Source organism: Schistocerca americana, chromosome 8 (assembly GCF_021461395.2).
Source record: "Schistocerca americana isolate TAMUIC-IGC-003095 chromosome 8, iqSchAmer2.1, whole genome shotgun sequence".
Classification (NCBI taxonomy): domain Eukaryota; kingdom Metazoa; phylum Arthropoda; class Insecta; order Orthoptera; family Acrididae; genus Schistocerca; species Schistocerca americana.
The window spans coordinates 301,675,800-301,964,157 of record NC_060126.1 but is presented as its reverse complement, the minus strand read 5'-3'; the positions used below and the strand labels follow the sequence as shown (position 1 = coordinate 301,964,157).

At 41.8% G+C, this 288,358-nt stretch overlaps 1 protein-coding gene across 1 annotated transcript; it reads left to right on the top strand.

Annotated features, from left to right (window-relative positions):
- The first annotated feature begins 61,862 nt into the window (after positions 1-61,862).
- Positions 61,863-183,000, top strand: LOC124545783. Its single transcript, XM_047124729.1, has 4 exons — positions 61,863-61,967; positions 151,365-151,506; positions 169,289-169,593; positions 179,319-183,000. Exons 1-4 carry the CDS (start codon positions 61,863-61,865, stop codon positions 182,733-182,735), a joined length of 3,969 nt encoding a protein of 1,322 aa, XP_046980685.1. The 3' UTR covers positions 182,736-183,000.
- Positions 183,001-288,358: the final 105,358 nt, after the last annotated feature.

Below are 288,358 nucleotides of genomic sequence, written 5' to 3'. Positions count from 1 at the left end.
GCCAACAGTGGACTACATGTCATGTGGCAGAAGTAATCAGGTGGTTTTTTTTTTTTTCTCAGTGAGTAAAATTTACGTCAAAAGGCTAGCTCTACCGTGAAAATTTCAAAGAATTTTACGACGACGTTGTCCTAACATAAGTAGGGGCTTGAAGTGTCGGTTTTTCCTTCTTCCATATTTAATTTCACAACGAATACAGTATAGAGTGCCTTTTCGGAACTCTCAGTTCTTCGTACAATGTTGGAACGTAGCAAAAACACGACTGTCAATAGGTTTTTGTCGGAATTTCAACAGCCAAATGAAGAGTGGTAATTCGACAAATGGTGTATAAAATTGACCAATGTCAGGTCTGCATTCGAAAAAAAGGAAAAGAAAAAAACTTGAAAGTAATGACTGCAAATTAAGAAAAATTTCCTTAACATTTGAGAAACAGCTGTAGGCAGAAGAGTCTAAAATTACTATATTCGAATGTTTATTTTGTGCGTGAAATTTACACACGTTTTACACCTAACTCTTAATAAGGCTTTATTTACATCAGATGTTATATTTATGACATTCTGTGAACATAAGACGCTAGGAAGGCAAAAGAAGCGTCCACATTTTTATCCTTTCAAGGCCCAACTCTTTTGTGCGTAAAAACTTACTTAGTTGTCTGATTCATCTGTAAAAATGGTTTCCTTAGAATCAAATACCAAATTCAGGACACTTCAAGAACAGAAGACGATAGGGAAATAAATGATGTGTCAATAAGATAACGCCTTATGCACAAACCTTGGAAATTAAAATAAAATCTGCCTCTTGCTGGAGGCCGCTTCCCTTTTGGGACACATGTTCGTGCATCGGCTTGTGGCGGTCCAGTCTCGCTGTTGATGTACGTTGGTTCCTGAAGGCTTTTATCGTCGTTGATAATCGCCCAGAACAGGAAATGTCACTTCAACGGTGCTGGATGTTACAGTTTGATGACCGTCTGTCCTCGTGTGGTATGTGGTGAACATGAGTTAGCAAGGCTTCTCGAGCTGTGTCAGACACACTTCGCGAATGGCTTCACTGACGCCCAGCCAGCAGATGTGATCACCGGGCAATAATAACCTGCTTCTTGCTGTAATCTCACCTCTGTACTAAAATCAATAAACGACTGTTGTAAACAGAAGCCTGCAAAGAGGTCCCAGCCACCAATTCTACTGTCTATGCCCCGGTGGGGAAGTGGCACCTTGTGCCGATCTACGAACAGCCTAATACTTCCCCGCCCTGGGGTCGCTTCCCTACCCCAACTGTGTGTTGTCAGACGTATCCGCAGCATCTATTGCTGTCATCCAGTGAGAGGACGCTCCTCTTGCTATCTCTGGGTACAGCTTCGGCAGTACAAGTGAGATAGGTGGACTTTCCATGTTTGAGACTTCCTCCATTCTTGGTCACATCAATGGTAGGAAGACTTCATATGCCAAGAAACCTGAAGATGCGATTTATGGAACTGGAAGGACCTGCGCAACATAGGTTCTTAATAGGGGCTCATGTGTTGGTAGCGAGTCCTGTCCTCTTCTTTAAGAAGAATCTGAATGACCCACGTTATAGATAATGTGGAGTATGCGACAATGAAGTGGCATTATTGTTATCAACGTAGCTTAGTTTCTGTACTGGAGCAAGACATTTTCGAGATCATATGGAAGTTTTGTGCTATCATGGATATAGATTTCTTGATTCAGCAAAATGCAGAGATTGATCTTCTATTGCAACTTTGAAACTCGCTGGGACATCTTCCTGACGGGCAGAGACCACTGCAAATGATAATCGGGCTCAAGGTTCTCCTAACATGAAGGTGAAACTGCTTAAAATGCGTACACAATCGTTAAGGCTAGGTTCGCACGGTAAAGTGCCAAAAGGCACAGAAAACTACTCTGGTTAAGGGAGGTTACTGATCTACTGAGTGGTGTATTGCAGGTTACAGAGCCATTAGGACCAAATGATGACTTGCATAGGTCGTACTGGTTCATAGGCAGGAGTGTAGTACAAATGCAGGAAATGAATGGCGTATACATGGTCCTAGTCAGTGTGGATAAATATTGCACCAACAAAATGGTTTGGCAGAGGGGTTGTTTTTATCCAATTTGGAAGTCAGGGATGAGGACGATTTAGCTAGGTCAAGTGCAGACTTTTGCCATGAGCAAACTTTCAGTGCATCTGTAGGACTTGAGAAAGTATAGCATTTGAAAGAAAAATATAGGGTAGACATATCGAAAGATCAGTCCTCCTGGACCATTATCAGGAATCCTCATGATGCAATGAAAGATCCTGATTTGGAGCACGTTTCGTCATTGTGCCAATAAAATCATTGGACAGAACGAGGATATACAGATTGTGTTGAGACTATCTATACTTAAATGCCAGACCTGTGGCATATGTGTATCTGACACTGATTATCAAAGAACCATTCGACAAGCTGGGTCAACGATAGGTTTTTTCAACAACAGATCAGAAAAGTAAGAAGTAGTGCCAGAGGATTAGCCAAAGACCAGCTTTCCTGTCCCAAGGGGGTATTACCAATATTAGTGGCTATCTTTTGGACTTAAGAATGCACCACCCACATCTGACTGATTACCAGAGAGTGTTGAAAGGATTGAAACTGCGCCACTGTATGGTCTGTTTAGACGAAATCATCGTTTTCTATAAGGATCTGAAGGAGCAGACACACCAGCTCGAAACCATGTTTAAGAATACTGTTCGGCACACTTAACATTCAGTACTGAAAAGTGTTACTTTGCATTGGACACCGCTGCAGACTGCCAGCAATTTAAAAGGCAACCATAGTTCATTAAGCACGATGGGATAATGTATAATATGATAAGGTTTGGACCACATACAATGGTAGCAGCAGCACTGAAGGAAGAAGTAGTAAAAGAGGCTCACAATGACATGTTAATGGGACATGGAGGACAACAGACAATGGATTGTAAAATAGCAGAACGGATTTGGTGGAGGACACGAAGGTAGGACATCCACTAGCATGTGAAGAATTGTGTGACATGAATACTGCCTAAAAACTATTGAAGGCATTTCAAATGGTGGGACTGGACATTTTAGGTCTGTTTGACTGGACACCAATGGGTAACCGCTACCTGTTAAGACCACTTTTCTCAACATTCTGCAATGATTTCCGCCCAAAATCAACAAGAGAGTACTCTAGCGCATTCAATGTTAAGTGTGGTATAACTAGCACAATAATTATGGACAAAGAAATCAACTTAATGTCTGAATTAATTAAACAATTTTATCATATATTACGAATCTGCAAGCGAAGAACCAGCCCTTGTCGTCCTCAGGCAAATGGGAGAACCGAGCATGTTTACCATAAGCTCAGTGAAATATTAAGTTATTACGCTAATTGCCACTAAAACGTCTGAAACATTTATCTACACTGTGGCCCAAATAACTAACAAGGGCATGACAGTTACTGAACATAAGACAGGTAAAAATAAGTAAACAGTATGACATTTTGCAAAAACACCACAAGATGTACGGAAGTGGGTGAAAAAAAAGGCAATAGCTGAAGTCCTCAAGCAACATGAAAGAACGGGGCAACGTAATGCTTTATTATCTGAGTACAGGATTGGCCAACAGGTCATGCTAGCAAGTCCCTGTACACCAAAAGGCTAAATAAAGAAATATCTTACAAAGTACCAGGGCGCATACAATTTTATAGAAATAATATCGCCTGTGAAATTAAGTTGCAGTTACCAATTCGAACTTCCACTAAACACTTAGGCTGTGTTACAGCTTTTATTTTCATTGCTGTCATTCTGTTCTACAGCTGATGGTCGTCCATATTCGCAATTGCGAATATAGTTAACGTTACATGAAGTGTCAGTGCAATTACCTAAGACGAAAGCGAAAGATGGAAGGAGACACGCAGAATTTACGCGAGGTGCCATACGCCCACATCTTGTGCCATTCAGTATCTACTTTTAGAAAGTATACGTCGTGAGACATCGTATGGCTACATCATTATCTAGTTTATGGAGTTACAATTTATCAGTATAGGTTGATTTATTTCACATCAATTGTTACGATTTCTTGTAATGTGACTGGTGTACAGTATAATTCGAATACAGGCATACTGTAGTAGTGGGGCGCACTGGTTGAGGATGATAATCATTTACATACATCCTCGAGGAAGGGAAAAGGAGAGGGATACAGATTTCTTTCCCCCAGGTGGCGCTACCACTGAGAACAACGATGTGGGCTGTTATTTAATTCCGATAGTGCTAATCTCCTAGGGGGAGCAGTAGTGGATGCAACGCGGTATCTACAACTCAAAGGAGGACTGCTGTTTTCCCAGCTGAATGGTGTCATGTTAACCAATCTCTAATAGACGTTTAGGTATACTTGGAACACAGGAAAACTAAAGAATTAAGATTGGAGTTTGGAGGAGACGTTCGCTGGATTGCACCTTCAAGTCAGGTAGAAGTTAGTATTAAAGGAGATGCAAAAGGAGAACCAGCAATTCAGGCTCTCATATGAGAAGTTACAGGAGCTGTTGTGCCAAGTACAGATATAGCATCATACACACTATTGTGTGAAAAGAGGAGATTGCTAGATGCAGATGAGAAATGACTGAAAGTGGTATTCAGAACGACGGATACTGATGATATCCAGGAATTACAAAGCACACTGTAGAATGTGGATGAGGTAATGAACTGCAAAAAGGCAACTGTGGAGTGGCGTACCACACTACAGTCCTAGAGCAAGGCATCTCGAACAATACTTGGGCTGTACAGGAACTAACTTTTGAACTAACAGGATATATGTAGACACCCATGGACATAGTCAACCAAGATTTAGACACAACACAAACCTTACTAAATTACTTTATGTTAGTATTGCCACTGCAAGGCATTTGCATTTTCTAGTGAATTGCAAAGAGTGGATATGACAGCATTACTAGAGATGGAACACCACAGCGTGCATGGAGAATTGTGTCCTGCGCGCTACAGTCTAGAACCGTGCGACCGCTAAAGTCGCAGGTTCGAATCCTGCCTCGGGCATGGATGTGTGTAATGTGCTTAGGTTAGTTAGGTTTAAGTATTTGTAAGTTCTAGGAGACTGATGACCTCAGAAGTTAAGTCCCACAGTGCTCAGAGTCATTTGAACCAATTGTGTCCTGCACTGTCACCGCTAAGACATTTCCTAGCTGGCCTGTGGAAGGAGCAGGAAGAACTAACAGCAGAATTACAGTACTTAGTGAAACCTATGGAACAGAGCTTGTCATTGTTTTACCACATTCAACAGTCTAAATAAACCCAGACAGAGCTAGACTTCACTTATTCTTTCGATTCCCAGTTTTTAGTGCCAGTGAAAAGAACATGTGTATTACGATGTAACCCTATCCAGTAAAGTACGAAGCTGTGGGTGAATACTTGTAGGCGAAGACAGAATAAGTATAGTTAGTCTACAAGGAGAAAGTAAGCTACATGTTTGATGTAGACATATGAGTTCCAATTATGGCAAAGAATAAGTATTACCATAATCCAACCAAGATGGTCCAGACTGACACACAAACATGCGATTGACTGTTATTCTTAGGAATATCGGATGCAGCGGTATGTCGAAGAGGTGTTCACATGCGTACTTCCAAATGGTCCGAACGCACTGGTTGTACTTTGTGCCTACTCTGGAGGTAGTGACTGCGAACTGATACGAATAAGGTTGACAAAGGTAGTAACAAGGCTAAAATAGCAAGGTGGTGAGATATTAATTGATGTTACAACCTGTGATATGGCGAGGACTACACTTCGTTTCCCATCTACTATCATTGGTACAGCTATAATGAATCTGCAGTAGCCCTCGATTTATTGGCCGGGAATACTATTAGACGTATCGTCAGTTCGAAACCTAGTCTACTCAAATGACATCATAAAATCATACGTCATCCATTCAGTGGATGAAATGATAGCTGCACAGAAATGTATTACTTCTGAGCAAATGTACCAGCACGTGCTGCAGTAACACACTAAGCAGCACAATGGAAATATGACCATAAACGGATCGGTTTCTGTTACGGAAGTGGTTTTGACCTTGCTGCGTTTAATCCATGTCTGCCTCAAGCAGGGAGTTGCCCGATGTGGAACTACCAGTGCACCAGTTGCCGTCAGTTGCAGCTAGCTATAGAAAATGACATTTAGTAATAAGGAACAGCCAGTGGACCGTCTGGTTCATGCAAAAATTTTATTTTTGTAAGAATTTGTAAAACATATGTTACAATAATTATTTCCATGTTGCGATAATTGTGTCCAGAAACGTACACTGATCCAAATTCGCAGATCAGATTTCTTCAATGAAGGAGGATTGCTGCACAACGACTCCACTGGGAGTAATGAGTAGCCCTTGCGACTCCTAGCAAAATGACATACAAAGTGAAGGTGAGCGTCAATCTCAAGCCCAAACAGCGTTTCACACGAAAGTATATTCAGAACAAAAGAACGCTTATTCAGGAAGTCGATGAATCGGTAGAAGCGAGTCATCGCCTCTGGAGGTTAAAGTTGGGCAATACAACATGTCCCGCTAGGCTCCTACGAGTGATAACCAAACAATATTGGCAGAGAGAATGAAGAAGTCGCCACCCAATACAAGCAGAAAGAATGAGGACGCTGGGTAACATTCGAAAGGACAATGGTTCAAACTTCCATCTAGATTAAGGGTTTCTGTGACTTCCCTAAACCTTTTGTTGATTTCCAGTGCTTCCAGTAGGGTCATCTTTCCGCTTTTCTTGAGCGAATGTAAAACTACTCATTTTACTTCAATTGAATGGGTTTCTATTAAAACATTATCAGCAAAGGTCTAATCTTTTTCCTCTAATCGCCAGCTTCTGTCATGTGCATGTAGCTTAATTGCCACAGCTCTGCCTGACTGATCAGTATTCACTTTTTCACGCTGCTTGCAAGTGATTCTGTATACACCACTCTGTGACATGGGTTACAATTTGTCTTTACTATTGAATAAAAATTTTGATATGCTATTGGTATTATAAAATGCAAGTCTGTAGATGCGGGACTTTATCTCTTTCGCAAGATTATCTGAAACGTTAAAATGTTGGCAAAATATCCGGTTTTGCACCAGGCTTTGAAAATACGGACAGATTGCAGCTGGCCAGCGTGTCAGAAGAGGTGTAATTTTATGCATTTCGTTTTTTCATACAATGCTATCAATCAGCGAAAAGCTATATCCATTGCAGGAAGCGATGTGGTTGATAGTTTGTTGTCCTGTTTGAAGGGCTGATTTCGCATAATGGAACAGATATGAAGCGATGCAGCACTGAATGGAAAGTTGCATGTTTGTGCCTGTATGGGCGCTGGGAGGTTTCAGGGATTATCTTATCAGTAGAAAAACGAAATGAATAAAATTACACTACTACTGTACGCTGCCCCACAGCAGTCATTCAGTCATTAGAAAGCCTGGTGCTAAATTCCATATATTGCCAACATTTCACACAACTTTGCAGAAACGTTAATGTCTCGCAACTACAGACTTGCATCTTATAATACCAATAACGTATAAGAGTTTTTATACAACAGGAAAGGCAAACTGCAACCCTTGGCACAGAGTGGTGTACACAGAATCACTCGCAAGTCCAGTGTGAAAAAAAGTATATTCGTCAGTCAGGCAGAGCTGTGGCAATTAGGCTGTGGCGAACATGACAGAAGCTGGCGTTTAAGGGAAAATGATTCAACTTTTGCTGATAATGTTTTAGCGGAAAACCATGACTCAGTTTCAATTTTCACATTTCTTAAATTAAGTTTTAGCTACAAACAATAGATTGAAACTGTAAATTCATTTTATTTCTCATCATTTGTTAATGAGTCTCCACATAAATCTATGTTTACGCCTTTTTTAAAAATGGCTCTGAGTACTATGGGACTCAAATCTGAGGTCATCAGTCCCCTAGAACTTAGAGCTACTTAAACCTAACTAAGAACATCACACACATCTATGCACGAGGCAGGATTCGAACCTGCGACCGTAGCAGTCACGCGGTTCGGGACTGAAGTGCCCAGAACCGCGCGGTAACTGCGGCCGGCCGCCTTTTTTAGTTAATGCAGTTATTGCAATGTTTCCCTATGAAACACTCTGTCATTTTTGTATTTTTTGTACAAGTAATACCTGTGTACGTCGCACTTCATGTTTATCGGTGTTTGACATTCAGGTGCCCTCTGAAGATAGCCTTAAAAGCTGAAAGCCGGTAAGAGTCCAAATAACTATGATTTTGCGGAACATCAGGAAGAGTTTTCTTTTTCAGTACTATATGAGCTTTAATTTTTAACACAATCAGAATCTCATCACGCCGCATAGTGTCCATAACCACGCGGCGGCACAGTTTTACCCCTCCCACCTTCTCCCATCGCCGGGGAATCAAGAAAGCTTCCGCTTACTGAGATTGATACTTTAACGTGCGTTAGATGAACCATATTTTAAGGAAATATTTGACCGCAATATCTTCGTCGTCAACATTGCGGCAATATGACTGCAAACAGCCATTCTGCAGTGTGGATGGGCAGTGCTGTTGTTGTTGCAGGTAGCTGTCGACGTATTGCCGAGCGGTTGCTTTGTAGTCCACCAAGAGTAAAGAATATTTCGTCTTTCAGGGCAATCTGGATCTCTCTTTCTCTCTATGCTTGTCTGTAATGTTTCCCTCTCGATCTCGTCTTTGTTCCAAACTACTATCGCCGACAGTGCTGCAGTCAAGTGTCTGACAAATGAGTGAAAGTAACACCGTTTTGCTTTTGTTCGAAAGATTGTTTTGTTTCATAGTTTGTTGCCAAAAGGTTATCGAGTATACAGTAGCAATGGAGAAATGGACAAATTAGAAAACCATAATTTTTATAAATGCAATAGATATACCATCAGAGCTATGGGTCATCGAAAGTATTGTCCACAAAGATCGCAAAGCAGAAACGGATACTGTCGCCGGTGAGTTCGAAATCAAGCTTGACGAAGAACATAAAAAATTCCCCAAGTCTTCGAACCTATGCCAAATGCGAGCCAAAATATTTCCATAAGAGGAACTGAAGCGCAGATGGTTCTTCATCCGCATGGTGTGCTTTTGATGCCATAATTTTCGTGCTATCTGGATACGTACCTGAAGCAGGAATTGATAGTGTAAACCATATCTCTGCAGATGAACAAAAATAAAGTAAAAATAAAAATTCTTTTCTTATTTGAAGGTTTCATTAACGAAATATTTCAGTTGTTCTATAAAAACATTGCAGTACATGCTTCTAGTACATCAGGCTTCTGTATGAATAAGCAGCTGCTAAAATTCGAAATGTGATTGCAGGTCATGTAGTAACTAGCAGCCGGCCGGGGTGGCCGAGCGGTTCTAGGCGCTACAATGTGGAACCGCGCGACCCCTGCGGTCGCAGGTTCGAATCCTGCATCGGGAATGGGTGTGTGTTATTCTTAGGTTAGTTAAGTTTATGTGGTTCCAAGTTCTAGGGGACTGATGACCTAAGAAGTTAAGTCCCATAGTGCTCAGCACCATTTTTTTTGCAACTAGTATATAGTCTCTAATGTTTGTATCAGCTTTAGCAGTTCACGGAATCAGTTGCTCGGACGAGAAATCATTTTTCGACATTCTAGTAAAATTCTGAAAGAAGTACGAACCAGCATCAATTTCAGAGTTAAATTTTCTAAATCTGAATCGTTCTGCCTAGTTAAAAAAGGACGCATCCATAATGCCTGATTTCTCTTGTTTTTCTTTTTAATAACTTTATTGATCTCGGGCTTTAAAAGCAGAAGAGCCGCATTTTCTTCCAGTAGCTCTGGTTCGTACATTTTGCAAACAATTTGGTCTGGAAATCCATTGCCGCCAACACCTTCGGGTAACAGTGGCCGGTCATTGTCGTACATGGGCTGCAGTTCTTGAGCCCGCTATGTTGCCCTACAAAATTGGCTTGATATATTGTCGGCAGTGTGCAGTTTTTATGGCCCATCTAAACATACGTTGGGATACCAACCCAATTCCTCGCTCGGCTTACTGCGTGCCACCTTACCTCTACGCGGCTCTTCCTTACCTGACCAACCAGGCCACTACACAGTAACTTGTCAGCCACATCTCGCGCGTGGCTATCTTTGAACTATTTATGTTTACGCTTTCTGTTTGCAACATTACAGTAGGTGTGTTTAGGGTATTTGGGTGGCGGTCCACCAGGAGAGAGAATGTGATACAGCGGTGCACGGAAAAAGTAGATAAGGAATTAATTTTACATGGAAGACGAGATCATTAGAGATGGAAAACAATCTTGGATTCGTGAAGAATGTGGAAGCAAACTGTTCGTTCCCGTTCCAACGGAACCATCCCAGCATTGGCTATCGGAGTTTAGGGAATTCAGGTAAAATCTTAATTTGGATGACTGAAGAGGGATTTGAACCGGCGACCTCTATGTTGCGGATTCTGCTGTTAACCACTGCACCAATTCGCTCATCCACTGCTGATATTCGCTCGGTTAGATTGCATGAGATTTAGAAACTACACGGTGCATAATATCACTCGATGATCAAAAGTAGTTGTGTCGGATACTAAGCGCCATTTACGTCACAAAGCCTGGAAAGAGCACAAGTTAGAGATGAAATTCATTAAGATATAACGTTTCTTTTAACATAAAAATCTTTCCGTAAGACCTTCCAGTTTCGTATAGCACTCAGATATATGGTGTCTGTATGCGTAAAGCTTCTGCGCGAGCTGTGGAAGAATTTAATGAAAAACGAAATCCGCGCCACTGTCTCACCGCCAGCACTTACGGATACCCAAATGCATACTTCTCTTTCGTTTCTTGCGTAAACGAATTTTGTAATACTTAAGATATTTCCAACATGTCTGAAACAGAGGCGTAGCAAATTACAAAATCTTAGCAACTTACAAAGGATAATGGTGAATCATGTAACATTAATTGTATGACACATTCTTATCAAATTATCATCTATACGGACGCAAGTGTAGCAAGTAGCACCATTCACAGCATCTCAAATATATAATTTCTAAAATTATTAGCGCAGACTGACAATGGTTGTTTCATGTCGAAAAATTAATAAGCGATTTCCAGAAACGTTTTGTGGTTCAAGTATAACTCATAGCTCATTGCGATACTCTACATTGATGATTAATTAAACTAAGTCATGTAACTTTAATCCGTGAACTATTGTGAAACACCGTCTACTCTGACCACAAAATTATTGGCCATTATTAACGAACACCTACTAACCCATCGAGGAACATTTCGCTTACTCTGGAGGGTGACCGAAATGTCGTAGGTAGACGGGGAAGGTTGAAAACGTCTTAGTGTGGTGTATGAACCGAGCAGAAACTTCTTACAATACCGCTTGCGGTCGCTGTGTTAGAACAATTTATTTTTGAATACCACTTGACTAAATGTGAGATGATTTATACTATAAATGTTACTACACTCCAAGAAATATTCCTACTATTGTTAAAGGACTGCAGACAAGATCTGATACTTAGCTGAGTGCAATTCAGCGTTACTCTATATTCTACAAAGTATGTTGATCGTGCGACACAAAAATATATTCTTTTTGGCGTGAGAAAGAAACATTTACGTATTCACTAGACACACTTTTACATACACATACACATACACATACACATTCATGTATGGTGCACAGACCATATAAAACATATACAAACATAAAGGCCATCATCTTTCTATGCTTCGATGTTTTAATGAACCTAAAGTACTAAATATTTGCGGTCATCACAATAACCTGTTAACTGCATTAGGTAGCATGTATGGAAGATTAAGTTGATGAATAATCTGGAAGGACATGGAACTTTAATGTGGAAGAAGCTACAGTGCTATTAAACGCCGGCAATAGATTGAAACTTTTTTCTGTTTTTATCTGCAATGTGTTTTATCAACTTCTGGAGTATAAGATGAAATTTTATTTTCCTTTATTGATTTCACAAATTAATATCCTGTCTTCAGAAGCCTACAGAATTCGGGATATCACAAATCTTGATTATAGCACCATTGAAATTGATTATACATTTATGTAAATCGTAGGACATATACGACAGAAACTTTCTTAGTATTGGTTTAGCAAGTGTCAATAACTTCTTCATAGAAGCATAGTCCGCCCCGATAGCTGAAGGTTCAGCGTGACGGATTGCCGTCCTGCGGGCTCAGGTTTGATTCCCGGCAGGGTCGGGGATTTTCTCCGCTCAGGGACTGGGTGTTTTGTTGTCTCCGTCATCATTTCATCCCCATCCGGCGCGCAGGTCACCAAATGTGGCGTCGAATGTAATAAGTAAGACCTGCACCAAGGGGGCCAGACCTGCCCCGCAAGGGGCTTCCCCGGCCAATGACGCCAAACGCTCGTTCATTTCCATAGAAGTATAACGCCTTGATATGTTCAAAAGTCTACATTCCGTATGTGATTATTGTAAACACAGATTGACCGATAGATAATTTACAGTAACTGAATCACAAAAGTCTACCGGTCAAGCAGTTTTGCCAACAGTAAGGAACATTTATAAAAGCCTATGAAAGTATAACTAACGTATATAAAGAAGTAATACGTAATACATTTGAAACATATGGCATATAATTCTAATATATAAAAGGTATGGTTTCTTTTTCGGATTTTATAAGGGATTCTCTGCAATCTAAATAGTGTGTATTTCTTAATGCAAGTTGATCATTACAGAAATATTTTCAATGTTGAGAGGACTGTTCATGTATTTCTGATTCTTCTATGATGGTCACTTTGTATCCCTTGTCGACTACCAGTATGTGCAAAACCCCATAATAAGCAAGATTTGAGGAGGAAGAGTGCGTTTCTCGATTTTGAGATGCTCAGCAAACGTTGATTTTTATGAATTCATGCCGTCTTGGTTGAGCAAGTGCTCACGAAAGCGGCTCCTGACTGCCCTCCGTGACTGTTCTGTATAAAAGCTCGGACATACAGTGCGCCGTATTTTGTATACTCCAGATTTGAGAAGTTTGTCGGAAGGAGATTTCTTATTATGTATAAAGATCAACTTGGTGGTGAAGTACACACTGTCCTGTTTCTTAAACAAGTTAACATATACTATTACGTATCAGCTAGAAATGGAACTCTAGTGTATTTATTAACAGTAAGGCAATTTTTATTGACTTTGGAGGAATTTATGTTCTTATCAACGCGATAGATGCACTTGGTTGTCTTCTTCCAAAAATATTCTTTGAAAGGAGCTCCATTCTATGAAAAAAATAACGTTAACAAAACAAGACTGCTGATAAGAAACTACAAATTTCTTATAAATGCGAACAATATTTTATATTATAAATAAAGTAATGTACGTTGTACGAAACGGTGACCACTTATTATTAGAAAGAACAGAAACTGGTAAGATAAACGTGAAACATTGAAGCAAAGGTATGGAAAATTTTTAAAATATTTTGAACTGTAATTCTGTTATTTAATAGCATTGTAGTTTGTTTAATGTTTTTGGCAATACATACTCCCCGTGACTGACAGCTTTGACAGATTATAATGAAATTTGAGATCTCCGAAAATGGAACTATTGCTCTGAAATAAGTTTAGCTTGCATACAAGCGCTAGATACACACAGACAGCCAGTTGACGGACGTTTGTTAATAAAGTATAAACATATCTCACTTACCTTCTGATACTGCGTATCATATGTTTACGCTTAAGATGGTTCAAATAGCTCTAAGCACTATGGGACTTAACATCTGAGGTCATCAGTCCCCTAGACTTAGAACTACTTAAATCTAACTAACCTAAGGACATCACACATATCCATGCCCAAGGCAGGATTTGAACCTGCGACCGTAGCAGCAGTGCTGTTCCGGACTGAAGAGTTTAGAGCCGCTCGGCCATAGCAGCCGGCTATGTTTACGGAAGCGGTGTAGTTTGGTCTCAGGTTATGTTATAAAGAATAATAAACTCATCCACCATAGGGTACACGCACTTCCATAAAAAACAGCAGGATACTTCCGTGGACATACAAATAAGGGTTTCCAGCAATCTCATCTTTGTATGAATAACTTTACGTGGCATGACGGTAATATTTACAAATGTACTGTCTACAGTAAATTCTATCTACCAATTTCACAGACACACAAAGAGAAATTCGGTCGATATTTAATTCTTAGTTCTATGAAAATAAAAGAGTTCCAAACCTCGATAATTCGTCTTTCATTTCACTATGAAGTTACTGACGATATGAACAAACCAACTGAAGACCAACTCATTTAACAGTGTTACGGGAGATAGTCAGCAAATGTGATTTGTGTGGAAAGACTTGTTCGTTTAATGTAATAAGATAACTCTGACTCTCAGTCTCTACGATATATGTATTTAAAGCCAATTAACAATTTTTATGCTAGAATAATACACCCATCCTTAATCTCTGTAACTTCTTCTTTGTCTTTTGTAGTAGTTTTACATTTTATTGATAAGGAAAAATTTCCTTTACGCTCAGGGTGTCTCGAAGATTTTGGAAGATTTACAGCCATAAATTTTTGGAAATAATTTAACTCTTTAATAATTTTATTCCTTTGCTTTCGTAAATAAATACTTTGTTCAGAGAGTTTGGCATATAGAGAGTACTCGCGATAAATAATACCTCATAAGAATGATACCGTTTCAATAAAATTACATACTATTTTCCACTACTTTACTTTAGAAGTCGTAAAAGCAACACATCAGTTATAGATCTTCAGCGTGCCGTCAGCTAGGGATAGCGTTTTTTACTCGCAGCCACGACTATGGCATATTGTCTCTGCACAGACAACTGTCAGTTTTTAATAACGGACGAAAATAGCTTACAACGAAAAATAACGTAAGTTACGATAACGTAGGCTACGATAACTGAAATCATTATACAGATATATTTCTTTACGGCATATTTAGAGTATCTTATTCAGTACTTTATGGTGTAGTGCATGTGCGTGACGCAATAATATTTCTGTTGCTGTAATTAACGACGACAGAGCTAAAGAGAATCGGAAATGTTGTCTGAAATGGCAACAAAGGCTTATGTCAACAAATTGTGAACTTAGCTTAAATATGACTATAAAATTATCTTATAAAAGTAATTCTCCGATATGCACCGATATATGGATATGAAAGGTGGATCATATACATTACGCAAACGAATAGAATACAAGGGTTTGAAATTTGCTCAGACACAAGAACTCTGAAGATGAGACAGGTACAGTGGATACCTAGTGATGAGGTACTGACCAGAATCAAGCAGAAAACAGTTGTATGACACACCTTGATGACAGAGAGCAACAGACTGATAGGACACATCGTAAGCGACCTTGAGTTTCATAACTGCGTCATGGAAGAGTGTGCGAGGTAAAAATTGTAGAGAAACACCTAGGCTTAACAACATATAACAGGTTCAAACAGATGCAACAGCTATGCAAAAATGAAGAGAGTTGCACAATACTGATTACCAGTAAACACTTGATTCCTAAAGAATAGAAATCCCATAAACAAAAGAGTTCGAAACTTCTGATTTCTTCACATACGAGTTGCTGTATTAAATGTGTTGAGTTAAGCATGTAAATAAGAATAGATTTGAAATTATCTTTAAAGTTTGTTGGAAATTACTTGTTAAGCACGTAAGCGGATTCGACCAATCGATCACTGTGTCATGCTGATGACGCTGTCTCATACGAGTATGAGGTGTCTCTGTGTGCTTCACAGTGACCATTCAACATCTGACATCTTTCATGGCCCTTACATGCCATACCAGGTCTGTAACAACACTAAGCACAAGCAAAACCAATGCTCTCCGCTGCAGATTGAAAATCTCATTCTGAAAACACCAGTGCACTCTGGTGGCCGTCCTATCTGTCATGGAGAACTGCCATTCTAATCACTGACTCCATCGCTCATTAATTTCAGTACGCCTTGGTATTTCAGATTTACAACACAAATCAAGCGTTATTTCCCACAAAATATAATTTCATTAACTTCCACATATAATACAATCACAGTCATTATATTTTAATTTCATCAAAGTATCCTCCTTTGGATTTAACGACTGCCTCACAAACTCGAGGCATGCGGTCAATCAACTTTTGTAGGCATCGTGAATCTATATGATTCCACACATCCTTAACAATATCCCAGAGATATATCAGCTGTCAACTTCATCCCAGACCATTTCAATGGTATTACAATCGGGGCTTTGGGACGGCCATATAATTCAGCACTTTCTGTTTTTCCTTTGATGCAATGTGGTTCTTACAGTATGCTGACCGATGTTTTGGGTCATTTCCTGTTGCAAGGTGAACCCTTTCCCTATTAAGCGCAAACCACTTCGTATTGCATGAAAGTGAAGTATGCGGTGGAACTGGTTTTGATCCATTAGTCCTTCTATATTCCCAAGTTTGCCAGATCTATCTCCGACAAAACATACACAAACTGTAATAGAACCTCCACCGTGTTTAAATGTACGTAGAACACATTGCTGGGCTACCCTTTTCTGTCACAATCGGCGATCAAATATTCCCCTTCTGGTACCAACATCTCGAACTTCGATTCATCGGTGAATAGCACCTTCGTCCACTCTTCCGATGGCCAGTTGCGATGTTTTCTAGCTCATTAAAGTCTCTTCTGTTTATTTATGTGCCTTAGAATGGGTTTTCTTGCTGGTACATATTCTATCATGCCGGCTTCAGTCAGTCTCCTTTTTACTGTTGCAACACAGATTGTTGTTGTGTTCATTTCCACCAATTCTACACTAATTTGGGGGGCTGTTTTGAATCTATTTCTCTTACTGGTAATTCTGATTCATTTATCATCACTTTTAGTGGTTTTACGCGGTTGTCCTGGACGTGGTATGTCCTTATTGCTACCTGTTGTCCTCTGGCGGTGAAGGGCGTATTGCACACCCTCTATAGACGCATTACACTGTTTCGCAATCTGGCGAATAGATAAACCAGCTTGGCTAAGTGTTACAATGACAGCATATTTTTCTCTGGATATCTCCACTCGAGGAGCCGTACTAGCCACGGGCACACTTCAATGTCACGAAGGAACGGACGTGTAGGAACCACATCTTATGTATCGTAGCAATCCTTGCCGTTCGCTGCGGACATCACATCACTACAGGGAACAATACAGGTGCGCCAAATGCGGCGTCCGTTGGCAAATTGGTAAACAAACATATTAGATAGGTACTTAACGTTTATGTGCACAGCATTGTTTGTTGGATACGACTGTATTTCGATGACAACAAACAAAACTCCTCAACCGTACCCATGGTATTAGACCTTATCTAGATGTCATTTATTGTGTGTACTGAAATTAATGAGCGGTAGTGTACATATTCACCGATGGTGTGTACGTGTATTATGTTACACTGACACGTCATGGGACACCCATTGTGTCTCCTATGGGTGCCTCTTTCTTTTTGTAAGGCGTTGGAGATGGTAAACGCTTCAGATGCTTATGTAGTAAACATGCTAGCAGTATTGCTTGGTGGGAAAATTCATATTTTGGATCTTCTAAAGCGACTAGGTTCAGCAACTTTTGCAAATCAGAATAATTGCCAATTTTGAGGATACAGAAATTAGTAAGCTAACAAACTTGGCATGCTTTCACTCTATGATGTCATACGGAATAATATTTTGGAGTAACTCAACATTTAGACAAGAAGTATTTACTGCTCAAAAGAAAGTGGTTAGAATAATGTGTGGGGTTCATAGTCGTACATCTTGTAAGCATCTTTTTAAGAGATTGGGAATTCTTTCGACAGCCTCACAGTACATTTACTCACTCTCAACAACATGGACCAGTTTAAAAACAACAGTGACATTCATTATAATCATACCAGAAAACAGGACTTATACTATCCTTTACTCAACCTATCTTTTGCACAGAAAGGGGTAAAATATGCTGCTATAAAAATTTTCGACAAATTACCAGATGAAATAAAATGTCTGACAGACAGCAGTAATAGCTTCAAAAATAAATAGAAATCATATCTCCTTGACAATTCCTTCTATACCGTCGATAACTTCTTGAATAGGAATAAATAAATCTATAAATATAGTATGTGTATTTTGTGCCACTTAAGGGAATGAGGTAAATAATAGAAATATTAATCTTTAACTCTGTATTATATATATATATATATATATATATATATATATATATATATATATATATATATATATATAAAATCTTGTTTCATATGTGCATTTCTTGTGCATTTGACACGTTCCGCATCATAACGGCTACCGTACCGTGCTATTGATCAATGGAACACGCAAATACGCAACCAACTAAGTAACTAACTAACTATTTTTTAGTGTAGGATGGCAAAATTTGATAAACTGAAACCCATAACTTTCATAAAAGCTATATGGTCAAAAATTGACATAAAAAGAAAGAACAACTATAATTGTAGCTTAGAAAACGTACTGCAGATTTTAAACTGTATTAAAATCTCATCCTAATGGAAGACAGCATCGCTAACAGCCAAATTTCCTGCTACGTAACACACTCGTACAAGGAAACCCATTGACGATGCTATACCAACACGGAAGTAGCGATGTGAAAAAGTAAACTAGAAAAATATGTGTTTCGTTCAGGGGAAATTTTTATATATATTTTTTAAATGCTAAAGAAACGTTGGTGCCATTGTTTATTTATTTATTTATTGATGTTAGCAACCTTAGATTAATAAGCCCTACCTCACATCTAACCAGGCTATCGACATATTTTACGTTATAATGATAACGACATACATGTTATAGAAAGACTTAGATCTAATATAGGATATATCAGCAGTAACTATAGCATAAACAGTGAAAAACAGTCGTAGCTATGGTGTAAATTAAACACAGTTTACATTCCGCTATGAAAAGAGTTACGACAAAGAGAGATTATATTCAGGCTGATTTATACAGATTGCACGGAAGAAAGAAATCTGCATGACTGATTGAGAAACTGAAAGATAAAGTACGATGAATTGGAGACGACAAAAACACTTGCTTCACCGATTGATATACGAGTTAACTTTTATGGAAATCTTATGAGTCTGTCAACATAAAGTGCTTCGGCTTTCCCTTTATGCAACAGAACTTTCCGACAAAAACCTCAAGATGAAAATTTCTTGAGTCGATGTCTCTCTGGTGCCGCGTTTAGCACAATGTCCCGGCATCCTTCCAACGGTTTTTCTTGTAACGAAACATCATAGTTTTAACGTACGCCATTTAATTAAAATCTAAATTATTAATTCCACCTCCCGCTTCATGATGCAGCTGTTTCCGGCTCGTCAGTAGCAACCTCGCCTGAGTAATCAGAGAGCCAAATGAGATGCCGTTGGCTAAAGTGCACAATGTACGCTGCTAGACTATGGCTGCACTGATTGCACCGCGGTTGTTCGAATGGTCAGACGTCCAAACCCCTTGCTTCGAAAGCGAACTTGATTGATGGCAGCTGGTGCTGTCAAAGGCAACTAACGAGAAGCGAAGCGAAGGACCAGCACACAGTACATCTCTCGACGGTCGATGACGCGACCACGTGCCTTGTTCTAAACCTGTCGTGATTAATGAAGCAGCGCCAGTCCCTGCGTTTGCTGCTCCGTCAGAGATTAGCAAATCACGTCCAGGACGGGAGGTAATCTCAAGTGGCCTACACGTGCCGGGATGTGCTATTTGCATGGAGCAAACAATGCTGCCTTCCAACATGATGCCCCCTAGCCTCTGCGGACATTTCTGCATAAACTTCATTAGCATTGTTGCCATATTTGAGATCAGTTTTTTTTTTTTTTTTTTTGAGAAGGCGTAAAGAGATTGTAAGCAACTGGCAATTTCATCTTCTCATTAAAAAATTTAAAAAATTAATAAACGCTCCAACACTCACCAATTTAAAAATTAACCAGAGCGCTTTAGTTTCATTAGCTACATTTCATAAAAAGACAAATTTCAGTAAGATGTTTTAATCAGGAATGATCCTTAACAACATACAGCGTGACAGAATTAAGAACGTGTAGTTATAAATGTCGTAGTAACGGTATTATCTAACAATTCTTACAAAAAATATAGGTTTCTACAACCAAGAAAATTTTTTTCTGTAATACCACTGGTTACGTAAATACTTTAAAGTAACGAAAACAGTGACTATATACATTGTACTGGTTCTCAAAAAAATGTGAAAGGTGTGGAAATAAATTTTCACATTGCAAAGTACCTTTATTCTCAAGAAGCATAAAAAACTGCACTATACATTAGGGATTAACTGAACTGAACTGCACTATTTTTAACAGACTAACAAGGTATTCGAGAGAGTGGAGATTGTAATCCCTAAGCAGACGTTCTGTTTTAGATTTTCCGTGGTTGCCCTGTTTCACTTAAGCAAATACTGGGATGGTTCCTTCTATAAGGCAGCTGGCGTCTACCTCCCACATCTTTGTCAAACCAACCTGTGAGCACGTAGGTGAATTATAGTTTTTTGCTCTTAAATTTTAACACCACGACAATTCCTACATCCCTGTAATAGTGATCCACGGATCAATAAACCTACTATTACAGCTCTAATACTACTACCACTACAACCATAGGAAACATTAGTGGACTTGCACACAAACTGAGTCCAGATACATACATCTGGAACATACTAATGTGAAGTCTCCAAGTCGAGATCAGGTAGTGCATTCTTAGCACCATTATGTTTGAAACGCGTACGTTTCATATGTATTCATTACCAGCGATGGCGAGGCATGACAGAATCTCTGACCAGAGAGTTATTTATCGTTGCTAGTCTGCGCTTGACCGCGTGAGAATTCAGTAGTGTGTGGCGAGTCGGCAGAGGGAGTAGTCAGTTGCGAGTTGCACTCTGTCGGCAGTAGTAGTGTGGTGCAGTTGCGAGTTGCACTCTGTCTGCAGTAGTAGTCAGTCGAAAGTAGTGTGTGGCGAGTCGACGGTTGTACTGAGCGGCCGTCGGCATGCGTCGGCGGCGTGCTCTCCTTGCATCTCTGGTCACGATTCAGGACGAGGTATATTGTTATCGAAGGTAATGAAGCAGCATTGCGCTCAGCTAATAACATATGTTAATTGTAATTAATTTGTTCAAGAATTGCCCCAATAATAATTTTCTTATAAAGTAACTGTTTTAAATAAAAAGATTCGTTTCAAGTTAAATGATACTTCCTATGCATTCCCTCCAAGAATCAAAATTAAATATGGGCTAGCATTACACGGAGCTGTGCCGAAAAAATAAGAGCAGATGTAGATGCAGTTTTACAGAGGTAAGAATTTATCAGGTTTAATTATTTCACAGGGCCGAAGGTCAGCGCAGTTGCCCTTATAAAATTTTCAGGTTTAATTATTTCTGTTCACATGTTACATTCAGTTCATGCTTCATCATTTAATTAACATTATTGTGGGTTTTATGAGCAATGTTCATTCGTTAATGTTTGTGAAGAGTTTACATTTGGGCCATTAATATTCTTTAATTTTGCAAGGAGGTTACGCTTAGCTCATTATCATTGCCTTTTTCATTTTTGCGGGGAGGTTATACTTCCTTTCAAAATTTTGCGGGGAGGTTACACTTGGCGACATCCGGACCAGGATCGTCTTTCTTTGTGAATCTTCTGAAAAGTAGTCAGATATCTGCTCTTATTTACTTAAATATAATTATCATTTGGCGCGACGCTTTTACTAACTTTGTCAATTTTTTTTCCACAGATCATCGGCAATTTGTTGCTCTTTGTTGTAATAGTGTTTGTTGGATTTTGCATTGTCTTTGTTTCATTTGTGAATAATTGTGATTAGTGTAAAAATGCCGCGAAAAACTGTTAATAGTACATCGCGAGGTATAGTAAGTGAAATAACCGAGTTAAACAACTTGACCGATAGTACTTGCGACATGCAGTATAATGATGACAATCCTCCATTTGCAGACAATCAGTGTGTACCGACCACTAATGTTGATTTTGATCCTAGTGATGAACAGACAAATGCAATTGTGTCGTCTGTTAATCTAACGACAATTGATGACGCGGGGCGTTCTGTTGCAATGAGCGCTGCCCAGCTTAACACACCCGGTTTGCAGTATTTAAGTAATGAACAGACAAATTTGTCTAATGAAAACGAACAGTGTAATCAGAAAGCGTCGGATTTATTTAATTCCGATTTAGTGACCAACAGTATACATCCGATTAGCAAACATTTTCAAGAATCGCAGAATGACCAAATGGTTTCACAAAACGTGACAAATGCTGATACGCCATCAAACAGCACAGAAAATAGAGTAGGTAATTTTGGTTTGGATCAAATTATGGCACTATTGCTACAACGAGTTAATGAAATTAATAAAAAACAAGACGACCTTAAAGAAGATTTCAAACAACAACTAGATAACAATTCCAAACAACAGAATGAGAGGCAAGATAACAATCACAAACAACTTAGTGAACAGAACAAACACCTTAATGAAAAATTACACAACAATTCCAGACAGCTGAGTGAATAGATTAGAGCCGTTGCCGCGCAGTGTCACGATACTAAGGAACAATTACGTGTGGAAATTGAGATTTGTGCTAGAAAAAGTAGTGATGAAATTAGATCTGTTGCTCAAGAATTAAGGGGTGTGCAAACAGCTGCAACAGAAACACTTAGAGACGAAATTAGTGCAGTCGGCAAACAATGCTCTGAAAAAGCAACACAGTTACGCGACGAGTTTAAATTAATGACAGCAGAACTTTCGCGCACACTGGATGCAAAAGTAGACGCGAAATTCGACCAACAGAATAGTCAAATTGACGAACGTTTTAATCACCACCTACAAAACAGTGATACGCGTTTCCGTAAATTTATACAGGATCAGTCATGGAAACAATTACTGCACAGAGACAGGAAGACAAACGTAAATTGTTTGCGAAAGCAAAAACATACGTAGACAACAATATTGCTACAGTGTCCGACGAAATTAATACCATCAAGCAGTTGAATACAGAATTACGTGATGAAATTTCCGATCTTAAATCGAAAACAGACACACACACAGCAGATATTCAGACAGTGACAGACAGATTCGAACAATTAGAACTAACACAGAATTCAGATGTCATCAAAGCTGACGTTAAAAAATTGAACGAAACCACACGTAAATTACAAAAACAGATTCATGCTTCTGACACTAAAAACGATGATCAGGTAAAAATACTGACTGAAAAATATGATGAATTGGCCAGTCGTATTGATGTTATCGAAAGTAATGATGACAACAAATCAGACGATACTGCACCGATTTTGTTTAACCAAACACCTGAATTTCAAAATTTACAGCAGACAATCAATGAGATCGATTCGTCTAATAACCCATTACGTAGAAAATTGTCAAGTTTACAGCAAGAAGTAACTGAGATAAAAAATATTTCAGTTAATAACACGTCACAGCATACGGCGAATTCCGAACATTTCTCACACTCACACAGTCAGTATAATTTAGGTAATCTACAAAGAGTGCGTGAGTTAGATTCCGAACAGTCACAGACAAACAAATTCTCACACGAACCTGAATGTGTTCTCAAATTCAGAGACGATAACGCTGATTATAAGCCATTTGTATGTGTAAAAAAATCTAAATAATTTAATAATGACAGAGCACAGATACACGATTTGAACTGTATACGACAATTTATTTATGTACTTTCAATGGCATTGCCTGTAATAAAGAAACAACAATTAGCATGGATACAGAAATTTATTTCTGAATTTTTACCGCCATTGCCTGTAACACAAAAGCTGAAGTTTATTTGCAGCGCGTAATTGACCTCAGGGGACTCATTACGCTTTAATGAATATGTGCCGTAGCGTGCATAGGGCCCCGAGCTGTAGTAGTGCTGTTTCATCTTTAGTTTTCTGCACTGCTGCCTTCTCTTCTACTAGTCTTTATATCTATCAAAACAGCTCTTTAACTATTGCTCTACCTAGAATTAAGAAAAATGACTAAAGAAAACCCGATAAGACAAGTATTTACCGAAAGTGACAATTTTTCTTTAGACACTCCAGAAATGACAACCACGAGAACCTTAATATCAAACAAAAAGTAAAAAAAATTTTTTAATCATCAGTATGTACAGCATTTTCAGCAATCGTCAAAATTTTCCGCAGTCGCAAAGTTACTTTTAATAACAATAGAGGTTTCTCACCGCAACAGCACGAAAGCCAGCCGGTTAGCATACCTAACCAACAATGTAGTCTACAAGGTCAACCAAGCTTTAATGTTTCGCCGTGTGCACGTATAGTCTCAGCTCCAACAAATAGTAACGCACAGCAACAAGAAATAACTACGTACAGAAAACACATTATTTCAATCCCTATCGCAAATGCGCCGTATAAAAATGACTATCATGACAGACGTAAAATTAATGAGCACAATTTTCAGCGTACGTATAATAACAGTAGGTCTTATCAGCAGCGAGAACAACAGCAACAACATATTATCATGAATGAACCAGACAGTAGGTATCATCCAGAACGTAATACGTCAGGAAGAAATAACATAACAGTACAAATAGTTGAAATGCCACAGCATCCTCCTGAAAATAATAACACGCCAGATAGAATTTGACCAGATACAGTACAGGTTGCATATTCCAGTAACGCAAGCAATAATTTTGACACGCAGAATCTTGTTCACGAGAATGTTATTTGAAACACGCCTTGTTGAATGCACCACTTTTATCGCACCCTGATCTTACCAGAAATTTTTCCATTGCCACCGACAGTTCTAACACCGCTTTAGGCGTACATATTTTCCAGGAAATTGAAGAAGATGGTTCTACAGTAATTAAAAACATCGCATTTGCAAGTCGCATTCTGTCACCTACTGAACGAAATTATTCTGTTACTGAACTTGAAACTTTATGAATTGTATGGTCTTTTACGAGATGTCGGCATTTTCTTTATGGAAGACATACCACGGTTTACACAGACCACAGAGCGATACAATTTTTACTTTCGGCTAAATTTACACACGACAGATTAAGTAGATGGAAACTTTATTTACAGGAATTTAATTTTACAATAGTTCACATTCCCGGCACACAAAATGTTGTAGCAGACGCACTATCTCGTTCTCTCGGCAACAATCAGCAAGACATCGCAACCAACTTCTGCAAAGCAAATTTTAGCGTCATGTACATTCAACAAGTTGCATTTAAAAATTTCATTTCGTCGTCATTACAGGACATAGCACAAGAGCAGAATAAAGACAACGTGTGGAAAGAGATTAAACACCTCTGGCAAGATAGGAATAATGTTACGATTAGAAACCATTACACTGTACGCAATGACATTCTGTTTCGCCGCTCTCTATCCTGATAGCAACAATTGGTTATTATGCATTCCTGACGAGCTTCTTAACAAATTAATCTGGTATACTCATTTAAGTTACACACATTACGGAGCCAGAAAATGTTGTCTTATACTGAGACAGAACTGTTATTTTACGAACATGGAGAAACGTATACGACGAGTTTTAGCGTCATGTAAAATCTGCCAGAAAGCTAAGTCAGACACGACTTCACATATTCCTCCATTATATTCCATTGTACCTGTTAAATTAAAACACATGGCCGCTGTAGACATTTTTGGTCCGATTCCCAGAACTAATAGAGGTTTTTGCTACATCTTGGTCACTGTTGAACTCACTTCAAAATTTGTAACCTTCACTCCGTTACGCAAAGCTACTGCTAAAACTGTTTCGAAAGCATTTGTAAAACATTTTTTCTTTCATGTAGGGCATGTGATGAAAGTAATTTCCGACAATGGACCACAATTTCGATCTGCTATATGGACACGTATGTTACGAGCTAGAAACATTTCTCCGATATATATATCCAGGTACCATGGTTCTTCGAACCCTTGTGAACGATTAATGAAATAAATTGGTAAACTGTGTGGAATATACTGCCATAAAAGACATATTGATTGGGACACACACATACTCTCATTCCAGGATGTAATTAATTCCGTACCAAATGAATCCACTATGCTATCTCCGTCTGTTATACTGAAAAATGCTGAACCACCTAACAAATTTAAAGAATTAGTAAACTTTCCTACATCTCGTCGACTACGACACCATGAAATAATTGACATTGCGCTGAACAACATCAAACGTGCCGCAGAGCGCCGGAGAAGACAGCAAAAACAGGTTTGTATACGCCGTGACTTCCACATTGGACTGAAGATATTAGTACGTACACACTATTTATCCAACAAAATAAAAGGTAGGTGCTGTAAATTTGAACTTCTATACGCAGGTTCATATCGGATTCGCAGCATTCCTCACCCTAATGTTGTATACGTCGAAACTTTGAGAACCAGAAAATCGAAAGGAAACCATCACGTGTCGAACGTCAAACCTTTTATTGAATGAAGATACTTTATGATTTTTCACACTGTAATGCCATTTCCCAAATTTTTATGACCACTTATGGAATTATATTCGCATGAACACTTACTGATGATTGTCGTATTTTTTCTTGGCAAGTGCCCGGCAAGGTAAGGTTAGCAGGTCACTTTTCTTGTCGTTACACGTTAGACCATGCATATTTTTCCAGATGAATTTACACATTTTATGACCACTTATGCAATTATATTTATGTGACTACTTACTGATGATTATCGTATTTCTTCTTGGCAAGTGCCCGGCAAGGTAAAGTTAGCAGGTCGCTTTTCTTGTCGTTACACATCAGACCGTGCATATTTACCATCTTTTATGTATGTATGTTTGTTTTCATGTTTTGTTTGTATGCACTATGAAATAGTTAAGATATAACACACACCAGTTGACTTTGACATTTTTGCCCTATGATAGCTAAACATAGTGACTATTTTACATTTTTTGCTGCTGCACTGTGATACACTGTGTACATTTTTGCTTATGAACACTGTCCATATTTTTTTGACATATTACGTTTTCTGTCATGCTATGCTGTATGCTCAATTATGTTACTATAAACCAGTTTTTATCTAATGGGTATATGAATTAAATGCAAGACATTAATCTTTGTTCGTCATTTTCAGAGAGAAATAACGTGTAAACGAAATAAATTAAACAGAAATGGGAATTTCACCTTCGGAATGAACGAAAGAGAATGCAATACTTCGTGATGAAGAGTAAATGGATCAGAATTAACAAGCATTAACAAGAATATACTATACACATCGTAGAATAGCAGTCTTAACTACTTTTTTTCTTTCAGAATACATTGATGCAAACTGTCAGACAGAACTTCACATCTTAGTTTTAATTAGGAAATATGCTAGGAATTAGGAATAATTGTGTAATGAATAATGAAGTAATTTTTTTTGCAGATGATAATGAATGCTGATGAATAATGATGAAGAATATGCTACTATGGATAATGAAGTTTTTCTTTACAGGTGATGATAATAATGGAGTTATGATAATATGGATAATGAAGTGACGGATAATGAAGTTTTTTTCTTTACAGATGAGGATAATGTTGAAGTTTATGTACTTATGCTATGTAGTTATTTAAGTATTTGTTGCAGTTCGTTTTGACAGTATGTTTTATATCGTATGGTATGATGACTGAAAGTTTTGGAAAGGACAGCTAGAGAACACATATTTTTATACACATTTCACTACCTGTTAATTCGAAGTTCACTACTTTTCAGCATAAAATGCGTTTCTTCTTTCAGCTGAATAATCCATTTTGTATTTTTTCCAGGAGAAGCTTTTCATGATACTTACTAAACCTGTAACTTATTAAACCTGTACTAGTACTTGCATTTTTTTTTACCCAGTTGTGTCTATCATTTATAAATGTGATCACATATACTGCCTTGTTTCATAACCTTGCTACAGCTGACTCATGACGAATGACATTACACATTTTCATTTGCAGCAATAACTCAAAAGCAAACAAAGTAATTACCAGTCCCAAATAATGCTACTAGTTTAAGAGGATTCTGAAAAATACTGATCAGCTCTGAATAGTATGTCACTTCAGTAATGACTTCTTAATAATACAAAAAGAAAAATGCTTTGTAACCGGCCAATGAATGCCACTGCTTATTGTAATAAGATTACTTATGATGCCCATGATTATTAATTATGTATAAATGGTATGCCAAAAATTAACTCATTTTCAATAATGACTTCTTAATAATACAAAAAAATTATGCTTTGTAACTGGCCAATGAATGCCACTGTTTATAGTAATACGATTACCCATGATGCCAATAATTACTATATTCAGTTAATTTTATGAACATTATTCTTTAATACTACATACATGGTACAGAAATGTTCAGTAACTGGGCGATGAGTGCCACCCATTACTAGTGTAATTCTCAATCAAGACTACTATGTGACTTAATGTCCTTCATCTTCTGACCTAATTACCAGAAATTACTGCAATATCCATTTGTCCTGTCTATCCTTATGATCATGGAGCACTATATTTGGTTTTTGCACTAATTCGACGTTGGTCTACTTTACAAGAACGTGGTGTTGACACGACATGCTTTCCACCACCATGAGCGATGAAGATGCTATTATGGTCCCACTGTTTGGTGTACCTAGTGTACTACCAAAATCATAGCATGGAATATTATTACGACATTTCAGTGTCTTGGCTACGCTGATTGATACTTCTGGGAAAAGAACTTTAGATTGCCTCACTTGGTGTTGTGCTTCTGTACAAAGATTTGGACTTTCAGTGCAACAGCGTGCAACCTCAAGTGCTACAACAATGACGCAATCCTTCACTTTCCTATCCTAATTCTTGTGACATAGTAAAAAAAATCATTTTTGTTATCATGATTTGTATTTATGGCCTATACATTTTTGTGATTTGCAAATATGTTCTGAACTACAGTGCATATGCACTTTTGTCATTTGTAAACATGATTTCTACTCATTGCATATGCATTTCTGTGATTTGCTCTCAACTACAGTGCATGTGCACTTTTCCCATTTGTGAATATGTTCAGTACTCATTGTATATACATTTTATTTTTACTTAATATGTTCTGAACTACCGTGTGTGTGCACTTCTGCCATTTGTTAATATGTTTTGTACTGAACTCCAGTGAGTGTGCACTTTTGTCATTTCTGAATACGATTTGTACTCGTTGCCTATACATTTGTGATTTCCTGATATGTTCACTACTTCAGTGCATGTGCACTTTTGTCGTTTGTAAACATGATTTCTACTCATTGCATATGCTTTTTTGTGATTTGCTCTCAACCACAGTGCATGTGCACTTTTGCCATTTGTGGATATGTTCTGTACTCATTGTATATATATTTTTTGTCATTGTCTGATATGTTGTGTACTCGGTGCATGTGCACTATATTTACTTCATGTTCTACACCTATATACTTATATTTTGTGATTGTAAAGTTAGTTAGTTAAGAAAAAAATTTGTTGCTCATGGCAAGTCCAACTGACTCAACATCGCTGCCACATTTTTGCCCCCCCCCAGTGGAGGGTTATGAAACGCGTACGTTTCATATGTATTCAATACCAGCGATGGCGAGGCATGACAGAATCTCTGACCAGAGAGTTATTTATCGTTGCTAGTCTGCGCTTCACCGCGTGAGAGTTCAGTAGTGTGTGGCGAGTCGGCAGAGGGAGTAGTCAGTTGCGAGTTGCACTCTGTCGGCAGTAGTAGTGTGGTGCAGTTGCGAGTTGCAGTCTGTCTGCAGTAGTAGTCGGTCGAAAGTAGTGTGTGGCGAGTGGACGGTTGTACTGAGCGGCCGTCGGCATGCGTCGGCGGCGTGCTCTCCTTGCATCTCTGGTCACGATTCAGGACGAGGTATATTGTTATCGAAGGTAATGAAGCAGCATTGCGCTCAGCTAATAACATATGTTAATTGTAATTAATATGTTCAAGAATTGCCCCAATAATAATTTTCTTATAAAGTAACTGTTTTAAAGAGAAAGATTCATTTCAAGTTAAATAATACTTCCTACGCATTCCCTCCAAGAATCAAAATTAAATATGGGCCAGCATTACACGGAGCTGTGCTGAAAAAATAAGAGCAGATATAGATGCAGTTTTACTGAGGTAAGAATTTATCAGGTTTAATTATTTCACAGGGCCGAAGGTCAGCGCAGCTGCCCTTATAAAATTTATCAGGTTTAAATATTTCTGTTCACATGTTACATTCAGTTCATGCTTCATCATTTAATTAACATTATTGTGGGTTTTATGAGCAATGTTTGTGAAGAGTTTACATTTGGGCCATTAATATTCTTTAATTTTGCAAGGAAGTTACGGTTGGCTCATTTTTAATTATTCAGTTTTGTGGGAAGACAACATTTCACTTAACATTGACTTTCATATTCTTGCTGGGAGGTTACAATTTCACTATTATTGACTTTTAAAATTTTGCGGGGAAGTTACATGTTGAAAGGTGTAAGGTTAACTGAAAGCGGAAAGGAAATCGATTCTACGGCCAGTAATTGTGCTATGGACTAACTTTGTCCCGGCTGTCAAAACTTTGAACTCTGAATGTTTTACTGATTCTGTTGCTATGGTGAAAGGTGGCTACACTGAGCCACAACGCCAGAGATTACGCCAAAGAGTTTTATTCCGCCGCCTCCACTGGCAGTTCTTGTCGAGAAGTCGTGGTGGAGAGTGCTTGTCGAGATGTGGCTGTAGTCAGTGCTTGTTGAGAAGTAATAGTAGTGAGTCGGTGTTGAGATGTTGTAGTAGGGAGTGCTTGTTCCATGTTTTATGCAGTTTGTTTGATGGGCTAGACAGCAGATGTTCGAATGGAGATATTGTAATGATCAGAGTGCTTTTCGTCAATATATATGAAGGTAAAAAAATTCCCTTTTCTTTTTCATTATTTCAATGTCTTAAATAATGCGTCGTTACAGGTTCAGTCAACAAAGCATCTGGCTTGTGTTCTTGTATTAGAGTGTAATTCTGGTTTTCTTGCGCAATTATAGTATTTCTATTTTTTTAATTGCTTCAGTATAAATGGTATTTAAAATTTCTTGTCTTATTGAAGAAGAACCGTGCCAGATGTGTATGTTGAATCACACTTCCACACACAGAACTGTTACATTTGTGCTTTGTTTTCGTACGTTCTGTAGTTGCTGGGGACTTAATTATAGTAGTGAGTCGGTGTTGAGATGTTGTAGTAGGGAGTGCTTGTTCCATGTTTTATGCAGTTTGTTTGATGGGCTAGACAGCAGATGTTGTTCGAATGGAGATATTGTAATGATCAGAGTGCTTTTCGTCAATATATATGAAGGTAAAAAAATTCCCTTTTCTTTTTCATTATTTCAATGTCTTAAATAATGCGTCATTACAGGTTCAGTCAACAAAGCATCTGGCTTGTGTTCTTGTATTAGAGTATAATTCTGGTTTTCTTGCGCAATTATAGTATTTCTATTTTTTTAATTACTTCAGTATAAATGGTATTTAAAATTTCTTGTCTTATTGAAGAAGAACCGTGCCAGATGTGTATGTTGAATCACACTTCCACACACAGAACAGTTACGTACGTTCTATAGTTGCTGGGGACTTAATTAATTAATTGTGTTAACGGAAATTTTCTTTCATTCTTTGTTGCTATTCTATGCAGTCAGATTGCGTACTGAAACGAGTCAGGGCCAACCGTTTACGAGACTGCGTAACCGGACAGACAGCTACTAAATCAAAAAATTAAAATTATTTTCATTAATATAATTAAGCCCCCATGCAATGGTAGACGTACAAACTTCAGACAGAAGGTCCGCTTTAATAAAAATTAATCCGATCTGTGGCCATAGAAAGAATGAGATGAACAAGTCCGAAACAAATCTTCAATACCGATAAATAAGACACAAGGAAAGGAAAGTACGACTGCATTATTTGAAGTACACAAATTTATACTCGAATTACTTACAACTAACGAGCGAGTTGGCGCAGTGGCTAGCACACTGGACTCGCATTCGGGAGGACGACGGTTCAATCCCGCGTCCGGCCATCCTGATTTAGGTTTTCCGTGATTTCCCTAAATCGCTCCAGGCAAATGCCGGGATGGTTCCTGCGAAAGAGCACGGCCGACTTCCTTCCTCATCCTCCCCCAATCCGATGAAACCGATGACCTCGCTGTCTGGTCTCCCCCTCCCCCAAACAATCATACATGAGCTACATCGCACAGAAGTTACTTTCAACTAAATTCACACACGTTAAACACACCTCGCATATATGGCGCCTCAAGATAAAATATTCGAGGAAAGAAGGACAACTTACTCTAGAAACAAACTCACGAAGTTTTGTTTTTATATTACTCAGTAATAACATGAATAACAAGTGTATATAATGTACTTGGGTTGGACAAAAACAAGGAAACTCCACGAGAAGTGTATCTTTGAACACAAGTGCAGATGCTTGCTAAAACTACAGTTGCTCTCTCGCAACTGCCCCGAACGGCAGGTGTGCATTGTTCTCACTATATTTGTTGCAAGTGATAATCGTGGACAGAACAGTGTTCTGTGCAGTTGTGAGTCATTATGTGGGAGCTAAGTGAATTCTAATGTAGTCTAATTGTTCGTGCCCTTATGTTAGGTGCTTCCGTACCCAAGGCAGCCGAAGTGTTTGGCGTTTGAGGAGGCACGGTATCGAAGATTATTACTGCATCAGGAAAGCAGAAAAAGTCATCTGCTACGTAACAAAACGGACAAAAGTGCGTGTTTAGTGATCGTGACAGAGGGTCACTTGATTTTGACGAAGAAACAGGACGACAGCCGCAAAATCCAATGCAAAACTGGATGCCGCACTCGCGAATCCTGTGAGACCCAACACAACACAAAGTGTGCTCCAAAGCAGGGACCTGTATGGTGAGCTGATATTCCATAATCAATTATGAGTGATGCAAATGCCCGTAACTGGGAAACGTGGTGCCAGAGTCATAAAACCTGGACTGTCGGATAAGAAATGAAATCACGTGGTCGGATGAGTCTTGATTCACACAGTTTCCAACTTCTGGCTGAGTTTACGTCCTAAGACTGAAACACTGAGTTCGATGTTGATTTGGGCAGACATAAAATATGTGATCAAACATAGCCAGACACCCCCAAAAACATACGTCTTTCATATTAGGTGCATTGTGCTACCTTCTACTGCCAGGTGCTCCATATCAGCGGCTTCAGTAGACATTAGACATCGTGAGAGATTATAATGGGGTGCTCCGCGGAACTCTAGGACTTCGAACGTGGTCAGTTGATTGGGTGTTACTTTTGTCATACGTCTGTACGCGAGATTTCAACAATGCTAAACTGCCCCAGGTCCACTGTTTCCGATGGTATAGTGAAGTGGAAACGCGAAGAGGCACGTACAGCACAAAAGCGTACAGGCCGACCTCATCTATTGACTGACAGAGACCCCGACAGTTGAAGACGGTCGAAATGTGTAATAGGCAGACGTCTGTCCAGACCATCACACAGGAATTCCAAACTGCATCAGGATCCACTGCAGGTACTATGGCAGTTAGGCGGGAGGTGAGAAAACTTGGATTTCATGGTCGAGCGGCAGCTCATAAGCCACACATCACACTGGTAAATGCCAAACGACGCCTCGCTTGGTGTACGAAGCGTAAACATTGGACGACTGAACAGTGAAAAAACGTAGACTGGAGTAACGAATCACGCTACACAATGTGGCGATCCGATGACAGCGTGTGGGTATGGCGAATGCCCGGTGATCGTTATCTGCAAGAGTGTGTAGTATCAACAGTTAAATTCGGAGGCGGTGGTGTTATGGTGTCGTGTTTTTCGTACAGGGGGGCTGCACCCCCTGTTGTTTTGTTGGCACTATCACACCACAGTCCTACATTGATGTTTAAAGCAACTTAGTGCTTCCAACTGTTGAAGAGCAATTCGGGGACGGCGATTGCGTCTTGCAACACGATCGAGCACATGTTCATAATGCACGGCTTATGGTTGAGTGGTTACACGGCAATAACATCCCTGTAATGGACTGGTCTGCGTAGAGTCCTTACCTGAATGTGGAACATGTTTGGGATGTTTTGGAACGCCGTCTTCGTGCCAGGCCTCACCGACCGACATCGATACCTGTCCTCAGTGCAGCACTCTGTGAAGAATGGGCTGCCATTCACCAAGAACCCTTCCAGCACCTGATTGAACGTATGCCTGCGAGAGTGGAATGTGTCATCAAGGCCAACACCATACTGAATTCCAGCATTACCGATGGAGGGCGTCACGAACTTTTAAGTCATTTTTAGTCAGGTGTCCGGATACTTTTGATCACATAGTGTATTGTGGTCTTCCACGTCTCCCATCGTTGCTTTGCAAGGTCTGTTTATTGCCAAGGATTATGTGACCATCTTGGCAGACCAAGTCGATCCCGTGATACAATGTTTGTCCCTAGTGGTGATGCTCGCATCGTCCAGGGCAAGTTTTGTGGGCACGACAGTGAATGGTCGTATCCTCTTGACTATCAATGTCACCAGATCTTAATATTAGTGAGCCTTTGTAGACTACATTGGAGAGACGACTGCATGATAGCTATCCACTTCCATCAGCGTAACCTAAACGCGCGATATCTATTCATTCCGAGACAACTGGGACCTATTTTGAATGCCAACAGGTTTGCTATACCGCAATAGGTATTATAATGGACTGTGTTTTTTGTGTCTCCATACTTTTGTCCAACTACCCTCTACATGTAATGCTATTAATCGTGTTTCCAGACGCTCTATGGCGTTCTAGCTACAACTCCCAGCAATGAGTACCATTTTCCATAGTCAACTAGATGACACCTAGCCACGGACACAAATAACCAATAATTTCTACGTAATATGAAAGAGCACCTTTATTCATAAAATCTTCGTCAATCGCTATCTTGTAAGAGAAAGGGGTTGGTGTTCAACAGCCACCAAGAGTTACGCAAAGTCACGAATTCTCCAAGCATTTAATCTCCAGGAAGTTACGAGCACATCACACATTTCATCGTAATAAATTCCTAAATAGTTATGAAATACGAGGTCGAGAAACGATCAAGTAGCAGCATGTGAATTCACACAAAGGAACATGGCAAGAAAGTCCAATCAGCGTCCTGGCATGTTCGTTTACAAAATATTACCTGTACGGAAGTCATCATAATAAAACACGACAAGACAAGGGATTTATGCAATGAACGAACAAGGTAATACTGGAATTAACTAGTTGACTGAGGGTCGTGAGAGCCCTGAAAAAAACCCGCTAGCGAAAAAATTTAACTATCGATTTCAAGATCATTGTTCAGAAGATACACTCTCTGACGAAAAGATGATGCATCCAAGAGAGATGGTCAGATGACGTTGTTACTTAGTGAACGTACACATCTTTGACGGGTATGTCAAAGTTTAAGATTTGCAATTCTCCATGACGGGTAAAATGGCGACCAGAGTGCATTAGTGTTGTTCGGGTTTTGTGTTCTTACCAGACCTGGTAGGGTATCTAAGAGATGCGATCAGAGTCAGACGCTATGTGATCATTGTGAAAGACGCGGGGATGCCGCACACTCGTGTGTTGACAGCGTCCTCTGCCCGATAAAAAATTTCAAAACGGCCTCATCATGGTTGTCCGTGTGGCCAGATGGTCGAATCGTGCACATTCTGTTTTTAGGGACATTGGAATGTGACAGTGACCCGATGTTGGTCTAAATAGGAACTTGATGGGAATCATATTAGTCGTCACGGATGCGATCAAAACGTCTGACAAACAAAAGAAGAGGATCGCTGTATCGTGCGCTGAGGATCTGTTAACCCCTTCACTTCTGCGCCTGCTGTCTGAGAACAAGTAATGATCTCCTTCAGTATTCTGTGCCATCTTGCACCATTGGTCAGAGACTGGCTGGCGCCAGAGCAGCCAATTTTTGTCCCATGCGTAGGCTGCCGTTAACATCACAGCAGGGGCCTCTGCGTTCGGAGTGGTGCCGCAGCTAGGAAGCATGGACTGCTGATGAATGGCATCGCACTATGTTGAGCGATGAACCGCTCTAGCCCGGAAGATCATCGTCGGCGAGCATGGTGGCGTCCTGGAGAGAGGTTCCATTATTCCAATCTTTTGGAGAGGCGCAGTGACAATACTCCTGGCGCCACGGTTTTGCAGCCATCGGGTACGTCTTCACGTCACGGCTGCGAGTGATTGGAGGAACTTGACGGCGGAACGCCAAGGCTGTCGTGCACCTTCATTTGTTACTTTTCATGGGACAGTATCGTGACGCCATTTTTCAACGGAAAATTGCTGGTCCTCACGTTGAACATCTGTCTATCTATCTGCCTGACGCTGAGGTAGTTGTGTGGTCTGCAAGATCCCCAAATATGTCCTCGACAAAACCTGAGTGGGTCCACCTCGAACGTAAACTGTGTCCTAGCGTCAGTATCTAGAGTATCAAGAACCAGTTACATCAGCCGTGGGTTGATATGTATCAGGAGGGGATACAACGGTTTTATGACATCACTTACAGCCCAATCAGTGCCTGGATACAGGGCATACTGGACGTAACGTCCTTCTAAGAAGTGGGCGGGTACTGACGTTCTTTATGAATTTGACTCAATTTTGTGATAACTGAATCTACATCACATGGCTTCTCCATGCGTGAAGTTATACTTCTTTTCCTCTCCCCTTCTGAGTGCTTCGCCTTTTTTTTTTTTTTTTTTTTTTTCCAAGGGCTGCTATTAAATTAATGAAACTCTGAGGAGATCCCTATTGAGAAAAAGAATCCACAGCTACTTCTCATTCCCTGCGCAGGCTCAGCATGGCAAAAGCACATATTACCCTAGTATTAGAGCAGCAGCAGCAGCAGCAGCAAGGTCTATCGCAGGCAGCGTCTCCTACCCGAGTGCTTCCACGTGTGTCTCTCCAAGAGTCTGTGACAATGTGGCCCACTGTTTACCTGAGAGCCTAAGGTGAAGCACATGACCGGTGGTCACACTCTGTGATCAGTTCGACAATCATTTGCCTCACTGAAACACAGAAAAGTGACATCTTTGAAACCAGGTTACGTGTAATATATGACACATGGTTGAGGATTGGTGGAAAGCTCTTTGGACTGGTCGTATATACCAATTATGCATACGAATTGCATTAAAATAGATATGAATACTGAAATACCGTATGAAATTCTAGTTAAACACTGTTACTGACCTAGCCGCACGTAGCACGTATGTTTCAATTGGTGTATTGCTGTGTTCCTAATAAGAGGTATACACAGTGGTGCTAAAAGCATATAAGAAACTATCAGCCTCGATTGCGGTAGTGGAACCAACCTTTACCTAGTCTTCAACCCAAGTAATTTAGCCTTCTTCAGAAGATATACCTGAATCTATAATTCGTCTAAGAAGGAATGGTCTAGAAATAAAAGCTAAAAGCCTGATTAGGCGTAGTCACATTTTAAAAATGCAGTACATAAGTAATAATTCAACATCAAGACTTCACGTAAGATCTGGCGTGTCCCTCCTCTCCATGGACGCCGTGCGCTGGGCCTCGGGATCTCACGTGAAACTAAGTATGACTAGATAGAGCGAAAAAAAAAAAAAAAAAAAAAAACATGGCAGAGTAGCACTTGCAACCTGGGTCCTCAATTATCTGCCGGATGTAACCCAAATTCTGTTTTCTTCTACAGTTCTTTCCCTCTACAGCTCCCTCTAGTACCGTGGAAGCCAGTCCCTGATGTCTTAACGGATGTCCTATCATCCTGTCCCTTCTCCTTGTCAGTGTCTTACACATATTCCTTTCCTCTCCGATTCTGTGCAGAACCTCCTCATTCCTTACCTTATCATTCCACCTAATTTTAAACATTCGTCTTTAGCGCCACATCTCAAATGGTTCGATTCTCTTCTGTTCCGATCTTCCCACAGTCGATGTTTCACTACCATACAGTGCTATGCTCCAAACGTATATTCTCAGAAATTTCGTCCTCAAATTAAGGCCTATGTTTGATACTAGTAGACTTCTCTTGGCCAGGAACGCCCTTTTTGCCATTGATAGTCTGCTTTTAATGTCCTTGCTCCGTCCGTCATTGGTTATTTTACTGCCAAGGTAATAGAATTCGTTAACTTCATCTACTTCCAGACCATCAATCATGTTGTTAAGTTTCTCGCTGTTCTCATTTCTACTACTTCTCACTGCGTTCGTCTTTCTTGGATTTACTATCGGTCCATATTCTTTACTCATAAGGCTGTCCATTCCATTCAGCAAATCATGTAATTTTTCATCACTTTTACTCAGGATAGCAATGTCACCAGGGAATCATGTCATTGACTCCCATTCACCTTGAATTTTAATTCCAATCCTGAACCTTTGTTTTATTTCCATCAGCTCTTACTAACTGAAATGCGTACTCATCTCACCAGGCCACGGTTTTTCAGTGGTCTAGGGTCCAACTGATACGGTCACGAGCCCAGGACGGGCGCTGCAGGCGACGTCGTGCAGATAGCAAAGGTATTCGCGTCGATCGTCTGATGTCATAGCCCGTTAATGCCAATTTTATCGCACCGTCCTCACGGATACACATTGCTTGTCTGTTAGCACTGACAAATCTACGTAAACGCCAGTGCTGTCAGCCGTTAAGTGAAGGCCGTCGCCCACTCCGTTATCCGTGGCGAGAGTAATGCCTGAAATGTGATATTCTCGGCACACTTTTGGCACTGTGGATCATGGAATATTGAACTGCCTAATTCCGAAATGGAATGCAACTGTACGACTAGCTCCAACTACCAATCGGCGTTCAAAGTCTGTTAATACTAGTCACGCGGCCATGATCACGTAAGAAATCTTTTAACATGATTCACCTGAGTGCAGATGACAGCTTCACCAAACTACTGCCCTTTTATACCTCGTGTACGCGATGCAACCGACATCTATGTTTGTACTTGTAGCCCTCCAATGTGTTTGGTCATGTCAATGTATAAAAATCTAATGAAACGCTGTTACTGAGTCATCTGCGCATAGCAAGAATCTTTCAGTGAGTGTGTTGCTGTGTTGCTAGTCGGTGGTATATTGTTCATTTTAGTCGCAAGTATCCTTGTTGGTACTGCTGTCTTCTCAAACGTTGCTGTGTACATGCAGAATGAATCATTCACTCTGCAGCAAAGGTGTACGCTGTCATGGAACCTTCTGTCACATTAAAACAGGACCCGGATCAGGGATCTCGCTTTTCGCGTGCAGTAACATTATCTATAATATTGTCTTGGAACTCTTCCATTTGGTCCGTATTTGCATAGAAAAACAGTAATATCGGAAGTTGAGTCCGCCTTGATGCAAAAGACCTTATTATTCGTTTATTTCTTTACTATCCCAAACTAGCAAACTAGTTTCGGCGACAAATATCACCATCATCAGTGGGGTTTATTAATCTAAAACATGCAGAAAATGGCATGGTTGTACAAAGGCAGTAAAACATTGTTATATTTTAACAATTCGTCTTTTGAAATATAGTTTTCTATTGGTAATTTCCTACTACCTTATTTGTTGTATGTTACAGCATGTTTTAAGCAATTATTGGCGCTGTTTGCGACATTTTTTTCTGTTGCCGCCTTTTTACTTAGAGAACATCATGTCATCTGCAAACATGTGAGCGGCTGTTAGTAAACAAATACTAAAAAGTGAACTTCGTATGTCAGCAGTATACACTTGGGGTTGTGGTAGTGTTGTGGAAACCAATTATTTGGTGTTTACTGAGCTGTTGCTTAGCTTTTCGAGTACTCACGTTCGTTAGATGGTATTTGGCTGCTCTTATACACAGAAAAACAAAACTTTTGCACTTTGTTTCTGATCCAGATTATCACGCCATCTTGCTGTTCGCGTGTGTCGCGAGAGGCGTATCGCATGTGGCGAGAAAGGCTATGAAAAACTGTAGCGCGAATTACGACGACTTCTGTTAATTATTTATGTCTCTGTGTGTGATGGGTTCAAATGGCTCTGAGCACTATGGGACTCAACTGCCGTGGTCATAAGTCCCCTAGAACTTAGAACTACTTAAACCTAACTAACCTAAGGACATCACACACATCCATGCCCGAGGCAGGATTCGAACCTGCGACCGTAGCGGTCGTGTGGTTCCAGACTGTAGCGCCTTTAACCGCTCGGCCACTCCGGCCGGCTGTGTGTGATGGGGAAGTGGTCCTTTTCGCGTGTGTGTGCTATGTGTTCTGTGTCCTTGGTCAGTTGTATCAGAGCGGTAAAGAGTGTGTTGTTGGAGGGTGTTGTGTTTTCATTTATTACATTTTTCCCTTCGACTATAGCCTTTTGTATGTAGTAATTTTCTTGTATTGTTATTTGTCGGTATATTGTAACATACAACAAATAAGGTAGTATGAAAGTATCACTAGAAAACTATATTTCAAAAGACGAATTGTAAAAATGTAACAATGTTTTACTGCCTTTGTACAACCATGCCATTTTCTGCATGTTTTAGATTAATAAACCCCATTGATGACGGTGATATTTGTCGCCGAACCTAGTTTGGGAATAATATAGAAATAAACGAATAACAAGGAGTTTTGCATCAAGGCGGACTCAACTTCTGATATTGGTGTTTAACATTAAGAAGTTAATGACATAGGCGCGAATCACGACCCCTAAATGTGAAGTTTCAAATTATGCTGACAGAGTTGCTCGTCAAATTCCCCGCAGTGTGCTGAACGACAAAGCGGCGTCGTTCCTGGGCGGAGCCATTGCACGGTGTCGACACTTGCCAGCTGCAGGCGTGCGGCAGTGGCGCTCACCTCCCCCGTGGACAGCGCGTGTGCACATGCACCGGATGGCAAGGCGACCGCCTGAATAAAACGCAGCATGGCTAACGAGAAGCGCGACAGCCTAGCCGGAACAAACGGCGCGTCCAAATGTTTATTTTATGCAGGTGCATTAGCACATGAATTTTTACGGGCGTTGTACGTTTCGTCTCCGTTTTTGTTATTACGAGCGCGCCCCCCTTTTTTTTCTAGCGAAACGAGCGGTGGGAAACGCAGGAAAAATTGTACGTGAGATGAAGCACGCATAACGATGCGCTTTTAAATATTCGCAGGACTCTCGTATTTCAGATCTATAGTGCGAAAGTATCACACGCAAGCATACTCTGACTTACAAAACTTTTTTTTCCCATGTGTGCCGTGCAGATTTCGCCACAAGATTACATAAGGGCTGTATTAGTATGGTATGAATCTCTACGATGTAGTCGTGTTTCGTGTGGATCTCACAGCTCTTAAATTATACGCAATTCCAGCAATCAAGGGCCATATTAAAGTACGTTTGTCTTACGTCGTTCGACTTCACATCTCTAAGCAATAACTATCTACTGAAAGAAACAGAAGAAGGCTACAGTATTCTGGACAATGTTACAGAGATGACAGTTACGAGACTAAATGCATAATTTAGTAGTACGTCTGTTTAAGGGGCAATGGCTGTGGCATACAAGGTGAATCACCTGAACCTTTGACAGCAAATGTTGCGGAAATGGGAAGTGCTATTGATGTGCGGTTTTCACAGAATTGATTGATATTCAGAGGTTCATATTGTTAACCTATGCACAGATTGTTATTATAATTACAAGGTGTATTTTTTGTGCAAACATACACTTTTTAAATGAAACAATGCCTCTTGTCATTAACAAACTAAAAAAAAAAGACTTGGTTTTCTGCCCTACGGTTTTCCTCAAGACGAAATCCTCCAGATCAGTTTCCTCCTGGTGATTCGAATGGAACTATTTTAACTGCGAAATATTTACCTAAGAGGATTCCATTATCATTAAGGCGTAAGCTACAACTGTGTGCCCTGAGAAAAATAACGGCTGCTATTTCCTCTTGCTTTCAGCCATTTGTTACATAGCAAGACTATGACGGCTAAATGTCACAAGGCCAGATCATTCAATCATTATGTTGTCCATGCAACTATTGCCAAGGCTGCTTGCCCTGTTAACGTTGTACCCACGGTACGGAGGTACGTATCGTTGAGCTACGCAAGCGTCACCCCACAGCAACAAGATCAAATGTTCGTGCAAACGATGTGGCACTTGGACGGCAAATTATTAGGGGCAGAACATGTGTCTTTATTGAAAAAGGAGTACGAAGTTAAAGACACGCGACCTTTTCAACTGAACTATTTGAGCAGAGGAAAACAGAGAATCAGTCTCGAAAGCTAGATAGAGATCTCAACTCACCTACGAGAAGTGCTCAACTAACGTCTTAGCCATTTTGCAACTCCTTCATTAGCGCTACGTATCGAGTAGTTTCGGAAAACACAGCAGAAAGCTACAGAATAGCCTCGATTCCATGTTACTTCACTTCTGGTAGGCATTCGATGCAGTTGCCAAGTTAACAAATCATAAGCTTACCGACTGTCGCACCTAACTTTGTCTCTGGATGCAGAAGTTCCTAACGGATACAACTCAGCACATTCCTAACAGGACGTAATGGTCCTACTAAAAAGTAATATTGAGAGCAATCTAAAGATGTTAAATAGTGCATAAGGTTGGAAACAGTGTTGTAAGCCTGTTCGCAGATGGAGCTGTGACATTCGCGAAATCTGCGACGCCACCAAAATGTAGCGAATGCCGGTAGACTTGTGGAGGATCGACGACTGGAGCACGGACATATTTTGACTGTCAAAGGAAGTGAAGTATTATGGAAGAAAAAATTGGAAAGGTCTTTTATTGCTGCTAGGATCAGAAAGGGGTGTAGTTTTCCGTACCTACTGTTCAAGCCACACGTCGAGGTTAGTTGGCTGATTCGGGGGAGGGGACTAAACAGCGAGGTCATCGGTCCCATCGGATTTTAGGGAAAGATGCTGAGGAAAGTCGGCCGTGTGCTTTCAGAGGAACCATACCGGTATTTGCCTCAACCGATTTATGGAAACCACGAAAAACGGAAATCAGGATAGCCGGAGGCGGGTTTGAACCTTCGTCCTCCCGTATGCGAGTCGAGCGTGCTAACCACTGCGCCGTCTCGTTCGGTAAACTTGAGGAAGCAATAATGGAAATGTAAGACTGGTACAGGAGTCCGATAAAAAATTCAGGGCGGAAGTAAGTCACTGAAAAGATTCGCTGATGCTATACTCAGTGCAAGTGAGGAAGAAAATCGTGGTCTCTAGAATGGAATGAATAGTCCAATGAGCTCGCACTACGGATTTAGCGTAAACCGAAGAAAGATGAAGTAGTTAAGAGTAGCAGAAATGAGATTACCGATAAACTTAACATAAAAACTGGGTACTGAGAAGTAGAAGAAGGTACGTTCTGCTACTATGGAAGCGAAACAACACATTAAAGACGAAGTAAGATCACAATAAGCAAAGTAGCACAGCGAAAGAGAGAACTCCCGGTGAAACGAAGTGTACCTGTATCAAACTTCGGCCACTACATCAGGAATAAATTTCTGAAAATTTACATTTGTAGCACAGGATTGCAAGGAAATTATAAACTGTGTGTAAATTTGAAAAGAAGATAACCGAAGCTTTTGAGATTTGTTGCTATAGCAGGATGTTGCAAAATATATGCACTGACAAGTGAAGAAATGAGGAGGTTCTTCGAAAAGTCTACGAGCACAGGAACATGTGGAAAAAAATTGCCAATAAGAAAGGATGGGATGATAGGAGATGTGTTAAGACATCGAGGAATAACTTCTATGTTCCTAAATGGAGTCATGGAGGGTAACAGCTGTACGGGAAGACCCAGACTGTAATACAACCAACAAAGAATTCAGGATGTAAGGTGCAAGTGCTACTCTGAGATGAAGAAGTTGGCACAGGAGACGAATTCTTGGCAGGCTACATCATATCTGACAGAAGACTGATGGTCCAAAAGAAATTAAAAACAAAGTAAATCCTCTCATATATATAAATGCCCGCCAGAGTTGTGGCAGTCTGTCTTTCTTATTTCTCTCTGTGATTTGCGACTGACCATTTGGTTTATTTTCGTGTTTGGACAGGTGAAATTAGTTCCCATGAAGTACTTTATAGGTATCGGTGTCGCTACGCCAATCAAGAAGGTACAGAAGCGCATTATAAAAGAATTTCTCATTTTACGGAATATTGTACTCGCTTATTTGGTTGTGTGTGAAGTGTTGCTGGTAGACGTGGTCAGGTTCTTTAGCTCCCGTACAAAGTTCTTCAAAAAGAATTGGATGAAAGAAAACCATAAAATTTCTGACATGAATTGGATCAAATCAGATCCTTAAAGTCAAGATCACAGATTTTCTCTTCCCCCCTCCCCCTCCACTTCTCTCTCTCCCTCTCTCTCTGTTACACACACACACAACACACACACACACACACACACACACACACACACACATGCACACACACACGCTAACATCATGCAACCGACAATCTAAACCAATCAATTCATTACTTAAATAGCACAGTAGAAATAATGGGTGGCTGGTTCCTGGACTAATATAGGATCAGCAAGTCACCCAGCAACAGAATGTAACCTCCAACCTTAGGGTTCAGAACGGGGTCTGGATAATTCACCAAATTGTGAAACTCGTACGACGACCGCCTCGTTATCCGTAAAAACAGAGAGCACGTTCTGTTTAATCTATTGTGGCCCAGCCCATAGAATATAAAACCTATTCCTTAAGACTATGACGTGATGTGTATCCCATAACTATCACAAACGGGTGGCTCATCCACTGGACCAAAATGGGGGTGTGATGAGATATAAGGGTAGGTTACTGTGAGAGCGGAAAGAGGAAAACGACGAACTGTTGGTTTCAAAACCAGCAGCCTTTACTCTCCACCTACAGCTACTCTTCCTCCCATCAATGCATGAGCTTCTGGTTCAACAGCGAGTTCATACCCTGTGGAGGAATGGCACATTGCTCAACACTGCCACCCGTACAGGCCTGCTTGGCTATGTCAGCTCGCTCATTTCCACTTATTTGCCAGTGAATCATATTATGTGATGCTCCCACAACTGCCTCCGAAATAAGGTTATTCTTAAATTAATTATCCAATTTTTACTTTGTAAGAGGCGACAGACTGGTCCTGAGGAGCCACAGATGATGACGACTTCCCTGGAGTGTGTCGGCATTTCAGAAGAAAGGAAGGGAAGAACCAACCGGTTAAGACCCATAACGGTTCTGAATAACCTGTATTTTTCTGTATTTGTTCGGTCTCGATTGTAACAGGTGTTTCTTTTTATTTTTTACAAATTACCGACTAAAATACCGAAATATCAATAGGCCATAACAGCAGTGCTAAAATTTTTCGTTTTTTAAATAAACTTTCATTAAGAAAGGAGTAATTTTTATTCGTGAATGAAGTTCGGCCGCCGAGTTACAAGTCTTTTCAGTTGACGTCACAGTAAGCGGCTTGCGTGTCGATGATGATAAAATGATGATGGGGACAACATAACAGGCAGTACCCGAATGGAGAAAATCTCCAACCCGGCAGGGAGTCATACCGGGTCCCGTTACATGGCAGTCAAACGTGATAACCACTCATATAAGTGGACGGACTTCATTCGTAAAATTTGAATTGTTTTGAAATACTGCGTTATTATAGAAAACAGGACAAGCGATCAGTATTAATTTCATAAGAATGCCGACAAAAAAGATCAACGAACACATGGCATAAGAATTGGTACAGCATCGCTGAGACAATAACGTCCCTGTTGCCCTGTGTCGTCGCTTAAGGTACCTGTTTTTGTGCAGTGTGCTAGACTTTACCCCACATTGTCGGTAGGGTAGTTTCTCGCTGTCGTCACTGGGCATCCTTTGTACTGCAGAATGGAACCAACCCTAGGCTGGAAATGTTTTCCGAAGTGACGTAGCAGGGAGGTATAGTGCTTCATTTGCTTTCAAAGATTGAAAATTTATCTGCCACGTATATGAAGTAATAGAATATGTAGGAAATTATGGTGACAATAATAAATTAAAAACCAAGTTGCTACTCACCATATAGCGGAGATTCTGAGTCGCAGATAGGCAGTCGTGTGTACCAGCTGCGTTTGCGTGTGTGTGTGTGTGTGTGTGTGTGTGTGTGTGTGTGTGTGTGTGTGTCGTCTATTGTTGACGAAGGCCAACGGCCGAAAGCTTAGATTGTGAGAGTCTTTTCGTTGTGCCTATCTGCGACTCAGCATCTCCGGTATGTGGTGAGTAGCAACTTTCCTTTTCATAGTATTGTTACATTCCATCCTGGATTTCCCATTGTTTAATATGCTTTTATCTCCTTGTAGCCCTTGAAAACTGATATATTAACACGAAAAAAAGAGTTCTTCGCCCTCAGTTTTCACATTCTAGCACTGAATATTCTTAATTTCCAAATAGTGGTACGATTCCTGATTACAACATGATTTTTGAGCAGTTTCAAACAATCATGATCAACAGGAGAACGCTGGTCTTTTTGTAGTATTCAACAACTCACCACTTTTTGACCGGTGCACAAAGTTTTCTTTTATTTGCTCATGTAATTAAATATCCTGATTCTATATATTTTGAAACCTAGAGAGTCAGAATTTTTCAGTCTTTGCACGACTTCTTCTACGTTTATTACAGAAATAATATGAATAAACGATACGAAAATCGATTGTTTTATAAGCCGGTTACTTGGAGTGGTTTTAACAGTCACGTTATCTGGCGTGAATAAAAATAAAAAAAAGACACTACAAAACCGAAAACCGGTTGTTTCAGCGATAACCGCCACCCCTACCCACAAGCACTTCGCTGCGATGCAGCGCAGTGGCCCGCGGCCCGAAATGCTTCCTAGCTGGGAGAAGCGCCATCGACGGATCACCAGGTCGCAGCTGACCGCCGCTACGCGCAGTAAACATTAGATTATCGAGCACTCGCCCGCCTCTCGATTCCGCTGTATTCCCCATGATCGCTCGTCTACGCGATCCCCCCCCCCCCCCCCCCCCCCACCTCTGCACCATCAGCCCGCCGCGTTCTCGCGCATGCGTCAGCCTGCCGCCAGCGCTGGTGCCGAATTAATCTGCGGGCCTGCTGGCGACTGGTATCACGGGCGTGGTCGATATGTGCGCGGGAATGCCGTTTCTGTAATGGCTCTAGCGGTGTCGTCCGGCAAATACTGGCCACTGCTGCTGACGCCGGAAGGGCCGGCATTATTTTGATTTCATTACATTGCCAACTCATTGCACTTTACAGGCCTGTAAAACGCCACTCACTCTATCCCCACCGACCTAACTCACATGGAATTAACTGAGCTGCTTCTGCCATGCCCGTTAACTGCCTGTGATACTGAAATGCGCCTGACAGACGTCCTGTCTTTATTAGTAGCAAAAACCGATACTATCTTTTTAGCAATATCCATACAGTACTTCTAGATACATGTGTGATGACTGTAAAATGCTGTGGGGTGCTTAGGCATTTTATTTTTCCAGCTTCCTGCAGATTAACAATTCTCTTACGAAATAACCAGCTCAACTGTTTTACTCGTGACAAGTACACACTAGGCATAAGCGTAATGGGTATTGAGAAGATGACAGCACTAAGATAAAAACCAATATCGCAGGAGAGCTTCTGTTACGTTTGGAAGGTAGGAGACGAGATACTGCCAGAAGTAAAGCTGTGAGGACCGGGCGTGAGTCGTGCTTCAGTAGCTCAGATGGTAGAACACTTGCTCGCGAAAGGCAAAGGTCCCGAGTTCGAGTTTCGGACGGGCACACAGTTTTAATCTGACAGGAAGTTTCATTTCAGGGCACACTCCGCTGCAGAGTGAAAATCTCGTTCTGGAAATATCACACAGACAAGCGCGAGCTGCAAAAACTGGTCGCACATAAACCAAAATATATTTAGGTACTTGGTTTGTACGTACTAGAAGGCTGCTGGCGACTAAATATTGATCCAAACACAACCTGAATAATTTGCGTTGGATTTCTGAAATAGAAAATTCCAATACCTACGTTTATTTATTTTAGGGACGAAACATATACTGCTACAAACCTTGAGAGAAAACTGAAAATTTCGGATCGTGTCACACTACTTTCTTATCATAATCAGGGAAACTGAGACATTATCCTTGCTCAACGTCAAATAGAATAAGGCAATGGCCAACAGTGGTGAATAACATAATGGTATACTTAAGAAGAAAGCACCGAACTGTTCGTTTACGTCCAACAACAAGAAACCAATTTCGTAAGCTAACAAAGCACCACCTCTCTTGATGTTATTCAAGTATGTTATAATGAACAATCGGTTTTTAGTTTTTTTCCGCTTAAGTTAAAAAAATTGGCGTTATTGAATGAATCTTGGTTTTATAACCTGTCTGATCCATTAAATACACACTGCTTTGTCGAAAAACATGCATTGAAAGGGTTTGTGTGTGTTAACTTGCTCTATAGTAGTGCAAATACATTTTTTGTTAGCTCAGTATTCTATCCATAAGTAGCAATCAATAACACAGGTGTTATACTCATTTTATAGGCATACGAGTGATTTTGTGCGCTATAAACGGACAATTATTTGCAAAAACAGGTATAATGTCTGATGAGATGACCGCAATCACTGGTTTTTCCAATTTTATTTATAATCCGTCTTGATTGCAAAAAATGTTTATTTACATGACCGGTTTCGGTTCCTCTAGAACCATCTTCAGATCTTTCAAGGTGGGTAAGATTGTTCTAATTCCGAAGTCAATTGTCCGATCACACTCATTAATTTCGATTACAAAACGTCGCGCGGGCGGTCAGTAGCCGTTTGTCGATTATTGCCGTTCACCAAAGTTATGCTGGCTCCCGATCCTAACTTCTGTAGTCAAATGCCGGGACGTCATCTCGGTGGCTGCAGTTATTTCTGTTTCTGAAGCCTTACATTTTATTGATTATAATGAGGCGATTGACCGGGTCAGTCACTGTTTCTTCATACAGGTGTTCGAGGCGACTGGTGGCAGTCATACTGCGTGTCATGTATAATCCGATCTTTATACTAGTACTTAATCGTCTGTCATTGTGACCGCACAGTTTACTCTCCAGATTACAACCCGACGGGGCAACCGTCTCAATTACGTCGCTTAAAGATTCTGGGAGAAACGTTCTCGGTGTGATCGTACGCAGATGATGTTGTGATGTTGGTACGTTATACTGGTAACATATCCTTGCTCAAGAAATTATTTGATTCCCTTTGTTCTCTTTCTGGGGCCTGCATTAATGAACGGAAATGCCCCCTGTAGCCATTGCGGGGTATTCATCAAGTTTTCATCCCATGGGCAACGGTGGTTGGTCGCCAAGAATCGTAGGGGATTACCGTGGATCACTGCCAGATGAAAATGACTGCACTCGTTTGGCGAGAGATGACGGTTCGAATTCAAAGGGTAATTCGTGAACTCAAACGCCGTTCCCTTAGCCTTCTTCACAAAGTACGTATCTTAGATTCCTAAATTTACAGTAAACTGCATTACCTTGCGCAAACACGTTTTCTTTCTGCCCGCGATGATGTCGCGCAAATTTAAGCAATTATCCGATCGTTTCCTATGAAAAAAGACATTTATTTTGACTCCGGTACGAAGTGGTAGTGAAGCGCCGTTCCCTTGGATTGTTGGGACTTTCCGGTATCAAAGTAGATTCTTCAGTGTTGTATATACGGTGTAATGTCTTAACATGTGCTAGAGCTACTCATCCGATAACATATTTTTTTCACGTGTCTTCGACCGGCCAGTCTGGCTTCACCTGCAGATGTTGGCCAGATTAACGCCAAATTGCGGCACATAGGAGGATTTTATATGATAATGTGTTTTCTGGGAGCCGACATTTTATCGGTGACTTATCAGCAAATCTTCGCTTTCTCATTTGGCAGTACAGTCATCCCTCTCCCCGGTTGAAATGGACGTGCCATTGATATTCTGAAAAACAGTGCCGTTTCACGTTAGCCGTCCTGTCCTCCCGATGGAAATCGCCCCATCATGTTATACGGTCATTCATAATCGGATCCCGACCTACGATCGCCTCCTTCGCATTGGTCTTCGTCCGACTAATCTTTGCGACGCATGTCATCAACCTGATACGTTACCACATAAACCTGTGTCTTACGGACGAGAACAGTGGCACTGGATTCGCCAACAACTGGTTTTCCTTATCCGAGCACCTGAAGCTGCTTTCTCGCTTAAGCCTCCTCTCTGTGGGACTTTCCCGTTTACCCTCGTACGAAGACTAATGCGGTCATGTGCTCCTCTGACACTACGACCCCTTTGTAGTCGGATATGACAACGATCCCGCCCCCTGTGTTTCTCACCAATGTATGGCGAACGCGCATTGGAAATGGCACAAGCATCCACGATATCGAGATTTAATTGCGAATATGTTGCACTTTGTCTACAATCATCAAAGTATTGGACAGGCTGTTTTGTCTTCTCGTTATTTTGGAGCCTTCCTATCAATGCGCCCTTCCTAGAGAAAAAATTGTTTTCTTTTGAGACCCTGAATTGTGGAATGTGTGTATTTTCTAAAAAATAAAATAAAATAAAATAAAATAAAGTAAAACATAAAACACAATTAATACACTTATCGATATTACCTGTCATGGTCTTATCTAACTTCGTTCCCTATTTTCACTTAATGAGATTTTTGCATAAATATGATCTTTGATGTAAATCCATGTAGATGTTTTATTGATCATTTATGACAATTTATATAATTGTATTTAATCTATGGTTGTAATGTCAAAAGTAATTTTCTGTAAGAGATAAATCAAAATTTTAATTGTATTACTAATTCATACATAGGAAAAGTGGGTTTGTAATCATATTAAACTTGAATGGAAGTCTCTCCGCAACGGAACATGTTAGATGGGAATAGAAAAGTGGATCTGGTGGTCGAACTGCAAAGTTTCGGTGTGCCATGAGCCAGTAGGCGGCTACCAGGCAAAGGGTGTGCAGTTTGAGAACTGAATGAGACGAGAAGAACTGCAAGATTATATAATACAGCCTCAAATGGCGAAGTAATTTGGCTTATTATTCACGAATTACTTTGGTTATGTCTGTACTATGAAAATCTGACGGTAATAAGAGAATTTTCAGAGTCTCTTACACAGAAAGAGCCATGGATATTATTGCCGCCTTTTTTTGAATAGCACAAAAGACCGACACTACCATCACCTTCGTCTCAAATCATCAGCTGAGTACTATGTAACTGCATGGACCAGTTATATGTTTTTGTTTTCAATAATAAGTTTGTGTTCTGTAAATTTTCTGTTGAGCCACCGCCTTTTATCCCTAGTCGTCCACCTAGACAGTGTCCTATACCAAACGGTACGATTAATGCGAGTATCCTATTCAACTGAATTGAAAAAGAATTATTTTCTTTCACAAAAGTTAATAAACTTTATGTAGTTATAAAATACATAATTATTTTAGTGAGCATCAGTTTTGATATACTCCGCGTAGTTTACATAAATTCACAGTTACAGGTTTCATCAAAGTAAAATTAATAAGAGAAGATGTAAAATACTCAGTTCAAGGATTCTTCTTACTAAAATTACAGTATTTACAATTTCTTGTATTATGTAATTAACAGTATTTCCCATATTGTGTTGTGACTGGAGCGTTCAGCCTCCATCTGAGTCCACCGATAAATAAATGTGTGGATCCCCATGCTAAGAGTTGAGCCAGATTTAAATGTCTTATTACAATAACAGCAATCTAGAATAAGCAATTTGCTACAAATTTTCAAAGTTCACTACATCTGGGTATCACGTGTTCCAATTGAGCGAAATAATATTGTGAAGTTAATAATGCTCCGTGAGAAAGTAAATAATAATCAGTACAAAATATACAATTACTTCACAGCTATTTGAGTTGCAGTAATTCCCTATAATTAAAGTGACAAAAGAACCTCTTGTCCAAGTCAATAGTGCACCCAACAGTAGTAGTCATTTTCATTTACCTATAATTAACATTATCTTCTTACTGTAATGTGCAAATAGTAAGTAGTATGGAGAGCCAGTTGTTAACCTAGAAGCATAAACACTGCTCCTGTGTAGTCCAGACAAATCACTGGTAAATTACTTGCTAAATTGTGCTACTGTCATGTATCTTATCAACAAAACAGCAGTTCAGTATCAAGTAAAGTCAACGCCAGTAGTTATCTTTCTTTACGAACCATGTTATTGCTGAGTACAACTTTGCCTAGTTAGCCTGGTGACCGTTTCTTTTTACGTGATTGCAATTACACTGATTACTAATAGAACCTTGGTTCGATTCCCGTTTATCTTGCTACTACTTCCTTTCAATAGAAATCTTCAGGGAAAGAACTTCGTCCGATACCTTACCTTTACACACCGCCATGGTCACAAAACTAAAATCTTTTCACAGGAATAACATTATCGGCCTAGTACTATTTTAATAGTAGCCGGTAGTGTTATAAGGTCAGTACCATGTTACCATGTCAGGCCAGTACAATGTCAGACCAGTACCATATGACTGACCAGTACTGTGACAGTGACAGGGTGGTGGGGTGGGGAGGGTATGGGGGGGGGGGGAGGAGGGAAGAGCGGGGAGGCATCGAAGCGTAGCCTGGATTCGACCCATGTACACCCTGGCTCCACTCAGTCTGACGCAAAAAAGAAAAAAAAAAAAGATGAAAGGAGATAAAAATAAAAAAAGGGCTCAGTGATATAAGGCATGCGTACAGACTGCAGAATATTTCCGTGACCGTGGATCAGAATCCTGTTCTTTGATATATAATTTTTAGTCTACGCTCAGCTAAAAAAGTGATTAGCGTCAAGTTCCGTAAGAGCAGATTTTTGTAACACTGGTCATGTTATTTCACATACATGACAATTGAAAGATAATGTAGTGGAAAAAGACGTGTGTTGCGTGAACTATTTTGAATTGCAATGTTATTTGGCTGTTTGCTAATTGTAATCACAACAAAAAAATGTTATAACTGTCGACAAGTGAACGACAGAGAATATGGAGTTTTCATTAAATGTGTGCCTGTCGCGATTTTAGAATAATGGCTGCCAAAAAAATTAAAAAATAAAAATAAAAATAGGACAGTCGTGGGTGTTAAGGCTCTGCTTCCAAGACGGGGCACTCCACTGGCTCTGGTTTGAATCCGCCCTGCGGATTAAGGATGAGGGTCGGTGTGCCGGAGTGCCTGGGAGTGGATCTTTGGTGGTTTGCCACCTCGGTCTAAGTGAATGCTGAGCTGGTATCCATGGCTCGCCTCAGTTACACGATTCGCAAACAATTATAAAATTTTCATTCACTTTCACATGAATAATATTACACGCAGGCAGTTTATGTACTCATATTTCGTCCCGGTGAGGAGGGGGGAGGGGGAGCGGAAGGAGGTGTAACAAGGTGGCAACTGGCGACAGGAAGCGCATCCGGCCACCCCTTAAACCAACCATGCCAAATCCGTTAATAACCATGCCGACCCTGCGCCGATGCGGAACAAACGCACAAGAAGGAAAAGGACATGGATTTCATCCAATGTCCTTCCGAAGGTGAGTCCAGTGTCTTTGCTTAGCATTTGGCCTTCTCACCCAGTCTTAAATACTGAACACTAGATAAACGGAAATGACTCTTCTGGTCCTACTCAGAAAACTTCTGAACTGTGCGTACATTTGTTGGAGCATATATTACAACAATCCTTCAGTAAGGTCGTCGACAATTTCGTTCGTCAGTATTGTTAAAACGGTCTCAAGTGACACTCATGCAGGCTAGGTATATACACAACGTGCAAATAAAAAAAATTAAGTACATTATAGATGTTAAAATTCAGTTAGGAACAAAAGTTTTGGGCCGCAATCCATTTAAGAGCAAAAGACTGGCGCCTGTTTCTGTTGATAATTCCTACACCACAAATAGCACACGCTCTGGAGAAAGTCCTAAGGTAACGTGGCTGCTTGTTCACATCCAACAAAATAGATAGACTAGTTCCGGCTGAATGCAGTTCCCTTATTAACTCGATAAAGCCAACAGAGGTCGAGGTCAGAGTAATAGCAGCACTGTACTTATTTCTAAGCGACCTGCTATGAAAATAAAGTGGCACCCCAGACCACCACTTTTGATTGTCTGGCAGTTCGGCAGGCGACAGTCAATTTTGGTATCGTACCGCTGTTCAGGGGGTCACGAGACACATCTCCGGTCTGGAATCACATTGACTGGTGTAAAATTGTCTTCAGTGATGAGTCACGTTTCGAAATGAGCCTCGATGACCAACTAAGACGTGTCTGGAGACGAAACGGACCGCGGTGTGATACCAACCTGATTATCGCCCTGCCATACACCACGAGAGTCAGGAGTGATGGTCTGGGGTGTCATTTCTTTACATAGCAGTGCCCCTTTAGCTATCATCCGCGGCACCGTTTCTGCATAGCGGTGCGTCGACGATATCCTACGCCCCATTTTGTTTCCCTAAGTGGCAGGCCATCCTGAGCTTACATTTCAGGCAGATAAAGCCCACCTTATACGGAGAGAGTATTTTCTGCTTGTCTTCGCGCTCGCCAAATCCTACCTTGGCCAGTAAGGTCACTGGATCTCTCTCCAATTGAGAATGTTTGGAACATAATGGGCAGTACCCCCGAACCAGCTAGGGATTTTGACCATGTAACGGGCCAGTTAACAGAATATGGCATGATATCTCTTGGGAGGACATTCAACAACTCAGTCAGTTCCAAGCTGAATAACTATTTACCAGATGTTGGCTAAAGCGTTATTGACTTGCTCAGTTCATGATGCCCTTCCTCTTGAACAAATCATCAAATATTTTCTGAAACTGTAGTATTTGTTTATCCGTACGTGTAAATCAAATCTACCGATTTCCGTCCTATTCAGATAAATCCTACGTGGTGCGCTTTTTTTTTCTATTGGAGTGTATTAGTGTCGTCTGTGAATCTTTCCTGCTTTGACTGTTAGATATAACACAACAGCAAAGCAGTTGCGGCTTATGAAGAAATGCAAAGTTATGGAATCGTGCACGAGTAATGGAAATGTGTCTCTTTATGTCTCTTATAGGAAAATTGAATAATCCTTAGAGAAAAAATTAGCAACAGTGTGAATATCCAGTACTAAACATAGACGTAAAGCAAAGCTCAGGGTTCTGACCCCAATGGCCCAACCGGAAACGGCTGCCGGCCGTGTCATTCTTTACCAGCACCGTCACTAGATGCGGTTGGAGGAGCGTGGCGTCAGCATACCGCTCTTCTGGCCGCTGTCGGCGTTCTTGACCTTGCACCGCTATTTCTAATTCATGCAACTCAAATATCTTTGGGAATGCGGCGAATCGAACATGGATCCTCCACACAGCAACCATACACACTGAGCACTGAGCCACAGAGGCGGAAAAACACAGAAAGTAACGCTGAATGATGGAAAGAATATGTGGATGTTCTATATAAAGCAAACAAGTTGAAAACAATATCACGGAGCGGATAGATGATGTAGCGGAAGATGAAATGGTAGATATGGTATGTTAGGAGAATCTGTCAGAGTACTTGAAGACTTAGGTCAGAACTAGGCTCCTGGCATAGCCAACATTTTCTAAGAATTACTGAGATCGTTCGGAGAACCTATCATGGCAAAAGTGTTCCACGCAATATATATATATATATATATATATATATATATATATATATAGGTAGAGTATCCCGTATGAAATCATCGCGGTGAATCGAGGAAGTACAGTACATACTGACGAAACTAAAATGAGCTACAACATGGAAACTAAGCGTTTCCGGACACAAGTCCTCATAACATCTTTACTTTATTTGTGTGTGAGGAATGTTTCCTGAAAATTTGGCCGTACCTTTTTGTAACACCCTGTATATATATATATATATATATATATATATATGAACTATATGTTCTTTTGGACTTGTCTGAAAGAACAAACACCACATTGCCCCCGCCACCAGTATGAATCAAGACACAAAGGAATTAAGGATATTTAGCTGCTAGTGGGTATTGATTTTGGTCAATGTTGAAAATTTTTTTTTTCTATCTGAACACAGGTCGCCTTCTCCGTACGAGGGCGCGATTACCACTGTGCTGAGGGACTTTGATTAGGAAACTAGACAGTAAACGTAATAAGTTATTTCAACTATTTGGGCTTCAGATAACTGACGCTCGTTGAAGTAGAGATTATCCAAGATGCAGACTAGCCACAGCTATTAATGCGTTTCTGAAAACGAGCAGTTTGTTTACATCGAATACAATTATTTATTTATTTAACCTTCGGTCCACATCTTACATGGTGCCATAGTTTCAAACGTACAGTAATTTTATAATACATTTACCTAAGAAATAACAATAATTTCAGTATATATAAAAAAATCACAGTACGAAACTGCCGTTACTTAATAATTAAAATACCGTGCAAATATAAGGTGTGAACAAGTAGTATACGTCAATCATCGAGAAACCATCATGAGGAAGAACAAGTAATAGTGTCACTTATACCAAATTGTACATCGTACTTTAGAGAAATTAAACATAGACTATGAACGATATCCAGCACATATTCAAATAGCAAAGGAATTGTTAACATACATTAAAGATAATTACGTAAAATGATAACTGGTTTGTATTACTTTGTGTCAACGCCTACGAGATGTCGACTGTCGTAAAATTATGTTCAGTAGGCGTCCATAAGTTCTGTAAATTACAGGAGAGTTTTTCCAAAGTGCTCTGTAACACTAATTAATACCCTGCTATTCTAATTAGACTACCAAATCAAACAAATTACTACTGTATCTCGCAAGTACGCCTGTAACTAAAACAAACACAAATTATTGCGAATTTAATAAGTACTTCTTTATTTCATTTATGTACGGTGAAGGATTTGTGGAATGTTTTTGTGTACTCTGGGTCCGCTAGCTGACTGTGGGAGAATGAGGACCGCAGGGCAACGACCGCGGGCCAGTCGTAATATTGTTCCACGCTGAAAGACAGAGTCCAGAGAAAATCCACAATGAACACAGGCGCTGTCACAGGTGGTGTCTCACATTCCTGTAAGAGCTTCGCAGGGGGCAAGAGTCCATATTCGGTAGCCTATAAACTTACGTTCCGAGAAGCGGCGTAAAGTATGCTTTCTAAAAAGACAGGTATTAGCAGGGGGATGGGAAATACGAGGCACTCAGAGTGAGAGGAATCTGTTGGACCCAGGTGAGGCCAGCAGTAATTAATATTTAAATTTTGTTTGGGAGCCCCAGACTGGTTCGACAAAACTCTTTTTGTAGGTGCGATGAAGACTCGCGAGTGCATACATGTATCCGCTGTCATTAGCCAAAACCTGAAGCAAGTCTTATATTGGGAGAAAATTTCTGCTTTCTGCCACCTTCTAACTGAGAAATACGTATACTAGTTAATCGCATCACATTCCTAAGGAAATGAAAGATTATTGCTATTTTTTATAAATCTTTCATTGGTGGGAACACGGAGGATCTACAGCAATGGGCTAACGAGAATTTGGTGCTGAAACAACCAGCAAGATTCTGAGAAGGAGAGCAGATAGTGTCAGAGGGTGATATGTCTTCGCTTTGGGTCTGCAGAGAAAAGGGGGGGGGGGGGGGACTTCGTACTAGAGTTGATGGTAGATGACGGTGCTGAACTTATAACTCACTGCACCACTCCTCTCCACTTAAGTTTTACAACAATCGTAAGCGTAAGTCACATTTGCGTACATCGTGACGATGGGACAGCAAAGTAATTTGTCTCGAGCTGCAGCTTTGTTTTTCTGATTTAATTCACGCGGTCAGTTACTTGAACTCAACATGCGCTTAGGCAAAGGAACTGCGGCTCATTTGTACTTCTCTGGGCCTCCTTTGATTTGTTAACTACTTCATCAGTCACTGGCAGTTTGTCACCTTTAATTCGGTCACCACTGTTTAAATTCAGATGTTCAAAACCTTCCTTTGCAGGATTTTATTTTAATATTTAACATGATCTAACGGAGGCTGGTCTGTTCACTGTACAGCACACCGGGTTCAGGTCTTGTTGGTACTACAGACGTATGCTAAATGCTGAGCTGTAGTCTCACAGTAACATGTTGAAATATGATCGAAGAGTCGAATGTCACAAATACATCGTACACAAGCGTGCATAAGCAGCTCCGGGAGCCGTGAGTTTTCCTGAGGAAGACCTTGCCAGGTGACATCGCTGTAATCAACATTTGGACGTACAGGGAGTCTCTAGAAGGATGACCTCATTTTAAAACTCCGTGTTTATTGTTAAAAACATACTCAATCATGGGATGTATTGCAAAATACTCAAAAAATATTCAAATTTTAGCTGTGCTATTAAAAATACACTATGTTCCACGACGAGCAGTACGAACAACATCTGGATGGGCAGCTAAATTCGTCACAAACTTTACACGATGTATCTGTATTTACCAAAGTTGTGGCAACCGTTACTATGTTCTTCACTTCTCCTATGTTTGTAAGTAAACAGGAGATAAACACACTTCCTTTTACATATCTCCCCAAGAAAAAATCTCATGGAGTCTTATTTGGCGGTCTTGGAGGCCTGGAGTTCAGGGCAGTGTTTCGAAGTTCCTTGCACCTTATCCTTTCCGGTAGTGAGACACTAAGAAACAGGCGTGCGATGTTGTGCCACTGTGGGGGAGCTCCATCCTGTAGGATTAGGAAGTTGTGGAATAAGCCAGTTGAAGATAGCTCTCTCCATTCACTAATTTTTCCTGAAAAAAGAGAGGACCGTACATATTTTTACGAGAAATGGCACAAAAATGTTCATTTTAGATTAATCTCTTTCATTGTCAGTAACGTCATGAAGGCTCTGGAGTCCCCATACACTCAAGTTATGTCGGTTTACTGTAACGATAATATGAAACGTTCCTTTAGCAGAGGCTTGGTGAAGTCAACCCGTTTCCTTTTATCACCAAATCCGAAGAGCTTGAACTAATTGTAGTCTTTATGGTTTATAGACCAAACGGCGCCGTAATACTCGCAAGAGAGTCATATGAGGGCAGTGCCAATTCTCTGGTAGCGCAGCAAGAAGACTTTCGTGAACTCCGCTCAAACGTTTGCCGAATTCGTTCCACCATGTCATGCGAGGTCAACCTGGACTCTCATCTTTACACAGGTATATTGTCTTTTAAATTTGCCGATACCAATGAGAATGTTTTTGAGTGCAGGCAGGTAAGAGCAAAATCACCGACGAAAGCTGAATATAAATTACTGACTCACTATTTGCAAAACGCAGCACACAAACGTCTTCTGTTCGGACACCATCTTCAAATGGTTCAAATGGCTCTGAGCACTATGAGACTTAACATCTGAGGTCACCAGTCCCCTAAAACTTAGAAATACTTAAACCTAACTAACTTAAGGAAATCACACATATCCATACCCGAGGCAGGATTCGAACCTGCGACCGTAGCAGTGGCTCGGTTCCGGACTGAAGCGCCTAGAACCCCTTGGACACCGCGACTGGCTGCAAACTGTGAAGGTGCGCTGACTGACATACAACGGCAGTTTTCTGAAACTCTGGGCCACACCCATTCCTTGCCAGCACCTCCCATGTTTAGTAATTACTACCCTCAAAAATTGGGTTATTCTTTTTGAAACACCCTGTATAAGCGTTTGCACAATTTTATTTTTCCGAAATAAATTTAAATTTTCAACTTTGCTTCGGGAGAGAATACTGATACTCGTCCCAATTAGGACGGAAGATGTTAGAGATACCCAATATTACGGGCTAATGACTCTTAGAATGACCAACTTCGGATCCGATGAAAGCTTGGCTGCAGTGAGCATATTCAAATGGCTGTTAGGAGCAGTAGTTACGCAGAGATGATGTGTGCAAAGGATAGGCTGGCATACAGAGATGTATTCTTTATATCCTTTAGACTGAAACCCACAACAACAACAAAAGTTGCGAGCCGAGTTAAATCACTAAAGTAATGGCTAACAACTTGTTCCAGAGACGCTTGATCCTAGGTAGTATGTTTAAAGTGATTTTAGCCTATAGTCTCTCTGCTACTTTATTGATCGCAGATCTTTATACTGTGTACAATTATTCAACTTTCATGGTGAGGTTCATTCTCAAATCTGTCATTTTCTGTACACTAGTCACTTGTTACATTAGAATACCTTAGTACACTAAAGAGCAAAAGCCACTTGTACACCTGCTTAATACAGTGTGGGATCCCCGCAATCACACAGAAGTGCCGCAACACGACGTGCCATGGACTAGACTAATGTCTGAAGTAGTGCTGAACGGAACTGACACCATGAAACCTGCAGGGCTGTCCATAAATCCGTAAGAGTACGACGGGTGGAGATCTCTTCTGAACAGCACTTAGCAAGGCATCCCAGATATGCTAAATAATGTTCATGTCTGGGGAGTTTGGTGGCCATCGGAAGTGTTTAAGCTCAGAACAGTGTTCCAGGAGGCACTCTGTAGCAATTCTGAACGCGTGGGATGTCGTATTGTCCCGGTGGAATTGCCCAAGCCCGTCGGAATGCACAATGGACATAAGTGGATGCAGGTGACCAGACAGGATACTTTCGTATGTGTCACCTGTCAGAGTCGTATTTAAACGTTTCAGGGGTCCCATATCAGTCCAGCTGCACACGCCCCACGTCATTATGGACCATCCACTTGCCTGAACAATCCCCTGACGACATGCAGATTCCGTGGATGCATGAGGGTATCTCCATAGCCTTATACGTCCACCCACTCGATACAATTTGAAACGAACTAGTCTGACCAGGTAAATGTTTTCCAGTCATCAACAGTCCAATGTCGGTGTTTACGGGCCCAGGCGAGGCGTACAACTTTGTGTCATGCAGTCATCAAGGATACACGAGTGGGTCCTCTATTCCGAAAGCCAAAATCGATGATGTTTCATTGAATGGTTTGCACGCTATACTTGCTGACAGCGCACCACTGAAATCTGCAGCAATTTGTAAAGTGTTGGCACTTCTGTCTTTTCAGTCGTTTTGGTCCCATTCATGCAGGATCTTTTTTCTTGCCGCAGCGATGTCGGGGATTTGATGTTTTACCGGATTCCTGATATTCATGGTACACTCGTAAAATGGTCGTACGGGAAAGTCCCCACTACATCGCTACCTTAGAGATGTTGTGTTCCATCACTCGTGCCTCGACTATAGCACCAAGTTCAAACTCACTTAAATCTTGATAACCTGCCGTTGTAGCAGCAGTAACCGATGTAACAACTGCGCCAGGCACTTGTCTTATATATGCGTTGCCGACCGCAGCGCCGTATTCTATTTACATATCTCTGCAGTTGAATATGCATGCCTATACCAATTTCTTTGGCGCACCAGCGTATGCTGGTATGGGTTGTAACAAAATAGTAGCAGAGAACTTCGTCAGTTTGTGTGTTTCCCATATTATTAAATAAATTACAGACTGACGGAATTGGACCAATGATTGAAATGTAATAGTTGGTAGCATTCCAGATAAACCCTCCAGTGGCTAGTCAGGCACGAAGGAAGCGATCGTGCCAAAGGGGCATACGTAAAACGCTTTGATGGCTTAGGCGCCGGGGGTTATGGCTCTTCTGCGTTGTCCCTTAGGAGTCAACGTGGGTTGTGGTATTGTTACGATTCGTACCGGCCATAAACCGCAAGATGAGGCCATTGTTTGCCGACATAAAGCCAGCGCCCTAAAAATCGGTTCGATCCGTTTGGGGATCAATAAAGTCGTGCACTCGAGAAAGGAGGACGTCTGGTGGCTTTTCTTCCGGACACTTTTCACTGAAGAGGAGGCATCTTGCCGTCGTCTGCCCGTGGCCGATGTGCAGGACAACCGTTTCGGATGGCCACTTAAAACCTGACCCTGGCCTGTGAAGAAAGGTGATAGCAGTACGTGGTGGGGAGGCGCTTATAGCCGGCAGGAAGCTGGGAGGACCCCTCAGTCTGCGGGGTCACCTGACTCGCACACTGCGGCCGCCATGACGTCCACGAAGTTGGCGGCGTTGCTGTCGTGCCTCCTGGTGACCTCAACCTGCACAGCGAGCAACAAAACTAAGTCAAGCGCCGAGGGCAGAGATTTGAAGGTCAGTAGCATAAATATTGCACTTAAGCCAGATGCACAGTCGTAAATTTTTTATGAGATACGTATGTGGCCGGAATGATGTACCACACGAAAGCCCTTTCGGAAACTGAACGATAGTGCTGTAATAAAGACCTTCTGCGAGGAGGTCTGAGAACAAGAGGTTAAACTTAAAATATTTGTGAGAGCGAAGAATATACGGTACAACCCATTACAGTTCGTTTCACTTGCAGGAAATTAAAACTGTTCTCTTAGGTTCAAGCCCTTATGCCTTACAGTACCCTAGGATATTATACTGAAAAATAACTAACATCGCATATTATCATATTACGTCCATACGGAAACGTCAGAATATGTCAACAAAGCTATGACGGAAAAGGTGGCAAAAGTAACTCGGTGTCTGTTTAATATCGCGTCGGCCTCATTTCGCCCGGCGTAGTGCAGCAAAATGGACTCAACAAGTTGTGGCAGTCCGCTGTAGAAATACTGACAAGGGAACCTACCCATCGCACCCCCCTCAGATTTAGTTATAAGTTGGCACAGTGGATAGGCCTTGATAAACTGAACACAGATCAATTGGGAAAACAGGAAGAAGTTGTGTGGAACTGTGAAAAAATAAGCAATATATACAAACTTAGTAGTCCATGGGCGACATAGGCAATATGATGGAGACCGTCAGCTCACGAGCGCCGTGGTCTCGTGGTAGCGTGAGCAGCTGCAGAAGGAGAGGTCCATGGTTCAAGTCTTCCCTCGAGTGAAAATTTTACTTTCTTTATTTTTGCATAGTTATTATCTGTCCGTTCGTTCATTGACGTCTCTGTTCACTGTAATAAGTTTAGTGTCTGTGTTTTGCGACCGCGCCGCAAAACCGTGAGATTAGTAGACGAAAGGACGTGCCTCTCCAATGGGAACCGAAAACATTTGATCGCGAGATCATAGCTCAACCGATTCCTCCACAGGAAAACACGTCTGATATAATCTATACGACACTGGTGACGGCATGTGCATCACCTGACAGGAATATGTTGTCGACCCACCTAACTTGTACACTTGGCGAATGGGTAAAAAGATTCTTCTACCTTGCCCGATTTAGGTTTTCTTGTGAATGTGGTAATCACTCCCAAAAAAGTGATGAAAACATAAGAGTTTGTCACATAAACTGAAAATGAAAAATTAAACTTTTCACTCGATGGAAGATTTGAACCAAGGACCTTCCGTTCCGCAGCTGCTCACGTTACCACGAGACCACGGCGCTTCTGCGTTTCCAGTGTCCTTGATGTTCCCTATCTTCCCATGAACTACTCAGTTTGTATATTTTGCTTATTTTTTCACAGTTCCACACAACTTCTTCCTGTTTTCTCAATTGATCTGTGTTCAGTTTTTCAAGGCCTATCCACTGTGCCAACTTATAACTAAATCTGAGGGGGGTGCGATGGGGAGGTTCCCTTGTGAGCAATCCTGCCTCTGTAGTCCATACCTGCGAAAGAATTGCCAGTGCAGTATTTTGTGCACAAATTGAGCTCTCGTTTATGTCCCATAAATGTTCAATGGGATTCATGTCTGGCGATCTGGGTGGCCAAATCATCCGCTTTAATTGCCCAGGATGTTCTTCAGATCAATCGCGAACAATTGTGGCCCACTGATATGGCATATTCTCATCCTAATAATTCCATCGTTGTTTGAGAATATGAGGTGCATGAATTGTTGCAAATGGTCTCCAAGTACGCAGACATAGCCATTTCCAGTCAATGATCTGTTTAGTTGTGTGAGAGGACCCAGTCCATTCTACGTAAAGACATCCCACCCATTATGGAGCCACAACCAGCTTGCATAGTGCCTTGTTGACATGTTAGGTCCGTGGCTTCGTGGGGTAGGCACCACAGGCGAAACCTACCATCAGCTCTTACCAACTTAAATCGGGTTGTATCTGACGAGGTCACTGTTTTCCAATCCTCTAAGCTCCAACTAATACAGTCACGAGCCCAGGAGAGTCGTTAAAGTTAAGATCGTGTTTTTAGAAAATTTAATAGCGTCGGCCCTCTGCTCCCATAGCCCATTAACTCCGAATTTCCCTGCACTGTCCCAATGGATAGGGTCATCGTACGGCCCACATTAATTTCTGCAGTCACTTCACGCAGTGTTGCTGGTCTGTTAGCATTGAAAACTCTACGAAAACGCCGCAGCTCTCGGTCGTAATGTGGAACCCGTCGGCCACTGCGTTCTCTGTGGTGAGAAGTAATACCTGAAATGTGGACTTCTCGACACGCCCTTGTCACTGTAGATCGAGGAATACTGAAATTTCTAACGATTTCCGATATGGAATGTCTCATACGTCTAGCTTCAATTACCATTCCGTGTTCAAAGTGTCTTAACTTCTGTCGTGCGACCATAATCACGTCGGAAACCTTTTCACGTGAATCACGTCAGTACAAATGACAGCTCCGCCAGTTTACTGCCCTTTGACTCCTTGTGTACGAAATGCTATCACCGTCTATATATGCACATATCTCTATCGCATGACGCTTGTCACCTCAGTGTAGAAAACAACTAAGTGTGAAAAAATAAACATGGTGCCTGCCGCATCGAGTAATTTCTGTTTGGACCAAGTGCATGTTGTAGGTTTAACGTCTTCAGCTGCGAGAGCGCATGGGGGCAGGGACATGTTTAAATGATCATGGGTGATTAGTCTTCGCCGTGATTTTATTAATACAAAGGTGAATACCAAAACGGTTTTTTGGGAACGGACACTTTCGATTACTCTATAATCTGGACAGATATAGCCGGAGGTAGTTATTATGTGTTATGGAGTACTGTTCGTAGTATGACATGAGCCTACTTATTCTGGTTACTAGAGAGAGAGGAATTTCGTTCGCACTACCAGGATATCGACGCATTGTGCGTCCTCGATCAAATGTCTGGAGGATGTTACGAAAAAGATTGCAGCTGAAACCATAATGCAGAAGTGACGTCAGGTATACACAACAAAGTGGACTAGAAACACGGCAGATAAATCGTTTTCTTTGTGATCAATGGCTGACATTTTCACCCAAGGGGATATTAAAGTAAACGTTAACGTGTAAGTGAGGGTATGGTATGAAATTTTCAGTTTTTGCTGCAATGTGGCACCTCTGCTACCTGTATAATCCTTCTCAATAAAATTATATATGTAAGTAAAGTTGTAAAGTCATTTTACAAACACTCCGTTCTTTCCGAGGAACACAATTGAGAAAATAGAACCGGAAGTTGAAACTGAATCAGAACGATTTTATTGTCGCCAACATACATTTCATGCTAAGACTACGAAGATACAGTGGAGCAGCAAAGGAACTGATTGGTAGTGTTACGGGGTACCCTCCGCCACGCACCTTACAGTGGCTTGCGGACTATGAATGTAGGTGTTGATTTCAACAGGCTACAAGGTTTTACAGCTACTCTACGGAACGAGGTTGCTTGCCTAACAGCAAGCAGTTTCTGTTATTTGGCTCTTCATAACAGTGATTTTTCTTCCTTGCAAGGCCTCAGATGAGTAGTAGTAACACATAATACATTATCATCATTTAACCTAGTACTTCAGAACTCAGCTAACTGCTTCCTAGACCACGGTCGTCGACTATCTGCATACTGTTATCTGCAATGGACATGCTAACACATGTGTGACCTCAAGATCATATACTTTTCGGTATTGAACGGTCGGTGTTCTAAAGTTCACTATACTTGGAAAAGAAAACAACTAACCTGATAAAGGAGATCAGTTTTCGTAATGGCCTTTAAAATATACCTACTGATCCGAATTCTATTATTTATGTTAAGATACACTCCTGGAAATTGAAATAAGAACACCGTGAATTCATTGTCCCAGGAAGGGGAAACTTTATTGACACATTCCTGGGGGTCAGATACATCACATGATCACACTGACAGAACCACAGGCACATAGACACAGGCAACAGAGCATGCACAATGTCGGCACTAGTACAGTGTATATCCACCTTTCGCAGCAATGCAGGCTGCTATTCTCCCATGGAGACGATCGTAGAGATGCTGGATGTAGTCCTGTGGAACGGCTTGCCATGCCATTTCCACCTGGCGCCTCAGTTGGACCAGCGTTCGTGCTGGACGTGCAGACCGCGTGAGACGACGCTTCATCCAGTCCCAAACATGCTCAATGGGGGACAGATCCGGAGGTCTTGCTGGCCAGGGTAGTTGACTTACACCTTCTAGAGCACGTTGGGTGCCACGGGATACATGCGGACGTGCATTGTCCTGTTGGAACAGCAAGTTCCCTTGCCGGTCTAGGAATGGTAGAACGATGGGTTCGATGACGGTTTGGATGTACCGTGCACTATTCAGTGTCCCCTCGACGATCACCAGTGGTGTACGGCCAGTGTAGGAGATCGCTCCCCACACCATGATGCCGGGTGTTGGCCCTGTGTGCCTCGGTCGTATGCAGTCCTGATTGTGGCGCTCACCTGCACGGCGCCAGACACGCATACGACCATCATTGGCACCAAGGCAGAAGCGACTCTCATCGCTGAAGACGACACGTCTCCATTCGTCCCTCCATTCACGCCTGTCGCGACACCACTAGAGGCGGTCTGCACGATGTTGGGGCGTGAGCGGAAGACGGCCTAACGGTGTGCGGGACCGTAGCACAGCTTCATGGAGACGGTTGCGAATGGTCCTCGCCGATACCCCAGGAGCAACAGTGTCCCTAATTTGCTGGGAAGTGGCGGTGCGGTCCCCTACGGCACTGCGTAGGATCCTACGGTCTTGGCGTGCATCCGTGCGTCGCTGCGGTCCGGTCCCAGGTCGACGGGCACGTCCACCTTCCACCGACCACTGGCGACAACATCGATGTACTGTGGAGGCCCCACGTGTTGAGCAATTCGGCGGTACGTCCACCCGGCCTCCCGCATGCCCACTATACGCCCTCGCTCAAAGTCCGTCAACTGCACATACGGTTCACGTCCACGCTGTCGCGGCATGCTACCAGTGTTAAAGACTGCGATGGAGCTCCGTATGCCACGGCAAACTGCCTGACACTGACGGCGGCGGCGCACAAATGCTGCGCAGCTAGCGCCATTCGACGGCCAACACCGCGGTTCCTGGTGTGTCCGCTGTGCCGTGCGTGTGATCATTGCTTGTACAGCCCTCTCGCAGTGTCCGGAGCAAGTATGGTGGGTCTGACACACCGGTGTCAATGTGTTCTTTTTTCCATTTCCATGAGTGTATATTCCCTAGTTTGACGAAGTGCGTTTTACATTCATGCTAATTCAGTAACGTCAGCAGCTTTTTGCGATCTTATGCAGTTTCTTGATCTGGTTTACAGTTTCATGTCACACACACGTTACATGAAACATATTTTTTACGGAGGAGTCTTCTGATGATCGGTTACTGCTGCTACAATGGCGGGTTATCAAGATTTAAGTGAGTTTAAACGTGGTGTTATAGTCGCCTCACGAGCTATGGGACACAGCATCTCCGAGGTAGCGATGAAGTGGTGACTTTCCCGTACAGCCATTTCACGACTGTACCGTGGATATCAGTAATCCGGTAAAACATCAAATCTCCGACATCGCTGAGGCCGGAAACAGATCCTGCAAGAGCAGGAGGAACGGCGACTGAAGAGAATCGTTCAACGTGCCAGAAGTGTAACCATTCGACAAATTGCTGTAGATTTCAGTGCTGGGCTATCAACAAGTACCAGCGGTCGAACCATTCAACGAAACAACATCAATATCGGATTTCGGAGACGAGGAGCCTCTCGTGTACCGTTGACGACTGCAAACGCAAAGCAATACGCTTCATATGGTCCCGTCAACACCGACATTGGGCTGTAAATGACGGGAAACATGTTACCTGGTCGGACGAGTTCGTTTCAAATTGTATCGAGTGGGTGGACGTATACGGCTATGGAGATACCGTCACGAATCCGCGGACCCTCTATGTCAGCAGAGGTTTGTTGAAGCTGGCGGAGGACCTGTAATGGTGTGAGGTGCGTGCAGTTCGAGTGATATGGGGCCCCTGATACGTGTAGATACGACTCTGACAGATGACACGTACGTAAGCATCCTGTCTGATCACCTTCATCCATTCATATCCATTCTGCATTCCGACGGACTTGGGCAAATCCAGCAGGAGGATGGGACACCCCACACCGACAGAATTGGTACAGTGTGGCTCCAGGAACACTATTCACAGTTTAAACACTTCTGCTGGCCACAAATTCCCCAGACGTGAACATTATTGAGCATATCGGGGAAGCCTTGCAACGTGCTTTTCACAAGAGATCTCCACCCCTCGTGCTCTAAAGGTTTTACGGACAGCCCTGCAGGATTCATGGTGTCAGTTCAGTTCAGCACAACTTCAGACATTAGGTGAGTCCATGCCAAGTCGTATTGCGCCATTTCCGCGTGCTCGCGGGGGCCTTACACGATATTAGGTAGATGTACCAGCTTCTTTCGCAAAAAAATGGCTCTGAGCACTATGGGACTTAACATCTATGGTCATCAGGCCCCTAGAACTTAGAACTACTTAAACCTAACTAACCTAAGGACATCACACAACACCCAGCCATCAAGAGGCAGAGAAAATCCCTGACCCCGCCGGGAATCGAACCCGGGAACCCGTGCGTGGGAAGCGAGAACGCTACCGCACGACCACGAGTTGCGGGCTTTCTTTCGCACTTCAGTCTATGAAACATAGAAAGGAAGTGCGTATGCCATTGGACCGAGGAAGGATCAAAACTTTATGTTCGCACAGATACCAGCTGTACCATACAAATTTGAGCACCATGGGTTGCTCGAGAACTATTGGAACAGTAGTCCATTTCATTCCACATATGAACCTACAGATCCCTGTTTATTGAATCGACAGCTACAACAATTTTATTTGTCAGCTCCTTGAAGACCTGCCGGATAAGGGACAAAACTTCTTATTTCTACTCCCACAGAAACAAATAGATGGATGTAGGGTCCGGTGATGTAGGAGGCCAAAAGCATTGAACATGGTCTTGTTGTCCACCTCCTCCAATCCAAAGTTGTGTGATGGTGTTCTTAAATAACGCCGCACCTCAAGGTGAAAGTGAGATTGAGCGCCGTCATGCTTAAAAATGAAATCACTGGAATCTTTGTGAAGTTGAGAAAACAATCAGTTTTGCAACATTATGCTAGGGTTTTATTACTCGCGAAGAGTTTACCTGCACGCTGCAAAATCCTTTGCTGCGGCGACAGTGACCTCAATTGTGCGTGCACCTGCAAAAAAATGGTTCAAATGGCTCTGAGCACTATGGGACTTAACTTCTAAGGTCATAAGTCCCCTAGAACCCAGAACTAATTAAACCTAACTAACCTAAGGACATCACACACACCCATGCCCGAGGCAGGATTCGAACCTGCGACCGGAGCGCTCGCGTAGTTCCAGACTGTAGCGCCTAGAACCGCTCGGCCACCCTCGCCGGCCGTGCACCTGCAGTCGGACACAGGGTCCCATACTTGAGACTACTGCAGAATACCACCCGTCTTCAACATTGGCCCTCTACGGATAAGTTCGTGTAAAATTCTGTAAGCAGTTGGCCTTTCTTCCCTGGTCGTCTTAAGGAATGTACTGTACTGACGCCTCGCAGGTTGCCAATGTCATGACGCTCCTCTCAGAGGGGTAACAGAGGAATTTATCTGCGTTAATTTTCCTGGGAAGATAAATTTTTCACAGGGCCGAAGACTGACAGTATATCTTTCTTCTTTGTCTCACTCTCACTTCCTGTTCCAAGAAGAGGCCATTGTACAAAATTCCTCCCAATACGAGAGCCAAAGTCACATGTCGCTATGTATACTATCTGATAAAAGTATGCAGACAACTGTAAGCGGATATTAATATGGGATGTGTTCTCCCTTTGCCTTTGGGACGGTTTTAACTCTACTGGGGACACATTCAATGAGGTGTCTCTGTGTCTGTGGAAGAATGGCAGCCCATTCCTCTTCAAGAACAGAAACCAAAGCATGTTGTGATGTTGGCCGCTGGTTCTGGAGCGACGTCGATGTTACAGGTCACTCCGAAGGCGTTCCGGGGTGATGTCAGGACTCTGGACTTGACAGTCCACTTCAGGAATTATACGGGGTAACAATTATTGAATTGTATAAAATAAGATTGTCATAACTTCTGAACTGTTTTCGTTAGGATGTTCAAACTGCACGATTGGCCGCGGGGCATGATGAGAATTAGTATACGCATGCGTGGTTTGGTTTAGCGACGAGGCTCACTTTCATTTGGATGGATTCCTCAATAAGCAAAATTTGCTCATTTGCGGAACTGAGAATCCGCATTTCGCGATCGAGTAGACTCTTCTGTGACTGCGTGGTGTGGTATGTCCAGTCACGGAATAATCGGTGTGATGTTGCTTGATGGTTCGACGGCTGCCGAAGGGTATGTGAAAGTTTTGGAAGATGGTTTCCCTCCCATTATCGAAAGTGAGCCTGATTTCGGCAAGATGTGGTTCGGGCAAGACGGAGCTCGACCCCATCGAAGCAGAAGAGTGTCTAATGTTCTGGAGGAGCACTTTGTGTTACACATTATGACTCTGGGGTACCCAGATGCCACTGGTATGGGTCCCCATTGGCCGCCATGTTCTCCTTACCTGAATAAATGCGACTCCTTTTTGTAGTGCTACATTAAAGACAAGGTGTACAGCAATAATTCCAAAACCATTTCTGAGCTCAATAAGCCGTTCAGGAGTTCATCGTCAGCATCATGTTCCGACTCTTCTGTGGGTTAGGCAGAGTTTCGCTATGTGTCTGAGTTACATCGTCGCCAATGAGGGCAAGCACATCGAACACGTGATGCCTAAATCTGAATCTCTGTAGTGACGTTTACATGTAGAATAAAGTGGTGCTTGCCGTAGTTTGTAACTAATTTACGTTTTTTCTGTATTTTCATATTGTTCAATAATTGTCGCCCTGTATATTCCGCACCTCACAAATGCTGCTTTATAACAGGGTGCATTGCCGTGCTGATACAAATAATATCGCCTGCGAACGCTTCCACTATGTATGCAGTACGCAATGCTGAAAAGTGTCTTCATATCCTTCCTCATTCAGCGTTTTCTTGAGCGCAATAAGGGGACCACACTCCAACCACAAGAGGCACGCGCTCCGTAATTAACTGATTGCGGTATACATACTTTATATGGATTAGAAAACGGGAAATAAATGTAAGGCATAGGCAGGAATTATGACCTGTAGTCGCACTGGACATTGTCTCAATGCCATGACGAAGATGGAAATTTGTGCCGGACCAAGACTCGAAACCGGATTTCTCGCTTCCCATGAGTTGTTGCCTTAACCGCCTGCTTTGTTTCCTTTTTTTTTTACTTTTCTCTCAGGATGGTAGCACCCGACTAAGCCTCTTCACGTGGATAACGCGGTCACACTGTAGCGAGACACATACATGACCGTCATCATCAAGCATGGCATTATACTATATACAGAATGAATACAAAACACTGTTCCACCTACGAATTGGAGAAACCTCCCTCCCACGTAGAGTACTCGTCGTAGGCTGTAGAACTTCCATATCAATCAGTGTACTGCCATGTGCTAGCTGCGGCTCCAGCCAGCTCTGCTGGAATCGCTTCGCCCCCCCCCCCCCACCCCCACCTGTCCACGGTCCCTGATCGTCTTAGGTCATCAGTCCCCTAGAACTTAGAACTACTTAAACCTAACTAACCTAAGGACATCACGCATTTCCATGCCCGAGGCAGGATTCGAACCTGCGACCGTAGCAGTCGCGCGGTTCCGGACTGCAGTGCCTAGAACCGGACGGCCACCGCGGCCGGCGAAGAATTAGTTGAATAAATCCGTAAATAACAATGTATAGGAGATAAAAGTACAGTTGTTTAGTATTCTCCAAAACAGCACGTTTGAGCGCCAATACACGTTTTCCAGCGATTCTGGCATCTCTGACAGGCTTCCTGGGCATCTCTCATGGGCTTCCTGCAACACGTTGACAGGAATCTTCTTCAGAAATATCGTCTCGACGGCTTTCACGGCCTGTACCGTTCCAAAATGATGGCACTTTAAGCTTTCCTTCATTCGAGGAAACAGAAAGAAGTCCACCGGTGCGAGATCGGGACGGTTTGATGGCTGCGGCAGCGTTGCCACACTGTGCCTGGCCAGGAACTCTAACAATGAAGGTTGTACGAGACGGCGTGTTGTCATGATGGAGTTACCAGTTTCCACTGATCTCCTTCCTGACGCAAAGCACCCGGTGAGGGACTCTTTCAAGAACTTTCAAGTAAAACTGGGTGTTAACAGTTTGTCCCTGTGGCACAAACTCTGAGTCGACAATGCCTTTGGAATCAAAAAGAGACGATGAGCATCACCTTAAACCGAGATTTCGTCGTCCTTGAGTTCTGGGAAGCCATGGTTTGTCACTCGGCACTTTGCCTTTTCGATTTAACGACATCTCGCTGTTCAGCTCATTTTTAATCGCCTGACGTGTCACTCAAAAACAGTTACACACTACGAGTGATCCGCGCACGGCAACGGCCAGCAGGCAACTGGCTAGTAACACGGTGCGTTTCCAAGATCCCCCGCCAACTTTTCTCCACCAGTCGCAACGCTGCCACCGTCCGAGTTGGCAAGCAAAAATCACTCAACTTACATTCTGGACACATTCTGCATATCCATATCCTTTCTGAACATTTCAACTGCTTTAACTGGCTGGTGAGGTTTCAAACTCTCAATATTACGGGACTTGTCTGTAATTCATTGGAGTGATGAATTGTAGTGTGTCAGCTTCCACTAAATACCATATGAAACTTTATCCTGATGAAGGCTGAAGGAGGTGTAGTTGTTGTTGTTGTTCAGTTTTGGGTGAAAATTATCTAGTTCATTACGCAAACATGGTAAATTGTTGTAAAAATGTGTGGTAACGTCTTACGGGAGCACACTACTTAGGTCATCTTTCCCTAAGCTTACACAGTGCTCAATCTAGCATAAACTAACTTACGCTATGGACATCACACCCATGCCCGAGGGAGGACTCGAACATCCGATGGGGAGAGCCATGCGGACCGTGGCAAGGCGCCTCTGACCGCGCGGCTACCGCGCGCTGCGGTAAATTTTTGTTTCAGTAGTACCTCATACACTGTACAGGTGTGTGACGTGGAGTTTTGTACGGCTTTTGATTGGAGTAAAACCACCACTAGTTATTCTTCCAACCCTTTATCCGTTGGAGTAGGGATAGGCTGCAACCAAATATTTTCAGTCACGTCGCAAAAAGCATGCACGTTGCTGCCAAGCACGTGCAGCTGCTAGGTATAACAGTATTCCGCACTAACATTATCTTTTTTTATTGTAAAATATAGTCTAGTTGTAACGCATACTCAGTTTTAGAACTGGTGTCAGCCAAATGCCTTTAAGCATCACCTTTCTCTGCAATTCTAGAGTAAGAGAAATACATGTGATATAAAAATGGACGTGTGTGTGTGTGTGTGTGTGTGTGTGTGTGTGTGTGTGTGTGTGTGTGCGTGTGTGTTCTACAACTTCTCCTAAACCGCTGGACCGGTTTTAACCAAGGTTGGTACACATATACCTTACAGCCGGTGACAATTGCTGTGGGGGCAAGAACCGCCTACCTAACAAAGGAGTGGGAGTGAAAAAGAAGTTTACCCACGACGCTTTAATTATCTAAACATAAAACATTCAGTCTCTGTGAATGAGAGCACGTACCGACTTGTAACAAACTTTACACGTAATTCCAAACTTTTTGAAAAAAAATTTCTTTCTGTTAACGCCTCAGAAATGAAGAAAGAAAAAATATTTATCGCTTACTACATTTCTGCTGTTCATGCAATAAAAGTACCGCTTAAGCCATGACGTTACAATGTGTTTCTTGTCCAGTACTCACTGTACTCGCGACACATTTTACTTACAGTATTCAGGTATACACTATGTGATCAAAAGTAACTGGACACCCTCAAAAACATTCGTTTTTCATATTAGGTGCATTGTGCTGCCACCTAATGCCAGGTACTCCGTATCAGCGACTCGGTAGTCATGAGACATCGTGAGAGAGCAGAATGGGGCACTCTACGGAACTCACGGACTTCGAAGGTAGTCAGGTGATTGGGTGTCACTTGTGTCATATGTCTGTACGCGAGATTTCCACACTCTTAAACGTGAAGGGACACGCACAGCACAAAAGCGTGCAGGCCGACCTCATCTGTTGACTGACAGAGATCGCCGACAGTTGAAGAGGTTCGTAATGTGTAATAGGCAGACATCTATCCAGGCCAACGTACAGGACGTCCAAACTGCATCAGAATCCACTACAAGTACTATGACAACTAGGCGGGAGGTGAAAAAACTTGGATTTAATTGCTAAGCGGCAGCTGATAAGCCACACATCACGCCGGTAAATGCCAAACGACGCCTCGCTTAGTGTAAGGACCTTAAACATTGGACGACTGAGCAGTGAAAAAAAGGTTTTGTGGAGTGACAAATCGCGGTACACAATGTGGCGATCCGATGACAGGGTGTGGGTATGGCGAACGCCCCGTGAACGTCATCTGCCAGCGTGTGTAGTGTCAACAGTAAAATTCGGAGGCGGTGGTGTTATGGTGCGGTCGTGTTTTTCACGGAGGGGGCTTGCACCCCTTGTTGTTTTGCATGGCACTACTATAGCACAGGTCTACACTGATGTTTTAAGCGCCTTCTCGCCTCCCACTGTTGAAGAGCAATTCGGGGATAGCGACTGAATCCTTCTACAGGATCGAGCACCTGTTCATAATGCATGGCATGTGGTGGAGTGGTTACACGTCAATAACTTTCGGGTAAGGGACTGACCTGCACAGGGTTCTGAGCTGAATCATATAGAACATCTTCGGGATGTTTTGGAACATCGACTTCGTGCCAGGCTTCACCAAGCGAGATCGATACCTCTCCTCAGCGCAGAACGCCGTGAAGAATGGGCTGCCATTCCCCAAGAAACCTTCTAGCACCTGACTGAACGTATGCCAGCGAGAGTGGACGCTGTCATCAAGGCTAAGTGTGGGCCAACACCAAATTGAATTCCAGCATTACCGATGGAGGGGGTCACGAACTTGTAAGTTATTTTCAGCCAGGTGTCCGGATACTTTTGATCACATAGTGTACCACTGAATGAAAGTGCATAATTATGTCATTGTACGACACATAGTTCAGGAGATATGGCGTCATAAATTATGAAATGTGTGAAAAACTGTCGTGTCATGCATGGCCTTTAAATTTATTACTTCTTTGCTACTAACTCTATTCCAAGTAAATTCAGCAGACAGTATCCGCATATGCCGCTGAACGTTTTTTCTGTATTACGTCATTGTGCGACACATAGTTAAGTAGATCCGACGCCATAAACAGCGAGAGGCGTGCATGACGTTTAAATTTATTACTTCGTTGCTAGAAACTGCATTTGCAACACATTTTGCCTCAAGGATCCTCATAAACCAATGAATGTACCTACAAAACTATATCTCTGTACAGCACACAGTTCAGGAGATGTGACGCCATAAACATTTAACATAAGGCCAGGCTCTGCATGGTGCGGATGTGAACGCACCGCGATAAATAAATATACGCTAGCAATTCTATCTTTCTCCGTTAGTAAGCAATAAATAAATATATTACAGTTACATTTTGGTGCCCACTGGAATACGAGAATACGAGCGTCCCTCCTCCTCCTCCTCCTCCTCCTCCTCCTCCTCCCCCCCCCTCTCTCTCTCTCTCTTCCTCTTTTCGTCAAGGAGGTGTAGACTTATCAGTGAAACGGGTCATACTTGCATGAGGAGCAAACGACCGCCAGTACTCCATTGTGTGTTGAAATAAACAAGTTCGTCTTAGTGACGGCTATTCCACTAGCAATGAAGCAACAGCTCTGTGTAGGCAATGTACGAGGTTTTATTCTTGGTCGTTACGATAGGTTATTCGAGCGGGGAAGTACCGGTGTGTTGTTACGAAATTTCACTCCCTCCGTATTTCTCGTATCGCCTGTCACGAAATGATGTTCTTTATGATTGATCGGAGTCATTTCTTTGGGCTGTAGTGTCGCTGATACACAAACAATGACCCTCTAGAGGTAGTTATGGAGTCTTGCGACTGTTAATGTGGTCTCCGATGAGGAGTATGTGCGGGTTTCTTCCATAAATCGGAAAGCAAGATAACATTCTGGAATGCGAATGAGCTCTTTTCGATGGAAGTGGTTCATTAACCAATAGATCACGGCGTTTGTGTTTAGAATTCCTGGTAATGTTGTGTAGCGTAAAAAATGTGACAAAAACGTCTGAGAAGCCCCACGGCCTGTTGCTTCGACAGTACATGGTTCATGATTCCGATATCTTATTGTCAAACACACACACACGTGAGCGAGCACATAGGAAAACCATCATTATTTATTTCTCCATGAATAAGGAGTTGTCCAGCATGAATATGCTGTTTCCTTTGTTTCTATTGTCTGTTAGAATCTTTGATTCGAATATTTTCGTGACTGTGTGATATGCAACTTCATGTGCTTCTCGTACGCGAATGTCTCATTCTTTAACAATATTGTTTTCACAAATGCTGATGTTAGTATACAGTCTTGATCGGTAAGTAACGACAAAAGCTATAAGTGAATACACCTAATCTAATAGTGTTATTTGTGCACCTATGTGCTACAACAGCAGCGTGCAGCAACCATGAAGATATAAGAGGTGAAACAGAACTCCATCAACATACGTACACTGAATTGACAAAAGTCATTGGATATCTCCCAATATCAAGCCGGACCTCATAATGCTCGGCGTAGTGCAGCATCTCGATATGACTTGGAGTCAACCAGTCATTTGAAATCTCCTGCAAAACTATAGAGCCATGCGGTCTCTAAAGTCGTCCATTATTTCGAAAGTGGAAGTTTTTGGGGGTGGTGGTTAGTGTTTAACGTCCCGTCGACAACGAGGTCATTAGAGACGGAGCGCAAGCTCGGGTTAGGGAAGGATTGGGAAGGAAATCGGCCGTGCCCTTTCAAAGGATCCATACCGGCATTTGCCTGAAACGATTTAGGGAAATCACGGAAAACCTAAATCAGGATGGCCGGAGACGGGATTGAACCGTCGTCCTCCCGAATGCGAGTCCAGTGTGCTAACCACTGCGCCACCTCGCTCGGTAATGTGGAAGATTTTGTGCACGAACTGACCTCTCCATTACGTTCCGTAAATATTCTATGGGATTCATGTTGGGTGATCTGGGTGGCCATATCATTCGCCCGAATTGTCGAGAATGTTCTTCAAGCTAATTGCAAACGATTGTGGCCTGGTGACATGGAGCACTGCCATCCATAAAAATACCATAAAAATCTGGGTTCATGAAGCCGAACATAAGCATTTCCAGTAACGTATAGCTTCATTTGGAGCAGAGGACAAAGTCCATTGCATGTAAACACACACCACAGCATTATGGAACAATCACCAGCTTGGACAGTGCCTTGTTGGGACCTGGGGACCGTGGCTTCGTGTGGTCTGCGCCACCCTCGAACCCTACCATCGGCTCTTACCACCTGATATCGCGACTGACCTGATCAGACCATGGTTTTATAGTCATGTAGGCACGGACCGACATGGTCACGAAGCCCAGGAGGGGCGCAGTAGACGACGTCGTGCTGTTATCCAGGGAACACACGTCGGTCGTCAACTGCCATAGCCCATTAAAGCTAAATTTCGCCGCACGTTCGTTGTGGGTCCGATATTGTTATCTACGGAAATTTCACGCAGTTCTGCTTGTCAGTTACCACTGATAACTTTCCGTAAAGGCCGTTCCTCTTTGTCGTTAAGTGAAGGTCGTCGGCCACTGCGTTGTCCATGATGAGAGGTAATGCCTGAAATTTGGTATTCTCGGTACATTCTTGACACTGTGGACTCGAAATATTGAATTCCCTAACGATTTCCGAAATAGAATGTCCCATGCGTGAAGCTCTAACTACCGGTCCGCGTTAGTGTCTGTTAATTACCGTCATGTGGCAGTAATCCCTTCGGAAACCTTTTCACGTGAACCCCATGAGTGTAAATTACAGCTCCACCAATACATTGCACGCTTATATTTTGTGTACGCGATGCTACTGCCATCTGTTTATGTGCATGTCGTTATCACATGATTTCTGTCGCAGCAATTTAAGACTTTAAATTATCTAAATATCTTGTAAACACCTGTTAAAGGATATCTTGTACAAACCATGAGCTGCGTTTAAAATGTTTGATAACCAAACTGGTATTTAGGTGTGTAGATCATCGTCAGGTGTTCTACACACCTGAATATCAGTTTGGCTATTAAACATCGTCCGATGAATAACATCTACATCCATATCAGTGGCGTGCATGTCTCTTATAGATTCTTTCTGATGTTCATCTCACAGTACACAGGTTGTGGTGTATGCTACTGCTGTCAAATCTTAATCAATGACATTTCTTGTCCACATTGGACAAAACTGTGATATAATGTAAGCGTAAAACAGACATTTTATAGGATGGCTTTACCTTTTATCTTACACTTTGACCTGCATCATTGTCCAATATTAACTACGACACACCTTGTGTGTCAGATGAATTATGTGGAGTAAATGGATCGATGGGAACCATATCATTGAATAAGTAGTTACAATGAAAGCCTTTTAGGAATGTTGAAGTTGTGATATGTTTATAAATAGCTTCCACGCAATTCCAGAGAATTTAAGCAAAATAAGGAGCCACTTTGATGCAATGTTTTGTTACTCCACAAATTCATTTCTGCATAACCACTCGATCGAAACCTGACTTCGATACCTCGGACATGTATCACAGACAAGCTGCCACTGTGCACCCGCTGACAAGTTTCCGTTTGCGGGAATGTCTTTCCAGCCCCCTAGTAAAGTGAGCGTTGTTCTGCAGCAAGCCTTTCAGAACGAAGTAATCGCTATAATAAATCTGTCGATTTCTCTTCAGCCTAAAGTAGGGATGGGAAAAGCCGATTGTTAGAAGCCGATACCGGTCTTTTAGTTCTGAACAACAGGTATTTTACGGTATTTGTTTGGTATAGGTTGTTACCGGTGTTTTTTTAAATTTTTTACTATTAACCGGATAAATACCCAAACTATCAGTCTGCTATAGCAGAGGGGCCAGTGTTTTTGGTTTTGAAATAAACCCCTTTTTTTTAAAAAAAGAAAAGAGTGATTTTTATTCGAAGAATGTCAGTTGCCTTGAAATATAACGTTATTATGTAAAATGGAAAAAGCGATCAGCGCTATTTTAATAACAATCCTGACAAAAACGTGCAACACACTCATTACATGAGAATTGGTACAGCACTGCAGACACAATAATACAGCTGTCACCGTGTGGCGTGGCCAATTGGGTGTGACGCATGTACATGCATAGTGCGAGACTTGCCCTATCTGGTCTGTATGACAGTTTCTCACTGTTGTCATCGGCATTTGTTGTACTACAGGATGGCACCATCCCTAGTCTGGTAAATTTTACGGAGTACGGTATTAGTGAAGTACAATGCTCCATTTGCTTTAAAAATTAAGAACAGAAGGAGCCGCTACAAACTTTAAATACCATATAAGAAGAAAGAACTTAAAACTTAAATATTCATTCATAGTTTACAATAAAAGTAGAAACTATATGATCAGTTGCCTATGCCTACAAATCTGCTTGTAGCCCTTGAAAACTGACAAAATAACACGAAAAACAGAGTTCTCCAACCCCAGGTTTCACGCTTTAGCACTAACTATACGTAGTGCCCAGATAGTGGTAATGAGGAGGAGGAGGATATTAGTGTTTAACGTCCCGTCGACAACGAGGTCATTAGAGACGGAGCGCAAGCTCGGGTGAGGGAAGGAGGGGGAAAGAAATCGGCCGTGCCCTTTCAAAGGAACCATCCCAGCATTTGCCTGAAGCGATTTAGGGAAATCACGGAAAACCTAAATCAGGATGGCCGGAGACGGGGTTGAACCGTCGTCCTCCCGAATGCGAGTCCAGTGTGCTAACCACTGCGCCACCTCGCTCGGTAGTGATAATGAAGCTCGATTACAACGTGATGTTTCATTAAATTAGAATCAGCAGGAGATTACTGCTGATTTTTTGTAGTGTTCAACCGCTTATCGCTTTTCGAGCAAATTGGCGGACAGTGGACGGACTAAGTTTCCTTTTGTCTACTTCACTTAGTTTTTTGATACTATGTTTCTTGAAACTGAGACCGTCAACATCTTTGTTCGAGTTCTAAGTTTATAACAGAAAATAATATGAATAAAAGAACAAAAAATTGGTTATTTTACAAACCAGTTATTTTGAGCGGTTTCAACTCTTGGGTTAAACTGGCGTTGAAAAAACCGCTGTAAATGAAAACCGCTTATATCATCAATAACCGCCGTTCCTAGCCTAAAGTGGGAGATAAACGAAAATGGAATTTACCCCACTTTCCTTTTATTCGCCCTCTCACATGAGGAATACCCCTGCACAGCGCCGCAGAGCCAACACTTGGGCAGAACGTCCGTAGCATCCGGAAAAAAATGGAAGCTGTTCCCTGGAGGGGCGCAACTTTCTAACCGCGTCACAACATCGTTACCCGAAGGAGAGGGCGCTACAAAGTTTGGCCGAATAACATTTCTATGGAACCTCACATGCAGACGAGGCAAATTGCGTTTCCCATCGGGATTTGCATAAGCATGAAAATATGGATTTAAAATTCTATTAGACGCAGGAGAACAGAACACGCTGGCGGTGGAAACACGAAGTGAAACGAACAAAGGCATCCACGGGGGATAAGGAAATGCGAACGCCCACTCTATACTGCGGAATACGGGAACTTCCCATTCAACGCACTTTTTTTTCACTGGGTATTAATCTTGCGGAGCGGAACCGTAGAAAGAATTCACCCGAATTAAAGTGCTGACAAAATATTTTTATTACACTTCAGGTCACAGAAGTTTCCAAATTTGTTTCAAATAGCTCTTATTTCTGATGGAAGTGGAGTAAAATATCATGAGTGGTCTGTACTGAGCCTCTAGGTTATAACTTGATTCATGAGTTCGTTGTTTCTGGAACTGTACCTGTGAACAAGTTCGCCGTGAAGGTGTGTCTGACCCTATGTTTATGACAGAAAATACACTCCTGGAATTGGAAAAAAGAACACATTGATACCGGTGTGTCAGACCCACCATACTTGCTCCGGACACTGCGAGAGGGCTGTACAAGTAATGATCACACGCACGGCACAGCGGACACACCAGGAACCGCGGTGTTGGCCGTCGAATGGCGCTAGCTGCGCAGCATTTGTGCACCGCCGCCGTCAGTGTCAGCCAGTTTGCCGTGGCATACGGAGCTCCATCGCAGTCTTTAACACTGGTAGCATGCCGCGACAGCGTGGACGTGAACCGTATGTGCAGTTGACGGACTTTGAGCGAGGGCGTATAGTGGGCATGCGGGAGGCTGGGTGGACGTACCGCTGAATTGCTCAACACGTGGGGCGTGAGGTCTCCACAGCACATCGATGTTGTCGCCAGTGGTCGGCGGAAGGTGCACGTGCCCGTCGACCTGGGACCGGACCGGACCGCAGCGACGCACGGATGCACGCCAAGACCGTAGGATCCTACGCAGTGCCGTAGGGGACCGCACCGCCACTTCCCAGCAAATTAGGGACACTGTTGCTCCTGGGGTATCGGCGAGGACCATTCGCAACCGTCTCCATGAAGCTGGGCTACGGTCCCGCACACCGTTAGGCCGTCTTCCGCTCACGCCCCAACATCGTGCAGCCCGCCTCCAGTGGTGTCGCGACAGGCGTGAATGGAGGGACGAATGGAGACGTGTCGTCTTCAGCGATGAGAGTCGCTTCTGCCTTGGTGCCAATGATGGTCGTATGCGTGTTTGGCGCCGTGCAGGTGAGCGCCACAATCAGGAGTGCATACGACCGAGGCACACAGGGCCAACACCCGGCATCATGGTGTGGGGAGCGATCTCCTACACTGGCCGTACATCACTGGTGATCGTCGAGGGGACACTGAATAGTGCACGGTACATCCAAACCGTCATCGAACCCATCGTTCTACCATTCCTAGACCGGCAAGGGAACTTGCTGTTCCAACAGGACAATGCACGTCCGCATGTATCCCGTGCCACCCAACGTGCTCTAGAAGGTGTAAGTCAACTACCCTGGCCAGCAAGATCTCCTGATCTGTCCCCCATTGAGCATGTTTGGGACTGGATGAAGCGTCGTCTCACGCGGTCTGCACGTCCAGCACGAACGCTGGTCCAACTGAGGCGCCAGGTGGAAATGGCATGGCAAGCCGTTCCACAGGACTACATCCAGCATCTGTACGATCGTCTCCATGGGAGAATAGCAGCCTGCATTGCTGCGAAAGGTGGATATACACTGTACTAGTGCCGACATTGTGCATGCTCTGTTGCCTGTGTCTATGTGCCTGTGGTTCTGTCAGTGCGATCATGTGATGTATCTGACCCCAGGAATGTGTCAATAAAGTTTCCCCTTCCTGGGACAATGAATTCACGGTGTTCTTATTTCAATTTCCAGGAGTGTAATAGGAATAAAAAAAGAAATTCGGTTATCTTACAAGCCGGTTATTTTGAGCGGTTTCAACTCTCGGGTTAAACTGACGTTGAAAAAAACCATATAAACGAATACCTATCTTTAACAGGAAATTGTTTTCTTATCGATATTATGCGATATTTCCCACACATACTTACAGCATTTATTTCACAGTATCACCATAATGATAACAAAAACCGAACAATTTGCTCGTTTTTCCTTTTTTTTCTCCAATATTCATTTCGTACAGGTGCAGCGCCTGTCGTGTGGGTCTGTTACACCAGTGTGACGCATTACTGCCCTACGTATGCAATGTATGTTGTTTCTATCCATCGCTGCCTTTCCTTCCATCGACATCTATAGCATAGCACACGTATACCTCTATAACACTTTTCAGTGTTCATAGGCCTTCGTAAACAGTCTCGGCTCATTTGTTTCAGACTGGTGCAAAAGCGAAGCATTTCTTAACGCGTAGTCTCTGTCACACTTCAAATGATGGCATCAGGAAATAAGTCGGTACTGCACCATTCTAGGAGTAACGCGAAAAAACTGTTTACTGCCTTGCACCGGAGAGATAAGTTATTTGAATATCGTTTAGGATTAACAGCGGAGGAAATGCTCAGTACTGAGAGAAGAGATTAAAATATTTTGTGAGACTAAAATTTTTTTAGGTTCATATGGACTGAGTTTGAGAATCGTCTTCTATACGCGTATCTAACATGTTTCCTTCAGTCGTCCCAGGAACGTAGGCAGCCATAGAGATTTTCCGGCCAAGCGTATAGGTTTGTAAGTAGGTGTTTTGCACAAACAGTCGTTCTAAAAATACTGTTAATGCATCTTCTTATTGCCATGTCCGAGAAATCGCTAGTACAAATTCGCATGTCTAGAACTATTTCCCTGTCAACGAACTGCGAGCGACAGATTTGCTGCCGTAAACAGGAATGACTCACCAGAGCGTAGGGTCTACGCATATTGCTGCCGCACGACGCCAAGCAACTACAAAACGTGCCTGCGGATCTTGCCGGGATTGATTTCTTCCTGGTCAACAAGTGACGTGAGCATTTAAGTAAGGTGGCAGCTTGACAACCGTAAACAACAGATGTGCATTTGACCAGTTAGTTCATGGCTTAACAACTGGCCGGTTTCGAGCGCGAGTACTCGCGTCTGCTCAGGCACCTCCTCGGGAGCAGGTGCAAGGTCGCCGAGTAGGGAGGGAAGGGCAGGAGGGGAAATACGCGCGCACTTTTGAACAGGGCCGCAGCTTGCCTATTGAAATCGCGACGACTGTGTAACGTTTAAAGTACTACGATCATCTCTAACAGTCACTTCGCTTGTTAAGAATCATGTCAAGTCGCCGTTGTGTAACCCCAACCATGCTTTCGCAGTTGGGAGGAATTGTATCTGTTTACAGAAAAAGATGGTGTTGCAAAATGTTTAGTATGTCACAAAGCGCTGAATTATTTTAGGAAATTTAATTTGCAGCGACATTATATGTCGTACCACGCGAAAGACTACCGAAGTGGAAAATGTGATGGACCAGACCGTGCACAGGAAGTTATTAAACTTAAAAGAAAGCTATCCGATGAAGATCTGGACGACAAAGAAAAATACACTGAGGCAGCTCTCAGAGTGAATTACAAAATTGCTTTGCTTTTAGCAAAATCCCTGCGCCCCTTCACTGATGGCGATTTAATAAAAGAATGTTTGGTAGTTGCAGCGGAACATTTGTGTCCATCTCAAGTTGAACAGTTTCGGATTGTGTCACTATCTAACATGACTATTACTGCGTCGCATACAGAACATGACGCATCTCGTGGTCGTGCGGTAGCGTTCTCGCTTCCCACGCCCGGGTTCCCGGGTTCGATTCCCGGTGGGGTCAGGGATTTTCTCTGCCTCGTGATGGCTGGGTGTTGTGTGATGTCCTTAGGCTTGTTAGGTTTAAGTAGTTCTAATTTCTAGGGGACTGATGACCTAAGATGTTAAGTCCCATAGTGCTCAGAGCCATTTGAACAGAACATGGCAGACGACGTCCAGAGCAAGCTTGCAAATATCTGTAAAGATTTTATGGCTTATTCTATAGCTCTGGACGAAAGTGTTGATATCACTGGAACAGCGCAGCTTGCCATGTTTATTAGAGGTGATAAAAGAGATCTTCAGGTGAGGGAGGAGCTCCTCGATGTAGTAGCCATGAAGAACACTACAACCGGAGGTGATATTATAAGTAGTATTGAAGAAAGTGTTGAAAATACAGGATTGTCGTGGAATTCTTTAGTTTCAGTGTCTACAGACATTGCACCAGCGATGGCAGGGAAATAATCAGGTTTCGTTGCGCTGTTGAAGGAGAAAATGCAAAAACTGACCGTACCGATTGAAATATGGGGCGTTTGCTGTGTGATCCACCAGGAAAACTTATGTGCAAAGAGTATCACTCTAAAAAATGCAATGAGTGTTGTTGTTCCTACAACCAATTATATAAGGAAGCATGGGCTACAACACAGGCAATTTAAAAGCTTTCTTGAGGATGTAGAAAGCCACTGTGGCAGCCTGCCTTATTACAGCGAGGCCCGCTGGCTTAGTCGTGGCGAATTATTAAATCGATTTTTTTGCCTATTTGATGAGATAAATATGTTCATGGAAATAATTAACATGTGTGTTCCTGAATTGAAACAGCCTTCATGGGTATGTGATCTCGCATTCTTAGCAGATTTAACTAGCCATCTGAATGCTTTGAACATTCCACTACACGGTAAAGATCTGCTAATTACTCATTTCATAGATCGAATACGAGCTTTTAAAATGAAATTGACACTTTGGGTGAGTCAGCTGGAAACAGGAAATCTAGCTCATTTTCCTAAATTATCATCCATGCAAGATGTTCACAAAGACTGTGAACGTCATTCCCATAGTTTAGTTGCCCTTAAGGAAGAATTAGATCAACGCTTTCAAGATCTGACAGCACTAGACAGTGATTTTTATCTGTTCTCCTCTCCATATTCAGCGAATATTGAAGAGATTCGTCCTGAGCTGCAACTAAAATTATTGACCTGTAGTGTGACAGAGAATATAGAGACAAATTTCAGAACAAGAAAAACATTTTGGAATTCTACAGACACTTTCCTCAGGAAACTGGCGGCTACAATAATATCAATGTTCGGTTCCACGTATGTTTGTGAACAACTGTTCTCTGCAATGACATGTAACAAGACGCGACTGAGAAACGCATTGTTTGATCAAAATTTAAACTGCACGCTGCGCCTACAATGCACAAGAACAATTACTCCGAACATAGACGCAATTGTAAAGGGCAAAAAGTACAAGATAACCGAGAATCTCACACATCAGTGACACCTTTTATTGTGTAATAGTTCACAAATTAATACGAATGTAGAGGCATACACTAAGCTAATAGAATTATGTGGCACGTGTACATTCTTCTTTATTTGTTTCAATTGTCGCAGTAATAATTCGTGAGTGATATCCCTGCAGGTGGCCGTGGATTTACACTGACTGGCGGCAGCAGTTGTGTGCCGCACGTGACTCTCCCCACTCTCAGCTCTGGTCCGGTAGTGGGGTAGCGTGCTCGCGCTGCTCCGTGCTCGCGCCTTGCTGCTCACAGCTTGCTCCGCGAGCACGTATGTTGTGAAGCCCTGAGTTAGTTGTTGAGCAACCAGTGTTAAGTAGTGAGCGCGCTGCTATATAGTGACATCGTTGTTGTGTCACAAATCGCAATGGACTAACATCTCTAAATCAAACGTTCAAGACATTCTCCTCCACGTTCTGAAGAAATTTAATGTGTGTGCTAAATCCGTCCTGTACCATGACTCCCGAAGAGAAACAACAACTCAAGGGCGCCTACCTATACTTGACTGAAATTCGGAACTGGGACATTTATGTATTTATTTATTGGAAAATGTCATCAATCTACCACAAAACCACAAAGTGCAGAATGGCTTCCTTACCCTTCGCCAAGACAAATGAAGGTGTGAATGGGACAAGTGATTTGAATAACATCTCAGAGAAGGACCATTCTGACACTTTTACGTGGTTGTATGAACGTTCTGTACGTTGCACTCAAGTAAGGGCTGGTTTTGTAGAGCACCTGAGGCGTTAGAACCACCATTTTAACTTGACTCCAAGTTTTGTAAAGGAAGTCTCAAATCTTTTTGCGCTGGTGGAGTACGTAGCGATCGATCGCAGTGCAACACACACAGAAGGACAGAAAGCGAAACAATTCCCTCGTCGACCCATTACAGCAACCACTGAAAGACGATTTCGCCTATTGTAAACCGTTCGTCATAGTACGGGTGGGGCTTAACAAAAATGAAACTTTGGCCATGCCCCAAGGGATTATTATGAGAAAATTTTAAGTCAGAGAACTCATCCTATGAAGGTGCATAAATTCGGTGGTATAAGGGCCGAGAGAGACTACAGCACGTGGCGAGCAACTGTGATCGTGAAACTTCCTGGCAGATTAAAACTGTGTGCCCGACCGAGACTCAAACTCGGGACCTTTGCCTTTCACGGGCAAGTGCTCTACCAACTGAGCTACCGAAGCACGACTCACGCCTGGTACTCACAGCTTTACTTCTGCCAGTACCTCGTCTCCTACCTTCCAAACCTTACAGAAGCTCTCCTGCGAACCTTGCACAACTAGCACTCCTGAAAGAAAGGATATTGCGGAGACATGGCTTAGCCACAGCCTGGGGGATGTTTCCAGAATGAGATTTTCACTCTGCAGCGGAGTGTGCGCTGATATGAAACTTCCTGGCAGATTAAAACTGTGTGCCCGACCGAGACTCGAACTCGGGACCTTTGCCTTTCGCGGGCAAGTGCTCTACCAACTGAGCTACCGAAGTACGACTCACGCCCGGTACTCACAGCTTTACTTCTGCCAGTACCTCGTCTCCTACCTTCCAAACGTTACAGAAGCTTTCCAGCGAGCCTTGCACAACTAGCACTCCTGAAAGAAAGGAGGAGAGCTTCTGTAAAGTTTGGAAGGTAGGAGACGAGGTACTGGCAGAAGTAAAGCTATGAGTACCGGGCGTGAGTCGTGCTTCGGTAGCTCAGTTGGTAGAGCACTTGCCCGCGAAAGGCAAAGGTCCCGAGTTCGAGTCTCGGTCGGGCACACAGTTTTAATCTGCCAGGAAGTTTCATATCAGCGCACATTCCGCTGCAGAGTGAAAATCTCATTCTGGAAACATCCCCCAGGCAGTGGCTAAGCCATGTCTCCGCAATATCCTTTCTTTCAGGAGTGCTAGTTGTGCAAGGTTCGCAGGAGAGCTTCTGTAAAGTTTGGAAGGTAGGAGACGAGGTACTGGCAGAAGTAAAGCTGTGAGTACCGGGCGTGAGTCGTGCTTCGGTAGCTCAGTTGGTAGAGCACTTGACCGCGAAAGGCAAAGGTCCCGAGTTCGAGTCTCGGTCGGGCACACAGTATTAATCTGCCAGGAAGTTTCATATCAGCGCACACTCCTATGCAGAGTGAAAATCTCATTCTGGGAACTGTTATCGTTGTATTCTCCACTAGAGATTGCAGAACTCTACTGAAACTGTGATAACAGTAGAAGTCGGAAGAATGGGATGACTTCCTATAAATGATTAGAAACCCAAAAGCATGAGTTTCCTACTGTGGTCGGATAAATGCATAAATACGTTTGAAAAAGTTGGCACTATATTAATGTTAATGCTGAAAGTAAACAAACAGAATTAGGAATTATAGTTACCATTCGAAGTGGTAGGTTCCTACATCGGCACGTTTGACTCTTGTATACTCGAGTACACTCTCGATAAAAAAGATGGAGCACTCACAACTCATCGTCGGATATCAAAGTAAATTAGTACACGTACACCCCCACCAGCGGGTATGTAAATGGTTAAGTTTTCCATTCTTTGTAACAGATATGAATGCCACCAGAGTACATTAGAGCAGTTCCAGTTTAGTGTTGTTACCAGGCATGGAAGGACTTACAAAGGGTATGAACAGCGTCAGATACTGAGCGATAACATTTAAGGACACAGAGAAGCCGCATACTAAACAGTGTTATCAGCACTTGCCAGACTTGAAATCTGACCTGAGTGCAGGTCTCAATTTGGCCAGATCGTCGAATCGTGCATTTTTAACATTTGTGGGACATTTGGATGTGGTAGTTTCCCGACGGTGGACTGCCTGAGAACGTGAGAGCAGGCAGGTGCTTGAGGCGCATTACGTTGCTTCATTAGATACTGCTAAATCTAGAAGATGCCAAAACGGTGCATGCTGCACATCATCATAAGTCAGAGATATTTTCTAGTAATATTTAACATAACGATAATATGCAGGATATTGTGGACTAATTTCAACGCATTAGTATGCAATTAGAAAACTACAGTAGCGTGAAGAATGCTTAATCGTAAACAAACGGATACTGCTCGACAATACCTAACATAATTTGTCTTTTCATTTTAGTTTATGTTTTACGATATGTACTACATAACCAAAAATTTCAAACTTCTCAAAAACGTGTTCGAAAAGTAGGAGAAGAGAAGTCCATTTGGCAAGTTGGCAGTTCAAGTAAATATCCGTTCAAGGTTCATTTCCTTCTGAAATACTCGAACACGATGCTCAACGCAAGCATGCTTCTGATGATGAAACAATATTCTAGCAAAAAACTGCTATGTAAAATTGGATTCATTTCCTACGTCTTATATTTTAAATTTGCTGCTTTGAAACACATACAACGCATGCCAGTAAAAGTAATTTAGGGGTACTAATTTAATGTAGATGACGATTCAATCTGTCATGAACAAATTATGTAAAATTTTACACTGATCATAAACGTAGACAACATTTTCTATGGAGAGCGGCGACCTGATGCTATATTTAAGATGAAATGAACAGTCGAGATCGCAATAATATTTGTTTATTTACCGATTTCGGCTTATGTTATAGACATCTTCAAAATGTTTGGCCCTGCAAAGGTAGGAACAGCAAAGTTACAAACAGTACTATTACATATGGCCTTGAAATAAGATACAGAGAAGCTGTAATAAAATTACAAACAGTAGTGTTATATATGGCGTTAAAAATAGAGAAGGGTTACAACGTTTACTCCTGTGGGTGGTGCTTGCGGCTCCTAGGTTTTCTCGTGACACAGACTGATACGAAAACTTACAAAACAACAGAAGAAGCAGTGTAATCTATTGACACTGGTGTGCAAGACAAATACTTCTTTATTACTAATGTTTTTTTGATAAGCGAATAAACGGGAGAGTGGTAAATATTTGCACATCAGATATTACATAAATACACAATGTCTCTGAGCAATATGGGACTTAACTTCTGAGGTCATCAGTCCCCTAGAACTTAGAACTACTTAAACCTAACTAACCGTAGGACATCAAACTAATCTAAGGACCCATGCCCGAGGCAGGATTCGAACCTGCGACCGTAGCGGTCGCGCGGTTCCAGACTGAAGTTCCTAGAACCGCTCGGCCACACTGGCCGGCGCTGTAGGACAGTTACTTAGCATTCTCCAGCGCCGTTATTCAGACCGAATGTAGTGAAACTTCAACCACGAGAACAGCGGCTGTTGTCAAGATGCTATACTGACAGAGTGGCAACTCTGCGTGAACGTTTTCAATCCATGGACCTCTAGAGACTTGAATACATATACCCCATCGTGTCGTTAGTAACGTGATGATAACAGGCTATACAGGTCGTAGTAGCTTTAAGATTCATTAATTTTATTCTATTAATTTACAGGGATGATCAGCCATAACATTATGACCACCGACCTACTGTCGACATAAACCCATCTATGCGATAGCAGTGTCACCTGGCGACGAATGACTGCTAGTCAGACACATGCACAGTGCTCGTATCAGTGAGCGTGCTGCCCATGTGTATACAGAGGATAGCACGTGGTCTATCTGAGTTTGACAGAGGGCAGATTGTAATGGGCTGGAGACTCGGCGCGAGCATTTCGGAAACTGCACAGATTGCAGGGTGTTCGAGGAATGCTGTGGTGAGTGTCTCCAACATTTGGCGAGACAAAAGTGGAACAACGTCCAGACGGCGTGGAGTTGGGCGACCACCCCTAATTAAAGGTGTCTGAACGTCGTAGACTGGGCAGACTGGTAAAACATGACAGGCGGCGAACTGTGGTGGAACTAACATAAGAGCTGTGCAGAGTACAAGCGTCTCTGAACACACAGAGCATCGAACACTCCTAACGATGGGTCTCCGCAGCCGACAACTCATGCATGTGTCAGTTTTAACACCACGACACCGATAACTACTACTGAAATTGGCACGTGACCACGGACACTGGGTGTTGGCGCAGTGGTAGAGCTTTGCATGGTCTGATAGATCCTGATACTTTCTCCATCATGCCGATGGGAGGGCACGAATCCGTTGCCTTCCAAGGGAGCAGCCCCTTGACACCTGTACTAGGGGACGGAGACAAGCTGGTGACGGCTCCATTATTCTCTAGGGGACATCCACGAGTGCAGCGCAGCTCGTGCAAGGCACCATGACGGCCAAGGACTATCGTACACTCTTTGCAGACCGTATACACTCCTTCATGACCATCATGATTCCCGACGGCAATGGCATTTTTCAGCAAGATAATGCGCCATGTCACAAGGCCAGGAGTGTGATGGAGTGATTTGAGAAACACAGTAGCGAGTTCCAATTGATGTGCTGCCCCCAACTCGCCAGATCTGAGCCCGATCGAACACATCTGGGATGTGATTGAACGTGGCGTCAGGGCATATCGGCCTCCCCGTAATTTAGTGGAATTTGTCGAACTGTCTGCGCAGTTGTGATGCCAAATCCCTCCAGCTATGTACCACGGCCTCATTCCTTCCGTGTACGATGCCTCGCGCTGTTATCTGTGCCAAAGATGCACATACCTGCTATTATGTAGGTGGTCATGTTGTTCTGGCTGATCATTGTATAGTGTCTAATAACCAAGGCATGAAGAAGGGAAAATAATAGTGAAATCGTTTTTGAAGGAATGAAGACTGCAAGGAGGCATTCTATTTATTAGTGTTTCACTCACTTCATGTTATATGTCTAACTACACAAAACATAGCAAGAGATTTCGATTGTATACTAAGTCCACATAAAGAAACGTAATCTGGCATTTCTGTGACAAGAATCGGTCATAGTACAACTTTCGTGCATTCACTGTGCCATCTTACTCCATATCCAGAATCATTCATCTCAGAAGCCGCTATACCTATTGCTGAAATTGATACTGAAATGTGCGGTTTCCCGATTCGTTTACACTCTGCCGTTGACCGCTTTGCATGAAACATATTGAACGTTTTTACTTTTAATAGGGAAAGAAACTTACGATACGTGATGATTACGTAACAGTGGATCAGACTTCATCAAGCAGCGATTTACGTAAATTAGTCTCTACATTTATTGTAAATCTACTGTGCATGGCAGCAAATATCAACCATAATATCACTTTGTGTTCGGTGTGTAACAGCTCAGCCATACCACTGCTTTGACTTCGATGTCTACCAAGTAATGAAAATGTCTTTTCGAGAACGATCAGTTTAAAATTACATGTAGAAGTACTTCTCCCTACAATGGCACTCGAAAATGGGATCGCATCTCGTGGTCGTGCGGTAGCGTTCTCGCTTCCCACGCCCGATTCCCGGCGGGGTCAGGGATTTTCTCTGCCTCGTGATGGCTGGGTGTTGTGTGCTGTCCTTAGGTTAGTTAGGTTTAAGTAGTTCTAAGTTCTACGGGACTTACGACCATAGATGTTAAGTCCCATAGTGCTCAGAGCCATTTTTTTGAAAATGGGATCTGAGAAAAGCTGTCAAAGTTCAAAAACAGATTCCCGTGCATATATGACATACGTCTATAAGCAACCAGTCGGGAACCCGGGGAAATGACATTTTCTTTAAAAAAAAAAGACCTTGAGATGTGTGCAACTCCTGAAAACTACGCCATCTTTCTAAGAATCTTCGAGACGGATTTTATCCTTTGCTTATAAGAGACGTCATCGCACTAACTACGGTGACAACTTGAAAAAGGAATAACAGGGTGCTCCGTTTGAGGTGTCAGAAAGGTATGACGTTGTAAGTATTAAGTTAATGTATGTATCCCTTAGCAATTTTCTGTAATGTTCATGATAATGATTGGAGTTAACAATGGGTGAACATGATGCGGGAGGAAAGCCTACAGAGTTAATTTACAGCGCAAATACTAGATGTAGAAAGTTAGTGCGCTCAGTGAGTCTCGATTGTTAAGTGAAAACAGTCGTAATGCGACAAGAACGCGCTCAGTATGTCGTAAGGTATGCGAACATTTCGAGTATAATAGAGTCCCAGCGAGATATCAGACGTCAATACCACGTTATCGACCACTGGTTTTTGCGAAGAGAAAGTTCGTGTCGTCATTCATCCTGAAAATTTTGAGCTGTATGTGACCCATCAGTTACAAGAAGATGGGACACTGGATACCATTATTTGTCAACAGGACGGCGATCCTCCGCAATGGTCTCTCACATTGAGGGAACAACTAATCCAGATATTCAACGACTGCTTATGCGGCCGTTGTGGACCTCTCCAATGGCCTCCTAAAGCCCCAACCAAACGAACCAAACGCTTACAGACTTTTTTGTGCATGTGTGGGGCTACGTCATGTCAACAGCGTATGCGCAGTGACCGCTGAATCTGGCCAACCTACAGAGGCAGATTACAGCGGAATATCACTCCAGAAAGGCTGCGCGCAAGTTGGCACGCAAAAGTTTCTCCCTCTATCCCTCCTCCTGTGTATGGGTGCTTCCGCTAGCTCGCGCGCGCTCGCTTGTGGGTGTGGGTGTGTGTGTGGGTGGGTGGGTGTGTGTGCCTGTGTGTGTGTGTGTGTGTGTGTGTGTGTGTGTGTGTGTGTGTGTGTGTGTTCGTGTGTATGTTGAGTTGTTCGTATCTTCCTTTTTGGACAGCTCCATTAATGTGTTAAATAGAGTGCCATTGCGTAGTGTTGTGATCTCATTTTTATATGTTTCTATTTCAGTTGGGTGATGGTTCTGGGTTATTAGGTCTTCCGCAAAAGTACAACGTTAAGCTGTTAGTTTGTAGAGTTCTAAGGTTTCCAAACATCTTGATCCAAAGCTCCGCAATTTTGCCCTATGTATACTGACTGACAAGTGTTACATGAAAGATCACGTGCGCCTGATCTGTTGAATGTATATGTGGGTAGTTTTCTGTGTTCTGAGCTTCTTCTGTGTTATGTTGTGTGATCTCTATCCTATTTTAAGTTCCTGTTTCTTCAAAATGTTGACAATTCTCTGTATTATTTTATTATCGTAGGTGAGTACGCGCCACCTTTTTTTGTGTCTGGGTGGATGCTCTGTTGTGTTTTCCATGTGGTCATTGTCTGTGGTTTGTGTTCTTCTGTGTTGTTGTGCAGGGTCTTGTGTACATATGATCTGCTCATTCCTTCTCTGTCTGCATACTTGTTAATTTAGTTTCTTCATCTTACGCTTGTCATGACCATTTTCCACAGCTATTTGTTTTGTTATGTGTACCCCCTGTATGTATTTCACTTTGCTTATGGGTGTTCTGTTTACTCTGTGAAACTTGAATCTGAAACATGCTTGTTTGTCTGTCAGTGGATACTCTGACTGACTGTGAATGATGGTGCTGGTGGTTGTCGATTTCCTGAATATGGTGAATATATGAGCGCTCCTCACTTTTTTTATGGTGAGATCCAGAAAATATAGTGTGTAGTCTGTTTCTGTTGTGAAGTGAATTTGTCAGTGTGAATTTTTTATTTCATTGTGTAGCTGTTTTATGTATGTATGTAGTGCAAGAACAGCAAAACCACATGACGTATACACCGCTTGTTGCGTCGTTGCTGAGTATAATAATACACAGTATTTTGGATTAAAGCCTCGAGGAGGCAGTTGACACACGATAATGGAAACAAGTCTTATAAAAATTGTTCCCATTCGATTTATCGACGTCTTAAAAGTATTAGACGCCGTAAAGTGGTGCAAATGTTTGAAATATTCAGAAGGATAGATGTTCACTACAACGTAAAAGAAGTAATACACAGTATCCGCAAGAACCAAGAGGAAGCAATGAGATGGAATTTCTGAAGAGTAGTTAGAATTAATGTTGGATTCGTTTTGGTTCACTCTGTGTATGAAAGAAGCAATGAAGGAAAAGAACGAAAGGTTCAGATGTGAGATTAAGATTCTGCGGCAATGGATATCAATAATACGAGCTGCTGATGACACTGCTATCCTCTGAGAGAGTGACGAACGGAATCAACAGTATAGTACGCAAATAATATGGAGTTAGGGTAGACCAACGAAAGAAGGAAAATCAAAGCGGGAGACCACATAGCAGACGAAATGAAACAGCCTTGCTACTTAGAGGCAAAATAACGCATGATGGACGATGCAAGGACGTAAGAAGGATACTAAAGAAAGCCCTTGACAAAATATAGTTTAAAAAATAGGTTTTATTATGAGGTAAAATTGCTGGAAGTGTATAGAGGACCCTCGGAAAACCTGGCCAATAATTAACCGAAACATTTGATATGTGATTCAGAAGAATATGCTGAACATTAAGTGGACTGATAGGAAACAAGAAGCATCTCCTAAAATATCGGAGAAATGGGCTATGAGGGAAACACACATTAAAAAACAATGTGTGTGAAATCTTATGGGGCTTAACTGCTAAGGTGATCAGTCCTTAAGCTCAACCTAAATTATCCGAAGGACAGGAAACACACACACCCATGCCCGAGGGAGGACCCGAACCTCCGCCGGAACCAGTCGCACAGTACACATTAAAAGTTGTAACAGGGTCGTAGTATGTGTTTCAAGGCATTTAGGAACAATGTTCTTAGTATCGTGTGGAGTTATTATTAAGGTTGTTGAATGTGAGTGCTATGCTGAGATTAAGAGATTATCACAGCAGTGGAGATCTTGGTGAGATACATCAAACGATTCCGAACCCCAGTTAGAAATTTATGTACATAGACTGAAGCGGCGAGTGAAAATTTTTAGCAAGGCTGCGAATCAAACGCCGGTCTCCTGTTTACAAGGCACGTGCGTTACCCACTAATCCCCCTTCAAACAGCAGTTCACACAACCGCACGGATTATCCTGGAATGCCTCCCTCCTCGATCAAAATTCTCACTGCCTCCCCAATCTACTTTCAATTCCCCCTTACACACGAAGGGGTAAGGAGGAATTTAAAGTAGACTGTGGTGTGGTGGCAGTAAGAATTTGGATCGAGGAGGGAGGAGTGGCAGAGTGAATTGAGGACTTACGTGCCAAGGTGGTCACAGTCAGCCTGTGGCTGTCTAGCGGTGCTATTGTTCTAGCTACATTCCTGACATCCCATGACTCTTTCGTATTGGAAAGCCACGGTCAAGATGCAGTTTGATGCAAGGTACTCGAGACGCAAGGCCCACGAACTAGAGACGTTTTTACGAGACGTGATACACATTGTTCCGAGAGAGCTGCTGGGCATCCACTTGGCTATCTTCTTCAGCACTGTATATCTCAAGTTAAATGAGTATGAGGTCTGTGACACAACTCTCGGCCGCCCGACGGAAGGTAACTGATTCTACCACTCTGACGGAAACGTGGGTGTGGTAACATTTGAACATGCTCAACTGGGAAAACCAAATGTGGGCGAGTTTGAGCTACCATTTGAAGCTCCAGCGGATTTAGTTACATTTGCTCTTCGACCCAATGGCAGAGTCCTCGGCCATACGGCCGAAAAATGGAAGAGCTTCGAAACTTACCCCGTCCTTAACGGGGTGCGAAAGGCCCGCGTTTGGCTGCGCCGCCAGATACCTCCATATCTCACGATCGCTGATTTCCGGGCGATAATTGTTTCCGACGGTCAACCCAGGACATGATCCGGATATGGACAGGTAAGCCATGCACGTACGGAATTCTTGCAATGCCGTCTAGTGCAGACTCCTTCTGAAGGTCAGATTCGACCGTCGATAGTAACCTCCATGCCGATTACGTACGTTGCGGATGCGAGACAAGATACGCCAGCTGTCTATGACGACACTATGTTGGTTCAAGTCTTGGAGGGCCCTGCAACAGTTCCTGAGGGGCCCCCAGCTTCTTCTCGCGCCGATACCTCTATTGTCCTCTCGTCGAGCCCAGGCAGCAAGCACGCACAGCTGCAGGGACAAGACGACCTTACGGTGGAAGTTGAGGAACATTACACCGCATTCACCTCTTGCTCTCCGCCGGACTCGGAGGCGAGAAAGTGTAAACAGAAGTCTCCGAAGCGGCATAAGAAACGGCGCATAACGACCGAGGCAGTAGAACTGCTCGAGGAACCAAAGACAGTTGACGAGGTGGGTCAGCCGATGCACTGATCCTGCCGCACCGTATGGTTCGATATCTTCCGCCAATCTTGGCGAGACCGTGCACTGTGGGCATGTCGGAGATTACCGAAGCCCCGTCCCCACGGATGCCCCCGCGTCTACGTCCACCTCTCGAGATCCAGTGTTATCGACCTCCGTGGGAGTCTGGGCGCAGGAGATGGAGATGCAGGAGGCGTTCCAGATCCCTGACGACACACCGATGCCATTGGCCGCGTACAACTTGACGGCAACAGACGCCTAGGCCGGCATGATCTACCCCCACCGCTTCCTACCTCTTCGCACTGAAGACGTTCCTTACCGAAAATACTGCCCATCTGTGATACCGAGGACAGACACCGCGACTTGATGCAACAGGAATACCGCCTCACCAAGATCAATGTCACCGGAATTACTTCTTCTCTCAAAACTCGTTTGCTGCAGGATACTTTACGAGATGCGGATGTGGATGTTGCTTTCCTTCTAGAAGTCCGACCAGAACTCTGTCCCGATACCTATGGATATGAAGCACACACCCTGTTTTTCAGATGTGGGCGAAGGAGGCACGGCTATTCTGCTCAGGGAAGGAATTAGGCAACTGATGTATCCTATTTATCGTTGGCCCGTGGGGTCGCACTCACGGTCGGTACAGTTGGTCTGGTGCACATGAACGTTCCTTCCGGAGCTGATAGACGGAGAGAACGCCGCACCTTTTATACCGAAAACATCGCTAAGCTCTTCCAGGACAATGCCGACCACATGGTAGTAGCCGGAGATTTCAATTGCTTACTTAGACCGTTCCACCAGATGCCGCACTATACAACCTGCCCAGCACTTCAGGCGATTGTAAAGAAGTAGGCTTTGTTGGAGACATAGGTTATACAACACGGCGATCGACAGGAACACACCTACATTACTTGCCATCCCCCGATTCGTTTAGATAGCATGTACGTCACATGCGGCCTGAGATCACCATTTGTCGACCGTGAGATCAGCAGCGTTCAAGGACCGCCTAGCTTATGTGTGTACTCTCGCCCTCACCCACAACGCGTCCGACGCATAAGACATCCGTTGCGCCTCAGTGTGGTCCTTCTTGATGAGTTAAATTGCAGACGCGTAGTTTAGTCCACCTGGAGCAGATGCCAATGGCGTTTACCCGTCTACAGTTCCACACTTAAATGGTGGAGTGGTTTCGGTGTGTCAAACCCGCCTTGTGCCGAACATTAACCAGCTACGGACGTGACAGAGCGAGCTGGTATACCGCGACCACTGATTTCTGATATTCTGCACTCCTTGAACTGGCTGTGCCAACGCTGTCGCCGGAACGACAATCGGCAGGACACCACGTCAAAAAGGCACTCTTTCTATGTGTCACCGGGTCACGACTAGCGGGTATGTGCGTGCGGGCGAGGACAACTGATGACATCCGTGAAGAACGACCTTCTCTCCACCATATCATTCAGGACAAGAGACGACGCAAGAGGCAGCTCAAAACAGAGACAGAGACGGAGGAAGGACGACGAGCCAAAACACAAATGGATATCGTCCGAGCGTTCACACAGTGATAAACACTTCTCTGCATGTGACATTACAAAAAATCGTTCAAATCGCTCTGAACATTATGGGACTTAACTTCTGAGGTCATCAGTTCCGTAGAACTTAAAACTACTTAAACATAACTAACCTAAGGACACTACACATATCCATGCCAGAGGCAGGATTCGAACCTGTGACCGCAGTGGTCGCGCGGTCCAAGACTGTAGCACCTAGAACCGCTTGGCCACCCCGGCTGGCTGTGAGATTACAACATGGATGTTGGAGTAAAGGAAGCCCTATCCGACCGACCCGACTCTCGGAATTCACAAGATAATGCTACGCTCTTGTCGAAGGTGACTTGAAGAAGTACAAGAGACTATGTTGCACGGTTCTCCCCACAAAACTCCCGGCGCTGACAGACTTCCTCTCGAATTTTACAAATGGTTTTTTGGTCTTATGGGCCCAATGTGGGTCACTATATACCGAGAACTCCTGAACTCCGCTTTTCAAGTACCATCTGAATTCACTGAGGGCCTCTTGATTACGGGGTTCAAACCCGGTGGAGGCTGCGGCCCGCTAGATTTTCACCCATTAACATCGCTAAACACAGAATACAAACTGTTGACACGCATCCGCTGTGAGAAAATCTTACTGGCACCCTGACAGTAGCGGTGGTTCAAAATATATTGTGGCCACCGGTACCTGTTGGACGCTTGACGCCCCCGCTGTCTTATATTAGGACACAGCTATATGTTGGGAGTTATGTCGGAGACACAGAATCAGACAAAATTGTTGTAGCTGTGCTGGGAAAGTCCCTGAGCTTCAAGCGCTAATAGAAAGCACAGAAGCTGAAATCGTTATAGGTACAGAAAGCTGGCTAAAGCCTGAAATAAGTTCCGCAGAAACTTTTACGAAGTCTCAGACGGTGTTCAGGAAAGATAGATTACGCAGAATTGGTGGTGGAGTGTTTGTGTCTGTCAGTAGTGGTTTATCTTGTAGTGAAGTCGAAGTAGATACTCCGTGCGAATTGGAATGGGTGGAGGTTATACTTAACAGCCGAACTAAGTTAATAATTGGCTCCTTCTACCGACCCCCAGACTAAGATGATATAGTTGCTGAACAGTTCTGAGAAAATTTGCGTCTCGTAACAAATAAATACCCCACTCATACGGTTATAGTTGGTGGGGACTTCAACCTCCCCTCGATATGGTGGCAAAAATACTTGTTCAAAATCGGTGGTAGGCAGAAAACATCTTCCGAGATTGTCCTAAATGCTTTCTCGGAAAATTACTTCGAGCAGTTAGTCCACGAACCCACGCGAATTGTAAATGGTTGCGAAAACACACTTGACCTCTTAGCCACAAACAATCCAGAGCTGATAGAGAGCATCATGACTGATACAGGGATTAGTGATCACAAGGTCGTTGTAGCTAGGCTCAATACCGTTTCTTCCAAATCCACCGGAAACAAACGCAAAATAATTTTATTTAAAAAAGCGGATAAAGTGTCACTAGAATCCTTCCGAACTGACTATGCAAACGTAGACGAGATGTGGCACAAATTCAAAGATATAGTAGCACCAGCAATTGAGAGATTCATACCCCATAAATTGGTAAGAGATGGAACTGATCCCCCGTGGTACACAAAACAAGTCCGAACGCTGTTGCAGAGGCTAAGGATAAAGCATTCGAAGTTCAGAAGAACGTGAAATCCCGAAGATTGGCTAAAATTTACAGACGCGCGAAATTTGGCACGGACTTCAATGCTAGATGCATTTAATAGGTTCCACAACGAAACATTGTCTCGAAATTTGGTAGAAAATCCGAAGAAATTCTGGTCGTATCTAAAGTACACTAGCGGCAAGACGCAGTCAATACCTTCGCTGCGCAGTGCCGATGGTACTGTTACCGACGACTGTGCCGCTAAAGCGGAGTTATTGAACGCAGTTTTCCGAAATTCCTTCACCAGGGAAGACGAATGGAATATTCCAGAATTTGAAACACGAGCAGCTGCCACCATGAGTTTCGTAGAAGTACAGGGCTATTACAAATGATTGAAGCGATTTCATAAATTCACTGTAGCTCCATTCATTCACATATGGTAACGACACACTACAGATACGTAGAAAAACTCATAAAGTTTTGTTCCGCTGAAGCCGCACTTCAGGTTTCTGCCGCCAGAGCGCTCGAGAGGGCAGTGAGACAAAATGGCGACAGGAGCCGAGAAAGCGTATGTCGTGCTTGAAATGCACTCACATCAGTCAGTCATAACAGTGCAACGACACTTCAGGACGAAGTTCAACAAAGATCCACCAACTGCTAACTCCATTCGGCGATGGTATACGCAGTTTAAAGCTTCTGGATGCCTCTGTAAGGGGAAATCAACGGGTCGGCCTGCAGTGAGCGAAGAAACGGTTGAACGCGTGCGGGCAAGTTTCACGCGTAGCCCGCGGACGTCGACGAATAAAGAAAGCAGGGAGCTAAACGTACCACAGCCGACGGTTTGGAAACTCTTACGAAAAAGGCTAAGGCTGAAGCCTTACCGTTTACAATTGCTACAAGCCCTGACACCCGATGACAAAGTCAAACGCCCTGAATTTTCGGCACGGTTCCAACAGCTCATGGAAGAGGATGCGTTCATTGCGAAACTTGTTTCCAGTGATGAAGCAACATTTTTTCTTAATGGTGAAGTGAACAGACACAATGTGCGAATTTGGGTGGTAGAGAATCCTCACGCATTCGTGCAGCAAATTCGCAATTCACCAAAAGTTAATGTGTTTTGTGCAATCTCACGGTTTAAAGTTTACGGCCCCTTTTTCTTCTGCGAAAAAACCTTACAGGACACGTGTATCTGGACATGCTGGAAAATTGGCTCATGCCACAACTGGAGACCGACAGCGCCGACTTTATCTTTCAACAGGATGGTGCTCTACCGCACTTCCATCATGATGTTCGGCATTTCTTAAACAGGAGATTGGAAAACCGATGGATCGGTCGTGGTGGAGATCATGATCAGCAATTCATGTGATGGCCTCCACGCTCTCCTGACTTAACCCCATGGGATTTCTTTCTGTGGGGTTATGTGAAAGATTCAGTGTTTAAACCACCTCTACCAAGAAAAGTGCCAGAACTGCGAGCTCGCATCAACGATGCTTTCGAACTCATTGAAAGGGACATGCTGCGCCGAATGTGGGAGGAACTTGATTATCGGCTTGATGCCTGCCGAATCACTGAAGGGGCACATATCAAACATTTGTGAATGCCTAAAAAAACTTTTTGAGTTTTTGTATGTGTGTGCAAAGCATTGTGAAAATATCTCAAATAATAAAGTTATTGTAGAGCTGTGAAATCGCTTCAATCATTTGTAATAACCCTGTAGATACCTTAGGGGTTGCGAAGCAACTCAAATCGCTTGATACGGGCAAGTCTTCAGGTCCAGATTGTATACCGATTAGGTTCCTCTCAGATTACGCTGATACAATGGCTCCCTACTTAGCAATCATATACAGCCGCTCGCTCACCGATAGATCTGTACCTACAGATTGGAAAATTGCGCAGGTCGCACCAGTGTTTAAGAAGGGTAGTAGGAGTAATCCACCGAACTACAGACCTATATCATTGACGTCGGTTTGCAGTAGGGTTTTGGAGCATATACTGTATTCAAACATTATGAATTACCTCGAAGGGAACGATCTATTGATACGTAATCAGCATGGTTTCAGAAAACATCGTTCTTGTCCAACGCAGCTAGCTCTTTATTCGCACGAAGTATTGGCCGCTATCGACAGGGGATCTCAAGTTGATTCCGTATTTCTAGATTTCCGGAAAGCTTTTGACACCGTTCCTCACAAGCGACTTCTAATCAAGCTGCGGGCCTATGGGGCATCGTCTCAGTTGTGCGATTGGATTCGTGATTTCCTGTCAGGGAGGTCGCAGTTCGTAGTAATAGACGGCATATCATCGAGTAAAACTGAAGTGATATCAGGTGTTCCCCAGGGAAGCGTCCTGGGACCTCTGCTGTTCCTGATCTATATAAGTGACCTGGGTGACAATCTGAGCAGTTCTCTTAGGTTGTTCGCAGATGATGCTGTAATTTACCGTCTAGTAAGGTCATCCGAAGACCTGTATCAGTTGCAAAGCGATTTAGAAAAGATTGCTGTATGGTGTGGCAGGTGGCAGTTGACGCTAAATAACGAAAAGTGTGAGGTGATCCATATGAGTTCTAAAAGAAATCCGTTGGAATTCGATTACTCGATAAATAGTACAATTCTCCAGGCTGCCAAGTCAACTAAGTACCTGGGTGTAAAAATTACGAACAACTTCAGTTGGAAAGACCACATAGATAATATTGTGGGGAAGGCGAGAAAAAGGTTGCGTTTCATTGGCAGGACACTTAGAAGATGCAACAAGTCCACTAAAGAGACAGCTTACACTACACTCGTTCGTCCTCTGTTAGAATATTGCTGCGCGGTGTGGGATCCTTACCAGGTGGGATTGACGGAGGACATCGAAAGCGTGCAAAAAAGGGCAGCTCGTTTTGTATTATCACGTAATAGGGGAGAGAGTGTGGCAGATATGATACGCGAATTGGGATGGCAGTCATGAAAGCAAAGACGTTTTTCGTCGCGGCGAGATCTATTTACGAAATTTCAGTCACCAACTTTCTCTTCCGAATGCGAAAATATTTTGTTGAGCCCAACCTACATAGGTAGGAATCATCATCAAAATAAAATAAGAGAAATCAGAGCTCGAACAGAAAGGTTTAGGTATTCGTTTTTCCCGCGCGCTGTTCGGGAGTGGAATGGTAGAGATATAGTATGATTGTGGTTCGATGAACCCTCTGCCAAGCACTTAAATGTGAATTGCGGAGTAGTCATGTAGATGTAGATGCAGATGTAGATGAAAGAATTATTATATGTCCAACAATGGCTAACGACATTGTACAACGATACCATATGGTCGACTGGACCAACACCGATTCAAAGGAAGGCCTTGGCGCTTGTTTGTGACGTCACGCCAACTAAGCACGGCGAACGACAGGTCTGTTGCAGGCAGAAACGCCTGGGCGTGCTTATCACTATAAATCTCTTATTTTTGGACAAAATGTTTGGTATTGTCTTGGATTCTGCAGTTTTATTTAGATGAAAGATTTTCTTACTATCGTAAAGCTGCAAATGAAGATAATAGTTCTGTATTACTGAATCCTGTCGAAAGCAACGTAGATCAATATGAGAAGATGCTTTGCCCCATTGCAAGCTTTGGAAATTTTACATTCAAGTAACTATATTTACTTGATCCATTTGGTTATCGAAACTTACCCAAACCTCCTAACAATGTGCTCGTTTAATTTATTTATTTATTTATTTTCGTTTGACATCGTCACTGGAAATGTGAACTAATTCACATGTGTAAATGTCAAACTGTTGCCAGTCATTAGAGTAAGTCGTTTTCAACGAAAGGAATTCTAAACAGGATACCAAATAGATTCACACATCGAAAATACTGGTGAGCTTCAACTTTTTTAAACATGCAGATTAGAAAAGATAAATATTCCCCTCTTGCAACTGAAAGGAGAAACTTTATAAGATTAAAAATATGTTACTTGATAGAACAAGTATCTCTCTTTTGCCTCTTCTTCTGTCCCCCACCCCCTCTGCCAACGTGTACAATCGCAAGATACTTCATTAACATAGTCAACCAAAATACCTAAAGACGAGCACCAATATGTTCACAGTTTCTTGTAAAAGCAACCCAGTACAAACGTAATTTCCTCAGATTTACAAATAAGGTAAAGAAGCACGAATTCTGTTGCTGCTCAACCATGAAATTGTTTTTGTAAGTCAATCTTTAAAACAGGTGGAAATTTAAGTTCAGGAGTACACTATTTGTTAATAAGTGTAATGAATTGCACAATTAATTGATTGCATAAATCTCTCAGAACAATGTGTGTTGGTCAACTACCGCCAATAGTTTCACATTTTCCTGTGTCATAGAGGGAGACACCACCATTATGAGTATGCCTGCAACAGACCTGGCGTTCGCCGTGCCTAACTGACGTGACGTCACGATCAAGCGCCGAAGCCTTCCTTTGAGTCGGTGTTGACTGAACGCGGGTCTGGCGAGCCATCCACACAGCCCTTCCTGACCACTTTTGTGCGGTCGACGTTCAACCCGTTGCGCGACGGTAGACGCGGACGAACACCAATTGAGCTGTGAACCCGCATGCAGGTGCTGGAAACTGCTCCGCCAGATACTGGCTTGCCTTCTACGCTGACCCTTTGCTTCGATTGTGCCCAATGACCTCTTTCAACCAGACGCCGTCTCTTTCCCGGTGACTCAGATGAATGCGATCAGTTGGGTAAAGGGAATGATACCGTACTTTACACATAACACGACGGCGAAAAGGAAGTCCTCGATTTGTGGCAATACATGATGGACGTGTTCACGATGTTAACGCACAGAACGCAATACCGAAACGTTTCAAATGGCTCTAAGCACTATGGGACTTAACATCTGAGGTCATCTGTCCTCTAGACATAGAACTACTTAAACCTAACTAACCTAAGGACATCACACACATCCATGCCCGAGGCACGATTCGAACCTGCGACCGTAGCAGCAGCGCGGTTCCGGACTAAAGCGCCTAGAACCGCTCGGCCACAGCGGCCGGCACCGGAATTTTTTGCTAGCTCTTTGCGGTCGTCGTTCATGGACCCACCGCAAACCTCGTGTGTGCCGGGTGTGAGAAGAAGTTGAATTGCAGACGTGATGTTTCGATGACCCTCATACGGTAACAGAAACAGTCTCCGACTGTGTGCAGTGGCGTCGGACACTGCGGCGGTTGACGACTGGTGGCGACCGCCTACTACTAGCCACCCACTTCCATAAGGTGATCACAGCGGGTAAGATTGCTCTTTTTAGTTCAAAGTATCTCATAATTTTTGCCGTATGGCTACAATGTGTTGTTGAGTTTTAATTAATAGTAATAAAAAAAAAAATTGGGCACCGCGGTCGTGGGTAGTGGCCAGGCCAAGGGATTCGACCCCTGCCCCACCTTACCTCCTCCATTCTGCAGCTGACTGCGCTCCTTTAAAAAAAAAAAAAAAAAAAAAAAAAGTAGGCTGCGGCTCTCGTGCATTATCGTCGACGTTGCAGAAGTGTTCATCATAAAAAAAGATGTTAGAGTGGTAGACTGTACAAAAAGGTGGTTAAAAAAGTGGGTAACGCACCTGCCTTGTAAGCACGAGACCCGGATTTGAACCAGGCCTTGGTACAGATTTCAGCCGCCGCTTTAGTCTATATACATCAAATCATTCCATTTGCCTAATTAGAAAGTTAAAAAACCTTGAACTTTTGAGGCAATACAGTTACGTCAAAATTAATATGTTCACAATCTCTGTTGAATTGTTCTGAGATTTAAGAATCTTCGATGTTAACAGTGGTTCCGAAGGTTTTTGCTCACGAAACAGGGACTCTCATTTAGAACTATCCTCATAATGTCTGTTGTTGTTGTTGTGGTCTTCAGTCCTGAGACTGGTTTGATGCAGCTCTCCATGCTACTCTATGCTGTGTAAGCTTCTTCATCTCCCAGTACCTACTGCAACCTACATCCTTCTGAATCTGCTTAGTGTATTCATCTCTTGGTCTCCCTCTACGATTTTTACCCTCCACGCTGCCCTCCAATGCTAAATTTGTGATCCCTTGACGCCTCAAAACATGTCCTACCAACGGATCCCTTCTTCTAGTCAAGTTGTGCCACAAACTTCTCTTCTCCCCGATCCTATTCAATACCTCCTCATTAGTTACGTGATCTACCCACCTTATCTTCAGCATTCTTCTGTAGCACCACATTTAGAAAGCTTCTATTCTCTTCTTGTCCAAACTGGTTATCGTCCATGTTTCACTTCCGTACATGGCTACACTCCATACAAATACTTTCAGAAACGACTTCCTGACACTTAAATCTATACCCGATGTTAACAAATTTCTCTTCTTCAGAAACGATTTCCTTGCCATTGCCAGTCTACATTTTATATCCTCTCTACTTCGACCATCATCAGTTATTTTACTCCCTAAATAGCAAAACTCCTTTACTACTTTAAGTGTCTCATTTCCTAATCTAATCCCCTCAGCATCACCCGATTTAATTTGACTACATTCCATTATCCTCGTTTTGCTTTTGTTGATGTTCATCTTATATCCCCCTTTCAAGACACTGTCCATTCCGTTCAACTGCTCTTCCAAGTCCTTTGCTGTCTCTGACAGAATTACAATGTCATCGGCGAACCTCAAAGTTTTTATTTCTTCTCCATTGTAACAGCTAAAACAGCTTCTGACATCAAATGTATCAGTTGTGTTACTAAATGTGACACTTCTGTCACTCAATGTAACTGGGTTTTCTCTTTGGATGCTGTCAATTGTCAGGATGAGCATTCTAAAGCATTCTGCCAGGGTGAAAATATTAAATAAATTAACTTTTCTCTCTTAACAACATGTGGGCAGGGTGGGTTCTTCCTTGGCTCGGGTATGAGGTCGAATGAAACATCATTTTTACATAAGATAACTTTTATTGAAGATTTGTACAACTGTATCTTACGGGATGTTCTGGTTCGGAGAGCGGCAGCTGTGTCGTTTTGTGAAGTCTTCTGCTGCGGCGGCGGCGGCGGCGGCGGCGGCGTCTGATTACGCGTAACGGTGTGAATCTCGTGTCGCCGTCTCGCCCAGCTGACAGGAGACGCGCAGCGCGAGGTGGCCGGCTTAATTATTGCGAGCGAAGTCGTGCATCGGATGATACCTTGGGTGTGGCGTCCCAGTGTTTCTCTTCTCTAAGCGGCCGCGTGTGTTGTGCGTCGGCCAGTGGAGCTGTGCGGCGGGGGAAGGCCGGTGTCGCGGACTCGTACCACGGACTCCCGCTGGCCAGTCTTCGGCTGTCAGATCTTCATCCCAGCTCACAGGTGACTGCTGATGTGAGGCCGTCTCCTTCCCGTCCTCACGAGTCACCCGGGTATGTAAAAACCAGACTTCAAATACCTTTTAACTTCTGTCTTCTGGCGCCGCGGCTGCTGCTTGCTATTCCATTACAGCGGCGGACTTGGTGCGTCTGTGCATGATGCAGTCTCTTCTTGCATGACGGTCTTCAGCACCGAAACTGACTGAAAACTACTGCTACTCTTCTTTTCTTCCTTCGTCTCTCGTCTTCGTCTCCGTCCCCGTCTCCGTCTTCGTCCCCGTCTTCATCCGTCTTAATCTGTCGGGCCCACCGCGTCTCGCGTATTTGTTCACTTCAGTTCACTGGAGGTGAACGACTTCACGGCCATTGCCTCTTCTGTCACGTTGAAAAGCTTCTCGAAGAATCTTCTTAACGTCGGTCATTGGCTCTTGGAATGTAGGCGGGGGCTTCTGATCGCATGTGACGACTGAGAAACACGTGAGCCGGTCATTGCCTCTTCCGTCACGTTGAAAAGCTTCTCGAAGAATCTTCTTGACGTCGGTCATTGGCTCTTGGAATGTAGGCGAGGGCCTTTGCTCACATGCGACAACTGAGAAACGCGTGAGCCGGTCGGGCGATGCCCTGACGGCTGAATCGACAGCGCCCGCTTATGTGGAACTCGCTGACTTCACGGTCATTGTCTCTTCTGTTCTGCTGTTCTGCCCACTGAATGCGAGTATGTAACTCTCTAAACTAAACCAAGTTTTCCGTTTATATTCTAATTTCTAGTTCACTTTGATTTCACTAATTTATTTACTTAAGTACCACTGAACACCATGGATTTTAATACCTACTCCGAATTTTTCTTTTGTTTCCTTTACTGCTTGCTCAATATACAGATTGAATAACATCGGGGAGAGTCTACAACCCTGTCTCACTCCTTTCCCAACCACTACTTCCCTTTCATGCCCCTCGACTCTTATAACTGCCATCTGGTTTCTGTACAAATTGTAAATAGCCTTTCGCTCCCTGTATTTTACCCCTGCCACCTTCAGAATTTGAAAGAGAGTATTCCAGTTAACGTTGTCAAAAGCTTTCACTAAGTCTACAAAAGCTAGAAACGTAGGTTTGCCTTTTCTTAATCTTTCTTCAAAGATAAGTCGTAAGGTTAGTATTGCCTCACGTCTTCCAACATTTCTACGGAATCCAAACTGATCTTCCCCGAGGTCCGCTTCTACCAGTTTTTCCATTCGTCTGTAAAGAATTCGCGTTAGTATTTTGCAGCTGTGACTTATTAAACTGATAGTTCGGTAATTTTCACATCTGTCAACACCTGCTTCCTTTGGGATTGGAATTATTATATTCTTCTTGAAGTCTGTGGGTATTTCGCCTGTCTCACACATCTTGCTCACCAGATGGTAGAGTGTTGTCATGACTGGCTCTCCCAAGGCCATCAGTAGTTCTAATGGAATGTTGTCTACTCCCGGGGCCTTGTTTCGACTCATGTCTTTCAGCGCTCTGTCAAACTCTTCACGCAGTATCTTATCTCCCATTTCATCTTCATCTTGATCCTGTTCCATTTCCATAATATTGTCCTCAAGTACATCGCCCTTGTATAGACCCTCTATATACTCCTTCCACCTTTCTGCTTTCCCTTCTTTGCTTAGAACTGGGTTTCCATCTGAGCTCTTGATATTCATACAAGTGGTTCTCTTATCTCCAAAGGTCTCTTTAATTTTCCTGTAGGCAGTATCTATCTTACCCCTAGTGAGATAGGCCTCTACATCCTTACATTTGTCCTCTAGCCATCCCTGCTTAGCCATTTTGCACTTCCTGTCGATCTCATTTTTGAGACGTTTGTATTCCTTTTTGCCTGCTACATTTACTGCATTTTTATATTTTCTCCTTTCATCAATTAAATTCAACATTTTTTCTGTTACCCAAGGATTTCTATCAGCCCTCGTCTTTTTACCTACTTGATCCTCTCCTGCCTTCACTACTTCATCCCTCAGAGCTACCCATTCTTCTTCTACTGTATTTCTTTCCCCCATTCCTGTCAATTATTCCCTTATGCTTTCCCTGAAACTCTGTACAACCTCTGGTTCTTTCAGTTTATCCAGGTCCCATCTCCTTAAATTCCCGCCTTTTTGCAGTTTCTTCAGTTTCAATCTGCAGTTCATAACCAATATATTGTGGTCAGAATCCCCATCTGCCCCTGGAAATGTCTTACAATTTAAAACCTGGTTCCTAAATCTCTGTCTTACCATTATGTAATCTATCTGATACCTTTTAGTATCTCCAGGATTCTTCAAGGTATACAACCTTCTTTCATGATTCTTGAACCAAGTGTTAGCTATGATTAAGTTATGCTCTGTGCAAAATTCTACAAGGCGGCTTCCTCTTTCATTTCTTCCCCCCAATCCATTTTCACCTACTATGTTTCTTTCTCTCCCTTTTCCTACTGACGAATTCCAGTCACCCACGGCTATTAAATTTTCGTCTCCCTTCACTACCTGAATAATTTCTTTTATCTCGTCATACATTTCATCAATCTCTTCATCATCTGCAGAGCTAGTTGGCATATAAACTTGTACTACTGTAGTAGGCATGGGCTTTGTGTCTATCTTGGCCACAATAATGCGTTCACTATGCTGTTTGTAGTAGCTAACCCGCACTCCTATTTTTTATTCATTATTAAACCTACTCCTGATTACCCCTATTTGATTTAGTATTTATAACCCTGTAATCACCTGACCAAAAGTCTTGTTCCTCCTGCCACCGAACTTCACTAATTCCCACTATATCTAACTGTAACCTATCCATTTCCGTTTTTAAATTTTCTAACCTAACAGCCCGATTAAGGGATCTGACATTCCACGCTCCGATCCGTAGAATGCCAGTTTTCTTTCTCCTGATAACGACGCCCTCCTGAGTAGTCCCCGCCCGGAGACCCGAATGGGGGACTATTTTACCTCCGGAATAATTTACCCAAGAGGACGCCATCATCATTTAATCATACAGTAAAGCTGCAAGTCCTCGGGAAAATGTCTAACATCGATAAAATGTAGCCCACAGATGTGCTAGGTACGTGCTATAATTTACTGAGAAAAACGTCATAAATTCCTCCTTGCTAATTTCTCCTCTTCTAAAACACCCACGTGATTTTCCAGAAAATACTTTGCACGTTATTTTGGATTAAATTAAATATGGTTGCGGCTAAACAAGTTGCTGAGGGGACTACCACACGCTACGTCTTCCACACCGACTCCTCGGTGCGCGAGCACTCCAGCACTTCGCCTCATAAATTTAACACTTTCCGTGTCATCTTAAACGAAACATAAGGTCTCACTTACCTAGTGTTCTAGCTGTTACCTTTAACAACTAAAAAACATTTGCAAACTCCTCCGCTATCGCTGCTGTTCGCCTTTGGAACAAGCTACCTTACACTCTTTGGAGAATTCAATATCCTGCTATTTTTAAAAAGCATTTGGGGCACTTCCTTCTGTCACCCTCGCAGCGTTTTCCCGAAAATTTACGTATATGTCCAACTTTTCCTCTGCCGATTAGTAAAGGCAATGGTCCCATCTTCACCTAGTTATGTTTCTTTCTCTTTTCCTTTATCTATGAGTCATACCACCTTCTTTTCCTTTATAATTATCAAATGTGTCTTATCAGATTCCCCTTCCCCTCCCTTACCCATCCCTTTCACCATTCCCATTGCGGCTAGGAATGTTGTCTTAATTATTGTTCTATTTATCATGTACGAATACACACGGATGTGAAATGGCCATAGGCTTAGCGCACCAACTCGACGTGGCATGCACCCAACAGTTCCTTGGAAGACCCCCGCAGAAATATTCCTCCGTGCTGCTTCTACGTCCGTCAACAATCGTGAGAGTTGCCGATGCACGATTTTGTGCACGAAATGACCTCTCGATTACGTCCCATAAATGTTCGATGTGATTCGTGTCGGGAGATCTGGGTGACCAAATCAGTCGTCCGGATTGTCCAGAATGTGTCTCTGTGACATCGTTGGAGAACATGAAGTCCATTAATGAGATTGGTCCTCAAGTAGGCGAATACAACCACTTCCAGTCAATGACTGATTCCGTAGGACCAGCTGACCCAGGCCTGTCCATGTAAACACAGCCCACACCATTATGGAGCCACCACCAGCTTCGCAGTGCCTTCTTGGCAATTTGGGTCCATGGTTTCTTCTGATCTGCGCCACACTCGAACCATGCCATCTCTTCTTACCACCTAAGATTGGGACCAGGCCACGTTTTCCAGTCATCCACTGCCCAACAGATGTGGTCACAAGCCCAGGAGAGGCACTACAGGCGACGTTGCGCTGTTAGTAAAGGAAATCGTGTCGGCCGTCTGCTGCCATACCCCATTAACGTCAAATTCCGCCGCGCTGTCCTAACAGATATGTTCGTCGTACGCCTCACATTGTTTTCTGTTTTTATTTTGCGCAGTATTGCTTGTTTGCAATGACAACTTTACGCAAACGCCGCTGCTCTCGGTCGTTAAGTGAACGCTGCGTTGTCTGTGGTGAGAGGTAATGCCTGAAATGTGGTATTCTCGGCAGTATCTTGACACTGTAGGTCTCGGAATATTTTATCCCCTAACCAGTTCCGATATGGAATGTCCCAAGTTCCAACTACAATTTCGAGTTCAAAGTCTGTTAATTCCCGTCGTATGGCCATAATCACGTTGGAAACCTTTTCACACGAATTACCTGAGTGCAACTGACAGCTCCGCTAATGCACTGTCCTTTTATATCTTGTGTGCGCAATACTACCGGCATCTGCATATGTGCATATCGCTACCCCATGACTATTGTCAAAGAGTAAATTGTGTGTAGTTTTTTTAAAACCTTTTCTATTATAATTTTTATTTTCTAAATTGAGTACAACGTGCCCACTCTAATGTGTGCAATGTAAAATATGTTGAACGTCTATTTAAATACTGATTAAATGCCAGGATTACCTTATTACTCTAATTTGGCCACGTTAACTAAATAAATATAGCACATCGTGCGCCCCTTAGAACAAATGGTCGACTTGTCCGACTGCCACGCGAAGCTAGAGACTTATATTCTCTGTAATGGCCTAACTTTGGTGTAACAACTGTAGCCAGGACTGCTCAATCTTATGAGGCTCAGTGATGAGTTATGGAAGATTGAGGTTCCTCCTCCGGTTTGGAAAACTCAAAAAAAAAAAAATTGCGCTTCCATAACGGCGCCTAATGACGCCATAGATACACGCAGCAGTTGGTTGGTGTCTCGCAGCCGTCTGTGCTTGTTCGTAGGTGGTTATCCCATATTACGGGAATATTGTTGCTGTTGTACAAAGATACAGTTGGCAAGGATATACGCAAAAAGTAGCTGACAAAGCAAGGTATTCCTGAAACAAAGGACCTGTTGCCCTCAAATAATTAAGAAGCCAAACTGACTTTTTGTATTCCTTAGGGGTTGACACGCAATGTATTCTTACCCAACTATCTGAGATCTCAACTACGGCCACAGGTGTCCGAAACTGCGTGCGGTTTCATGATATAGTGGCCGTAACTGTCACGTCGTCAGCTCCCATAAATTATGGGCCATAAATTAGAGCTCTGTAATGCTTTTCCAGAAGTTTCATGAAACATTGCTTTGTCTTTCCATACATAATGGATCTTTCGAACTATATTGCCATGGTAAATAAATTTCCTAGTTAAGTTTCTTTCAAAGGAGCAACAACGAGTGCTCATACATCACTGTATTTTCTCTGATTGAGGGTAATAAGTGCTATGGATTGTTGATTACAGTTAACGTTCGTCTCCCTCATACGATTAGTCTGTCTCAATAATATAAAAGATTTCATTTAGAATTAAACATTGGTAGTGTTTCATCCATTCTTCATGATTTATCTGGGAGGTGTCTCCACATCGCGCTGGATGCGTTTATATTTGTATTTTAGAAATGTAAATGAGTCTATATTGTGATTTTCTTTTTCGAGGTGTATTCAGTTTCAAGTCTTGTAAGAGTTCACCATGCATAGATCTATTCTTGATTCAAGGTGTTTCTTTCAGTCAGTTTCAGTGTGTCATCAAGATCCATATGAGCACGTATTGCGCCGATGAGTGGATGATTCCACCAGGTAGTTTTCTTTTCTCGCTACCAAGATATTAAAAACTTTTAGAATTCTACCAAGATGTTACAAACGTTTAGAATTCTCTGTAACTAATACTGACTATTGGGTAGCGATATTATTGCGCCCTCAATTCTGTTTGGTTTTACAATACATAGCACTACACAGATCATGTAACATTGGCTCTCTCAGGGCACATTGTCATAATTTTTTGCAGTCTACAGTATTCCGTGATGGTTTGAAATTTTGTATTAAACTTTCATGACGTAATTACATCGACTGTCGGGTCGACAAGCAAGATGGCTACAAAATGTCACCTGCAGCTGCTGGGCTGCCAACACAGAAGTCACATAAGCATCAAGTCGGAAGCCTGAGCTATAAATGACACGAAGAATCAACGTCAGAACGCCAATTCCTCTACCGTTTAATGTGGAACGTAGTCACCTGACGGCAAGAAGCTACTTAACATACGAATTTCAGGACTTAGTACGGTAATAGGATCCATTAATACAAACTGTAGATCTCGTCTTCCTATTAAATATTTTGTGAAAACATTCCACTGTGAAATGAAACTGAATGAAATTTTACAAAATTTAGACCTAGATACAACTAACTGTGTCACGGTAATGTAAGAGCGTAGGAAGAGTGTAGGAAACAGGGTTGTATCTGGAGGATAATGTGCCTAGAATATACAATGTTGTCATGTCGATAGGTTTAGTCTCATGACTGATTTTTGGATCACGTGAATGCTTCCTAACTAGACACCACCATTAGCAGTTTCCTTTAGTCTTCGTTTGTGTTAGACATAAGGCTGTGTTTTGCGCAACACTTGTAAATATTTCGCACTCTACACATTTAAATTCTGTGTAACATATGAAAGTATTAGGAATATACTGTTAGTTCTTAGGGTATGGGTTTTATGGTGAGTAAAACGTTATACATAATTTAGAACAGTTAAGCCATACATCGTTTGTCGCGCATCATCTTGTACCTAGAAAGATACGTGGAATTCTTGCAAATGAACCAAATCTTACCTCTCTTTAAAATGAAAATTTGTGTTAGTTTCCAACAGTTTATATTTAAAAATATATTTAATTTGTAATTGATTACGGAAAGACTTCTGTTTAATTTGATGTCCCTTATTAATTATTGGTGTGTAGCAGAGTAATAATGCAACAGATAGAATATTAAACTCGCTTTTCTGAAGTAATTTTTGTTAATTTCAGGAAAAGGACGTAGTACATTAAAAAGGGGATAAGAAAATAAATTAAACTTGTATCACAGGGCTGGCCAGAGGCTAAAGTCTCTAAAAGTATACCAAGATACAACATTCTCCTCTATAAATAACATTCTATTTTTAGAAAAATCAATAAGTGTAATAGTTTTGCAGTAAGTATTTTTAAAGTAAACTTTTCCATGTAATATTGGGATTGCCGTCTTTTGTGATTGGTCTGTTGTGTCTTTTCTTTTTGCGCCAAGCGCGTCTCACATTATTTAAAATCATCGTCAGTGGTTACTTTTTGTTTAAAAGTCGGTTTAATGAGGTCATAAACAGTTTTCGTTAAAAAAAATATAAATAAGACTGCAACTGTGACAATGACCAATAATGACGTTTTTGAATAATGTGAAACGCTATTGGTGCAAACAAGACTTTGTACAGCACAAAAGACGGCATAATTCATACATTACTTGTAAAACCTCGACTCAGACCATGGGCCCCAAAAACAAAAATACGAAACGTAAACTTTTCCTTTGTTTATTTTTATTCAGAACAGTCACAACAAAAATTGTTACAGATTAGATATAAAAAATTATTCCATTTCCAGCTAACAACAAGTGGATTGAGAGTAGCCAGATGTTCTTACCCGGTTCGTTTTGATTTGCAATTGCACAAAATTTCTAAAGTGATGTGTTAAAAAAAGAGTTAATGTAAAGAAATGTGGAATAGGATTTATGCTCTCTCATGCTGTATCTGTATGTCTCATTATGTTCGCGTTCCGAAACATGTTCGGACTGTCGCTTACCCATTACCCTCATTTAACACTTCTTGAGCAAGCATGAAAGGAAACAAAAGAAAAATTTTGGAAACGGTAGAAAAAGTAAGGACTTTGAGCTTTGCCGACGGCGAGGTGGCGCAGTGGTTAGACACTGGACTCGCATTCGGGAGGACGACGGTTCAATCCCTCGTCCGGCCATCCTGATTTAGGTTTTCCGTGATTTCCCTAAATCATTCCAGGCAAATGCCGGGATGGTTCCTCTGAAAGGGCACGGCCGACTTCCTTCCCTAATCCGATGAGACCGATGACCACGCTGTCTGGTCTCCTTCCCCAAAACAACCAACCAACCAGGACTTGGGAGAACAACTGAACGGAATGGATAATGCCTTGAAAGGAAGATGTAACATGAATATCAACAAAAGCAAAAGAAGCATAATGGAATGTTGTCGAAATAAATCAGGCGGTGCTTGAGGAGCTAGATTAAGGAACTAGACACTGAAAATTGTATATGAGTTTTGCTATTTGGGAAGTACAATAACTGATGATGACCGCAATATATAATGTATAAAATGTAGACTTGCACTGGCAAGAAAAGCGCTTATAAATAAGAGAATTTTGTTAACATAGGATAAAGGTTTAAGTGTTCGGAAGTATTTTCTGAAGGTGTCTGTTAGGCGTATAGCTTTGTATGGAAATTAAACGTGGATTAACAGTTCGTGCCAGAAGAAGAGAGGGGCTTCTGAAATGTGGTGCTGCAGAAGAATTCTGGTGGCTAGATGGGTAGATCACGTAAATAACGGGGACCTACTGAAGAGAACTGGGGAGAAAAGAAATTTGTGGCACAACCCAACTACAAACAGAGATCGTGTGACAGGACACTTTCTGAGACATCAAGGGTTTATCAGGCCACTATTGGAGGGAAGTGTGTTGAGGGAATACGGATTGGGGGTGGGGGTGGGGGGGGGGAAGAAAATTTATAGAGGGAGACCAAGAATTGAATACAGAAAGCCGGTTCAAAAGGATGTAGGCTGCTGTAGTTATTTGGAGGTAAAGAAGCTCGCACAGGATAAAATAGCATAGAGAGCTGAATCAAACCAGTTTTCGGACTGAACACGTCAAAAACAATAATACTTCTTTATAGTTCATTTGTATATACTTATAAACAGTGACACATTTGATTCAACGAGAATGCCATGAAAGCGTTAACGTCTGAGGGAGACGTAAGGGACTGATTCTGTAACGGTGTAATGATAGATGCAACCTAATCACACGCAGATCAATGATATCTTAATTCAGAATTAAAATAACAGGAAGAAAAGATTTAAAAATAACAGATTGACAGAATATTTTCGCGGATGATTCATGGAATGGACAAGTGTTCCATATAGAAGCTATATTTCAAATAAATATCATGCTTGCATTTTTTTAAGTATGTTGATTTAGGAGGGGGCACTTGAGAAGTCTGTCCACTATATCTGCACAACGACATAAACATACGGCAGAAACTTAGCATACGCACGCCTTTTGGATTTAACTCCTGACCCATACTAGGAAAAGAACGAGGTCTTCATCCGGGCCCTGAAGGCCGAAGGGGTATCAACCGGCTGCCGTGTCATCCTCTGCCATGCGCCGTCTGGCTGATGCAGTACGGTGTGGCATGTAGTCTCCACACCGCTCTCCCGCCCGGTTTGTCAACTTCCCAGACCGTCGAGCTGCTACGTCTCAATCAACTAGCTCCTCAGTCAGATTCACGAAGCTGAGTACACCCCGTACCATTCTTCCTACCAAAGAGTAATCCTCTGCAAAAGCGGGAAACGGACCAGGGTCCTCGGCATGGCGGCTACCAACGCTGAGCTCTCAGCAACGGAGGCAGACGATTCATAACAAGACTTTTTTATAGATACAACTTCTGGTCTCTTCCTGATTTTTGCATCGTTATTTGGTTGTCCATGTATCTGCAGCTAAACATTTTAGATGTACCCGAACTATGGATGTTATTAAGGTGCCTGCTGGCTTTCTCCATTCCATTATCATCAGTTCCATGTTACCCACTATCGGAGTTTGTTACTGTAACCCCTGATGTCATACTGAATGCCAAACGTCCGTTATGTTATATACAGATAACCACGTGGATCCCAGATTAATGTAATATATTTGTATCATCCTTCGCTGAAGAACGCAGCCGGAGCATTTTCTCTGTCGTCGTTCTTCACTGTTCTCTCCACGGGTAACGCAATTATTTACAGTGAATGGTCCAGAATACAGTGATGTTTCCTCATCACCTGTGATACGCAGTGAAGCGACAGGTACAGAGTAAAAATAATGTGAAAACGCCCTTAACTTCCTTTTATTCGTGCCTTCTTTTTTTGCAAGGTGTGCAGTGTATTACTCCCGGCCGGCATGAACTAGGGGAAAAATACTGTAAATTCGACAGAGCTTTACGTATGGGTGCAGTGGCGCGAAATTAATAGCAGGGCGCAGGCATCTGAATGTCCTGCGCCGTTATTTCCTGTGATATATATTCATGAGCGTAACTAGCGCTTCATAATGTGTATAAGGCACGGATAGAGGAGGGAGAGGGGTGGGGGCTGGGAGAGAGGCAGAGGGAGGGAGGTATGGGCAGAAAGAACGCGCTGCCCGGAAAGCGAGCCTTTAAATAATTACCCGATAAATAAATCTACGCAACATTGCCGTAAATCAGAACAACGGCCTGAGCTTCATGTGAGGGGTAAATGGCGCGTATTGGGAGGCCAGTTGCGTCCTATTTCTCTCTCTCGTCCCTCAGCACCGTTGCTTATCCCCCCTCCCCTCCCACAACTTCCCTCTGCTTTCCCTTCTGTCCTGCCACCCCATCGTTCCTCTCACACTAACCCTCCATTTCCGTTCCCCTTTTCCCATACGCCGTTTACGTCCTCTCTTTTCATTACGGGGCCTGTGCACCAAGGAACGGCCACGTTCTAGACGAACAAACGGGCTCACAAAAGCGGCAGAGGAATAAGTTGGACGCCATCCGACAGGCGTACCGTTAATCAGTTGATGCTACTGGTACGATGATGCGCGCCCAGTTTTATTAACCCCGCGGCGTCGGGCGTCGGCTGAAACACGTAACTCGGCAGCACACGTGTGAGGCCAGAGAGAATCCATCACTGACACAAGGCATGCGGGGTGTCGGTGGGCAACTTTTTTTCAGACCGGAAGAATTGATATCCTTCCTGTCCGTAAAGGCAAATTCAAAGTACGCCTAGAAAAAAATGAAGTCAGATTCGATGGACATTGTTCTTAGCATGACTGATGAACAGAGATACTACGATGCTACACTAGAAAGGTATCGCTCTAGTACTGAAACTCCGTATCTATTACGTAATAGTGCACTTAACATTCGGCATATTTCCCTTTTTGGTAAATGAGTTTTTCCCGAACGAAGAATGGAAAGTGCCATTTTTCACAAAATATGTTTTCAGTGCTCTTCTGTTCTAGATTTGGTTCAAATGGCTCTGAGCACAATGGGACTTAACATCTTAGGTCATTATTCCACTAGAACTTAGAACTACTTAAACGTAACTAACCTAAGGACATCACACACATCCATGCCCGAGGCGGGATTCGAACCTGCGACCGTAGCAGTCCCGCGGTTCCGGACTGCAGCGCCTAGAACCGCACGGCCTCAGCGGCCGGCTGTTCTAGATTTGGTCCATGTGTCCAACCACGGTCAAAGTCTGTTAAACATGCGTTGGTAGATGGTGAATGGTGTTTGTGCCCAGCTGTCCTTCCAACTGGAGTCCTAAGACTGAAAAGGTGGTTTTGTTGAATACATTTCTACTAGTTAAAAAGCTAATTCGTACTTCTTTACTTGTACTATCAAAAACAAACGTTGTTCCTTAGTATTAACGGAGCCTGGAACAAGCACTTACTTCTTGCTATTTTGTCTTCGTGACAATAATCAGATTTAGCACTCAGAACGTTTTCTATTTCCGCTCTTAAAATGGTAGTATCAGACCTCAAAGTAGTGGCCATAAAAACATTTTCCAGTCACAGCTTTATTCAGATATGGGAATATTCTGAAATTGTTGAATACTCTGACGAAAAGGTTGGATGTTCCAGCAAAACACTACTTCGCAGACAACATACCATCAATCCAGGACTTCTGTTAAATAATACCACATTGGGTACTGAATGAATAACGGACACGAAGTAATTCAGACATAAAACATTGATACCTGACTGTGTTTAAAATGCACTGTATATTTCAGAAGTACATTGGACCTCATAAGATAACACACCAGTGATGAAACATGTCTAGCCTGCCAACAAAGAGAGAAACATTTTGACGCTGTTTTCTTGTAGACGCGTTTGTGAGGACCAAATTGGTACATATGTCATGGGTTATATCCAACCGTGCTAAATGCATATGTAGACGTGGATGTAAGTTTATTTTAACATACTTTCGCCGAAATTAACAGTTATGTTATTTGTCTCAAGGACTCTTCAAATATTTGGGTTGTCTCGAGAAGTGTTCAAGTGTGTACCAAGTCTGACAGTGGAGTCAATGAAGTACCGTTCCGCTTTCTGGGGATAAGAATGCAATATGCCAGTGACTACCACCGTAGTCTCTCGCCGAGGTGTGCAGTCCTCGCCGAACACGCTGCAGTCTCAAGTGTTAATGGAAGTCCCAGTTCTCTGCCCATTGTCTATATCCTTGGAATTTTTGTGTCTTTTTCCCACCTATCATTCCTGCCCTGACAGTAGCCAGAGGTTACACAGAAGGAAATGGCATTCTTTCTTAGTCGGCTGACAAGTAACGCAAATACAGCTTGATAGATTGGCTCTTGATGACGTGTTGAAACCCTCCACCCACCCTCGCCAATCACCCTGCACTCTCGGTGAGATATAAATGTTTCGTAGTACATCGTACTGGCGTCTTATGATTATAACCACTTAGTCACCTGTAATCAAAAGACATCACGTCTGGGAGTACAAAGATACAGTTTTTATGAAAAAAAATTTTTTTTTACCTCGACTGATAAAAGGCGGCGATTTTTAGCAACGGAAGATTTAATGTAATATATTGTGGCTTACTAATTAAAAAATTAGCAGCAAAAATGAGGTAGTTTCATTCTGAGAGAATCTGGAGTTAGATGTATGTTCGTGTAACACTAAGAATTTCTTTCATTCTGCCCAAGAAAGATGTAGCTCCTGTTGTTATTTCTTCTGTTACTAACTGTATTACGATGTACGTTAGGTTAGGTTGTTGATTCAAAGACGTAGCTTCTGGAGCTATTTTGTAAACAAGTGCCACATTTAGCAAATTTACTTTTGTAGTCTTCAGTCCTCACCCAACTGAACCTGCTTATTGTTGTCTTGGTCTCCATCTATAGTTTGTACCGCCATACTGCCGTCCAGCATCACACCGACAATTCTTTGATGCCTCAAAATGAGTCCTATTGTAAACCTGAGACACTTCCGTGGTGCATTAACCATATCTGGAGACGTCTCAGTAGCTGCGTCGTCCAGTCCCTTACAACAGATAAAAATGCCTTCTTAGATTCATAATATTTCCAGTGACTATTTCATATAGGAGCAAAATTATAAATTCAGTGACAGTAGCCTCACGGGCAAATGGAATGAATACCTAACAAGTTTAAAATGCAAAAAGGCAAATTTCAGTTAGAATATCCATTAAAGTAGACCCTCTGGACCCAACAAAGTGCTGCATAGACGAAGGATTATAGTATGGTGGGGGCAAATCAGTTTTAATATCAGCCAAAAGAACAGTTGAAGAAAACCATGCTACCTTGGAAGGAGAATATTGTTCCACAATAGTGACTCTCCTGGCTCCAACACAGACTGAAGAACGTAAGTGCGAAGCAGTTTTGCCCCGCCTTTCCGCCGGTAAATGCTGCCCCCTCTCCCCAATAAGTTTTAGCACTGAATCAATTTTTTTTGTCAAACCAGACAATAAAGTGATAGACGTCTGATCTCCGGGCCGATTCTGTGGCAGATTCCATATGGAGCAAGTAATACAGCTACGTACTACTTGGTACACTTTCGACTTAAATGTGGTATTGTAGCAAGCAAGGCAACTGATACCCAAATCCAACATGGCGGCCACTCTGGATTTCAATGTGGTACAGAAGTATCTTAGGAATACCGTGGAAGGATCATGTGACAAATGATATGGTTCTGAAAACTGCAAAACGAGAGATTATCACTACCACGCTCAAGCAACGTCGCCTGCGGTGGATAGGACATCTGCATCGTACGGACCACTCCTGTCTGCCTCGGGGCACTTTACTCAGTGAAATAGCAGGAGCAAAGAGACCTCGTGGAAGACCTTCACTACGCTTTAGGGATTGCGTCAAGCGTGTTACGTGCGCACTTAATACTGACAGTGACAAGTGGGAGCAACTCGCTGACGATCGTAGCAAATGGAGGAAACTGACTGCAAATGGAAGCAGGATGCACGACCAAGTATGACTGAACAACTTAGCTGCAAAACGATCGCACAGACATCAGCTTATGAGTAGCATTCCTGCTGGAGCAACTCATATTTGCCTCGCTTGTGGGCGCCAAGTTGGCTCTCGCATCGGACTTCTGAGCCAGCAGCGAAAATGTCTCCAGGATGCCAACTGAATCTTTCGACAGGAAGCACCAGGCCATTAGATACAGAATCATGCGATACCAATGATGTCACAAATTCAGGATGATGATGATGAGAAATTAGAAAACGCAAGATAGCTGTAGTGCGATATCTAAAAAATGCAAATTGGCACTAGCGTGAAATTTTTAAAAAAAATTAGCATCCATTGAAATGAAACAGCCATCAACAGCACAGTATTTCACTGAAGGTGGCATTAAACGAAACAGCCAATCATTATGTAATCTGCTATCTTCAAAAGTATTTGAATGTTTATGAAAGGTATTCACAATACTACTGAATTTTTTAAAAACACGTAAGCTCTACCTGAATTCTCACTGTGTTAAGAAGTATTCGAGTATTTATCAAAAATTACAAAAGCACACACACACACACACATTGTTTTTGATGTATTTCTTTCTTTTAAAACATCACCAAAAAATGTTTATCGTCAATACTGTATTTTCTCATCTTTAAACATAATTGCTTTTATCATCTTTTAAGCTTTATTCTTTCTAAGGGAATCTTTAAGTATATTTAGTATGATATCATACAGGTTAACTCAAATGTTTCAGAATTATGCATTATATAAGCGATATAAATGTCATATTAATGGTTCACCTCATAGCCTATTATACTGATTGAACTTAATATGGAATAAATAAATTCGATGTAACATGTGTATTATTTAATTTTCACACAATAAATCGTTCGGAAATCACATTTTTTTTACATTTTCACTCATACACTAATTTCACATTTGTCTTTCAGTACAAATAGTTTGTCATTTAATCCTGATAATGCCAATTTGTTCTGCCACACAGTGAAAGTTTCATGATGAAATAACGCACTGAAAGTAGTTTTAACATATCAATTTCATACACTCTCTTCTTCATGTTCTAGAGCAAACAGTAGGTAGTGGAAATTTGAGTACATATGTGAAATATCTCCAGCCGTTCAAATAATTAAAGCTACCATTTTTCATTTATGTAGACATTGAATACTGGCTGCAAATGGGCATTAGTAACGTAATTCACGTGCACAAACTGCGTGGTATTGCATTCTACGTGCACTGCAGTTACAGTGACCATCCATTTGAATTTAATTTGTAGCGAAGTGCAGATTACATGGAATAGTATAGTAAACAGATATATATGATGGTAGAGTATATATAAACTTAATCCAAAAAATGAAGAAGGGTTGCGAACAGCAGCAGTTCGATCCACTGCAAGGAATGCATCTAGCAAACATTTGTGAAAATTAGAGAACATTGCCAGTGCGCAGGCAGATTTTATGAAGTCGGAAATGATGGACGCCATTCAAATTATAGGCCTAAGTTTATGGCGCCTGTTGTGTTTCACAGTGTAACGAATTACGATGCACGTGTTATAATTATGAACTTACGCAGATTACTGGAAATCCATATTATGTATCTATGATGGCAAATAGCAAGGAAAAATGTGCAACATCGACTATTCTATCGTAGTGACATAAAATTTTAGTTTGTAGAGTCCTTCAACGATTTGACATACTCTCTAGAAAATTGTATCTCATATTCAAAACTTAATGAGTTGAAAACAACAAGTGAATATTTCACCATAAAACGAGCCGTTTAATTTGATCAATTGGAAAGGCATGTTTCCTTAGCAGCACGTGACCAGTGAACCTGTCTTTTTGCAACAGCAGTTTCAGATAGCTGAGGCATTTATAACCTTTTTTGACCAGTGAAACCGCAGTCAAAGAACCAGAATGCGAAGGAACGTGTAAACTGTGGAATTTATTTTAATGCAAGATATTGCGAGATATCTCCTACCTATTTTAGGAAACTCATGTCTTGTTTTTTGTAAGTGTTTGAAAATTTCTGCGCACTCTGTCTTAAAACAGACGAACTACATCTAGACATTTATGTAATTTCATGTGGCTTGGCACTGGATACATTGGCGAAATCTGTAACCTAAAGTTCGAACATATTACAAACATACAACAGTTACAATTTCTTCTGAGTGGCGTCAGGAATGGTATTTTTCACTGTTTTCATATATTTATGCCTAGTTACAATGATAAAAATTGACAAATCTTACATTATATATCTTGATACCAACAGCGTTAACAGCTCGGCTATAACGCTTCATTTTCCAGTGTCCTATTTTGTATGGTTTTGATGAGATAAATTTAACATTTGATTGTGGCCTAAGAGTAATTTTAGAAGTAGATTTCGAATATCCTCGTTATCAATGTTGCTCAGCTTACCGTAATCTGTCCACAGTTCAGAAACTGAAGCTGATGTTTGGTGAGGTATATTTACAGTCTTTCAATGAGACAACGACCACTGCCTCAAGTTTCGTCATGAACAGATATTTTTCTGAGACAGCTGCTGCTGTGTGAATTTCGTGGTCCCAGTTGCTTCAGATTCTGTAACGCTGAATGAAGAAACCATCTTTGAGTTAAAGCAAGTATTTAGTTAGTGATAGATGTACGATTTTTAACAGTAATATGTGTCAAACTTACAGTTTATGGAGAATTATGGGTGTTTCCAAGAAAAGCGCAGGATTACTGTTGTGATGGCTTAACACCAGTATTGTGCTACGACGCATGCCTATCGTAGTCAGTAAGCCAATAATGTAATATCCGAGCATGCCACAGCTCACCAATGCGTGTTTTCTCACAGGCAAGCCAGGACAAGTTGCGACTTGTGCCAACAAGCAAAAGCGCTTAGTCAAGATGTTCAGGCCTGCCAATGTCTGCCCCAAGGAATTAGCATTAGTGTCATGTTTCGCTGAGCTGAGTCAAATATGCTCGCTAGAATGTAAGCCAGTTAAATATAATTAAATTCCAAAAATGTTTTATGGAAAAATCAAGTAATTTTTTAGATTATTTCATCAAGCATCAGTAATATCATTAACCCACATCTATAACATAAGTATTGCAATTGTTGACCATGTTAAATAAACTAGTGTTACTAACATGTTCAACACGAATATTTCAAAATGATGAGTCATACAATTGTTTATCACAGTTGCTTTAGGTCTTGACTCAATGCAATTGTGGTTCATTATGAATCAGTCATTCTCCTTGATATCATTAACCTACTCCCATAGCGTATTTAGTACGACTGCTCATTAATTATTAACGTAGAGTTATTCAGTACTTGCTGGCTTCTGTGCGACGGAAGTCTGGTGATTGAATATCTCACCTTGTGACACACGTCACTTGAGCTGTACCTCATCACGTCTGCCATCGAATCTGAATCATTTTGACATCAATGGAAACTATTCACCATCCTGTCATCTCGCAGACATCTTGTTTAGAAAACTATGTTAACTGCAGTGTTTTTGTTTTTGCTTTCACTCTCGTACACTTTCAGTTGTGTCAGTTTTGGCTATTATCATACTCTTTGTGTATGCGTAATATACATTCGCCGTTTACAAACATCATTACTCAGGATGCAAGCAGTCAATAGTATATGACGAATAGTTATAACCGTGTCCTTCGCATTTATATCCGATAACCTCATTCAAGGCAGGGTACCACAACTGTAGATTAGAACTCGACTTGTAAAGCAAAAACAAAATAAAAAATCCATCACCTTCATCCTGAAAGTCTAATTCACAAAGATCTGTTTTCTCTCAAAGGCCTAGTAAAAGAGATTACTTTTTTCTTGGCATCTCAAACGAAATTAGTACAAAGTTGTCCCAAAAGGTGTGTTAGCTATTCTGTCAACGACCATAATTAATTGACTGTTACAGTGATTCTGCTAATGCATTAAAATGTATTAATGATTAAGAAAGGTTAAGATAAGCTCTATCTTATATCACGTAGGTGTTTATTAAATATTGTGATTCAGGTGGTTTAGAAGAGCAGCCATCTTAGATTGTTTGCAGATGAGGGTGTCATTTATCATATTGTAAAGTCATCAGAAGATGAATATCAGTTTCAAAGTGATGTAGACAAGATATTTGTATATTGCAGAAAGTGGCAATTGACCCTAACCAATGAATATTGTGGTGTAATTCAAATGAGTACTACGCGGAATACGCAAAATTTTGGTTACACGATAAATCACACAAAATAAAATGCTGTCATTTAAACTAAGTACTTAGGGAAAACAATTACGAATAACTTAAAATGGAATGATCAACTAAATAATGTTGTGGGTACGGGAAAACAAAGACTGCGCCTTATTGGCGAAACACATAGAAGGTGCAACAAGTCTACTAGAGAGATTGACTAAACTACTCTTGTTCGTCCTCTGCTACGGAACATCTGATCATAATGGGATCCTTATATGATAGTATTGATGGAGGACATCGGAAAAGTTCAAAGCATAGCAGTTCGTTTCGTCTTTCACTATAGCGAGATCATTATACGAATTTTCAATTTCAAACGTTACCCTCCTAGCGGGAAAATATTTTCCGTTAACTCCTGCACGCTGGGTGTATTACATCAGCATCTCATTTTAGATTCTGATATAAAAACAAACAGTCGTAGTTGCAATTAAAACGGATATTTATTTAGTCTGTGACCAGTTTTGGGCTATGTTCGCACTCAAAATCAACCAATGTTAGCCAAATAAAATGCCTGTCCAAATCAAGTTGGTTGGTTTGTGGGATTAAAGGGACCAGACTGCTACGGTCATTGGTCACATAAAGTGGGACAATGTGTGTACGATCCCAACTAATGGTAGTTTTTTGGGTCCATACACACACGTACCTAATTTAATTACTTGAATTTTGGACACACATTTTACGTGGGAAACACTGGTTGGTTTGAGGACGGGCATAGTCCGAAACTGGTCACTGACTAAATAAGCATCCAGTTTAGTAGGAACACGTGTTTTTCTTAATTACTACACTACTTTGTTGACATCCATCTACATATAAAGAAATGATTATTCTAACAAAATAACAGAAATCAGTGCTCATATGGAAAGAGTTAAGGGTTAGTTTTTCCCACGCGCTCTTTGAAAGTGGAATGGTAGAGAAATAGAGCGAAAATGGTTCGATGAATCTTCTGGCAACTACCTAAGTGTAAATTCCTGAGTACTCATGTAAATCCAGGGTAACAGATGTCACCATATAAACTGACCATCATTCACAACGGCGAGTGCAGTCCAGTAGATTTTTGGATTCAAGTGGTGTAGAGTAGGGTGTCTTGATATTTTTTGTTTGGATTCTGAACAAGATAGAGAGTCTGCTGTAAACAAATTCATAGTACATATCACAATTAACAACCTATTTCAGTGCTTCTTTTAACATACTAACGACTGGACATCATCACAGTAAAACCTACTTAGTAGTAGACACTTAGTTATTAAGGATTTTAAGAAAATATTGTTTTGAATTGTTGAATAAGTCCAGAAGCCATTCAGGGTAATGGTATCCACCGTCATTGAGGGGTAATTACAGTCACATTGCTCCACCCAGTAGTGTCTTCTGGGGATGGGTAATAGCAATAACACTGTAAAATGACTAATATTGCTCCAATAATATATATGTGTGTGTTTGTGTGTGTGTGTGTGTGTGTGTATGTGTGTATGTATATGTATATCAACCATGGAACTTGCTGTAGATGTGAAGACTTGTGTGGCTCAATGATACATATAGCTGTACCGTAGCTGCAACCACAACGGAGGGGTGTCTGTTGAGAGGCCAGACAAACGTGTGGTTCCTAAAGGGGGTGCAGCCTTTTCAGTAGTTGCAGGGGCAACAGTCTGGATGATTGACTTATCTGGCCTTGTAACACTAACCAACACGGCCTTGCTGTGCTGGTATTGCGAACGGCTGAAAGCAAGGGGGAACTACAACCGTAATTTTTCCCGAGGGCATGCAGCTTTACTGTATGGTTAAATAATGATGGCGTCCTCTTGGGTAAAATATTCTGGAGGTAAAATAGTCCCCCATTCGGATCTCCGGGCGGTGTCTACTCAAGAGGACGTCGTTATCAGGAGAAAGAAAACTTGCGTTCTACGGATCGGAGCGTGGAATGTCAGATCCCTTAATGGGGTAGGTAGATTAGAAAATTTAAAAAGGGAAATGGATAGGTTAAAGTTAGATATACCGGGAATTAGTAAAGTTCGGTGGCAGGAGGAACAAGACTTTTGGTCAGGTGAATACTGGGTTATAAATACAAAATCAAATAGGGGTAATGAAGGAGTAGCTTTCATGAAGAATAAAAAAAAATAGGAGTCCGGGTAAGCTACTACAAACAGCATAGTGAACGCATTATTGTGGCCAAGATAGACACGAAGCCCACATCTACTACAGTAGTACAAGTTAATATGCCAACTAGCTCTGCAGATGATGATGAAATAGATGAAATGTATGATGAGATAAAAGAAATTATTCAGGTAGTGAAGGGAGACGAAAATTTAATAGTCGTGGGTGACTGGAATTAGACAGTAGGAAAAGCAAGAGAAGGAAACGTAGTAGGTGAAAATCGATTGGGGATAAGAAATGCAATAGGAAGGCGCCTGGTGGAATTTTGCACAGAGCATAACTTAATCACAGCTAACACTTGATTCAAGAATCATGAAAGAAGGTTGTATACATGGAAGAACCCTGCAGATACTGGAAGGTTTCAGATAGGTTATATAATGGTAAGACAGAGATTTAGGAACCAGATTTTACATTGTAATTCATTTCCAGGTGCAGATGTGGACTCTGACCACAATCTATTGGTTATGAACTGTATATTAATACTGAAGAAACTGCAAAAAGGTGGGAATGTAAGGATATGGGACCTGGAGAAACTGACTAAACCAGAGGTTGCGCAGAGTTTCAGGGAGAGCGTAAGGGAACAATTAACAGGAATGGGAGAAAGAAATACAGTATAAGAAGAATGGGTAGCTTTGAGGAGTGAAATAGTGAAAGCAGCAGGGGATCAAGTAGGTAAAAAGACGAGGGCTAATAGAAATCCTTGGGTAACAGAAGAGATACAGAAAAGACATTCAATTGATGAAAGGAGAAAAAAATTCAGTAAGTGAAGCAGGCAAAAAGGAATACAAACGTCTCAAAAATGAGATTGACAGAAAGTGCGAAATGACTAAGCAGGGATGGCTAGAGGACAAATGTAAGGATGTAGAGGCTTATCTCACGAGGGGTAAAATAGATACTGCCCACAGGAAAATTAAAGAGACCTTTGGAGAAAAGAGAACCAATTGTATGAATATCAAGAGCACAGATGGAAACCCAGTACTAAGCAAAGAAGGGAAAGCAGAAAGGTGGAAGGAGTATATAGAGGGTCTATACAGAGGCGATGTTCTTGAGGACAATATTATGGAAATGGAAGGGGAGATAGATGAAGATGAAATGGGAGATATGAAATGCAAGAGTTTGACAGAGCACTGAAACACCTAAGTCGAAACAAGGCCCTGGGGGTAGACAACATTCCATTAGGACTACTGACAGCCTCGAGAGAGCCAGTCCCGACAAAACTCTAGACAGGCGAAATTCCCTCAAACTTCAAGAAGAATATAGTAGTTCCAATCCCAAAGAAAGCAGGTGTTGAAAGATGTGAAAATTACAGAACTATCAGTATAATAAGTCACAGCTGCAAAATACTAACGCGAATTCTTTACAGACGAATGGCAAAATCTGGTAGAAGCCGACCTCGGGGAAGGTCAGTTAGGATTCCGTAGAAATATGGAAACACGTGAGACAAAACTGACCCTACGACTTATTTTAGAAGCTAGATTAAGAAAAGGCAAACCTACGTTTCTAGAATTTGTAGACTTAGAGAAAGCTTTTGACAATGTTGACTGGAATACTCTCTTTCAAATTCTGAAGGTGGCAGGGGTAAAATTCAGGGAGCGATAGGCTATTTACAATTTGTACAGGAAGTGGATGGCAGTTGTAAGAATCGAGGGACATGAAAGGGAAGCAGTGGTTGGGAAAGGAGTGAGACAGGGTTGTAGCCTCTCTCCAATGCTATTCAATCTGTATATTGAGCAAGCAGTAAAGAAAACAAAAGAAAAATTCGGAGTAGGTGTTAAAATCCATGGAGAAGAAATAAACACTTTGAGGTTCGCTGATGACATTGTAATTCTATCAGAGACAGCAAAGGACTTGGAAGAGCAGTTGAACGGAATGGATGGTGTCTTGAAGGGAGGATATAAGATGAACATCAACAAAAGCAAAACGTGGATAATGGAATGTAGTCGAATTAAATCGGGTGATGCTGAGGGAATTAGATTAGGAAATGAGACACTTAAAGTAGTGAAGGAGTTTTGCTATTTGGGGAGCAAAATAACTGATGATGGTAGAAGTAGAGAGGATATAAAATGCAGACTGGCAATGGCAAGGGGAGCGTTTCTGAAGAAGATAAATTTGTTAACATCGAGTATAGATTGAAGGGTCTGGAAGTCGTTTCTGAATGTATTTATATGGAGTGTAGCCATGTATGGAAGTGAAACATGGACGATAAATATTCTGGACAAGAAGACAATAGCAGCTTTCGAAATGTGGTGCTACAAAAGAATGCTGAAGTTTAGGTGGGCAGATCACACAACTAATGTGGAGGTATTGAATAGAATTGGGGACAAGAGGAGTTTGTGGCACAACTTGATCAGAAGAAGGGATCGGTTGGTTGGACATGTTCTGAGGCATCAAGGGATCACCAATTTAGTATTGGAGAGCAGTGTGGAGGGTTAAAATCGAAGAGGGAGACCAAAAGATGAATACACTAAGCAGGTTCGGATGGATGTAGGCTGCAGTAGGTACTGGGAGATGAAGAAGCTTGCACAGGATAGAGTAGCACGGAGAGCTGCATCAAACCAGTCTCAGGACTGAAGACCACAACAACATGTATGTATCCCTACCCCAGTACCCCCACCCAATACGTCAGCAACTTGTTGCGTGCTGCCCTCTCATGTCCTGTGTGTGATACTGCATACCCTGCCGTCCTCCACCTGCACCCCTAGGCAGCCCACAGACGGCTCCCAACTTTCCCACAAGCCACTAGACGCTTCCCTCCTACCCCTCTCTACCATCTCTCTCCATACCTCATCCCCACCTTACCCCAGTACAGTCACTGTGGGCCTGGAAAGAGCAGGCAGTCGACTGAGCAAAATTTAGGAAGACAGTCAGGTGTTGTGTGTGTGTGTGTGTGTGTGTGTGTGTGTGTGTGTGTGTGTGTGTGTGTGCGCGCGCGCGCGCTTGTCTCTCTTACAAGCTTCAGAAAGAAATTTTATTCTGAAAACTAGCAAAGCAATGCTCTGTACCTTTTGTTTGTGTGCCTGTCGACGACCAGCATTTCTGCCTTTCAGTGAGTCGTCTTCTTTATTACTTTATATGAGCGTTTTCTTTGGGGAGAAAAGTAAGTGATGGTGGACGAAGTAGAAAGAATGTAAAATCTAAACCCGAAATTGCAACAAAAGAGTTTCTGAAGAAGAGAAATTACGTAACATTGAATATGTTTTTAAGTTCCATGAAGTCTTTGCTGAAGATATTTGTATGGAGTATGCTCATGTATGGAAGAAAAGAAGAGAATATAAGCTTTTGCAATCTGATGCTACAGGATAATTGTGATGATCAGAGGGTAGACCACGCAACTAATGAGGAGGCTGAGTAGAACTGGGGAGAAGAACAGTTTGTGGTGCAACATGACTAGAAGAAGGGATTGGTTAGCAAGACACATTCTGAGACGTCAAAGGATCACCAATTTAATATTTGTGCGAAGTGTGACGAACAAAAGTCGTAGAGGGAAAGCAAGAGATGAATATAGTAAGCAGATTTTGAAGGATACATTTTGAGAGATGTAGTGGCTTGCACAGGATAAAATAGCAAAGAGAGTTACATCAGACCAATCTTCCAATTGGTGTCCGCAACAACAACGTTTTAGATGTTAAAAAATAAGCTATTAAGAAAGCAGAATATTCTGATGCTTTATGTTTATTGATCTATGAACTGGCCCTCAGCTTAGGAAGGAAATGAGGTTGTCCTCCTGCACACAAAGAAGCTCTAGCTGATAATGTTAAAACTGTTGTAACTACATTGTGTCTGAAGATTCAGTACAAGGATCACGCAGTTCCGGTTCCTATCAGACCCATTTGTCAACTGCTATAGAGATTGACAAAACGAGGACAGCTATTCTGCAAGGAGAAGAAGAAGATAGACCAAGGCGAAGGAGACAAAGACATTAAAGCCAGAGAAAACTAGATATTTATGAAAAGACAGGGCAGAGAAAAAGGAGAAGAAATTGGAGGAGGACAACAAGAAGATGAAGATTAATAGAATGTTGGAGATGATGATGTGGATTAGGATGATGATGATGATGATAATGATGATGGAGGAAATAAGAAGGGTTATGATAGAAAATACGGCAGAGGCCGAAGGTATACTGGCAACTTCAATTTTTAGTAAAATAGTAAACAAAACTTGTAATACTGTATACAGAAGCAGATTTGATATGAAATAAAAATGTGGAGGATAGGTGATTCACTGGTAGACACTGATTGAAATGCCGTAATGATTCATAACTTAAGATAGTCCAGAATAATCTGTTTATATAATCGATTATTTAAAATTAAATTTTATAAAATGAGTTCCACAGCACAAAATATTCAAAATTTCATTGTGACTATCGGGCTAGTAATCTTCATTAGGAAAACTCTCTCTCCTTCATAACAGTACATTCGAACAATATGCCAGTATCATTAAGGCCACAACAGATAAATGTAACACATCATATTGGAGAGGTGATGTACATAGATGTGAGCATGGGAATGTACAATCATGGAGACAGCGAAAATGACCTTCATATTCATGATGAACGTATCGAGTATGTCCACTGAAAATCCCCAAATTAATTGGTAGAATGATTAGATTTCTTGCTGTTTCTGAAATTAGTAAAAACTGTAAAATGAGAAGCGGCATATTAAAACATTCAGTCAACTGAAAGACATCAACAAAGGATGTATTTTGCAAATTCGAAAGATTTGAAGATAGTTTGCTTAGATATTGTATGGGATTTTGAACACTGAACAACATGCTTTGCGTCTTGGGACCAGATGGGGAAAGACGGTGCTCGATCTCAAAGGAGAATTAATCATATGGGCAAAAATATGGTGCCAATATTACAGGATGGTCTAACAGAAGATGAGAGCTTAGCAGATGCACACTTATTCATAATGTATACAGTTTGCACATAAAATCCAATTTGGTGTCAATTCTATTACATTAGGGAAGATACAGCATTTAAAAATTGGTGAGCAGCTGAATTTATTTCACATATTTACTCAAATTTTAATGGTATGATGTTTGCAATAAATGAGGCTCTAAAAAGTTTTAAAGACAAATAAATATGTATAATGATATGATGAAAAAGAATAAATTTTATGTTTTTTGTACTGTAAACTGGAACAACTTTGCCATATTTTTTCCTGCCTGTTTTGTTACCTAATTATAAAAAAAATTGAAACTTTCCTAAAACATGAGTCTTGATCTCTACTTTCATAATTCGTGGACAAATCGCAACCTAACTATGTAGTTATACATTAAATAATTAGAAACACGTTTGGCAAAGTTACTTGGCAAACTGGATAACTTTGCCACTATGGTAAAATCAGTGGAAATCACCAAAATTTACAGAAGACGTTTAGATACTTATACATAAAGTTATACACAAAAACACACAATAAATTCGAAAAGGCTTTTACATTCAGTGAATCTTCACCTGGCACATCTGGCAAGTAAACCGTTTTCCCTGTCGGATAAAGATACAACACCTCGAACACCCCATTTCTGTAGAACTGAATAAGTCTGCTAGGAAAACGCTTGACACTGTTTTTTGTCAAGAGTATTACCACAGAAAACAGTATAAGCCTTAGCTGCGAAGGTCCTGGGCCATTCCGGCATCCATTTCATTATGTTCATGCAAGTTGGACAAATTCAATGCCTGCATGCTCCCAACTTGGTTCTAATGAACTCTGGCATTTTAACTACCTACACAGAGACAGAAAACTCTCGATTAAAAAGTTCAAAAGAGGTGTGAAAAAGACAAGATTCAAGACTGGCAAAGTTGTCCCGTTTTTACCAACCTTCTTGGTGCAACACTGCTAAGTTATGTTAGTACACTAAATAAACCACCCAACTATGTTTCTAAAAGTAATTATGAAATGTAAATACACACTGTACTGAAGAAAGGAAATAGTTTTCAGGTATAATAGAATAAATAAGCAGAGGAAGACACTTTTGTAGACTAACACAGAAAGCGTGTTCGCCAGCCGGAGTGGCTGAGCGGTTCTAGACGCTACAGTCTGGAACTCCGGGACCGCTACGGTCGCAGGTTCGAATCCTGCCTCGGGCATGGATGTGTGTGATGTCCTTAGGTTAGTTAGGTTTAAGTAGTTCTAAGTTCTAGGGGACTGATGACCCCAGAAGTTAAGTCCCATAGTGCGCAGAGCCATTTGAACCAAACCATGATCCACAAGCCGACAGTAAAAGAACTAACAAAGACCGGGGAACAGAGAATAAACCTAAAATGCGTCCAGATCTGTCGTTCATTGTTAGCCCTGTGCGATGAAAGTATTGTCACCTCTACTGTACAGTTAGGGATCTGGGCAGGGAGTCAAATATAATCTTTTTCAAAAAGTGACAAAGTTGGTTTCCTTGGCAAAGTTGTCCCAGTTTCAGGCATTAATCTTGTATCTAGAGTGATCTTGTTTGTTTTGTTTGGATTTCCCCCTTCCTTTCTGCAATATATTTTAGTGTTGCAATCAGTATGTAAGCTAGAGAAAATGTAATATAGGATTTTGACTCATTTACTAGCAGACACAGGTAAGAATCATTTCCAATAGCTAATGTAAAATCACTGTTCATCGTTTTTGTACTCTGTAAGTTTGAGTTGTCAGGCAATTAAGTAGAATTGTCAGATTAAAGGTCTTTATCTAACAAAAAACATCATATGAACAAACTGAAGTAAAGCTTTAGTAAAATTTTTAGGTTTCAATAAAATACACTATTCCTGGATTAGTTTATAAGAAAGTGAATGTGTGAGCTGTATAATGCAAACAGATACAGAAGTTACACAATGTGTGCAAGTAAGACAAGCCTAGACTTAAAGTTGAAAGAAGAATCACGCTGCTTTCCCTGCCTCTAGCTCTCACGGTTAACTTTCCACAGTCACATGCAGACGTGACCTACTGGCTTTAAACATGATGCCAATTTATGTCGAAATTCAGGTCGTTCGGGTACATGGCGTCAGTTCATCAACAATTCATACTGTTGAGCTAGTTTTCAACATGGCGTCAATTTACGCCAGATTCTGTTAGTTCAGGTACTATTGAAAATGGTTTTCCGTCTGGCTTCACCTATGTAGTTTGCCAGTAACTTTTTATTTCGCCTGGCCACTTTACGTGGGATGCGCAGGTATACTTTCAGGCCTTCCAGCGTGCCTGATTTTCTTGTAAGGGTTTACTCCCCTAGGAAAGCTGGCTTCTCTACGCCTCTAGAGCCCTCCCTGTCCTATGTTGTGGGACACGCTTCGTCTGGCTCCTCTGTCAAGACCTGTCCAACTTGGGTGGCCCTACTGGTGGCTACGCAACCGTCGGCGTAACCCTTGACTTCATCGAAGCACGCAAACTCTCCCTCCTCTGTCGTACAGGGAAACCTAGTTCAAAAAGACAAAATTGAGCAATTTAACTACTTAAAGGCACTAACAGAAGTGCCCTCCAACGTAAAGTAAGAACAGACACATATATAAAATTTTGAAAAGTTATGTCAGTACCAGCATTACTGTATGGAAGTGAATCTTGGGTAACGAAAAAGAAAGATAAAATAAGATTACAAGTCAATGAAATGAAATTCCTCAGGTACATAGCAGGGTACACCAAGCTAGACAACAAGGGAAATACAGGTATCAGGAAGGAATTAAATATTTTCGATGTAAACAGTAAGGTTGACGAATATCAACAAAAATGGATATCCCATTTGTTAAGAAAGGAGAAATCAAGATACCAGTACATTTTTAGGCGATATACTCCGCAAGGTAAAAGATGCAGTGGATGATCTGCAAAACGATGTAAGGCCCAGGTGGTGTGTGTGTGTGTGTGTGTGTGTGTGTGTGTGTGTGTGTGTTTGCATGTGAATGTGTGCGAACAGGTGCAGTTACATAATGTTTGATAAATAATCTAACACTTTCGAACATTAAGACATTTCAAGGGTAGCTTATGTAACTTTTTTGGAATACTGTAGCATTGTATGCATTTCATTTCTGATAAATAGTCAAATACATTTGTACATGCTGGACTTCATACTGATGGCAGTTCCGTTTTAATGGACTCTTCGGCAAAATACCGCGCAGTGATTGATCTCTTCATTTGAATGATTTTTCAGTTTCCCTTGACCATCAGTATCATTTTTACATTCTCTGCCATCACTGTCTTGAATTTGTGATGTTATTGGTATCGCACGGTTCAACACCGCATTCAAGTGCAAAGTGGCCATCTTACGTCGTGATGACAGTACATACTACTTCAATACCGCGTTTATTTTATCCATTTCATAATGACTGGCGCAGAATTTGAGCTGATAGGCCTGTTCTGGTCACATCCCATGACGATCATCGGTGTGTTATACCTTGCCGGAATCGTGGATATGTCTACTTTTATTTGGTGTATGATTATTAAGAAGGGGACTGCATATGTGAATATATTTAAGAGAAAGCGTGCTTTTTCCACTGTTTTTTGGTGATTATCAAATTTTAGGAGCCACAGAATTCAGACCGCTATTCGGAGAAAATGTTCCTTTGCACAGTTTGAAAATATAACCATACTCAACTTCCAGACGAACCGTGACTGCTTTCTAATTAATCTTTTTGTGGCAGTAATGGTGTGCGTAGACTGCTGCAGTTCGCCTAGTGATGATACTTCTTAACAAGACGAAAAGTTTAAAAGCAAGGTCTCCTGTTGTCTTTTATATCTCTTATGTTTTTAAGCACGTAAATCTACAAAAAGCACTAATATCGCATCTTCAATTTATCTGCTGTTGCGTTTCTATGCGCAGCGTGTTCGCGTGTGCTATGTTGCCGGACCTCAGAATAGCATTTCCCCTTCATTGTCATTGTTGCACTGTTTACATAGCTGCTTCCCACCCAATAGGTGACAATCGTGGTCCCATTCGTTGTTGTGTATTCGTGTGGGACAGTGATCGTAACTGTCTTGTACTTGCGTGAAACCATGCATCATTTACGGAGTTGCGAAAAGTCTACGATGATCAGTGGACGTACTTAGTCTTTGAGGTCGGAAAAAAAACAGAGCACGAGCAATTCCGTATCATAGCCAGTAAAGAGATCTTCAGAGTGTCACGATGTTAGTTAAAGTAGAGTGAAGCGAATTTCGAGACAGTATAGAGAAAATTCAGCCCTTATATCACCAAAAAAAAAAGGACGAGTGATAAGAAGATAAATCCACGACTCCTACGTGGAAAGGCAGTTTCCAGCAGTGGCAGGCGTGTTGGAAAAGTCGAAGAATAAAGAGAAAGATTTTCCTGATGTGACTGAAAGAACCCTTTGGTGAGCTACGCGACAATTGGGCTTCAGATACAAGAAGCCAAACAAAAAAAGCTGTTATGACGGATAATAATCAATTTGCGGTAAAAAGAGACGAGTTCTAGCGGGAAATAAGGCACTTGTGCAACACTGAGGGGAGGACTACTTACTGCAGTGATGAGAATTGGTGTGGTGCAAATCATTCCTGAAAGTTCGGTTGGCAGGACAAAAAATACCTTTTGCATCAGAAAATGTATACGATTATCACAGAGGAAGAGTTTAAGAGTGGTATGGTTGGAAAGGAGGAATTCAAACACCGTCCAGTTCTGGGTAGAGGCCACATTGGGAACGAAGACGGATTTGTGCAAAATGCTGGCTTATTGTATTGGGCAAAAAGGCAGTACAGACTGTCATTCTGAAATGAATGCCCGGCACTACGAAGAGTGTTTTAAGAGCGTTCTCAAAAAATTACCGAACAAATCTGCGATTGTTTTACATCACATTCCATATCACACGATGATAAATTCAATACCACGAAAACCATCCACGAAATGGTGAAAGGATTTTATTATTACATGGATGGAAAACAACAATGTACAGCTTCCATCTAATGCCGTATCATGTCAGGAATTTACTAAAGCTGGCTTACTGGACCACACGCGACTGTACTTCAGGGAGCAGGAATACCTTTTGGAAAGAATACTATGATCACTGGACAAGGACATCAAACTCTTGTGGTTGTCTGTACAGCACTGTGAATTGAACGCCACTGAACTAATTTTGGGCATTTGTCAAGAACAAAGTACCAATGGAGAAAAGGAATTTTTAAATAAATGATACTTTTCAGTTGTGTCACTCCGCTCTGGAAAGGGTTAACCAAAGTGCCTGTAGGAATTCAGTAAGTCACGTACACAAACGTGAAAACAGTTATGTTCAGAGAGCCAACTGTCTTGACATAGCAATAGAATCATTGCTGATCCACGATGTCGACTGCAATAGCAGCAACGATACATGAGCCAGCAGCGAAAGGGATTAAAGTAGGTTGAATTTCAGTCATCACTCTTTACTGCAATATTTACTCGAGCTAATCGACTTTCCATTTGCTGTCGAAATGTGCTACACAAATGTTCACTTCTTGGAAGCTGCTTGGCATCGCGCATTTATTTGCAATTTCCCATATTACTTCTCTATGCTCGTAACAAAAACTGAACCCCGCAATGTTGTACTAGAATGCGATAACGAAGTTGCCGTATGAACAGGCGCATACGGCGCATGGTGTGACAACTAAGCTCCACCGTGACCTCGCATATATTGCAGCCACTAACACAATTGCTTTACAAACTCTTAACTAGCAAACACGAGGAGTATTCCATTAGTAAAGACATGTTTTGTAACCAACAAAAGTTCAAGCTTAACACCATTGTCTTCTTCTCCGACGCAATAGCTACAACGGTAACCTCAATCGCAGCGTCTTGCGTTTGACATCATAGCGATGAAATGATTGATCAGAAAATAACGAAAATTCGCCCGTAAATAGAAAAAGGTTGTATCTTTAAACTGTGCACAAGGAAATTTCCTCCTAAGTACGGTTTCACTTTTATGTTTCCTTAGAGTTGAAAGATAGAAAAAGTAAAGTTTCTCTTAAATATTACCGCGTACGTTGCTCCCACGTCACCTAAGATGTAATGTTCATACACTAAATGAAAGTAGACATTTCCATAGTTGTGGAAGGTTTAACATATTGATTTTCCTAATGCAGTGTGATCACAATATGAGCTCAAAGTCAGGGGCCAATCATTATGAAATGGAGAATGAGTGCAAAGTGTGCCAGGCACTACATTGCCATACTGCTGAGGCCCATTTACACGCAATTTGGCAACGGTGTCGTTGTACCATTACTGCATATGTCCGCGTCAATATTAGTGAACATGAACTGACTTCCCTTACTTTGGAATCAGTCTTATATAAAATCACATCGACAGAAATCTACTCACGCCACGAGAGTGTACATGTGTTTACGTCGACCACTGTGATTACGGGCGGTAACAGCGTCCTTTACGATCTAGTGTCAGGACGAACATTTGCATCTTTTTCTATTGGTTTTCTCTTAACTTTTAATTCCTGTGGAGCACCCGTTATTCGACGAGTAGTCTGACTTTGAGGATTCGTATAACAATGGTAATTCGCATTCAAATGCTCTTTTAAAATATCAGTATATAAATGTTCTATTGATTTACTTCTTGTCTGTTAGATGTTCGTGGGAGGCCCATATGTCGTATTATGCAGGTTGTAACATTATTAATGGTGTAAACTTTTGCAGCGGGTATATACGACACCGGCAGCAAAAACGTCTCTAGAAACATGAGCTGTAAAACGCATACCTTAAGAACAATGAGCCTTTCTTCATCTTCGTTATTGTGAAGAAAATTTCTTCTACAGAAAGCTCTAAGCATTACATGCATTGAGAGGTTGCAGTGTGGACCAAAACAAAACAAAAAATGTCCAACAGACATGGGCTCTAAAGACCATACCTTAAGAGCTACACCGCTGCTTCAACTTCTCTGCTGTGAAACATATCCTTTCTGCTGAACAAGTGCCCATAGCTCTTAAGAGATGAATTTCAGAACCCACGGCTACTGGACATCTTTTTCTTGTATTTGTCCATACTACCACCTCTCAAAATATGGAATGCATTGAGCTTGCATTAGAAGAGAATTGTGTCGCATTAACGACGGAGTGCACATAGTTCTTCAGGTATGCGTTTTAGAGCCCACATTTACTAACAGCTTTTTGCTTCTAGGATCGTGATCATTAACATGAATGCGTTTAAGACAGTAATCATAATGCACACTGTACAACCACTACAGTAATGCCGACCTTCATTGCTCTCACTGTCACGGGACAGTAAATCGGGATATTCTTTATCTGCTGTTAGGGAAGTGATAACACAAAGGACAGCTAATGTACGTATTTCTTTTCCTCCACGATATCACTGGTTTCGTCCACATTAGACTATCGATCGATCTCTTCTTTTAGTCAAGTTGTGCCATAAACGTCTTTTCTCACCAATTCGTTTCCATATCTCGTCTCTAACTAAGCGATCTACAGAAATCTGATATTCAACATTGGTTTCTATCACAACATTTCAAAAGCTTCTGCTCTCTTCTTGGCAACACTTCATTTGCGTACAAAGCTCTACTCCAGCCCATTTGAAATCAGAATATACATCCTATCACTTACATTTAACAAATGACTGTTTTTTGGAAATTCTTTCCTCGCTACAGTCAGCCATCATTTTATATCTCCTCTACATCTTCCAGCATCAGTTATTTTTCTGCACAAATAGCGGAAATGGACGCTAAACGTCACCCTCCCTCGAGAGGAAGCGTGTCGGCAAGCAGTTACTGACACGTGGCGTTGTTGTTTTTTAGAATCTCATACCGTAATCGAATACTCTTAACACCAGGCCGCCTGTTTACGGTCTGCTTTCAGTCGTGATACCGCGCGGACGAGCTAGGTGCGCCGAAGAGCGCTCCGCAGGCGTTGTTGTTTAATCGCTAGCGCGCGGTCGGGCGTCGTTTATTGACTGGTAACGACCCACCATGGCGTTATCATATCGACAAGCAATAATCAAGCGACCATTCAACGCATCGTACATGAGGACGAAGGCCCATGAAATAGAACGCTTTCCTCGAGTCCTCATGCACATAGAACCGCAAGAACTGATAGGTATCTATTTGTCTTTGTATCCAATACAGTGTACCTCAAACTGATCGACGAAGCGGCCTGCGAAAGACTCGCCAACGATCTAATAACGGCTTCCGCTTCTGCCACGCTGACGGTAAAGTGAGCGTGGCAGCAGTTGACCATGCAGGACTGGGAGTGCGTTACGTGCTCGTCTACGAACTACCGTTCGATGTTCCCGGCACCTTTGTCGTTGACACAGTTTCGAGCCACACAGAGGAGAAATGGAATACAGTCGAAACGCATCCTGTCCTTAACGACCTACGCCAAATGCGTATAGAACTTGAGAAGTACGTTCCATCATATGATTTCCTTGGTGGCTGCCACGCAATTGTTATATATGATGGTCAACCGAGGACCTTCTCAGGCTGCGGCCAGGTGGGCCATGTCAGAACTGAGTGTCTGCAGCGCCGCCTCGTTCAGGTGCCCCGTAATGAACTTCCCCAACTATCCACTATGAACTCTCTCCCGAATGTATGTGGAGACGGCACGACATGATGTGACGGATGATCGAAACATGATACCACCTCAAGCCGCTGCCACTTCCGTTGGAGGGTCGGCATTGACGACGACGACGCCACCGCAGACAAACAGTGCAGGAGTTCCTGCAACATCTGCCCGTCGTGGCGACGGGGGCACCCAGCCGCCGTCGGGATCGGACACAGGGATTCCCGATGACCGAGACCGTTCAAAAATAGTTCAAATGGCTCTGAGCACTATGGGACTCAACTGCTGTGGTCGTAAGTCCCCTAGAACTTAGAACTACTTAAACCTAACTAACCTAAGGACATCACACACATCCATGCCCGAGGCAGGATTTGTACCTGCGACCGTAGCGGTTGTGCGGCTACAGACTGTAGCGCCTTTAACCGCTCGGCCACTCCAGCCGGCACCGAGACCGTGTCGAGCCCCGCTCACCAGTGAATGTCCAGTCTCGGGCCCGCAAGCAAAACTCACCGAAGCGACACGAGAAGAGCCGACTGTTAGCTGAAGAACAGGACGGGGACTTCAGACATTGACGGCATCGACTCCTTTGCCGCATCTGCAGTTGCAACGGATTCCAGCAGCCTCTTTCACCAGAAGGCGCCTCAAGGTAAGGAACACTCGTCTACGCCTGGTGGCCCTGAAAACGAAGCGCATCGGATTGGCTCTCAAAATGTGGACTCCTGTGAAACTGACCAGCAACTACTGACCTCCCAATCCTCTCTTGGTGATTGGGTGGACGACATGGAGGCAGATGATGCACATCACACATCGTTACCTCCTCCGGAGCCTATGGCTGTCATTGAGTCCGGAGTGCCCTGCCAGTCAGGGCATACGACATAGGAATGCTCGTCATGCGGACAGATGGCTGTGTGGAGTACGAGCTCACCGTGCGTAAGCACCCGTACATTGCCTCCACCAGTCAGGCTGTGTTGGAACAGTCAATGTCAATGGTGTCCATTCCACTTTCAAGACCCGCATGCTACACAACATGATGGGAGCGGTCAAATTGGACATTGCCCTTCTTCATGAGTTCCGTACCAAGCTTCGTTAGACCTATATGGCTACACCACCTACAGCCTACCATCTGGTGATGGCGCAGAAGGAACGGCCATCCTTTTCCGAGATGGCATGGAAGCAACGGATGTGACATACTTACCGAACGCGCGAGGCATCGCTCTCACTCTTGGTGCAGTCCGCCTCATTAACGTCTACGCCCCTCCGGTACTTCACACCGCGGTGACAGGCACGACTTCTATTCGGAGGAAGTCGCCCCACTTTTGCAAGTGAATATAGACCATTACATAGTGGGCGGCGATTTTAACATTGTTCTGCAGCCCGAGAACCAGATACCGCATTACGTCTCATGCGCGGCTCTACAAGCACTCGTACGTGACCTCGCGCTTTCACGACACATGGCTCTTACATCATGGAAACCAGCGCTGATATACGCATTTTACCGGCCACTCCGCTAACCGTCTGGATCGGCCTCTGCACAGCGACGCGTTATGCAGAACTCTTGCCGACGGCTTTCACGGATCATCTCGCGCATGTCTGCACTATCACCTTACCCTGACAATTCACCTGGAGCAGCAGAGGCCCATGGACGCTAAACCTCACCCTCCCTCGAGAGGAAGCGTGTCGGCAAGCAGTTACTGACACGTGGCGTTGTTGTTTCAAGCGCCTGCTCATGTACGCTTCCACGTTGCTGTGGTGGCTGGGATGCGTCGAACTGTCAAAGGACGACATGGGAATTTTACCATACAGCATTACGTGAGCTGGCGACGCTGACTCGGATGCACAACGCCTGACTTGTGCAGCGACCAACGACTTCTGGCTACTCACGCAGCGCATGCTGGCATTACTCTTGCGGCTATTGCAGGAGTCTATCTTCCCTGATGATATATTGCACCCCGACGGCGTATTCTTTCCACCGACCAGGACGAACGCCGTTAAGTAGCTAAAAGGCATTGCCCTTTACCACATCTTCCGTGGTGCACGCAAAGGCATACTCCCCTACTGATGTCGACACATGCAGCCTTCAGCCGCCACTCGAAGTACAGGACTCACTTCGTTAATTATTTATGTTCATTATTTGCCGACCCTTCTCCTCTCTGTGGCGTTCCACGTATGAGATGCTGAAACTCAAGAAGAATCCTGGAGCATACTGATCCACTACGGACGGAATAGGTGGGAACCCCTACCAAAAGTCGAGAAGACGACTCGGACGCTCAGCTACGGCAGTTGTAGGACCTTTTTTAATAAAACCAAATTAATTCCACAAATACGAAAAAAAACAAAAAAAGAATTAAAAAAATACAAATACAAATAAATAACATCGTATAGTGGTAACGTGCTTGCTTACCATACAACGGGCCCGAGTTCGATTCCCGGCCAGGTTGGAGATTTTCTCCGCCCTTGGATTGGGTGTTGTGTTGTCCTCATCATCATAGAAGCGCAAGTCGCCCAATGTGGCGTCACATGCAATAAGACTTGCAACATTGCGGCCGAACTTCCCAGGACGGGGCCTCCCGACAGTCAGTGCCAAACGATCATTTCATTTTTCTTACCCTTAGCACCATCTGATTTAATTCCAATATATTCCACTACTTTAGATTTGCTTTCGTTGATGTTTATCTTATAATCTCATTTCAAAATGTTATCCTTTCAGTCCAACTGCTCTTCCAGGTCTTTAGCCGTCTTTGATAGACGTACAGTGTCACTGGTAGAATCTTGAAGTTTTTATTTTCTCCCCTAGAACTCAAACTCCGGGTTTCTTACAAAGCTTGATCAATGTACAGACTTAATAATATCGGTGATACGCTAAAAAGAGGTCTCACTCCCTTCTAAATTACTGCTTTCCTTTTCTGTTACTCAACTCTTATAACAGCAGTCTGGTTTATGTAGAAGTCATATACGACCTTTCGGTCCCTGTATTTCATTCACGCTACCATCTGAATTTCAATGAGTGTAGCTTCCTCTAAAGTTTCCTCTAAATTTTACAGATGCACTTCTATTTTCCATCTCATATTTATTAAATACCTTCTTCCCCTTCTGTTATATTGTCTTTCCATACACTTCCCTTGTAGAGCCTCAGTACAGGGTGGTCAGAAACAGTTTGGAAAGCTTGTAAGGGTATTGCAGAGTAGTCTGTGCTGAGAAATAATTGTTAAGAGCAAAACTCAATAAGTGGCACCGCTTCCGAGTTAATTAACATTGAAGTTCGCCAGTAAGGCCTTAGTGCGCGCGTGTTCTAGCGCTCCACCCCATGTAATTAGTATCTGTGGTTGTTATAGCGTAGATGACAGCGCAAAAGACTGCTCAGCAATTAGCTCAGTTTCGATCCCTACACCACTCCATGTCCAATTTTTGTAATGCTCTCTTGTTCTGTTTTAGGAATCCAAACAAAGAACAAATTTGGCGACACCGTCTCTGGCGGGCCGCTTGAATTTGCGTGCATAACGGCCAGATTGGCTGACATCAGTGTTAATGAACTCGGAAATACCACAACGCTTGGAATTCTTTTGAACAACTACTTTTCAACACTCTTATAAGTTTTTAAGGTTGTTTGTGACCACCCCGTACATATTCCTTCCGCCGTTCAGCTTTCTTCCATTTGCTCAGTACTGGTTTTCCATCTGAGCTCTTGATATTGAATTGCTTCACTTTTCTATTTAATGTTGCAGTAGGTGATACCTATCTTTCCCATAGTTAAATGTGCTTCTACGGTCTTGCATATGATCTCTAACTATTCCCGCATAGACAAGGTGAACTTTTCGCCAGTCTCAGTTTTTATACGTCTGTACTCTCTTTCTCCTCCTTCCTTTGTTATGTTTTTATATGTTCTTCTTTCATTTGTTAAATTCTCCGTGTCCTGTGATATCCAAGAATTTCTATTAGGGCCTGTAATTTTACTTATTTGATACTCTGCACCTTTCAGTATTTCATTTGGCAAAGCTACTCATCTGTCATCTACCGTATTCCTTTGCTCTGTTTCTTTGTTTCAGTCACACGTTGTATAATGCTCCCTCTGGAAGTCTCAGTAACCTCTGGTACTCTCAGGTTATTCGGGTACCTTATCCCAATCTCCTAGCCTTTTGCAAATTATTAAGTTCTAACTTACAGTTCAGAACCAATAACTTGTGGTCAAAGTCCACATCTCGCCCTAGAAATGTCATAGAGTTCATAACTCCTTTTCGAAATCTCTGTCTTAGAGTTATATAATAAATCCGAAACCTTCTAGTGCCCCGTGTGTCTTTTATGCAAAAGCCTGCTTACATGCCTCTGAAACAAAGTTTCGTCAGTGATCAAGTTAAGCTGTTTATGAAGTTGTATGACATTGGTTCCGCGTTCGTTCCTTTGCCCCAGTGTTAAGTCCTCCTACTACATTTCCTTCTCTCCATTTTTCTACTCCAGTTCCCCATCACAGTTAAATTTTCCTCTACCTTAAATATCTCAACAATTTCTTTTATCTCATCACACATTCTTTCAGTCTCTTCATCATAAATGATTTTGGTGACGTATTAATTCATTACAATGGATAATAAAATAGCAATGTGGGTCTAATAATTATTAGACCTTTCTGTGCCTTAACCCTATTTCATTTTGTATTTATAAATCTGTACTCACCTACTGCATTTCATACATCTCATTGTATCTAATATCAGCTAATTCATTTCTCTTTTTAAATCTGTAACCTATCTACCTGATTAAGCGATATAACAATTAATACTCCCGGTCTGGCAGGCAGACTGCTAATACTGTTTATCCTGATGACGGTGTCCTCCTGTGTGGTCCCCACCGAGAGATCCGTATCGGGGGACTATTTTAAATTCGGAATATTTTATCCTTCAGATTGCCATCGTCGTTTTAGTGTGGTGACCAAGTGTGTGTTGGTTGGACACTGAATAGTGATGCTCATTCTGTCACATGGTAGATCACTCAGATCATTTCTCTGTAGGCGTTCAGGATAGACGGTTCTCCATGCACTGCTACGGGTATAGCAGCTACCCTAGTTAAAGTTTGTTGCGTTTTCTGATTTCAACGGGTTTTTTTATGAAAGAATCCTTGAGGATAAATGCATAGGATGAGATTTTTGTTTCATAAAATATAACAGTCGAAGGACATGAAAGACAAAAAGTGGTTGAGAAGGGAGTGGAGACCGGCTTGTAGCATATCGTCGGTGTTATTCAATCTGAACACTGAACAAGCAGTAAAGAATACAAAAGAAAAATGTGTAGTAGGAATTAAAGTTCATGGAAACAAAACAAAAACTTTAAGGTTTGCCGATTACACTGTAATTCTGTCAAGGATAGCAAAGGAGTTGGAATAGCAGTTGAAGGGAATGTACATTGTCTGGAAAGAAGTCTGAAAGATGAACATCAACGAAAGCAAAACAAAAATAATGGAATGTAGTACACTGAAATCACGTAATGCTGTGGGAATTAGATTAGGAAGCGACACTCTTAAAATGGTCAACGAGATTGGCTATTTGAGCAACAAAATAACTGATTGTGGAAGAAGTAAAGAGAAATTTATTAACATCGAATATAGATTTAAGTGTTAGAAAGTATTTTTGAAAGTATTTAGGGAGTAGCAAAGGGTGGAAGTGAAACTCGGACGATAAACAACTTCGATAAGAAGAGAATAGAAGCTTTTGAAAGCTATTGAGGTATGTTGAAGATGAGATCGGTAGATCCCGTGACTAGTAAAGAAGTACTGAATACAGTTGGAGAGATAAGCAATTTCAGGCACAGCTTGACCAAAAGGTTGTAGTAGTTGTTCGGAGATGAAGAGACTCGCACAGGATAGAGTAGCATGGAGAGCTGCATCAAACGAGTCTTCGGATTGAAGAGAACAACAACAACAACAACAACAACAATAGTATCTTTCTTTGTGAGGCCCTTTCGACAACAGCAGATCTGTCAGAAGCGCGGTATTTAATGTATCGTCGGTGATCTCTGCAGCGTTCTGAGATAGCACTCAGAGACAGTAAAATCCAATTGCTAACATATTCATGAGGAATTTTATTCGATCAAGGTTGTGATTTACTGGACGCAACATGTTTTTAATTACCTTGGATGGTAGGAAAACTAATGAAATACAACGGCTAACTTGATGTTTCGTTCATTATAGCCGTTATTTCGGAACACGTTCCGCAGATATCTGACCTCGGAATCCACATGGTCTCTTAACTCTACTGTTAACAGTCATTGTAACCTGATACCTCGTTGGCATGTGTCTGCGTAAAGCAATATGTGCTTGTGGATCCGCCATGATGCGAAACACTTTTGTTTATTTTCTTCCCCAAATCAGGTCCAGCGAAAGCTGAAACTAGTTTGGTGAAAAAAAGAAAGTATCCACTGAAACTAGTTTTAGGAAGTAAATAAACCTAAGTTTTCTGTATAAAGCTGGACCCACAATCCCATATTATTCGGTTGTTAAAGTTAGAGCTATTCGTCTTTAGTTGGTACTTCAGTTCTTTACCATTTACACAATAAAAATTCCAACTCTTCCAAATGAAGGTGTCATTTGCTTCTAACGAAATGCGTTTTGCCTAGTAATGTTAGGAACATCAGTGATCTAGAATATAAAGTAAGTTGGTTATTTTACGCATATTTCGTTTAGAGATCTGTAGACACTCTTGGCAGCTTATTTTAATTTACCAACTACATTGAAGAGCCAAAGAAACTGGTGCACCTGCCTAATATCATGTAGGGCCCCGGCGCGAGCACGCAGAAGTGGCGCAACACGACGTGGTATGGGCTCGACTAATGCCAGAAGTAGTGTTGGAGGGAATTAACACCATGAATCCGGCAGGGCTGTCCATGAATCCGTAATAGTACGAGGGGGTGAAGATCTCTTTAGCACAGCACGTTGCAAGGCATCCCAGATATGCTCAATATTGTTCATGTCTGTGGAGTTTGGTGGCCAGCGGAAGTGTTTAAACTCAGAAGAGTGTTCCTGGAGTCACTCTGTAGCAATTCTGTACGTGTAGGATGTTGCATTGTCCTGCTGGATTTGCCCAAGTCCGTCGGAATGCACAATGGACATGAATGAATGCAGGTGATCAGACAGAATGCTTACGTACATGTCTCCTGTCAGAGTCGTACAAAGACTTATCAGAGGTCCCATATCAATCCAACTGCACACCGCCCACACCATTACAGAGCCTCCACCAGCTTGGAGATTCCCCTGACGACATGCAGGGTCCAGGGATTCATGAAATTCTCTCCATACCCGTAAATGTCCATCCGCTCGATACTATTTTATCGAGACTCTTCCGACCAAGCAACATGTTTCCAATCATCAACAGTCCTATCTCGGTGTTGACGGGCACAGACTTAGCCTACAACTTTGTGTCGTGCAGTCATCAAGGGAACACGAGTGGGCCTTCTGTTCCGAAAGCCTATAGATTATGTTTCGTTGAATGGTTCGCACGCTGACACTTGTTGAGGGCCCAGAATTAAAATATGCAGAAATTTGTGGAAGGGTTGCACTTCTGTGACGTAGAACGATTCTCTTCAGTAGTCGGTGGTTCCGTTCTTGCAGGATCTTTTTCCGACCGCAGCGATGTCTGAGATTTGATGTTTTACCGAACTCCTAGTATTCACGGTACACTCGTGAAATGATCGTACGCGAAAATCCCCGTTTCAACGCTACCTCGGAGATGTTGTGTCCCATTTCTCGTGCGCCGACTATACTCACGTTGAAACGCACTTAAATACGGATAACCTGCCATTGTAGCAGCAGTAACCGATGTAACAACTACACCAGACACTTGTTGTCTTATACACGCGTTGCCGACCGCAGCGCCGTATTACCCCTGTTTACATATTCGTGTCTTTATATTTGAATACACATGTATATACTAGTTTCTGGTTGGTTTATCACATACTTTCATTTTTCTGTCCTTTTCAAGTATCCATGGGTTCTACAGGTACTAAATGCGCTCAGTACAAGTCTCTAGTTGATAATTCAACAATTCAAGTAAAAGACTGTGTGCTACTCACTTTAAAGGCGACAGTTTGAATTGCAGACAGGCACAATGGAAAGACATATACACTCGTACATTAGCTTTCGGCCAAAACCTTGGTCAGAAAAGGAAAAACACACACACACACACACACATTCATTCAGACTAGCAAGCACATGTCACACACACATTACCAACATCTCCAGAATTCTGGTCTGAGCTGCCAGAGATGGCGGTCATGTGTGTGTGACGTGTGCGTGCTTGTGTGAATGAAAGGTGTGTGTTTCCTTTCCTGAAGAAGGCTTTGGCAGAAAGCTAATGTGAAAGTGTATTTTCTTTGTGCCTGTCTGCAAATGAACTTGTCATAATGTGGTGAGTAGCAGTCTATCATTTCCCTATGTTGTTGATATTCCAACCTGGACTTTCCATTGTTCGAGTGATCAGTGAAGTTTATACATTTCACTATACATAACTAGTCCTATTACAAGCTGTCCATGGTCTTGTTTACTTCCTGTGAGGGTCACCGAGGGCTTAAGACAACTGCAAAAGTTAAAAGTAAAGTGGGCTATTGGGTCGGGGATGGAGGGTGGAGAGAGGGTGGGTGTTAGTGGCACTGTGTGTGTGTGTGTGTGTGTGTGTGTGTGTGTGTGCGAGTGCGTGTGCGTGTGTGTGTGTGTGTGTGTGTGTGTGTGTGTGTGTGTGTACGTATGTTTCGTATTTTTTCTCCTTCACTTATTATTAACTAATGTCTTAATATCCTTTTTATGGTAAATTATGAATTATTGATGATATTGTCCTTCAGCTACTATTAGTTTTTTGTCGAGCAGCATGTTTTTAGTTTTTAATTTTTGGCTTCTATATAAAACATTTATCCTGTAGAGTGAGCATTTCCTATCTTTTGTTGCTATGGCGAAAGACTGCCATGTTACCGATTAACCCAGTGTGGTGTTAAACTATTTACCAGAATATGGCGAAATGCTCTCTTTTGGGTTGAATGTTGGAAACCTTGCACACAGAGATACCTATAGGTCAATGTGTTTTGCACCACGGCAGACTCAGTGGCCGAACTACCCATCCCATTTCTTTCAAGCCAAAAATCTCTCCATATCAACAGTGAACTAGAAAGTAATTTGTGTGCTATTTACAAATATGATAAATGAGCGACCAAATCATAAAAGTGACTTCAACATGACAAAAGAAGCCAAATGGTCGAGGGAGGAGGGGCTGATCATAAAGCGTTTTCTTCGATATACTGCCGCAAGCACTAATTCCTCAAAAAAATGGTTCAAATGGCTCTGAGCACTATGGGACTTAACATCTATGGTCATCAGTCTCCCAGAACTTAGAACTACTTAAACCTAAATAACCTTAAGGACAGCACACAACACCCAGTCATAACTAATTCCTCACACACGGTTTATACCTGGTCACTGGAATTTTGTGAATAAGTTACAATATCCGCCGGGGATAACAGGAGCGCTCTATACAACTAGGACCCAGGCCGTAACTGGAACGTAGTTAGCACAAGCAAACGGAGACGGGCCGTGGGGTTGTGTTGCAGGACGAGGTGGCGCCACGTATGATGGTGGATCTGACGCACGAGGCGGCCGAGTTCGTGCCGCAGGCCGACGTGCTGCCACTGCAGGGCGCCATCTTGCTCCACGATGCCGCACGAGTCTACGGACACTCGGGCGCCTTCTTCGGTAAGGTGTGCCTCCCCCACTGCAAGGGGTTTTTTGTGAATTAATGGACTATATGAAGGAGTTCGAAGGGTATGAATCAGATATATTTAAAGTTATATAATACAACAGTGCACATAATAAATTTTACAAATTGTATTCTTTATAATCAATTCCAGTGTCGGTTCCCTATGTTTCATTATTCTTTTTAGTACTTGCGATACCTATACTATAACTGATATCCAGCTAGATCTGCAATAAAACGCAGGTTGAAATGCGACCGACTGCTGTGTTACATTGCAGATTTTCCCTCTATATTACAGGAACTTCATGAAGACGGAAAGTAGGTGTCGCTTGCATTGGATTTAGCTTTAAAAATTTTGTTATTCTGGGCCACTATCGTGACTCATGTACAGCATCCTCAGAACGCTCACATACAACGATTCTTTACAACATGTACCGTAGCCAGTCGTACATTTATTAAAGATTGTTAATGTGACTTAACGATTTATGAAATATATTCGCAACTGCAGGATATTTCTGCCATTAGCTACATTAGTTATGAAGACATTACCTATTGGTGACACACGAAAATTTGTGCCAGAACGGGACTCGAACCCAGATTTCCCATTCGTTGCGAGCGGTCGCCTTCACAACTTGTATTTCCGAGCACACTTCCAGGACCGACCCAACCTTCCATATGTCTTATTGTCTATGAATCCCGTCGCCCGCAGCTTCACGTAGATAGCTGCTGCAGCATTTCAAGGAGACAAACGTATTCAACTTACAGCGTGCCACTGAAAATGGGCATGTCTTAGAAGACAAATTTTAGGGCGTATTCAGTGAATGTCGACCCTTAGTCATGAGAAAGCTCTAGACATTTGTGAGAGCAGTAGATCACACTGCGTTTAAAACCATTATGACCAATTGACACTGGGTATCATATCACGCCACGTCATGTCAACACATTTCTCACTACATTTCAGTGACATTCACATTGGCCATAAGCGGACTGACACGTCACGTCACATCCTTGTTTCTCAGGGACAAAATTGAGTCAGTGTCGTCATCTGCAAACGCCGGGAGTTTACCTAGTTTCACCACACTCGCTCTTGCCATAGTAGTAATTTTTCTGCTATTCTGTCTTCATAAAGTTTATTTTTATTACTGTGCTCTGTTCTGGTGACAAATTGCAAATTCTCCGTGATGACTTGCATATTTTTTCCATCGACTGTTCTTCCACAAGGGACGTCAAATATTTGAAAGTGAAAAATTATTTTAGTCTTAAAATAACACCGTATGGGAATAAGAACCAAATTTAACGAAGCTGCTTTCATTAAGTAATATTTTAAGTGAAAAAGTCAGCTCTCCTGAAGCAGAGCAATACAGTTATTTATGAGTTAATTAGTTATGTAAGAAAAAACATGATGCATAAGTTATACACGCTCTTTTTATTTCCTTATAAATACTGTTTCATGTGATGGTTTGTATGTATTTTCGCTGTCAAATAAATGTCGAGTGTTTGAAACGTTGTTTCATTTCTCAGCACTTTACTTCGTAAAATTGATCAAGAGCATAAATTATTAAGTTTGCTTTGGCCATTCATGAGTTTTATCGTTGTTAGTTACCTGACGTAACGTGGTGTTATGTGACGGACAGTGTGAATACATCTTGGCGTGACAGTGACGTGATGTGGCGTGACGTGACAGGCAGTGTAAATTTGACTTTTGTGCTGCTTTGTCCCACATTATGTTTTGGACTGTAGGTAGTGGTCACAAACGTACCTTTAGCGTATTCATAGGTCTAGGATAGGTTGTTAGGTGACGTCTTGTGAGGTAGTGAATCAAGCGAAATTCTTTTTCATGGAATACTCGCAGATGGCGATCTATTCTGATGAACGACAGCAGGGTGTGATATCTAGGACCCACACTACTCCACTGTATACATGATTCCAAACAGTTAGTCCCAGACTTGCGGACCATCCGTTGTCAATATTAATGTGCTATGAAGTCTCATAATGTCGCACACACTGGCGCAGAGCGAAAGTTCCTGAACGTGATCTTTATATTGTGGTTAAGCCGTTTCTCCTCTTGTTACTTCAGTGAAGTTTTGAGAGAAGGAGAAAAGTATTCGCATTCATGAAACTCTGAAGGCAGAATATGGGGCTTGTCTGGACAGTTAAATCGGTAAGAACATTACCCGCCAAAGGCGAGGCACTGCATTCCAGACTTGATCAACATTTTGGGATGATCGGTTATGTGGTGCACCAAGAGAGGCTGGTCAAAAAAAGGAATTGTTAATAAGGTGAGCTTTAATTGCTGAAGGTGTAACTTCCCGTTTTCTTCAGGGTACTGAGAGTGTTTCTTTCTGTAACGTGAACTATCAAACTTGGTCGGAACCAGGTAATATGCAACCTATAAAACAAACAATTTTGTATTCCCATCTAAAAAACCGTGAATCTTACAATAGAAGTGTACTCTACACATAGTATTATCAATAAGCTGTCACTATACTGCTTACTGTTATCCATGCTCATCACAACTACATTCGATGAAATAAATTGTACTTCGGACAAAGCTAGTGGTTTCTCAGTAATATCAAATAGCAACCGCTTTTCCCTATAGCTAACTTAATTTGGGCTTCATTACATAGGTAATTGTTGAATGAAGTAGTTGTTATGTCGGCAGATGGAATGCCTTTTAATGCTACCTTACTAACTATGATGCTTTTTTACAAGGGATTGTGCTATTTCTCAACTTCTGATCACTGTATTTTCTGATAATTTGCAGAAAGAGGGCTATTGAGGTATGTTTCTATTTTGAGTTGGTATGGATCATAAATTTCTTGGCTTATGTGGAAAGGAAACTTGTTGAATGCCTTAAGATCTGAGTATATAGCTGAACTCAAAGCCCCAGAATGAGGACAACGTTTACAAGTGTACAGTACCCATCTTGAGAAGACTCTGCTCAATAAGGCAGGGATCATAGTACCAACGAAACCGAATGGCATGACACATCTTTCGGAACGATACTCAGTGAGCATGCTTGCAACTAGGTGAAACCTACAGAACGTCATCTGAAGGACCGTTCGCACATTTTGGACGATGTCAGTAGGTCCACTGCGGAGCCCACAAGAAAAACAGTCCACGTCACAAACATGTGACGTCACACTAGTTGCCTTGCCCGAAGTGCATCGCGAACGCTTGGGTACGTCCGGGATCACGTGGTATAATAGAATGTCAATGAAAAGGTACCCAATGAAAGTTCTTAACGTTTTCATATGGTATCGAGAGTGTGTTAAAGTGGTGGCAAATAGTACCTCGCTTTCCGCTAGAGACGGTCACCACAACTCGTATGACCTGTACTGTCTGCTGTAACTTACACCACAGAGCTGATATATTTCGTTGGCCCGAATGCGCTGTCGAACAGTGGGACAAGCTTGAGTAGCGACCTTACATCACGTTTCAGGCAAATTGCCAAGAAGGATCCTAGCACGTTATAGCGAAAGGTGTGGAGCAACAAGCTACTGAATGTTACTTCACGGACCTGCAGAGCTGTGCACTTTCGAACAAATTGGCTTTATTTATGGGTTTTATGGTTAATATTTTTATTTTCATAAGACTTACTGTTTTGCCTTTCCTGGTGCTTTATGAATCCCACCGACACACGTTTACAAATAAGAGGTCATTTTTACTACACAGCAAAGTATGTTTTGTTTATATGAAGATTATTTTTTCATTCCCTTTGCCCTGAATGCGACTCCACGCACGTTCTTAAATACGTGGGTACTGTAAAACTAGATCTGAGCACTTATGCACAATAGTCGTTATGACATAGTCGCAGAAAGGTAATACTGTACACATGGTGTGTGTGTGTGTGTGTGTGTGTGTGTGTGTGTGTATGTGTGTGTGTGTGAGTGAGTGAGTGTGTTTGGCTCTTTGTGGACAAGAAAGGGTAAACAAGCTATGTGACTTGTTTCCTCCTGTGCCCAAGATATTGTACAGTGGGTTTAACTCTCAAATCCACCTGGAGTGCCTTAGCTTTTGTGAAGTTTGTTCGCTTGTTCAGAAGGATCTGTACAGACCGCAGCCCTTCATAACATGTACGCCTTATGTAGAGTTGCGATCTGTCGAACAAGCCCAGCGATTTGATACATCAGTCTAAGTCTGCCGAGTAATTTTAATTTTCAAGAAATGTCCGACATTTTATATCACTGTTCCAATTCTACTTAGAAGAAATCGATTCGATACTCAAGTCTCCACATCAAAGCATCGAAGCATTACATACGTATCAATAATAAGTACTATTTCAGCTGTCTTCAGAGAGGAAGCCCAAAGTTGATCACTGTCAGCTGTGTTGATATCATGGTCGCAAAAGGAGTGGACCACTGATAAAATGCCTTGAAATATAGTAGCACTTGGTTCTGTGTACTCAGTGGAGCAAGTATCTAATTTATTTATATTAAATATTGATCCATTGAAACCAAATTTATCGCCGCTTTCGACAAAAGTTATTAAAGAAAAAAAAATTGCTTATTAGAAATGCATAAAGCATAATATGCATAAAGCAAATAATGCATAAAGCACACCAAGAGCTGTGCGACTCATTCATAATAGTCTTAGAGTACGACGTACACGATAGACAGCAGTGTGCATACATGGTCATGAAAGACCTCTACGAGGAAGGAGAATACACTACTCACAGAACATTGTTCCCAACGAACAAGGGATAAATCATTATACGGGTTTAAGGTGTACACAGATGGCCTAAGATGACGTGGAGGAACTACAAGAGGCTTTGAAAGGCATGAAGAACAGAAGAGCTACAGGAATAGATGGAGTAAATGCAGAACTGATTAAATGTGGAGGGTCATCAGTAGATAAAATATTTTTCCCATTAATAAATTAATTTTGAACGAACTGTAAGATCCCAGGCCCTTGATATACAGCAGAATAATCTCTCTTTCCAAAAAAAAAGGGAATCACAATGACTGTAAACTCTATCGTGGCATCAGTCTTCTAAACAATGGCTGCAAACTATAATCAAAGTTAATCAATAATCGCATCAAGAAACCACGGAAGCTTAACTGCAAGAAGAAATCACAGAAGCTATAATTTCTGAACAACAAAACGGATTTAGATCAGGTAGTTCATGCACAGGCAATGTATTTGTAATTAAAAACATTACTGAAAAATACAGATATTATAACACAGAGAGCTATATACTCTTTATCAACCTTGACAAGCCTTTTGACTGCGTGTGCCATGATAGCCTATGAAAGACTTTGTCTGAATGTGGTTGCCATAATCACCTAATAGAGGTAGTGAAAACTTTTTCAGATCCGCCCCGCACTGTAATAAACAACATTAGGCCATAAAGTACAGAAAGAGACCATCATGAAATTCTAAAAAGCAATGGCAGTTGTTGTGTTATCCTACGGAAGTGATAGACGGGTTACCACAAAGAAACAAGAAAATTAAATTCAGATGAGAGAGATGAGGTTCCTAAGAAAGACGAAGGAGTGTACATGAAGCGACATGATCAGAAACGAAGATACGAGAACAGAATTAAATATTTTCAGCGCTACTGAAGAAATTCAAAAATATCGTGAATATTGGAGAAAATATCCCATGAGAATGCTAGAATCATAGAAGAGTTCCGAACAGGCAACACCCAAATTCTTGAAAGGAAGATGATGACGAAGTAAAAATTGAGACATTATCTTCTACAATCAAGATTTTAAAAAGCGTTGTCCACAATTTTAAAATTTTTAGATAGCAGACCTAATCTTACGAGTTATACTTTAATTACGGTATCCGAAAAATTACGATCTCGTGCATTCAGACTCGAGAGAGGAGTACATAATTCTGCCAACAATGTCTCTAAGATTGTGGATGATGACGCAACCGTATTCACAGTAGCTGTTTTACTTTTGTGTCCAGAATAGTCAGGCTGCGGCACTCTCAAACAGTAAAAATAAGTAAAGGGAGGGAAAACTTCAGACCCTGTGCCGACGAGCCCCACTGGCATCAATATTTGTAAAATCAGTGTGTGAGATAATCATAACTAGTCTCCAAGAAATTAGTTTGGCGTACAGTCACATTTCGCCTGAGTAAATTTTGCTATGGCAGTTTTGCCTATGTGGAACCGGTGGGTAAAAGATGTCGATTTACGGGGACAAGAGGCTCCAAGATCCCACAATGTGAGCACATTAACGGATGACCGCCAACTCTTCCACATGGGCGTTATGGACCATACTGCTTCGTCCGCAGTTGCTTGAGAGGTGTGGACTTGTTTAGGATTAGGCTTCGACCTCGACTTTCGTGGGACGAACGATTTTTTTAAGCCTCTTTTTTTCTAGAAATATTAAGAACATAGCCTTACTGGTAACAACAGCTGTAAAAAGGAAATGATGAATGAATGTGGAACACATCATCTGAATGAATATTTCGATTAACTGTTTAATTAAAACGTCATAAGAATGATACACTTATTTTATGGAGAATTAAATCACTTAAGAAAAGCAAGCCCTTCGGCGCAGATTGTATACCAGTCAGGTTCCTTTCAGAGTATGCTGATGAAATAGCTCCACATTTATCAATTATATACTACCGCTCACTCAAAGAACGTTCCGTATCCAAACAATGGAAAATTGCTCAAGCCACACCAACACCCAAAAAGGGAAGCAGGTGTAATCCGCTGAATTAGAGACCCATATCACTAACGTCGATTTGCAGTAGGGTTTTGGAATGTATACTGCGTCTGAACATTATGATTTGCCTCGATTTATTGACACATAGTCAGCAAGGATCCAGAAAACATCGTTCTTGTGAAACACAACTATCTCTTTATACTCATGAAGTAATGAGTGCTACTGACAGGGAATCTCAAGTTGAGTCCCTATTTTTAGATTTCCAGAAGGCTTTCGACACCTTTGCTCACAAGCGTCTTCTAGCCAAACTGCGTGCCTATGCAATATTGCCTCAGTTGTGCGACTGGATTCGTGATTTCCTGTCAGAAAGGTCACAGTTTGTAGTAACTGATGGAAAGTAATGCCCGACGTTCCCCAAGGAAGTGTTATAGGCCTCCTATTGTTTCTTATCTCTATTAACGACATACGAGACAATCTTAGAAGCCCTATTAGATTAGCCGGCCGGAGTGGCCGAGCGGTTCTAGGCGCTACAGTCTGGAACCGCGCGACAGCTACGGTCGCAGGTTCGAATCCTGCCTCGGGCATGGATGTGTATGATGTCCTTAGGTTAAATAGGTTTAAGTAGTTCTAAGTTCGAGGGAAACTGATGATCTCAAATATTAAGTCCCATAGTAATCAGAGCCATTTGAACCATTTTTGAAAAGAAACAGAAGAGGTCAGGGGCACTTCGGCCCTCAACCAACAGAAAAAAAACATTTGTGATTGACAGGTTAGTAAAGAAGAATGGAAAAAAATGAGGAAGACTAAAGGCGCGAATAGAGAACTGAATGCAAAATGGCCAAAACTAGAAGGATACGTGTTGAAATGGATTCAAGGACACCGTCAAAATCACACTGGAATTAATACAAAAATGATTCAAATACACGCTCGTAAGCAAGCGCTGGAGTGGAACTTAGCAGACTTTAAGTGTTTTAGGTGTTTGGCGCTACAGGTTAATGAGCGTCATGAGCTTAGAATGCGAACTGAAACCACAATACCTCAGAAAATGCCACAATATAACGAAGATAAAATACTGTCTTTCCTTCGGTTTATTGTTAAACATTGAGAGAAAACCAGTGTGGAACTCAGACAAATAGCGAGTATGGACAAAACCACTGTGACGATTGATGTACCGAGCTGCAGAACTGTTGCCGTTAAAGGTGCTAAAATTGTAACTATAAAGTCAAGTAGACACGAAAAATGCGCTACACTGTTGTCCTTTCATGTTGAGGTGAGGGTACTAAACGTAATGAAATCATCATTTTCAAGAGCAAAACAATGCCAAAACCTTCTGAAATACCGCCACGTGTGTTCACGTACATGAGAAGGGTTGGATGGACGAGGCTTGTATGAAATTATGGATTAACAGAGTGTGGGAGAAGAGGAACGGTACTTTATTGTAGAAGAGTTCTCTTCTTGTACTCTATCAGGTTAATGGTCATTTGAAAAATTCTTTGAAAGGGATATTGCTATTGCAGGAAGACTTACTTCACAATGGCAACTTCATGATGTCTCGATAAATAAACCATTTAAAATGCATATGAGAGAGAAGACCACCTTGTATATGAACAGGGAAACGATGACGATGACGGTTTTATAAACTAAGAATTTTTTTTAGTTTCGCTTTACAATGCAATAATAAAAACTGTAAAAACGTTATTTTTCTAAAATTGCGTAAAAAGTTAAGGTGTATCTTATAGTCCGTAGTGTCTCATAGTCCGTAAAATACGCCACTTTACTGTAGTTTAGATTCACTAATAACTGTACTTGAGGTCCGATCTGAGAGGATGATTTCATAGCTAAAGATTTAGTTAGACTCTGGAGTTTCCCATGGAACGAGAAGTTAGTACAATACTGAGCACCAGCGTTTGCTATTGCGCAATACATTATCTTATCAAAGGTATCCGGGCCACTATTAAATGACATAGGGTATGGGGGTGAGTCCAGCCGCCATTATGACGCCTTCAATTCTACTGTGGCCACTGTCAGCGAAGTGTTTGAATGCGTGTAGAGAAATGGCAGCCCCTTCGTCCCAGCCACTGTGCTGTTACTGCTTTTCTACTGACAAAACAAACTCCCCGACTAGTTTTACACTGGTGGATACTCCACTCGTCATATTTAGTAGTCAAAGGCGCACTACGTAGGGGTGTGCGGGTATTTTTGCTCTAATAGTGTAATACGAGTAACATGATTTGATCGTATGGATGAAATCATAAGGGTTTCAGAATTATCACGCACGTGCTTCACTGGACCCAACGCCATAGAGTCACGCCATTGTTCAGCCACCATGTCCGAAGCGCTAGTGACAGAATTTTCATGGGCTTCTACCACCGTTACCAATGGTCCCGCACTGTAATCTATTTACGGTAATTGACGGTTATGAACCCTAAAAGTCCGCTATTAATCTTTTTCTTCAAATTTGTCTTATTCTCTTAAGCCATTTGTCGAAATTACATCATTTGTTTGAACATATGGCACTGATTAATGTATTACAGTATAAATTTGTCTTATAGCTCGTGTATCAGAAACACGTTATGGTTCATCATATTACTTATTTATTATTAGATGATGCATTTAATTCATTAATAGGTGATGCATTTAATTTTCAATTTGCCTTATTGGAACAGTAGCCTCTGCCACTAGTCGACAGTCGACTTAGGTTGTTCGTCATACGAATGCAGTTAACATCTAATTCCTATTGTAAGTGAATTAGACGGGTATTGATTATTTAGCAGGATAGAAAAATTAAAATTTAGGTCACTACAGTGAGCAGGTCCTTCCGTTACTGAAATAACAGATCATCAGGTGAAAATTTGCAATTGTAATTGGTGTGTCTTAATGGGTGTTGTAGAAATTGGTAACAGTAAGCAGTACTGCTGCATACCAGCTTTCCTTTCCCTTGTAACTCCTTTGTGTAATCTTTAGGTAACAAAGATAACCTTTCAGTTCAGTCATTTGCATTTTGAGAGAATCGTTTCAGTTGGTCATCGTACAGATATAGTCTATCAAATAATTTCCAGTTCACTGATGATATCTACTGTAACACGAATAATTGTTACAAATAATTATTATTTCCTAAATAGCCTACGGTGTATAAGCTATAGGCAAGTGGTTGGCCTGTTTTTCTAACTTTTGTAACCCAGACAGTAATGAAATAATAGTATTTACGTGAATGTGGAGGTGTAGCCTCTTCACTACCAAAGAAGTGGAAGCAAGTAACTTATTAGGTGACACCAACATAGTCCACCGTTGATTTAAAGTGAAGATTGCCCTTGAGCAAAAGAACTGCATACTTTGTGAACACAATTCGAACTTGAAGAGGTTTGTTTAACTAGAATGAGCGTAAATGTCAATGACTTTGAACCATATCTTCTGTGTTGGCTACATGCAGGTGCATGGACGATGACCTTTGACTTCGAATGCATAATTTCATTATCCCTCAGACCTTAAACCCTGCCTACCTTTCTCCATTAAAAACTGCCCAGTATTTTACAGACCTTTAAAGTGAAAAAACCCATCAAAGACCAGTATTTTACCAACCACTAAAAGAAAACAGCGAATCATGTAGCCCCAGAGCTGCCATCATTTTCTATTTGCGTCATGTTTAAACAAATTTAGACGTTCATACTAGAATGCCATTTTCACTGTGTTCAAAAGCATCAAATAACTTAAAATGCTTAAACAAAATAGGGAGTCAGTTTGCAGCCAAGAAATGCTATATACTCCACTTGGCCTCCAGCTCTAAAGTATCGGAACTACCTGAATCGTGTAAACCAAACAGATATTTATTACGCACCTGAGTGATTGTCTGTATATCTGCATGATAACTGTGGCAGGTGTAGGTAAGGAGAGGAGCACAATGTGTTGTCAGTGGAAATACAGCTCTCAATTTGTCCCAGATGTTGACTTTGAAGGAACGTGACCCCCCCCCCCCCCCACACACACACCTCCCATGCATATCCCATTCTTTTACTAGCTATTAAAAGGGAAAAGGCGATCAGCATGTACCCCGTCCTCTCTCTCGGCAACAATAAAAGTTCTATCTCAGCGACAATACTATAATCACTTTGCCACACTATGAAGACAACAAAACTTGTCTCTGTAATCTGTCAAAACACTTAGCGGTGCTATTGATTTATCAAAGAGGGAAAAGTGCCCTTGTCGAATAAAATATCTAGATCTTTGTACAACAATTTAAAGGAACCAAAAATTGTCTATACCATTTACAAAAATTTTGCACCGACGATTTTCTAACACATATTCTCATGCTTGACATTCTGCATATGATTATAGATGAGCATAAAACAAAACTTCAACAAATTGAAACATACTTCGACATTTTTTATTCAGTTGTACATAAGCATCGAAGAAAATTGTACGAATTGCCCCATACATCATTATTTTATTTTAAGGTAAGATAAGAATGAAACAAAATTCAAGAAAATTGCCCCATACATTGCAATTTTATACTTGGTTACAATTAATTGTCAAATTATTGTAACAAACTGCCCATTACACCTCCTTTTCGCTAAATATTCCCTTATGCATGAAACGAAATTACACCAAAGTGCCCCACATATTATCATTTCATATTCTGCTAGTGATAATCATCAATGAAATTGTAACAAATTAACCCATACTACACGATTATGTATACAGATAAGCATAAAACAAAACTGTAATAAAGTGAAACTTACTTCGAGATTTTATATTCAGTTACATGTATGTGTAATTATAACGAACTGTCCAAAACACCGCCATTTTATTTTAGGTTACATACAAGCACCAAACACAATTGTAAGAAATTGCCCCATGGGTCACAATTTCATATTCAGTTATAGATGGCATCAACAGGAATTTTAACAATCTGATCCATACAACACCAATTATTTTGTTACAAATAAGCATCAAACGAATTTTTAACAAACTGCCCCGTAATTCGCCAGTTTAAAGTCGTTTATACATTAGCATCAAACGAAACTGTAACAAACTGCCCCATGGATTTCATAAGGTTTCCGTGACATGCATGTATGACACATTTTTAAATATTCCTTAGCTACGGAAGATGCTATTTTCTGCTATTTCAGGGGAAACGGTTAACATAGATTCCAACATGGACAAGTTAAGTATATATTAAAGCTGGAGAAATGTATTTTTTTATGAATCCGTGGCACTGCTCTCTAGAATTCCATCAAAAAGACGGTACACAAAACAGTTCCGAACGCTGTTGCAGAGGCAACGGAAAAAGCATGCGAAGTTCGGAAGAACGCGAACTCCCGAAGATTGGCTAAAATTTACAGACGCGTGAAATTTGGCACAGACTTCAATGCGAGATGCCTTTAATAGGTTCCACAACGAAACATTGTCTCGAAATTTGGTAGAAAATCCGAAGAAATTCTGGTCGTATGTAAAGTACACAAGCAGCAACACGCAGTCAATACCTTCGCTGCGCAGTGCCGATGGTACTGTTACCTACGACTGTGCCGCTAAAGCGGAGTTATTGAACGCAGTTTTCCGAAATTCCTTCACCAGGGAGGACGAATGGAATATTCCAGAATTTGAAACACAAACTGCTGCTAGCATGAGTTTCTTAGAAGTAGATACCTTAGGGGTTGATACGGGCAAGTCCTCAGGTCCAGATTGTATACCGGTTAGGTTCCTTTCAGATTACGCTGATAAAATAGCTCCCTACTTAGCAATCATGTACAACCGCTCGTTCACCGAGAGATCTATACCTACAGATTAGAAAATTGCGCAGGTCGCACCAGTGTTTAAGAAGGATAGTAGGAGTAATCCATCGAACTACAGACCTATATCATTGACGTCGGTTTGCAGTAGAGTTTTGGAGCATATACTGTATTCAAACATTATGAATCACCTCGAAGGGAACGATCTATCGATACGCAAGCAGCATGGTTTCAGAAAACATCGTTTTTGTGCAACGCAGATAGCTCTTTATTCGCACGAAGTAATGGCCGCTATCGACAGGGGATCTCAAGTTGATTCCGTATTTCTAGATTTCCGGAAAGCTTTTGACACCGTTCCTCACAAGCGACTTCTAATCAAGTTGCTTGCCTATGGGGCATCGTCTCAGTTGTGCGACTGGATTAGTGATTTCCTTTCACGAAGATCGCAGTCCGTAGTAATAGACGGCAAATCATCGAGTAAAACTGAAGTGATATCAGGTGTTCCCCAGGGAAGCGTCCTGGGACCTCTGCTGTTCCTGATCTATATAAATGACTTGGGTGACAATCTGAGCAGTTCTCTTAGGTTGTTCGCAGATGATGCTGTAATTTACCGTCTAGTAAGGTCATCCGAAGACCAGTATCAGTTGCAAAGCGATTTAGAAAAGATTGCTGTATGGTGTGGCAGGTGGCAGTTGACGCTAAATAACGAAAAGTGTGAGGTGATCCAAACATGAGTTCCAAAAGAACTCCGTTGGAATTCGGTTACTCGATAAATAGTACAATTCTCAAGGCTGTCAATTCAACTAAGTACCTGGGTGTTAAAATTACGAACAACTTCAGTTGGAAAGACCGCTTAGATAATATTGTCGGGAAGGCGAGCCAAAGGTTGCGTTTCATTGGCAAGACACTTAAAAGATGCAACAAGTCCACTAAAGAGACAGCTTACACTACACTCGTTCGTCCTCTGTTAGAATATTGCTGCGCTGTGTGGGATCCTTACCAGGTGGGATTGACGGAGGACATCGAAAGGGTGCAAAAAAGGGCAGCTCGTTTTGTATTATCACGCAATAGGGGAGACAGTGTGGCAGATATGATACGCGAGTTGGGATGGTAGTCATTAAAGCAAAGACGTTTTTCGTCGCAGTGAGATCTATTTACGAAATTTCAGTCACCAACTTTCTCTTCCGAATGCGAAAATATATTGTTGAGCCCAACCTACATAGGTAGGAATGATCATAAAAATAAAATAGGAGAAATCAGAGCTCGAACAGAAAGGTTGAGGTGTTCGTTTTTCCCGCGCGCTGCTCGGGAGTGAAATGTTAGAGTGATAGTAAGATTGTGGTTCGATGAACCCTCTCCAAAGCACTTAAATGTGAATTGCAGAGTAATCATGTAGATGTAGATGTAGAAAAAGGATATTGCCACATTATTTTTGGTCCCCACAAATAATGTCATTCCGCTGGCCTTAAGAAAAAGAAGCAATATATCAAACAGATTTAAACCATTCTCTATGACAAAAATTCCTTTCGTAAGTGCAATTTACGTGTTCTGAGTATGAAAAAGGAAACTATAAAAGGAAGAGATCAAAGAAAGAGGACAAAAACTGGAGTATTTGGCAAATACAACTGCCATGAAAGAAGAATATAATATGCTACTGGAAGAAGGAGATTCCAATGCAGATGGACAAGATAGGCTTGGGAATTACCTTAAACAAAATCTGGATGTGACTGGAAAGGATACATGATATAAGCATTTGCTTGTAAATACCAATGGAAAATGGCTGCACATTGGAGCACTCAGAAAAAAAATCCATGAACATTTACTCTGTCAGAGGAAACACGAAGAATCTGTTTATAAGCCACCATTACATTGTATCAAAATCTGGTGGTCTTCACACTGCGCATGTAGCAACAGAAAAGCCATTTACAGAAGAACCAACAAGGGACCCACGTGTGTTTTGTACTGTTATGGAAGACTTCTTTATGTATTGTGATAATTAATAAAAACATTATAAGTACATTTTTGTGTACAGATTGAATTTTGCTTCACGACCTGAGATCAAACTTTCCACTGTGTCAAATCTCATCTACCATTTTCTTCCACATAAGTAACCATGCAACTGCCTTGCTAATTTAACTGTTAATGAAGCTAACATATATTTTTTTGCTTTATGTAGTTACACTTTGGTGGTGCAGTTCAAGTGACACAATCCATTAAAGATGACTCCAAAACCCCTTAATTTAGGTACGCTTTGTTGTTCTAAAGTGTCGGCAATGTGATGTCAATGGATCTTGGTATTATGAAGTACTTGAAGGAGATACAATCCGAAATTTTTTGAGATCGTTGGTACCATAGTGACGACTTGTAAATGTCGAAGATTTTATGTATTGTACACAAGCGTAACACAAAACAGGTAGTCCCAAGTTCAAACTAATAAGAAAAAGCTATGTAAGCTAATCAGTAAACTTAATCATACTTTATAGTGTAGAACATGATGCATCATCTTCTTTCCTCTTAAAATAATGCGTGGTACGGCGATGAACGTCTGTTTTCGTATCATCAGTAACATAGCCTCATTCAAGTTTAAGAGAACTGTCAACTGTTACTGCCTTCCCTGCTTAACATATTATTTTAGCCAAAATGTTATTTATACACTTTAGATGAAAAATTAATTTTTGGGAGAAGTGGTACATTGTGCCTTACACCAAATATGGCTCAAAGATCGAATTTGACTCACTGGCAAGTGCTGCTTAATCTACACGTTCAGTCGGTAATGTCCATATCTTTATGTATTTTGACAAATAATACATAGAATTTATCTGTGAAGATATTTAATTGTCAAACATTCACTGTGCCTTGCACCAAGCGGGGTACAAAGATCAATGTTTAGCATATTGTTTTAGTCACTTCGTGATGTGTACATTTATATAACAATATTACAGACAGTCTACTTCTTTCATGGAATTGTGAATTATTACTGCTTTTCCTGCGTAGCATATTACAGCCAGGTGTATTATGATAAATAATACAGACTACATAAATCTGTAAACATTTAATGTGGAGGAGTCTTACTCACTGCTAAGTGCACCTTAAGCCTTCAGTCAGTTCAGTAGTACCACTTGTAATTTTTACTGTTGTAGAAGAATTTAGATGTGCTTTGCACCATGTGTGGTACAAAGAACAAGCCTTTCTCATTGCCAAGTAGGTGGTGCAGAGAACAAGATGGAGTATATGCAGATTGGTTGTTTCTTTTTAATGGCTTGCAAAATCTTGGGCTGCGACTGGAAGTGTGTGTGTGTGTGTGTGTGTGTGTGTGTGTGTGTGTGTGTGTGTGTGTGTGCGTGTGTCTGTGTGCGTGAGAAGCCACGTCAGCTAAGTCTGAGACAGTTTCAGATATGACAGGCTTGTGTGTCTTCTGCTGGTGAAGCTGTGTCAGGTTCCTGTGAAATCAATCACTTTGTAACTTGACAAAGCTGTAATCTACCTACAAACCATGCCACTGCTCTCCTCGCCTCCACCTGCCACAATTATTTTTCGACGATCAGGTGCAGACATTACTATGGTATATTATGCTGATTGCCTGTTTCATATACGCAATACAGGTCGTTCGGATCCTTTCCAATATGGCCAAGATGGTGGTTCTCGGGCAACATGTTGACTGGTTGTTCTGCTTATGGAATTCAGACCGATCAGATACTTCTGAACATGCGCCAATAGAACATGTTAGTGGTTCTTAGCCCACATACTAATTGACAGGTTTGTTTATACAATTCAGGTCATTCAAATACTTTTCAACATGGGATTTATATTGATTGGCTGTTTAATTGACTTTGTTTGCATACTTTTCAACACAGCCAAGATGCAACTCCGGTACTACATATTGGCTGCTTGTTTCGTTTTAATGCCTGTTAAAATACTGAGTTGTGATCGCCTGTTTCGTTTAAGTGGCAAGTAAAATACTGGTTCTCTGCTTGGAGGAGGTTCAGTCTGCTACGGTTCAGTCTTGAGTCCCTTATCGTTCTTAACATATATTAACGACTCGCCACTCCATATTCATGAAGATGAGAAGTTAGTTCTTTTTGCTGATGAGAGAAGTATAGTAATCAGACCCAAGAAGCAAGAATCGGCTGAGGAAATTGCAAATAATGTTCTCTGCCAATGGACTCTCACTAAATTTTGAGAAAACACAGTTTACACAATTCTGTACAGTAAATGGCATAAAACCATTGATAAATATAGACTACGAAAGGAAACCTGTTGCTAAGGTAGAATACTCAAAATTTCTAGGTGTGTGCATTAATGAGGAACTAAATTGGAAGAAACACATCGATGATCTGCTGAAACGGTTAGGTTCAGCTGCTTATGCTATTAGGGTTACTGCAAATTTTAGTGATAAACATATCAGTAAATTAGCCCACTATGCCTATTTTCATTCACTGCTTTCATATGACATCGTATTTTGGGGCAAATCTTTATTAAGAGAGAAAGTATTCATTGCATAAAAGCGTGTAATCTTAATAATAGCTGAAGCCCACCCAAGATCACTTTCACACATTTATTTAAGGAACTCGGGATGTTCACAGTACCTTCGCAATACATATATCCACTTATGAAATTTGTCATTAATGACCCATCCCAATTCAAAAATAACAGCGAAATGCGTAGCTACAACACTAGAAGAAAGTATAATATCCACTATTCTGGATTAAATGTCACTTTGACACAGAAAGGGGTGAATTATGCTGCCACAAAAATCTTTGGTCATTTGCCAAATAGTATTAAATGGTTGACAGAAAGACAACCAACATTTAAAAGCAAATTTAAAGAATTTCTGAATGACAACTCCGTCTACTCAGTAGATGAATTCTTATATCTGAAGTAGTAACTGTAAAAAAATTAATTATTTTGTGTAAAGAAAACTTACGTTAAAGTGACACGTTCCACATCATTACGGAATGTCGTATTCATGATCTATGGAACAAGGATTAATGTACGTATGTATGTAGGAGAGGGGGTGGGACAGCGAGAGGGGCGAGTGGGAAGGGAGATGCGGGGTAAACGTTAAACTGTCGTTTCTTGGTCACAGATGACGTCATGCAGTGAGCGTCACGGTATAAGGTAATTCTCCTGTCTTTCCGTGAAGGCAACTCAAAGGTCTAACTAGAATAATTTATTAAGAATTTCATATTTTATTTTCGTAACGTAAACATCAGTTCAAAGAGGATCTGCTTTTCGCACCAGAGAGAAGAGGTCTCCCGAAACCGCACCCGCACAGTGTCACGAGTGATATGGCGTCAGTTTCCAATAGCCAGAAACGGAAATTGTAGGTTATTTCACCGAAAAGTGGGTGTTCCGCGATGTCGTATGTACTTATATTCACCTGGAGCACATTGCACACAGAGCAGCCACGTTGTCTGTTATGTACACAGGGCCGCACACGCACGCTCACGCACACGGGCTGTTGGCGAGTGCTCTGGTGCTGCCCGGTGCGACGCCGATCTCTTACGGCTCCGGGATGCCGCTGATAATGGGCGGCATCAGGACGCGTCCCGGAGGCAGCCACAAAGTGCACGCTGGTGTCACCGAGCAGGGCGAATCGGAGAACCTGCTCGTCAAGCTCACCATGTCATCGGCACTGCGGGATAACCTTGTCACCGTATTCGGCTACCTGCTCTACCAGACGCGCTGGCCCAAGCAGCGAGACCACTACACATCCTTCCTCCTGGTCTTCCAGGTGAGCCGTTATTGACCGCACTTAAATTTGAAGAAGGAAATCTGAAGAAGCAATTACCAAAATACTTTGTAAACAATGTCGCTGCCCCACACCCTATGGTCGTCTACAAAAGATCCCTGTCAGTTTCAGTCGGCTTGGGACTCCTACATCAGCCATGGCATTCAAAACACCTCCTAGCTTCTCGGAATGTACAAATACAAGTCCCGTAGTTTCAAGGGAATCTCATACAATTCCTGCAAAATAGTGACACGCTCAAGTAATGGTGATTAAGGTGGATAGCGATCACGCACTCTTCTCTCCAAAGTAGACCACAATGGTCGAATAGCATTAGTATCTCTTGACTGTAACATGTTGTTTTGTAGGGCGGATAACCACAGCCAAACATCGACATTTTTCCAAAGAAAATTCCGCACTGGCTGTATCAATGATGTTTATTAAATCTGGGACCGATTTCGCACCTGTTATCGGTGCATCCTCAGGCAATAAACGCTATTTATATCATGGTAACGTTGAACATTGCCCTGCAGCCACTCCCCACCATACGCGTCCAATATACCTTCATCTGGTGAATGCGGTAGTTAAAATTTAAAAATCATTTTTTCAATTTTTTAAATGTTGGGAGCGGCTTTTTTACCACTACCATCATTTAAAAAATTTAAAAACAATTATGATTAAATTTTAACTACTGCTTTTACCGGATGACGGTATATTGGACGTGAATGGTGGGGAGTGGCTACAGGGCAATGTTCAATGTTACCACGTTATAAATAGCGTTTATTGCCTGAGGATGCACCGATAAGTGGTGCGAAACCGGTCACAGATTTAATAAACGTTATTGATACAGCCAGTGCGGAATTTTCTTTGGAAAAAATCTATTGACTGTGGTGACCAGGGAATACGTGACACTTCATCGTTGTGCATACAAAACCAATCCTAGACGATGCGAGCTGTGTGAAAAGTGACCCTTTCGTCTGGAAACACAGCATCAATGTTGGGGAACAAACATTGTACTATGGGATGGGTGTAAACAGCCAAAGTGTCGTATAATCCTTGGGAATACTTAGACAATGAAGAGTAACCCTGGGTCCTGCAGAGTACTGCAATAAGGCTGCCCAAACAATCAATGAATGCTGCCATGTTTCACACTCGGGACATAAAATGGGCCAGAATTTCAAAACAGAGCGAAACAGGACTCATTCGACTAAATGAGAGTCTTCCACTGCTCCACAGTCCATCACCACGTTTTCCTGTTACGGGGATTTGCATAACTGAAGAACGGTTTTGGAATTGCAGCTCGCCCTGCAATTCTCTGCTTATGGCGCTGCCTTTGCGTTGCTTTGGTGCCGACAGGGTTCGCAAGTGCGACATTCATTTCTGCAACAACTTTTTCAGCTGCTGTGCTCTTAGTTTTCGTCATCACTCGTGTCATCTGTGTTTTGGATGCGGCATGATGTTCACCTACAGAATTACCGGTGACTGGCGAGGACGTTATCCGACTTACCTTGCGTAAGTTATTTGGACATATCCAAATCCACTCTCTGTTATTCCACAGTACATACATTTTTTTAACTTTTATTCCGTATCAGGAAACCGACTCAATTCCATGACTCTGGAACTCGGTAGTTTCATTTGTGGCAAGGTTCAGGTGACGTTATTAGTGGATAACCCATCAAAACACCGGCTTCCACTAAATGAAACCGTCTGCCTCTTCTTTTCATAACTGCAATTATCACTTCGTATCCCTCAACTACTTCTGACATGACTTCTTATACACAGACGATTTTACTATGTTTTCAAAAAATCTGTATGAATGCGTAACGCACCGAGGAACATAGCAGAATGAACGTTTTGGTGGTTAAGGAGGCCTAAAGTTGCAATGGCGTACTGATACCTTAATCTTGGAAGACGACAGACTGACAGGCCAGCGTTATTCTGACATTATACTCCTTCCCCATGTGCGTCATTTCATGGGTGCATTCGGTCTTGACTTCATTTTTGTGGATGACAATCTGCGACCGCTTTGAACAGCCCAGGTGCAACAGTTCTTGGAAATATATGGTATTCGAAGAACAGATGGGCCTTTCTATTCCTCCGACTTGAATTCGATAGAGCACGTGTGGGATCCGTTGAAGAGAATTACTGCAGCACGTCCACTTGCAGGGACGACCATCCCTCAGTTGTCAGTCGTTCAGTCGTGCTGGTGGAGGAATGGATTGCTATACCACAAGAACTTCTTACCAACCTTGTGGCCAGCCTGGGGGCACGTTTCAGAATACGCATTGCCATCCATGGTGCTTACATACCATATTAAGAACCATGTGCCGCCTCTCGTAGTGCCCCGTGGACTACAACGAAACACGATGACTTCAGTGAAAATACTGTATTTTAAAAAAAAAATTCATTTCTATTCGTCTTAATTTCGGATTTCTTTCACTCACCTTCGGTCTGTACCGTATCAGTTCTTTCTATGTGTGGTACAAATTTGATTGAGCTGTGTTACTTGGGTATGACACATCAAATGAAAGTTACTTTCGTCCTTAAACGTGCTATGTTGCTACTTCGTGGGGGGGGGGGGGGGGATTTCAGGGTGTGAGGGTGTGCAAAGACTTCAGACACGTACTCGCAAACAGACAAACAAACATAATAATTGGTTAACTTTTTTTCGAGGTGATAGTTTGTAGCTACCCCTCATCCGTTCGAACACAGTACACACAGGCCTTAATGTGGTCAGGTTAAATATGTACAAATCTTTAGAGTGCGCAGTCTATACTTCTGTAGGAAGATATCTGCACATGGAACACTGTGGGGCATTGTTTCTACACGCGAAACGTACGGTAGGATGATGTAAGCTTTAATATACCAACAGTGACCTAATTGGAGATGGAGCACAGGCTGGCATGAACTGATAGCTTAGTCCCAGTATCCCCGTATGTGAGTCCAAAGTCTTGGCTGCTGCATCACCTGGCTCTGTAGAAGACGCATGAATGAGCAACAGGCTGCAAACTACCGAACCAGGTGACCCCTTATACGGTGGTACACCATACTGTCATTGTCTTGCAACTTTTATGTTGAGGAAGAAATGATAGAAATGAAAAGATTCAAAACAACAACAAAATGGCAATAGTACATACAACAAACATATTAAAATTGGTCTATAGGGTGACACATTGGAAATTCTGAAACCTGTCATGGTGGATTTTTGGTCTAAAAGGAATGTAGATATGAAAATTATGGGATACAAGGGTTTCTGCTGGCCCTGCCTGTGGGTTTTATGCAATCTGCAACACCTTCAAAAACCATGTGTGAGAATTTCATATCCTCTCACTTGCTATGCACAAGCTATTAATCCAGCAGAACAAATGAACAGGACTTGTATGTAGAAAATGTAATCTAGTTAAAGTTTGTACTGTGATGCGTTTTCACTGGAGGCCACATTTTTCGAGTCATTCAGGAATCACACATTTGAAGGTCACTTCTTTATTATGTTCAATAATTTGAGAACTGTGGCCTATAGTGAAAAAGTATTCCAATACCACACTAAATTTCCTGAACAAAGTTACTGTTCATTTTCTCCGTGAGACTAATAGTTTGTCGTACTTGAAGGCGTTTCAGGTTGCATAAACCCATAGGTAGTGCCAGCTGAGTCACCCCATATAATGAGAAGAGATGGAGGATAAAATTTTCACAACCATAACAATTACGAATTAAAAAAACACTTGCCACTACAGTGTGATAATAAGATATGGAATGGGGAAACAAGAACCAAAGTGGTGCCAACAAATATTACTGATGGTTCAAATGGCTCTGAGCACTACGGGACTCAACAGCTGTCATCAGTCCCCTAGAACGTAGAACTACTTAAACCTAACTAACCTAAGGACATCACACACATCCATGCCCGAGGCAGGTTTCGAACCTGCGACCGTAGCGATCGCGCGGTTCACACAGAAGCGTCTAGAACCGCTCGGCCACACCGGCCGGCAAATATTACTGAATAGCATAGCTAAAATATATGGAAACCACATTGTGGAACTTTCATACAATGAAACGGAAATTCCAGCAGTAAACCACTTCAACGTTTTCAGTGAACTTCAATGATCTGATTTTGTCCAGAGGTCGCAAGTAAGGCATTTCTAGACCATAATATTCACTGTTGTTCTCTATAGATCACAGGCTTGGAGTGCAGGAAGGTAAGGCGTAATGGATTCAATACTTCGTGAGTAATGGTCCATAACACCATCTACATTGCAATTAAAGAGAGACACGCATGAGCAGATTTCCTTATTTTGATAATGGTACTTTTCAAAGCATTTAGGTAGCATTTTTGGACAAACTCTTGAAGCTTAAACCTTGACACTTGAAAGGACGTTGTCACTTTTCCGCCTGTCCATAAGACAGCCTACATTGCAATTACGGAGGGATATGCATGAGCAGATTCCCTTATTTTTCTCAAGGTATCTAGGTAACATTTTTGGACAAACTATTTAAGCTTAAACCTTGACACTTGAAAGGACATTGTCATTTTTCCGCCTGTTCGTTGTTCCGCTGTCTTTAAACCAGCTCCTTCGATGCCTACGACAATAGTATGCGAACATTCTTCTTAAGTTACTTGAAATAATGGATGACTACAAATACACTAACTCCCCACAGGAATTCGAATGAAAAATGCAACACAAAATGACCTTGACTTTGTGTAGTTCACAGTACATGCACGCTCGAGCAACTTAAACAAATGCGTAAATGCACTGCGCAAGCTACGGCCTCATCGAATCGTGTTTAGTAGCAGGTTGAGTGCGCAAGCGTTTAAAAACAGCCACCGAAGTAGAGAACAGAACACGATGAGAATTAGAAAGCAGAGTGTAGAATTCAGGTTGCAGAACGCGAATTCGTCCTAAAAGGATGCCGTACAGTAGTCTAACTTCGGCATCCTATTACCTGATTGGTTGTCATGGGTCAAAACTCTTCGAGCGACCAAGACATAGTTCACCAAACCACGCAGAGACATCGTACGCTAGCAGACGATGTTCGCTTGGAACTGAGACTCTCCGGGGACAAGTGCTGAATTACCCGTGACGTAAAGCAACGGTCACGCGAAAGCAGTAGTGTTCCAAACTGTCCGAATCACAAAGACAGAATCCTGCTACAGCGATTTCAGGAACTTGCAAGTGAATTCACGTTGATTTCATGGCTTGTAAATTCTGATATGAACCATCTGGAACACAGCTGGAATGCTGTCGGTATTTGTGTGTCGAGTGGATGGGAATATCGTGCCACACACATCCGGAAACCTATTAATATTTTCCGGAACCATGCCACGCAAACCGCTGCTGTACTGGAGTTCCAAAGGTGGACCAACACGCTTTTGAGCAGTTGGTGATAATTTTTTGCCTCTTCAGCATGAAGCATAGAGTGTGCATGGAGTCATAAGCATGAAAACTTACACTTACTCAAAAGAGGTCATCGCACTTAAAGGGCAATGTACTTTAAATGTGTGAATATCTATCAAAATAATCATGTAATCATGTGCATTTTAAACGACATACAACGAACCCTTAGACTTCTGATCGTATTTCGCTTTTATCTACCCTCAAGGAAAGCTTATCCTGTGGGTCCTTTGGAATGCACACCTTATACAGAGTCATCCCGTGATGATGTTACAAACGTTCAGGGATGACAGAGAAGGGATATGCATCAATTTGAGGTAGGGGATCCTGGTCCGGAAACGACGAAGTCGCAAATTTTAAGCAAAAGCATTCTGATACTTCTGACCGTGGAACACATTCACTGCTATTGTTGTTGCTAAGATTGTAGAAGAAAAGTACCTAGTAAACACGCCCGTAAAATGCATACCGTAAGAGCTACAGACACTCTCTCAGTAGAAGAGATGTGTTTCACAGCAGATAAGATGAAAAAGTGCCCGGAACTCATAAAGTATGCATTTTAGAACTCATATTTACTGGATTTTTTCCCTTGTTTTGGTCCACACTACCTCTTCTACAAATATGGGAACCGAAGGTTACACAGATAATATGTGAAGTAGACCTAGGCAGCTGCAGCCAGACAGCTGTAAACGATAGGGTGTCAAGTGGTTGCCCACATGCAGGCTCCTAGGACGACTCCACAGGTTATCCCTGTACAGGTATACTTTTATAATTCTCAATTAAAGTGGACAGAGACCACCGAGGGTGCTGCCGAGCTGTGCGGAGGGGAGGGTCTTAGAGGAACTGTTTGCCGTTTTACTCGCAAATGTGTCAATGTCGTCCTCCACCCCCCTCGTGATCATGCCACAGGAGGGTAGTGGTTCCAACTTGTGCACGAGAGCAAAAATTGCGGCCACGTTACGCTCCATTAGGGTTTGTTCAGGTTCAATGTGAATGCAAGGACACAATCTCAGAGGAGAGTTATAGCGTCCGAGGTACGAGCAGTGTCAAAGGCTGTCACGATACTTGTCCTGTTGCTCATCGCACTGTGGATTGTTGTCTTTGAAAGCGCAGTGGCCTGAAGGAATGTGGTCGTTTCATTGACGCTCTTTATGCCACGTATTCAGGCTTTCCCTGTCGATTCGGAGCGGCGGATTGTCTGAAATGTTTCACTCAGCCACCCTTAACAAAAATGCGTGATTTTAACGGTGTGCGTCGTGGTTCTAACCTCCATCGTTCAGGCTTCAAAATAAGGTCGAAATGTGGGTAAGAGGGTTTGTGGCGACCTTCCCGTTGCGTGACACGTGCACGGTGGTGCTGGCCAAAATTGTGATGAAGCGTGGTACCAAAGTGAAATCATTAACCCATCTTACACGTCACATGATATTCCGAGATTTAGCTTCTTTTTTCTTTCGCATGTGTCGACACCTTGCTGTTTGAAGCGCCGTCGAGCCCGAGGGCGATGTCATAGGTCGCCACACTAATGAACCCTTACAGAGGAAAGTTGTAGGCACTCTGCTCAGATTTCAAACGTCCGTGTCGTAATGGGAAAGCACTATTGGGTTAGGAAAAGTTATCATTCAATTGTGTAGAACAGTGTAATGTGTACGAAACCACCATAAACATATATTGCCTAAATAATCACTTTGTGTCTGTGCCGACATTAAAGTGTAGATTTATTTAAAATTTTGTTGGTTTGGACCGCAGATACATATCCTGCCCGACGTGGTCCGAGTTCTAGCATTGGAGAACTAGGCTTCTGAAGTGTCATGGAAAGCTGCGTTGGCTGTAGGAGTATGAGCCTCTGAAATAACACCCAAAGTCCTCCCGAACTGCATGTCGCATGTGACACCGAGACCGACACCAGTTATGTCTCATGCCCTCACTCTATGACGCACTGCAGGGAGATATACAGGGTGAGTCACCTAACATTACCGCTGGATATATTTCGTAAACCACATCAAATACTAACGAATCGATTCCACAGACCGAACGTGAGGAGAGGGGCTAGTGTAATTGGTTAATACAAACCATAAAAAAATGCACGGAAATATGTCTTTTAACACAAACCTATGATTTTTTAAATGGAACCCCGTTAGTTTTGTTAGCACATCTGAACATATAAACAAATACGTAATCAGTGCCGTTTGTTGCATTGTAAAATGTTAGTTACATCCAGAGATATTGTAACCTAAAGTTGACGTTTGAATACCACTCCTCCGCTGTTCGATCGTGTGTATCGGAGAGCACCGAATTACGTAGGGATCCAAAGGGAACGGTGATGGACCTTAGGTACAGAAGAGATTGGAACAGCACATTACGTCCACATGCTAACACCTTTTTATTGGTCTTTTTCATAGACGCACATGCGCATTACCATGACGGGTGAGGTACACGTACACACGTGGTTTCCGTTTTCAATTACGGAGTGGAATAGAGTGTGTGTTGACATGTCAGGCCAATAGATGTTCAATGTGGTGGCCAGCATTTGCTGCACTCAATTGCAATTTCTGGCGTAAGGAATGTCGTACACGCCGCAGAACATATGGTGTAATGTCGCCGCACGCTGCCACAATACGTTGTTTTAGGGGTTTTAGGCATATCACGGTACACATTCTCCTTTAACGTACCCCACAGTAAGACGTCCAGAGGTGTAAGATCAGGAGAACGGGCTGGCCAATTTATGCGTCCTCCACGTCCTATGAAATCACGTGTATACGTAACCTCACCCCTCATGGTAATGTACATGTGCGTCAGTGAAAAAGACCAATAAAAAGGTGTTAGCATGTGGACGTAATGTGCTGTTCCAGTCTCTTCTGTACCTAAGGTCCATCACCGTTCCCTTTGGATCCCTACGTAATTCGGTGCTCTCCGATACACATGATCGAACAGCGGAGGAGTGGTTCCCAAGCGTCAACTTTAGGTTACAATATCTCCGGATGTAATTAAAATTTTACAATACAACAAACGGCACTGAATACGCATTTGTTTATATGTTCAGATGTGCTAACAAAACTAATGTGGTTCCATTTCAAAAAACGTAGGTTTGTGTTAAAAAACATACTTCCGTGCATTTTTGCATGGTTTGTATTAAACAATTACACTAGCCCCTCTCCTCACGTTCGGTCTGTGGAATCGGTTGGTCAGTATTTGATGTGGTTTACGAAATATATCCAGCGGTAACGTTAGGTGACTCACCCTGTATACCGAAGACACAGGAAAAGAACCGGCTAATTGGTAACTCTAGTGCATCTTGGCTCTAAGCACTATGGAACTTGAACATCTGAGGTCATCAGTCCCCTAGACTTAGAAATACTTAAACCTAACTAACCTAAGGACATCACACACGTCCATGCCCGAGGCAGGATTCTAACCTGCGACCGCAGCAGACTCGTGGTTCCGGACTGAAGTGCCTAGAATCGCTCGACCACAGCGGCCGGTGTAGTGCATCGTCTCTATCTTAATTACCCATCACATATTTTTGAGGATAGTTTGTCCGCCTGATAGAAACCGAACCGTTTACCTCTGAGTCGAATTATGGAGGTTGATAAGAAAGGAAATACAACTTTGTAACAAAGTAAAATGTATGTACATATCCGTAGCATATTAATTTTATAGAGCGAGGTGGAGCAGTGGCTAGCACATTGGACTAGCGTTCGGGAGGACGACGGTTGAAACCCGAATTCGGCCATTATCCTGATTTAGGTTTTCCGTTACTTCCCCAAGCCGCTCCAGGCAAATGCCGGTAGGGCTCCGTTGGACGAGGACAGCCAGTTTCCGTACCTATCCTTGAATCAATCCGTGATTCTGATCCATCTCTAATAACCTCAACGTCGACGGGACATTAAACCTTAATCTTCTTTTCTTTCTTCTCTTGTTAATTTGTCGTAAGTTAAAGATCTCGTTGCGATTATAGATTTGTCATACAAGCACAAAACAATAGTGAAGAACGTTAATTCTGTCCTTATCAGGAAAGGGAATAATGTTAGAGGTTAGCGTTCCACCACCATCGAAGCCTTAAGAGATCGAATACAAGCTGTGATGTACAAAGGCTAGGAAATAAATCATCGACTTGTTTCGAAAACAGGGAGAACCAATATTAGGAAAACAGTATGGGGATTTCAACCTTGTTCATAACAAATTTGAGATGCCCGAGAACTGGAACAAAGCCTGCTTTTTTGTTGAAAAGTTAGTATCCAAACAGTAACTCCCCATTACACCATCTTGACCGGTGACTTGGACGAAATTTTGTGTTTGACCGCAGCAATATAGTCGAGTTGTAACGGAATATTTTGTCTTCTGCAGGCTGTTCGTCTTCGACACATTTCGACCTTGGATCTGCTGCCAGTGCTGAAGAAGGCGTCAGCAGAACGCCCGTCTTCACAGATGCTGCTGATACTGCGTCACATGCGGAAGTCGTCTCCGCGCTATCTGACCGGCGCCGTCGACGAAGTGATCGCCTCCGTGTCTGCTAGCAAGGACGTCATCGACGATATCATCCAACCGCGTGGCGGACCGCTGGTGGTAGACTTCCTTGCCGGCATTGAGAGCAAGTACCTCGCAGCCGGAGAAAGGCCCATCTCGTTTGGCAAGACACGCATCGACTCGTCCGTCGTGTCGCTGATGGGCTCCACGTTTGGTCAGATCTATTCTGCCCTGGCTGACGGCACTTTACCTTTGACGCAGCCGCTGTTCGCTGCGCTCCTTCTGCACCTCCCACGCGATTTTCTGAATCCACAAGCAGACGAGTTCATGCGCATGCTTGTCGACCTATTGCGACTCGAGACATTAGAGAACTGGTCCAATGTTATAGGCAAAATTCGCCAGAAAGACAAACAGAAACCGTTCGTACTCGCTCGTTTTGTTCTCAAAACGATTGCGAAAGACTCGAAAACGAGCGAAAGGGTCAGAGAGGCAACTCTAGTCGTTTTGCATCATGTGAAGGAACCAGAAATTACTTTCTCACTTCCTCACTACAGTGTTCTCTCTCCCATTGTAAGTAAGCCTAACATCGACTTGGTGAGCCTGCTGCAAACAATCACTTATCCTGAATACCCGGAGGACGTCGTCGATGTGAAGAATCGCATTGTCTACTACGTGCAACACGGCTACCTAAACCTAGACCTGATTACGAAGGGCTTTATGAGATACGACCACGTAAGACCTCTGGACTTGATCATTGCTTTACTTACCCGAATAACTACCAACATGCCTAAACTTCCTGCAGAGATAATTAAATCTGTGGAGTCACTTACGGTACATTTAAAGTTCAAGGAACTGGGCTGTAGTATGGCGTCACATCTTCCCGAGAACTTTATTGATTTGCCTTCTTTAACTCATTCGTTTCTGAGCCCATCGTTGCCGTTGATCGTCCAACAAACAGCTGAGAAAGCGCTCAAAGTAATTTTCCAGGAATTTCCGGAGGACATGAATAAGTTGCTGCCTAGCATCCCTGTGGAAATGTGTATCAGGCCAAGAATGTGCCTCCATACCATCATGACGAAGGCTATTGAATCGAATGTATTTAAAACAAAAGTCCTCTTTTCAACAGCAGATGAATTCCTTCGAACAATTGAAAACTTAACAGATGTCAAATATCCTACACCAACTAAGAGTGGTGAAAGCAATTTTCCTACCAGCCCTACACCAAGTGCTGCAAGTCCAGTACCTCAAAACTCAAATCTGGTTACAACTATTACGAACCTCAACAGTACAAGTACCCCACAGAGAGAGGTTTCTAGGCTTATAAAAGGAACATCGTCTAGGGACGGGTCAACAGCAGTGACTGCACCTTCAGCTACAAAAAGTTTTCCCCCGAGCTCGATACCGCATCCAGCAGTTGTTACAGGATCAGCTATTACGAAGCCATCAAACAACGGAAGTGATAATGCAAAGTCATATACTCCACCTGTTTCACCAATAACTACACCATCGCCTAGTAGCTTGTTACTACCACCTGTTTCAGAAACAGAATTACCAAAAATTGAAAAGGGTCCTCATGGAAAACCTGTTTTTCCAAAAGGAACAAACGGGAAGCCTACATTTCACACATCCCCACAGGGACGACCAGTACTCATTACAGGCTCAGATGGTAAACCTATCTTTCCAACTGGGCCTGACGGGAATCCTATTCATCCCGCTGCACCTAATGGCCAACCTTTATTTGTCAAAGGCTTGGATGGGAAGACTGTTATTCCTTTTACATCTGACGGGAAACCAATATATCCTGAAACACCAGAGGGAAAGCCAATTGTGCCGACTGCAGCTGATGGTAATCCTGTATTTCCTACTAACTCGAACGGAGCGCCAATACTCCCTGTCCGCCATGACGGTAAGCCCATTTTTCCTGTAGACGCTGATGGTATGCCCATTGCCCCTAAAGGATCTGATGGTCGACCCGTTTTCACTGTGGGGCTAGATGGTAGATTAATATTTCCAACTGGACAAGACAAACTGCCAAAAATACCTTTGGGGATAGACGGAAATCCAATATTTGTCCTTGGCCCTCAACCTCTGCTTGCAGTAGTGCTGAGTCCAGATGGAAAACCTTACTCTACTGGCATACCAGGAACGATCTACAATGGTATGTCATATATACACCACAATGATATAATTAAAGGAAATACAACAGTGAAGGTGATGGGGGAAGTTGCACCTACTGCCCTTCCAAAGCCAGGTTCATCTAAGAAAATTCCTGAACCGAAGACCGCTCCAACACTGGAAAACGTTTTGACCGATGCTGATATCCAAAAAGCAATCTCCCAGATTCCGAAAGACGTACCGTTACCCTCGCCTAGCCCGGTTGACGAACAATTGCCCATATTACCTGGTAACAGTCTTGACTACCTGTTACCACCTACTCTTCCTGGAAGCCCAGAAGATCTCCGTTTGCGCCCTTTGAGAATTCTGCTATCGATGCCAAAACTTACTGCTCATCTTATTACAGCAATCAATATTGGGGCTTTCAAAACTAGAGGAGATCTGCTACGAGCAGTTCTCATGTATCTCGTCAAGATGGAAGAAGTGAAGAGAATACAGCTGCTTTTAGAAGACCTACAGTTCTACTTGAAGCGCCTACAGGGCGAAGATGGCCAAGCACCTAAGCTGCTGGTGAACTGGGAAGGACTCATAAGTGCGTTACCTATTCCTTCATCCAGTGAAGAAGCGAAACACTTCCAAATTATTAAGGCCTTCCTCGAACCGATGCTGTCCCACAAACTGGGATCCGGATTCGACCCAATGAAGTATAAACTGAAGGGTACGCTACTGAAACAACTTTTCGAATTCAGTTTATCCCAGAAGTTTGTTTCACAGACTCCCGGATTGCGTGAAGCAATAGAGTTCTACATCAGCAGGATTATGATGCACGGCTATGGGGCACAACCAGTAGAGTACATTATCCTCAAGCAGACATTAGTGTCGAAGACGGTGAACCTGAACTCCCTATTCAAAGCCTTGGACACTAGTAAGTTCGATTCCCGAGGAAAAAAGGCGTATAAGAATATGTTCAAGTTCTTCACTACAGAGTTTGACGTCAAGAAGCACTTCACGGGATTCGATTTCACTCGGTACAACAAAAAAGGGCTCTGGCTGAAGAAGTTCCTCGAATTCTTGTCACGCAGCGTAATGATTCCTGCAGAGCGTCGAACCGACTTTAAATACCTGATCTCATACGTAATCATGGATGGCGAGGGTGACAAGTCTGTAGAGTACGTCGAATAACATCCACATTGGGAAATCTGGCGGGAATGCTCGTCCGAACAGCAGTTTCCTCTATCGTCACAAAGCAGTCTCAGACTTAAAAGCGATATTTCTTGGAATTTATTTTTGTGTAAAACGTCAGAGACAGATGTAGTAAGGAGCGAAAATTGTATTACTTGTTGATAGTGTAAATAAAAGATATTCTTTTAAATTTTTCTGTGATAATAATTTAGTAAACAGCGACAGTTACCACTTTACGTTGTAGCTATATCGACGCAAATTTGGTTCACATCATTATAGAGATTTCGAATTTTTTCCCAAATACAATAATTCATAAATAAGTAACCTGTTGTATTTTATGAATACTAAGCCGATTTCAAATTCCCTCAATGCAACTGTATGAAACATGCTACTTAATACAAAACATGCAGTTGCTTATGACTTCGTCGCAAGATTATTTCATAGATCGTCTATCACACTATAATGATGATAAGTCTGAGTGATGGAGTTATTCATCAGATCTAGTGATCCATCAAGCCCTCACAAAGTAAACTCCACGGAACATAATACCCACTGAGAAAAACTACAGAAATTATAAATATAGCAGCACATTATTTCGTTATTGCGTAATGGTTACGAAAAAAGTCAGTGAACGTAAGTAAAAGATGAATAACACTAGGTAGTCTTGAAAGAGGATGAGAATTAGTGGATAGTGTAATCAAACTTTTTAAAAGCTGTGAACATTTTCGAAGAATCCGCACGCGATATTATTCACAGTGTTCTCGATAGACACCTTAGACATATCAAGAAACGGATATCACAGTCTGCTCCCATTTGGTGGTTTTGAAATCCCAGCTAATACAATTAAAATGAAAAGTTCAAAAATAAAAGCAATGTTATCTTGGCGTTAGTTACGTACCGAAACATGTTGGACAGTATAGATTGAAAATAAGTCAATGTAAGCAACCCTTAAGATACTAATAGAACAGTAGATGCAAACAAAATTACCTAGAGGGCTCTTCAGGAAATGCGGAGAAAAATTTATGGTTTAAGTACGGTAATGCGGAAAGTTGATGAATGCATCGAAACTGCTGAACAAGAGAAATGGAACATAAAAAGTATCCATGATTCTTCATTTAGTACTTATCACTATTCCTTGGCAAAACTTTCTGCAAATGATGATAAATTTTGTATTTATAGGCGTCCAAAGAATCGAAACATGTGCTAATGAGGACAATAACCATCTCCTCCTGAACTAGAACGTGATCCAATACCACGCTACCTTGAGGCCTCTAAACTTTTTCCCGTTGTAACTGACGTCTACTAGCTCTATTTATCCTGTTAAACAGCTAATACTCTTGCTGATTACATTATCCCTATCTCTTCCTCTTATGTTTTCTGTTCCCTCTGAACTGATTTTTCTTTAGCTATTTCTTCTGTTAATATCTCACAATTATTGTATGTTCCTTTAGAGAGCAATTTATTCCTTCTACAGCTTTTATTTCTTAGGTGCTGCTGTCTTGTCTACATCATAACTCTAATTTGACAGGAATATTACAAAGGGTGAGGCGGCCAAGAGAGGCCACCACTAATATATTCAGAATCATAAATACATCGAGGTGTCCTGTTTGTCAATTTACAGTCGACAATACGGCGAAATTTCCGAAGTTTGCAAGCAATTTTTATATTTTATAGTCGTACTGTTACGACACCGACTCGTTTTTCTTTTTTCTTTTTTTTTAATGGAACTAGCATTTAAAAGACGCTACTAGTAGAACTTTAGTGACATATCATGTATGAGACTTGATCAAATACTTTAAGGATAACAGTACCGTAAGCCACTGTTATGCCATCAGGAGAAGAAGTTCCACAAATTCCTGCCCTGTTACAACACATGGAAGCAAAGAGGTAACTCAGGTATGGTTCGTGTGTTTACCTGTGAGCTTGAAGCCCATCAGTCTGTGTTCTGCTGCAATAGCCATCAGATAATTTGCTCATAAAGCTATTAAGACTTTTACAATTCACATGACAGTCGAAAAAGTGAATTCCGTTTACAGCGAATGTCGCCAAGCTTTTACAGCAGCGGTGCGGTTGTATGTTGAAGAGTATTCAGATAGAAACTAGTGCTCACGATCTGCCGTTGCAAACATTATAAAAAAAAGAAGATATAGAAACTGGATGTGTGGAGGAGAAAATACGCCGAGAGAATGAGGAGTAACCGATGAAATAAAAGATACTAACATTTTAGCATCAGTAACACATGATGAAAAAGTCACTGAGAGGCATCTAGAAAGTGTCACGGGAACACTACATTACATTGCATTTTATCCTCGTGACATTTCGCTCCTAGAACCTCATGGCGAAGAGTTCCAAAATTAGTTGCTATTCTCCGAACGTTGTAAAAGGAAAGTATAAAGTTATGTGGCACATCTATACAAAATTTAGGTTGAGGAAGAAGCATCGTTTCCAAACCACGAGCAAGTGAGTCTTCGCAATATCCAATAATTGTCAGTTGAAAAATCTAGCCTGACTCAAAGAAGTGGACAAAGTAACGTTCTTGGGCTATCAACGTTTAGTTCATGTTTTTCAAGACCCGCATCATTGGTCCCCATTTCATTGATGGGAGTCTAAATACATTCAGATATCTCGAGCTTCTAAGATATGCCACTGCCGTAGTTATTGGAAGACATCCCACTGGACATAAGGCAGTATGTGTGTTATGAACACGACGGGCGTCCCTCCCATTCCACACATATGATGCTAGACCCTCGTAACAGAACATTTGGAGAGCAGTGGAACGTTCGCTCTGGAAACGCAAAGTTATCAGCACACTCATTAATCTTAGCACTTTTATACTTTTATCGATGTTGCGATAAAAACCAAGAAGTCGTTTAGGAACCACCAACGACCCCACAAGGCCTGCGATGTCTTATAACATAGGCCTGTGCACCCGTTAACGCCAGGTGAAATTAAAAGTGCAGTATTGATTCTCCAAAGAGACTTTGTAGTATGTGGCAATACACAAGGTCAACGTCTTGTGCAGTTGGTATGGCAGCTGTGATAATAAGCACACGAACCGTATATCAGAGATGTCTTTATTTACATTTGGTATAATAGAGCAGGTATGTGTGAAACATCTTCTCATGACGGTGGAATGTGGTCAGGGGCGCTATTACCTTGATACTATTTGATCAAGTCCCACACATGTTATGTCACTTAAGTTCTCTTGGAAACATCTTTCAAATGTCACAGAGGAAAGTTTATAGCTCCACTCAGGAAAAAAGCAAAGTCGGTGACGTAATTCGGCTACTGTAAACGATAAAAATTACTTGCAACAGTCAGGAAATTCACCATATTGTCCGCTATAACTATGCGAAAACCTCAAATCAATATATTTATTCATTCTCGAATTATTTGAGGTGGTTTGTCTTAGCTGCCTCAGCCTGCACAACGGGGAAAAAATACTTATGAAAATTACAGCAAATCTTACAGAAAAAAACCTAATCATTATTAAGATTTAACAACTTTTATTATAAACATATATATTCAGATGTGTTACTCATTTAAATTTTTACTTGCCGAATACACTGTGTGCAAATATTTATACATATAAAACATAAACAAATTAATTAAAATAGTATGAAATTTGATTTTTATATATTTTGAAGTGAATGAATTGAATCGAATGGATTCTCTTTCGGTCTTAATTTACAACTCTTGTACACTTTAAGTCAGTAGTAGTGTGAACTTACGTCGATTTTTGCGTTCTCTACGCAGTAGAGATTTCCGTAAGTTAGTTATACATATTTCTTCTTCTGCCGTAAGTACTTCTCATTTTTGACCTTGAATAGACTGCTGATTTTTATCGGTCTTCCTCTTCAGATGCAGGCAGCTACAGTGACATGACGTTAGCATAATGCGCGGAAGAAATAAAAGACTTTGGTGATTTTGCACTAAAAAAAACTCTCACACTTCATACTTTCATAAAAATTATTATTTAGATAACACAATATCTACTACACACTTCTCATAAGAATACGTCTTCTCCCTACGAGAACTAAAGACAGGGTCTTCAAAAAAATTGGACAAAATTTCCATCATTTGTCATTCGCCTTCCGGCCTTTGCCGACCCTTACAGTGGCCGCGCTAGTGTTTATTGTAATTGGTTTTTAGCTTTTATCGTAGGGTGACGGGCCATTTACTTATGTATCTATACAACTGTTCGATGACATACACAGCCTGAAAATATTATGTTTGTTGTTGCGGTTTTCAGTCCTGAGACTGGTTTGATGCAGCCCTCCATGCTACTCTATCCTGTGCAAGCTTCTTCATCTCCCAGTACTTACTGCAGCCTACATCCTTCTGAATCTGCTTGGTGTATTCATCTCTTGGTCTCCCTTCACGATTTTTAGCCCCCACGCTGCCCTCCAGTACTAAATTGGTGATCGCTTGATGCCTCAGAACATGTCCTACCAACCGATCCCTTCTTCTGGTCAAGTTGTGCCACAAACTCGTCTTCTCCCCAATTCTATTCAATACCTCCTCATTAGTTACGTGATCTACCCATCTAATCTTCAGCATTCTTCTGTAGCATCACATTTCGGAAGCATCTATTCTCTTTTTGTCCAAACTATTTATCGTCCACGTTTCACTTCCATACATGGCCACACTCCATACAAATACTTTCAACGACTTCCTGACATGTAAATCTATGCTCGATGTTAACAAATTTCTCTTCTTCAGAAACGCTTTCCTTGCCATTGCCAGTCTACATTTTATAGCCTCTCTACTTCGACCATCATCAGTTATTTTGCTCCCCAAATAGCAAAACTACTTTACTACTTTAAGTATCTCATTTCCTAATCTAATTCCCTCAGCATCACCCGACTTAATTCGACAACATTCCATTATCCTCGTTTTGCTTTTGTTGATGTTCATCTTACACCCTCCTTTCAAGACACTGTCCCTTCCGTTCAACTGCTCTTCCAAATCCTTTGCTTTCTCTGACAGAATTACAATGTCATCGGCGAACCTCAAAGTTTTTATTTCTTCTCCATGGCTTTTAATACCTACTCCGAACTTTTCTTTTGTTTCCTTTACTGCTTGCTCAATATACAGATTGAATAGCATCGTGGAGAGGCTACAACCCTGTCACTCCCTTCCCAACCACTACTTCCCTTTCATGTCCCTCGACTCTTATAACTGCCATCTGGTTTCTGTACAAATCGTAAATAGCCTTCCGCTCCCTGAATTTTACCCCTGCCACTTTCAGAATTTGAAGGAGAGTATTACAGTTAACATTGTCAAAAGCTTTCTCTAAATCTACAAATGCTAGAAACGTAGGTTTGCCTTTCCTTAATCTTTCTTCTAAGATAAGTCGTAAGATCAGTATTGCCTCACGAGTTCCAACATTTCTATGGAATCCAAACTGATCTTCCCCGTGGTCGGCTTCTACTAGTTTTTCCATACGTCTGTAAAGAATTTGTGTTAGTATTTTTCAGCTGTGACTTATTAAACTGATAGTTCGGTAATTTTCAATCTGCCAACACGTGCTTTCTTTGGGTTTGGAATTATTATATTCTTCTTGAAGTCAGAGAGAATTTCGCCTGTCTCATACATCTTGCTCACCAGATGGTAGAGTTTTGTCGTGACTGGCTCTCCCAAGGCTGTCAGTAGTTCTAATGGAATGTTGTCTACTCCCGGGACCTTGCTTCGAATTAGGTCTTTCAGTGCTCTGCCAAACTCTTCGCGCAGTATCATATCTCTCATTTCATCTTCATCTACCTCCTCTTCCATTTCCATATTATTGTCCTCAAGTACATCGCCCTTGTATAAACCCTCTATATACTCCTTCCACCCTTCTGCCTTCCCTTCTTTGCTTAGAACTGGGTTTCCACCTGAGCTCTTGATATTGATGCAAGTGGTTCTCTTTTCTCCAAAGGTCCCTTTAATTTTCCTGTAGGCAGTATCTATCTTACCTCTCGTGAGATAAGGCTCTACATCCTTACATTTGTCCTCTAGCCATCCCTGCTTAGCCATTTGGCACTTCCAGTCGATCTCATTATTGAAACGTTTCTATTCCTTTTTGCCTGCTTCACTTACTGCATTTTTCTATTATCTCCTTTCATCAATTAAATTCAATATTTCTTCTGTTACCCAAGGATTTCTACTTTCCCTCGTCTTTTTACCTACTAGATCCTATGCTGCCTCCTCTATTTCATTTCTCAAAGGTACCCATTTTTCTTCTACTGTATTTCTTCCCCCCATTCCTGTCAATTGTTCCCTTAAGCTCTCCCTGAAACTCTGTACAACCTCCGGTTCTTTCAGTTTATCCACATCGCATCACCTTAAATTCCCATCTTTTTTGCAGCTTCTTTAGTTTTAATCTACAGTTCATAACCGATACATTGTGGTCAGAATCCACATCTGCCCTGGAAATGTCTTACAGTTTAAAATCTGGTTCCTAAATCTCTGTCTTACCATTATATAATATATCTGAGACCTTCTAGTATCTCCAGGGTTCTACCATGGATACAACCTTCTTTCATGATTCTTGAACCAAGTGTTAGCTATGATTAAGTTATGCTCTGTGCAAAATTCTACCATGCGGCTTCCGCTTCCATTTCTTAGCCCCAAACCATATTCACCTAGTACGTTTCCTACTCTTCCTTTTCCTACTGTCGAATTCCAGCCACCCATGACTATTAAATTTTCGTCTCCCTTCACTACCTGAATAATTTCTTCTATCTCATCATACATTATATCAATTTCTTCATCATCTGCAGAGCTAGTTGGCATATAAACTTGTGCTACTGCAGTAGGCGTGGACTTTGAGTCTATCTTGGCCACAATAATGCGTTCACTATGCTGTTTGTAGTAGCTTACCCGTACTCCTAATTTTTTGTTCATTATTAAACCTATTCCTGCAATACCCTTATTTGATTCGGTATTTATAACCATGTATTCACCTGACCAAAAGTCTTGTTCCTCCTGCCACTGAACTTCACTAATTCCCACTGTATCTAATTTTAACCTATCCATTTCCCTTTTTAAATTTTTTAACCTACCTGCCCGATTAAGTGATCTGACATTCCACGCTCCGATCCGTTGAACGCCAGTTTTCTTTCTCCTGATAACGACGTCCTCTTGAGTAGTCCCCGCACGGAGATCCGAATGGGGTACTATTTTACCTCCGGAATGTTTTACCCAAGAGGACGCCATCGTCAGTTAACCATACAGTAAAGCTGCATGTCCTCGGGAAAAATTACGGCTTCTGCCCCTCTTCAGGAACCACACGTTTCTCTGGTCTCTCAACAGATACCCCTCTGTTGTGGTTGCACCTATGGTACGGCTATCTGTATCGTCGAAGCCGCCCCACCAACGGCGAGGTCCATGGTTCATGGGGCGGGGGGGGGGGGGGGGGGGTGAAAATACTAATCTTGCCAAATAAAATTAAGTTAATGCATTAATTAAATTTTGTTAAAAATTAATAAAACTTAGACCATAGGCAAAAATCTATAGTCAAATTTTACAATACAACACCACAACAAAACCAACTAAGTACTCTGTTTGTACAATAAAACATAAAATATATATTTGAGTGTCACGACACAGTTAAACTGGCCCCCATCTGTATCTCTTTCACGCAAACTCCCAAAAATAGTCGTTGTAGGGTACCATGAATAACTTCGCGAGAATCTAATTGGATACTGTGTGATAATATAGCTATGAAAGATGTAGAATACGACGTTTAAAAGGGTTAAATTTCATACATACTGGACGTTCAGATATATTAGAGATATTAGGGTATAAGTTGGGAGAACTAAAAGCAAAGTTATCGTCGACTTAAGCGCCGGTTTTAACATGATAATTCTACTCTTACTGCTGTCCTGTCGGAGAGAGCATGTTGTAGCGTTACTTCGTCCAGTCAATTACGGAGGGATCTAAAACTGAACATAATTTCCAGATACGCCTCGAATTTGGCCTTTCACGTACAGAATCAAGTGCTAGATATGGAAGTCGCATTATGTTGTAGAAAAGATACTACGAGCAGCCAAGTTCTGTAACTCCAAGTTATGGCGTCACATTAAACGCTCTGTCAACGACCTAAATGTGTACAGCAAGTCAGTTTTAAACTGATGGGATAGCGTGAAAAGTTCTTCGCCTGGCACTGAATGTCAGTTCTCTTTTTCAAGTCTAAAATGCATTTACCGTTTAAAGTCACTATATTTTTTTAAGACACCGACTATTTTACATGCGGGAATAGGTGAACTTCAGATCAACCCATATGCGAATGATGTTCCGCCAGTTCGTACCTCTAATTCCCCAGATAGGTAATTGGCGCAGCATGTTCCACCAGTTCGCACCTCTAATTCCCCAGATAGCTGATTGGCGCAGCATGCTTGTCGGTAGCTGCTCTGACCTGATAGAGAATTAGTTTTTCTTTGGCAACATGACTTCATTTTACTTTGTTTCATCCATTTGGTTAGACACTGTCGTACTGTTCACCAATTATAGTTTTAATGCGTGCCAAAAAATTCCAATATTTTAGCTGCTACAAAGCGTACATACGAAAACTATTTTTTTAGTGACAATTATCTGCCACACTAGCTATCGCAACATGAATTAGAATGTCCTTTTACTCTGCCTTTTTCTCTACTGCATATTTCCGGCGTTGTAGCCATTAAGAAGCGTATAAAATATATACCATGTGTAAAATCGTTGAAGTATAAATGTAAAACAACCATTTAACCACACAAATATGACCTCCCAATGAACCGTGCATACAGAATTTAAAAAAAAAAAAAAACATTTTTTTACCTTCCCACCAATTATTCGCGTACATGCCACTTTCGTACAAGAGGTTAAGTTTGTGCGACACATAGGCTTTTCTTGCTGCTCTGTTTTACCTGTGACCAACTGGTCTCGATGTCTCGAAGTGTCAATGTACTTAGCCCAGTACAGTATTTTAGTTGCAAGTGGTATGTACCGTCACACATGGTATCAGTTTTATTCTAAAGTATTATATGTTATTCTCTATTCTATGCTGACCATTTAGTAATTCTACTTTTATTTTATTGCAAAACAGGCAGCCAACTGCATATTACCGATGACTGACTAACGTCTGTTTTGACTTTCAGGCGAAAATGTTCTTTCTACAGGTTATAATATGAAAGCGTTATTTAAATTTTTATTTTGTCAATTAAACTACAAACTGCTGTTTTGTACTTGTCTTTTAGTGATACACCTGGTATGCACTTCACACACTTGAAAATGGCTGCATCGCTGAAATTATGCAGTAGTGAAAAGGGAAAAATAAATATATATTCTAAAACTACATCTTCAGTATACTCCGTAAGCCATCTTACAGTGTGTGGTGGAAATTTCTTTGTTCATCACAGGCACTTTCCCCGTTTCCTGTTGAAGTCGCGAATGGTTTAGGGGAAGACAATGTAGTCTAGCTTCTAATTTTCCTTTCATCGTCTTTCTGTGAAATATACGTAGGAGGAGGCAACATACTGATTGACTCTTTTCGGAACACACATTTTCTGATTTTTAACAATAAACCACTCCGTGATGCAGACAACCTCTGTTGTGGAATCTGCTACTGAAGTTGGCTGGGCATCACCGTGAAGCTTTCGCAATTACTACATGGACCTGTAACGAAAACCGCTGCTCTTCTTTGGATCTTCTCTATTTCCTCTGCCAGTCACATCTGGTACGGATTACTGAGTGGCGAGAAATATTCAAATATTGGTAAAATGAGGATTTTGTAACCTGTCTCCTTAGTGAGTGCGCTACATTTCCTGCACGTTCTCCCAACGAACCTCAGTCTGATTACACCTTAAAAATGGTTCAAATGGCTCTGAGCACTATGAGACTTAACTTCTGAGGTCATCAGTCCCCTAGAACTTAGAACTACCTAAACCTAACTAAACTAAGGACATCACACACAACCATGCCCGAGGCAGGATTCGAACCTGCAACCGTAGCGGTCGCGCAGTTTCAGACTTTAGCGCCTACAGCCGCTCGGCCAGACTGGCAGGCTGACACATACTTTACCTGCGATTAGATTTATGTGGGCGTTCCATTTTAAATTGCTCCCTACGCTTACTCCTAGACTTTCTAACGCAAGTTACGACAGCTAGTGGGGCAGAAAATCAATAAGATGAATCCCTCAAGAACATTTAGTTCCTGGTGTTAAGAAGTGGAACCACGAAATCATGACACGTAAGAAACTGACCCACAATATAGACTGACTTGTTTTAAAACGATCCGAGCATTAGTCAGACATTTATAGCATTCACTTTCACAGAGGATTCAGCAAATAAGCCACCCATCTCTGACAAGGTATCCCTTCGTGAGCCATGTACCCTTTTCACCAGCTGCGCCTACTGAAATAACTCTGAAATGCTTCTTCAGTCGCCGATAATTCCTCATCATGCAACGTATTTTCTCAATGTTTTGATCTGTTTTTCCTATTTCGATACTTCCATCACGTCCATCTACCTCTGGAGAAGTAGAATCGCACGTTAACATTGCCTTTCTTGTTCAGGCTATTTAAACGAAAGCTGGACACTATTTACCATTTTTGGTAGAATTATCGATGGCAACCGACTTTCCGAAAGAAATTGTTTTCATGATCATAGCATCCGTCCCAGCGAAACGCACGCGAACTGATTCTTCAGGAAACAAGATGAAAAAAAAATTTCACAGATCGTGTTAATACTGCCACAATAAAATAAATGTGTCCGAGGCACAGCTTTTAAGTTTTCATAGAGGACCACAAGATGGTGCTACGAGATGGGACTTCATTTACTACTGTTTTAAAATTTAATACTTGTATCTGTTAAAACAATGGAAGCTCAGGAATCAATCGAATACTATGTTTACATCGAGGGGTTAATGAAAGAGTCTTGAGACTTGTTACGTGAAAGTTTTTGTTGGAATATTTCTTTTTTATGACTTTTGTAAATGCTAACAACGATTATAACGACCTTATTCCCTGTTTTCTTAACGTAAATACAGTGTTATCTTATCAGAGTCATCTTTTATTATGAATAGGTATTCGCGCCCGTTAAACTGCATGACCTTGCTACCACTTTATCTGTCCTCCGGGGCGCTTTACTTCAGACTCACAAATAAAAGAGACGACAGTAATACTTTGCGTACTAGCGTTTCTACTTTTCTGAATATTAATTAGGCTATCGTACCTCTCCCGGAGCGATGAGTGGACAAACGAAACAGTCGTTGTGTCCAGAATAAAAGCATTAATTTCAATAAATGAAAAGCACCAGTTTGCTTTTGTTCTACAATATTACTTTTATTGCTAACCGGTTTTCGGCTTACAAGGCCATCTTCAGACATATGTCTGAAGGTGGCCTTGTAAGCCGAAAACCGGTTAGCAATAAAAGTAATATTGTAGAACAAAAGCAAACTTGCGCTTTTCATTTATTATAATGTTGTTCCACCAAGAACTGACTGAAGATTCTGTTAATATGCATAAATTTCACATCACTATTACTTGTAATTAGCATTCTGGTAATGAATGTTCCCCACCAGAGCACAGTAATAGCATTCACCATTTGTCCATCAATCAATAATAGCACATTTTAATTGATTCCTTCCGAAAATCGATAATTCTAATTGCTAATGCCGATCACCACGTACTGAAGGGCAAAGTTTTGAAAGTAGTGTTCTTCATCCCAGTACAGAAAATGGCTTCATAACTACAAAAAAGTAATCATAGCTTTTCTGTTCCAGGATAAAGCCAATAAGATGTTAAATGTCTTCCTTTTCAAACATTAGTTTACCAACTTTGCAAAGACACAATGAAGTTATTGTCATTAGACTGAAGTTGCTTCAATCTCAAGACTTTTAATAAGAGAATTTAAACAAATAAAATCCAGCCAATACTTTTAATAAAGCGACCAATCAATGATGTGCGTCTCCTGTTTCTTACTTTAATAAACCACACAATCAGAGCACTGATTGTTGCTCATTGCGCTCGGTAGAAGTTAATTTTAAGATAGTGTTTAATCAGAGTAAAGGTAGACACTTGAAACAGGATGGTGACGCTGGTTAGCATTAACTGACAGAATACTGATCCAAAAGCGATGGTCACTCGTTTAAAGTTAAATTGTTCTTTATGTGAACAAAGAAATAAATTGTCTGTGTTTTGCCTTGTCAGAAGCAGTGCATTTGAGAGGGTGGTGCAGAAAATATTTCATCAGACTCTTCCCGTCTCTAATTAATTGAATAGGCCAAAGGCGGCATAAAGTTTAACTTCTACATGCGTTCTTGAAGTTGTTGTTCTTGTTGTTGTGGTCTTCAGTCCTGAGCCCGGTTTGATGCAGCTCTCCATGCTACTCTATCCTGTGCAAGCTTCTTCATATCCCAGTACCTACAGCAGCCTACATCCTTCTGAATCTGCTTAGTGTATTCATCTCTTGGTCTCCCTCTTCGATTTTTACCCACTACGCTGCCCTCCTATACTAAATTGGTGATCCCTAGATGTCTCAGAACATGTCCTACCAACCGATCCCTTCTTCTAGTCAAGTTCTGCCACAAGCTCCTCTTCTCCCCAATTCTATTCAATACCTCCTCATTAGTTATGTGATCTACCCATGTAATCTTCAGCTTTCTTCTGTAGCATCACATTTCGAATGGTTCTATTCTCCTCTTGTCTAAGCTATTTATCGTCCACGTTTCACTTCCATACATGGCTACACTCCATACAAATACTTTCAACGACTTCCTGACATTTAAATCTATGCTCGATGTTAACAAATTTTTCTTCTTCAGAAACGCTTTCCCTGTCATTGCCAGTCTACATTTTATATCCTCTCTACTTCGACCATCGTCAGTTATTTTGCTCCCCAAATAGCAAAACTCCTTTACTACTTTAAGTGCCCATTTCCTAATCTAATTCCCTCAGCATCACCCGACTTATTTGGACTACATTCCATTATCCTCGTTTTGCTTTTGTTGATATTCATCTTGTACCCTACTTTGAAGACACTGTCCATTCCGTTGAACTGCTCTTCCAAGTCCTTTGCTGTCTTTGACAGAATTACAATGTCATCGGCGAACCTCGAAATTTTTATTTCATCTCCATGGATTTTAATACCTACTCCGAACTTTTCTTTTGTTTCCTTTACTGCTTGCTCAATATACAGATTGAATAACATCGGGGATAGGCTATAACCCTGTCTCACTCCCTTCCCAACCACTGCTTCCCTTTCATGTCCCTCGACTCTTATGACTGCGATCTGCCTTCTGTACAAATTGTAAATAGCCTTTCGCTCCCTGTATTTTACCCCTGCCACCTTCAGAATTCGAAAGAGAGTATCCCAATCAACCATGTCAAAAGCTTTCTCTAAGTCTACAAGTGCTAGAAACGTAGGTTTGCCTTTCCTTAATCTTTCTTCTAAGACAAGTCGTAGGGTCAGTATTGCCTCACGTGTTCCAACATATCTACGGAATCCAAACTGATCTTCCCCGAGGTCGGCTTCTACTAGTTTTTCCATACGTCTGTAAAGAATTTGTGTTAGTATTTTTCAGCTGTGACTTATTAAACAGATAATTCGGTAATTTTCAATCTGCCAACACGTGCTTTCTTTGGGATTGGAATTATTATATTCTTCTTGAAGTCTGAGAGAATTTCGCCTGTCTCATACATCTTGCTCACCAGATGGTAGAGTTTTGTCGTGACTGGCTCTCCCAAGACTGTCAGTAGTTCTAATGGAATGTTGTCTACTCCCGGGACCTTGCTTCGAATTAGGTCTTTCAGTGCTCTGCCAAACTCTTCACGCAGTATCATATCTCTCATTTCATCTTCATCTACCTCCTCTTCCATGTCCATAATATTGTCCTCAAGAACATCGCCCCTATATGGACGCTCAATATACTCCTTCCACCTTTCTGCTTTCCCTTCTTTGCTTAGAACTGGGTTTCCATCTGAGCTCTTGATATTGATGCAAGTGTTTCTCTTTTCTCCAAAGGTCTCTTCAATTTTCCTGTAGGCAGTATCTATCTTACCCCTCGTGAGATAAGGCTCTACATCCTTACATTTGTCCTCTAGCCATCCCTGCTTAGCCATTTGGCACTTCCAGTCGATCTCATTTTTGAGACGTTTATATTCATTTTTGCCTGCTTCATTTACTGCATTTTTATACTTTCTCCTTTCATCAATTAAATTCAATATTTCTTCTGTTACCCAAGGATTTCTACTAGCCCTCATCATTTTACCTATTTGGTCCTGTGCTGCCTTCACTATTTCATCCCTCAAAGCTACCCATTCTTCTCCTACTGTATTTTTTCCCCCCATTCCTGTCAATTGTTCCCTTATGCTCTCCCTGAAATCCTGTACCACCTCTGGTTCTCTCAGTTCATCCAGGTGCCATCTCCTTATATTCCCACCTTTTTGCAGTTTCTTCATTTTTAATTTACAGTTCATAACCAATAGATTGTGGTCAGAGTCCATATCTGCCCCTGGAAAAGTCTAACAATTTAAAACCTGGTTCCTAAATCTCTGTCTTACCGTTATATAATCTGTCTGATATCTTCTAGTATCTCCAGGGTTCTTCCATGTATACAACCTTCTTTCATGACTCTTGAACCAAGTGTTAGCTATGATTAAGTTATGCTCTGCGCAAAATTCTACCAGGCGGCTTCCTCTTTCATTTCTTGGCCCCAATCCATATTCACCTACTATGTTTCCTTGTCTCCCTTTTCCTACTGTCGAATTCCCCATGACTATCAAATTTTCGTCTCCCTTTACTACCTGAATAATTTCTTTTATCTCATCATACATTTCATCAATTTCTTCGTCATCTGCAGAGCTAGTTGGCATATAAACTTGCACTACTGTAGTAGGTGTGGGCTTCGTGTCTATCGTGGCCACAATAATGCGTTCACTATGCTGTTTGTAGTAGCTTACCCGTACTCCTATTTTTTTTATTCATTATTAAACCTACTCTTGCATTACCCCTATTTGATTTTGTATTTATATTCCTGTATGCAGCTGACCAAAAGTCCTGTTATTCCGGCCACTGAACTTCACAAATTCCAACTATATCTAACTTCAACCTATCCATTTCCCTTTTTAAATTTTTTAACCTACCTGCCCGATTAAGTGATCTGACATTCACGCTCCGATCCGTAGAACGCCAGATTTCTTTCTCCTGATAACTACGTCCTCTTGAGTAGTCCCCGCACGGGGATCCGAATGGGGGACTATTTTACCTCCGGAATGTTTTACCCAAAAGGACGCTATCATCATTTAACCATACAGTAAAGCTGCATGCCCTCGGGAAAAATTACAGCTGTAGTTTCCCCTTGCTTTCAGCCGTTCGCAGTACCAGAACAGCAAGGCAATTTTCATTAGTGTTACAAGGCCAGATCAGTCAATCATCCAGACTGTTGCCCCTGCAACTACTGAAAAGGCTGCTGCCCCTTCAGGAACCACACGTTTGTCTGGGCTCTCAACAGATACCCCTCCGTTGTGGTTACACCTATGGTGCGGCTATCTGTATCGTTGAGGCACGCAAGCCTCCCCACCAATGGCAAGATCCATCATTGTTTATGGGGAGGGGGGGGGGGGGGGGGGTCCGTGAAGTAAGAATGGAATACTATAAGAGTCTATCATCCTCGGCTACAATATGCGAGGGACGACTTATAAATGCAGAAGTGCTAATTAGCATTTTCTTCCATAGTTGTTGCCAATAATAGCACAAATACGTAATGCCCTACAACGCGCACCAGTACATGATCCCGCTCTAACACTGCTGGCTGGCTACGTCCTATAGTTCAGTCGGTCTGTGGTTAATTTCGCTCTACAAAAAAGCATCTCACAGATCAGAAAACGACAGTACCGCCTACTAACCCTATCTCGACGTTGTCCACTGGGTCTGCCTACTGCGAATTTTCCTTCGTATAAAAGTAGTTCACAGAAATGAACGACAAGGGAAAAGTGCTTTTCCCTCCTCAGGTCTAATATCTACGTCATTTCTTTGGCTGCATTTTATGCTTTTTGTAACAATGAATTATACCATCCTAAGGAAATGCTCAGGCTTAACGAAACGGTTTGTTTCATATTCTTAATAACAGAACATTAAAATAAATGTACAGTTCCTACTTCAACTACACTTTACGGTGGTTTGATCACATCACTCGCTGTACAATCATCGTTACGTAGTCATTAGTAAATCAGTTCAGATCTTCGCAACACACTATGTAAATTGAAACTGACCCATTCTGTCCCATAGTGCTCAGGGCCATTTTTTGACTCATTCTTTACTTAATATCTGATAATACATTATCTTCTGTTTGAAATTGGTTTCCTGACTGCACAGTCGTACCGAGGGTATTACGAGATCGACTCCTACCATTGGCGCAGGCAAAAAGGGGCCCAAAAATTCACCATAAAAAAAGAATGAAGGATGGTTCAAGAATTAACCTGGAGAGCTACGTGAGTTCTCTTACCCCTTGTAAACCCTTCCTCTACCTAAGAAGTGAAGCCATTCCCTCCGCCACCTACCTTAAGCGCGTGTTGTTGTCACAGTGTCATTTTTACAGTGTTATTTCTTCCATGTAGCGTCATAAAGAAACGATTACTACCCAAGAACATCTGTCGCTAACATGGTTTAAGTGGGGAAATTGCGCTCGGTTCAGACTGCTACCGCCGACAGGTCCCACATCTTCAGTAGTGCAAATCTTACTGACACTTTGTTGCGTTATTGTGTGACGAGATGACTGACGCAAATACCCGTCTGACCATAGGCCTCTGACTTCTTCCGGTTTATACCTACTTAGGGATAGAGCTAGACTGAATTAGAATACTGTGAAGTATTTATGAGAATACTGGTCTCAAATACATCACATTATTTCATTTAACTTTAATTTCCTGACTGGAAAGACGTTGGCAGCTATATCTGCTACCTTGATAAATGTGCTGCTTATTCCGGTGAAAAATATGGCAGAGATAGATATGCAGTTGAGCCAATTAACGAAATAGCTGCTGTCATGTTCCAGGCAAAAGTGCTGATGAAGAGCATTGACACGACGTCTTATTTGCATATTTTGAAGGAGTTTTTCAAAAAATACGTCAACAGATCCTTATCCAAACATCGAAAGAGGTCCGAGAATATTTATAATATTAGCGAATTAAGTGTCCTTTGAATACAGTTTCAGGAAATGGGAAATGAAACAGGACAAAAAACTGCTTAAGGCCGAGTGCGGTTCGATGTAGATTGTTAAATTTATCTGTCTTGTCGACAGAATATGACACAGCTCACAAACTTAAAAAAGTTCTATATAGAGGGGATTTCTCAGCAATGAATAATAGCCTCTTGCCTTTGTATCTAATTTGTAATGTATGTAGAATGCCAGGACAAACATTAATTCGACAAATCACCCGTTTATTATAAAAACACAGGAATCAACTGAAATGGCAACAGGGGGCGCGATCTATGCTTGACTTTTAAACCTTTTTTACTTTCGCTTGCTGCCATGTTAAAAGCTTATTTTGCAAAAACACAGTGAGATTTTTAGTATTTCACCTTACTAAGATTCTAAATCAATTGCACTTGTGACAGAATCGCGAGTCGGCGTAAGTTGATCTGTGACTGTTGCTGTCGTCTCGGCATGGTAGCTTCACACACCTACCTCAGTCAGTCATGTAACACGACTTTGTTAACGGCTCTATGGCAAGGCACCAGTTTTGTCACACCCCTATGGATGGCTATTGTTTTTGCCTGCAACCATCTGCGTTTCGCAGCTGAAAGATGGAACAGCACTGTTGGCTGTCAGGGATCTTTTTATGCCAAATCGACAATAAAGAGTATGTAGCTGAACAGGCGGCGCGTTAGAGGGGGCAGCAACGTTAGTGTTTGGGTCTCTATTGCGGGCGACAAATTGCGCCGACGGAGATACGGTTCTACAGCTTGAGCCTTCAAAGAGATGCCTATCTCACAGAATTTCTAATCTACAGCTAGCAAGTGTGCAAACGAGCGTATTACCAGGTTATACCAGGACGAACATTAATTAGACATCTCGACTATTTATTACTAAAAACACATAAATCCTCTGAAATAGCAACAGAAGTAGTGATTCATGCCTAACCTGGAAACCCTTTCTATGTTCTCTTGTTGACTTGATAAAATTAGCTTCTTTTGCAAAAATACACTACAGTGTATACTATTCCATCTCGCTGAAGCACTTGGAATTGTGACAGAAATCTGAATTAATCCATTATTAAACAAACAACTAAGCACAAATCACGTCTATAGCTAGTGAAAAGTTCATGCATAGTATGAAAATAAACATGTGATTCCTATATTTACTTTATAACAAACCCACACTAATTCTCATTTCACCAGGTATCGATGGCTCTTATCTAATTACATTATTTCATAGAAAACATCTACTTACATCGCCGTAGGTAATAAAGTTTTGCACGTTAAGGCAACACATTCTCCTCTTTGTCTTCTATTGTTTCGACAAAAACTCGATTCCATATATCGTACCATTTTTGAGGTATGAGGGATATTATGAACATTTCAGTTTAACTCCATCGTTTGAATGTGCGACTTGATGTGAGTGCACTGCATTTCCTCAAGATTGAAGATAGATTTTGACCTCAGCTCAAGTTTAAAGAATAATTCAACATGCAATCTATATTTCGTATGCAGCAATATATGATCTAAAAACCACCAAATGTAAAATCGGTGTAACCCCCTCGCTTTCATCGAAAACTGTTCAAATTTTGTATAGCAGTTTCCTTAATACAGAAATATCACAATAATGATTATCTTGAACAAAATGATAATGAAGCTGACAAATGGGGCTGTGTCATGTGAGAAAATCATTTTTTTACGAAATAGTTTCTTTAAAATCGTTTGAGAAAGGTTGCAAGGCAACCGATGTGTGGATTACTCCTTGCGCACAGTGTAGGCAACGCGGGGAGAGAATGTAGTGTTCTTCCATTTCTCCCATCTTTTTCATAACTGGGGCACCCGCCCCTTTAAAACAGAGTGGTCGACTCGTGCATTGCTGAGAACGAGAATGTGTTTCTGCACAGAGGCCAAGTTATATTGCACAAGCTCTATTACAAGGGCATAATGAAAAGTAATTCCTCCAATTTTTTTGTGGGGAAACTCTTAAAGCTTGTTCAGCAAAATGTTTGGTAACTTTCTGTATCTTTATTGTTCATGCCTAAAAATTTATTTCTCAAAATAGTCAACTTAGCAACATACACATTCCTCCCAAAGAGAGGCCAGTTTATTGATACCATGACTGTAGAATGTTTGACTTGGTTGACGGAGTCACAACCTCACCTCTCCTTGCACCGCTTCATCCCTACCAAAGTGAAGTTCTCGAAGGTGTTCATTATGTTTTGAAAGCATATGAAAATCGATTTGGGCCAAATGAGCCTGTAAGGAGGACAATCGAAGACAGCGAACCGAAGGTGTCAGATTGTTACTGACGTCACAGTGTTTGTGCGTGGTCGTGCATTTTCATGATCAAGGAGAGGATACTCAATGCGTGAGCAAAGCCACTGAATTTGTGCTTTCATTTTCTGAAGGTCTCGTAGTACCGAGGTAATTACATTAGACACCGCTACGTAACACGTTATAATTCGGATTCTTCTAGAGGCAAAGGGTTGCAATTTGCTTTACCGAAGTGGGGAACTCGACCGAGTAATATGCATGACATATAATATCTCAACCAATATTGAGAACAAAACAAAAGATTCGGTGACATTATTTTGTAACACACTCTCGTTTAATACTTTATGAAGAAGAAATAAAATATGTTCCTTATTATTCGTCATACTAAGATATGTGCACAGTAGCTGGAGTAAGCAGCAAGAAACAGATTTTCAGCCTTTCTAAAAATTTCATACAGCTTGTAATTGATTTAATATGTTGACGTCCGCCCGCATCTCGTGGTCGTGCGGTAGCGTTCTCGCTTCCCACGCCCGGGTTCCCGGGTTCGATTCCCGGCGGGGTCAGGGATTTTCTCTGCCTCGTGATGGCTGGGTGTTGTGTGCTGTCCTTAGGTTAGTTAGGTTTAAGTAGTTCTAAGTTCTAGGGGACTGATGACCGTAGCAGTTAAGTCCTATAGTGCTCAGAGCCATTTGAACATTTTTTTTTTTGTTGACGTCCAGAGTTCGTTGTTTCCAATATTTTATAATTATATAGTTTAAGTATTATTTCTCAATCATGTTTCATTTTAATTAAACGTATTTACGAAATTATAAAAGTTGCTACAACTTTTTTGTGCAAATAAATGCTGAAAAAGTTTCACAGGGAGGGAGGGCAGAGCCTTAGCAGCTCTGCCAGAATCGCAGGAACAGATCTGTTCAGCTCTGCCTAACTGTCATTGTGGTCGTCCTCCCGACAGCGAAGAATTTCGTAACGTTCGACCAAAATAAGCTGTCATTCCAAAAAACAGTGCTGTGTGCAGTATAACCGAAGCAATGTGACCATGGGAGAGAGTACTTCTGAGGCATATCACAGAATTTAGAACAATAATTCAAAGTTCAAGGGATCTCAGAAACAGTGCGAATAAATCAAAGTTCGACTTAATGACATTTTGGCTGTTGAAGGTAGAATTAAGAAATAATGGATATATGCTACAAAACAATAAAAAAATAATAGCGATCTTTGTCGGCTTTAGTAAGCTCATGTGCGTAGGCGCATTTTCTTGTGGCCACAGACGAAAATAAATCATCGTCAATTCCCGATTTAAGGATGTATATGCGAAACGTCTCGACAGTGACACGTAAGCGACTTCTAGAGGGACACATAGAACATGATCTGCTTTCTCTTATGCTGTCCACATAATCGTTAGGATGAACGAAGTCATCTTATGACCTTGTGGGGAGTCAAACATTTGTACTTTTGGTAGTCATTTTTACCTCTGATGTGCGTACTGTAGTACGTAACTCATTCATGAGTAAATAAATGAGTCTTGCGAAGCGTTGAATGTCAACACTGTAACCGAAACAATTGACGATAGCGACGGACATTAAATTACAGAGTTTTGGGGGCGGCACATCATGAAAATGGCTTCGATTTCTTAAGTGTACCAAAGTACACAGGATTTCATCGATTTAGCGACGTTTTTCTAAAGGCAGTACTAGTTCAATTTATCGAGAAATTCGATATACCGAGGCTCGATTTAGCAGGAGTCACTAACACATAGATTTTTGCATAAACATTTAACTGAGATATACTCTATTCCCTATGGATTTTGCACAGTCAGACCGAAGTTCAGAAACAGTCTCGTGTCAGTTCGTTGCATGAGGAAATGTTGAAACACGTCACCTCATAAAACGCAAAAGATTCATTGTTTGGAAGTTATAAGTATGGGCGTCCGTAGAAATTTTCCCAAAGGGGGGAAGAAGTCAAAAGTTTTTGATACAACTGATTACTTGATTTTGAAAAAAATGTTCAAATGTCTGTGAATTCCTAATGGGCCAAACTGCTTAGGTAATCGGTTCCTAGACTTAAACATTACTTAAACTAATTTACGCTAAGGAGCACACACGCCCGTGCTCGAGGGAGACCTCGAACCTCCGGAGGGAGGGGCCGCGCGATTTGTGACATGGCGTCCCTAACTAGGCGCCCACTCCGCGCAGCACTTGGTTTTGAGATCATGTTGCATCCTAAACTTTGAATTTGCAGAAGTAGGCGAAACTTATTCTGTCTTTGAGCCATATAGCTTAAGAAGGCCCAAACACCTTTTCGTCTTGATTATCCACCATTTTTTTCTCTTATTAAGAGCAGAAATTTGTATTTTTTGCGTATTTCGGTCCTTAGTTGACGTACGCGTAAGTACACCTACATTATAGCACGACCACGTTTTTCATACTCTATTACAATATGTACAGCATGTATTGTGCATATTGTGTATTGAACCGAGGACCTAGAAACGACGGAGTGTCTCCGTCCAGCCATAGCCCTCAGTGGTTCACAACTCCACAACAGGCCACAGAAGTCGACCGAACCCACCACCGCCCCACACCGAACCCACGGTTATTGTGCGGTGCAACCCACAGTGGACCACCCCCCCCCCACCCCCCTCCCAGAAACGTCTTGTTCCAGACGAGTGTAACCCCAAATGTTTGCGTGGTAGAGTAATTACGGTGTATGCGTACAAGGAGTCAGTGTTTGCGCAGCAATCACCAACGTAGTGCAACTGAGGCGGAATGAGGGGATCCAGCCCGCATTCGCCAAGGCAGATGAAAAACAGCCTTAAAAACTGTCCAAGGCTGGCCGGTACACTGGAACTCGACACTAATCCGCCTGTCCGGCACGCCTTTCCGCTCGGGAAGCAGCGCGTTAGACCGAGCGGCTAGCCGGGCGGGCCCTCAGTGGTGTGTTACTGTTGAGATTAACATGTGCATAAGCGAAGGTCCTGTTCTTGTGGGGACTGGTAACGGGTGTTGGATAGGCATAACACAGGCATGTTTGCACTGTTCTCGGTGCTAGAATTGTCCCGTTTCTGTAGCTTATTAATACCTGTAGAATAAAGCAACAGAGAAAAGATCGGATACTCTAATTTTGGAATGTCCTGATCTCCCAAGACTGAAAAACAAAGCAGAAACTGCTGCCAGGAGAAGAAAACGACATAACCTACCGTGAACAAGCTGACAACCAAATAAATTATTATCCACTGTAGTCACTTTTGTACCTTGTGGACGTGTTATTACGACCATCTGTATACGTGCATATAGCTATCCCATGACTTTCGTCACCTCTGTGTATTTCGTCTTGCAAGCGGTCGAGCAGGACCAGACGCAGTCATTTCTAGAAATAAGCGAGAAATTTTGAAATTAAGGAAAAGCTTACCACAGATTTCCAAGAGGGGGCAGCTGCCCCCTCTTACCGCCCTTCGGTACGCCTCTAGGACTAAGATGAACCGAAGTCATTGAAACCGCTTCGCTAGCGAAGCATTTACAAGAAATAGTCAGCTTTTACACAATGCGCTATGAATTTGGTTATATGACGCGTAAGCCGGCCGATGTGGCCAAGCGGTTCTAGGCGCTTCAGTCCGGAACCGCGCGACCGCTACGGTCGCAGGTTCGAATCCTGCCACGGGCATGGTTGTGTGTGATGTCCTTAGGTTAGTTAGGTTTAAGTAGTTCTAAGTTCTAGGGGACTGATGACCTCAGCAGTTGAGTCCCATAGTGCTCAGAGCCATTTGAACCATATGACGCGTAAAAACACCGTCTCAGTCCATCACTGCCAATATTCACTTGTTTCATCGCTTAGTGACTTCGATATTTTCCTCTACCGTCTATTTAAAAATTCATTTTTGCACACAAAAAGACTATGTGGATTTGCGTGACTTCGATATTTTCCTCTACCGTCTATTTAAAAATTCATTTTAGCACACAAAAAGACTATGTGGATTTGCGCAGGCTGTCTAAATGGGCTACTGATTCCTGCTTCCGCACGTTGCACGGAACCGAATGCAGCTCCATATCCATGCGTGGAACTGGTAGAGGAAGGGTTTTTGCTGACGACCTTTTAAGTAGTCGACGTCATGACAGCTGGTTTCCTTACTGTGTACACGCAGCACGGATGTGCGCTTTGTGTCGCGTGTACAGTAGTGGCGTAGAGCTTTAGGGCGCTCTTCCTTGCGCCCTTTCAGTCCTCAGTACACTTTCTTCGTAGAGCGCAACAAATCGCAAAATTAATTGAACGGGTAAAGTTACGTGTGGACACACGCCAAAACGTTCACAATACTGCACACACACAGAGCGACCTATCGTGGTGCCAATTGCTAATATTAAAGAGGTAGTTGCTTTCTGTACGGCTGCTCCGTTACACGCCTTGGCAGTGGACAAACGAACAGAAAAACACGGTCATCACGGATGGGAAAAATGGTTAACAAACACGAAAAGAGGATCAAAATAGAAAAGCATTGCCACATACGAGCCTGTTGGGACCGATCGCCGCATCATCCCCAACCAGTGATGTCATCTGGAGGTCGTACAGAGGGTTAGGTGTCACACCACCCCTTTCCCAGCTTTCGTCCGTTTTGCACAGCTCGTCGCCGCTACTTGTAATTCAAATAGCTCCTCAACTGGAATTGTGAGGCTGACTAGAGTCCTACCACCAAGGAAAAATCTCAGTAGCGCCGACCAGTCAATTGCACAGGCGGACAGGGGACGAAAATCTTGACATTTATTCCAAAATAACTTCTTTTAGCGGACGCTTACTGCTTTAGAAACTGAAGATGAGTGGCGATAATCGTCGATTCTTGGTACACATAGTGCAACAGAATTAACCAAACAGTACACTGTGATAAGAAAATCTATTACTTCTTCTGAGAAGTTATCGGCTACCCTAAGAATCTACCGCACTGAAGAACCAAAGTATGCCAGTAAACTACGTTTTTGGTACATGTAAATGCTCCCTTCAGTTTTAATTTACTTTATAATTTCCTCCGTTGTTATCTGGAACCTACATTCTCAAGTGGTGAAGACGTCTGTAGCTGTGTACTTCACAGATTCGGTGGCTTGCTGAAAAAGTAATTTCGAGAAGAAAGAAGTTAGAATATGGCAGCTGCCTCATACAGCACGTGAATGTTTTGAGTGAATATTATGAACTGGAGCTGTGCGTAGTCTACACCATAAGTAAGGATTGGCACAACGGGAACAAATGAGTAACAGCATTACATGAAATATGTTAAATCTAATGTATACGCAGTTCTTGACACAGCTCAAGTTCGTTGTTCAGTTAAACCACTCACACCGAGTGGGGTGGCGCAGTGATAAGCACACTTGCGTAGCATTCGGGAGGACGACGGTTCGAACGCGCGTCCGGCCATTCAGATTTAGGTTTCGCGCGATTTCCAGGCAAATGCCAGGATGGTACCTATGAAAGGGCGCAGCAGATTTCCTTCCCCAACCATCACAGCATAAGAGCTTGTGTTCCGTCTCTAATGACCTCGATGTCGATTGGACGTTAAACACGATCTTCCTTCCTTAAATACCCAAGTGCTGTCTGCAACAGCTGCCATTTTCTGCCTTCTTTCTTCTCGAAATTACTTTCTCAGCGCGGCGCGGGAGGTATAAATTTGCAGACTTGTTCACCGCTTGAAAGCACACTTGTGAGTGAATGGTGCGCCTTCTGTGAGCAGTATTCATCTAACATCTGATCGTTTTCCGGCACGGATATAGATTTGCCTTCGATTCCGTACATGCCGAGTTCCGTGCAAGCAACAGCAAGGCGGTGGTGTACAACACCGCAGACCATTGTTGAGCGCTAAAAAGAACGTGCAAATAGGCAGTGCGGAACGTAGATGCTGGCCCTAATGTCAAACCAAAAAATGCGGGGCAGATCATTTGATATCCTCACGAAGTTGTTTAATCCTTCTGAAATCAGGTTTTTTTGGTACCAACACCAGTGTGAAAAAACATTTTATATTATACATCTGTTTAAAATTCCATTAAGTTCCGGAATTGCAGCCGCATAACGTCGATTTCTTGCCACGATATTTCGGCTGACAACCAGTCAACCATTTTCAGGAGAGTGTTTTGAGCTGGAGTTTCTACATGAGCAACCTGTTCCGAGTTACGTGCCCTCGCCGAACATTGCTCCATCTATGGTGCGCAGGTGCATGCATAATGAGATACCATGTGCCCGCTCTCTGCCGGAATGCGTACTCGCGAAGTTTAAATTCAGATGTCCAAAGCAATAAAATTACATGTTGCAAGTCGTGTCAATAGTCATACAATGTCTTCTTTCTGAGGAAATTACAGATATCCAGTTGAATGCCGCCATCGCGATTAATTCATACATCAATAAAGTTTTGCAGCTCCTCGATTCCGAGAGTTCTGGAAAATTGGAACAGAGATCAACATAAGCATCATTCCCGCCCTTTTTATTGCTCATGAATATCACACATTGCATACTGTACCATCATACAGCGAGACCTTCAGAGGTAGTGGTCCAGTTTGCTGTACACAGCGGTACCTGTAATATCCTGTAGCACTTATACATGCCTGTATTCGTCGTGGCATACTATTCACAAGTTCATCAAGGCACTGTTGGTCCAGTTTCCCACTCCTCAACAGCGATTCGCAGTAGATCCCAGGCATGTTCGATAGGGTTCATGTCTGAAGAACATGCTGGCCACACTAGTCGAGCGATGTCGTTATCCTGAAGAAAGTTCAAAATGGTTCAAATGGCTCTGAGCACTTTGGGACTTAACTACTGAGGTCATCAGTCGCCTAGAACTTAGAACTACTTAAACCTAACGACATCACACACATCCATGCCCGAGGCAGGATTCGAACCTGCGACCGTAGCGGTCACGCGGTTCCAAACTGACGCGCTTAGAACCGCACGGCCACACCGGCCGGCCTGAAGAAAGTCATTCACAAGATGTGCACCATGGGGGCGCGAATTGTTGTCCATGAAGGCGAATGCCTCGCCAATATGCTGCCCATATGGTTGCACTACCGGTCGGAGGATGGCATTCACGTATTACACAGCCGTTACGGCGCCTTCCATGACCACCAGCGACGTACGTCGGCCCCACATAATGCCACCCCAAAACTGCAGGGAACCTCCACCTTCCTACACTCGTTGGACAGTGTGTCTAAGGCGTTCAGCCTGACCGGACTGCCTCCAAACACGTCTCCAACTATTGTCTGGTTGAAGGCATATGTGACACGCATCGGTGAAGAGAACGTGACGCCAATCCTGAGCGGTCCATTCGCCATGTTGCTGGGCCTACCTGTACCGTGCTGCATGGTGTCGTGATTGCAAAGATGGACCTCGCCATGGACGTCGGGAATGAAGTTGCGCATCATGCAGCCTATTGCGTACAGTTTGATTCGTAAGATGACGTCCTGGGGCTGCACGAAAAGCATTATTCAACATGGTGGCGTTGCTGTCAGGGTTCCTCCGAGCCATAATCCGTAGGTAGCGGTCATTCACTGCAGTAGCCCTTGGGCGGCCTGAGCGAGGCATGTCATCGACAGTTCCTGTCTCTCTGTATCTCCTACATGTCCGAATAACATCGCTTTGGTTCACTCCGAGATGTCTGGACACTTCCCTTGCTTAGAACCCTTCCTGGCACAAAGTAACAATGCGGAAACCATCGAACCGCGGTGTTGACCGTCTAGGCATGGTTGAAATACAGACAACACGAGCCGTGTACCTCCTTCCTGGTGGAATGACTCGAACTGATCGGCTGTCGGACCCCCTCCGTCTAATGGGAGCTGCTCATGTATGCTTGTGTACGTCTTTGGGCGGGTTTAGTGATATCTCTGAACAGTCAAAGGGACTGTGTCTGTGACAGAATATCCACAGTCAACGTCTGTCTTCAGGAGTTCTGGGATACGGGGTGATGCAAAACTTTTTCTAATGTGTGTAAGATCTTGCGCTAAACGTATTTCCACCAATTCGTTAATTATTGAATCCCTGAAGGATTTCGTCAAGGCGAAGATCTGCGTGGCAAAGTAGTTCATGGAATGTACGGTGGAGGTACAAAACTTGGCTATGGCTGGGTTGCGAAAGGGGGGTGTGGCGGACATGTTCAACGCACCTTTCACGCACGGTGTGTGTCGTCTGGCCAATGTAGGCTTTGCCACACTGGAAAGGTATTCTGTGATTCCAGCCTTCTGCAGTCCCAGATCGTCCTTCGCCGAACCGAGAAGAGCACGCGTCTTTGTAGGTGGGCGTAAGATTACTTTGACTTTATGTGAACTAATAATCTCCAGCGCAAAACACTCGCTTGAATATGGGTAAATGGTAGTCAGCCGAAATATCGTGGCAAGCAGTCGATGTTGACGGGCTGCGACCCCGAAACTTTATAGAATACTCTCTACGTCTCAAAAATTTAAAGAATCAGATAAATCTTGCTTGACGATTTTGCAAGAGACAGTCTCCACTCCTTCCTATATTACTATATAACCATAGATGTGATATGGTTTAAATCCAAGGGAATAGTATTGGCGCCAATTGAGAGATGTATACCAAATAAACCAATAAGAGTGAACCGTGGTATTTACTTTCAAAATCTTTTCTTATAGAATTTGATTTATTTACTAGCGATTCATCAAGAACATAAACACGCTATGTGAACGTGGAAGTAGTTGCCAAGGAGTAACTGATGGAGACAAATTAAATTTCAACCAATGGAAATTTTATTCATAAAAGCCTTTTCAAAAACAGATTAAAAATTTATAAGCAGAAAAACACCCTCGACATATCAAGTTACAATTATTCGGAAGCAGAATAAAAAATTTTTTGTTACAGCAGGAGTCTTCGGGCTGAGAAGCTCCCGCTCCCTTTCAACAAGGCCGTAGTGACGATCGCTCACAACGACCTCTGAAAAACTACACTGGTGCAAATCTGCAACACACTCGGTTACTTTAAACTAAAATTTTTAACAGCTCGCACAAACACATTAACTATGCACCCCGTAAGAGGGATGGAAATGGAACAAACATTCACACTAAGAACTTATCTTCACCAAAAGTGCAATTTATTTTTAAAAGGGCTCTTACGGTGGCAGGGTGGCAACTTTATAAAAATGACTATTTAAATAAATCCCATGAAATTCAGACTTACATAAAGTGTACAACATGCTCTACATTACACATATACCGCCTCGCAAGACGATTGGCAAGATAAAAACACATTCCAGGAAATCGGTCCTTACCTTAATCCTATAAATTCGTTAACACCGAATCCGACAAACATGACAGAGGTAGCTATTAACGTATGGCACATTGACGGGGGGGAGGGGGGCTTTACTAAACAACCCGAACCGCAGACTGGTCTAAACCTCCCCAATTCCACGAGGGGAAAACGGACCACCCGATTCATGGCTCTGAGCACTATGCGACTTAACTTCTGAGGTCATCAGTCGCCTAGAACTTAGAACTAATTAAACCTAACTAACCTAAGGACATCACACACATCCATGCCCGAGGCAGGATTCGAACCTGCGACCGTAGCGGTCGCTCGGTTCCAGACTGCAGCGCCTAGAACCGCACGGCCACTTCGGCCGGCCACCCAATTGACAATAACCACCTTCCCGCGGGTGGGCAAACGGAGAAGAATGGTGGGACGACCGCAAAACAAAGCGGCTATTGACCTCACCAAGAAAACAAGTAGAATTTAACAAGTGAATGAAACAACATATCTCCAATCACTTAACTTTTAATAAACTGCGATTGCTGGCGAAGACCTGGCGCAGTACCCCCGACGCTCTCCCGAACCGTCCGCTGCCAGCCGCTTCAACGGACGCAGGAAGGCGTGCCGATCTCCCGTCTCACGACGTCGCAGCTCGACCCGGCCAGCCCAATGTCGTGGTTCTGCTGCTGTTGCCCGAGTGTGAACCGCAAAGCCACTACCCCTTCCTATACGGCGCTGCCCACTGGACTCACGTGGGGACTTCACATGCGCCGACGCTCAAGGCGGACAAGTCATCTCATGTCTCAGTGAGCGCCCAACCAACCAACCAATCCAACCGCCAATGACCGTTGCCTGAGCAACTCGAGCAGACTGGTGGCCTAACGTGCAGACTCAGATTCAGGAACTCAGCCCTGACCGGGCGACCTCTAGCTGAGTCCTGTTACTGGCAGAGTGGTAAGACTCTCATTTTCTGGCTGAAAGTTTGATCCAAATGACAGCCATACTCGCACTCCGACGACAGACACTGATTGCCCCACCCTGAGCCGACTGACCAACTGACTAAGCTCGCCTCGACTGACCGACTCAGGAGCTCATAGCACCCCTTAAATGCACGTGAACAGGCAACTTTTCCCCTTTCGCACCAGAGAGAGACACCAAAGTTGTGATTACCACAGCGGCCCCACCGCCAGAAACGGAAGGCGGCTGCTATAGACTACGCGCTGCGGCGCGCTCTTCAAGACAGCAAATTTTACTACGGCTCAACGAGATTGTACCGATCCCCCATGGTACATAAAACTGGTCAGAAGACTGTTGCAGAATCGAAGAAAAAGCACGCAAAATTTTAAAGAACTCTAAACCCCCAAGTTTGTCAAAGTTTTCAGAATGTGAAATTTATCGCGAACTTCAATGCGAGATCATTTTAATGGTTTCCACAACGAAACTCTGTTTTCAAATCTGGCAGGAAACCAAAAGTCATTCTGGTCGTAAGTATAATACAGGGAGAGGCGCTTAAATCCTGTCAAATGAAAGTTTGTTTTTAAAAGTAAACTTATTAAAACAAAATACAAATTAAAATGAAAATCCTTTTACACATAGTCTTACAAGAGTACCACTACTCGACGTAACTCCCTTCAACCGAAATGACCGCCTCCAATCTTGTCCTGAAACAATCGCCCGCACTCTTTAAAACAGCGCTGTTCGAGTACGCTCTAAACATGGTAGTCGAGGAGTTACACATCCGGGCCATTCTGGGGCCAGAACGTCTTTGACCAGAATGTCAACGTCATCCGACAGACAATTTTGGACTAAATGTCTTATCAAGGTTCTCCTCTGCCAGCCGACGCAAGAAATATTCAGTGACTGACATTCAATACTGACTCTTGTTTCTTCAGCGGTTGCCCCGCGTCCTCCGAAATCAGCGCCTGAGCCGTTTTGATGACTGAAGCAGTTCGTGACACGTGTTGTCTCGAATGAAGTTACCTCGCCGGGTTAGCGGAACCTTCCCCAGCCTTTCCGAAGCATTAAACTTTTCCACAATATCGTAAGCTGTTGATTCCGGGTACCTGAAGAATCGAACTATTTCAGTGGGCGAACGCCAAGCTCGAAAACTTTCGACAATTGCGGCTTTTCGGCTATACTCCGCACTTGTCCGTAACATCTCGGACATTTTGAGGTTCTGACTGTTTACTAGATGCCCATGGCTTTCAAGAACACCAATCGCGACATCCAGCGGAACTACGATACGGCTGGAAATTCAAATTGAAATTTGTCCAGATTTAAGCGCCGCACGTTGTATACCAGCGGGTAGACAAAATCAATGCCTTCTGTCTACGGAGGCAATGGCGATGTTACTGAAGACAGTGCTCCTAAATCAGAGGTACTAAACATGGCTTTCCGAAATTTCTCCACCAAAGAAGACGAAGTAAATATTGTAGAATTCGTATCAAAAAAAGTGTCAATGTGAGTAACTTAGATTACGATGTCCTCGGTGTAAAGAAGCAGTTTAAATCACTTAAAAAAGGCAGTGTAAGAAAAGGCAAGGTTTCCGGTCGAGATCGTATACCTATGAGGATCCTTTCAGCGTATGCTGTTACTATTGCTCCGTACTTGGCAATATAAATAACCTCTCACTCGTCGAAAAAACTGTACCTAAAGACGGGAAAGTCGCACAATCACACCAATGGCCAAGAAAGGAAATTTGATTAATCCGCTTGGTTACAGACACAAATCACTAAAGTCGATTTGCAGTAGCATTTTGGAACATAAAGTCTGTTCTAACATTATGAGTTACCTCGAAGAAAACTATTTATTGGCTAACAGCCAACGCACACTCAAAATATACCGTTCTTCTGAAACACAAGTAGATGTTTATTCTGACGAAGCTTTCAGTGCTATCGACAGGGGGCGTCAAATTGATTCCATATTTTTAAGCGACTTGTAATCAAATTGCGTCCTACGGAGTATCGTCTCAGTTGTGCGACTGGTTTCGTGATTTTCTGTCAGAAAGCTCATATTTCGTAGCAATAGCCGGAAAAGTCATCCAGTAAAGCAGAAGCAATATCTGGCATTTCCCAAGGAAGTGTTAAGGACCCTTTGCTGTTTCTGACCTACATAAGCTATTTAGGAGACAATCTCAGTTGCCCTCTTAGTTTGTTTGCATATGATGTTGTCATTTACCATCCTTTAACGTAGTCATAAGATCAAAAGCTATTGCAAAATAATTTAGATAGATATATGTAAAATGCGAATAGTGGCAGTGAGAAACGTGAAGTCATCCACATGAGAAGTAAAATGAAACCGCTAAATTTCGGATGCACGATAAATCAAACATCAAAAGTCTGGAAAATCATCTAAATTGCCGGCTGCTGTGGTCGAGCGGTACTAGGCACTTCAGTCCAGAACTGCGTTGCTGCTACTGTCGCAGGTTCGAATCCTGCATCGGGCATGGATGTGTGTGATGTCCTTAGCTTAGTTAGGTTTAAGTAGTTCTAAGTTCTATGGGACTGATGACCTCAGATGTTAAGCACCATAGTGCTCAGAGCCATTTTAGAGCTCGCACGCGAAGGTTTCCAAGTGTTCGTTTTTGCCGCACACTGTTCGAGAGTGTGAGACGCAGCGCCTTGCGTCGCACTTACGTAAGACACGAAAGCGAGTTGAGACACAAAAAATGCAAGTAGTTACAATTCTGGCCGAAAGGTGTCAGCACCTTACGGACTATGAAGTAATATTTAGTTAAAAAATATTTTGGAATTTAACGACCTATTGTGATTGTTATTACTTTCATCATTACTGTTAACTTAATTTGTGTGTTAGTATGAATGATGATGTGAATGGAAAGTAAGATAGTAAATGAATATTGTTAAGTTTATTGAGTATACATATTCGGACGTGCTTGCATGAAGCTCTCGGTAGATGTGAAAATTTTAAGGAAAACTGGTTTAAACTTGACCGTGAAGTGCCGCAAAGTGGAAGTGAACGTGTGAATAAGACAACATGAGATATTCCTATTGTAATATGTAAATTATGTCTTTTGAAATACCAAAATCCGCGTTTTGTGTTATACAAGGTGCGACTGCAAATTGAACATTCGTGGTGGTCAAACTGTGTAGTATTTGAGCGAGCATTCTGTCACAGACCATGCGTTTGTTAATCCTCTTGGTAACAGGTTTGGTATATACCCGGGCCGCTGAAACATTGCACTTGACGTTTGCGTATGAAGTTGGCAGCGTAACAGAGTAACAAGTGAAGAACGATAGGCGCTAGGCGTTCAGCGTGGGGCGCCAGACAATCACAGCGCAGTGAGCACTGCTGTTACTCACGTGCTGTGACGTCAAAGTTCACGTGTTGCCGGCTTTGTTTAGTAAATGTGTATACAACGTGAATTGTATGTTGTTTACCGCGTGTTTTCGTTGTACTGTGTGCTATATCGTTGTGACTTTTGTTACGTTGTGAGTGCACATACTTGGAAAATGCCACCGAAAAGACTTCGTTCACTTAGTGACAATCCTTTGCGTCGAGGGGTGCCGCTAAACAGCCAGGCACTGGAGTTACTACGCAGAACTCGTGAGTTTTACGAGCAGGAGAAAAACTACGTAAGCATTCATGGACAGCCATCAATTCCTGCCGACAAAGTGGTGGAACGTACGTCGAAAACTCTTGGTATTAATACAAGAACCGTAGTAAGTAAGGGAGTATTACTACAAAACTTGGAAGACACTGACGTGTGCCGTAATGATTTCGAGCTGTCTGGATCAAATAATACATTTTTATCAACCCCGAGAAAGAAGAAAAAGCGGCCTAGTCCTATCACAGATTCATATTCTTTCCAGACTGATGCAATTCGTAGGCATGTTTATGCTTACTACAGCAGAAAAGAGTATCCGACTGTAGCTAAGTTATTAATCTCTTTAAATGAAAGTGAACTCTTCAGGGGTGGTAAAACATCACTAAAAATTGTGGTAAAATATGGGTTTCCGTTACAAAACGCTAGACGGACGCAAAGTACTGTTAGAGAGGGCACATATTGTTACCGCTCGTAGCATTTTCTTGCACAAAATTGTGGGCAGAGACATTCATTCCATAATTTGGCTAGACGAAACGTGGGTTAATGCCGGGGAAGCTGTCAGTAAATGTTGGACGGATAACACACCCAGCAGTAGCGGCCATCAGCCGACGGGAAGAGGAGCTGGATTAATTGTGGTCCATGCAGTCGCCTCCAGTGGTTTTGTCCCTGACGCACTTTTAGTTTTTAGATCAAAAAAGACTGGTGATTACCATGAAGATATGGATCACACAAGATTTGTTGAGTGGTTCAGGAACCTTTTAAAACAATTTCCTGTCCCTACAACAATTGTAATGGACAATGCTCCATATCATTCGGTGATACAGAACAAAGCCCCAACCACAAATGATCGGAAACAAGTTATGGTGCAGTGGTTACAGGCTCGAAATATTGCAGCGGATACGAGTATGACAAAGGTTCTGTTATATTCTCTTGTTAAAGAAAATAAGCCTACGACACCTACATATGTAGTAGACGAAATTGCCAAGGAGCAGGGTCATACTGTAATAACGCTGCCACCATATCACTGCCATTTCAACCCTATTGAGTTAATATGGAGTTATGTAAAAATGTATGTAAGGAACAAGAACAAGTCCTTTACAATAACAGAGGTGGAAAAGCTGTTGCGTGAAGCTCTTGTGACTGTGGATGCAGCCTCATGGAGAAAAAGAGTAGAGGACGTCGAGAAGCTTATACGAGCAACACAGACAATAGAAGGCATTATCAGTGGCCATGAACAATTAATGATTTGTCTTGCTGATGACGACGATGAAGACGGTTTTGGCGATGACTCGGACAACAGTGACGATGGCGAGCTGGATGGAATTGCGCCATTATCGCTGTATATTGGTGAGTGAAAAATTACTAATATTGGTTATTTATTGTAATCTCGGTTATTAATTATTTTGTAAACTACGTACATTATTGATTTTAAAGTACCAGTCGTCAGATGCTTGTTTTTTGTATTTCTTTGCTCCGTTATCGAAAGGGTGCGCATTGTTATGCTTTTACGTGCATTATTATACGGTTGTTTACTTTCTGTCATTGTAGTACAACTAAAAAAGAGTTTTTATATACACTGTAATTGCTCAATCGCTTGCATTTACGAGACGGGACGGAAAACTATCGTCTGCTGTGTGTATAGAGGCTGCTGTTGCAACATCGCTATTACAGTATAGCCAACCTAACTCTACAAAAAGCGAACTGTCAAGTGCAATGTTTCGCCGGCGGGGGTATAGTTACCATAACCTGGCTATTACGAGTCAGCTTTTCCAGTACAATACCGACATTCGTTTTTTTAACAGAGAAGGCGTGTCAACCGAACTGTAGAAAAAAAAATTACCACACGATGAGTGGAACTCTTTTCTGTAAGACGAGCAAAATTAACCGCACCGCTCCAGGTGGAACGGTAGAGAAGTAACTTCAAGGTTGTTCGATGAACCCTCTGCCAGGCACTTCATTGTGAACTGCAGAGTAATAATGTAGATGCAGATACAAGATTGGTTCGAACGAAGGAAGAAGTGTATAACTTTTAAGTGTATATGTTTTGAGTAATAATTAAACGGTTTGTATCAGAAACCATTTTTACTCGTTGTTTCATTACAAAGAGGCTCTCTCAGTTTACATTAACACCATTGCAGTGGGCGCAGAAAGCTTTTGAAGTTGGTCTTGTTCATTAACAATTGCCACCATGGGGAAGCATGCGTGACACATCTGTCGCTGGAGGGGAGCTGGGCATGTTTATTTGACGCAGCATGTGGATACGAGCTCTCAGAGGTCCGGCAGTAGCGCCGGAGCACCTTCCGACCCTCCAACCCCTACAGCCCCGAACTCCCCAGAAATGTCACGTCGATCCGCAGTGACCTCTGAATGTTTGAAAGCGCGCGGCCATGGGGGTGCTGCCTCCGCTCGGTTGCTGCCTCCGCTCCACCGGTAAATGTTTAAGGGTGCGCATCTCCCGTCCTAGCGACCCTTCGCACTGTGTACAGGGGAGACGACCGCCGTCTACATCAGTTTGTGTGGCGATTGTTCCGCGTATTGACTTCGATGGCCTTCTCGGACCCGCCACGAATGTGTGTGTTTGCCTGTGTGCCTGTGTCGTCTGCGTGGGAACGCTCGTTCCCGTACTACTTAGTATATGTGTGTGTGTGTGTGTGTGTGTGTGTGTGTGTGTGTGTGTGTTTGAGCAATATTCCGGAGTCGTAACGACCACCAGCCCGTCCTCTGCTCCAGTATTCACAGTCGTCCCTCGCAATTGCTGAGAGCGGCGAGCTTCCTAATGAAATTACGTGCCTATGGAAGAGCGCGGTCAGGCTCTGTTTGCTCCTCTCACGTCCGTAGAACTCTGTGTGTTTCTGTTGTATTAGTGTGTCTGTGTATGTACGTGTGTGTGTTTGTGTGTGTATGTCTGTGTGTTCGTGGATGGGTGGCCTGAGGTCAAGGTAACCCGTGGCGCCTGGTTAAATGATAATTGATACTGGGCTGCCTTCTGCAACCTAATATGCTAACCTGATGCACCGCCGCCGGCTAACGGTTTGTTACAGCAGCTCAGGAGAGTAATTGGCCTCCCAACTGTGTCCGCTGCGAGAGCACTTTCGAGGCACAAAATGGCTGTTCGGAGACTCGAGTGGCAGGTGTAAATGGATTAAACTCGTAGGTGAAGCTGTAGTCTGCAGGAGGAGTCCCAAATATCTGATGAGTTTATTACGAATGCAGATTCATTCCGCATGTTATATGGTACTGAGAAAATGTTGCGTGGGCGGGTAATCGGAAACGATAAGAGAAGGCTGATCCGTGCCAAAACGACGGGGTTTTACAATTTCTTTCCGCCCTGCTCTTGTGGCCGAGTTGACAAACAAGTACAAACGCGAATACAAGATCTGAACTATGTGTTTATTCGAGGTGTAGAAGCAACTCATTACTTTTGTATTGAGAAGGAGGGATGGGGGAAACGACGGGCAATTTCTTGTGTTGTTGTTGTTGTGGTCTTCAGTCCTGAGACTGGTTTGATGCAGCTCTCCATGCTACTCAATCCTGTGCAAGCTTCTTGATCTCCCAGTACCTACTGCAACCTACATCCTTCTGAATCTGCTTAGTGTATTCATCTCTTGGTCTCCCCCTACGATTTTTACCCTCCACGCTGCCCTCCAATACTAAATTGGTGATCCCTTGATGCCTCAGAACATGTCCTACCAACCCATCCCTTCTTCTGGTCAAGTTGTGCCACAAACTTCTCTTCTCCCCAATCCTATTCAATACATCCTCATTAGTTATGTGATCTACCCATCTAATCTTCAGCATTCTTCTGTAGCACCACATTTCGAAAGCTTCAATTCTCTTCTTGTCCAAACTGGTTATCGTCCATGTTTCACTTCCATACATGGCTACACTCCATATGAATACTTTCAGAAATGACTTCCTGACACTTAAATCAATACTGGATGTTAACAAATTTCTCTTCTTCAGAAACGCTTTCCTTGCCATTGCCAGCCTACATTTTATATCCTTCGACCATCATCAGTTATTTTGCTCCCCAAATAGCAAAACTCCTTTACTACTTTAAGTGCCTCATTTCCTAATCTAATTCCCTCAGCATCACCCGACTTAATTCGACTACATTCCATTATCCTTGTTTTGCTTTTGTTGATGTTCATCTTATATCCTCCCTTCAAGACACCATCCATTCCGTTCAACTGCTCTTCCAAGTCCATTGCTGTCTCTGACAGAATTACAATGTCATCGGCGAACTTCAAAGTTTTTATTTCTTCTCCATGGATTTTAATACCTACTCCGAATTTTTCTTTTGTTTCTTTTACTGCTTGCTCAACATACAGATTGAATAACATCGGGGAGAGGCTACAACCCTGTCTTACTCCCTTCCCAACCACTGCTTCCCTTTCATGTCCCTCGACTCTTGTAACTGCCATCTGGTTTCTGTACAAATTGTAAATAGCCTTTCGCTCCCTGTATTTTACCCTTGCCACCTTTAGAATTTGAAAGAGAGTATTCCAGTCAACATTGTCAAAAGCTTTCTCTAAGTCTACAAATGCTAGAAACGTAGGTTTGCCTTTCCTTAATCTTTCTTCTAAGATAAGTCGTAAGGTCAGTGTTGCCTCACGTGTTGCAGTATTTCTACGGAATCCAAACTGATCTTCCCCGAGGTCGGCTCCTACTAGTTTTTCCATTCGTCTGTAAAGAATTCGTGTTAGTACGAGTATTTTGCAGCTGTGGCTTATTAAACTGATTGTTCGGTAATTTTCACATCTGTCAACACATGCTTTCTTTGGGATTGGAATTATTATATTCTTCTTGAAGTCTGAGGGTATTTCGCCTGTTTCATACATCTTGCTCACCAGATGGTAGAGTTTTGTCACGACTGGCTCTCCCAAAGCCGTCAGTAGTTCCAATGGAATGTTGTCTACTCCGGAGGCCTTGTTTCGACTCAGGTCTTTCAGTGCTCTGTCAAACTCTTCACGCAGTATCGTATCTCCCATTTCATCTTCATCTACATCCTCTTCCATTTCCATAATATTGTCCTCAAGTGCACCGCCCTTGTATAGATCCTCTATATACTCCTTCCACCTTTCTGCTTTCCCTTCTTTGCTTAGAACTGGGTTTCCATCTGAGCTCTTGATGTTCATACAAGTGGTTCTCTAATCTCCAAAGGTCTCTTTAATTTTCCTGTAGGCAGTATCCATCTTACCCCTCGTGGGATACGCCTCTACATCCTTACATTTGTTCTCTAGCCATCCTTGCTTAGCCATTTTGCACTTCCTGTCGATCTCATTTTTGAGACGTTTGTATTCCTTTTTGCCTGCTTCATTTACTGCATTTTTATATTTTCTCCTTTCATCAATTAAATTCAATATTTCGTCTGTTACCCAAGGATTCCTACTAGCCCTCGTCTTTTTACCTACTTGATCCTCTGCTGCCTTCACTACTTCGTCCCTCAAAGCTACCCATTCTTCTTCTACTGTATTTCTTTCCCCCATTTCTGTCAATTGTTCCCTTATGCTCTCCCTGAAACTCTGTACAACCTCTGGTTCTTTCAGTTTATCCAGGTCCCATCTCCTTAAGTTCCCACCTTTTTGCAGTTTCTTCAGTTTTAATCTACAGGTCATAACCAATAGATTGTGGTCAGAATCCACATCTGCCCCTGGAAATGTCTTACAATTTAAAATCTGGTTCCTAATTTCTTACGAAATGAAATTCAATACCATTGAAAAACTGTTTATTCAACAGTTAGGACCGGTGAGTTAATGTCACGACATCAGAATACATACTCGTTGCCTACAACATACTGAGCTGACAGAGTATAGCTCGTGTTAGAGATTTCTAGGTATTATCCTGCTGCCAGGCAATTAGCATTTGGATACGAAAGAATAGTTTCTAGAATAAGTAAAGTAAAACTGTGTCAAACGAAATTTTGTTTGAACACAACAGTGCTTTACTGGTAATGGTTCTATTGGAAGTGCTATGAAGTTACCTTCCTCTAACCTTTAAACTGTCATACCCAACCATTTTATTCCTAGATGACTAAACGATTACAATAAGTTATAAAACAAGATATTTTGTACTTAAGTTGGTACCGGTATGTAAAATACCAATGGAGATCTAAAAATTGTAATTAACAGATGCATAATCCATAAATTATCACTCCCATTGAATAAAATATGGAGTAGTAAACTTTAGGTCCAATTGGCTCTGAGCACTACGGGACTTAACAAAAATGGTTCAAATGGCTCTGAGCACTATGGGACTCAACTGCTGAGGTCATTAGTCCCCTAGAACTTAGAACTAGTTAAACCTAACTAACCTAAGGACATCACACACATCCATGCCCAGGCAGGTTTCGAACTTACGACCGTTGCGGTCGCGCGGTTCCAGACTTAAGCGCCTAGAACCGCTCGGCCACAGCGGCCGGCAGTAAACTTTAGGATCTTTTAGTAACAGTGTGACATTTTTCCCACCTTTAGTATTCTATGGTTAACGTGGCCTTCCAGCTACGGTGCAACCGGTACTTTTAACATTAAAACGTATTACCAGAAGCCAGAGGTAACAGAAGAGATAAATATGGAATAAAAATGGCAAGATCGATCAGGAACAGATCCCACGATATTTAGTTCTGTAGGAGGGCTGGGCCCAATAAATCCTTTTCACGGCATTTGGGTGTTCATTTTACAATTAAAATTCTCGATTTTGAAGAGTAACTTTTTAAAAACGTGTATTTACTCTGCGTATTTATTATCAGTATTTTTGCCAGTTCCCAGGGTGCGTTCAAAAGACGAGGTCAACACACCACTGAAGTTCCTAATACCACAGATGTACACAATAAATATAAAGCACCTTCCCACGATGATTCTTTCGCAGAAGAAAAACTAAGGAATTCGTCAGATTCACCAGAGATGCACGCTCTGCCCCTGCCCTAGTCCAAATTCGCCGCGTAATTTGAGGCGCCATGCCACGGAGTGAGAGGCCCTTTCCGCCGGAGGTACGAGTCCTTTCTCGGGCATGGATGTATGTGTTGTTCTTAACATAGGTTAGTTAAGTTAGTTTAAGTAGTATGTACGACTAGGGATCAATGATCTCAGCAGTTTCGGCCCTTAGGAATTCACACACATTTGAACATTTTTAGTCCAAAATGTAAAGAAATTTCTTACTGGAAAACATTTTTAGTAAAATAAAGAGAGTGAGCAATTGTAGATAGATGTTTTGAATACCATTCTGGATCAGCCTTCAGGAATGGGATTTATTCGTTGTGAAACAGCTGGAAGATGTTCATTGATGTAAAATCCGTAATATCGGAAAATAAGTGCATTTTGAAGTTTCTGCTATCAGGCTGAGAACGTTTTACCAGGCTGCTGTATCCGTGGGCAAGACGTCAGCATGTACCTTTCATGTAGCGACGTTTCCGTAGAACAGCATTTTCTGTTCGCTGCTTCATACCATTATTACATTACGCAACAACATTTATTCCTGCTATGCTGATACGCTGAAAGAAAAAAAATCGCGACACCAAAAAATTTTTCATGTAGAGAAATGAAATTACGCGAATACATTTGTCTAGGTAATATATGTAAGTGCTAAGCACTGCAAGATTTTGGGTTAATGTAAGAGGGAGATTATCCTTTGAAAATGTGAAACGCTGATATATTAATAACCGGTGCAACCGCCAGAAAGTTTGATGCATTCAAACATGCATGCATTGTGTTGCACAGGCGCTGGGTGTCAGTTTGTGTGAAGGAGCTCCAAGCCTGTTGCACCTGGTTGGTCAACACAGGGACAGTTAACGCTGCTTAGGGACAGTTAACGCTGCTTGTGGATCACGCTGGAGTTGTCGTCTGGAGATTTCCCACGTGTTTTCGATTGGTGACAGATCTGATAATCTGGCAGACAAAGGGAACATGTCGACAACTCTGTACAGCATGCTGGCTTACAATAGCTGTATGTGGGCAAGGGTTATCCTGTTGGAAAAAAACCCTTGGAGTGCTGTTCATGAATGCCGCACAACAGGTCGAATCACCAGGTACAAATCTGCAGTCAGAGTTCGTCGGATAACCACGTGAGTGTTCCTGCTGTCATTCGAAATCACACTCCAAACAATCAACGCCAGGTGTAGGTCCAGTGTGTCTAGCACGGAGACAGGCTGGCAACAGGCCGTCAACTAGCCACCTTCTAACCAACACATTGCCATTACTGGCACCGACACAGAACCAGCTTTAATCAGAAAACAGAACCTACCTCCACTGCGCTATGGTTCAAATGGCTCTGAGCACTATGGGACTTGAACATCTGAGGTCACCAGTCCCCTAGACTTAGAACTACTTAAACCTAACCAACCTAAGGGCATCACACACATCCATGCCTGAGGCAGGATTCGAACCTGCGACCGTAACAGTCGCAAGGAACACCGTAACAGTCGCACGGCTCCGGACTGTAGCCACTAGAACCGTTCGGCCACCGCGGCCGGCTCCACTCCGATATGTACTGAGCTCTCGATTCACACCACTGAAGTCGCAAATGGCGATGGTTTGCGGTGAGTGGAGCGCACGTTACAGGGCGTCTGCTTCCGAGCTGTCCTTGTAGCAACCGATTTGTAACAGCTAGGTGTACCAGTGTCGTGCCAATTGCTGTTCAAATTGGTGGTCTTCACTCTCGCTAGTGCCATATGACCGTCGGATGTGTTGTGATTTTTTTTTTTTTTCGTCAGGTTATAAGGCAAAATGGAGAAGCTCAAGTGTCACTTAAAATATGATTTTTGTCAGCCCTTCTGCGGATTGTACACTACATATTGTCATAATCACAAATCGACACATGAATGCACAAATGAGCGCCTACTACAATTGTATTTATCTACTGGTCGTTTTTTACATTTTCCTTAAATTGTGTGGTGGAATTTAATAGTGTTACGAATACTGGCTTTCTAAACTTAGGCACTTTCACTGATATCAAATGGTTCAAATGGCTCTGAGCACTATGGGACTCAACTGCTGTGGTCATAAGTCCCCTAGAACTTAGAACTACTTAAACCTAACCAACCTAAGGACATCACACACATCCATGCCCGAGGCAGGATTCGAACCTGGGACCGTAGCGGTCGTGCGGTTCCAGACTGTAGCGCCTTTAACCGCTCGGCCACTTCGGCCGGCTCACTGATATCCCTTGAGTTGGTATTTTAAAAGGAAATGTACGCTTTTGGAACCCACCTGTGGCAAGAAATCGAAGAGTCACTGCAAAGAATCTGCAGGAACAGCTTCCTTTCAGGAAGCATCTTTATTTCTTTACTTTGGGTTCAAATAGCTCTAATTCTGCTGCTGACATATGCCAAAAGTTGTCGAACTGTCCTGAGGGTTCATGCATCAAATTGCCTAATAAATGACGTCCGTCATACCCCCGAAAATAATTAAAAATAAAAACACAAGGGACGTTGACGAAATTTGAATTATGGTGACTGGTATTTACACCTTATTTCCAACATACTGATTTTAAAATGTATACAGTGTTGTAGCCCACCATTTTGATTTACATGCTTTTCGATTTTTGTTTCGCGGTGACAAAATATAATTACTGACGCTTGAAATCTCAAGTGCACCGGCTGTGATCAGTGCAATCGACATGTTTGCGTTCGCTCTATACGAATTCAACAGAATATTGACTCGAATTTGCAGGCGCTGTCCCATAAATACTGGCCAATATTGACGCCAACGTTCACACCAATGTGTGAACCGAAAGTAACATATGCTCGAAAGCCTAGCACTTGCTATGTGAAAATTCTCTGCAGGTGACCTATAAGACTAACTTCTCTGCGGCATTGTTACCTTCGAGCGCGATTGTTCACTCTTCGCTATAAAGTTCCGTTTATAACAAAAAAATTAAAACACAGAACTAATTATTGCAATAAAATCACTGGCATTACTTCTTCAAACTTTCGAAACCCTTAGCGGCTTCACGGCAGTCGCTTTAGCTTTTGAAGCTCTCCAGGATCTCCGTGACCTGTAGCTCACTAAAATTCTTTTTTAATTTTACAAAACATACGGAACAACATGAATATAGACTGACAAATAGTGTTACTAATAAGTATTATTGTCCAAGACAATTCATTCATCATTATCAAACTTCAGGCGCCTCTTAGCAGTGTGTTGAGGCTAGGGTCGATTGTTGTGACTCTTGCACAATAATGACGACTGCTGTCCTTCGCAAATTAATCACCTCTGGCGCTTTGACAGACGACTTATTCAAATGATGACGTGGGAGTATTCGCAACAATTGATTTCTGAAGAATTTAATTTGAGTCTGATTTGTTTATCTCGATTTAGTATTGACTTCTTCAAGAATTGTTTTATAGGCCAATGAAAGGTATTTCAGGATTTGTCGTTTTGAATTTTTTCAGTTAAAAGCAGTTCAAAATACGAAAGTAAATGGCAGACAGTTAATTAAAGGAGAACTCTCATAGCAATAACCAAGTAGGAAACGAGCTTGGTCCCGCGGTCCATATTATGCGGACACTGTATCGATGTAGTGTTACGTGGGGAGTGTTTTGAACTCTGGTGGCGTAAGTTACCGGTAGAGGTCGTGCCTGAACTACCACTGCCAACCGCAGCAAATAATTGCGCTGTAGCCACTACAAAATTCTGTGTTTACCTCAATTTCCTTTGTGTTGTGGACTTGCTTGTCTTTTAGCTTCTTATTTTGAAATGAGTGAAGAGACTAATCCTGGTGCATAAAGGTATTCGAATGCGACTCCCACCACAACGAAAGAAATTTGTGATCCTTATGGCCTCTAAGTCGGTTCTGCTTTCATGCAAGTAGAGAATGCTGGATTAGGATCGCAGCCATTTGGGTGAGAGGCGGGCATATTCCCCCGCGCCACTCTTCTCCTCACTTTTGTTGCCGGTGGGGGGCGACTGCCACGTTATACTGTTCGCATAAAAGATATTTACGTCAGCAACAACCAACCACAGAACGATCTTCGTCGCGTCTTCAGTTGTCTACACCTCTCTCATATCCCACTAAAAACGCATCAAAATTTTACAGAGACAGTGGTCAAATGAATAAAAAAACAGTATCAAAGAAATATGTTAGTTAGAAAAATCTGTCATAAATTAAAGGATGGAGGAAACAGAAAGAGAATACGTAATAATAAATAAACATTAACAAACAATAGTGCATCTCAAGATTAGTGAAGATAATCCATTACGTTACGCCAGCTAAACAAGAATCCACTCATGTTAAACAATTACTAATACTTTATCATCAATTAAGGCTATAAATATTAAAGATACGAACCACGAGCAAAATTTTTGGTCTGTAAGCAAAGAAGACAGGAAATTAACGTTCAGTTATGAAATATATATAAAAAATAGAAAAAATAACCGAACAATAAAGAAAATAGGACTAGTATTTCTTGAATATGCACCTTGGATAAAGTACAAAATGCCGACAAAAAAGTTCTTCAGGGAAAAATAATAAACAATAAGATGGAGCGGATAAGCTAAGAGATTTAGAAATAGCGTAACAGCAGAACAAGCAATGGAAAGATGAAGTTTCAGAAGGAACTTATTTATATTGGAATAAGGAAAAGGAAAAAGAAAATACTTATGAACTGAAATTTTCGCCTGGTTCATATTTGCCCAAAATGGAAGCAAGACACAAATCCTACAAAGCGAACTCTGTACAGACCGTTTAATGGAAAAGTAAATATGGATTCTCCTCTCATCAGTTGCTGCTGCGGCCGAATACGCACAAGTATTGCGGATCCGCCAACATCGTCTCTTTCTATGCCTAGTTGTCAACCAAACTGTTTTTTAACCAGTTATAAGGTTCGCCACCCGATGAAGCAATGCAGTGTTAATCTCTGTTCTATCTATAATGGTGAACTGCGGACAAAGACTTCAACAGTCAGCTACTCGTCCGTCTGGCGTGCTACAGAAGGATAACGTGAACCACTGATATGCTTTCCTCCCTGGTTAGTGTTTTATGTTACCACCACCTGTGGTTCTATGAGTTGTTGATCTGCCAAAACGCCTCTGCTCAGTACAACGAAACATTGTCTCGAAATTTGATAGAAAATCCGAAGAAATTCTGGTCGTATGTAAAGTACACAAGCGGCAAGACGCAGTCAATACCTTCGCTGCGCAGTGCCGATGGTACTGTTACCGACGACTGCGCCGCTAAAGCGAAGGTACTGAACGCAGTTTTCCGAAATTCCTTCACCAGGGAGGACGAATGGAATATTACAGAATTTGAAACACGAACAGCTGCTAGCATGAGTTTCATAGAAGTAGATACCTTACGGGTTGCGGAGCAACTCAAATCGCTTCATACGGGCAAGTCTTCAGGTCCAGATTGTATACCGATTACGTTCCTTTCAGATTACACTGATAAAATAGTTCCCTTATTAGCAATCATATACAACCGCTCGCTCACCGACAGATCTGTACCTACAGATTGGAAAATTGCGCAGGTCGCACCAGTGTTTAAGAAGGGCAGTAGGAGTAATCCATCGAACTACAGACCTATATCATTGACGTCGGTTTGCAGTAGGGTTTTGGAGCATATACTGTATTCAAACATTATGAGTCACCTCGAAGGGAACGATCTATTGATACGTAATCAGCATGATTTTAGAAAACATCGTTATTGAGCAAGGGAGCAGTTCGTAGTAACAGACGGCAAATCAACAAGTAAAACTGAAGTGATATCAGGTGTTCCCCAGGGAAGCGTCCTGGGACCTCTGCTGTTCCTGATCTAGATAAATGACCTGGGTGACAATCTGAGCAGTTCTCTCAGGTTGTTCGCAGATGATGCTGTAATTTACCGTCTAGTAAGGTCATCCGAAGACCAGTATCAGTTGCAAAGCGGTTTAGAAAAGATTGCTGTATGGTGTGGCAGGTGGCAGTTGACGCTAAATAACGAAAAGTGTGAGGTGATCCACATGAGTTCCAAAAGAAATCCGTTGGAATTCGATTACTGGATAAATAGTACAATTCTCAAGGCTGTCAATTCAACTAAGTAACCGGGTGTTAAAATTACGAACAACTTCAGTTGCAAAGACCACATAGATAATATTGTGGAGAAGGCGAGCCAAAGGTAGCGTTTCATTGGCAGGACAATTAGAAGATTCAACAAGTCCACTAATGAGACAGCTTACACTACAATCGTTCGTCCTCTGTTAGAATATTGCTGCGCGGTGTGGCATCCTTACCAGGAGAGATTGACGGAGGACATCGAAAGGGTGCAAAAAAGGGCAGCTCGTTTTGTTCTATAACTTAATAGGGGAGAGAGTGTGGCAGCTATCATACGCGAGTTGAGATGGAAGTCATTTAAGCAAAGACGTTTTTCGTTGCGGCGAGATCTATTTACGAAATTTCAATCACCAACTTTCTCTTCCGAAAGCGAAAATATTTTGCTGAGCCCAAACTACATAGGTAGGAATGATCACCAAAATAAAATAAGAGAAATCAGAACTCGAACAGAAAGGTTTAGGTATTCGTTTTTCCCGCGCGCTGTTCGGGAGTGGAATGATAGAGAGATGGTATGATTGTGGTTTGATGAACCCTCTGCCAAGCACTTAAATGTGAATTGCAGAGTAATCATGTAGATGTACCATAGTCGATTTTTGTGCACATGAAATGGGAATCTTCTCTTCAGATTATCCTTCAAACGTGTCCTCACTGATTTCCTATAAGCGAATGACGATTGATTCTCTCCTTTATTTTGCTGGCCATACCAAAAATGATCAGTTTCTGAGGTACCATAACAAAATTTTACTTTATTTTACACGTGTAGTTCGTGGGATGAGACTGAAGAGCGTATCTCCACGGTCATGGAACGAGTCAGCGCATGAAATTCCGTGAATGAGTCAATTTAGACTTGAAAACGCAAGAGGTTTTTTTTTTAATTACTGAAAAAAGATGCAGGTGAACAGTCTTCGCCTTTCCGCACAAGGGTCACCTGGGTGCGATCGAAAAGCACATTGAATTTCTCCCTAGTACTAACTGAGTGAAAGCTGGTAATTCTTGGCAGTAAGCTCATATTATTAACAAAAAACAACATTAAGGGGAATAGATATTGAGTAGCTAGTTGACAGATTCACTGACGATGACATGAGTTTCGCGAACTTACACCACATGTTGCTCGAAGTGCCCGTTTCTGGGCCAAAAATACTGTTTATAAACGGGAAGGGATAACCCATAACATAATGCCGTACGTAACAAGCGAGTAAAAATGAGCAAAGTGCGTAAATTTTCCTGTTGACCTATCATTTATTGCAAATACTGTTCTAACTTTACTTACAGCAGCATTCAGTTTACCACAAGATCGTGAACATGCACTTTACAACACAGAGTACCATCTAATTGACACCTATGAATATTGATTGTTCATATCAGTAATCATATGCGAATTCTGTGTAATCAAATGTCAGTTCTGTTGATTATGTGTTAGAAACTGTAAGATTGACTGGACATGTTAATAAATTTGGAACAATTTAATCTAGTGGTGTGCAACAGCAAAAACACGGTTTTATTTCTGGATAGGTGTTACTTGTTTCACTGTATTTCTTCTTCTTTTTAGATAAATGAAGACATTTCCAAAATAAGTGCTCTTTAGTTTGGAAGACTAGAAACAGTAGGTACTACACTCACAATCTGTTCAGAACCAATTTTTGTATGGCATGATATCCAAAACGCAGCAAGAATTGTTTTATTTATAATGAATAAAAGCAACTAATGTAAATTACGTTATTAATCTAGATAGCACAAAAAATGTATTACCACAGAAATTGGCTTCCAAAAGCACGCTCGAAGCATCAGTAGATGAATTAGGTTTTGCAAGCAACAGCTAACAACTATGATCTACACAGAACAGGTAATATTGTTGTTTGTAAAAAATATTGTTTAGGTTAAATGCTTCTCGGCACACACGTATTATTACTTATTCTATGATTAACTTTAAATCAAATATTTTAATGTTAGCAATACTAATTTAGCTTTTACATGTGAAGCGTATTTATTAATGGACTTTTGACCATAATTCTGAAAAGTTGTTGCAACTTAATAAGTAACGTCCTTAGTGATATATACATTGCATCACTGTGCATCACTGGCACAGGGAACTTATCCAGACAGATTAAAATATGCAGTTGTTAAACCACTTCATAACATGGCTTTAAATTAAAGTTTTTCAATATCCGCTGACAACTCCTCGTACTTACATGAGCCTGTTGGAACGATTTCCGTGCGAATGTCTGCTATGCCTTATGGTGTGTAAACATAAGGAATTCTTCGTCGATTTACATTGGTTTCCTTAATCGAATCAGTTTCTACATATACTTCATCAATTCTAATTATTTGTTCTATCGAGACATTCACTTTGCAGATCGCGAAGTGAAATAAACTGAAACGCTGCCAGAACAATATTAACTATCGATTATTGCAAGAAACTGTCCACTGATGTAGCTGTTCACTCTGTTTCATTAGTCGAAGTATTGCTGCATTCGCATTCAAAGGGAGGAGGATTACTTCCTACTGCGGCACCCTTCTATGTAAAATAAAAGATGGTCGACCGATCAGCGCTTAAGAGCTAACATACGTATATGAAGTACTAAATGAAGCGGCAGTGTCAAAACAAACAAGTGTGTTATATTTTACAGAAATTAAATGCTCCTGGCTGGAAACAGCATTTCACTATTGCTGTGGTTTGTTATTCCACGCTTAGTGTATCAAATAACTCACGAATGACGCTCAATGTCACTGTTAACTTTACACCAAAGGAGAGAGTCGAAATTATCGTACATTTCGTTAAGGGATACTACATATCCACAACGTACAATATAAAATCCGATTTTGAGTGTCTGTGCTGGAACTATGGTTCAGGTGGCCTACATAACGGCTTCCCCCGCCACAGAAAGTTCATTTTCAATATTACGCGTAATTATTGACAGAATTTAAAAATTCAACATGTTATCATAATATACTCATTAAGAGTAGGTGAAGTTTAACACGCTAAGATACGTAATATAATTAGGAACTAAGTATTTGTCTTGAAGCTGACGGCACTCAGATATGCCAACTTTGTTCGTCCATTACTAGAAAATGATAACATTTCGCGACTTCCTACAAACTTTACATATAATTTCAAACATTTTCGAAACTGTTTCTCGGTGACAGCCCCCACAAAATGACTGAAGGAAAAAAGTTTTTTGCGTACACTTCCACTGTTCATGTAGTCAAACTTCAGGGTCTGCCATTACGTTTTAATTTTTACTTCGCTACTACTAATGATATTCGCGACACACTTTGCAGACAGTATCTACATATATCACTGAATGCATCTGCAAAGTTATACCACTGTACGGCACATAGTTCAGGGGGTTCAACGTCATAGACGTTAGACGTATCGAAAAACAGCTTCTGCTTACATTGCAGTAAAACTTAATCAAGCGATACGTTTTAATTGATCACTTCTTTGCTACTAATGCCATTCGCAACACATTTTGCATATGCTATCTACATATGCCATTGAGTGCACCTGCACCATAACAGTGTACATGAAACAGTTCAGGAGATACGACCTCTGAAGAATTACATGCGTCAAAAACGCGTTTCTGCTTGAAATGGACCGCACATTGCTTATCCTGTAATTATTCTGTATTTAAAAATTGAAAGCACTCAGCGGCTTCCAACAAACTTGAAGCATAATTTCAATCATTTTCTAAATTTTTTCTCACATACACGATTATCGTCAAGAATAACGCAATTAGAGCGCCAATTTGATTGTTCTAGTGGTCTTTATACTGGTAGCAGATGAAAAAAGGTATGTCCGCCTAGTGCACCTTAACTTGTCCACATTTTAATGCTACTGATTTTAAATTAGAAAAAATTTATAAAAACAGTGGAAATAACGAGCCTATTCCTATTTTTCACTTCATCAGTCATCTTATTGAAAACCCTTTTGCAGTCTGCGTTTGAATGTGGAAGCGATAAGCATTAGAGCGTAAAATCTGGTAGGGCTGGGAATTCTCACTTGTCAAATAAAGTTTTTTATGTTGAGCATGTTACCCCAAAATGCGTCCACTTCTGAACAGTTCTTAACATTTTCGTCCTTATTTACGATAGGAAGTTTCCTCTAGTCATCATCGATTTGTTGTAGGTTCTTATCATCATCTACAGACACTATTCTTCGCAATTTTGACGTAAGAAGTATAAGAGAGGGAGTTCTTTCTCATTCTTGAAAGAGCCCTTTCAGACGTCAAAACTGCAAGCAATGGCAATAAATCATCATCAGAGATGTAGGCCCTATATCATTTTCGGATGTGCCCCACAGTGGCAAAACAGTATTAAATAAATTCATTAACGTTAATGCTCATATAAAGACAATTACGGTATCACTCCTGTTCAAATTAGTGTCTTGGAGTTGATGGATGAAATAGAGGATATCACATGCGATGCTAAAATACTTTCTATGAGCTGGGTCAGTGTGAAACCTTTGTGACAGTCACGAATTCGATTGTGTGTGGGAAATTCGTTATTTCTCCCACCTCATGTTTTCTGCTCTCAAATATGTTCACAGATTTTTATCTCCATATTTGGAATGAGCAAAAGTCTTAAACGAATCCTTGGGTGTTCGGTTCCTAGTTATAATCGGTAACAGTTGGATGCTTCGGATCACTAATGTTTTGTCTCAGCCCACTGATAACCTTGGTGGGATCAGGAGATACGCGCACGAGGAGACTTGCGGACATGTAATTTTACGTAACAATATGTACTGTAGCATGGTAGCGGCTGCAAGCAGTATTGCTTAACGCTCGCATTACCAGGTACTGGGAGTACTTCACCCCCACGTTTTGAAAATACTGTAATCTAGCCAGTTACTTCATGTTTTAGTAGAGGTCACTTTCCGCAGTGAATGACATGTTCAGTATTTTCAGGTTCAGGACTTTACCTATATTTTAATAACTTTCTAAATATACGTTGCTAGTAGAAATCAACAATTAACGAAATTTTCATTTCCTAAACTTTTTTGAGATGGTCATAAAGTACCTCCTGCTTGGTAGTACACGGTAGTGATGGTTCAAATGGCTCTGAGCACAATGGGACTTAACATCTATGGTCATCAGTCCCCTAGAACTTAGAACTGCTTAAACCTAACTAACATAAGGACATCACACAACACCCAGTCATCACGAGGCAGAGAAAATCCCTGACCTCGCCAGGAAACGAACCCGGGAACCCGGGCGTGGGAGGCGAGAACGCGACCGCACGACCACGAGCTGCGGACCACGCTAGTGAAAACGTGTCGATATTGCTAATTAAGACATTTTCTTGCTCTGGACCCTACTTACACATCAGTACCTCTCTGAAGCACGTTTTTAATATGAGTGAGTAACAATTAACGAACTTGTTTTTTTAATTTTTTTAGGGTGGACACAAAGTTCCCATAGGCTATGCGCGTTATGGAAAATGCGTTGGTATTGCTAGGATTAAGCAACGCACTGCAGTGAGCTGAGAACTCACTCCTGCAAGATTTGCTGCTTTCATGTATGTATGCTCTGGTCAAGTGCTGCGCGTTTGCACACCTGATAATACGTAAGCATGTTACTAATCTGAAACGAACTTTGTCGTCAGTTCAAATCTATGCAATATACTTTAGACTTATATTTCTATGTTTTCATACAGGCTGCTATATGACAGAGATGGTGTATGCAAATCGTACTGTCCGCATATCTTCGTAGCCGAATTTGTCCAGCGGTCACCTTCGCTGTCTAACAACAATGTCTGTAACACCACTGTTTTAGCTGTTATTGTTTGCCTTGTCTTCGTACCTCCTAATTCGTAGCAATAAGTATCATCAATAAACGTACTAGTAAGACGCTTTCGAATTATAATATCTGAAGAATTAAAATATTTGTTGTTTCACTGTAAATGAAACACGGATTCTTGTGTCTGCACTAGATCCGTGCGTACTTTCGATAACTGCTCGAGAATGATCATACATGCTCTAAGGACGAAGTAAAGTCGGAACATTAACCTGCGTTTCTTTCATTGAGTACTCTAAACTGAGTAAAATCGCCATTTTACTGTCACCCAATGCGTCATCGCAGCTCCAGTCAGTGTAGTCGCCAGTCTGCAACGTACTATAAGACGGGTATACCAGTGGTTCGACATAGAATACGGTAGGTAAACTTACATACCTCGTGTAGCAACAGTACAACCTTCTTTGCTTCTTGCGTGATATGGCAAATAAATTCTGGTAACAGATCCAATAATCGTCAATGAAGTTCAGCGAACGACTTTCCTTCTTGCTAATGCGGTTGTACGTCACACGTATGGAATTGGAGCAATTAAGGAAAAATACAGTGGAATATCACTAATAAACATCGAGTAGTGGTCAAATGCATCTAAAAATTCATTTGTTCAGAATGCGTCTGTCAAAGACATTCAGAATCAGTCCTGATGAACGATTCTGAACAGAGATATACCCATGCTCTTCACCGATATTATTTACGAAAGGATTTCCGACAATTCGGTGGAAACGTAACATTTTTACAAGTAGTTTATTCGTCTTATATCAATTCTAGGTTCCAGTGAATTGAAGTGAACTGTTGAGGTTTTAGAAGTTTAAGTTACATGTTTTGAAGGGAAAGGTATTTTGCCAAGCAAAAAGAAAATGCCTAGCATCGTCTTTGAGATGCGAAACCCCAGAAAAAATAATCAGGTAGAGTTTTACCATCGAACATTCAACAACATCTGTGAGGCAAACCGTAAAAGTGCTAAGTGTAGCTGTAATGGATATCATATGAAAACAGTTGTACGTGATACTATGAAAGTAGCATAAGCTTAAAGAGAAATACACTTATTACTTTGCCTACTGCTCATCTGAAGCTTTAAAGTAAAATCAAAATGTAATTGCAAACTAAAACCCAAATTGCGATATTCACTTATTTTCAGTCAACAAAGGAGGCAAAAGAACTATAAAGAGGCAAAGAACTGTAAAGTGAGTTAGTACAATACAGAACTAGCGAGAGCACCGAGACAATACAAAGAACGTCTGGTACATGGAACTAGGCCCATGAAAACTAATAATACACTTCCCTGAAATATAGATGTCTATATGCTGTAAAAACAGAAGATCTTCAGAACAGAAATTGTATGGCTTTTGTGGCGATCTAAAACTGTATTGCGAACTCGAAAAGAAGGAAGACTTTTGCTCCTACCTAGCGTTGCCACGTACAGACATAGAAAAGCCGGCAGAACGTTCCATTTTGCCCAAAAAGAAATAAAGCCTGTTTGGCATTTTCGTGCGTTTATTAATTACCACTTACAGTCAGGTTTTTGTGAGATCTGCCGGCCGAAGTGGACGTGCGGTTCTAGAAGTTAAGACGCGTAGTGATCAGAGCCATTTGAACCATTTTTTTGCGAGATCAGCTTTAAACGTGCTTAATTCAAAAATGCTGTCAGTAACCAGACCTATAATTCTGGCTGTTATGTTGACAATTAAGTGCTCAATCTTCTCCGTAAGGTAATCCTGTACCAAAATTGGCTAAAAGATTTTTATTAAACAAAATAAACAATTATCTATCTATCTGTCTGCCGCTTACTGATAAAATTAACGCTGTCGCGTGCGTAAAAAAACACGTTGCACCGTTTCCTTCCGAAGTCGCATGTCAAACTCTCGTTCACTCTTGCGTCTCTCAAAATCGGTAGGAGCGACGCTCCAACGTGGAGGGACGGATTGACATCGGCTGATCGGTTCTTTCTGCTTTGGGTCGTTTACTCTGCGTGTAGCGTGGTCACAACAACACAGTCAACAAAAATCAGTCGCGATAATCCATTTCGTTATTGATGCCGCACCACGCGGCCAGCAAGCTACATTACTGAATACTATACCGGATGCGAGCGAATAGTGTGTTTTTCATTGATATATAACATTTATTTTACTATATACAGTGTATATAGTGCTATAAAAATCGACAACAACAAAAACCTGACGCCACATTTGTCATTCTATAGTTCCCTAAGGACTCTTGGAAGTACGAAACGGTACACTGCAGGATAGTTTATTTACGATTGTCTTGTGTCGTACAGATATTAACTGAAGAATGTCGTTTTCCTTTAAGAATAAAAAATTGCTAGTAAACATCAGAAAAGTTGACCTGCAGAAAGACGTCGTATGTCTACGCAACAACGTAAAGTTTCGTTCGCTAAACTTCCAAGTCAGTGAATCTGGAACGTTGGAAAAAGGTATGGAATGTAATATCTTCATCATTTAAAGTACCAAATAAGTCACCTCACTTGTAGCAGAAGGGAAAACCACACAGACGTGATAATAAAAAGTCAATAGCAATAAAAATGTTTCCAACGCAGAGGGAACCAGTGCCACAATTGTAACTACACTTGGCCGGCTGAAGTGGCCGTGCGGTTAAAGGCGCTGCAGTCTGGAACCGCAAGACCGCTACGGTCGCAGGTTCGAATCCTGCCTCGGGCATGGATGTTTGTGATGTTCTTAGGTTAGTTAGGTTTAACTAGTTCTAAGTTCTAGGGGACTAATAACCTCAGCAGTTGAGTCCCATAGTGCTCAGAGCCATTTGAACCATTTTTGTAACTACACTTGATTATAGCTACAGTAGAGCTACAAAAATGCCAAGAATCATCAACACATTCGATTTTGAAGCAAAAATACATTTAGAAAAAATCTGTGTAGCAGAAAGTCGAGTGAAGTGTAAGACTAGGCGAATCAGTAGATTCTGTAAAAGATTTTTACATGGCAAGAGAAGTGCCTATCTTAATAAGAACTTGCAACCAAAAATGTATATGCTTCTCATGTATGAAAGATGTGTGTATATTCTCTTGCTTTCAGCAGAATAAGCTGCAATTATACACGCATTCGGAAGTATTTCTTCAGTCACTGAATCAGCAAGATTCGTCTGCTTTTACATTTATTTCACGATAATTCATGTGTCTTGGTAATTTACGAATGCATGGAAGGTACCAATATAATCGCTTTTTTAATTACATAGAAAATAATTAAAAAGAAACATTATCCTTAGGATGCATGACTGTCTGCCTTCGCACCGCTTGGAGCGCTAGAATCGCAGCAGATGTCGGACGGTAACAAATTTCGCAGCAAGATGTGTCGCAATTTTATGTATTAGACTGTGATAATATTGTGAGTAGTCTCGTTCGCCGTTCAAACAAAAACATACACATAGGAAAATCGTTGGCTGGTATATCTTTACATTCATAAGAAATATCACATTATTCCTTACGTTCTCAGTAGTTTGGAACGGGTCACAGCTGTGCGTTCTCTACTTCATCGCTAAAACGTCTGAGAAAAGGCAGACAGGCCGAATTTGTTTGGCTGAACGCGACCGCAAAAGCGAAAGAGGTACAGCTACAGCCAGGTATCTGGCAACCCTGCTCGTATCATCAGAAGTGCGCGGATATCGTAACTGGTGACGCACAACCGACGACACAGGTTTCTGACCCCGTCCAAAACGTACTGTTAACTTGTTTCCGATATTTCGCGTATATTTAATGGCAGTATTGTAACTGTATGTGTCAAGAATATCTCAGTTTCAGCCAATGTCCATGTTTCATTACCCAGAAAGTAACGCTACAACTTCATGTTCAGATGGCGTTGACGTTATTGAGACGAGCCCCGAGTTCAAATGAAGAAGAGTGAGGCAGAAAGTTCGCAGCGTTTCTTTTAAGGAAACCACCTATTTTTCGCCTGATTGGATAAATGGAAACAGGACGAAATTTATATAATTATGGCTGGTCGTTAATTCCTCCCTAACAAGAATGTGCCACGTCACACAATATCTGCAATGGAAGAGCTTAAGCAAAGGAGTCATCTCTCGGGACCATACTGTCCTACTACAGATGCTAACATCTGTAAACTAACTGATCCAGTGTGCTACAGAGAAATATACACTTTTAAGTTTTAACTCAAGTTTCTAAGCGACTTGCTGTCTATCGTATAACACAAATGAAGCATTTCTTGACATAAACTTGATGCTAAATATTCAAAGATTCACTAGAATGTACAAGGGATCGAGTTGCAAACCTTTCAGCTCGCTACTCAGATTCTCGCTGCCTTAGATACTCCCTATGTAATTAATGTGATGACAGGTCTTCCTCATATACGCGAGATGTCACCCACCAGCAGCTGGCAAGAAAATATCAATACCAGATGATGCTGTCTGTCATAAGATTTCTGTATATGATATCAGCAATTCAGAATCCAGTTTCTTAAAAATACTTTTAATTTTCCTGTTCTCTTCAGTTCTTACCGCAAAATAGCTCAAAATACACCATAGTTTCTATCTGCACAATGGTTAACTTCTGAAAACTCAATAATTTATGTCATAGATCTTTCAGTAGCCAAGATAATTCCTTCGTAGAGAAATTGCTCGTACTTCCAAGAATGTGTGTCCCATCTTCCTTACACTGTATTCGGAATTAGATTCTATGCTTGATTTTATTTAGTTTGGATCTGATAAATATGGAAGTGCTTTTATCGGATTAACAAGTGATAGATCTTATATTTCATTCACATGCTACGCCTATCCACTGGTGTCTCCTTTCAGAATGAAATATTGTAACCAGCTATATTCGATGGTGACACCTATTATTGCTGTCTTTGTTTCTGTATAATATATTGCCTCAACAATGATAACTCCCACGAGACGAATACATCAAATCGAAAAGTCGTTCATCACGGCGGACTTACATCGGAAACATTGTTTCTGCGCACAATGGCCGACCGCAGTGACCGAGCGGTTCTATGCCCTTCAGTCAGGAACCACGCTGCTGCTACGGTCGCAGGTTCGAATTCTGCCTAGGGCATGGATGTGTGTGGTGTCGTTAGGTTAGTTTGGTTTAAGTAGGTCTAAGTCTAGGGGACTATGACCTCAGATGTGAAGTCGCATAGTGCTCAGAGCCATTTGAACCATATTTTTGCGCACGACGTCCCTATACTGCCAACCGGTATGAAGACACTGGCACGGGCTACATTTTCCTTAGAAAGGCAATAATCATTGTCGACACTCTGGAAGTTTGTATCTTGTATTGTCTAACGAGAATCCAAGTAAAATTAAACCTAGTGTTTAACAAAATAACTTCCACTAACGTGGCTAGATCATCTTCCTTGCCGTGCTCTATTCCCACATGAGTGCAAACCAAAACAATTCGGAGAGAGTGGAAAAGGTAGGGTAACTAACTATGAAATCCAGCGACGTCTACAACCGGTTACCACAAATAATGAATCCAGGTTTTTCGCGAATGTCTGAGGCGCCATTTACACACATTTTCGGAGGTAAAGATCATATTTTATAATTAACTGAAACATATGGTTAAATTTATTTATTTACTTCAAAATTTTAGTCATTTTCCACGGTACGCGAAAGACAAACGTTGTTCCATGGCGCGGGAAATAAACGGGATCTGTGACATATTGAACTATGACGATTCAGGAGAGTAAACAATGTCTCGTTCCTTTAATTTCCATATCGTAAGTGACTGTGCTTTTTACTTTCTGACGCAAGCGACAAATCATAAATATTTGTTGCGTCAATTTGACAAGATGTCTTCCTATGTAATTCCCTCTCAAGATCTGCAGGTATGTTAAGGCTTTCAAATCAAATTAGCTGTGCATGACGTACGGTTATTTATTCCGTAAACAAATGCCGACATCCGTCAAACATTCACCAAATAAAATGAAACAAAATGACTAGTACATCCGAAATCCACCACCTATCGAACGCCAATACTTTAACAAAATTTTTTTATCAAGTTCTATGCTGCAAGAAATTAAAAATGTAACGTGGAAATAAACTATAGCAGTGGGCAGTCTGTGGGGACTTCAGCATACACTGACGGAAGAAAAATCGCTACATTAAAAAGGAGTTGTGCTACGTAAACGAAAGTTGGTAGGCGTGTTTCTACATCTGGAAGGTAATGTATATTCCAATTTCGTTCCAGTAGCGTAAGAGTTGCGCTTGTAATGCCAGTATAAAGATATAAATCAGGTTTCCTTTACATACACGCCGTAACGGTCGTGAGCGTTAGTTACCTTTGAGATTCGATGTGGTGAGATGCTCAGGAATGCCTTTAAGGTGACAAAGTCGCCATTATCACCACCCCAATAAATTTCAATGAGATCGTGTAGTAGTACTATGAGAGTGCGGATGTTCCATCTGCGATACTGCAGAAAGACTTTGCTGGAATGTAGCGTGGCGCTGCCCAGAGGGAAGACCACCTTGTTCGGCGTATGGCTCTGGCGCATCTTATTGCATCTGCATAACGATTTGAACAGCAGTTAACACCAAGCTACAAAGCGCACTGTCACAAATCGGTTACTTTAGGGGCAGCTCCGAGCCAGGAGCCCTGTAGTGTGCATTCCACTGACAAGAAACTACCGCCATTTGCGACTTCAGTGGTCTCAAGAGAGAGCTAATTGGAGAGTGGGGTGGAGGCCTGCCATATTTTCTGATAAATGTTGGTTCTGCCTCGGCGCCAGTGATGACCATGTATTGGTTAGATGGAGACCATTTGACGGCCTACAGTCAACGTGCCTGCATGCTAGACACACTGTACCTACAACCTGGAGCGAATTCATATGACAGAAGGAGCACCTTGTGGTTATCCTACGCACCCAGACTGCAGATTTGTACGTCAGTCTGACAAAATCGAGGATTAAACTTCACTTTCAGCGCCAAACGTTCGATGCCTTTCAAGAATTTACTTTGCCTGTGAATTTAAAAAAAAAAGGGGGTTGATGGAACTGGTTCTAGAGTATTTTTTGCGGTGATGTCTTGCTTGCAACTGGGAGATTCAACTTTGAACAACTTGAATGCAGAAACTTGTGTAGTTAACTATGGTTGTAACAGAGCTGTTTCTTCTTGCAGCTTTGATATCGCTAAATTTTAAAGTACATCATGTTTGGATAAAACTTTATCAGATGTCAGAAGCCGATTACAAGACATGCGCATTTTTTACAAACGCATGTAGGGAAATCTCGATCAAGAAGTACATCCAATACCACAAATCATAAAATTTCACATATTGTACGCTAAAAATTAATCGTTAAGAAAAGTTTGAGAATGAATGGATAGACGCAAGCAACGATCACTGGTGGGACATTTCCTAATATGGTGGTAGTAAAGACAGAACTGGGTACAGCAAACATCATCTTGACGTTACGTATAAGACGATTCATAGTGATATAAAAGCGTGCACCTTGATATAGAGCCGAATATGCAATTAACTTTGAGCGATTTTACTCTGCCCTAAACTAAACACGAACTCGAAAATCGCTATATCGAAGAATGAATAAATAAATAAATTAAATTAAATTAAATTAAAAAATAAAAGGTTACCACTTGTTAAGGTCTTGCTACTGCAATTTTTCGAAATAATATTAGAAGACATCCAATGTAGCAGTAATAATAGCAGTAATAGGAATACCAGAAGTAGTAGTTTTATTAAATGTTTACGAAATAACATCAGAACATTTCGCAGTTGGCAGTATTAGTGGTGGTGTTAGTAGTAGTAGTTGTAGTAGTAGTAGTGGTAGTAATATACGGAGTACTAATAGTTCTATTCATCCGTATATCGGTTTTATAAGAATATTGAAGAACTCTTAGCATTACAGTTTAAGAACAACAAAAACAACGTAATTCATTTACGCATGAATATAGAGACTTGCAAGTCTAGTTTGACAAGAGACAGGTACTCGGCCATGGTCTTATAGTCGGAACCATCCCGGCATTTACCTTACGTAATGTAGGGAAGTTACGAAAAATGTAAATCAGGACAGCCGAATGAAGATTAGATTACAAGATTAGCCTGTTTAACACAGAGCTACCTCACTTGGCTTGTCCCTATGTACAATAGTATATTGCAAAAAAGCTATTCAACAATGTGAACGACTAACGCTACATTGTTCATTCATTTCGCACTCCCAGTCGTTGCACAGGCTATGCACACTCTACACGCATGGTCTCATAATGTAACACACTATTCACCGACGTTAGGACCATAGCGACGATGACATACACGACTTATTTTTCACAAGAGGTGCCACTTCTGCAACGAACTAAAACTAGTTCGTTGATTATCCAGAAGAAAGCTACCACATCCCTTGGTTATCGTTGCCCGTTTCCCTTCCTTTTGGGGTAATAGTGAAGTCAAAGCCGCTGCCTTTTAAACAACAAAAGTTAAAACTAGGAACGTATCAGTGGTCTGTAAAAAAGGGAATTTCCATCATCTTGGACCTCTGGAAGGGCTACCAGAATTCATTAGTGTTGTCATCTTGTTATTAGGCCCAACAGGATACGAAATAGTCGAGCAATGAGTCACATGGTTGGAGAGCATTGAGTGTCGACACGGAGAATGCCAAATGTTCACGTGAGACAATTTATTAGCACAGGACAGACTTTAAAGGAGGCATCATAGTGGTATTGTTCAATGTTAGGTCTCCGCACATATTCCACAGGCGCCTACGAATATCTGCGATGCTCTGGTTTTCCGCCATTACAAACTCCCAGACAGTTCCGTCACAGATGCCATTTGCAGGCTACGTATAGCACCGCCATCTATCGGAACTTCCCGCTCAAGCGGGAATATTCCATGATGTTCCACAACAAATGCCGCATTGTTTTAACCAAAATTATCCGAGACAAAACGCCTTTCGTATAATGCTAGGATACTACATCAACAGTTTTTTGTGAAGTGCACCATTTAACATTTCTGTACAGGAAGTTACTAGCTGTCAATTTTTCTTAAATGTCAAAATGAAGAAGAAAGATTAGGGTATCATCTACCATTGACAGCGTGATTGTCAAAGCCGGCGCACAAGCTTGTATTACGGAAGACAGGAGAAGGAAATTGGCCCTGCCCTCTTCAAATGAACCAATGCGCCTCTCGCCAGGAGCGATTATGAGAAATCACGGGATACCTAAATTCAGATGTACGGACAGGGGTATGAACCGAATGTGCAAGACCACTGAGCTACTGTTAAGACATGGCTCATTCACTGAAGAGCCAAAGGCACTTCTGTTATGCCTGCGTATTCAAACACAGAGGTATGTAAACAGGCAGAATACGGCGCTGCGGCCGGCAACGCCTATATTTGACAAGTGTCTGGCGCAGTTGTTGAATCGGCTACTGCTGCTACAGTGGGAAGTTATCAAAATTTAAGTGAGTTTGAACGTGGTGTTATAGTAGACGCATCTGCGAGGTAGCAATGAAGTGGGGATTTCCCTGTACGACCATATCACGAGTGTACTGTGAATATCAGGAATTCGGTAAAACAGCAAATGTCCGACTTCACTGCGACCGGAAAAATATCTTGCAAGAGCGGGACCAACGACGACTGAAGAGAATCTTCAACTTGACGCAAGGGCAACCCCTCCTCAAATTCCAGCATATTTCAGTGCGGGGCCATCAACATGTTTCAGCGTGCGAACTATTCAACGAATCATCATCGATATGGGCCTTCGGAGCCGAGCGCTCACTCGTGTAACCTTCATAACTGCACGACACAAAGCCTTACGCCTCGCCAACAGAAAACACGTACGTAAGCATCGCCGCGCGCGATTAGCCGTGCGGTTTAAGGCGCTACAGTCATGGACTGTGCGGCTTGTCCCGGCGGAGGTTCGAGTCCTCCCCCGGGCATGGGTGTTTGTGTTTGTCCTTAGGATAATTTAGGTTAAGTAGTGTGTAAGCTTAGGGACTGATGACCTTAGCAGTTAAGTTCCCTAAGATTTCACACACACACATAAGCATCCTGTCTGATCATTTGCACCCATTCATGTCCATTGCGCCTTCCGATCGACTAGTGCAATTCCATCAGGACAGTGTGGGACCCCATGCGTGCAGAATTGCTACGGAATGGCTCCAGGAACACACTTCTGAGTTTAAACACTTCCGGAGGCCACCAAACTCCCCAGACATGAACATCATTGAGCTTATCTGGAATGCCTTGCAACATGCTGTTAAGAAGCGATCTCCACCCCCTCGTACTCTTACGGATTTATAGATAGCCCTGCAGCATTATTGGTGTCCGTTCCCTCCAGCACTACTTCAGACATTAGTCGAGTCCACACCTCGTCGTGTTGCGGCACTTTTTTATATATATTTGTATATACATGCGTCCCCAGCTCGTGGTCTCGCGGTAGCGTTCTCGCTTCCAGAGCATGGTGTCCCGGGTTCGATTCCCGGCAGGGTCAGGGATTTTCACCTGTCCCGAGATGACTGGGTGTTGTTGTGTCGTCTTCATCATCATCATTCATCTTCACTACGGTCGGAGGAAGGCAACTTCCTACCACCTCCATTAGAACCTTGCGTACTATGGCGGTGCGGGTCTCGTTCCCCTACGCTCTGTCAAGAAGCGTGGGATTTCATTTTCATATTTGAAATACAGTGGCAATTAATTAGAAATTGCACATTAGAGCAAACTGTAAGACGATGTTTATTTTGAACTACAAAAGTAAACAAACGTTTATACAGGCCGAACATGAACCGGGAGGGACAGGCACTCACGATACTGTTGTCCTCACCTCATCTACTTCCATACTCCGCAGGCTATCGGAATTCCTCTACCGGTCTCCAGTCTCTGCCCGTATCGAAGCGATATTAAACACAATTCTATTCTTCCTGAGACCACTACCTTCACTGACAGAGTAGCAGTTCCTTAGCGTACGGTTTTGTGAATCCTGATTTCTGAACTTATGGCAGCTTACCCTTATCCATCCTCCATGGTCAAAAGTCCAAACATAAAGGTCGGTTGAGGCTCCTCTTGGACGTAAATCGTCCGAATCCCTTCGGTAAGGGGTATTCTGCTCGAAAACATAATACAGTTCATGTTTTGTTTTAGACAGTGTGGTAGCAGCTATAAAAGGAGCAGAAAGCAATTATAAAAAATAAAGGAGTTCCGTAAGAGATTACTGTGTATCATTATAGATACAGAAGTCTGAAATAAATACGTAAATCCGTACCAATAAAACAATTCATTTCAATGCATAAATACATACAACCAGTTTAAAAAACAGACAAAACGTTAAACTAATAAAATGCGGTAAAGATTCGTTCCTTCTCAATATTCTAGGTTTTTATCACTGGCAGTGTAATCGCGTAAAATTTCTACCCGCTGATCAGAATACATACTACATTCTGTAAAATAGTGGCATTGTTATGGCAGAACAATCTGGCGACGGAGGAAGCCATGGGTTAAATGGAAATTTCCCATGTGGTGGTGAGCTATAATTACATCATTCACCAAGCAAGTGCAGTTCACTCGTCATTATACAGATACCAAGGGAATTCTTTGCTTGTGACACAGAAGGGTGATGACGTACATGTATTCCGAAACTCTCCGTATCGCAGCATTGACGACAGCACCAGACGTGATGCGTTTATCTAATCAAGTCGTTAGGTAGGTTGATCCTGCTGATATTTATGAAAAATATCTGCCGTGTAGGAACTCTGCGTCTCGCCCGCTTCCTTCCTTTTGCTTCATCTCCCTTGTCCAACAACTAAACTACAGATACGCGCGTAACAAGGATAAATTAGTCATTCGTAATATTTAAATCATCACTGACAGTCCAAAGAAAAGACAGAGCGAACTTTCGCCTTTCTTGATTTGAATGCACGTTCATACCAAAGAACTATGTATTTTACACTGCTCGGATGACCGCTTTCTGTTCATCTTCAGATTATTCCACAAAATGAAATAATTTCACTTTATGAAAATGTCGGAACCATATAGTCTGCCAGCCACAGTGCTCGTCAGCAGCTGGCTTGTTTTTTAATCATTTCGCAAATCACACCACGCCCCACCCCCCTTCCAACGACATCCTAAATAACCGGAAGGCAATCACTTTGTCCTACGTGAGCCGTCTGATGCGAACATGGCGTGTAGCGAGACCGCACGAATACCTGAGCGAGTCAACGCTGTGCGGTGCGATTCACTTTCTTTAGGCCGTGTCCTACGAGGGCGACAGAAGCGAGAGACAGCGAGCGACTTCTGGATACGTCACACTCCAGCGACAAGCAGCAGCATCAGGCGAAAAGCTTGGGTGTCCAGGGTGCGAGGGACTACGTCGCTCATCAAGATGGCTGCTTAGAGCCAACCACCTGCTTCTATAAAACGGTGTCCCAAACCTGGAGAATACCGTAACTGGAGAGTAAGGCTACAGAATTAGGTTTACTTAAGAAAATAAAGCGAAAAGGAATGCTGTGCATGATATTTACAAAGGGAGGAATCTCCATGGAGAATTTCATAAATATCATCAACTACGAAGATCACAGCGAATAAACGCTGAGGAATGATTACTACATGACTTACTACACTAAATACCACAATCAGTACACAGATGGATAAAAGTATACAGTAGCTAGCTGTGCTGTAGGGGTAGCGTTGCAGTTAATGACTACGTGGTAGGAAAAGGTCCCGTGTTTGATTCCTTGCCATTCTTATATTTTTGCCTACTCAGTTTACTGTATGCTAAGTTTTATGTATACTGTTCACACTGCCTCGCTAAATACATTTTTAAGGTCTTGCCAAAGAACTTGATCTTCACACCTATCCCAGTACATCACACACATTAAATTCCTAATAAATTACTATGAACGTTGTTGCGAACGTAATTTATCAGCAGTCAGTGTTAAGGCCAAGCGTTTAAATTAATCTCAATAGTCAGTAAAAGTAAAGCATTCAAAATGTTAGAACAGAAAGTCAAACGTTTTGTGTAATGATTTGTCTAAAAGTATGAAATAAAAAATATTAGGGAAACGTTTGATGCACCTAATTTTTCTGTTCAAGATTTCGAATATCATTCAAAGGCACATAGAACGTTTTCTGATCTACTTATTTCTTTTACACAAACCATTTCATAAAATATTTGACAGATTTATTTTATTTTACATTTTCAAGTTTTATTCAGAATCTTACTGACTCCTCGTTTGCCTTCCTAACGTTCTTCATTCAAAGGAAGCCAACTTGACATTTAAATACCGCACCAATGTATCTTTTTACGTGCAAAATAGCTAGGCCTTGAACAGATGAAATTTTTGACACTTCATTTACGTAGCTTGGCAGCACCTTATCGTGAAATATTTCAATTTTTCCTCAACTTATTAATTAAGTTTCCTTTAATTACCCTTATTACTTTCAAGCAGTCAAATATTTTCATTCAAAACTAGACCTCACGATGGTCACTTTGATACCCCATTTACCTGTTTCTCTCCCTCTGTTTGGCTATGAAAATTCGGACGAAACCACATGGTATAATATACAGGGAGTCTTATTTTCGTCTGCTCACGCCTTTACAAAAACGTGTCGATTGTTAATTATACGATAAAATAGTCCCTTGTACGTGCTGTCATTTCAAAAAATTGTCGTTTCGGTATCTTGAACAGTTTACGAAATACGACGATTTTTACGGCTGCTTGATTCCCGAAGCGCAGGACAGGTCCAGATGCACCACGAGCGACCGTCCGCGGATATAACAACCAACATTTCAAGAATGTAATGAGATATCATTCCAGTCTCAAGTTTAAACACAATTTAGATATACTGGTTACATTTCATAAGCAATAATATATGGCCTTAAATGAACTATGCGGAAAGTCTACTCAATGTGGTTGTACCTCTGCAAATTGTTAAAAATATCGTGCAGCCATGTATTCAATTTCGTGCAGCACAGTAACTATGGCGAATAATGAAAATAAATTAAGACCTTTCTCGTTTAAAGATATCAAGCTATAAGATGCGGAAAAATCAGATGTTTTCACCGAATAGTTTTCTTAAAATTGGATGACAAGTATTTCACAGCTGCTTTCGCGTCCGCTCCACTGCTTTGCCAAGAAGATACATGGCTGTCGCTGTCTGTTGCGTGTGATGCAGCGACAAGATTCAAACACGTTTGAATTCAAATGCCGCCAGTTGCAGCGGGAGACAGGCAGCGACACAGATGTCGCACACGTAGGACAACACTTCCGTAACTATACCTAAAGTTGTGTTTTGTCGCCTGAAGCTGTCGCGCGTTGTCGGTCGCTTTTGTTGCTCACGTAGGACACGGCCATTGCGTGTGCTAACGTAGCAGGATTACATGAATTATTCGCGAGGTGCTTGAGCGGACGTACTGGCAACTATGAAACACTTATCATCCGAATTTAAGAAGACCATTAAGTGAAAAATATTGATTCTTTCGCATTTTACAGTCTGACATTTTCACTCGATAAGGGACTGACATTTTTTTTTTTTTTTTTTTTGCTATTAGCAAAAGATACTTCATGTACTTAATGAAGAAAATCACTGCACGAAATTTTAAGACTTTGGAGAGATAAAACGCTTGGCATAGACTTTGCACATGATTTATTACAGGCCATACATTACTGCACATGAAATGTACCTGACATATCGAAGCTGTTTTTAAAGTTGATACTGGAATGATACCAACCTTCGTTCTCCAGATACTGGGTAGTACGTCTACACGAGGGTCGCCTGTGGGGCGCCCAATTCCGTCCGCACATGAATGGAACCATGGTCATGACAAACATCATTCTCATAAACAGTTTATGACACCTAAAAGAGATATTTTACAAGTGATATAACGCAAAACGATGCGTGTTTCGCCATAGGGTTAATACTCGATTTCCATTGTCTGTCTTAATATAGAAGTAATTGTAGTTTTTTTCCGTGCAGTCAAGTACTTTTTCAACAGCATTTAATATCTCGTCAGAGCAGAATGCTGTGGAATTGTACAAATCAGTATTTACGATATTCTACGTGTTCTACTTAGCTTTCATGGATATCTGTTTGTTATTATGTTACAAAATGTAACTGGTAAATAAATACATGTTTCGATTATTTTAGTTTCCAGTGAGACATTTTGTTTATTTACAACCTTTAAACCGCTTCATAGATTTTGCATGGTTATAATATTCGTCGTCAACTCTTGTTAGGGAAACAATTATTTTATATTACATTTGATATGACTGCAAATGCAGTTTTGCTAATGTGGAGTAGATGTACCCTCAGTGTTTTAGATAACATTATAATGTCATTCTCACATTCGACGAAGATAGGTCAAAGGCTCTACATGACTAGTTATTTTTGTTTTATAACGAACTGTATTCCCATTTCCGATTTATTTTCTTCGTAATTTTTACATTCACGATCACTTTAATATTATTGGTACATGAATAAAAATATTTTTAAGCACCTTACTGTTTCATTTCCTAGATATTTTACAGGACACAGGTGAAATTTAATCTTAAAAAGACATAATTTCAGATTATTCACTTCTAAAATATACTACTTCCATAATCACGGTAATATACAAAAAGGTTTAATTTGAAGGTAATCATGAAATTATTTTTTCCTTTAAAGTCTCATGAAAATCTGTCTACAACAATTACGGAAGGCGTAACCATCCGTTCTGTGGTATCTGATAATAAATGGCAATTTTAGTATCCTGCCCTCCTCCCTAATAAAAATTTTCTGCGAACGCCCACGTCCATTGCATGCTTTAGGGAAGATTCATAAAAATACCACAAAGGAGATTATAGCGCTATAGAAGAAAATTTAATGACATTTTTGCAGCTTACCATTTGTGACTGGAAGAATAAGAAGCGTGACACCAGTTCCTGTACGAAGAACGTCTCGCCCTGCCCCCTATGTTATTCTGTGGAGCGTACATGTTGATGTAGCAGAAAAAGTATGACATTGCGTAATCATTATTACTAGTTTTCACTGTGATTGTAGATCGTAGTGTAGGAATCAAATTCCTGAAAATATGAAAGTGAAAGCATGTGTCGCATTGGGACGACTGCCCCATTATCGTAAATTAGGCGTAATTTGTTCGCGCCTCCGCGACACGAGAGACATCTAGCGGCATGCCTCTCGCTCGACGCGCTGCCGGCAGAGGGCATTCTATTAGCTGCGTGGACATCCGTGGCATCCACCAATTGAGATTGTCAAACTCCAGGTAGGAATATCAATAAAGTAGAAGACAGATTGCTACTTAACGTACAAAATACAAGTTAAGTTGCAGACAGGGACATTTAAAAGATACTAACATAGGGCTGAACAGCCACAGCCTTCTTCAGTAAAGAGACACACCATTCACCCTCAGGCAAGCACACCTCATGCACACACGACAGCCAACTCCAGCATCTCGGCGGATTTCTACACTGAAACATCTCTGATATCGAGATAACGCTCGATTACGTGCTCGGATAAAACAACACCCACATTCTTGTTTCAGATCAACCAAAAGCTATACCTAAATGAAAGAAAAATTATAAAACACATCGTTCATTGCAGTTTGTTTATCAACAGCTGAAACTGATATGGAAGTTCTCAAAAAATACAGATTTTCTGCTTAAGTTACTGTGTAAGTCCTCCACGTGTTTCAGTGGAGATACCGTATTGATCAGGTAGATCTCGGCTTGTTTTTATCACTGATTGCGTAAGTGCTGTGAGTAGCGATGAGACGAACAGTATAGGTGTCCTGTATGCATAACAGAAGCGAGACACTCCCATTACGCTGTTATAGCCCGTGACATGTGTCTGAACCTATACAATTGAAAATAACGTAACTATTGAAAATTGGAGTGAGAAAATGGTAAATAAGGAGTGGCTGAAGCTAAAAAAGTTGTTGTCTGTGTGGATAGAAAAGTTAAACAATGCAGCCAAGAATAAGAGTAGACAAATATCGAGATATGTGGGATCTACCTCATACCTGCACGTATGTTCCAAAATTCAGCATATTTGTAGTAGCTACTTACCAACACTAGGTGACAGCGACCTTAAAATAGATAATCACGTGATGCTGTGGTCGGCACACTCTCTTTCGCAATCGGATTTACCCACGCTTTTTACACAGTATATTATTTTCTAAGAACAGATAGACTGTATTATATAATTTCTAAAAACTTTGGTTGTGTGTTGTTTTAAAATAGTTGAAGAGGAAGTGAGATTTATGAAAAATACTGTTTTATTCGTTCTATCAGGCAGAATTGATACGCAAATTAATGTAAATTCCGTTTTAGTTTTCAGTTGTAAATGTAGAATGTTGTGATAAAACACGGAGGTGTTTTCTTAACGTATGTAATCATTTAATGAGTATCTTCCCCTCTGTAGGTATTTAACTGGAAGGCTATGCCACAGAAAAAACATCAGTTAACTTGTTGGGCATTATATCCGGAATGAACGTCTGATTAAATGTTCTATCCATAAATGGCAAGAAAACTATGCGATCATGATTATTAAGCCTCCACACCTGTCATTGTTGCGAGACAAACGAAACTGGCGTTCTGTAATATTTCAGTTCGCAGTACAGGCACCTAAAACTTAAATGGGTCACTTATCGAATTTGAATGTGATAAATTCTGTCTGTATCTCTATGTTAGCAATCCCAAGCCAGAAAGGTGTTTGCAGCCTCACAAGTGGGGAAAAATGTTGAATCCTTTCACTAAAATATTAGGTGTCTGTTATGCTAGGAGCAATGTAGACCAGTGTTCTTCAAACTTATTTCCGTGTTTCGCAGAATCTAGGAAAATTTTTTAGAGGACTGGCTAAAACGGAAACAAAACAGTGCAGGTAGCACTTTACCTACTGCATCTAGTGGTATAAATTTTTCATGGCATATTTTTGATGTCATCATTACTCTTCCCCAGATTTCTTTCCCTACGTAGAACTGTCGTACCGTTTTCTTAACGGCTGCTACAATCAGAACGTTTTCAGTCTTCATTCTCGACAGAGAACAACACTACTGTTGTGACTTTTGGTCGTAACAACTGCCAAAGAAAGATGTGGAATGAACGTCGTGCCTTACTGTGATCGATCTGTGTGAAAACGCTAATACACTTTTTCGTGCCACTAAAATTATTTGGTAGTACGATTCCAGAATCGATGTACGTAATACCGGCAAAAAATAGACACACAATATTAGAAAATAATGTTGGTGTGGTCGTAGTCACGAAGAGAAAAGTTCTTTGTGGACTGACACGAAATTTTCGTGGATTGGAACCGGTCCGCGGATCACAGTTTGAAGAATGTTGGTCTAATCTAGACAATGAATTTTTTTCGTTTGTCCAGCACAGCTGTTATTAAAGAGTGGAATCTCTTCCAAATGGGTTTGAACACTTCTCAAATAATAAAAAAAACAACTTTGGTCCTTTTTTGTTGGCATATCCTTAGTGGTAAATATGGCGAACAGCTTTACATTCCTTGCATCATGCACGCAAAAAGCAGTGACTGTTATCTGATGTATATATAAAAGTTAATCTACAGTAACTATTGGCAGTGAAATGTTAATCGTGAAATCAAAAGATAGCGAAAGCAGATTACCACTTGTAGTTCACACATACTTCACCTATAGCGACCTCTCCAACGTCCTTACATAAATATTTACTACTTTTTCGGATTTCCTGATTTCCAGCTCTGCAACTGCGGAACACTTTTCAGCCGGCCGCGGTGGTCTCGCGGTTCTAGGCGCGCAGTCCGGAACCGCGCGACTGCTGCGGTCGCAGGTTCGAATCCTGCCTCGGGCATGGATGTGTGTGATGTCCTTAGGTTAGTTAGGTTTAAGTAGTTCTAAGTTCTAGGGGAGTGATGACCACAGCTGTTATGTCCCGTAGTGCTCAGAGCCAGCCAACACTTTTCAGGATCTGCTATGTTAGGAGATTTCATTTGAAGCTGAACACAAACACACGAAATTTTCCTAGTATATGCAGCGTTGATTATAACGAATTTGGCAAAAATACCACATTTACCCTTTTAACAAAAGCCCGTTTAATTATTACTTTATAGAAGTACGAAGGTACGAAATTATTCCTGCTTTCTCGTCTATTAATTTATTAGTACCCATTTTTACTAGGATATTATTATTTCAAAATGTCTGATGGGCGTAAAAGGCTGTCTGCCTGTCAGTACAAAAGGAGAAGGTTGGAAAAACAAGCCAATATACGAATACAAGCCGGAGCTTTAGCCAGTTACTTACAAGGTAGCTCGCGTGGACCCAAAACAACGGAGTGTGGAGCTCAGACATCGAATCCGGATAAACCGAAAGGAAATGAAAATGTATTATTTCCAGATAGTGGTGGCGATCAACTAAAGAAGCGTATTTCCAAACCAACTGTCAGCACATGGTCACCGACTGAAAGTACTTCGCCGTCCTTGAGCTCAGATACTGCATCGTAGCCTAGAATTTTAGGAGATGCAGACAGAAGTTTTTTGGTGACACTTGATCCACCTAAAAATTTGTATGAGTATAGATTTCCGTATGATGTCAACGGTCGTAAATTTAGCTCAAAGTATTATATTCGTCTTTTAAGAAATGGGGAGCAAGTCACAAGAGACTGGTTAGTTTATTCTATTTAAAAAAACTGCTTATGTTGTTTCTGTTGCAAACTTGTAGGCAGGATGTCTACCTGTCTTCCAAAAGAATTTTTTATGAGTTGGGAGCACATCGCTGAAAAAAAAGAGCACGAAACTTCTAATAGTCATATTCAGGCTCAAAAATCTTGGCTAGATTACAGTCAAAGGTTAAAAACCAGTCAAACTATAGATTAAACTGCTCAAAGATTCACTAATGCAGTAATAAATCACTGGTACCAATTGCTGCTACGTATAGTATCAATCATTAAAATGCTTAGTAAAAGTTGTTTAGTTATTCAAGGCACAAGAGACAAGCTCTTTGTGTACAATAATGGAATTTTTTTAAAAATTTTTCGAGTTATTGTCTGAATTTGATTCTGTTATGGAGGAATACGGCCGGTGAGTACTTAGCAAGCAGGAAAACAAAACTCATTATCTTGGAAAAAGTATACAAAATGAAATAATAGACCACCTTCATCATACTATTAAATTTCACATTACTGATAACATTATAAAAAGGTCAAGTACTATTCAGTAATTTTGGATTGCACTTCATATGTAAGCAAGGTGGAAGAAATGACTCTTATAATCAGGTATGTTTCGATTATCAAAGCCGATTCTGATGAGGTGGTGAAAATTAACGAAAACCTCTCAGTCCGCAAGCTCGTGGTCGTGCAGTAGCGTTCTCGCTTCCCGCGCCCGGGTTCCCGGGTTCGATTCCCGGCGGGGTCAGGGATTTTCTCTGCCTCGTGATGACTGGGTGTTGTGTGATGTCCTTAGGTTAGTTAGGTTTAAGTAGTTCTAAGTTCTAGGGGACTGATGACCATAGGTGTTAAGTCCCATTGTGCTCTGAGCCATTTGAACCATTTTTGAAAACCTCTTAGGGTTTTCTCCAGTTGGAAGACCCATGGGTAAAAAATTTCAGAAAGAACTTCGTGAACTAGGATTGGATGTGCTGGACATTAGAGGACGAGGATATGGTAAAGGAACTAATATGAGAGGTGGCAAAGCAGGAGTGAAAACTAGAATTAGGAACTAAAATCCAAGAGCATTCTACGTACGTTGTGCGAACCACTCACTCAACCTAGTGATTAATGATAAGGCAAAGGCACCCTCGTAAACAGTTTCTTTAATATTGTCCGGAAAATATATTTTTCGCTGGACAATACTTTTGAAACATGTTATAGGATTTGCTTTGAAACCTTTAAGTGAAACTAAATGAGAATTCAGATTGCAAATCCATACGATGCTTTGTTATGCATATTTGGAAACGATAATGTTGATAATTCACTAAGAGAAGAAGCTTCAGGTTTATTAAATTGTATTAAACAGTTTAAGTTCTGATGTTCATTAGTCACATGGCATAATATGCTACAGTGTATAAATCCAATAAGTAAACTTCTGCAGGCAAAAGATCTCGAGTTACCAACTGCACTCGACCTTCTGAAAAACTGTAAGAATTTCTATGAGCAATTTCGATTGGCTGAGTCTTTTGAACAAATTCTTGTAGATGTAGGAAAACGCGCTGCGAAATCGACACTGAAAGCAATTTTGAGCCAACGTTACCACGGCATATAGTAAGAAGAAAAAAGTTAATTTCTCGTATGGAAGCAGAGATGAACCGGTCTAAGATGCAAAAGAGAACTACAACATAGGTTTCTTCTTCTTCACGTTTGATCAGGCATTAACTGCATTAGAATTTAGATTTGAGCAACTGCGTCGACACAACTATTTCCCTTTTTGTTTGATGTACATGAGTTACGAGATATGTCTAAAGAATAATTAATAACTTTCTGCAAAAATCTGGAAATTAATTTAACTGATGGCGAATCAACTGATACAAATGGCTTAGAATTAACAGAAGAAATATCTGCTGTTTCTGCGCTTTTGGTTAAAAAGGAAAGTGCCAGTAATGTGCTGAAATTAACAAGAACACTAAATATTGCTACAAACCTTAGCATTGGGCTAAGAATATTGCTTACCATTCCGGCAAGCCTCGCAAGAGGGGAAAGGAGTTTTTCCAAATTAAAACTAATAAAGAATTTTCGCGCTCGACAGTTACGTAAAATCTACTGAATGGTTTGGCCATGTTGGCGAGTGAGCACGAAACAGTGGAAGAAGTAAACTTAAAAGAGTCAATTAAACAGTTCGCAGATTTAAAAGTGAGGTAAAAGGTTTTCGTGACTTCATAGCTTGGATCCTTTTGTAAGGTATAAATTTTTTGCGTTGTATATTATAAGATTGAAAATCCAGAAATCAAAACTTAAAAATTATACCTAGTTACCTAATCTATAAGTAACTTTGCACTTTATGTTTAGGGGATCACGTTGTTCCGTTTCCGAGGGCCGACAATTTCTAATACACTACGATTAAGGTTTAATTATTACTGGTGCATTAGACCATTTCTAGTCTCAAACCTCTCAGTCTTTATGCTTTGCCACGCAGGATTAGGCGAGCGGTCTAGGGCACTGCAGTCATGGACTGTGTGCCTGATCCCGGAGGAGGTTCGAGTCCTCTCCCGGGCATGGGTGTGTGTGTGTGTGTTTGTCCTTAGGATAACTTAGGTTACAAAGTGTGTTAGCTTAGGGACTGATGACCTTAGCACTTACGTCCCATAATATTTCACACACATTTGAACATTTTTTCTTTATGCTTCACTTAAAACTTCCGCTGTGCGTAAAGTTTATGGAGTGCTATTATCTGGGCAAAGATTTGTTCTGTTTGCAGCATTTTACAGTACCTACCTAACACTGTGTCCGACTCTTCGAAGGGCTTATCTTTCTCGTGTCACACTACAGTATAGCGTTCAGTTTCCCACTCAATTTTTCACTCTTCGGTAATGTTTGGCAGTGTTCGGTGATTCCGGGGCATATTTCTTCCATTCACAGATCAATGTAACCGCGATGTTCTGCATAGGTGAGTGGGAAACAATAAAAATGGGTGGTCGAGAAAAAGGACTTACTTAGCGAGAAACGTCGATATTAAGAAACGCAGTAATGAGATTAAGCTACATGTTTATTTTAATGATGCATCATTTAGTGTCTTACGCAGAATGCAACTATGTAAATTGTTTCCATTTAAAAGTCTTCAGTGTTATTTGTATGTTCCCTAACTTTTGTCAACTGTGTAATTATGAGATTATGCTGCACTCGTTTATTCTAGTGATGTGTCACTCTCTACCTAGCACGTAGTGTAATTTTGTAACATATCCATTTAAATACATGATTTTTGTATTATTTAAAGGACATAAAATTTATTTCAATAAAGTAAACATTTAAATTACCTAATTAAAAGAGATAGGTGCAGATGGAGTTTTTCAGGCTTTCGGTTTTTAGAGGGTCATGATTCGGAACAGTCGTTTTATGTAAAATCAATACAGCAACACCAACAACAATAATAATAATATTAATAATAACAAAGTCATAACATCTAGAAATGTGCAAATGAGAAATACAAATATTTTCTTATACTGTGTATATCATATCTCCAACGCCTCCAACCCGCCACTCCCTTGGATGCGCACATTTTAACTTTTTCGTCCGAGGCGGCGTTAATGCTAGAGCGGCTCCTGCTCAGATCTACCTTCCATGTACTTAGAATGTTACTGCGAAAATAGAAACACGACATTTATTGCTTCTACATCTAATCTGTAAGACAAATTACCATCTTCTTGACTGTCTCTTGCAACTGTACGTACTTGCTTTCTGATCAAGAGAGTTATAGAACAATGTTGGCCTTACACTATGCGATCAAAGGTATCCGGACACCTGGCTGTAAATGACTTACAAGTACATGGCGCCCTCCATCGGTAATGCTGGAATTCAGAATGGTGTTGGCCCACTCTTAGCCTTGATGACAGCTTCTACTCTCGCAGGCATACGTTCAATTAGGTGCTGGAAGATTTCTTGGGGAATGGCAGCCCATTCTTCACGGAGCGCTCCACCAAGGAGAGGTATCGATGTCGGTCGGTGAGGCCTGGCGCGAAGTCGGCAGTTCCAAAACATCCCAGAGGTGTTCCAGAGGGTTTAGGTCAGGACACTGTGCTGGCCAGTTCATTACAGGGCTGTTATTGTCCTTTAACCACTCCGTCATAGGCCGTGCATTATGAACAGGTGCTCGATCGTGTTCAAAGATGCAATCGCCGTCCCCGAATTCCTCTTCAACAGTGTGAAGCAAGAAGATGATTAAAACATCAGTGTAGGCCTGTACTGTGATAGTGCCTCGCAAAACAACAAGGGGTGCAAGCCCCCTCCAAGAAAAACATGACCACACCATGACATCACCGCCTTCGAATTTTAGCGTTGGCACTACACACGCTGGCAGATGACGTTCACTGGGCATTCGTCGTACCCACAACCTACCATCGGATCGACACGTTCTGTACCGTGATTCGTTACTCCACACAATGTTTTTCCACTGTTCGATCGTCCAATGTTTACGCTCCTTACTCCGAGCGAGGTGTCGTTTGGCATTTGCCGGCATGACCGTGGCTTATGAGCAGCCGTACGACCATGAAATCTAAATTTTCTCACCTCCCGCCAAACTGTCATAGTACTTGCAGTGGATCCTGATGCAGTTTGGAATTCCTGTGTGATGGTCTGAATAGATGACTGCCTATTACACATTACGACCCTCTTCAACTATCGGTGGTCTCTGTCAGTCAACAGACGAGGTCAGCCTGTACGGTTTTGTGTTGTACGTGTCCCTTCATTTTTCCACTTCACTATCACATCGGAGACATTGGACCTAGTAATGTTTAGGAGTGTGGAAATCTCGTGTACAGACATATGACACAAGTGACACCCAATCACCTGACCACGTTCGAAGTCTGTGAGTTCCACAGAGCGCCCCATTCTGGTCTCTCACGGTGTCTAATGACTACTGAGGTCTCTGATATGGAGTATCTGGCAGTAGGTAGTAGCAGAATGAACCTAATACGAAAAACGTATTTTTAGGGGTGTTCGGATACTTATGACCAAATAGTGTATGTCTTTCACTTACAGTGGTGCTGTTTTCCAGAAACTTTGCAAGCAGTCTTTCTACTTTGGTGAAAATATTCCCTTTTTAATGAAATTGCTAGGTTCGGAGAGAAAAAAAGGGAAACAGTTTATGGAGAGGAAAGTTTCCCTCTGAAGCACCCAAAACGTCGTTTCACAGCATACAGTCTAATCCAATTTTTGTTTATTTCTTAAAAATTAGCAATTATTTAGTGGACATAGCAGCGATAGCTAAAGTACATGCGAAAACTAAATGTACTGTAGTTATCCGCTCGGTAGTAGTAGCTGTACGTCATAATCGTTCCTTCTTGCACTGCTGCCAATCTTTGTGATACGCAGATATTGATGTCATGTATTTCAGTTTTTGCTCGAACTGTGAAGGATGAAAAATAGGCTTCCGACTGTACGAGATGCTTCTGAGGCATCGCCACTTTGCCCTGAGAGATAGGGTGCTTCTTCCTGTCTCCTCACAAAACCGCTCGAGGTTACCTATTATTGTATGTATCGTCCTGAATGAATTTTATCGCTCCGTTTTCAAATGCTACCAGCTAGGGTTTGCCTCTCGCTCAGTATACCATTTCGTGCTGTGTCAGCACATGTTGCAACACTGAGAGTTGGCTATCGTCTGTTCCCGATTGTTGACAGCTTAGTGATCTGTTAGCAACGGGTAACACACGCGCACACACTGACTCACTCACACACACACACACACACACACACACACACACACACACACACACACACACAAGTGCGTGTGCTGTGGATGTGCTGGGAGGACTTCTTTCCCCATACTAACAACAGCAACTACCTCTGTAGATATCGGGGCACGCCGAAGTACACCTTTCTCAAAAGCTCCCGACTGATGTCGGGCGTTGTTGGAAAAGTCCGAGCACAAGGCAATAGCACTTAACATATGCAAGAAACTTAGAAGGACGCCTGGATGTTTCGCCTCAAGTCACAGACGTGGTTATCACAATAAGTGGCAAAAATATGGTTCACTTAAGATTTACCACGTGAGTGTCCCCATTTTTCTCCTTTTAAACGACATATCCTGTTGAGACATTACCAGAAGTGTGAAAATCGGTATTTTAGAAGTTCAAATTCGTGAAGTGGTTGGAGCTCGTTCCTTGCATCGGTAAAAAGAATAACCATTACTGTGTTAGCGCAGTTTCCATAATTATAAAAATGCAATACAGGCTAATCTAAAAAGCACTACAGTTTATCTCGACGCAATAGAAAACCTAGTTTTTCAATATTTTTGAAATATTATGCAGTATCATAGTGAGTTCAAGTCCACCGTTCTGCTAGGTATATGCTGTTACTTCCTGCGACCTGTCTTCTTGCTCTGCTTCCCTTTTTGTTCGATGTACAGTACTGTAAGTTAGCTATGCGATGCAATAAGCAATGTCGTCAGCACAACCCGACAACAGGCAGATGTATGCTGGCAAAATATAAGAAAACGACGTTCAAAAATGAATTATGTCGTCTTCCATAGTTTAAGGAGTGACTTATATGGTCAGGTGGTCAAGGAAAATGCGAAGTGTGCAGTGTGCTTCTTTAACCAGGAATATCCGAGCTTATCACGCATGGAAAAGGAAACTGCCATAAAAGTAGACTACAGAATAACATTAAGAGCGAATCATCAGCCGAGATTATTACCAACTTTACAATGTAAATGTAAAGAAAAATGACGTAGAAGCTGCTTTTTGTGCATCGATAGTGGAAAACGATTTACCGTTGACAAGAGTTGAAAAAGTTGTACCTTTTATAAAAGTTCTTCCTGGTAGTGATACGCTATCTCAACTTGCCAAATCGAAACAACATGCAACTAACATTAAAATTAAGGGTTCAAGGGGACATGTTTTTATTTTAAGGTAAGGTTTCGAAAAGTATCATTTTCCAGTTTTCATTGGCGAGACCTGAGGTATTTCTTGCTATATTGACCTATACTACTGGCCATTAAAATTGCTACACAAAGAAGAATTGCAGATGATAAACGGGTATTCATTGTACTAATATATTATACTAGAACTGACAAGTGATTACATTTTCACGCAATTTGGGTGCATAGATCCTGAGAAATCAGTACCCAGAACAGCCACCTCTGGCCGTAAAAACGGCCTTGATACTCCTTGGCATTGAGTCAAACAGAGCTTGAATGGCGTGTACAGGTACACCTGCCCATGCAGCTTCAACACAATACCACAGTTCATCGAGAGTAGTAACTGGCGTATTCTGACGAGCCAGTTGCTCGACCACCACTGACCAGACCTTTTCAATTGCTGAGAGATCTGGAGAATGTGCTGGCCAGGGCAGCAGTCGAATATTTTCTGTATCCAGAAAGGCCCGTACAGGACCTGCAACATACGGCCGTGCATTATTCTGCTGAAATGTAGGGTTTCACAGGGATCGAATGAAGGGTAGAGCCACGGGTCGTAACACATCTGAAATGTAACGTCCACTGTTCAAAGTGCCGTCAATGCGCGCAAGAGGTGACCGAGACGTGTATCCAATGACACCCCATACCATCACGCCGGGTGATACGCCAGTGAGGCGATGACGAATACACGCTTCCAATGTGCGTTTACCGCGATGTCGCCAAACACGGATTCGACCATCATGATGCTGTAACCAGAACCTGGATACATCCGAAAAAAATGACGTTTTGCCATTCGTGCACCCAGGATCGTCGTTGAGTACTCCATCGCAGGCACTCCTGTCTGTGATGCAGCGTCAAATGTAACTGCAGCGATTGTCTCCGAGCTGCTGCAAACGTCGTCGAACTGTTCATGCAGATGGTTGTTGTCTTGCAAACGTCCCCATCTGTTGACGCAGGGATCGATACGTGGCTGCACGATTCGTTACAGCCATGCGGATAAGATAACTGTCATCCCGACTGCTAGAGATATGAGGCCGTCGGGATCCAGCACGGCGTTCCGTATTACCGTCTTGATCCCACCGATTCCATATTCTGCTAACAGGCATTGGATGTCGACCAACGAGAGCAGCAATGTCGCGATACGATAAACCGCAGTCGTGATAGGCTACAATCCGACCTTTATCAAAGTCGGAAACGTGATGCTATGCATTTCTCCTCCTTACAAGAGGCATCACAACAACGTTTCACCAGGCAACGCCGGTCAACTGATGCTGTGTATGAGATATCGGTTGGAAACTTTCCTCTTGTCAGCACGTTGTAGGTGTCGCCACCGGCACCAACCTTGTGTGATTGCTCTGAAAAGCTAATCATTTGCATATCACAGCATTTCTTCCTGTCGGTTAAATTTCGCGTATGTAGCACGTCATCTTCGCGGTGTAGCAATTTTAATGGCCATTGGTGTGTTTTAAATACCACAGTTTCGGATAGTTCACAGATATTACTGATATTCCCCATGTTACTCATATTGTCCATGCCCTGACGGCACTGCCCGTAGCGTTCACGGAAGATTAATTTCTGTCCTTAAAGAAAACCCGATTAAAATGTCAAGCTGGACTGGTTTCTGTTCAGATACAACAAACAGCAAGATAGGTAAAAATAATTCAGTTTCGCAACTTATTAAAAGAAATCACTCCCAGGCAGAGGTGGGTAAGTCTGTTTGCCACTTCATTCATTTCTGTTCCAGCTATGCACGCTAGAAAATGCCTCATTACCTGGAAAATTTATGTCGGACCATTTACAGCCGTTTTTGAAGGAGTCCCAAAAACGTCGAGTCTTACAAAGAGTTTCAACACATTTACAATCTTAATCCACACAAATTTTTGAAACCGTGTCAGACACGTTGGTTACCCTTCCAAAATTAGTCCAAAGTATTTTAGAACAGAGGGATGGTTTGTCAATGTATATGAGTACTCTTATGTTGGAAGATCAGCCTCACACAAATCGAAATGTGCATAACACTTTAAAATAGCAATAACAAAAGTATCTCATGTATTTTCTTGCGTACATTTTAGACCTTTTAAAGGAATCAATGCTTTTTCCGATCTGAGTCCACACATTTTTATTTATTAGGTGATAAAGTAGAAGAGCTTCGCAAAAATTTAGTATTGAGATTCATGCTTGTGGAATATGTTAGAGAAGGTAGTGGACTTAATACTCTAACGTCTTCAAAACACTTGTTGCCACTAGTCACAATTTACCTTGGACTTGATGCTAATGAATGATTGCCACACATTAATGATCCTTCAGCAGTTAGTATTCAGACCGTCAGGTTTATGATGTAGTTTTAACGCAAATAAAAACCAGATTTCCACTTGAAGCGGATATTTATTGTGATTCGGCCTTTTTAAAGCCACAAAATGTGTTTGACCGTGTCCCACAATATTTGGTTACCATAGAGCGTAAGTAAGGATTAATTGACCAGGAGGTCAATTTCAAGGATTTGGATAAAGAGTGGAGGAGATTAGGCTTAGAAAATATGACTAATTACACCGATGTTTTCAAGTTTTGGAGTAAGATACTTGAAATTAGAGATGTGAGTGGCAAGAAGAAGTATAAAAATGTTATCAAACTGGTATCACAATTTTTGCTTTGCCCTTTTCGAATGGGTTAGCTGAAGGATTGTTTAGCACTCTAGGAAATTTCAAGACGAATAATCGAAACAGATTTCATCCACAAACTCTCTCTGGTATAATATGCAGCAAAGATATTATGTCTGGAAAGATTCTATTCCATCGCACAGTGCACAGCAATTAAAACCTTCGAGAACTTGAGAAGATGGTGAATTACCTACTTCACGAATTGTAAAATTATGTAAACTGCAACTTTGTCTTCTATTCTAATCTGTTTCATATATTTATGCAGATATTTCCTGTAGTTTAATGTGCTTCTTTAGCCCATGTTTTTGTTTACCCCAAGTAGAAGCCAAAAATAACAGTTACCTGTATCTTCGGCAGAAATAATTTCACTTTTGGCTGATAATGTTTCAAGAAATTTATTAAAAGTTGAAGTGTGAAGTGTGTTAGTAAATCTGGCATATCTCCTATTCCAAAACCAAAAAAAGTTCTTCCTAAGATAAAACAAGTTAATGAAAGCTTAAGGGAAAGTCAGTGTTGTACAGTATTAAAATTTATTCTTTTCTTTGCAGTCCCTGCTAAATTTTATGTTAATTGGTTTTATTAAGTAGTGGGTGTTTTCCAGTGCTAACATTTATTTCAATGTTTTATTTCTAGTTTGAAATTATTCTTCACCTATTTTCTATTAATATTATTTTACAGTCAGTCTCCGCCTTCAATTTTTTGTGAATGACTTTTATTGTGTACTTGAGCCATAATACATCACTACTGTTTACGACATAACTTTTGCTTTGCTATTTGCTCATTAGTTATCAATTTTAGTTTCCTCTGTAGAAGAATAGCTTGAAATCGGTACGTTGCTCGCTGCTAAATTATTTAAATTGAGTACATTTGATATTTTCCTGCCTGTTAAAGAGGAGACTATGCAAAATGTATGTGGCGGTAATCAATTAACAAGCATCACAATTTGTGAATTAAGAGATCAGACTTGAATATCGTGTTTGAATGGAGCACCATAAAGCAAAGCGTAATAATAACGAAAATGAAAGCAAAGAAACCAAACAGCTGAACGTCACCCACCAATTTAACCAAGCGAAACTTGAAGAAAAATAATGCATTAACAAATGCTACAAACTTGTATATATTATGTCCATCAAGCACAGCAAACACGTACAGCACATAATTGCAATCACTCAGCCTATACGTTCAGTCTAATACCAGAAGTTCAGGATACTGACAGTATCACATCGCTTAATGGAGATATTTTCCAAACGAAACTGACAGTACTGCACGAAGTTAATTTCAACCAAAATACTGTCCTGCCATGACTGACGATAAGTTTCCAATTTGTGCACAAGTGTGTTGTGTCGTTCACAATTTCATATGTATCATCCGTTACCCTTCTCTGCAAATGATAAAGCTTAAACAATCCATTTAAAATTTCATGATTACGCTCAAAACACACGGTCCCTAAATTCGTGCCGTTGCCGTTTCTGTTAAAACTGTCTGCGAGAAACAAAGAAAGCGTAACATTTTAATAATTTCATAACCATGGTTTTCCAATGAATTTTTGTAAATCATCAGGTCATATATAGCCTACTTAATATCGAGTATTTTTGAGTGCATAAATCAGTTTAATTTCTCTTCGATTATTTTTAAATTATTAAATATAAAAAACCTGCCTCCACGGCTGAGAACAGGCACAGTGGAAATATGCACGTATCCACTGCCCATTTTCAGGCCTTATTGCACATACGTCTGTCACACGACGAAGCAAAGGAAAAACGCTGGAACGGACTCTCAATATGAAATCTGAAATTATTTTATTCTTACAATAAAGCCGTAAAAATAGATTAAACTTGATAATGATAAATGATAGGTTCACATTAATTTTTTGTCTGATACCATACAAAAAATTCAAAGAACTTAGTTTGGATTTGCAAGTACCAAACAAGGGAAATGGGCAAATGACTAGTAAAGTATTTGCATCTGAAGCGAAAATCTGATAGTATATAAATAAACTTGAAAAAAAAGAGTTGTCTAATGTTCCAGTTGTAGCTATACTCCGATGAGACTTAACTATTGCCGAGCTATTTACCAGGACTTGGCGTCTTATTGAATGTTTGGAAGAAATGGGAACTGATTTTCATATGATATTCGGTTTCATAAACCTTAATTGATAAATGAAATAATCGATCTTCAACACGACAGGCCTCAAAGTTCAGTTTATAGAACATCTTGAGGAGCAATAGTACATTGAATTTTGACTACCACATAAAATAATTTACGAGACAGGGAACAGTTTATTTCAGCACTATTTCCTTCAACTTAGCTTTGTGAAGCTTCGTTCAGAAACGAACTACTTGAAAAATAAATATGGGAATCTTATGTCCAGTCATTTAGAAGACGTGACGAGGATTTCATGCAGTCCAAACGAAGCAAATGTAGGCAAGACGGCCAAAAGCATGCAACATCACAACTCACATAGATTACTATTTTTCTCTGTTTGCTATCAATTACTGTGAATACAAATCCAGAGCCAAATACAAACCTGTAACTTTTTTACATGCCATTTGGTATTTGAAGGGCATCGGAAATGAATGAGTTCACTGGCTTTTTGTCATTTTGAAAATTTCGGATTAATGGCATTGGAAAAAGTTTTTGTATCCACTGATTAATGTAAGAGAATCATTTTAATGATATAACTGGCTAATCTTGCATAAAATTACATTGAAATCAAGTTCAGCGACAAAATGCACTGATCCCAGACTCGACGTTGATGGCGACTCAAAATGTCGAAATTACTGATGAGTCCTTTCATTTCCTGCATCCTTCATATGTACCTGTCAAGCGACATCAACATCATGACACTACGCATGACAGGTGAACTTTATTTCCAGATGGTTAAGGAGGATAGGACTCAAGACAAGCGCACTGTATTATTTCTATTAGATGGCTTGGTGTAGCACGGTTGCGAAAGGTAAGTCGGCATAGGTCGGACTCGTTCGCAACACACGCTCGCGTGCGAGGCATGTTTTAATTACACATTTCGGGCTAACTAATCGCGTTGTGCTCTCTTGTTACTAAACGCAGTGGTGCGTGTGAGTCTGTCTTGTCACTGGTCGGCTGCGCTCGTGAGAGGCGTGCGTGTTCGAAGTAATGAATTTAGTCCAGTTATTGACGCCGCGTTCTTACAGTCTAAACTTTTCAGAGAGGAGACTTGATGATTCTATTGCGGCATGTGGGACGTTGCTAAACTGAGTATAGTTACTCTAGTTTGAAATGAGTGATAATTTTGGTTACAAATCGTACAGTCTTTGATTAGTCAGTTACTTACACTGATGAGCCGAAACATTTTGACCGCCTTCTTAAAAATTTGGAACGAAAGGCGTCACTGATTCTGCGTGTCAGGGATCCGACTGTTCATTGGTAGGTTTGTGGAGGCATGTGGCACTACATGTCTACGTACACGACATGTAATTAGCGTAAATAATGGAACGCTGATTTGCGTGCGCGGTGGTGACGCCCGCCAGCGACCCAGATGGCTTCCATTGGATTCACTTCAGGCAAATTTCGTCACCGAGACATCGACGTGAGTTCACCACAATCCTCCTCAGACCTCTGTGGCACGTTTATGGCTCCGAGACACGGTCAGTTATAGTTCTGAAACATGGCGTCGCTGTTGGGGAAGACACGAAGCATGAAGGGTGCAGGTGATTAGCAGCTGTCTTCATGTCTTCGACTACAACCACAGGTCACACGCAAGCGTAGTGCAGTGTCGCCGGCCGCGGTGGCCGTGCGGTTCTAGGCGCTACAGTCTGGAACCGAGCGACCGCTACGGTCGCAGGTTCGAATCCTGTCTCGGGCATGGATGTGTGTGCAGTCCTTGGGTTAGTTAGGTTTAATTAGTTCTAAGTTCTAGGCGACTGATGACCTCAGAAGTTAAGTCGCATAGTGCTCAGAGCCATTTGAGCCATTTGATAGTGCTCAGAGCCAACCAAGTACAGTGTCTCTCATAGCATATTAAATTTCGAGCCGCCATTCACCTCGATGACAGCATTTGCGGAGACGACTATCGATCTAGTGCAGCAAAAATGTGATTCGCCCGTAGAGCTGACCTGTTTCCAATGACGGACGGCCGAATCCCTGAGGTCCATTACCGACTGCAATCGTAAACGAAGATTGCGTCGGGTCAACATGTGAAGAAGTAGGGATTGTCTGCTGCGGAGGTCTATGTCCAAAATTGTACGATGAACGGTTTGCTCCGAAACACTTGTGCGTACAACAGCATTGTGCTCTTTCGGCACAGATGCCACAGATCACCTTCTATCCCACTTCACACTGGAGAGAAGCCTCCGATCCCACGTTCTGGGAAGAAGCGTGGACGTCTGTCCATTTAGCGCCTAGTGATAGTTTTGACTGTTCTTCTACCTCTTCAAGACAGTAGCACGCGAACATTCGAACAGCTTCGCCGTTTTCGATATATTCGTTCACAGGCTCTGCGAAACAATAATCCGCCCTTTGCCAAAGGCCCTTTGCCAAAGTCGCATATATCAATGGATTTCCCCATTTGCAGCCCATATCTTCGATCTTCGCTAGGGCGATCTCTCGTCCGTGTCAGCTCCGCTTACCTACTTTTGTTAACCGCGTCACGTGCCCGCAAGGCCGCCAGGCGGCATCTAACGTCTCGGTGGACAGTGGTCATAACGTTTTGCTTATTAGTGTAAACCAACCGAACATTTCATTGTTCGCTTCCTATAAATTAACAGCAAAAGAAATCATAGAGCGTGACACTTGAGGATGAAGAGGAGTAATATAGCTCCTTTATTGATATATCAGGTTATACTACCTAGAGGATGGGCAGTGTGCTGCCTACTGGCCCTTCCCTCTCCCTTCCTGTCACTCCTTTCTTGCTTACATATAAATAAACGAACACAATACAGCATAGTTCAGATATTAATAATCAAACACAAATATCCTAGCACAAGACTTAATATGCCGAGGGAAGCAGTATAGCTTTATACAGATTGCCCCTAGAGGAATGATGATGATGAAGATGTTTGGTTTGTGGGGCACTGAACTGCACCGTTATCAGCGCCGTGCACGGGAAGCGAGAACGCGACCTCAGGACCACGAACTGCGGACCCCTGGAGTAATGAACAATATTCAGGGATATGAAAGGATTTACACTTGATGACGAACTACGGTTTCAAATATTGAAATTTATTCTTGAAATTAACTGAACAGTACTAGGTGCACTACTGGCCATTAAAATTGCTACACCAAGAAGAAATGCAGATGAGAAACGGGTATTCAAAAGTTCAAATGTGTGTGATATCTTATGGGATTTAACTGCTAAGGTCAGCAGTCCCTAAGCTTACACACTACTTAACCGAAATTATTCTAAGGACAAACACACACTCCTATGCCCGACGGAGGATTCACACCTCCGCCGGGACCAGCCACACAGTCCATGACTGCAGCTCCTTAGACCGCGCGGCAAAACGGGTATCCATTGGAAAAATATATTATACGAGAACTGACATGTGATTACATTTTCACGCAATTTGGGTGCATAAATCCTGAGAAATTAGTACCCAGAACAACCACCTTTCGCCGTAAAAACGGCCTTGATACACCTGGACATTGAGTCAAACCGAGCTTGGATCACGTGTACAGGTACAGCAGCCCATGCAGATTCAACACGATACCACAGTTCATCAAGAGTAGTGACTGGCGTATTGTGACGAGCCAGTTGCTCGGCAACCATTGACCAGACGTTTTCAAATGGTGAGAGATCTGGAGAATGTGCTGGCCAGGCCAGCAGTCGAACATTTTCTGTATCCAGAAAGGCCCGTTAAGACCTGCAACGTGCGGTCGGGCATTATCCTGCTGAAATGTAGGGTTTCGCAGGGATCGAATGAAGGGTAGAGCCACGGGTGGTAACACATCTGAAATGTAACATCCACTGTTCAAAGTGCCGTCAGTGCAAACAAGAGGTGACCGAGACGTGTAACTAACTAATGGCACCCCATACCATCACGCCGGGTGATACGCCTGTAAGGCGATGACGAATACACGCTTCCAATGTGCGTTCACCGCGATGTCGCCAAACATGGATGCGACCATCGTGATGCTGTAAACCGAACCTGGATTCACCCGAAAAAATAACGTTTTGCCATTCGTGCTCCCAGGTTCGTCGTTGAGTACACCATCGCAGGCGCCCCTGTCTGTGGTGCAGCGTCCAGAGTAACAGCAGCCATGGTCTCCGAGCTGATATTCCATGCTGCTGCAAACGTCGTCGAACTGTTCGTGCAGATGGTTGTTGTCTTGCAAATGTCCCCATCTGTTGACTCATGGATCGAGACGCGGCTGCACGATCCGTTACAGCCATGCGGATAAGATGCCTGTCACCTCGACTGCTAGTGATACGAGGCCGTTGGGATCCAGCATGGCGTTCCATATTACGCTCCTGAACCCACCGATTCCATATTCTGATAACAGTAATTGGATCACGACCAACGCGAGCAGCAATGTCGCGTTACGATAAACCGCAAACGCGATAGGCTACAATCCGACCTTTATCAAATTCGGAAACGTGTTAGTACGCATTTCTTCTCCTTACACGAGGCATCAGCATCACAACAATGTTTCACCAGGCAACGCCGGTTAGCTGCTATTTGTGTATGAGAAATCGGTGGGAAACTTTCCTAATGTCAGCACGTTGTAGGTGTCGCCACCGGCGCCAGACATTTGTGATTGCTCTGAAAACCTAATCATTTGCACATCACAGCATCGTCTTCCTGTCGGTTAAATTTCGCGTCTGTAGCACGTCATCTTCGTGGTGTAGCAATTTTAAAGGCCAGTAGTGTATATAAATTTATATTTTATGACGCGATTAGTTATTACATCTACACCCATTACAGTTTAGTTGACTTTCAGAAATAAATTTTAGTATCAGAAACAAGTTCGTCATTATATATCAATATGTATAAGGCGCAGACAGGCCTACGACAAAACGGCAACGGTAGTCCATTGACTCCCCGTTGTTTTGATTCTAAAACCTTCCTTAGATTCATATAATGTGCGAGTGGGGGTACATGAATTAATAATCCATCAGAAAAAATGGACAGGTGTGTAGCATACGGAAATTTGGATCAGTCCTGGGAGCGTGCTCGGACAACCTAAATCGTAAGAGAGAAATCCGGGTTATCCCGGACCGGCAAAAATTTTCTGGTGTGTCGCTTTAAGTAGTACATCAATAGCTTTTACAGTGAAGTTGAATTTCTAGAAAAAATTTCAGCGAGATAGGAATGACCATTCGCAGAAAAGTCTGCTAAATATTGACTCTAAAGTACATACTACCTTGAGAGCTATCTGCACCTCTTCGTCTTGGATACTGTGAAAAAAATCTCTTCTACTGCCAACTGTTTGCTTTCCGTGTTTGGGCAGGTGGTGCTGTGGACCAAAATAAAAAAACAAATATTCATCAAAACATGGGGTCTGATGTGCAGATCTTACGACCTATGAGCACTTCTTCGTCTTCACTAATATGGAGCACATCCCTTTTTACTGAACAAGTGCCCATAAATCTTAAACTATGCATTTTAGAGGCGATATCAACTAGACACTTTTTCTTGCGTTGGTTTCATATTAAGTCCTCCCAAAATATGGAAAGCAAAGGACTTGCACTAAGAAGAGATTTGCTTCGCAGTATTGAAAGTCCCACGTTAGAGTCCCGGCCGGGCACACAGTTTTAATGTGTCAGAAAGTTTCAAATCGGCGCACATCCCTTTCCAGAGAGAAAATAAATTATGAAAACTAGGTACAACAATACGTTCATAGCTCTGGAAGAGAACATAACAGTTACGGAGCCCTTGGTAATGTTTCGAGACAGTAGCCGACAGAATGTGTCTGGCGCAGTTGTTAGATCGGCTACTGTTGCTACAATGGCAGGTCATCAAGATTTCAGAAAATAGCTCTAAGCATTATGGGATTTAACATGTGAGGTCGTTATCCCCTAGATGTAGAACTACCAAAAACTAACTAACCTAAGGTCATCACACAATTCCATGCCCGAGGCAGGATTCGAACCTGCGACCGCAGCAGCTGCGCAGTTCCGGACTGAACTGCTCGGCCACAACGGCCGGCTAATTCAACAAGATTTAAGTGCGTTCGAACGTGGTGTTACAGTTGCCGCACGAGCTATGGGACACAGCGTCTCCGAGATAGCGATGAAATGGGGATTTTCCAGTACGACCGTTTCACGAGTATATCGTGAATGTCAGGAATCCGGTAAAACATCAAATCTCCGACATCGCTGCGGGCGGAAAAAGATTCGGCAATAACGGGACCAACGACAACTGAAGTGAGTCGTTCAACGTGACACAAGAGCGACTCTTCCGCAAATTGCTGCACAATTCAATACTGGGCCATCAACAAGTGTCAGCTTACGAACCATTCAACGGAATATCATCGATATGGGCTTTCGGAGCCGAAGGCACTTGTGTCCCCTTGTCGCCAGGGCCCGTCAACACCGGCAATGGACTGGAAACATGTTGCCTGGTCGGACGAGTTTCGTTTCAGATTGTATCGAGCGGATGGACGTGTACGGGTATGGAGACAATCTCATGAATCCGTGGACTCTGTATGTCAGCAGGGGAGTGTTCAAGATGGTGAAGGCTCTGTAATGGTGTGGGGGGCATCTGCAATTGTAGTGATATGAAACCCCAGATACGTCTAGATACGACTCTTAACAGATGACACGTACGTAAGCATCGTGTCTGATCACCTGCATCCATTCATGTCTATTGTGTATTCCGATGGACTTAAACTCCAGCGGAACAATGCGACATCCCACACGTCCAGAATTGTTACAGAGTGGCTCCAGGAACACTCTTCTGACTTCAGACACTTCCGGTGGCCACCAAACTCTCCGGAAATGAACATTTTTGAGCATATCTGGGATGCCTTGACATTGAGGTGAGTGCAGACTTCATTATTCTAATAAATTTGCGACTGATGAAATGTATTTTCTGTAAGCATCGGAAAAGAATCTTTTGTATGTTTCCTCTATTTGGCTGCAGAGTGATACCGGAAGTCCGATGATGAAGCTTTCACAGATGCTGGACATTGCCAGGTCAAAGGTTCGAGCATCTCTTCTGCAGACACTTCCATTTTGTTACAGAGATTTTTGTCGACCACCTACATAAAATCTGCAAAAGATCATGCGGGCCCCTTAATTCATATATGTCTGTCTTAATCACAAATGTTACACAATAACGTGACTGGTTTGGGCTTACTAACTTCATCACACCGTTAAAAGTATTCTGATAAGAATATTATCATCGAACAGTCTATACGAATAGGTACATAGCACTTGTTTTAAGCCTGCGTGCAGAGGCCGTTTCCCGATGATACTTGTACCACAATACTTTGGATGGTCTGATGATGGCAGTAAGCCGAAAACAGTCATTAACAAGCGTGCGGCATGTGTGATTAGGACGGACGTTTATGAATAATGATGTTTTGAATCAAACATGGTTATTTCCTAAAAATATGAATAGTTGGAAAGGTTACGTCCATACAAGAAAACTACTTTTCACGGGTGAAACTTACAAGGGGGCCCCATTAAGTAATGCAGCTGATTTTCTGAAAGCAGGTTCGTTTTATTCGGGGCACCAATACACCATATTTTTCCTCAGTATATCACCACCAAACCATAGTTTTTAACGTAATCTCTGTTAATTGAGACATCCTTACGCCACCATACAGGGAGAGGATTTATACACATGTGGTACCACTCTACTGGTCTATCTCGTAGCCAACATCTTGCTACATCAATAACCTCCCGTACTGCTTCCCTTCATTGGGCCAAACAGTTAGCAGTCAGAAGCTGCGAGATTCGAGCATGAGGATGGATGAGGTAGAACAGTCCCGGCTGGTCCCGGCGGAGGTTCGAGTCCTCCCTCGGGCATGGGTGTGTGATTTTGTCCTTAGGATAATTTAAGTTAAGTAGTGTGTAAGCTTAGGGACTGATGACCTTATCAGTTAAGTCCCATAAGATTTCACACACATTTGAACACTTAGAACAGTCCAATGAAGTTTTCTGAGCTCTTGTCAGGTGCACAGTTTTGTGTGACGCCTTGCGTTGTGATGGAGAAGACGTTTGTCTGCAGTTTCGGCGACGAACATGCTGAAGTCGTTTCTTCAACTCCCTGACGGTAGCACAGTACGCTTCAGTGTTGATAGTTACACCATGACTGAGGACATCAAGCAGAATAGCGCCTTCAGAGTCCCAGAACAACCTTAACGGCTGAGTTTGCAGCTGTGGACTTTTTCCCTGGAGAAGACGTAGTTTGGTGCCACTCCGTGGATGGTCGAATTGTTTCCAGTTTAAAGTGACGAACCTGTGTTTCATCGCCTGTGGCGATTTTCGACACCAAATTGTCGCGATCAGCCTCGTAAAGTGCAATCAATTCCGCTCAGATGGTCCTTCGTTTCTCTTTATGGCCTTCTGTTAGGCGGCGAGAAATCCAGCGGGCTCACACATTTGAGCAACCCAATTAGTGGGCGTGAGTGTCAACAGATACGTTCAATTGAGCTGCGAGATGTTTGATTGTGATCTGCCGATCACCTGGCCTGTGAGTGTTGGCACGTTGCAGCATTGCGGGGGTTACAGCTAGGTGCGTTCGGGCCTCTGGGAGATGGGACAGACTTGCGTGGACTAATTGCCATGAAGACAGACGCCTGCCCAACAACTGATCTTGCTTTTGTTCACTGCCGGGTCTCCGTAGACAATCTACAAGATCCTAAGAATATCTGTGATGATCTGGATATCCGCCAAATGATGCTCAATCTTGGCCCTCTGCTTGGAACGCACCTCAGTCACAGACACTATTTTTAAGGGTACATATGCGTCGCCAACTATCGAACCTTCATGTAACAATAGGGCCGAAGCGGGAATATCACGACGTCCCACAACAAATTCTGCATGTTTTCAACAGAAAATGTCGGACAAAAGATGTTTTACATTACTTACTGAATGACCCTCCCATGTCTTTTTTTTGAAATGGGACCAGGCGATCGTTGTTAGCCGCGTCTCGTATTCATGCCAATCTCCGAATGAATATTTTGTTGGTACTTCTCCCCTTTTTCCGGGAGCTGAATTGTTGAATGAGGACCGAGAATTTCAGATATGTGATTTACAACGTAACATTTTCGTTTTGTGGTCTCTACGGGCTGCGCTGGAAAATATCTAATTAAACCTAAGAGTTTGTGACGTGATCCTTTGTCGGTCCCAAGACGTTAATCGAGCTCGTTGATGTGTGTCTCTCTTATCAGTAACTTCTTGTTCATACAAAATGTCGAATTTCTCCATGGCCGAGTTCTTTAGAATTGGTTTCGTAGACGGGTTCTTTTTTTGGGGCTGTCGTCAATGGTTTAGCACCAGTGTCACCATGCTTAGTTCAGCACTGTGGTATTCAAACAGATCTCTGAGTAGATGTATCCTTTTGCTTTACTCTTACGTGCCCTATAAAACCATCAAAAAAGGAAAGTGCATGATATTGTGAAATTTTTCTGGTAAAGAGAACAATGAATGTCCATTTTTATGGTTCAGTAACTCAATCGGTGAAAAAAGGAACCTTCATATTATCACTTTGTTGTTTCTTTGTCTGTTTCTCTGTCAGACTGTTCAAAACCGTTTTCCTCAGGAATTGGTAGACATATCAAGTTGAAGCCTACGTCACATATTAAGGGCAGTGGTTCCTTGGCGGTGTAATAAACGTTAGTTCTAAGTCCATGCAGTGAAAAGATACAACAATTTATGTCACATATTTTGATACTCGCAAACTCACGTATTAAAATCTACAGCGTATTTCCTGTTGGTCTAGAATCATTAAGCAAGGAGGAAGTTTTCACATTATAACTAAAAGAAAAAAATTCCTTAAATTATGAATTTGTAATTGTATTACTGGAACTAAAAATTGTCTTTCAGTTAACAGACCGTCTGATTGTCCGTCCGTCTGTGCAGCCCCATTTTTCTCAGGAGTGGGTAGACATACGCTGTAGACATTTGTCACATGCTGAGGTATATACCCGCGATGGTGTAAGAATGTTAAGTTTCTAAGTCCGTGCAATCAAAAGTACGCATTTTTATGTCACCTATTCCCATTTAAATATTTTTAACATTTCGCGGCCCTGTCAGCAACTGCATAAATAATAATTTTAATTTTGATAACCAACAGCCTAAGTTGCAATATTTACCTAGACTTACCTAGGTTTCAGTCGGGATAACCCAACCTTCTTCAGAATAAAAGTAACTACCGTTTGTCCATAGTGGACATCGTCAAGCTAAAACTACAAAGCCATAAATTATCGTCAAACTATAAAAAATTATCTCAAACTGCCTCGGTCCCACTTCGCGAGCCGGCCATTATGGTCGAGCGGTTCTAGGCGCTTCAGTCTGGAACCGCGCGACCGCTACGGTCGCAGGTTCGAATCCCGCCTCGGGCATGGCTGTGAGTATTGTCCTTAGGTTAGTTAGGTTTAAGTAGTTCTAAGTTCTAGGGGACTGATGACCATAGTGCTCAGAACCATTTGCACCATTTTTGAACCAATTCGCCACCGCATAGCGTCAGTTCCAGTACAGCACTCGTGGCTGCCGCATCGCGGTCGCGAAGTGGGTCCGAGGCAGTTTCAGATAAGTTTGTACAGTTTGACGATAATTTATGGATTTGTAGTTTTAGCTTGACGATGTCCACTATGGACAAACGGTAGTCACTTTTATTCTGAAGAAGGTTGGGTTATCCCGACTGAAACCTAGGTAAATCTTGGTATACATTGCAACTGAGGCTGTTGGTTATTAAAATTAAAATTAACATATTTTGATACAACCTGGCTCATTAAATCTGTAGGGTACTTCCTGTTGACGTAGAATCATTAAATTTGGAAGGAAGAAAGGTCCACAGTAAATTCACAGTAAATTAAAGGAAAAAAGGATAAAACTGTTAGTTGGTACATATATCACATCAAAAAATATTTCTTTTGTTATATATTATCTGGCTTCAAACTACATTATCACACAGAAGATATCGCTTTCTATATGCTATCTGCCTTCAGATTTTAAATTGAAACATTCTCGAAAGTCTTAGAATCCCTGTGATCAATATCTTGCTAGAATTAATGTCGATAACAGGCAAAAATCTTCGAGATCCTCGATTCCCGGAACAGATGAACTGTATAGATACATAATTAAGTTTGTACGGAACCCTCACTGTGTCAGTTCTACTTGCACGTGGCCAGTTGTACTTAATGTTGAACCAACAAACCACTATCCTCGGCGAACATTCACGCGTTTGAGAACATTTCCATTAGTGTCTCATAGAATAATGCAGCTGCTCATTTCCATTATTTCTCACTTCGTTTTCTTATCAAGACGGTCGCAACCTTAAACTTGTTTGTCTCTTAACCCAGAAAACTCCTCCGGTTTCTGCACAATCGCTTCAAGAGTTTTATTCCAGAGGTCCTGGGCGGTGCGTTCTGAGTTCCGTAGCGGTTGTAAATATTTTGCGAGTGTTGACAACGGGCGTAGAATGCAGTGTATTGTTACTGCCGGATTGTTGGCGAACTCTTCGCAGCAAACTTTCGCTGTGAACTGGGCACCGCTCAGCAGAAGTGAAAATGAAGGTGGATAGGAAATATGCTCGGAAGACGGAACGGCATCTCGGAGAAAGACAAAAGGAGGAAAGAAATTGTTCGGAAGTTTGTTAACCCCACTGGAGAGCTAAACTGCGAATCAAATATTCAGGGGAAAAAGAAGGATTTCCTTCCGTTTTTAGTTGCGACCGCAGGAGGAGAGCGACGAAGTTCTCTGTGTTTAGGGAGGAGGGTTCCCCGACAAGTTAAGCTAGGCTATTATAATTGCAAACGGGGCTCTTGAGGAGCGGTGGCACTGGTGAAAACTCGCTACAGCCAGAGGCGCGCTTTGTGGCCGCCATGCAGACGCCGTTAAGACCTAACGCTGAGGAAAAAACTGGTTAAAGCCAATACCGGTATTTCAGTTCAGAACAAACGGTGTTTTTCGTTATTATTTTAGTCTCGGTTGTAAGAGGTGATTTTATTTTTTAATAATAAACCAGTAAATTAAACCCAAATATCAGTGAGCCTTAGCATCAGTGGTAAAATGTTTTGTTTTTAAATACACATTTTTTTAGAAAAATAAGAGTACTTTTACTTCTAAAATTCGCACAGGCTTAAAATATAGGGTTATTATAGAAAACGGAAATACTGATCGGTGCTATTCTAATAACAGTGCTGACAGAAACGAGAAATAATCGCATGGTGTAGACAACTGCAGAGATATCGACGTTTCTGTTACCGCGTCTCTCGGTTTAAGCTACGCATGTACATGCAGCATGAAAGACATGCCCCCCACCTGGACCATAGAGTAGTTTCTCGCTGTCGTTGTTGGACAACCTCTATTTAGTAGAATGGCGCCAACCCTACACTGGAAATATATTTACGAAGTGATGAAACAATCAAGTACGATGCTTCATTTGCTTTAAAAGATTTCAGATTTGTCCGACATCACTATGAAATAATAAAAGTGGCAGGAAATTGTGGTAACAATAATAAATTAAAAATTTTTGTGACTGTGAGTGGTTCATCAAGATGTGTGCAGAAGATCAACGTTTCCAACACCAAATTCTTTGGTCGGATGAAGCGAGATACTGTATGTGATCAAAAGTATCCGGACACCCCCAATAACATAAATTCTTCATGTTGGGTGCATTGTGCTGCTACCAACAGCAAACTACTCCATATCAGCGGCCTCAGTAGTCACTATACATCGTGAGAGCAGAATTGGGCGCTCTTCGGCACTCACGGATTTCGAATGTGGTCAGGTTATTCGGTGTCTCTTGTGTCATTTGTCTGTACGCGAAGTTTCCACATACCTAAACACCACTAGGCCCACTGATTCCGATGTGATAGTGAAGTGGAAACGTGAAGGACACGTCAGCACAAAAGTGTGTAGTCCGACCTCATCTGTTGACTGACAGTTGAAGAGGGTCGTAATGTGTAATAGGCATACATCTATCCAGTCCATCACACAGGAATTCAGAACTGCATCAGGATCCACTGCAAGTACTAGGGCAATTAGGTGGGAGGTGAGAAAACTTGGATTTCATGGTCAAGCGTCTGCTCGTAAGCCACACATCACACCGGAAAATGCCAAATGACTCCTCGCTCGGTTTAAGAAGCGTAAACATTGGACGATCAAACAGTGGAAACTGGGTGTTGTGTGATGTCCTTAGGTTAGTTAGGTTTAAGTACTTCTAAGCTCTAGGAGACTGATGACCATAGATGTTAAGTCCCATAGTGCTCAGAGCCAAACATTGGAAAAACGCTGAGTGACGAATCACGGTACAAAACTGGCGATCCGATGGCAGGGTGTGGGTATGGCGAATGCCCGTTGAACGTGATGAACGTGTTACGGTGTGGTCGAGTTTTTCATGGAGGGGGCTTGCACCCCTTGTTGTTTTGCGTGGCTCTACCACAGCACACGCCCACTGTTGAAGAGCAAATCGTGGATGGCGATTGCATCTTTCATCTCCATCGAGCACCTGTTCATAATGCACGGCCTGTGGCGAAGTGGGTACACGACAATAATATTCCTGTAATGGACTAGCCTGCACAGAGTCCTGAGCTGAGCCCTACAGAACATCTTCGGGATGTTTTGGACCGCCGACTTTGTGCCACGCCTCAGTGACCGACATCGACACCTTTCCTCAGTGGAGCACTCCGTGAAGGATAGGCTGCCATTCCCCAAGAAACCTTCCAGCACCTGATTGAATGTATGCCTGCGAGAGTGGAAGCTGTCATCAAGACTAAGGATGAACCAACACCTTATTGAATTCCAGCATTACCGATGGAGGGAGCCACGAACTTGTAAGTCATTTTCAGCCAGGTGTCCGGATACTTTTGATCTCATAGTGTATTATTCTTACTTCTCGATTTTGTGCAATCAATACTTTACTTACAAATGATAGGTCACCCCAGTAAATTATTCCGTACGACATTACTTAGTGGAAATATGTAAAACATGATACGTTTGCTTCCACCTTTAGTACAGTGTGACTACCACGAACGGCAATGCTTGCTCTGCAATGGGCTGTCATGCTGGCCACAAGATTGTTAAGGAGTTATTGTGCTCTGGAGTTCCATTCCTTCATCACCGCGGTCCAATACGTCACTCCAACCCGTATCACACGTGCTCGAAGGAACGGGCAGGTCAGGGATCCTTCACCCTTGCTCTTCGATTCGGTCGCGCATTGTCATCCGCAAAAATGAGCTCATGGCCAAATTGATACTTGAAAAGGAATACAGCGTCACAGTAGTATTTACTGGTGAGTGTAGCGTGCTCAAAGACCTGAAGGTTACTGTGGCCATCAAACATTATGCCTCCCACACCATAAAACATGGACCACCAAAACGATCATACTGGACGAAGTTAAACTTACCCCGTCACGGCGAGAGGTGGTAACACGTAATGCATCCAGGAACACTGTAGAATGTGATCGGCATAACTACAAATAGAGGATAGGGGAGAAATGTCATAGTTCTGTGTCTCGTGGCGTCTAATTTCCCGTCCACCTCAACGTTAGCAGCTCAAGCACTTCGGCGACCCATTGGTGACCCATGCTGGACCGTTTGGCGTGTAGTTCCTCTCTGAACGATGCGAACTCATGATGATGGCTGCATCAGTGGACGGTGATTGTACGACAGTGCTTCTCCAGAGCACATGGTGGTAACCTGCTACATTGCGGTCGCCTACATAATGCCCTGTTGCGGTTAGGCGGGCCCTACTTATACGTGCCTTGACACGTCGTGCAACTTTACTGGTTACCGAATGAGTTGTAGTACCAGCGAACCGGTGCCACAAGGGTTTTCACATGGCTCACATGGCTCTAAGCACTCTGGAACTTAACATCTGAGGTCATCAGTCCCCTAGACTTAGACTATTTAAACTTAACTAACCTGAGGACAACACACACAGCCCTGCCCGAGGCAGGATTCGAACCTGCGACCGTAGCACCGGCGCGGTTCCAGACTGAAGTGCCTAGAACCGCTCGTCCACAGCGGCCAGCCACACTGATTTTCGTAATACTTAAAATTTTTGCTTGCTACAGCCTGAGGCCGATATGTGGCCATCAGGCAACAGCTGTAAGACGTGTCTAGCGGTCCTTACAATGTATAAAATGCCACATTTAAGTAATTGTTTAAATACGAACAAATGTTTAATGTAACAAGTTTTTAAATCGGACTAAAACGTAAAGAATAATTTCTCCTAGTTCCATACTGATTTCTAACACCGTAAAATAGTTCTGAAATTTCGTAATCGTGATTTTTTTATCGGTAAGAAAATATTTGTAAAATTTGTAATGAAATAATTATGTGGGGCACATACAATACATAATTGATTACTGAACTGTTCACCTCCTAACTTTTATCTATTGCATGTGATCCTAGTTTTTAGCTATAAATGCTGTAAGTATTTACATAGTTGTTAAAAATTCCCCAGCACAAATTTTCAGAACTGTCTGCATGAAGTTAGGAATCTGTATGTGGATAGGAAAAATTATTTTATACATTTCAGTTTAATTTAAAAAACTATTATCGTAAAAAATAATTTTATTACTATAATTATTTTATGCTTATTTGTCTTGTCTATTTGGGTTTTCAATACTTTGATGACATTAATTGACTGTTCTGAAATATTGTGACTGAATTTAGACAAGGATAGAGAAAGATGAAAGAAACAGCAGAGACTCGGACTATCCAATCACTGGTCATCAACAGTGACTAGTGGAACGTGAACAGGAGCACAACAAGAAGAGAAAAACAGACAGTGAAGATAGAATGGCAGAATAAAAAATTTCAAACAAGTAAAATCAAATGACTCTGAGCACTATGGGACTTAACTTCTGAGGTCATCAGTCCCCTAGAACTTAGAACGACTTAAACCTAACTAACCTAAGGACATTACACACATCCATGCCCGAGGCAGGATTCGATCTTGCGACCGTAGCGGTCTCGCCGTTCCAGACTGTAGCGCCTAGAAGCGCTCGGCCGACTCAAACAAGTAGTCAAGGCACGAAAACCTAAGGCACAGACAATTCTGAGACCAAACCAATGGTGAGTGATGAGAAAAATACAAGAGCGCAGAGAACATATAAAGCCAGTGACATGTTATTGCTAATTTTATAGTGTAAATATGGCAACCAATAATTGGTTAGCAAGTTGGGCTCTGCAGAGGTGCTTCAGAGACGATACTAATGCTTGCAGATGTAGGTGTAAGGGATTACCAACATTTGCCACCCCCTCCCCCCCCCCAACCCCCCCCCCCCCCGTCCTCTCCAAGGGGAGCCAGGTGGATAAGACAGACAAGAACTCGAATTAATTGTTATCCAATTCTCATATTTAAAACATGAAGGCTATGTTCATCAGGAAATTCGTTATAATCAATTACAACATTTTTGATAGGTAGGCAAGAAAGCGTGTTAATCGAAAAGTGTTGAAAAGAGTGGCAAGAAGACTCTTGTAGTTCTACAACTCTCCATCGTCTTTTCTTATTCCAGTCCGGAGTTGCTCTTGTGACACTACACAATACTGTTACATCCATGCCAGATTCTTCCATGTTGCACACAACTGCGTGTTCCACGGTTTGTACCTCACCACATCCACCCGTGGGCTATCTTTTAGATTCCCATGATCATAATATCCATGCAAAGCCTGACACTTGCTCTGCTATGTTCAGAAGCTCACATAGCATATGATTAGGGTGAAGCCTTGCTTTGTACCGGCATAGGGTTCCTGGGCCTGGCAGTGCCTCAGATTCTCATCTACACGTCTCCCAGAACGAATAGCTCTGGTCCTTCATAATCTGCAGGGGTACTTCAAAATCTATGTTATTTTCGTACTAGCTGTTTTATGCTGAGTACAGGAGTTGTTAAAGGCTTTCCATAGTCCATCGTGGCAGAATATCTATGAGTACCCTGATTAAGCGATAAAATTTCCCGAATGTGCTGAATATTTTCGAATTTTTGGTTCAATTTTTTTGAATTCAAGCTCGTCCTGCAATTCCTTGCTTCTGGAGCTCCCTTCGCGGTGTTTTGGTGCTGACAGGGTGCGCAACTGTGACGTGCAGTTCCACAGTGAATTTTGGAGCAGCTGTCCTCCTTTTCGTCACAGTCGTCTTTGATGACCATCTGTCATGATCACACAACACACGTTTTCGTCAGCTTTGTGATTTAGCGGATGATGGTTTTCCACTTTCCCTGTACACAGTATAATTCTTCGGTAAGAGCCCGCCAGGAACACCGAAAAATTGTACCTCTTGCATTTCCTGCTTTTAGGTTTTCGTTTTGTTTAAAGAGAAAGAGAAAAGGTGAAGCGGCAGCCCATTGTTGATCCTGCGCCTGTTCTCATGTGTTTTCGATTTATTTATGTATGTATCTGAAGTGCAACGCTATGGACGATAAAATATTCACACGTGTGGAGTGATACAAAAATAGTAAGGCCTGATAATAGTGAAAATAATAGCTGAGCCGTGATAAGAGTAAATGCTACAGTCTAGCGAAGAGAATACAGTGAGTGTGATGCGTGTGCGGCGGAGAAAACGGAGGAAATCCGTATAACCACTAATTGATGTATGGGGACCGCCGAACTACAATGCACAACGGAAGATAATGCTGAGTCCTGCAGTGCGGCCCTTACCTTCAATTTCACTGGTCGTTGACTTCGTCCAGGTGCGAGATGAGGTATTGCTGTTTTTCGGGTTGAGCGATGGAGCTGAATCCGTTATCCAGTTTCCGGACTAGAGGGCATACACCACACCGACTTCATAAGCCTAGAGTGACATTACAATTGATGCTCGGGCAGTGCTGCTGCTCACGTGGCACTTGCGTCACTGCGACGGGCGCGTTAAACAATGAGCTCCTGCTGGCCATAAGTACAGCGAACAATGAAATAGCGTGTGCCGAAAGGACACCTTCTCACAACTGCCAATGAAGCGAAAGCAAATCAGAAAAACAGTTTTCAAAATTTTTCCCCCTATTCACACCACACAGCTTAACGAATGTAAAGATAAATAACAAACTAAGACGGAAGCAGAACATGGACCTGCAGTTTTGTGATATACATATACAGTAAAAACTCGATTAACCGTCGCTCTTTGAACCGTCAGTTTCTGTTAACCGTCACTGCTGCAACAGCATAATAATACTGTAATAACAGAATGCTCGAAGGTGCAGTGACGTGTTCGCTTTGTTTATTTACTCTATTTTAGTGGGAAGTGAATGTACCCGCCTGTTAGAGAGCAAGTTTGCAATTGTGATGAAACTGGGCTTCATTGGAAAGCTTTACCACAAAAGACATTAGCATCACTCTCTGAAAAAGCTGCTCCAGGTTTCAAAGAACAAAAAGATCGCATCACTGCTATGGTTTGCGCAAATGCGACCGGCAATCATAGGCCACCCCTACTTGTGATTGAGAAATCAAGAAAACCTCGTGCATTCAAGAATTTGAATTTGAATGCTCTCCCTGTACGATACTACGCCCAGAAGAGTGCTTGGATGGATCAGTCAATTTTTGTGACTGGTTTCACAAACAATTTGTACCTCAAGTTAGAGCACATTTGGCTGAAAAAAAAATGCCACAGAAAGCGCTATTGCTACTAGACAATGCCCCAACGCACCCTACTTGTGAAATGAAAAGTGATGACGGCAACCTAACATGTCTCTTCCTTCCAACAAACACAACTTCACTTATACAGCCCATGGATCAGGGAATCATCGAAAACATGAAACGTCGTTATAGAAAAATATTTATCGAAAGTTACCTCTCATCTGATGAATCAACATCTGTAAAATAGTTTTGGAGGTCTTACAGTATTAAAGATGCCATTTTCAATGTTGCCAGTGCATGGAGTGATTCTGTCAGTGTGAAATCTCAAGAACGGCTGGAATAAACTTTGGCCTCAACCTAGAGGTGAAGAGTCGGAGGAACCTGAGTGTGTGACAGTTGACGACATGGTCAATTTGTGCAATGATTTACATATCAACACAAATTTGACGTCAGAAGAAGTATCAGAGTGGTTAGTGTGTGACAAAGTGGACGGTTTTTTTTTTTTAAATTTTGAGTTATGACGAAATTATTGCCAGCGTAAGTGCCACCAAAGAAGAAGAAGAAGAAGAAGGGGCTGATGAAGACGAGTGTTCAAACCATGAAGAAAAACAAACTATTAGCCATTCAGAGGCCGAAACAATGCTGTCCAAGTGTATACAATGGTTTGAAAGTCAAGAAGAGGCTAATGCAACGCAAGCACTACTGCTCCGAAAAATACGAAATATTGGCGCGGTGAAACCTCGAACATCAAAAAGGCAGAAAAAATTGACTGACTATTTCCAAGATAGATAAACTATTTCACCTGTAAGTTTATAGTACAGTACAGTACTGTACATTACGTATTTTGCAACTTTTGTAGCTACTGTACGGATGTTTTTATCATGTAATAAATAGTTTTATTTCCTATTACAATCGTGTTTAATTTGTTTTCGCTCCGAAATATTATTATATTACTGTGAGAGTGATATGTGTCTATGCATAAAATAATTGATTGAGGTTATGTTTTGGAGGAATACAGTGTTTCTGTTATCCGTCTGTTCGCTCAACCGTCACGACCACGGTCCCGAAGATCGAGTTTCCACTGTATGTCAATGTATTTTTGTGTATGAATTTCCAATGGACAAAGAAATGGAGCTTTGTAAACATATTTACAGTAGTATAAGGGTATTAAACTCCACTGACTTGCGCCAAGTGACCAAACTATGAGCCCCAATGTAAATAAGGCTACTGTATACTGTCTTCCTAAATAAAGAGTCTTCATTTGAACAGTATGCAGTAAGGGGGCATTTGTGATGTACCTTTTGCAATTCTTGTTGTGTGTTTTCGTTCACTTTAAAGGCGAAGAGAAAAGGTGAAGCGGTAGGCCAGCGTAAAGCCTGTGCCTAGCAGGGCAAGTGGAGAGGGATCTATGGTGCTATACCCCCCCCCCCCCCCCAGTGGAGTATTATATTACAGTGGATAAAATGACATCAGAAATCAGAGAATATATTACTCCAACATATTCAAACATCTTTTTACAATTATGTAGCAATATAGGTTGCAATGTATTTCAAATACATTTTAACAAAAGAATAATAGCGACAAATAGCTTACTACCTAAACCAAAAAATATCATTTAACTTAAAATTGGAGTATTATTATTTATTGATACACATTTTTTACTCTCAACTCCAAAACAATTATGAAACACTACATTACTTCAGGAAGGCCTTTGACAGCGTAATGCACGGCCGTTTAGCAAAAAAGAAAAAAAACGTGAGCTTACCGAGTGCCGGACTGGATTCAAGACTTTCTTGTAGATAGATCTCAACACGTCGCTCTTAAAGGAACAAAGTCGACGGATGTAAGAGTAACGTCAGTGTGATAGAACCATTACTGTGTAATATGTATGTCGAGGATGACCTGCAGAGGATTCACTAATGTTGCAGGCTTTGGCAGTTGACCTCGAACGTAAATAAATATAAAATACTGCGCATACATGGGAGTACTGTACGATTACACTATTGATGACAGATTACCTGGAAACAATACCAACCTCAATACGTGCCCCGCCTCTGGTTCGCTTAATTGGCACGAAAACGTTACTGAGATGCTCAACCAACTCCGTCGGCAGGCGTTAAAAGAGAGGCGTTGTGCATCGCGAATAGGTTTACAATTGAAATTCTTAGCGAGAACTTTCCAGGATAACCGGACAATAAATTACTCCGCCCTCAACATCTCACAGAATTACCACGACAAGAAAATTTCAGAAATTGGTGGCTAATACAGAGGCTTATCGAAAATCATTCTTCTCGCACGCCATTAGCGAGCGCAGCAGGGAAGCGGCAGTCAGTCAGTGGTACCAGAAGTACTCTGCGCCGCACACCGTTAGGTAGCTCGCGGAGTATGATGCAGATGTAGAAAGGTTTTTCAGGTACAGATATAGATGTTGAGGTATGGGATATAAATATTCTTTCTCCCTAAGATGAACCAATTTTAACATTTCATATTAATAGAATTTCTGTGCCACCATACTGTCACTCTCCCCTTCTCCTCACTTCCTTTATGTCTTCCTCCGTTTCTCTCTCTTTCTTCTTCCCCCTTCCCTCTCCTACTGCGTATCGTCACCTCATCCCTTTCTCCACCTCTTCACCACTCTGTCTTCCTCTCTCTTCCTTCTACTCTTCCCCTGCTTCTACCTCTCTATCCCTCCCATCACCTTCTCCCTCCATCTCCTCTCTCAGTCTCTCCCACCCTCCCTCTCCCCTCCTTCCCTCCCCCTCCCTCATTTCCTCCCTATCTCTCTCTCTCTCCCTCTCTCCGTGCGTGTGTGTGTGTGAGTGTGTGTGTGTGTGTGCGCGCGAGCAAGCACGCACTTGGAGCTGTTTCTTTTTATATTAACGTATCTCACACTTTCTTCTCGCAAGTACAATTGATGCGCTTCCGGTGCAAGAAATTCAGAACCCACAACAGCACAGTGACCAACTCCGAAGTCATACAAAGTGTAAAGACTTAAATACAGGTTATCTGGAAAAAAGAAGTCGAAATATGCCCTAAATTAAGAAAAAAATCCGTCTCGTATACAGCGTTTCGATATGTGAATTTCATTTAGTACTGTGTGTTGATATCTACATCTACATCTACATGGATACTATGCAAATCACATTCAAATGCCTGGCAGAGGGTTCATCGAACCACCTTCACAATTCTCTATTTTTCCAATCTCCTATAGCGCGCGGAAAGAATGAACACCTATATCTTTCCGTACGAGCTCTGATTTCTCTTATTTTATTGTGATGATCGTTCCTCCCTATGTAGGTCGGTGTCAACAAAATATTTTCGCATTCGGAGGAGGAAGTTGGTGATTGGAATTTCGTGTCAAGATTCCGTCGCAACGAAAAACGCCTTTCTTTTAATGATTTCCAGCCCAAATCCTGTATCATTTCTGTGACACTCTCTCCCATATTTCGCGATAATACAAAACGTGCTGCCTTTCTTTAAACTTTTTCGATGAACTCCGCCAGTCCTGTATGATAGGGATCCCACACCGCGCCACAGTATTCTAAAAGAGGACGGACAAGCGTAGTGTAGGCAGTCTCCTTAGTAGGTCTGTTACATTCTCTAAGTGTCCTGCCAATTAAACGCAGTCTTTTGTTAGCCTTCCCCCCACAACATTTTCTGTGTGTTCCTTCCAATTTAAGTTGTTCGTAATTGTAATACCTAGGTATTTAGTTGAATTTACGGCTTTTTGATTAGACTGATTTATCGTGTAACCGAAGTTTAACGACTTCCTTTTAGCACACATGTGGATGACCTCACACTTTTCGTTATTTATAGTCAACTGCC

Excerpts from the sequence above, each read along its gene's own strand:
- LOC124545783 (XM_047124729.1), top strand. The coding sequence starts at position 61,863 with ATGACGTCCACGAAGTTGGCGGCGTTGCTGTCGTGCCTCCTGGTGACC. Across the intron at positions 151,507-169,288 it reads ACACTCGGGCGCCTTCTTCG|GGCCGCACACGCACGCTCAC; the intron begins GTAAGGTGTGCC and ends TTATGTACACAG. Across the intron at positions 169,594-179,318 it reads CCTTCCTCCTGGTCTTCCAG|GCTGTTCGTCTTCGACACAT; the intron begins GTGAGCCGTTAT and ends TGTCTTCTGCAG.